The following is a 254607-nucleotide window of genomic DNA, read 5'->3' on the forward strand; positions in this document are numbered from 1 at the left end:
CCAGGCAAGTTATTTAACTCCCTTCTGCCTCAGTTTTCTCATTTTAAAAATGAAAATAACCATATTACTTCTCTATGAAAAATAAATTAGTGAATATTGGTAAAGTGTGCAGAAGAATTCCTGGCATTTAGTAAGTACTATATAAGTATTTATTAAACAGCTAAATTAAATCAACTTACTTAAGCATAAAAGGGAATGTATTGGCTTTTGTAACCGAAAGTTCATTGATGTTTGCTTGTCTTCAGTCTGGATCCAGGGGCTCAAAGTGTACCATTACTTCTGTCTGTCTCTCTCTCCTTCCCTCCCTTACTCCTCCCTCTCGCTCCACATCTCAGCTCTACCCTGGGTTGACTCATCCCCAGGTGACCTCTCAACCACCGTTGGCAAGGTGACCACAGCAGCTCCAGAGTTAGAGGAACCTGACCGAGCTCACAGGTCCCAGGCCAAAGGGAAGAGACACCTCCTTGCCGTTGCTATAGGGAAAGCCGCGTTATTAGTTCTTATTGGTCCTGCTTAGGTCACATGACCACACCTCAACCAATCATTGTGGCCCACAAGAAGGAGTACTTGGGTCAGTTTAGTTACAAATGCAACCCTAACTCCAAGAGGTGGAGTGAGTTGCCACAAAACCTTGGACCAAATATGCAGGAGGGGCGGTTCTCAGAGGAATATCTAGTGTTCTTCGAAGAAGAAAAAGCATTAGATACCGGAAGGGCTTCCCCAGTGACTCAGATGGTAAAGAATCCGCCTGCAATGCGGGAGACATTGGTTCAATCCTTGGGTTGGGAAGATACCCTGGAGGAGGACATGGCAATCCACTCCAGTATTCTTGTCTGGAGAATCCCAATGGAAAGAGGAGCCTGGTGGGCTACAATCCATGGGGTCGCACAGAGTTGGACACGACTGAGCAACTAAGCCCACAGCACTGGAAGGGCAAACAAAAAGTCTATATTAAGTAAGTTTGTAAATTATCTGTTTGTAAATTATCTAGAGTCGCCAGGCCTCAGTGTCCATGTGTTTATGTCAAATGAGTACAATATAAGACAGTGCCCACTGGGAATTCCCTGGCAGTCCAGTGGTTAGGACTGCTTCCAGTCACCAGCCAGAGTTCAATCCCTGGTCAGGGAACTAAGATCCCACAAGTCTCAAGGCGGTGCAGCCAAAAAAAAAAAAAGCTCCTATAGAATAAAGTCATGGTAAGTTTTAAGTGATATAAACATTTAATAAAGCTTAGCACCATACCAGTCATACAGTAAGCACTCAATAAATATTAGTTATTATTAGTAATACCCATGTCACAGAGTTAATAATGATGGAGCTAGGAGTTACATCTATGTTTTCTGATTTTAAAAACTACTGGTACACTTCAATCAACTGGTCTTTGTACCTTTCAATCAGTTCTTATAACAACAAACCCTGCTATCTCTGTAGTATTTTGCAATATACAAAGAGAATTCACCTACATTTTTCTTATTTGACCCTTGCAATAAGAAATAAGGAATCCTCCTTATTTGATACACTTTGCCTTATACAAATGATACAAAATTGGAGAACCGGAAGCTTGAAGAATGATACATTTGCTCTATTCATTTCCTCAACAAGTATTAAGTGTACACTACGTTATGTTGAGAGGGACTTCTCCTAATGCTCCAGCTTTCTTCTCTACTTAAAATGATGAGACATGCTTTTCAAGTTGCAGATCGTTACCTGTTAGTGGGTCATGAGATCAACTTAGTGAACTGTTACCAGCATTTTAATTTTTAAAATAAGACAGAAAACACTGAGTGAATCCCAAATAGTGAGCCAGAATTTGTGAAACTTTCAATTACACAGCTGCATATATATGTCGATACAGATCATGATGAAAAATGGAGTTTCCTCTGAAAGACTTTGTTGAAAAAGTTTGAAAGCCATTGACCAACAGAGGGTCTCAAACTTTTTGATCCTAGGAGTTGTTTGTTGTTCAGTCGCTAAGCCGTGTCCGACTCTTTTCGAGCCCACGGACTGCAGCACGCCAGGCTTCTCTGTCCTTCACTATATCCTGGAGTTTGCTTGAACTCATGTTCATTGAGTTGGTGATGCTTAAAAATTATTGAGAACTTAGAAAAATTCTTGTTTTGTAGGTTTTATCTATTGATATTTACTATGTTAGAAAATGAAATACTGAGAAAAATTTAGATCACAGGAATACACAGTGGAAAAGGCAGGTAACTTTTTTTTTCTTACTGAGCTGGGTCTTCATTGGTGTACATGGGCTTTCTGTCATTGGGGCAAGTGGGGGCTACTCTTTGTTGGCGTGCGCAGGCTTCTCATTGCAGAACACGGGCTCTAGACGCACAGGCTTTAGTAGTTGTGGCAAGATGGCTCCGTGGTTTCGGCTCACGGGGCCTAAAGCTTGGGGTCCGTAGTTGTGGTGCACAGGTTTAGTTGCTCTGTGGCATGTGGAATCTTTCCGGACCAGGGATCGAACCCGTGTCCCCTGCACTGGCAGGTGAATTCTTATCCACTGTACCACCAGGGAAGTCCAGCAGGTAGCTTTTTCGAACTATTATGGATTTTTTTTTGAATGTACAGACCCTCTGAAAGGTTCGTGGGAAATGGTCTACAGGATATCTGTTTAAATGTTTCTGCCAAATTTCTAACTAACTCTTTCCAAAACACACTCATTATTTAATCAATAGACTTTCCCAGAATGCCCATTTAGTCATTGGCACTACAGTCAGTGATCTAGGTTTCAAACTAACAATTCTGGTTTCGTGTTTGTTTATTTGATTTTTTTCTTTTCTTTTTTTTTTTCATTTGCCATGCTTCAAACTCAGTCCCTTGGCAGTGAAAGCGCAGAGTTCTAACCACTGGACTGCCAAGGAATTCTCTAAGGATTCTGTTTGAGTCTCGTTCTCTTGATCCATCAGACATCTACCTCTGTTCTCTTCTCCAAGTGGACCTGAATTATTATTTGGGAGATAGTGTAATGATTAAGAGCATTAACTTGCAGTTACACCACCTTGCTGTAGAACTCTGGGCAAGTTACTCATGCATATGCAAAATTCAGAAGTACTACCTGATATAAAATGAAAAGTAAACCTCCCCTTCTCCGTCCCAGAGCATCCTGTCCCTCACCTTGGAGGCAGGCACATCTCGAATATCAGCTCCCAAAAGTTTTTCATTTCATGTCTTCTCTTAATTTTTCTGTCTGTCAAACTCCAGACTCACCTTGAACCCCTCCTTGGCTCTCCCCCAACAAAACAGAATTGGTTGCTCCTTCCTATCGGCAAACTCTGCATGCTGCTGCTGCTGCTAAGTCACTTCAGTCGTGTCCGACTCTGTGCGACCCCATAGACGGCAGCCCACCAGGCTCCCCCGTCCCTGGGATTCTCCAGGCAAGAACACTGGAGTGGGTTGCCATTTCCTTCTCCAATGCATGAAAGTGAAAAGTGAAAGTGAAGTCGCTCAGTCGTGTCCGACTCCTAGCGACCCCATGGACTGCAGCCCACCAGGCCCCTCCGTCCATGGGCATAAGCCTCTACAAATTTATCAAATGTATTGCTTTGAACATAGACAGATTTATCTTTTCTCACTGTATTTTGAGTGAATAGGGCAATGCCTTTTGCTTTTGTAAGCCTAATGTCTATCCAGTTCAATGCTTAATGCAGTATGAGTGTTCAGTGAATCTCTGAAAACAGAGTGTATTTCCCTTGATCAAGAATTTTCAAAGACTCTCCAATGTCTGTGAGGGTACAGTCTACACTCCTCATATGGACTTTCCAGTTTTCCCCATTTTACCTCAACTTCCCTATCCAAACTGATGCCCTGGGAAATTTGGCTGTAGCCAAGATAGTCTCCTAATTAGAGCCAGTCTGCCAAACTCTGTCCTACTGCCAGGCCTTTGTTTGTGCTGTTGACCATCAGCTGAAATTCTGAAATCAAATGTATGTTTCTTAGAAACAAAAAATGTATCTGTTTACTTATCAATATGTAAATGTGTAATATTTCTCACAAGAAATTATCTGGTTTGGAAAGTTGCATGATATCAATCCACTGAGGCATTGCTTTAAAATAGGAAAAGAATCCCATTCCTGGGGGCGGGGGGACATGTTTTGAAAGGATACATGTAGCCCAAAATTCAATGTAGCACTGTTTACAATAGCCAAGGCATGGAAGCAATTTAAATAAATGATAGAAACATGTGATACGAATATACAATGGAAGACTCAGCCACTAAATAGAATGAATTAATGCCATTTGCAGCAACATGGACGGACTTGGAGATTATCATGCTACGTAAAGTAAGTCAGACAAAGACAAATATCATGATATTGCCTATATGTGGAATCAAAAAAATGATACAAATGAACTTATTTACAAAACAGAAATAGACTCACAAACATAGAGAACAAACTTATGGTTAATAAGGGGGAAAAGTGAGGGGAGGGATAAATCGGGAGTTTGGGATTGACATAAACACATTACTACATTAAAAATTGATAACCAACAAGGACCTACTGTATAGCACAGAGAAGTCTGCTCAATATTCTGTAATAAACCAGATGAGAAAAGAATTTGAAAAAGAACAGATATATGTGTATGTATAATTGAATCACTTTGCTGTATACTTGAAACTAACACAATATTGAAAACCAACTATAGGCCCATATAAAGTAAAACATTTTTAAAGAATTTTGAAAAGCGATAAAAATACTGAAAATACCCTAAATGCCTATCAACATAGGAATGGTTAAACAACAATATAGTTTCTTTATTTAGTGGCAAACTATAAAATTCTTAAAGAGATGGGAATACCAGACCACCTGACCTGTCTCTTTAGAAACCTATATGCAGGCCAGGAAGCAACGTTAGAACTGGACATGGAACAACAGACTGGTTCCAAATAGGAAAAGGAGTCCGTCAAGGTTGTATGTTGTCACCCTGCTTATTTAACTTACATGCAGAGTACATCATGAGAAATGCTGGGCTGGAAGAAGCACAAGCTGGAATCAAGATTGCCGGGAGAAATATCAATAACCTCGGATACGCAGACGACACCACCCTTATGGCAGAAAGTGAAGAGGAACTAAAAAGCCTCTTGATGAAAGTGAAAGAGGAGAGTGAAAAATTTGGCTTAAAGCTCAACATTCAGAAAACTAAGATCATGGCATCTGGTCCCATCACTTCATGGGAAATAGATGAGGAAACAGGAAACAGTGTCAGACTTTATTCTTTGGGGCTCCAAAATCACTACAGAGGGCGACTGCAGCCATGAAATTAAAAGACACTTACTACTTGGAAGGAAAGTTATGACCAACCTAGATAGCATATTTAAAAGCAGAGACATTACTTTGCCAACAAAGGTCCGTCTTGTCAAGGCTATGGTTTTTCCAGTAGTCATGTATGAATGTGAGAGTTGGACAGTGAAGAAAGCTGAGCGCCAAAGAATTGATGCTTTTGAACTGTGGTGTTGGAGAAGACTCTTGAGAGTCCCTTGGACTGCAAGGAGATCCAACCAGTCCATCCTAAAGGAAATCAGTCCTGGATGTTCACTGGAAGGTCTGATGTTGAAGCTGAAACTCCAATACTTTGGCCACGCTAATGCGAAGAGTTGACTCATTGGAAAAGATCCTAATGCTGGGAAGGATTGGGGGCAGGAGGAGAAGGGGACGACAGAGGATGAGATAGCTGGATGGCATCACCGACTCAATGGACATGGATTTGAGTAGATTCCGGGAGTTGGTGATGGACAGGGAGGCCTGGCGTGCTGCGATTCATGGGTTTGCAAAGAGTTGGACCACGACTGAGCGACTGAACTGAACTGAACTGATATAGCTATTAAATGAGCTAGATCTAGATATGTTAATCTGAATAAATTTTAAGTGGGATTTTACTGCACGCTGAGCTTCTTTCTACAGTGTTATGTTCATGAGCTTCATCTAGGTTGTTGCTTGTGACAGTGGTTTGCTCCTTCTCCTTGCTATATATCAATACTATTCTACTGTATGAATACATACATTTTACTATTGATGACCATTTGGGTTGTTTCCATTTTTCGGTTATGATTCTGTCACCTGTTATAAATATTCTTGTGCATAAATTATGCTCATATGTTCACGATCCACATAGAGTGGAGGATATTAGTATGCATTCAGCTTTAATGGATATTTTCAAAATCAATTTCCAAAATGGTTGTACATTTTACATTCATACCAATAATGAATAAGCTGTCCAGTTGATTCACCCTATCACCAAAACTTGGTAACATCAAGAATTCCCTGAGGACCTCACACTTGCACTACAGGGAGCAAGGGTTTGATCCCTGTTTTGCGATTTCCAGTCAGGAAGTAAGATCCTGCAAGCCTTGGCTTGGCCAAAAGAAAAAAAATAATTGCTAACATCAGTAGTTTAAATTTAACCATTTTAAGGGTGAGTAGTGAGATTTGATGAAGTTTTTTTGGTCTTAGGGATTTGGGGAGGTCATTTATTTTATAGGATCTTTGCTGTAGACCACTGTCTTACACCCAGAAGACTTACATGTCTCTCAGACATGTGCCTAGAAGGCTTTTGAGGGACAAGTGAAAGTGAAAGTCGCTCAGTCCTGTCCGATCTTTGTGACCCCATGGACTATACTGTCCATGGAATTCTCCAAGCCAGAATACTGGAGTGAGTAGCCTTTCCCTTCTCCAGGGGATCTTCCCAACCCAGGGATCAAACCCAGGTCTCCCGCATTGCAGGCAGATTCTTTACCAGCTGAGCCACAGAGAGGGACAAGACTGGGCCACAAATTCAACCTTGTATCACTAGATATTAGTGCCCTTCTCACTAATGCATAAGCCAAAACTTCCCCTCACCTCTTAACTGCCCAGGGAAGAGAAAATCTTCTTCCTGATAAAGCAAAATCTGCTGCTGCTGCTGCTGCTAAGTCACTTCAGTTGTGTCCGACCCTGTGCAACCCCATAGACGGCAGCCCACCAGGCTCCTCCGTCCCTGGGATTCTCCAGGCAAGAGTACTGGAGTGGGTTGCCATTTCCTTCTCCAAGCAAAGTCTAAAGACATCTAAAACCAAACATTTGGTAGGGGCAAGCCTGAGAAGGCCTAAGAGAGGTGGTCCTCCCTCTCCTGTTGGACAAAAACCAGCCCAGTGGGTCCAGCACGATGACCAGGGGTGGCCAGTCAAGGGCTGGCTCCGCACCAGCCACAGGATCGCGAGGTCTCGGGCCAGCTTTGCGGGGCCCAGCTCTCAGGGCTCCAGTTCCGTGGAACAGCCACTGCCTCAACTCAGACGACTTGATGACAAAGATGTGCATCAGGCCTGTGGCGGCGATGCCCCTCTCCAGCTGGATGGGGTGGTCTGCCTGTGCGCCTCGATGCGGTGCAGGCTGGCCTCCAGGCGGACGGAACATGAGCTCCTCCTGGGCCTCTTCTACGTAAAATTGTAAAGGGAAGTTAAAGTTTTCAGGCACAGTCCAGCCACAGCTTTGTCTCCATGTCCTCCTGCTCCTGGCTGATTCTGAATAGGGGCAAGTTCAGGAATTTATTCCAAAAGGATTTAAGAGGAATCAAGCTCATGAAGTTTTAATTTGCATTTCCCTGATACATGAGGTTTAGCACCTTCTCATGTTTAATGGTCATGTGAGTTTTTTCTCAGTAGGCATCTCTTCAGTCATTTTGTCTATTTTTATCTTACCTATTGTAAAGGTGGTCTGTCCTTTTCTAATTGGTTTATAGTAATTCTTTATATATTCAGAACACAAGCCTTTCTCATTTGTATATATTGCAAATATCTTCTCCTGCTTTGTAGACTGCTGTTTAATTCGGGCGATATGTGAGTTTGCCTGTCCTTCCCCGTCTTTGTCAGCATTAAAATGCAATTTTGAAAAAAAAGAAAGAAACTTCTGCCTGGAGGTATTTCATTGTTATCGTAGTTTTAAAATATTTTATTGTTTATTTAGCTGTGCTGGATCTTAGTTGCATTTTATAGGATCTTGCATTGTGGCCCAAGGACTCTCTAGTTGTGGCACAGGCCCCCAAGCACATCCTCTGCATTGCAAGGCAAATTCTTGACCACTGGACCACCAGGGAAGTGCCTCACTGGTATTAGTTTTGAATAAGTATTACTTATTTTTTAGAGCAGTTTTAGGTTTATAGAAAATTGAGCACATAGTAGAAAGGCCCATATACTCCCTTTCCATCACCTCCAGTCACTTAATATTAATATCTTTCTTTAGTGTAGCATATTTGTTATAATTGAGACAATATTGATACATTAAATATGGTGCATAGTTGTTTTTCTTTTTTTTTTACAGTCCATAGTTTTTACATAAGCTTCATTTTTTGTGTTGTATAGCAATAGGCATTTTGATAAATACATAATGTCATATATTCACTTTTACAGTATCATATAGAATAGTTTCACTGCTCTAAAAGTCCTATTTCCTTCCTCCCTTCTTCCTTCCTCTTTAAATCCCCTGCTAACCACTGATCTTTTTACTGTAGCTGTAGTTTTGCCTCTTCTAGCATATCATATAGTTGGAATCATATCATAAGTAGCCTGGCTTCTTTCACTCAGTAGTCTGCATTTAAGTTTCCTTCATGTCTTTTTGTAAATTAATAGTTCATTTCCTTTATCACTGATTGTATGGATTTACCACAGCTTTTTATACACTCATCTTTAGAAAAACATCTTGGTTACTTTCAGCTCTTGGCAGTTATGAATTAAATTGCTATAAATATCTGTGTGCAGGTTTCTGTGTGGACATAAGTTTTCAACTCATTTTGGGTGAGTGTGTGTGTGTGTTAGTTGCTCAGTCATGTCCGACTCTTGTTGACCCCATAGACTGTAGCTCTCCAGGTTCCTCTGTCCAAGGAATTCTCCATGCAAGAATACTGGAGTGGTTAACCATTCCCTTCTCCAGGGGATCTTCCCAACCCAGGGATTGAACTTGGGTCTCCTGTATTGCAGGCAGATTCTTTACCATCTGAGCCACCCCATTTGGGTGAATACCTATTAGCCATTCTAATAGGTAAGTTGCATTTATCAAATGACGTCTGATGTGGTAAGACTCAGTCTAGGGCTTCCCAGATGGCACTAGTGGTAAAGAACCCATCTGCCAATGACGGCGACTTAAGAGACACTGGTTTGATCCCTGGGTCGGAAAGATCCCCTGGAGGAGGGCGTGGCCACCCACTCTAGTGTTCTTGCCTAGAGAATCCATGAACAAAGGAGTCTGGCAGACTACTTAGGGTCGCAAAGAGTAGGACACGACTGAATTGACTTAGCACACATACATGCAAGACTTAGTTTGGCTTTGTAGGAAACCACCAGGCTGTCTTCCAAAGTGGCTGTGCCATTTTATATTCCCATCAACAATGAATGAAATTTACTGTTGCTCCATCCACATCCTTACCAGCATTTGGTATCGTTAGTTTTTTTAATTATAGCCATTCTAATAGGTAAGTTGTTTTTATCAAATGACATCTGATGTTGAGCATCTTTTCATATGCTTATTTGATACCTAGGTATCTTCTTTGGTGAAATACCCAGAACTTTGTCCATTTTTAAATTGGGTTGTTTTCTTATTGTTGATTTTTAAGAGATCTTCATATGCTTTGAATACAAGTCCATTACATGACAGGTGCCTCTTAAGTGCCTCTTTTGTAGAGCAGATGGTTTTCATTTTAATGAAGTCCGGGTTACCAGTTTTTTCTTTCGTGGACCTGAAAATTCATCACCCGACTCAGGGCCATTTAACTTTTCTCTTTTTTTATTTTCTAGAAGTTTTATAGTTTCACACTTAAGTTAATATTTCCATTATAAGTTAATATTTATGAAAGATACAAGAGCAGTATCTAGATTCTCTGTCTTTTTGGTATGTGGATGTCCAATAATTCAAGAAATATTTATTGAAAAGATTACTTTTACTCCATTGAATAATCTTTACCTCTTTGTCAATGGCCAGTTAACTATATTTGTGAAGATCTATTTCTGGGTTCTATGTCTGCAAGGCTAACGACTACTTCTCATTACATATGAAAACACTGGAATTCTTTCTTTTTTTAAAAAATATTTATTTAGTTGCACCAGGTCTTATTTGTGACATGCAAGATCTAGTTCCCCGACAAGAGATCGAACCCAGGCCACCTGCATTGGGAGCACAGAGTCTTAGCCACTAGACCACCAGGGAAGTCCCCCACTCTTTTTTAAAAAATTTAGTTTTGGCTGCGCTGGGTCTTTATTGCTGTTCAAGGGCTTTCTCTAGCTGTGGTTCGAGGGCTTCTCATTGAGGCAGCTTCTCTTGTTGCAGAGCATGGACTCTAGGTGTGCAGGCTTCAGTAGTTGTGGCTTGTAGGCTCTAGAGCACAGACTCAGCAGTTGTGGAGCCTGGGCTTAGTTGCCTCGAAGCATAAGGGTCAAACCTGTGTCCCCTGCATTGGCAAGCAGATTCTTTATTTATTTTAGGTTGTACTGGGTCTTCATTGCTGCTTGGGCTTTTCTCTAGCTGCGGAGATTAGGGGCTACTCTCTAGTTGTGATGTACAGGCTTCTCAGCGTGGTGGTTTCTTTTGTCATAGAGCACAGGCTCTGGGGCTGTCAAGCTTCAGCAGTTGCAGCACTTGGGCTCAGTAGTTGTGGCTCCCATGCTCTCGAGCACAGGCTTAGTAGTTGGGGCACATGGGCTTAGTTGCTCTGCGGCATGTGGGATCTTCCAGAATCCAGGATCAAACCCAGGTCTCCTGCATTGGCAGGTGGATTCTTAACTACTGGGCCACCAGGGAAGCCCTGAAAACACTGGAATTCTATTTGATCTATCTATTGTGAGTTTGATTAGCAAAAGTCATTGCCCTAAATTTGATTGATACCAGGAATCCTGATACCACCAGGAGTCTAACTGTAAAGAACTGGGCTTGTCTCCTGGACTCTGAGTTCTGCCCAAGTCTATCACCTTGGAAGATTCTACAGCGGATACTCCTGGCTGGCTAGCCCCCAAATCCATTTATTAATCTCTGTTCCTTTGCCTCCTCTTGGGATGCTAAATAATTGCTTTCTGGACTTTTCCAAATCTACCTTGTAGCTAGTTCTAAGACATAGTTCCAACAAGTAAGATATAAGCAGAAATCTGTTGGGGGCTTCTAAAAAGCTTTTGCTTTCCAACAAAAGACAGCTGTTTCCTTTTCCCCTGTTCTTCTTGCCTTGAACATAGATATGATGCTTGGTGCTGCAGCAGCCATTTTATTACACTGAAAAATTAAAACTGAGTGTTGGAGCAGAAAAAATAGAAACAAATCATGTTGAACAGCTGGACTAATTACAACCATCACCTACCTCAGGACTTCTTGTTAAGCGTGAAAACAATCTCAAGTGTTAAAGCCACTACTGGTCAGGTTATTTATTATTTGCCACTGAAAACCATCTCAATTAATCTTCTAACAGTCTCAGTTAACCTGCCAATTATTCTAACGGGGCCATCTTTGGGTAGACATTTCTGGAATGCTTCATTTGGAAATGATCTAGGATTCTTTTTTTTTTTTTCCGTTGTGCCACTCAGCTCACACAGGCCTCAGCAGTAAAATCATGGAGTCCTAACCACTGGGCCATCAGGGAATTCCGACCATATAATTCTTTGAGATATTCTCTTGAACGTTCCCATCAGTGGCAATCTCTGCCCCTTCTTTGGCTGGATTAAAAAGAAATGAAGATAATTCATTTAGGAAAGAGAAGACTCAGTGGGGACATGAGAGTCGTATTCATTATCTAAAGCTTTTTATAAAAAATACTTAATTGCCTGGACCAGTTCTTAGTTGCTGCTCAAGGGATCTTTGATCTTCACTGGGGCATGTAGGACCTTTAGAGTTGTGGCATGTGGGACCTAATTCCCAGATCAGGGATCAAACCCAGGCCCACTGCATTGGAATCAGGCGTCTTAGTCACTGGACCATCAGGGAAGTCCCTGAAGGTTTTTAGGAGAAAAAGGGATCATTTTGACTATCACTCCTAATCAAATTGACACAAGACTTTACAGTTTATGTAAATATCACCTCACTTAATACACAAAATCAACGTTGCCACAGAGAACAGAGTTGAAACAAATAAGTGGAAGTAAGAACTTCATTACAAATAAGAACTTTCTAGTGATCAGCATAACGCAAACAAGGAAATGTGCTGCCCGGTGGGAGGAAGAATTGCTCACCTGGGAAGGGCTGAGCAGAAAGCTGAGGATGCCAAGCAGGAAAGCAGATTAGGGCTCAGTTGACTCTAAGATTCAGACCCAAATCTGTGGCATGAGATTGGCTAATTCTTTATTGGTTTCTCTAAGCAGGATTTTAGAGAAGGAACAGAAGATCAGTAAGATAAATGGGAGCAGGAGGAAGCTTCCAAGTGGAGTGAATAACTTGAACAAAGGTGAAGTGTCCTCAAGATGAGTTGGGATACTCTTGATGGACCAGTTGGACTGGAGTGGACAGTTTGGGCCCTTGAGGTTCTGTGACTTTAGGCAAATCACCAGACTGTTTTAGATCACAGTTTTCTCTTCTGTAAAATGAAAGGACTAACCGAAATCAGTGGGTCTCAAATTTTCTCACAGCGACCTAGGGGTTGCCATTTCCTCTTCCAGGGGATCTTCCAGACCCAGGGGTCAAACCCGGGTCTCCTGCATTGCAGGCAGATTTTTTACCATCTGAGCCACCAGGGGAAGCCCCTGATGGGGAGTACATTAAAAAATATATATTTAATTACAAACTATTTCAAACATTCAGAAAAATATAGGTAAAAATATAACCACTAAGATAAAAGTGATGTTTAATATTTTGCTATGTTTACTACTGACCTCTTTTTTTAAGAAATAAGTTAGCACTATAGCTAAAACCCAGCTTCCCAGGCAACAGTAGTGGTAAACAACCCATCTGCCAATACAGGAGGCACAAGAGACTCAGGTTTGATCCCCTGTACTCCTGAAGGAGGGAATGGTAACTCACTGGAATATTCTTGCCTAGAGAATCCCATGGACAGAGGAGCCTGGCAGGCTATAATTCACAGGGTCGCAAAGAGTCGGACACGACTGAAATGACGTGGCATGCATAACCAAACCCCATGTTCATCTCGGTTTTCTTCCTTTTCCTCAGAGGTAACCACTTTCCCCAAATTGCTGTGTGTTTTTCCCATTTAACTTTTTGTACTTTTATTTCATATGTAAGCATCTATAATATGTGGTATTTCTGTGTTACGTTTTACATTAATATCATACTGAATGGATCTTTTTCAACTTCCTTTTTTCCACTCATTATTATGCTTTTAAGACTTCTCTATCTTGATAGGATGTGAATCATTGAATTGGTTGTATAGTACTTCATGATCAGGGATTGAACTTGCTTCTCCTGCACTGGCAGGCAGATTCTTTACCACTGACACACCTGGGAAGCCCCTGATGGCTCAGCAGTAAAAAATCCACCTGCAATGCTGGAGACACGGGTTTGACCCCTGGGTCTGGAAGATCCCCTGCAAGAGGAAATGGCAACCCACTCAAGTATTCTTGCCTGGAAAACCCTACAGAGAGAGGAGCCTGGTGGGTTACAGTCTATAGGGTTGCAAAGAGCCAGTACAAGTGAACGCACAGTCACTGGTGGTTAAGACTCCGTGTTTCCAATGTAGGGGATGCAGATTCAGTCCCTGGTCAGATCTGATATGTCTCGAGTTGTGGGGGGAAAAGGTGGTGTTCTTTCTAAATTTGTAAAAAAAAAAAATGCCAGAAGTTGCATTGCTGGGTTGCAAACAATGAGCATCTTTAATACTTTAATGAGCATCTTTAATTTCAGGTTGAATATATCCCCTTTTGTCCCAGAGTCCAATCAGGACATGAAAATAGTGGTGTCAGTGACTACCACTATAGAGCTGGTCAGCTGGGGCATCATCTGATGTTTTTAGAAGAGGAAAAGAAGCTGCATTCACTACCACAAACCATATTTGAGTAATCTTTGCATACTTCCAAAAGTCAAATCAGAAAATATTAGAATTGGTCATATAATTAAATATCTATACAATAAAGTAATTCTAGAGTATCCTGGACAGATGACTATATAATATATCCTATACATGAATACTACTAAAGACAGAGAGCTCCAAACCTCCCAAAGTAGCCCAACTCTAGTGGTTAGAAAGTTAAATTGATCTGAAAACACCTATGGCTGGGAGGGGTCTCATTCTGAACTGAACTCCCCTGTTAGTCTCTGTTTCTTCTACGTAAAACGAGAGTAAGAATAATACCTACCTCATAATGTGAAGATCAAATGAGTTAGGGTGTGTGTGAATGTATACATGTGTGTATACAAAGATACATGTATATATGTATGTATATATGTGTATATATATGCATACCTATGTATATGCGTATATATGTATCTATACATGTGTACACATGTATATGTGGACATGCATACATATATGTATATGTGTGTACATATGCAATATATAAACCTGTCATATATACATATATATTCATAGATGTAGAAAAGAAAAAGAGTGCGTGAGAGAACAAGTGAGCTCCTGATAGAAAATAATAAATAATAGATGTAGCTATTATTAATATTCTTCTTGCTATCATCCACTCCCTAACAGCAAAACAACTGACAACAAACATTTACTGAATGTCTGCTCTCTGCAAAATACTGTGCTGAGAGTCACAGAAACATCAACCATACTTCTCTATCAGTATTTCTAAGACCCTCTGTGATCTTGCCAGCACAGAACAGGGTTTAAAATGGGGGTTCTGGACTCAAATAAGCTGGGTCTTAACTCCAACTAGCTATATGATCCATGACAGTATTGCTTAATTCACTGACAAGTACTTATCTCCCATGGTAAATGTTCAATAAATGTTAGCTATTATTCACTTGAATTGACCCAGTGTTTCAGCCTGCACCTTGGGAGCTCTACATAGGTGATCTCAAAGCTTTCTCCCAGTCTCGAAGTTTAGTCACACCATCCAGCATGCAGGATCTTAGTTCCCCAACCAGGGACTGAACCCATGCCCCTTGCATTGGAAGCACAGAGTCTTAACCACTGGACTGCCAGGGAATTCCCCTATCATTTTTTAAATTTGGTGAAACATCTATCTATAAGAGAGAGATCAGGAGGAATGATCCACAACATTTTTAGGATAAAGGCATTGCACAAAGCTGAATTTACAAGGGTAGGCTTTAATGCCTCCAAATGGGGAGAAATCGCACTTAGGGAGCTCACAGACTAATTCAGTTCTTAATATGAGCAGAAGAGTGATAAACACGGGGCAAACACTATAAATGCTAAATACATATATATAGTTCTTCCTGAGGACAAGTGCTGCCTGGTTCTCACTGGAGGGACAGGTACTGTTCAAAAGTTCAGACTCTCAGATTGGTTCCTTATCATCCATGTGACCCTGGGCAACTTGCTTTTAACTTTTTAATGCCTCAGTTTCCTCTCCTGCAAAACAGATACAGTAATAGTACCTATCTAAGGAATAGCATCTTCCTTAGTAGCTCAGTTGGTAAAGATTCTGCCTGCAACGCAGGAGACCCAGGTTCTATCGCTGGGTCAGGAAGATCCCCTGGAGAAGGAAATGGCAACCCACTCCAGTACTGTTGCCTGAGGAATTCCACAGACAGAGGACCTGGTGGGCTACAGTCCATGGGATCCCAAAGAGTTGGACACGACTGTGCGACTAACTTTTGCTTTTCAAGGAACTGTACTCAGTACAGTGCTGACATAGTAAGTAAATGCTCAGCAAAAGCACATTATTGTTACTGTCTGACATAGGGCACTCTATGGGTGAGCGATAAGTTTCCATTCTTAGAAGATGACCTTGTCTTCTTTTTCTGACTGGAGGCTCCTCATGGGTGGGTCCCCGTCTCTACCTTCAGAAGTTAGGCATGATGACTCCCTTGTGACCTTGGGAACTGCCTTAGAGAGGAAGTGACTCCTCCATTAGGCTTAGACTCCACAAGGCTGGAACGGCCTCTCAGAGGTGGAACCAGCAGCACTTCCACCGATCTCAGAGGCATCTTGTCTCTCCCAACAGACTGAGGGTTTCCAAGAGTGTGTGTATGACTGGCTCCCCTCCAGGCCACCCGGTGTAGGCTGATTACCTTTTATCCTCCTCCTTCAGGCGGGGAGAGAACGGTGAGGAATGTGCCGCTTCAGCAGCCCCCAAGAATAGGATGGAGTGAGCTGAGACTTGGCTCTGGGGGAGGACCTGGGGCCCCAGCCTTCAGGGGTCCCGCGATTAAGGGGCTCTGAGGAAGTCTTGAGAAGGCTCTTAGGAGGTTGTGTCGGGCTCTGGGGGCAATGGGTGAGGGGAGTGTCCCAAAAGCGACAGCAGGGAGCATTTTACGTGGATATAGGGTAGAAGGCGCGTCCGGGTAACTAATGGCAACTGGGCGGGGTGAGCCCGCGCTGCGGGAGTTCTTCGACGGAGAAAAACTACTACTCCCAGGATGCCCCAGGGCCTAGCCCAGCTTTTCCGCCCGCCCACTGGCTGCCGGTCTGGCAAGCGGCGAAGCGGATTGGCCGCGCCTGTGCGGGGCTCCCCCACTAGCAGGTTAGTGGGCGCCGCCGGCAGCAGACGTTGACCGGGCGCGGGGAGTGGAGGGTGTCGGGGCGGGGAGGAGGGGGGGCCCTGATCGCCATTCTGGAAACTGCCGGGCGCTGTCTCCGTAGCGTAGCCGCTGGCTGTGAAGCGCGGGGCGGGGGCGGAGACTGCGTGGCGCAGGCGCGGTGCTGGGCTTCTCCTGGGTCCCCAGACAGCTGGAGGAGATAAACAGAGGAGGAGGGAGGGGAGTGCGTGTGTGAGAGCGCGCGAGGGAGTGTGAGTGTGTGTGTGAGCGCGGGTGTGAGGCGGTGCGCAGGGGCGGGCGGAGGCGCTGTCCGGCCCCGGCCAGGCGCCGGGCGGGGAGCATGGGAAGGGGCTAGAGCAGCCCGGGTTCCCCAGCCCCCTCCCCGGGATCCGCGCCCCCCCTCCGGGGAGAGGGGCCGGGCCCCCCGGACGGACATGGGCTCCTGAAGTTGCGCCGCCACCGGTCCTAGGAAGAGGCCTGACAGGTACGGGTAGCCGCCGCCCCCTGCTCTCCCCTGGCGCCGAGGCGAGGACCGGCTCCGGCAGCCTTGGGCGCACGGGCCGCCTCTGCTCTGGGCCGGCCCCAGCCCTGCCTGCCCGGGGGCCTGAGCCTGTCCGCCTGGGGGGGCCCATTGGGTGTCCGGAGAAGGGGCAGGCCTCGCCGGGGCGGGGGGCAGAGTGGGCCGGGGGCGAGGTGGGGACGGAGGGCTGGCTGGGACGTGGGGGGCGGGGGGGAGGCTTTGGGAGTTCGGGAAGCCTCAGCAGAGGGAGAGATGGAAGTCGTCCCATCACGGGACTTTTTTGCGGAGTTTTTGTTTGACATCTGATCTGGCCCGGGTCTCAGGAAGAAGGGGGCAGGTGGAAGTGCCGTGAGGGCAACGTTGACCTGACCTCCTGCTCTCTCTTAGTTTCTCTCTCTCTCTCTCTGTGTCTGTCCCCGTGTCCAGTCCAGGCTTCTGGCAGCCGCAGATGCCTTCAGTGGCCCATCCTGGCACCAAACTGAACTCTGCCGAGGTGTTTCCACCAGGCGACTGTAGCGCCCGTACAAAAGGGCCTTTACTTGGGAACTGGCTATTCAGTACCCACTTCAAAGGGCAAGTAGGAAGTGTGGAGTAGGAGAGAGACTGCGACCCAGCAGGTTCCAATACTCGTTGCTGAAAGCTGCAGTGAGACGCCCCCTTGCCAGCCAGGTTGAATTTGCTCAGTGCCCTCTGGCTCTCCTCTGCAGGTGTGCTACCAGGGTCTCTAGAAAAGAGATATAGGGACTTACGACTCATGTCTAACAACCTAATTTGACTATTTCGCCCAAAGGCCTTTTCTTCTATGACTTTCTTTAACTGGTAGAGCAACTTTAAAGTTTTCTTCTCAAGTTAGTGAGTTTAAAAGCCTGGTAGGGTGGCTGTAGCTTCCCCATTCTTCCTAAAGATGGGTAGGTGGTTAGGGCAAAGTGGCAGTTAAGTCATCACTTTTAATAAAGCCTGAAACAGTTTTGAGAAAACTATTCTGAGGTCACCTCCTGACTCAGAGGCATTATGAAATCCCCACCTAGGGCACAGGTATGCCCAGTGGCCTCACTCAACTTTCCTGTATCTTGCAGTCCTTCTTGAGTGGCTAGTCTTTCTTCCTAAGTTGAAGGAACTACTTAAGGCTATTTTGGTTTGAATTCTGGCTTCTTCTTTGTAATTCTTCTGTTTTTAAAGAGGTTGAATTGAGTCTTGGCTGTTGAGTATAGTAATAACCAGATCCTCTATCACATGCCAAGGAGTAACTAGAAGGGCTTCTTTGGGTCCAGTCTTTTTTTTTTTTTTTTTTTTTCATTTATTTTTATTAGTTGGAGGCTAATTACTTCATAACATTGCAGTGGGTTTTGTCATACATTGACATGAATCAGCATGGAGTTACATGTATTCCCCATCCCGATTCCCCCTCCCTGGGCCGAGTCTTAAGACTGACAATGAATTTCTTCACTGTAAGCTGTTGTGCTTCATTGGTAGGTGGGAAAACAACCTTTTCTGCCATAGTTTGCGATCACACTGCTTCAGTTCTGGAGTCTAGCGATCCTTCCCTCTTTTGATCTGTTTGGGGGCACTTGTGTTCAAGTCACATTTCCGTTTGTAGAAGCAGTGCTTGGGGTCAACTCTGAGGAATAACTGAACAGCAATTTATATTTGTGCCTGAGATTCCTTCCGTTGGGGTCACTGAAGGAAAGAGAATATGTGTAATGCTTGTGGTGATGGTATCATTGACGATTTGCCAGTTTTGAGTTTTAAAGTTGTCAAACTGCTTTCCTAGCTGGAAAGAACTCATGGGACATCCTGTGAAGGATATTTTCACACACCTGGGCTTCAGAATCTGGCAGGTTACAACTGAAGAAGCCCCCTGCTAAACATCTGTAGCTCTGGAGAGGCTAACTGCTGGGACGATCCAGAACTGTAACTTTAATTATTCTTTAATTATTTTTCTTCTCTCTTTTGAATTAAGGAATATAGACTGCATGTGCAGTCCTGGGTCTCAGAGAGGGAGTCATAGACAGCACATAGTGTGGTGATACCTTTTCTTTTGGGCGACTGGTTTAATAATCCATTCTGTTTCCTTTCTTCTTTCATCGTCACCTTTCCAGATTCTCCACCACATCTTTGGGCTGCCAAACCCATATAACTCTTGGGCTTTGCTTTCTTCTCAGCTGTATAATAAGAAATAAGCTCTTCAAAAACCCAAGCCTTGATAGTTCCCATCAGAAACCAGTCCCTTGTGTTACATTTAATTCTGGCTCATTTACTGTGAGGGATATTTGCTAATTGGAATACATCCTAAAAAGTGACTGACATTTATTGAGGGCCTGGTATATGTCAGACTCTATGCTCAGTAGTGTTCTTACTTTATCTAATTTAACCTTCATGACTACCCGGTGAGGCAAAAATCATTTTTCCTGGCATACATATGAAGATACTGGTTCAGAGAGGCAAAATAACTTGCTTAAGGCCACACAGCTAGTAAGTGAAAGGATCAGAATTCAGATCCAGCTCTCTCTCCTCGGGGACTGTGACACTTGATCAGGAGCTGAAGGGACCAGAGCTAAGAGTCTGGGGGACATATACTTGAAGAACTGTCCTTGGAAAGGGACCTGGACTTTTCTCTGTGTGAATCTGGAATGCAGCACTAAGATCAGAGGATGAAAATCCCAAGAGGGTAGATGTTGGCGTGACAGGAGAGAATTTGGCTTTCTAAAAACAAAATGGGCTGCCTTGTGAAGGAGTGAGTTACCCATTATTGGCAGTATTCAAGCAGAGGCTTTGCCACTTTTTATCAAAGATATGGTAGAGGAGTTCATACTTATGTAGTTAATTGGAGAAGGTTTTTTTCTTAGTATTTTAAACTTAATATATGAAAATTATATAAAATTCCTACTGTTTTGATCCATAAAAAACTAATATGTATTGAATATTTTGTGCCTGGCACTTGCTGGACACTTTTCCTCCAATATTTCATTTAGTCCTAGTGATAAGTATTATCACTATTCCCACTCTACAGGTGAGGAAACTGAGGATCCAGAAAGTTGACAGATATGCTGGAGGTTACACAGGGAGTAATGGTAGGGCTGATACTGATCCTGTGTGTGCCCCTTCTTAGATGCGTGTCCTAGAGTAAATCACATGTTCTCTCTGAGCTATGCTTTTCTGATCTGTGAAATGACCAGCTACTTTACAGTGGGTTTGTGAGGACTCACTGATGTAATATTTGCTTTTCATTAGATCTCATCTATTGCCCATCAAGGGCCTGGGTTTGGGGGTGAAGGGACTTTGGTTTCTTCAGGGTGAATTCAGGCCTGTCAGAAACCCTGAGAGTAGTTCTGGGGTTCATTCTTGGTGCTATTAGTAATAGCTGCTGACTCCACAAAGGGCTTTGTGGCATTAGTGACTAATACCTTAAAAACTTGAGGCCTGAATAAGAGGAGGATTCAGCCAACAGGTTGGGGTATAGGAGGCAGTGTTGGAGGCCGTGTGGAAAGGAAATTCTCACCCTGTTGTAGAGTCAGACTCAGGGATCACTGCTGCATCTTTATATTTAATGTCTTATTTTAGAATGAACAAGGTCATAACTGCTAGAGCTGTGACAGAGCTGGATGCAAAGAATAATAACCCTTAATCCTCCCTGTAGCCATCTGGGGAGGTATTAACCCCATTTTCTTGGGGAAGGGGGCAGAGGAGGATCAGTCCTTGCCCAGGTAGCTGTCTACAAGCTCTTTGGAGGCAGTGTTAGGATCAGGACCTTGGTAAAATTTTGTCCTTGTTCATAACCTCCAGATTTTATTTTCGGAAAACATAAAACTGTGCTTATTTGTAAACCTTTTAGAGAGCCTTTCTCAGAATGGGAGTCAGGCGTTTCTGGTCTGAGAGCTTCATCAGTTGAGGCCTGATTAAGGGTGCCAGTGGCTCTTCCGGTTCCCTCTTGAGCTGGACATCTGGATGTAACACAACTGCAATTGAATCAAAAAGGAAACCTTTCCAAATTGATTGACTTAGTTTTCCTTGATTCTACTAGGAGTGAAATTAGAGGGTGAAACTTAAAGGTCTTCCCTATGAGAGGTACGTTGAGTTGTGGCAGGATTTGGGACGATGCAAGTTAAAGGTGAAATGCAAGACTGGATGCTCTTGAATTCAGTGAGAAAGGATAACGTTATCAGAATACTCTCCCATTTCTGTTTCTGTTCCCTTCCACTACCTTAAGATAATTGTGGCCCTGTGACATCACAGATAAATTAGTGTGGTCATTGAAAAGCAAAGCTCTGAGAACAGGAAATTCTTTTACAAAACTCGGATGGCGATAGAGAACTCTACAGACAGAGAAGACATCAAGGTGAGTTTCATCCAGTGCTCCCACAAAGTGGAGCATTTCTTAGGATGGCCTTTCCCAGAGAATGCTTCAGTCAGCCCCATACAGAATCGTTTAAGCCAGGAGCCTCAAAGATGGCAAAGAACTTTTCCGATGATGCTTGGCTGATGGACTTGTCCTGCCATCCACACCTTTCTCAGATGTTCTTGTGCCAACTTAGTCCATGACCCTGAAATGCAACCTTTAAGTTTGTGTTTGAGACCAGCAGAGTCAAGGTGATTTTGATGCCTTAGCTTAACCCTAAGAAATGATAAGAGACAGAGTTTCTTTTGGCAAAGACTGCTTGGATGTGCTCTAAATAAAGATAGTAGAAGTAATTCTTTTTTAGTGGTCAGCAGCCTGGGTTCTGGAGATAAACTACCTAGTTTGACTCTTCATTTAATTACTGTAACTTTGGGCAAGTTAACTTCTCCATGCCTCAGTCCTTCATCTATAAAATGAGAATTATAGTAGTACCCATCTCATAGGGCTGTTATGAGGAGAGGTCTGTCAGATAGTACTTGTAAAGTGCTTAGAATGCCCAATAAATACTATTTACAGACTTAGTGTCAGGCATTTTACATATGTGGTTCCTCCCATTCCTCATCACTCTATGAAGGTGGGCTTTATAATCTCTGTTTTATAGATTAGGAAACTGAGGTTTAGAAATACTGTCACAGAGAAAGTAAGTGGCAGAACTGGAATTTGAACCTGAAGTCTGTTGGACTCCACAGCCAACTTTTTATTTTATTATTTTAGTTCAGATTACCTTTATGCATTGGAAGTGCTTTTTTTTCCCCCCATAGGATTGCTCCAGTAGGAAAACCATTGCAAATAGAGAGGAAACTTGCATATATCTTTTTGCATAATTCAGGATGTTGACAGGGAGGTCGGTCAGTTGTCACTCAGCTGGGGGCACCTCCCTGCAGTAGGAGGCAGCAAGTCCAGAGGAAAGAGAATACAGATGATGTGGGTTTGATCTCCACTCTACTGCTTCCTAGCAGTGTGTCCTGGGATAATGGAATTGGAACGAATTTTGCAGTGCATCTCAGTCTACCTCTCATTTTACAGATGGGTAAATAGGCTGAGGGAATGAAATGCCATACTCACCGAGTTACATAGCCAGTTATAGGCAGGTCTTGGCCTGGAGCACAAGACCCTAATCCTCAGTACCACATAGCAGTGGGCTTCAGTTCGCCCTTGTTAAAAGGGGATCATAGGAACTTTCCAGCTTCCTCTCAAGATATTGTGAAGTTCAAATAAAAGCATGAACAGAAGCATTGTGATAGGTATAATGTTTGTATGCAGGGCAGTCATGCTGTTATTCATTCAGCAAGTTTTAATATATTGGCACCTGCTAAGCCCACATCACTCCTTGGGAGACCCAGGAGGAGTCAGTAGATGAATCAGATAGATAGAGTTGGCCCTCAGGATGTTTTCAGTCTGTTAAGGAAAAGAAGCCACATAAATAACTGCTATTCAAGTTAGGGGACAAATGAAGGAAAGGGTGAGAACTAAATTTTCTTAAATTGTGGTTTTGAGGTAGAGAACCGAAGAAAGGGTTTGGGGACTTATCCTCCTTTACAGCTGAGATATAATTTACTTACCATAAAACCCAAGATTTTAATGTGTGCAGTTCTTCACTTTTTGATATAGTCACAGTTGTATAACCATCTAATTCTGGAACATTTTCGTCATCCCCCCCCCAAAAAGAAAACCATACCCTTTAGCTATCACTGCCCACCCCCAATCACCCCATCTTCTTTCTCAACCCTAGACAACCACTAATCTACTTTCTGTCTCTATAGCTTTTTCTATTCTTGAGATTTCATATAAATGAATTCACACAATATGTGGCATTTTGGGACTGGCTTCTTTCCCTTAGCATAATGTGTTCAAGTTTTCATCCATGTTACAGCGTGAATCAATACTTTATTCCTTTTTATGACCAAATAACATTCCGTTGTATGCATAAGCCACATTTTGTTTATCCATTCATCAGTTGATGGACATTTTGGTTGTTTCTACCTTTTAGCTATTGTAAATAATGTTACTATTTGCATTCTTACACAAGTTTTGTATGGAATTTTTTTGTTTTCAACAAAGTCACTTTTTTTCTCCTGATCTTGTATTTCAAAGCTAGCAGAGGTGATAAAGACATCCTGTTCTCTATGCCGCACCATACCACACACAATGGAATCCTCAGTGTCAGCTTTGTCTCTCTAGTAGGGAAGGAAATGTGGAAGAAATGTTGTAACCGTGTCACTGAGCATAGATAACAGGAGTTGTCCGGTCTTAGAATTTAGGTTTGGCTGCCATCTATTCCCTCATAGCTCAGTTGGTAAAGAATCTGCCTGCAGTGCAGGAGAGCCCGGTTCGATTCCTGGGTGGGGAAGATCCTCTGGAGCAGGGATAGGCTACCCACTCGAATATTCTTGGGCTTCCCTTGTGGCTCAGCTGGTAAAGAATCTGCCTGCAACGTGGGAGACCTGGGTTTGATCCCTGGCTTGGGAAGATCCCCTGGAGAATGGAACAGCTACCCACTCCAGTATTCTAGCCTGAAGAATGTCCATGGGGTCACAAAGAGTCGGACACAACTGAGCGACTTTCATTTCACTACTGCTGCTGCTGCTGTCACTTCAGTCGTGTCCAACTAAGCCTTCAATTAACCATCTATTAAGCCCCTACTGTGATCCAGGTATATATTTTGCACTTTCATACATACTTCATCATTTATTCCTCACAATGATCCATTGAAGTAGGTTAGCATCCCTCTTTTACAAGTGAGCAAATTGAAACTCGGAGAGATTAAGTCACTTGCCCAACCAGAGGCTGAAATTCAGGCCCGGGTGCCTATGTATTTTAAGTCTGCTTCTCTTTCTGCTACATTAACCAGAGCCCAAACAAGGACTAAGGCACACCCAAAATGGGTGGTTCCTCATGTTTGCATATTACCATTTAATCCTTGGTTCCAGATGAGTAAGCTTCTCCAGGTGTACTTTGTTCTAGGGTTTGTTAACCTTAAGCTGTTATGTTACTGGTACCCTTTGCATTATGACCCTGGAGAAGGAAATGGCAACCCACTCCAGTATTCTTGCCTGGAGAATCCCATGGACAGAGGAGCCTGGTGGGCTACAGTCCATGGGGTTGCACAGAGTCAGACATGACTGAGGGACTAACACTTGCGTTGTGAAGTATGCATTTAAGTCCTCCAAACTGAATTTTATTAGCTTCCTTTAACTGTAACAGACATAGGCCCATTGAAGAAAGTATCCCAGTAGCCTAAATTAAAAGTTTGTGGAAGTGATGGTGTTAAGTTCTAGATGTTTTAGAGTTCCAGGAACAGAATACCTTTTGGAAGATACAACATCTACGTAGAAGCTCACGTTTTCTTTATAATGTTTTCCTCTGTGCCTTAGGTGTTTCTATATTTCTCATATTCCTGATTCTCAAAAACTGGCTTCTTTCTTCCTCTTTTCCATTGAATATCAGCTGGAGTTTGCCTGTAGTATCTTAAATTACAAGTAAATACCATTCCTAAACCTTTGTATTCTAGCTGGAGAACGTTTTCTTGAACTTTCATGTTCTGCCAGCAAATTAGCCCTCAATGTTATGAGAGCTTTAAGTGTGAAAATCAGAATTTATTTATTAACTGTGCTATCCTTAGGATGAAGAAGATACATTAAAAGTTTCTTGTTGTCTGGGAGTTCCCTGGTGGTTAGGACTCAGCCCTTTCACTGTGATGGCCTCAGTTCAGTCTCTGGTTGGAGAGCTAAGTTCCCACAAGCCGTGTGGCGCAGCCCAAAAAAAGTTGCTTGTCGACTGTTAAACTCTTCATTCTTCATTAGTGATTTCCCAGGAGTCTGTCTAGCTCTACTGTTATATGTTTAGATGTGTGAATAAATGAGTATAAATAAGATTTAATTTATTATTCCATGTTCCTTCTGAACTTACTGTCCTAGCTATTCATTTTGATCATTTGACTAAGTTAAAGTTAGCCTTCTTCAGTCTCTCTTTGGAGCTCTGATTATGGCCTGGGTGCCTTTGATACTTAAGTAACTTTGACTACATTGTGTGCTCTTAGTCTAGCACCGTACCTGGCAAAGTAGATACTGAAATTGTTACTTTATGGATTCTTGAAGTCACTTAGTTTGGTCTTTTTACCCCTCAACAGAACTGAATATTATGTAATTCGCATACTGCACCAGAGATAGAAATTCTCTTGAATTAAACACTTTTTTAGTGTTTAATCACACACACACACACACACACGTAACTTCCTTTTGCCAATTTCAATATTTTATTCATATCATTTTATGTCTGTAAATTCTTTACTCTGTAGAATTGACTATTTCTGAACATTCCTTAAAATAATGCTTTTAAAATTTGACCATGATTGAATCTCGTATTCATATAACTTTTATTTATTGCTCTGATTGTTTGTATTTGAGAGGTATGAAACTAGTTATGCCCTCTGTACATTTGAGTGTATTTCTCTCCTGAGGTGAGCCTTTTAAATGACCTCTGCTTAGAAGCATTTCCAGTTATGCTTGTCTGCCTCAAAGTTTATGAAAAGGCACTGTTTCCTTAGAGAGGAGAGGGTGGGCTGTGTTACAGAACGAGCTGTCTGCCAGTGTGCTATCGTTTCTTCTCAGGATGGGGATGGAGCTGTTTACCAAAATACCACCTGAGTAGTAGTTGTGTTAAATTTGACATTTGGGGTCTTAAACCTCTGCCTACCAGTCTGATACTGTTTTAAATCCCAGTTTCCATTTTACCATTTACCTGAATAGCAGCAATTTTTGCTTGCCTAGTTTCTCTGCTTTTACCCTTCTTGTTCCTTTTAGTATTTCCAAGCTACACACCAATATTAGCTAGAGCTCCTTGTGGCTTGTGGGATTTTAGTTCCCCCACCAGAGACTGAATGCACGCCCTTGGCAGTGAAAACACCGAGTCCTAACTGCTGGACCACCAGGGAATTCCCCAAAGTCCCTTGCCTTTGGTTCTTGGCTTCTTAGCATAGGTACTGTATCTTTTCATCTTCAGTATTCCCTCATGACTAGCACAGTGCTTGGTGCTTGGTAAAAATTCAGTTTATGTTTTAAGAAAATTAGTGGATGAATAATGACAATTTATTTGGCTCTTTTGGGGATTCCCTGATAGCTCAGTTGGTAAAGAATCTGCCTGCAGTGCAGGAGACTCCAGTTCTATTCCTGGACCGGGAAGATCTGCTGGAGAAGGGATAGGCTACCCACTCCAATATTCTTGGGCTTCCTTGTGGCTCAGCTGGTAAAGAATCTGCCTGCAGTGCAGGAGGCCTGGGTTTGATCCCTGGGTTGGGAAGATCCTCTGGAGAAGGGAAAGGCTTCCCACTCCAGTATTTTGGTCTGGAGAATTCCATGGACTGTACAGTCCATGGGGTCGCAAAGAGTCGGGCACGGCTGAGCAACTTTCACTTTGGGGATTCTTGTAGTGATCATTACTCTAGGAAGTTGCAAACCGTAGTAATTTATTTATGTATGCATAGTGGTTAAGAGTGTACATACAGTTTTAGGTTTGGGTCCCTGCTCCGGCTCCAGTTTATCAGCTATGTGACATTGTGGGAATTGTTTCATGTCTATGACTGTGTCTCCTTGTGTGATGATAGGACAGTGACGATAGGAGCAGCATCTACCATACAAGCTTTTGAGCTGATGTTAGCACTGGTTGTCTCCCTTCTCAGTTGTATCCCCCTAGATCTTTGTGACTTCTTGCCATTCACATTTCAGCTTAAATGTCATCATCTCAGAGAACTCCTCTATATCAGACTGGATTTGTAGTTGTCAGCAACAGAAACTAATTCTAGCTGATTCTTGAAAGGATATTAAGGAAACTCAACAAAATATCAAGGAAGGCCACAAAGCCAGGCTTGAAGAATGGGCTGGAACAAGGGAAATTAGTTAGCAGCCAGGACCCACAGCCAAAATTATTCACAGAACCAGTCCATGAAGTCACTGCTGCCACTTACATAGCTTACACTACCACCAGCTGACTGGACCTTAATGGCAACTATAGCACCCCTTCCTGCCAGCATGGACTCTCCATGATCCTCTGATTCTTTGACAGCAGATCTCAGTTAAGGTCTGGGGCTCATGTGTCTATTGACGTAGCCTGGGCCATACGCATACACACTAGGTGTAGGGGAGCCTAGAAAGAGAATCTTGTCTCCACCATTCTCACTTCATAGTGAGAGGGCTCTCCACTTCCCACCAGACTCATCAGATGGGAAATTCCCAAAATACAGGAAGGAAGTTCACATGCTGAGCAGCCAGACAACTCCAAAATGCACCATATCTTTTTTAACGTCAAGTCTAAAAGTAGCTCATCAGTCACTCTCTGGTCAGCTTGTTTTATTTTCATCATAGCACTTTTCACTATTGGATATAGTCTTATTTGTATTATTATTTGTTATCTATCACCTCTTGCTGGAATATAGGTACCCTGAAAATAAGGAATTTATCTGTTTTGTTCACTGCTATGTCTCCTAGGCCTGGAATAGTACCTGGCATATAGTAGAAGCTTCTTGTGCTCACTTGTCGAGTGAATAAATGAATGGATGAATAAATATAAAGCACTTAGCACAATTTTTGGCACATAGTAAGTACATAATATTTGGCAACTTACTATTTCTTAGCAGATACAAGTATTTATGTTCCTTTCGAAATAAAATTAGGGAAAAGCCTTTATACTTACATTATTTTATTTGACCTTCCCAGTAACCTTCTAAGGAAAAGGGTGTTGGGAGGAAAAAGTGAGCCTTCTTCTGGTGAAGCATGCATGGCCCCTTCCCTGTTTGTTTCAATGCTTCCTGTGCCTGTGAGTCACAGGAATGAGTGCCTACTTAGAGAGATTAAGAGACTTGACCAAGGCCACATGGCTAGTCTTACTTTATATCAGATATACTCACTGACTTTGATGTTTTCCATTGTGATAAGCCCCATCCCATATTCTTGTGATTGTGGGGGCAATTACTGTTAATATTTTGGCTTTGACTGTTATAACACGAATCAGAGCCATAAACACAATTGCAGGCTAGTGCTTAGTTAATGTCAGTTTGTTCAAATTCATCATTTTAATTTGATAGCCAAGGGCCCCTGGAAAAGCCATCCCAGAATTGGAGTTCTTAAATAGCATCCCTGGATGTTCTTGGTGCTTGTAGGTCTTGTGATCCTAGGTAGTGCCCATGACTTCTGTATATCCCGGGTAATGCTTACTGAGATGCAGTGCTGGTTGGCTTCCACATTCTAAGGGAAGGTTCTTGCCCTTTTAAGAGCTTGTAATCCCAAAATAGATCATGGAGACATAAACCCCAAAGAATTCAAGCTGAATGGGAACATGTATTCAGGCAGCAAGTTTTTTTTATTGTCCTACTGTGTGCCTAGTACTAAAGGGGAAAAAAGCTATCTCCAATAACATAGTGTTTATAAATGGAGTCTCCTTTTGTGGTTAAATGCCAAAAGGAAGGGAAGGAGTCTCCTCACAGCTCAGGTGGGGAATGTTTGGTTTTAGGAGGGTGTACAAGGAATCTGCAGGAGGCCAGCAGGAGGAAAGCCTGGGCCAGAAGGTCCAAAAGTGGCTTCAGGGGGTCCTGCTGACTCAGGAGGGTTGGCAGAGAGGCCTGATGGGTCCCCAAGCCATTGTCATAAGGCCATCATGGAGAAGAAAGACTGGACCTCCTGTGTGACTCCAGAGGTAGAAACAGGACCAAAAAGTGGGCATAACAAGAGGCAGAACTTTCTTTTAAAATTTCGTGGGATTATTTTCTCTAGCTGTTTTTTTTTTTTTTTTTCTGATTGTAAAATTAATGTGCTTGTATAGAAAAAATTTGAAAACATCAAAAAGTAGAAGGAAAGATTCAGTCATACTACTATGTAAAGATGGCAATTGTTATTTCTTATATTTCCTTTTTTAAACATAGCTGTGATGATAGTGTTTATTGCAAAAGAAAATACAGGCAATGTAATATAAGCATTTTTCTTTCACAAGTAGCCTTTCTAATGCTGCATTATATCATATGGCTATCCATTATTTAGCTGTTCCTCTATCATTGGAAACCTGGGTGGCTTTATTTATTTATTTTGCTCTTCCAAACTCTGTGATGAGTGTGCTTCAGTTTGGAACTTTTTTATTTCCCGTATTTTGTGCTTTCTTAATGGTAAATTATCAGAAATGGTTTCTCTGTCAGAGTTGTATAACAAAGAAATAGTTTGCTTCAAGAGGTTTTGAGTATGAAAATCTACCTATCAGGATACTGAAGAAGGTTTTCTTAAAGTTGGACATGGTCACCATTACATTTCCTCTCCACTCTTTGACTCTGTGGATCTGTTACAAAGTTGAATGTTCTGTCTGTGATACTGATTTGGTTCGGGGGAGAGCTAAGCTGAAGGTCAAGGATTTTGAAGCATAATTAAAAGTTACAGACCGGTGGCCACAGATGCATACTGAGCAAGTGAAACTTGACATCTTTCTCACTGTATGCCTTGTTCTTCCTTTCAGGATGTGTTTCCATCTTCCTTCATACTCATAGTCACACACACACACACACACACACACTTTCTGGAGAAGCCCACACTCCTTCAGTGTGTGCTCCTTCAGTGTTTGTTCCAGTATTTCCTGTGGCTGTGAATCACTGTTTCTCCCCTGCCCCCTTGACCCTTCAGAGGTTCTTCACCACTATGGAGCAGGGCCAGTGCACCATGTCGTAAATCACAGGCAATAGCCAGTTTACTGGGTGGGCTGGTGGGGTATGTTAGGGGTGGAATCAGGGCTCCAAAGCCACTTTTTCCCATCCCCCAAGGTTTGATGGTTTTTTTTTTTTCCCCCAGGTAATTAAATGTGTGTCTTGTGGACCTGGGCTTGGCTGGAATGCTCAAGAGTCCTGAAGATCCTTCTATAGCGTCCTTCTGTTGAACCCATTAAGAGAAGATGGCAAAAGTCAACATAACTAGAGACCTCATCCGTAGGCAGATAAAGGTAAGCAACCCATGCCCATGATCCAGAACATGAGGTCCTTTTCTCCCCACAGGTTTCTTTTATAGCTGAATAAACTGATGACTAGAGTCTCTGACTTGCCCGAAGTTGCACAAATAATTTAATTAGTGACAGACCCAGGACTAGAGCCAAGGTCTCTTGACTCTGATCTTCTTTTATCCAAGAACGTGGAATGCATGGAGATTCCTCTGTCCAAGCACTTGTACCTGGGCTCCTGAGATTGATGGAGTCTGGTGAGGGAGGGCAGCATGAGTGTGCACATCTCTGAGGGTGGGGCTGCAGCAGAAGTAAGTAAGTAGAGCTTCTTCATGTTGCTCTGGCTGCTCAGCTGAACCTGGGAGGGTCCTAATCCCGCTTTAGCGTAAGCTCGCTCTTCTTTTCGTCGAGGGTCTCCTGTACCAAAGCCTGCACCTCTTCTCTGTGGTTTGTACATGGAAGACACTCTAGTACTGTGAGATGAATAGATGACTGGGCAGTCACACTCATTTAGCTGTGTAGCCCAGACTTTGTCAAGGAGGCCTTCAGTAAAGAAACACAGGGGTTTAATGGAGGAGATTCAACCAAGACAAGAGGTGCTTCTGAAATAAGAACCCCAGGCTGGGGTCAGGAGCTTATAATCTCACTGCCCTAATTAACTACCTGTGTGACTTTAGTCATTTCACCTCCTTGTGCCGTGGTTTTCTACTGTTGAATGATAATAATGTCTGTCTGCCTGCAGGCTAATCTTGAGGATAAAATCTAAAAGAACCCGAGAAAGTTCTTTGTAAAGGTTAGGTGCCAAAAATCTTTAAAAAATTAAGTGGCATGCAGCATAAGGTGTGGTCACCGTCTAGAAGGACTGAGTATGTACCTCTACATGAGCTAGGTACTTGGTGCATATTAGTCTGTGTTTCATGTATTTTGCCCTGCATCCTTTTGCAGCTTTGTCCACTTGTCGGGATGCATTTTTGGTTTGATTTCATCAGACTGGGTGGCCCTCAGGGGCCACGACTAATTCCTAGAGGCACAGAGTCACAGAATTGGAGGACCATGCAAGTTATTTTTCTCCTTTGTATATATCCTGCAATATGTGTCCTAAAGATGTTGCCCACCTTCTTTAACCTAAATATGGAAACATTCCCTATTTGTTGTTTCAGGTTTCTTTTTTGGAGCCTAACAATTATGACTTAGTGCTTAATTACATACTCGCTTCTATTCTCTAATCCCTGCCGAAGTACAGTATAATTTCCTGCAGGCCAGTTTCTTGTTCTCTTTTTCTAGCTCTAGCCCAGCACAATGCTGTGTGTGTAATAAGAACATAGTAAATCATGTTACATTTGAATCGGTGAACCTATGAGTTTGTTTCTGTCCCCCAGGAGCGGGGTGCCCTGAGTTTTGAGCGGCGCTACCATGTCACTGATCCCTTTATCAGACGGCTGGGCCTGGAAGCAGAGCTGCAGGTAAGAGATCCAGTTTGCACCCTTGATGCAGATGACTGGTTCTCCACTCTCTGCCTGCTGAGAATCCACTTGGCACTGTTCAAGGCATAAACAGTTTTTCTCTGTAGGTCATACCTGAAGGTTACCTCTCCTTTACAGCAGCTTTATTAGGCACAGAAATCTGAATCAAGATTAGTGATTCACATGGTCACATGGAAGTTGTTTTTTGTCATATTATTTCCTTGGTGCTTGGAAAAAGACTATTGAATTTCTTTCATACCGCTATTTTTACTGTTGGCTTGGACAGTTAAGATTCTTACCTTTGTATATGAATTTAGAGTTTACAAAGTGTTCTCTCTCTCTCTCTCTCTCACACACACACACACACACATGCTTTCTCATTTTAGCTTCAAAGAAATGCTGTGGGAGGTAGATAGGAAATAGATATGTATATTTTTAAATGCGATTTAGAAAATGTAAGCACCTTGTCCAGTGTTGTCCTGTCCATTTCATGGAGAGTCAGATCCAGAATCCAGAAGTTGAGCTTTTTCGTTGTGTTAGACCCCAAAACAGTCCATAATGTTAGTTTCATTCCCTTTCCTTCCTCAAGATCATGTTCTGAATCCCAACTTTTAGCTGTCCTATCCAACTTAGTGACATCCTTGGTTCCTTCACATTAATGTTTGTAAGTGATTGTGTTGATCTTAGAAAAAGATTAGAAAGGAATTTATTGAAAACTAACAGTGTTATCTGGAGGTAGTGAAATTATAGATGATTGTTATTGCTTTCTTTTCATTATAAACTTTTATCCCTTATAAAATATGACCACATTAATAGTAATATGAAAAGAGAACCAGAAATTGCATCTTATTCCCACCTCCCTAATGTAGTTACTATTAGCATTTTATATACTTTCATCTCTTGCGTATTTTCATATAATTATAATCAATTATTTGATTGATTTGATATTTGAAATTTTTTTTAATAAAAAGTAGTTTATCAAAAATAGGTAGTTCAGTAAATAACAATTATTAAGTCTTTCAGTGTTTTTAATGCTTATATAAATTTTTTTTCTACAAAATTGGGCTTACACCATTTGCACAGTTTGTTAAACTCTTTTATACTTTTATTTCCCCATATCCCAATGGACAGAAGACCCTGGTGGGCTACAGTCCATAAGGTTGAAGAGTCAGACACGACTGGAACGACTTAGCACACACACACATATCTCTAAAAAGTCTCTGAACTCATAAGTTTGTAAATATATTGTATTTATCCTTTGTTTGTTTCTTTACATATTTCCTTTAGAGGATAAAGTACATCTGTTTAGTGCAGTTGGGGGTGGTGCATGGAAAGTTTTACCTCCGAGGGGACATTTGGCAATGTCCAGAAACAATTTTGGCTGTGAAAACTAGAAGAGCACTGCTGGCATATAGTGAATAGAGTGTAGGGCTGCTGCTAAACATCCTACAATCAGAGTACAACAAAGAACGTGCAGCAAAGGATTATGCACTGCCCAGTGCCAATAATGCCAAGGCTGAGAAACCCCGCTCCGGTGGATGCTGAGTAGACAGTTCCCGCTAGCTGGCTGGGGTTCTCCTTTTAGCTGTGCCTCCACCCAACCCATATTGTCTCTACTATCTCTTCCTGGTTTGATAACTTTGTCCACAATAGACTTGGAAACTTTGGTGAACACAAAACAGGATTCTGTGATTTCCAAAGATTTGGCACTCAAATACAAAAATATGTTAAGGTGGATGAACTGTTTGAACTTAACACCTGGCTGAAGGCAGCCTTGTTGGGGACCTGTAGTAGCAGTGCACAGTATGAAGGCATGCACAGAGGTTTAGATGTTAAAGCAAACATCCCAGCTTTGCCACTTGTGAGGCTTAGAGAAGTCAGAGCAGATGGAAGGAAGACTGGGAGAAAAAATATGCTTATGAGAGAATCAGGGGGTTGGACCTGTAAAGTTGGGAAGCCTGTTGGATAGCTTTGTGGAGCTGTCAGGTAGGCAGTTGATGGTGCTAACTGGGGGAGAGCTCTGGACCATAGGGAGAAATTCAGAGATTTCAGCTATCCATTTAGGCTTAAAGAATAGAGTCCAATACCTAACTGTTAGAGATACTCCGGCTGTCAGAATCGATTACAACCTAAGGAGATTGAAAAGTTAACCACCAAAGAGAGTCCACGAAGTAGAACGGAAACAAAACCAGGAGGGTGTAAGGAGTGCATTTCAAGAAAGGAGTGGTCAGTTTTCCTCAGTGCTTTGGAAAGTTTGAATAAGTAAGGGCAAAACAATGACTGTGACCTTAACTAGAGCAGTTTTATTGGAGTGGTGACAATAGATACTAGACAGCAGTAAGTGGGACATGAAGGAGTGCAGTAGCAAGTAGTGGTAATGGTTTCGTCGCTTAAGTCGTGTCCAACTCTTGCGACCCCATGGACTGTAGCTTGCCAGGCTCCTCTGTCCATGGGATTCTTCAGGCAAGAATTCTGGAGTGGGTTACCATTTCCTTCTCCAGAGAATCTTCCCAATCCAGGAATCAAACCTGGGTCTCCTGCATTACAGGCAGATTCTTTACCGACTGAGCTACAAGGGAAGCCCATAGCAAGTAGACAACTCTATATTTAAAAAAAAATTTTGGGGGGAGATTCTCATAGTCCCATGGTTAAGACTCATAAGTCCCATGGTGCTTTCACTGCAGTGGGCCTGGGTTCATCCTCTCGTTGAGGAGCTGAGATCCCACAACTGCACAAAATTTTAAAGAGGGTGATTAAATTTTATTTATCTATTTATTTAGTTATTACAAACTTTTCCCCTAGATGAAAGGAAAGATAGGATGTAAGCAGTAAAAAGTGTAAACAGTTGCAGGAAGGGGGACCCCTTCCAGGGCCAGAGAGTGGGCTCCTGTCTAACACTTAGAAACGAATTGTCCAAGGAGACACACATGCGGAAAAAGCAAGAGACTTTATTGGGAAAGGGCACCCAGGGAGAGAACAGCAGGGTCAAGGGACCCAAGAGAATTGCTCTGCCCCGTGGCTTACAGTCTCAGGTTTTGTGGTGATATAATCCTATCACCACAGGTTCCTGGGTTGTCCCTGGCCAGTCATTCTGACCCAGGGTCCTTCCCACTGGCACACTCATCACTCAGCCAGGATGAATTCCATGAGAAGGGTTTTTAGAGGTTGAAGGGACATACAGACTGGCATCCCCTCTCTCCTTCTGACTTTTCCCAAACGCTTCCAGCTGGTGGTACCTTGTTGGTTCTGTTTTGTTCACCAGGACCTCCTATTGTAGGAAAACTCTTACTGTTGTGCCTGGCCATGGTGGGAAGTTTCGATAAGTGGCCCCCCTGACAAAATTGTAAAAGATAACCTTCTCTTGTCTCTACACCTCCTCTTCACTGTTTTATCTTCTGCTCACTGCCTGGACAGCTGACTTGCACAGATGTATCGAGTCTCTCTTCTATTTGACTTTAACCAGTGAGGAGTCTTTCAGGAGTTTGGAGGAAGATCTGTTTTTATTCCCCTTGTTTCCACCCTTCAAAGTCACTTTTGTTTTGTTTTTGTATTTGTTTTCCAGCTCCATTGAGCTGTGTAGACAATTCTTGAAGGACTTTGTTTACCAAAGGAAGCAGAGAAATGGGACAGTAGCTGGAGGGGCCTATGGGATCAAAGGAGGGATTTGTAAGAATGGGAAGAAATACTAGAGCTTGTTTGTATGTTGATAAGAGAGAAAGGGATTGAGGATGCTGGATTAGGACAGAATAACTGAAGGAGCAAAGTCCTAAGGAAGATTGGAGGGTTTAGGATTCACAGTTGAAGCAGAGGGCTCAGCCTTTGATAAGTGCAAAGACATTTGTATCCTTGTTGCAAGGTCCAGTGGGCCTGGGACCAAAAGAAGCATGAAAAGTGAGAGTGTCAGTCGCTCTGTCATGTCCGACTCTCGGCGACCCCATAGACAGTAGCCCCCCAGGGTCCTCTGTCCATTGAATTCTCTGGGCAAGAATATTGGAGTGGGTCGCCATTTCCTTCTCCAGGGGATCTTCCCGACCCAGAGATCAAACCCAAATCTCCTGCGGCTCCTTGCCCATGGATTGTTGACCCGCTGAGTCACCAGGGAAGAATAGACTGGGATAAAAACCAGAACGTCATTGTAATAGTCTGTACAGTAGCAGTTCTCAAAGTGTGGTGTGCAGACCCCTGGGATCCCCATGACCTCTTCAATGGAGTCCATGAGGTCAAAACTACTTTCATAGTAATACTAAGACATTATTTGCAAAACTAAACTAATTCATTTAAAAGTTTGTGAACAAGTGGTAAAACTATTGCCACTTTAGTGTGAATCAAGGCAGGTAACATCAAATTCATTAAATTATTCACCCTATGCATTTGCAGTGACCCCCCCCCCCTCAAAACAAGCCAGTCTTACTTAAAATGCCCTTGAGGTAAGTGCAATAAAACTTAACTAATTTTAAACTTCAACCCGTAAGTATAGATCTCTTCAGTATATGGGGTAGGAAGAATCCATAAAGTACTGCTGCTGCATACTGAATTATGATGGTTGTCTTGAGGAAAAGCACTTGTTCAGTTGTTTTGAGTTGTAAGCTCAACTGGACATTTTTTTTCATGGAACACCATCTGAAAGAATGGCTAGCAGACGAATCTGTGGTTATTCAAATATGGGTATTTGGCAGACATTTTCTTTAAAATGAATGAAGTAAACTGTCACTTCAAGAAGAACAACTGACAGTGTTTGTTGCCAAGGATAAAATTTGAACTTTAAAGAGAAAAAAAAAAGAATATAGGAAAACTTGTGTTTGCCACCAAGAGCTTGATAGCTTCTCAATACTTAAAAATAAAATTATTTATTTGGCTCTAACAGGTCTTAGCTGCAGCATGCAGCATCTTTTAGTTGTGGCATATCAGATCTAGCTTCCTGACCAGAGATGAAACCTGGGGCCCCAGCATTGGGAGTGCAGAGTCTTAGCCACTGGACCACTGGGAAAGTCCCTTCTTAATACTTCTTAAAAGACTTTTTGATGAGATCTGTGGTAATATTAACAAATGTCAGCAATATTTTATTGTATAATAAATGTTAGCGCTTGAAGATCTTCAAATTCAATAAGTCGCTGTTTTCCAAACAGTCATACATGTACAAAAGTCATACGTGTGTAAAAGACGCAGGCATAACGTAAAATCAACCAGCGCATTTTAATGTAGCAGGTTACCAACAGCTCATTTATGTGGATTTAGATTCCACATCGTAACATTAAGAAACCATTATTTATCCAGTTTTTGTGTAGTATCAAAGAAGGATACCTACAATGATCTGAAAAGGCCATTAAAATACTACTCCTGATTCCAACTACTTATCTTTATGAGGCTGGATTTTCTTCATATACTTCAACTGAAATAACATCTTGCACCAAAGTAAATACAAAAGTAGATATGAGCGCCCGGACATGAGAATCCATTAAGCTGGACATTAAAGAGTTTTGCAAAAAGGTAAAGCACTGCCATTCCTCCCATTAAATTTTTTTGCCTTGGAAAATATAGTTACTTTTTATTTAAAATGTGTTAACTTATCATTTTATTATTATTAAGTGAAATTAATAATTTTATTTTCATTAAAGTTATAATTAATAATGTTACTTTTAAATGAAGTTAATATTTCAGTTTTAACTTCTAATATGGTAAACATTGATAACCTATATTAAAAAAAATCCTCAGTACTTTTTAAAAGTGCAAAGAGGTCTTGAGACTAAAAAGTTTGTAAACCAGTGGTCTATAAAGACATGAAGCTGAGTAACTGGATAGTGTCACTGGGGAAAAAAAGAAGAGAGACGAAGGCCCAAGACCAAGAACAAGGCATTTTCAGCATCTAGAGATTAACTGTATCTTCTCTTTCTCTACCCACAGGAGACAGAATAGCATAGTGGTGGGAGAACATGATATCTTGAAAGTCAAGGAGGAAAAATATTCAGCTGTACTGATTTTTACAATCCTAATCTCAAAAGGCTATCTTATTTCCCTCTTTCCTAATTTGAGGTTGAAAAGGATAACCTTTTTTGATACCCTCAACCCCCCAACTATAGTAATAAAAATGCTATTATAAGTCATATGACCTTGGATAAGCCCTTTAACTTCTAGGACTCATTTCCTCATCTGTATAATAAGATACACATCCTGTTTGTCTTCTAGGTTCAAGAGAAGGAATAGTTAATTTATGTATGTAAAGTATTTAGCATGGTGCTTAGTATATTGTAAAATTCATGGTATATAGTCCTCAAATAATAGCTGCTATTATTATTGTTATTTATAGAAAGTTCTTAAAGTTCCCTAAGATGCTGATTTGATGACATCTTACTTTTAAAAATGCTTTACTGTCATTTTCTTCCCTTGTTTTGTTTTCCACCCATTATCACATGTGTGTGTTGGTCACTCAATTGTGTCCAACTCTTTGCAACCCCATGGATTATAGCCCACCAGGTTCCTCTGTCCATGGAATTCTCCAGGCAAGAATACTGGGGTGGGTTGCCATTTTTTTCTCCAGGGGCTCTTCCCAATCCAGGAATTGAACTCGGGTCTCCTGCACTGCAGGCAAATTCTTTACCATCTAAGCCACGACAGAATCGCTTATCACATATGGACCCCCTTTCATTTAACCAGAGTTGATTTGGGGCATTAAGAGGTGATATTATAAGGGTTGGGGGATGGAATAAAAGCGGTAAAATCAACAGTAAAAGCTCCTGCCTTTTGTGGTTATTGATTGTAATGTTTTCCTCTTACTGTCTGGGGGAATTTTTTCTCCTGGATTTCCTAACTTACTACTTTGTATACTTTTTGAAAAAGGCAAAAGGAAATTCCAAGAGAACTTTTAGGATATAATGCTGAACATTTAGTAGAGGTTCACTGAAAGCCTATTGGTTTGATTGGCTTTTAAAGTTTTCTGTTTTAGAGCTAGCTTAAAAGTTTAAAAAGGTCATCTCCTTTCCAGTGTTTTTCTCAGCCACCAAATGCACTCTCTGGGAACCAACTAACATACTCAATTTCAGTATCCTTCCAGAGAAATTTTATTCATTTTTATGTAGATTCTTAGCTTTTCTCACAAATGTTAGCCTAACATATTTACTACTTTGTATCTTACTTTTGAATTTAAAAATATACTTTCTTGATTTTACCATATCAGTACATAAAGACATCTCTAATATCTAATTATTTCATGGCTTCAGAATATTGTGTTGTATGAGTGTAGTATAAATTATTTAAATTGTCCCTGTTGTTGGATATATAGATTACTTACAATCTTTTGTATGGACAGTGTTATTCCTTGCAACATCATTTGACATATGTGGGTGTTAATCTTTAGAATATATACCTACAAATGAAATTAGCAGGTCAGAGAGTGTATCCACCTGTAATTTTGACAAATATTAACAAAATTGCCTTTCATGGAATTTGTACAATTTATCAATTTATACTCAAAGCATCAATTTACATTCTTATCACACTTCTTCACTCTTAAACATAGTATTCAACAAACAGTTGTTCTCTCAATCCCAACCTCTTCTCCCCGACATGTCCATCATTATTCTGAGAAATTTCACATACAAGTGAAATACAGTGGGCCAGAAAGATCTCAACTTGGCTTCCTAAGAGAAATGTAGTCTAGGCTGATACCTGAAATATGGATGGAAGGAGCTAACTAGATTTGGGGGAGATAGGAAGAGACTGAGCGACTTCACTTTCACTTTCATGCATTGGAGAAGGAAATGGCAACCTACTCCAGTGTTCTTGCCTGGAGAATCCCAGGGACGGGGGAGCCTGGTGGGCTGCCATCTATGGGGTCTCACAGAGTTGGACATAACTGAAGTGATTTAGCAGCAGCAGCAGCAGGAAGAGAAAATTTCTGGACTGGGAGACAGCATTTGAGTGATACAAAAGAGAGTAGAGGGTACTTGGTTCAAGAGAACAGATAGTCATAGATACAAATGGGAAAAGGATATAGATGAGGTTGGTGAGATGAGTGTGAGTGGGATGTTCCATAATGAAGGGTGTTGTAAGCTGTATTGAAGATTGTTGATTTTATCCTCAGAGCAGTGGAGAGCTAATAGAGTGGTCCGTACCATGTAAGCAACATGATGAGAGTTAAGGTTGTTTTTGTTTTTTAATTAAAATTGCCTTCAAAATGAAGATTGCTGACATTTAAACTGTGGACAGCTAAACCACTTAAGAGACCGTGGTTGTGATTCAGGAAGAAGTAATTGGTTACCTGAACCTAGATAATGGTAGTTTGGATGGAGAGAAGTCAGTGAATTTGAAAGATGGAAGAGGTGGAATTAACAGAATTCTTGGTGATTGAATGTGAAAAGTTAGGAAAAGAGAGGAGCCAAGGATGAAGTTAAGTTTCTTTTTAGCAGAGTAAATGATAGTATCATTCACAGAGTTGAAGAGCACTGGAGAAGAAATAATTTTGAAGGAAAAGATGATGAGCTTGGTTATGGCTGTTCTGGAGCTTAGGCCACGTGTCGTCTAGTGCTTTCTAGACTGTTGCTGTTCAGCCGCTGAGTTTTGTCCGTAGACTGCAGCACTCCAGCCTTCCCTGTCCTTTACTGTCTCCTAGAGCTTGCTCAAACTCATGTTCGTTGAGTCAATTATGCCATCAAACCATCTTATCCTCTTTTGCCCCCTTCTCCACCTGCCCTCAGTCTTTCCCAGCATCAGGGTCTTTTCCACTGAGTCAGCTCTTTGCATCAGGTGGCCAGAGTACTGGTGCTTCCGCTTCAGCATCAGTCCTTCCAATGACTATTCAGGACTGATTTCCTTTAGGATTGACTGGTTTGATCTCCTTGCAGTCCAGGGGACTCTCAAAAGTCATCTCCAACACCACAATTTGAAAGCATCAATTCTTCAGTGCTCAGCCTTCTTTATGTTCCAGCTCTCACATCTGTACATGACTATTGGAAAAACCATCGCTTTGACTGTACAGACCTTTTCCAGCAAAGTGATGCCTCTGCTTCTTAATATGCTGTCTAGGTTTGTCATAGCTTTTTTTTTTTTCAAGGAGCAAATGTCTTTTAATTTCATGGCTGCAGTCACCATCCTCAATGATTTTGGAGTCCAAGAAAATAAAATCTGCCACTGTTGCCAATTTCCCCACATCTGTTTGCCGTGAAGTGATGAGACTGGATCATTAGTTTTTTGAATGTTGAGTTTTAAGTCAGCTTTTTTCACTCTGCTCTTTTGCCTTCATCAAGAGGTTCTTTAGTTCCTCATCGCTTTCTGCCATTAGGGTGATATCATCTGCATATCTGAGGTTATTGATATTTCCCCTGGCAATCTTGATTCCAGTTTGAGCTTCATCCAGCCTGGCATTTCACATGATGTACTCTGCATATAAGTTAAATGAGCAGAGTGACGATATACAGCCTTGATGTACTCCTTTCCTAATTTTGAATCAGTCCATTGTTCGATGTCTGATTCTAACTGTTGCTTCTAGATAGGTAGTTGGAATACTTGAGTCTGAACTTAGGAATGAGTTACACAGTGGAGATGTTGATTTGGGAGCAGTGAGCAACATATACATTGGAACAATAAAAGTAAGTTATGATTGCCATTGAGTGTATAGAGTAGGAAGAAAGCCTAGGATAGAGCCATAAGAAGACCAGGATAAGAGCCAGGGGGACAAAGAAGAACATGCAAAGGGTATCAAGAAAGAGCACCTTAAAAAAGAAAAGAAAGAGTAACTAGAGGAGTGGGAAGGAAAACAGAGGGTTATGCCATGGAACCCAGAAGAGGAAGGTTTCATTGAGGAGGAAGTGTAGTCAGCATCATCAAATACAGCCAGGGACCAGTAAGATAAGGATTGAGAAGTGTCCCTTTGATTTAGGGCAAGGAAGCCTCGTGGTCCCCTTGTCTAGGGCTACTTTTGTGGTATCAGTAAAAGTGGGTTGAGAAATTATTGGAAAATGAGGAAGTAAAGATGTCCAGTATAGAATGCTCTTTCAGTATGGTTATGAAGGAAGAAAAATGGAATGCCACAGCTAGATGTGAATTTGGCATCAAAGGGGACTTTTTAGATTAGAGAACCTTGAGCACAATCTCAGCAGGAAAGAATCAGTAGAGAAAGGGAAAGTTGAAGATACAGAAAAGTTAAAAGATCATCTAGGGTTGGGATTTTGTCAGATGAAGGTTGGAAGAGAATGATTGTGGTAATGAATCATAGATTTTTAGGGGAGTGGGAAGGAAGTCAAGATATAAGTAGCTTGTAAGGGAAGAATGGAGTGATTGGACTTGGAGGACTTGTTAAGGATAAGAATCATTGAGGAATGATATATATTCTCTTTTTTTCACTTACTAATATGTCTTGAAAATCACCCAGGTCAGGTTAGAGAGCTCTTTTTTTTGTTTGTTTTTTGGCTCTGCCTTGCAATTTGTGGGACCTTGCTTCCCTGACCAGGGATCAAACCCAGGCCCATGACAGTGAAAGTGCTGAATCCTAGCCACTAGACCTCTGGGGAACCCCTCATGGAGCTCTTTTTCACAGCTGCATGGTAGTCTATTAATAGTATGTAGATAAAGCAAGGCTAAGTCAGTGAATTTCCCATGTATGGGCTCTTACAGTTGTTTCTAATAGTTTGTAATTACAACACCATAATGAATAAACTTGTGTATAGGGATTTTAGTATTGCTGGAGATACATCTTCAGTGTTAAAACCTAGAAGTGGGAGTGCTGACCAAAGGGTAAATGTATATGTGGTTTTGTTAGCTATTGCCAAATTTTTCTCCATGGGAGTTACACCATTTTGCCTTCCTAGTATGAGTGCATGACAGCACCTGTTTCTCCACAACTTACCAACAGATTGGGGGGTTGAGCTTTAGAATATTTTACCATTCTAGCTGATGGAACATGGTATCTCAATAGAGTTTCAGATTACATTTCTCTTATGAGTGGGTTTCCATGGTGGATCAGATGGTAAAGAATCTGCCAGCAATACAGGAGACCCAGGTTGGATCTGTGGGTCAGGAAGATCCCCTGGAGAAGGGAATAGCAACCCACTCCAATATTCTTTCCTGGAGAATTCCATGGACAGAGAAGCCTGGAGAGCTACAGTCCATGGGGTCTTAGAGAGTCGGACACGACTAAGTGACTAACACACATGAGTGAGATGGAATATCTTTTTTTTAATGTATGTAAGGGTTGTTTTAATATAATTTTGCCAAGTTTGGTGTAACGAAGGAGAGTAAGAATTTATATATGTAACTGCATATTTTTGCAACCATAAGCATAGACTGGATAAGCAGAGACTAATGCAATTAGTCATCTCTGGGGGATAGAAGGCATAGAATGGAGGGGTAGAGAAAAGGGAATAATGCTTCTGGACCTTTTTGTAAAATTTTTACTTTTATAACCACATTGAGGTTTTACACATTCAAAAAGTAAAATAAAGTTGGCAGAGATGAGGAAAGGGATGTCAACTAACTCAGGTAATTTTTGACATAATACTTAGACTATATATATAATATTCTTTGTATATATTTTGAAGACAAAGAAATCTTGATTGAACTCTAGTTAGTAAATTTGTCATTTGTAGTGCTATTTCTGCAGCAGTTCTGTTAACTATTTTGTGTATGTTGCAGAACTGAGCAAATGAGTAAATATGTCAGTGTTGTTGGGGTAAATTTATCAATGTATAATACATATAATATTTATAATATTGATATAATATTATCAGTGTTGTTCCTGTCTTGCTGTAGGAAAAGGGAAATTCAAATATGGATTAGGCAAAAGAAGAACTCTGAGGTATTAAATTGGAATTATTAGTATCAGTATGAATTCATGGGTGTTTTGCTTTTTTTTTTTTCGGCCACACAGCTTGTGGAATCTTAGTTCCCCAACCAGGGATTGACCGTGGGTCCCAGCAGTGAAAGCACCAGATCCTAACCACTGGACTGCCAGGGAATTCCTGAATTCATTGTTTAAAAGTACATCTATTTTAACATACATTTATATATTATTTCTAGCTCTGTCTTCTGAGAGGGTCCAAGAAGCAATGGTACCTCAATAGCCATATGAGTTACTGGTTTCTAAAAAGAACTAGGGGTTCTTGGAGGAGTGACTGATTCAAGACTGGGACAGCCATGAGCCTACAACATCTTGTGGCAGAGGATTAACAGAAAGTGAAGAAATAAAAATGATAGGGGCTTATCATAAGGACACAGAAGCCAACTTGAAAGGCATGCTACTGGCCAAACCCGTTGCAATTTGAGCATCAGGATGAATAATGACATTAATGAATTAAAACCCACTGAATAAAAAATACCTGAGTTTGTGCTGGTAAGAGAGAGAGAGAAGAAGGAGAGGAGAGAAAGGGGGAAAAAACCCACTTAATTCTAGTAGATTGTGGTGGTGGTTTAATCTCTAAGTCATTTCTGACTCCTGCAACCCCATGGACTGTAATCTGCCAGGTTCCTCTGTCCATTGGATTCTCCAGGCAAGCATACTGGAGTGGGTGGCCATTTATTTCTCTATGGGATCCTCCCAATCCAAGAATCGAACCCAGGTCTCCTCCACTGTAGGCAGGTTCTTTACCAGCTGAGCTACAAGGGAAGCCCAAAATGAAAGTCACTCAGTCTTGTCCAACTCTTTACAACCCCATGGACTATACAGTCTGTGGAACTCTCCAGGTCAGGATACTGGAGTCAGTAGCCTTTCCCTTCTCCAGGGAATCTTCCCAACCCAAGGATCGAAGCCAAGTCTCCTGCATTGTAGGAGGATTCTTTACAAGCTGAGCCTCAAGGGAAGGCTAAAGGAAGAAATGAAATGTTGGAAAAATCAGTTTTATAAGCATCATACCAAATCAGTAATTGATTCAGACAAAAATAATCAGTGAGTTATCCAACCTTTGGGTGGAAATTGATGTTTGCACAATGTAAAAGTACTTTCTCACAAACAAAAGGGAAACTTATAACATTAGAGTGGAGAAACCTGGTCTGTCTGTGCTCAATCTCATCCAACTCTTTGCAACTCTTTAGGGTGTAGGCTGCCAGGCTCCTCTGTCCATGGGATTTTCTAGGCAAGAACACTGTAGTGGGTTGCCATTTTCTACTCCAGGGGATCTTCCTGACCCAGAGATCAAACCCATGTCTCTTGCATCTTCTGCATTGGCAGGCAGAGTCTTTACCACTGCGCCAGCTGGGAAGCCAGAGAAACCCGGTAGACGCCACTTTAACATTAGGTGCCACCTGATAGTGTGCACTGAGGAGGACACAAAATCACCCGGGTGGTGGTTCTGTCAAAATGCATGATCTAAAACTAATCATGAGGAAATAATCAGACAAATCCAAACCCAGAGACATTCTCCAGAACAGCTGACATATTATTCAGAAATGTCAGTGTCAGAAAAAGAAGGACTGAGGAACTGTTCCACATTAAAGGAGACTAAAAGGAAAATGACAATTAATGCAGCATGTGATTCTGGATTGGATCCTCAATCCACAGATTCAAAGTGATAATATTGGACAGTTGATGAAACGTGAATATAGACTATATATTGAATAATAGTACTGTGTCAGTGTCAAATTTCCTGACACTGAAATTTAAGTATATAAAGGGTCCTGAAGTCTGTAACTTATTCTCAGACGGTTCAAGGGGAAAAAGAAAAGAGTGTGTGTGTGTGTGTGTGTGTGTGTGTGGAGAGAGAGGAGAGGGGGAGACAAACGTTAGCAGTTAATGAATTAGGGGAAAGATGTATATGGGTGTTTTTGCACCCATATATTTTTGCACCCTTTTTTTTTTAAATAGAGAGTTTAAAATGTTCATTAAGAAAATATGAAGAAGTATTGCAGTGGCAGGAACTGATTAAGAGAGACCAAAGGGAGGTCAAGATTTAAGTTTAACATTGATTAGGATAAGTTGTAAGGTGTTCTGTCATATAGACCAAAACACTTCTCTGTATTCCTTGGACACCTTTGCTGAGCATTCCTTGTCCCCATCTAGTTTTATGTGCTAGCTCATCTTGTCTCAGTGAGTTTTATCCTAACCAGACAGGACCAAATACCCTGGGATTTCAGTTTGTGACCTGCAGTCCTCACTTTGGAGGCGGGGAGCTGTTTGCTTTCCACATCGCTAGGGTTTTCCAGGTCTGCCTTAAAAAGTTCTGATCATACTTTGATCCATTCTGTCTCTTCCACTCATGGGATTTCTTGGCACAATGCTTGGCATTAGCACTGAGGTAGAGAGAGGGAGAAGAAAGTACCCTCTTTACAAATAAGGAGAGTAAAAAAGCACTTCCGTTCACATGAGTGGTAGAAATAAGATTAGTAAGATTTATATCAGGCCTGTCTGGCCTTAAATTTCATAGTCTTTCCCACCTCACCCATGCGTCTGCTTTTTTTAAAGTCCTTAACAAATAGTTCTTAGCTTGGTGGATTTATTTTTCTGCCTTTTTAGTTTTATTAATAATGACCTTTTAAGTTGCATACATTATATATACCCCAACTTCACAATTGGTTTGATTGCTTTTTTGTTTCTGTTTTGTTTCTTGTGTAAATTTGAGCATAAATTCACTGGAAACAAATCATATCAAACTAGTGAGGTTTTCTTTTTGAATATAGTTGGTATGGTAGACCAGGATAGTTTGATAGAGTAACCTGATTCTAATGAAGACTTGTCAGAGTTTTTTTTTACAATATCAGTTTAGAGAAGGAAATTTGACAACGTTTATCAAGTAGTCACCCTGAAAGAAAAAGATGGAGCAGAGATCTGACTTTGTGAGAGATTTCAAGGACTATCCTTTAGATCAGGAGTCAGCGGATTATGACTTGGCAGGCCAAATCTAGCCTGCCCCCTTTTTGTTGACTTGAGCTTTTTGGGTTTTTTTCACATTTATGTGTTTTATATAAGTGGACCATTCGCTGGGTTTTTTGTTTTGTTTTTTAGTACATTCACAGTGTTGTGCAGCTGCCACCATTACCTAAGTCCATACATTTTGTTACCCAAAATAGAAGCTCTTTACCCATAGCACTCCCCATCCCCTGCCCCTGGCTCCACCCCCTGGCAACCACTCATCTATTTTCTATCTCTATGGATTTTCCTATTCTGGATACTTCACATGAATGGAATCACGTACTATGTAGCTTCTTGTATCTGACTTCCTTAATAAGGGGGCTTCCCTTGTGGCTCAGACAGATCTGTAATGTGGGAAACATCAGTTTGATCCCTAGGTCAGGAAGATCCCCTGGAGAAGGGAATGGCTACCCACTCCAGTATTCTTGCCTGGAGAATTCTGTGGACTGAGGAGCCTGGCAGGCTACAGTCCTTGGGGCCGCAAAGAATCAGACACGACTGAGTGACTAACATCTTTTTCATTTCCTTAATATGATAATTTCAAGATTTATCTATGTTGAAGCATGAATAATACTTCATCCCTTTTTATGGCAAAATAACATTCCATTATATGGATATGCCACTTTTTATTTATCCGCTCATCAGTTAGTGGATATTTTGTTTGTTTCCACTTTTTGACTATTGTGAATAATGCTGCTGTGAACAATTGGTGTAGAAGATTTTGTGCAGACATTTATTTTCAGTTCTTTTAGTTATATACCTAAGAGTAGAATTGCTGTGTCATATGGCAACTCTATGTTTAATTTTTTGAGGAACTGCCAAACTGTTTTTCCAAGTGGCACCACCATTTTACATTTCCACCAGAAATGTACAAGGGTTCCATTTTCTCCATATTCTTTCCAATACTTACTGTCTTTTTTTTATTATAGTCATTCCTAGTGGGGGTGATGTGCTATTTCATTGTGGTCTTGATTTGCATTTCCCTAATGACTAATGGAAGGAAAGTTATGACCAACCTAGATAGCATATTTAAAAGTAGAGACATTACTTTGCCAACAAAGGTCCATCTGGTCAAGGCTATGGTTTTTCCAGTGGTCTTGTATGGATGTGAGAGTTGGACTGTGAAGAAAGCTGAGCACAGAAGAATTGATGCTTTTGAACTGTGGTATTGGAGAAGACTCTTGAGAGTCCCTTGGACTGCAAGGAGATCCAACCAGTCCATCCTAAAGGAGATCAGTCCTGGGTGTTCATTGGAAGGACTGATGCTGAAGCTGAAACTCCAATACTTTGGCTACTTCATGCGAACAGTTGACTCATTGGAAAAGACCCTCGTGCTGGGAGGGATTGGGGGCAGGATGAGAAGGGGACGACAGAGGATGAGATGGTTGGATGGCATCACCAACTCGATGGGCATGAGTTTGAGTAAACTCCAGGAGTTGGTGATGGACAGGGAGGCCTGGCGTGCTGCGATTTCATGGGGTCACAGGGAGTCGGACACGACTGAGCGACTGAACTGAACTGAACTGAATGACTAATGATGTTGCACTTCTTTACATGTGCTTATTGGCCATTTGTATATCTTCTTCTTTGGAGGAATGTCTATTCAGATCCATTGACAATTTTTATTTTTTTAATTAATTTATTTATTTTAACCGGAGGCTAATTACTTTACAGTATTGTAGTGGTTTTTGTGATACATTGATATAAATCAGCCATGAGTGTACATGTGTTCCCCATCCTGAACCCCCCTCCCACCTCCCTCCCCATCCCATCCCTCAGGGCACCAGCCCTGAGCACCCTGTCTCATGCATCGAACCTGGACTGGTGATCTATATCACATATGGTAATATACATGTTTCAATGTTATTCTCTCAAATCATCCCACCCTTGCCTTCTCCCACAGAGTCCAAAAGTCTGTTCTTTACATCTGTGTCTCTTTTGCTGTCTCGCATATAAGGTCATCATTACCATCTTTCTAAATTCCATATATATGTGTTAATATACTGTATTGGTGTTTTTCTTTCTTGCTTACTTCACTCTGTATAATAGGCTCCAGTTTCATCCACCTCATTAGAACTGATTCAAATGCATTCTTTTTAATAGTTGAGTAATATTGTAATACTACAAGCTATTGTAAACAGTGCTGCGATGAACATTGGGGTACACGTGTCTCTTTCAGTTCTGGTTTCCTCGCTGTGTGTGCCCAGCAGTGGGATTGCTGGGTCATATGGCAGTTCTATTTCCAGTTTTTTAAGGAATATCCACACTGTTCTCCATAGTGGCTGTACTAGTTTGCATTCCCACCAACAGTGTAAGAGGGTTCCCTTTTCCCCACCCCATCACCAGCATTTATTATTTGTAGACTTTTTGACAGCAACCGTTCTGACTGGCGTGAGATGGTACCGCATTGTGATTTTGATTTGCATTTCTCTTATAATGAGTGATGTTGAACATCTTTTCATGTGTTTGTTAGCCATCTGTATACCTTCTTTGGAGAAATGTCTGTTTAGTTCTTTGGCTCATTTTTTGATTGGGTCGTTTATTTTTCTGGAATTGAGCTTCATGAGGTGCTTGTATATTTTGGAGATTAATTCTTTGTCAGTTGCTTCATTTGCTATTATTTTCTCCCATTCTGAAGGCTGTCTTTTCACCTTGGTTATAGTTTCCTTTGTTGTGCAAAAGCTTTTAAGTTTAATTAGGTCCCATTTGTTTATTTTTGCTTTTATTTCCATTACTCTGGGAGGTGGGTCATAGAGGATCCTGCTGTGATTTATGTCAGTGAGTGTTTTGCCTGTTTTCCTCTAGGAGTTCTATAGTTTCTGGTCTTAAATTTAGATTTTTAATCCATTTTGAGTTTATTTTTGTGAATGGTGTTAGAAAGTGTTCTAGTTTCATTCTTTTACAAGTGGTTGACCAGTTTTCCCAGCACCACTTGTTAAAGAGATTATCTTTTCTCCATTGTATATTCTTGCCTCCTTTGTCAAAAATAAGGTGTCCATAGGTGCATGGATTTATCTCTGGGCTTTCTGTTTTTTTCCATTGATGTATATTTCTGTCTTTGTGCCAGTACCATACTGTCTTGATGACTGTAGCTTCATAATATAGTCTGAAGTCAGGCAGGTTGATTCCTCCAGTTCCATTCTTCTTTCTCAAAATTGCTTTGGCTATTCAAAGTTTTTTGTGTTTCCATACAAATTGTGAAGTTATTTGTTCTAGTTCTCTGAAAAATACCGTTGGAAGTTTGGTAGGGATTGCATTGAATCTATAAATTGCTTTGGATAGTATACTTATTTTTGTTATATTGATTCTTCTCATCCATGAACATGGTATATTTCTCCATCTATTTGTGCTTTGACTATTTTTAAACTGTTATTTATTGTTGAGTCATAAGAATTCTTTGTATGTTCTGGATAATAAACCTTTATCAGATTATGTGATTTGAAAATTTTCCTCTCATTCTGTGGATTTTTTCACTTTCTTGAGAGCACTTTTGACTCACAAAACTTTTAATTTTCTTGAAGTCCAAGTTATTTTCTTTCTTTTTTCATTTACACTTTTGGTGTCATATTTAAGAAGCCATTTCCTAATACAAGATCACAAAGATATACACTTGTTTTCTTCTAAAAGTTTTATAGTTTTAAGTCTTCTATGTATGTCTTTTATCCATTTTGGGTTAATTTTTATATATGGTGTCATGTCGAGGCCCAGTTTCATTCTTTTGCATATACCTATTCAGTTATGTATATGGGCTTCCCTCATAGCTCAGTTGGTAAAGAATCTGCCTACAATGCAGGAGATCCAGGTTCAATTCCTGGGTCGGGAAGATCTCCTGGAGAAGGAAATGGCAACCCACTCCAGTATTCTTGCCTGGAGAATCCCATGGACAGAGGAGCCTGGCAGGCTACAGTCCACAGGGTTGCAAGAGTCAGACATGACTTAGCGACTAAACCACTACCACCATTCAGTTATTGGGCTTCCCAGGTTGCGCTAGTGGTAAAGAACCCACCTGCCACAGCAGGTAGACGTAAGAGACTTGGATTCAATCCCTGGGTTGGGAAGATTCCCTGGAGGAGGGCACGGCAAATCACTCTAGTACTCTTGCCTAGAGAATCCCATGGAGAAAGGAGGCTGGTGGGCTGCTGTCCATAGGGTCACACAGAGTTGGACACGATTGAAGCAACCAAGCAGCAGCGGCATTCAGTTATTACAGCATCATCTGTTGAAAAGACTACTCTTTCTCTCATTTGAATTGTCTTGGCACTCTTGTTGGAAAGCAGCTAACCTTACATAAATGTAAGGGTTTATTTGTGGCCTATGTGACACCGCTAAATCTTGCCTCTGCTTACCTCCAAAACCTAGCTTGCCTTACTCTGTCCCTTTTATCCCTATATTCTAGCCGCTGGCCTTAATTCTATATCTATAGCATGCCAAGCCTGATCTTACCTTTGTACTTGTTCTTTCCTATGCCTGGCATGCTTTTCCTTCTCAGTGTTCAAATTTCTTCTCAAACATATCTATAGGGTTTCCCTGACCAGTGTATCTAAAGTATAACCCATCACCATGTTTTCTTTTCTTTTAATTAATTAATTTTCTGGTTGCACTGGATCTTCATTGCTGTGCAGGGGCTTTCTCTAGTTGCAGCAAATGGGAGCTAACTCTTCGTGGTGCGTGGGCTTCTTATTGCTGTGGCTTCTCATGTTGCAGAGCACAGACTGTAGGCACACAGGCTTCAGTAGTCACAGTATGTGGGCTCAGTAGGTGCGGCATATAATTCTAGGGCACATGGGCTTCAGTAATTGCAGCACATAGGCTCAGCAGTTGTGGCTCTCAGACCCGGGAGTTTGCAGCCTCAGTAGTTGTGACCCACAGGCTCAATAACTGTGGCACATGGGCTTAGTTGCTCTGTGGCATGTGGAATCTTCCTGGACCTGGGATTGAACCCATGTCCCCTTCATTGGCAGGTGGATTCCTATCCATTGCACCACCAGCTAAGTCCCACCATGTTTTATTTTCTACATAACAGTTATCACTGTCTGAACTCATTTTATTGATCCCTGTGTTTATTTGTTTTTTTGTCTCCCTCATCACTGGAGTTCTCTATCTTATTTACCACCATAGCCTTTGCATATATAAGAGTGCCTAGCATATAAGAAATAAAAATAAATCAGTCCATCAATCAAATAAAGTGAATTTGCTGGGATAGACAGCAGGTACAGGTCAGCATAAGGAAAAAGTTTCTCATATGAATTATGGTTGTTGACTCACCCCACTATATTCATACTTAGACTTTTACTTAAACATATAGCAGTTGAAATATATTTTACCTTATTTTTTTAGAAATATGTTTTAAATCATTCCTTTTAATGACTTCTAGGAGGATTTTTCCTTCCCTAGTAATCATAGTTCACATCAGGCTGTACTGTAAGTCTTAAATTATCATGGTGCAGGGGACAGAACATATTTGGACTTGATTTCCAATTTTGTTACTCAGCTATCACAGTGTTTTACAAATACTGATTTGTTCCCCACAACAATCCTATGAGGTTATGTATATTATCACCTTTTTTTAAGAGATGTAAAATCTGAAACACAGAGAAGTTATAGGACTTCCTCAAGGAAACACAGCTTGTGAACCCAGAAACACATTTACTGTCCTTTATGAACAGTTTAATGAACTTTGAAGAGTAATTATGTGAAGCAGTTAGGACAGGGCCTGACACGTAGTATGATGAGTTTTAGTTATTCTTGTTTCTCTTACTACTCTAGCAGGTAATTTTCAGTCACACTAAAATTTGAGAAAGCATTGAACTCGGTTAAAGAAGCAACAGAAGGATTTTATGGAAATGTTTGTGTACTCACATCATTCTGCCTTTAAGATGACTGAGTTTTATTTGCCTTCAGGACTCACTACATTCTGTTATACTGCAACTGTGTAATCTTAATACATTAAGGCTAATAAACAACATGTATTATAAAGTTTAAATGAATTGGTATACATGAAAGCTTAGCACTTACAGGTACATAGCAGACATTTCAGTTTTGGGGGAGATACCCCGGAATTTAAAAAGGCAGTATGACACCATGGTTAAGAGCCAAGCTGTGGAGTCTGTCAGACATGGATTCACATTCTTACTATACTGTTTATGCAATATGGATATTAACCTTTTTCTCATTTAAAAAAATGAGAATAGTAGTAGTATTTCCATCATGAGGCAGTTGTAAAGTTTAAATCAGTGTAAGTGAAGGGCATAATATTGTCCCTAGAGGATGGTGAGATACCGCTTATTATATATTAGCTACTACTATCACTATTATTATGATTACCTTTTTTCTTCCCTTTATTGAGGTATGATTTGCATAAAAATAAAGTACGTAGGTCTCAGGTTGGATGAGTTTTGACACTTGAGTAACTGCTACTCATGACAAGACAGAAAATACTTCCATCACTGTAGACCTTCCCATGGTGCCCTTTCCAGTCAACACTCCTCTCTCAGAGCAACCACTTTTTGGCTTCTATCTCCAAAGATTAGCTTGTTTGTTTTCTATTTCTCCCCATAGGTTAGTTTTGCCTGTTCATACACTTTCTGAAACTGGAATTACACAGTATGCATGTTTTTCTGTTTGGCTTCTTTTGCTTAGCATCATGTGTTTTGAGTTTCATCCACATGGTTTCATGTATCTATGGTAGTTCCTTTTTATTTCTAAGTAGGATTACACTGTTTGAATACACTACATTTTGTGTATCTCTTCTCCTGTTAATGATCATTTGGGTTATTTCTAGTGTGGGACTTTGAAAATTGAAGCATCTAGGGATATTCTTATATCAGTCTTTAGGTGGACAAATGTCTTCATTTCCCTTGAGTAAATACCTAAGAAATGGAATTGCTGGGTCATAGGGTAGATATGAATTTGACTTTATATCAAACTGACAGTTTTCTAAGGTGAAAGTAGCAGTGAGATCTCTTTTTAACTTGGGTGGGAATAAGGGCGGCATTTGAGGTAATCCAGCACAGAGAAATGTTTAGAGATATATAGACCTGGGTTCCTATCCAGGCTCTGGTGTTAACAGTCTGAGTGACTTAATTTAATATCTCTGAGATTTAGTCTTACCTGTAAAAAGGGAATGACAATAAGGTCATGTATATTGCTATCTAGTATTCTACCCAGCAGTGACATACCAAGCTGGGGGCTTGGTGTAAGGGGGTGTGTGGTCTGTAAAGAATTTAAAAGCAGTAAGAAAACCACCTAAGTGTCCATCTGCTTTTTATCATCATTATGCACCTGCAGCTCTAAGCAGTGTCAGTGATAAAATGCATCTCCTTGCCTCCTTTTCCTCCTGTATACTAATGCTGCCTAGCAATTATAGGAATTTATAATAAATAGTAATTATAATCAATCTTTAATCAAGTTAAGCAGGTAGTAAGAGGTTGGAATTTGGAACTTGAGTGAGATTTGGGACTTTTGTTGCAGGTTCGTTCTCTGTGCAGTTTGTTTCTTCCTTATTCCTGGTATGCAAGGCTCACCGTAAGTAGAGACATGTCCAGGGTTCCAGGGAGCCAGCCACACAGAGGTCTGTTCCTCTCTTGGAGCCATCTGTAAACAGCCACTCCTCTCTATTTCTTTAAAGTTTGAGGTTTTCTTCCTTCTTTTTTACCTACTGTTTAATTCTGATATGTCATAGGCATATTTTCTTCCACTGTATTCAACTTAATCCTAGATCACGTACCTCATCTAAGCCAGCCTTGTTTATCAAGGCCAAAACAAATCCTGTTAAACATCCCATGCCTTATATAAATTAGCTTCCCAAACACATATTCTAACTTATAGAGCCCTTTATTAATACTTTTTGTCAATAGTTACTTTGTATTTTTATAGAATCTGATTTGGACTTTCTCTCTATACTTTCTCCAACTTACCTGTCTCTGAGCTGCTTTTTACTGTGTAAAAATGAGTCATAAGTATGTTTGTCTGCTGTGGCCTGTCTTCTGTACTTTGGATGGGCTACTGATTTGAGGACAAATATAATAATCCTGGAAGCATTCATGCACTTTTCGGACAGTGTTTAAGAGCCTGAGCCCTTGAGTTAAAATGCTTCCTGATACCACTGCTTAGCTGTGCTACATTAGCCATGTCCAACGTGTGGGTGTGTGTTGGTTTGGTTTATACTACCCAGCAACTCTCCAATACCAGCTGGTTCTCTACAGTTTAACTCATTTCTGATACTGTCTACCTGGAGATAGTATCCGATCACTTCGTTTAGGAGCTCAGTCCTTAACTGCTGGACCACCAAGGAAGTCAAAAGCTCAGTCCTGTAAACAACCCTGCTGCCCTTCAGCCCCAACAGCTGCTTCAGACACCAATTGCAAATCCAGGTTGTCACCTGTGCTTTTGACTAACTGTCTATTAGAAGTCCAAGGGGCTTCCCGGGTGGCTCAGACAGTAAAGAGTATGCCTGCAATGAAGGAGGCCCGGGTTCGATCCCTGGGTCAGGAAGATCCCTTCGAGAAGGAAATGGCAGTCCACTCCAGTATTCTTGCCTGGAGAGTTCCATGGACAGAGGAACCTGGCAGTCCACAGGGTCGCAGAGTCAGACACGACTGAGCGACTAACTTTTCATAAGTTCCAAACCCGTTTTCCTTGGTTTCAATTAGTTTGCTAAAGTGACTCACAGAACTCAGAGAAACATTTTACTTACTAGATTACTGGCTTACTATAAAATGGTATAATTCAGAAAACAGCCAGATAAAAGAGGTGCAAAGGGCAAGGTCCTTGGGGTGGAATGCACAGCTTCCACGTCCTCTCCTGGCATGCCAGTCCCCCCAGATCTCCATGTGTCCCAACACAGACGCTCTCTGAGCCCTGTCCTTTTGGGTATCCCATTACACTGGCTGGCTGATTAAATCTTCGTCCATTGGTGTCAGTTCAGCCTCCAGCCCCTTCCCCCTCCCTGGCGGTCAGGGAGGTGGGACTGAAAGTTCCAACCCTCCAGTCATATATTTGGTTCTCTGGGTAACCAGCCTGTAGCCTTAGGTGCTTCCCAAAAATCTCTTCATTAACATAAACTCAGGTGTTAGTTAAAAGAGGTTTGTTATGGATATCACGATATTTTTATTACTTTTATTACTTAGAAAATTCCAAGGGTTTTTAGGACTTCTGTGCCAGACAGAAGGATCAAGACTATATCTTTCTGACATACCATAAATACATATAAATTACAGAATCGCAGCAGCTTACCTAACCTCTCTGAGTATTGGGTTTTCTTGGGGGTTTTTTGGCTGGGGGGAGGGGAGAGTTGTTTCTTTGTTTTGTTTTGTTTTGTTTTTTTCCTTTTTTTTGGTCACACTGCTCAGCTTGCAGATTCTTAGTTCCCTGAACAGGGACCAAACCCACACCCCCTGTGTTGGAAGTACAGAATCTTAACCACTGGACCTCCAGGGAAGTTTTTCTTATCCATGAAATAAGTAATGATACCTGTTTCTTAAACAAGATGATGAATGTAGAATGCTGTAAAATTTCTAAGGCTGCCGTAACAAATTGCCATAAACTTAGTGGCTTAAAACAACACAAACGTATTATATTCTAATTCTGTAGGTCGGAAGTCTGACCTGGGTCTCACGAGCCTAATGTCTTGATAGGGCTTTGTTCCTTCTGGAGTCTGTAGAGTGGAATCTGTTTTCTTGCACTTCCCAGTTTCTAGCATTTCTTGGTTAGAAGAAACCTTCCATCTTCAGAACCAGCAGTTGTCGGTCAAGGCCGTTTCAAACTTACATCTCTCTCCTCTCTGCAGCCAGGAAAGGTTCTCTGATTTTAAGGATTCCTGTGATTGTATTGGGCTCCCCTGGATAAAGATAATCTCCCTATCGCAAGGATTTTAACCTTAATCACATCTGCATCTTTGCCATCTACCGTAATGTATTCGTGGGTTTCAGAAGACCAGGACATTGACATTTGTAAGGGGGCCGTTGTTCTGCCCACCACAGGTGCAAGGCACTATGCCTAGCTCTTTGTAAGCCCTTGGTAAGTGACGAACATTGAAAGCCCTCAGCACTCTGGGAAACTGCAAGCTGAAGATGTAACCCCTGGGTAATTTAAAGCCTGGTGGGAAAATGAGAGGGGTGAGGACAGGAATGAATCTGATTCAGGAAGAGTGACCAGAGCCGTGTATGGGATTTCAACCTAGTGCCATGGGAAAGTGAGAGGCCGCAGGTCAGCCAGTGGTCTGGCAAGTTGAACAGAGTGAATGTGTTAATTATGTATTGAAGTGCAGAACCTACAAAGACATGAGGTTCAACCCACATGAGAATTTTTATAGGACACTGGCTGAGAGGGAAGGAAAAGGCAGAGGAAAAGCCTCTGCTGATGAGAGAGTCAGGGGTTTGTTCATGTCTCTCAAGTCTTCCCACGAGCCCTACCAGACCCACTTGTTCACTGTGCAGCAGATACGTGCCGAGCACTGTCCCTGGCCTCAGGGATACAGTGAGCGTGGTCCCAGAGGCCACTTACCCCCGCTCAGTCTGGTGAAACAGACAACCATGTCAACACAGGGCCGTGATACAGCCTGACAGTAGGAGCCCACAGGAAGGGTGTGCCTCCTTCCCAGGTTTACGGGGTGGGAACGGCTTCTTGAGGGAAGTGCCCACGAACTGAGACCTGAAGAATGAGTTGATCAGTATGCTCTGAGCCACAAGTAACAGCCCAGCACATTGGTGACCTTAAACCAGTGATCTGACTGGCTCCTGACTGGAGCCCAGGAGTCGGGTAGACATCAGGGTGGGTGACTCTGGTCATTCTGGCTCCATCTTCCTGTGATTCCTTTGGCTGGGCTTTCCTCTCCATGTTTATTTCACTGTCAGGCTGGCCACCCTCATGGTCACAGTTCTCGGAGTCACATCAGGACACTCAGCATCCACAGGAAGAAAGGCGTCCCTTTTGTAGACTCTTTTCTGAAAATGAGAAAACTTCTTTTCTACATGCTCTCAACTCCTGGCCCCCTTGCATCCAGTTGGGGTTACAGGCTCATTTCTGAGCCAGTCCCTATGTCTGGGTGAATGCCAATTTGGCTTAGATCTAAGTTCCTGAACCCACCATTGTGGAAAGGGCAATGAACTTACACTTCCTGAAATACATAGTCTTATTTTGGGCTGGACAGATGATGAAATGAAAATCAAAATGCCATTAGGAATGAAGGAAAGAATAGAATGTAGGAATGGAAGTGCCTTTTTCTCTTCTTCTCCCATGTAAGACTTGTTTCTGCTACTTCATACCTTCTGCTTTTCATGGTTTCTGTTTCCTCATAATTCTAGCTTGCCATGACTTCTCTCTGTGAATGCTTTCAACTTCAGCATTTGTCATTAAGTGCCTCACTTCTCCATGTTTCTCAATTCACACCCCTGTGCTTAATCTACCTTACTTTACATGTACTTGAAGTAAGCTCCAGAAGACCAGGGACTTTGTTATACCCCCAGCATCTGAGCAGTACCTGGCATGCAGTGAGTGCTGGATAAATATGTGCCAGATGAATGCAAGATCAAGCTTCTAGCTAACTGGCTGCCTTTCAGTCAGTTGGGCTCCTCTGTCCAGATTTTCTGTGGCTGAGGGGCTGTCCCTGGTAGTGACTGTTAATAGATACCCCTCTAGTGGTAGGAGCAGAAATTTGTTTGGATACACTTCCACTATTACCTGAACTTCGGTTTACTTTTCTGCAAAATAAAATCAATAAAATCTTCCCTTTGTGGCTCAGAGGGGTTCAGTATCAAGTGGAATTATGCGTATGAAAGTGCATTATATGTTGTGAACTGCAAGGTGGTTTGATTCAGTCCTGGTCACTCACATACACCTAGAAAACACTGATGATGGAAAGGGTATTTTATCTGTCCACTTCTACTTCTTGATATTGAGTTCTCCAGGAGAACTTCTAATTGGCTCTCTTCTTGTCCCCCAGGGTCACTCAGGATGTGTCAACTGTCTGGAATGGAACGAGAAAGGAGAGTAAGTATGAGATCTGGCACCTACGGGTGCTGGAGGAGGATGTGGAGAGGTTGGGAGGAGGGGATTTTCCTTCCTCTTTGTAGATCTAAGGACACGAGTGGACCCAGAAGAGGAGCTGGGTCCTCTGCTCTCTGCTGTCTCCTTAAGTTTCATTCATCAGGAGCAGCGTAAAGTTAAATAATGAATCCCAGATAGATGGAAGGTTGGATGACCTTCCAAACTCTGTTTTTTTGATAAGCTAATGCATTTAAGGAACAATGAGAAATCCTCAGAACAAAATAAAAGAGAATCAATCACTGTTTACAAGATAACCTTATATTCTGTGACACGTACTGTTGTTCTTAAAGTTGTGTGTGGCCTAAGTCCTTTTCACCTGGGACACACGGGATAGCGGAACTTGAGGAGAGGTCAAAACTGTTCCTGTCTCTGCTTGCAGCTTGCTGGCCTCTGGTTCTGATGACCAGCACACAATTGTGTGGGACCCGCTGCACCATAAGAAGCTGCTTTCCATGCACACAGGACACACTGCAAATATCTTTTCTGTCAAGGTGAGCAGGGGAAGCCGCAGAGCAGATGAACCGTGTGACTGGGTTGTGTGTGTGGTCGTGTTTGCATGTGTGTCTCCCACCTACTCTGGGGATCACAGACATCTTTGTGATCTGAGCATCTGCTGGTGATTTCTAAAACTCTCTGTCTCTTTTCCATGCGCTAATTCCTCTCTCAGAGCCAAGAGGTCAGCTCCAAATGAATGTATACGCATGTGAGTGGTGATGATATAAGGTATGGTTCTGAGTATGAACTTTGATAGCATAGCAGGCAGACCCGTGTTTGACCCCCTTATTTGCCTCTTGGAAGCTGTGTGAACTGGGCAAATTGCCTGACCTCTCTGAGCCTATTTACCCATCTATAAAAAGGAAGTAGCTAAGGAAAATCCCTCAAATTCATGAGTAAATAACTTAACTAAAAAGGGAAGTAGCAATCCACAGGGTTGATGTTACAGTTTACAGAGATGGTTGATAAAAAAAAAAGCACCTGGCACAGGTGATTGTAGGAAATGAGTCTGCTGTTTGTTGGTGGAGGGGACTTACAAATGTCTTCAGACTTCTGAAAGTGAAAATGTCCAACTCTTTGTGACCCCATGAACTGTATAGTCCACCAGCCCCCTCTGTCCATGGGATTCTCCAAACAAAGATACTGGAATAGGTAGCCATTCCCATCTCCAGGGGATCTTCCCTGCCCAGGGATCGAACCTGGGTCTTCCACCTTGTGGGCAGATTCTTTATGGTCTGAGCCACTGGTGAGGCCTCTCTTCAGACCTCAGGAAACCTGTTATGTGAAAGTAACGTGAGGCTTGTCCCTTTTGGTTCCAGAGAACAGACCTTGGATTAGTGACTATGAGTTTTCCAGAAGCAGATGTAGGCCTGATGAAGGAAGGAACTGTCTAATGCTTAGAGGTATTTGAAAAAGGCAAAATGGGCCTTCTGAGGATGTAGTCAGTGTCCCAGCACTGAGGTATTCCTCACTGGGAACCTAAAGGAAATGACCTTTAAGGATGTTTCCAGCTCTGAAATTCTGTAATGGTGTATGTGAGAGTGAAGCTGTTCTTTGGAAAGCCTCACTAATCCAAGAAATCTTTTCCTGATTAATATCAAGACCAATTACAAGAAGCCTGAAGAGGAAGACAGATTCAAGAGCTCAAAACCAACTTATTTCCCTAATCAGAACTTCTTTCCCAGCTCTCTCATCTGCTGTTCCAAGGACCAAGCCTAGATTAATTTCTGTGATTTTTAATGACTGAGAAATGCTGATTCACCTCTTACATGATGACCAGAAACTGCTTTCGTCGCCTGAAAAGTGTTAGGTCTAGTTTAAATCTGCGGGGTCAGATGAGGAGAAGGGACCTAAGCTGTCAGTTTGGCATCCTAGAACACAAAATGTCTAGTTCAGAGACCAGAATTGGACAGTGGCCTTGATACTTCCTAATACTAAGACCTTGGGCAAGACCCTCAGTCTTCTCTTCTATTATAAAAGGGTTCCTCTCCCTTCTGGTGATAAACCACAGATGTATTTAACCCACGAGCTCCCCCTCGTGGCATCTATAATGCAGGACGAGTAGGGCAGCAGCCACAAGCTCTTCTGTTTCTGATGCAAGTGGGGTGATGTTGTTTCCAGACAGGATTAAAGATTACTAGTTGTCCCTAAAAATGATCAAGTTCCATCTTTCATCTAGCCCTTATACTGGTGAGCTATCAGAGAAGTGTATGTGGAAAGAGTGAATTTTTAGCTCAAGCCAGGTGGAACTTTAGTATTTTTAGACTTTTAGTCTTAATCAAAATTATGTTTGTGGCTGTTTTGTCCTTGCCATATGTGATCTGGACCATTTTGTTCTCAGCTTCATTGGAATGATAGGGTTGTCCTTCTGAATGATGTCCACATAGAGCTGTAGCCTTCTGATGCTCAGCCCTTCCTCAGGGTCTGACTTCTGAGCCATTTCCAGCACTGCCCTTATAAGGAGTGCTACTTGGAGCATCTGTGCATGGGTCCCTTTTTTCTTTTAGAATTACTTCTCAGAAGTGGTAGCTTTGGATCAAAAGATAGAAATAGTTTTTATGTTACCTGTTGCCAGATTGTTCTCCAGAAATATTCGAACCAATTTAAAACACCCACTCTCTTAAAACACTGAGGGACTTGTGTTTTAAGACTAATTTATTACTTAACCCCCAGGTTATTAAATAGTCATCATGAAGTATCTAGGAGTCAAACAGACTTGAATTCGAACCCAGTCCTGCTGAATGCTAGTGCCAAACCTCAATTTAAATGAGATTTTTATATTATATTAATAAGATAAATCACGTACTTGATGTCTAGCACATGGTAAATGCCTAATAAATGGTAACAACTGTGATTATCATCCATTCAGCTCTTGGCCTGGGGAAGAATCAGAAGAAGAGAGTTCCTTAGCTAGTCCAGCTTGGCGTGGGTCAGGACCAGTCTGGAAAATAAAGGTGTACACCCTGAGTTTGACCTTTAGGCCTACAGGCTGATGCTCAAGATCCAAAGTTCTCTTGGTAGATTGTCTTGGATGGGCTCCTTTTCTTATCTGCTATGGAGAGGGGGGAAAAAGGATGCTAACATGCAGGCTAGTCTTCTTCCGTGACCTACCCCCACCACCTGCCAACCTCTTCTTCAATCTCTCCCAAGCAGTTCCTGCCTCATGCTGGGGACCGCATCTTGATCACAGGGGCAGCTGACTCCAAGGTGCATGTCCACGACCTGACCGTGAAGGAGACGATCCACATGTTTGGAGACCACACAAACCGGGTGAAACGCATCGCCACGGCACCCATGTGGCCCAACACGTTCTGGAGCGCTGCTGAGGACGGGCTTATCCGGTGAGGGCCTGAGGCAGGGCATGGGGCCGGGGCCTCCCCTGCTCACACTCCTTGTGGGTTTCCCCCTCCCATCTGCCCTCCTGCTTCCTCCCGCAGACCTGGGTCCTTCCCTCCAACAGAGGTCCAGCCTCAATGGTCTGCCCAGCCCAGTTATCAGGGAACAAATACAGTGGGAGCATTTGCTTACCCTGTTCTTCACTTCCCTCACTTCTTACCGTCTCCTGAGCTACACAAGCCCGCTGGCTTCCTCATCGCCTCACACACACAGTCTGCCTCCTCTGGACTTTCCCCCATGCTGTTCCCTCGACCTGGTTTTCTCAGTCCCGGCTCTCTCTCAACACTCTCTTACCCTAAGGATACTGCTTAAGAGTCACCTCCCGAGAAGCACCTTCTCTGGCCGTCCTCTCTACCACAGACCTCTCACCATTGTTTTTTTGTCTCCGTGCCCTCACTGTATCCTCTGTAGCGCTAATCACCATCTGGAGTTACTTTATGTATTTGATGGTTCACTCTTTTGTCTGTGTCCCTCACTGAGTAGTAAACTCTGTCAACGTTTTTGTCTGTCCTGTCCTTGGTTGTGTCCCTAGAGCTCAGCACAATGCCTGGCACACAGAGGCACATGATACATTTCCCTTGAACAGTTGGTCAGTGGACATATTCTTGGGAGGGAGATCACCAGCCAGAAATGCTTAAGTGGACTCTCCCCCTTTTCACTGACCTGTATCATCACACCTTTGCCTCTACTTCCCTTTTTCTTACAATGGTCTCATTACCTTTGTTTAACTCCTTTCTTCAGATATAACCTGAGAACTTTTTCCCTCTCTCCACAATCTGCTTTAATTGCCTCCCTTGAGACCCCATGGGACTTTGTGCGCGCTTCCTTTTCACAGAGGACGAGGGGTATCTACGTCATGGATGAACCAGAACTCAGAACAGGTCGAATCCCACCTCTGTCACTCAGTGTCCAGGCGAGTCACTTCACCCTCAGACCTGTTTCCTCATCTGTAACAAAAACCATGTTTCAGGAAGAGCAATCTGGTGAGGATGGCTTAGAAAGCTAAGCGAACAATGAAGAGATTATTGCAGGTGTTTAGGTGGAGGTGGGTGAGCACAGGGATGATGCCTTTGCCATTTTCTGGATGTGCCTGCGTCCTAGAAGCAAAACAGGTCCCTGGCAGAAGTGTGCTTGTGCTGGGTGGATGTTTTGGCCTGACCTTTACCATTGGCTCAGATGGTGAAGAATCTGTCTGCAGTGCGGGAGACCTGGGTTCAATCCCTGCTTTAGGAAGATCTCCTGGAGAAGAGAATGGCTCCCCACTCCAGTATTCTAGCCTGGAGAATTCCATGGACAGAGGAGCCTGGTAGTCTACAGTCCTTGGGGTCACAAAGAGTCGGACACGACTGAGCGACTTTCACTTTCACTTTACCATCTGAATGGGACTCCGGCTTGTTCTGGGTGTTGGCATTTCTGGGAAGCTCGTAGATGATCTCCAGATTCTCTTTTCTGTCACCTCTGTACTTCTTTTGTTTCCTACAAGAAACTAGGTTAAGAATAAAATTAAGAATTAGAATCAAGGAGCAGAGCAGAGTGGTTAAAACGCAGTCTTCCCAGCTCTGCACCATCCCAGCACTGCACTTACTGCGGTGTCATCCAGGCAAGTTATGGAACTTCTTTGAACTTCTAGTGGTACCTAGGGATGGTGTGAGAATTTAATTAGATAATACCTGTGTAACACTTGGGAACAATACTGGACACCAAGCAATGTCTCATGAAGTGTTAGTAGTCAGTAGTAATAGTACTTAGTGGCAATAATATTGATATCTGTTAAAAAAATTAATAAAAGGGTTCAGTAGTATCTACCTTAGGGAGTTCTGTTAGAATAAAAAGAATGTATGAGAAGCCTCCTACGGGTGCTTGGCACACAGGGCACTCAAGATATGGGAGTGGTTTTTGACATTCTTACTTATAAACAGATCCAGAACCCCTCCCAGACCCTTGGCACTCCAGGCCTTGGCTTCTCCCCTGCCTTCTGCCCACGGACGCACCCCCAACCAGCTGTGTCCTCTCTCACAGCCAGTATGACCTTCGGGAGAACAGTAAACACTCGGAGGTGCTGATCGACCTGACAGAGTACTGTGGCCAGCTGGTGGAGGCCAAGTGCCTCACCGTCAACCCCCAGGACAACAACTGCCTGGCCGTGGGGGCCAGCGGGCCCTTTGTGAGGCTCTACGACATTCGCATGATCCACAACCACAGGTAGGAATATGCGGCAAGTCCCTGGGAACCTGCTACCCCTTACCCTCATTGCCAGGCCCTCATCTCTTTGAGGTGGGTTTTTTTTCATTCTTTGATTTTTTAAAATAATTCAACCCATGCTTGTTTTTATGAAAAGTGTATTAAAGAAATTACTATTACTCCATTACCTGAAAGAAATCACTGTGTATATTATCTTCTGTACATACATAGTGTACATAGTTATCATCTTATACATGTAAATTCCTTTATTTGTACATACGATTTTACTTTATTCTTTTTTAAAAAATAAAGTATACTCAGAACCTCCACAGAAGGCCCAGACCTGCGCGGTTCCGCCAGTCTGAGTTTTCAGTGGACTCCTGGGACAGGTGTACGAATTTCTGGCCTGCATTACTTTCCTTTGTGGATTTGGACAACTGTTGTTACTCTTCACACACTACATGGCTTAGAGTGAGCCACAAGCTTTAGCTTCCTCATCTATGAAATGGGAGTATCAGGGTGGCCGTGAACCAAAGACGGCAGGCAGGGCCACTGTGATGTGTCCACAGCTGTCTAGTTGGTTGACTTTTGGGGGTGCTTAGGTCAGGAAGAAAGGTACCTCTTCCTGTATCTCTCCAGGGACACAAACGGGTTTTTCCCGAGGAAGTGTAGTCTAGCCAGGAGTCCTGATCGGTGTTATAACCTATTTTGTTTGCCTTGCCACCAGAAAAAGCATGAAGCAGAGCCCTTCAGCAGGCGTGCACACCTTCTGTGACCGACAGAAGCCCCTCCCGGACGGCGCGGCCCAGTATTACGTAGCAGGTAGGGTGGTGATTGTGTCTGGAGCAGTGCAAGGAGGCAGTGGCAACCGAGAGTCAGATAGACCTGGATTTAATCCTGGTTACCATCCACCAGCTCTTATGTGACCTTTGGCAAATTTCTTACCCTGAAGGAATCTTAGTCTCTTTTCTGTAAAATGGGATTGTGATGACTCAGTGACATAGTGTATAAGAGTTGCCCCAGTAAGGGCTCAACACTTAGAGCTGCTTTTCTGAGGAAGATGATTGATCACTGGGAAGGCTGACTTCTCACCACTCCCTGTGCCTTTTGGGAGGGACTGGAAGCCTCACACTCAGGTAACTGTTCCCTGCAGGTCACCTGCCAGTGAAGCTGCCCGACTACAACAACCGTCTGAGAGTGCTGGTTGCCACCTATGTCACCTTCAGCCCCAATGGCACAGAGCTGCTGGTCAACATGGGGGGAGAGCAGGTACGGCTGGCCGCCCAAGGTGGCCCCTCCCCTCCCCCTGCCCCCATATCCGGCAGCCAGGGCTGTGTCCGCCACATCCACTACCGTGAGGCAGATAAGAAGCCTCACTGTAAATGACGTTACCGTGAAATACAGAAATGCTATGGCACTGTTGGAATTCCCAGAGAACTACCCTGGCCTTGAGCGTAAGCCTTAGAACTGACAGACCTGTCTTCAGACTCTGGCCTTTTATTTATGAGCTGTGTGCTGTGACTTTGAACACCGGTCTTCATTTTCCTGAACCTTGGTTTCCTCATCTGCTGCTTTCCTAGGAGGAAATCCTGCAGCTCAGAGCACACAGCCAGGGTGCAGTTCAGGGCCAGCTGTGGGAAGTGTTCTTTGATAATGGCCAGTTGCTAACCCTTCTGTTCTCAGGTTGTTTAATAACCCTTGCATAAATTCATTTACTCTCCAAATACTCACTGAGTGCTTACTCTGGGAGTAGCATTATCATAGCCATGAGGGAGACAGGTGCAAAATATGATCCATGCTAGGTTGATGGGAGAGACATGGCAAGTGAAACAAACCATTGATGACATTTAAAGGCAAGGTGTGATACAGGTGAAACGGGATGTGGAAACTGGGTGAGCCCCCGAGTTCAGAAGAGGGCTCTGGATTCGGATTGTTGAGCCATTGCCTGGCTTAAAGGTGGTATAAGGATAAGCGGAGAGACAGGCTAGCAGAGTGGTTCAGAGCCAAACAGACTTGGTTTTGGGTGCTGGCTGTGCCACTTGCTGCTTTTATGGCCCTGGATAAATTAATTAAACTCTGAGCTGACATTTCTTCTTCTGGAAAGGTGGCTGATGATAATAGTACCTTTTTGTGGTACTAAAGATGGTACTCATTTTGTGGTACTCATTTCTAAGACGAAATGAGAAAAGTCATATAAAATACTTAACAGAGGAGCAAAGTAAGGATTCAATACATGTTAAGTAATAATAGATAATATTTACTGAGGGAAGTAACTAGCAGTGTTACTTTGGGCAAATTGCTTCTCTTCTCTGAAAACTGAGGTTTCAGTTTTCCCATTTGTAACATGAAACCCCTGAGGCCCTTGTTGACCTAACACACATGTGATTCTAAGGAATGATAGTATTTCTAGCCGTCCACCCCAAGGGCCGGGCACTGGGAGGATTTTCCTGCCTGAGGTTTGCTCCATGAAGCACCCCGTCCTGGGTCACTTGGTGGTTCCCTGCTCAACACAGCTACATTCCTGAGAGCTGCCCAGGCCTCACTCCTGGCCCGGCCACGTTCTTGCCTCACAGTGTCCATCTTCTCTTGACCCCTGCTCTCTAGGTCTATTTGTTTGACCTGACTTACAAGCAGCGGCCGTACACCTTCCTCTTGCCTAGAAAATGCCACTCCTCAGGGGGTAAGTTCTCCCTCCCCGGCTCCTTCAGGGCGTTTCTGCTGGGGAACGTGAGTGTGCGCTGCCTCTGCCGGGCAGCCTGCCCCTTACCTTGCACTGTGGCTGTGATCCTCCAAGAAGGAGCAGGTTCTCTGAAATAGCACTGAAAGGGAATCCCAGGTCAGAGAGCGCTGTAAAAACGGGTTTGCCTCATGGCCCTTTTCACTTCCCTCAGAAAAAGCAGGTTCTTTCCGTGGCTTGGCTCTTGAGGACCTGAAGTAGTTGTGCCATCCCCTGCCATCCTAGACCAGTCTCCTCAGTGATTCTTCCTGGGGCACCTCCTCACCCCCCCACTTTTAGGCCTCCCCACAGCCAGATAATGCCAAGTTGAAGCTATGTCCCTCTCCTGCCAGCAGAGGGCGCACAGGCTTTATGTGCCTGCTGGCCTGCCTGTCAGAACTTGCTTTCTGGGAGTGGACCTACCCTGGGAGGGATAGCCCTGCTGTGGAGCCGTCAGATCCCCAGATGGAGGCTGGAGGGCTGCTGAGGAGAAGTGAGGACCTCCTCCTAAGTTGTTGCTGTTCCTTTCTCACCAACCCCTGCCAGAAGTTCAGAATGGCAAGATGTCCACCAACGGTGTGTCCAATGGCGTCTCCAATGGCCTGCATCTTCACAGCAATGGCTTCCGGCTGCCAGAGACTAGGGGGCATGTCAGGTAAGGCCAGCCTGACTTGGGGCACAGAGGCTTCTGGAATGTGGCTAGTGGTCCCCATGCCGCCTCTGCCTGGTGGGACCCCAGTCGTGCTCCAGCTGAAGCTCTGGTCTCTTGGTGCCAGTAGCTGGGGTCAGGACCCAGGGGCTAGCTCCTCTTAGCCCTGGGCTCCCTCCTAAAGGGTCCTGCATAGACAGGCCTCCCCCGTTGTGTTTGCTCCATTCATAGCATCTTCACGCCTCTTTCACTGCCAGGCCCTGAGCTCAGCTTTGGATATAGAGGTGCCCAGGTCCTCTAGCCCTTGAGAGAAACCTCTCTATAGAGAGATCCATGGGCGGGACTTGGGTGGTGACAAAGTTCAGCTCAGCATGGAGGCTGGAGGTGTCAGCTACTTTCATGCCCAGTTTGGTGAAGAATTCCTTTAAACCTGTCTAAGACAACTTCATTTCTGCCTCTCTTGGTTTTTATTCACTGGCACAGAGCATATGGAATTGTGACCATTGACCTGCCACAGTTACTCAGGCCAAGGGTGGGAGTGGTGTCCTCTTTTAGATGACAGTGCAGATCTCAGGGACCAAGAAAACCTGAGAGGCCTCCAGGCAGGGCCACAGACATCCTGAGGGGCTGCTCTGCCCTTCCTTGGTTGGCCTGACACTCTGCTTCCCCTGCAGCCCCCAGGTAGAGCTGCCCCCATACCTGGAGCGGGTGAAACAGCAAGCCAATGAAGCTTTTGCCTGCCAGCAGTGGACCCAGGCCATTCAGCTTTACAGCAAGGCTGTGCAGAGGGCCCCTCACAATGCCATGCTCTACGGGAACCGAGCTGCTGCCTACATGAAGCGCAAGTGGTGAGTGGCCCTGATGGAACCAAGTTGCTGAGGCATCCAGGGACATTAGCAGTGGCATCCTGCTGCCCCCTGGGCATGTTAGGCCCAGGCCTCTCATCAGCTCCTGGTTGGTGGTAGGCAGGTGCCTGACCTGTGAGTCAGGAAGCCTCAAACACCAGGAAAGCTCACAGTTAAGTGGAACATGTTCACAAGTAGCTTCGGCATGTTAGTGCTGTGGTTGCTGGAAGCAGGAATCAGGAGAGTGGTTAATCCCAGTCCTTGGAGAATGGGGCCTTGAATTTAACTTTTGAAGGAGCAGTAGAATCTTGCTAGATGGAAATGAGGCCCTGGTGAATTCAGTTGCTGTTTGAAGTGATTGTGCAGCGCCTTGACCTTGGGGTTTGCTGTCCTATGCTCTTGGACACTTTGGACCAAGCACAAGCAGGATCCTAGACATCTGAAGCTGGCTGTGGGTCTTGCTGGGTGGTAGTGACCAGTGGTAAGGGAGTAGATCTATATCCTGAAGAACCCTTTATCTTTGGAGACCACCAGGGCCCCCAGCCCTTCCGCCTGCAGCACCAGCAGGCAAGCAGGCAGGCAGACCCCATCCCCCAGCCAGGGCCAGGATGGGAGATGGATAAAGCTGGGCCCACAGCCATTTCTGCTCCGTCTGGCATCCGTCGGCTCTGCCCAGACAGACAGGCCAGCTGGTGTGCCATCGTCTGGCTGCAACTCGGCAGGCCAGAGAGGGAAGCTTAAGAAACCCACCCAAGTCAGCAGGCTGGTGGATGGGGCTTTGGGAAGATGCTGCCCCCACAGGCCTTAGCTCAGACATCAGGAGTTGGCCAAGGGCTCAGATGGCAGCCAACCCCAGGAGATGACAGTTGGGGGCCCTCCTGAGGTGTTTTGCCCCTCTTTTCCAGCAGGTGGGTAGGATGCAGTGGTCTTCACGCAGGCTCTAGGCTGAGAGCACTCTCACTCCTGCATTTTTGCTGAGAGAGACTGATGATCTCCCAATCCACAGTACCCTCAACATGTTCTCTGAATCCCTACTATGCACTGGGAACTAGAGACACAAAGTTCTGTCCCTCCGAGTTCCTGTGCTTCAGAGCCCCCAGCCTCTGGACAGGGGATAAAGAGGTGGGCATGGTCCATCACCAAAGAGGCAGGAAGCAGTGAGTCTTTGAAGGGTCAGGTGAAGTGCCCTGGGCAGAGGAAAAGTTGGGTCACTGTACCTGGGGATCAGGGAGCTCCGGGAAGACATGGTGTCTGCTTTCAGTGTGGGCAGGCTTAGACAGGAGAGGGAATGGGGAGGGGCTGTGGGGGAGGGACATTCCCAGGGAGATGGAACGGTGTGAACAAAGGCGTGGGGGTGGCGGACTGACTGGAGAGCTTGTTTGCAGAACAACAAATCCATTTGGCTGGAGCAGAGGGCTCGGGAAGGGACTGGCAGGAGATGAGTCTGTGAGGTAGCCTGGGGCCAGCCTGGGAAGGACTTGGAATGCAGAGCGGTGGCGTTTTGGCCTCGATTCAGTGGATGATGGGCAGCTACTGAAGAGTTTCGAGCAGGAGAGGGAGGTGTTGAGGGCTGTCTTTTCAGGGAGATTGAGCTGGCAGCAAGTCCGGATGGGTGCGCCCTGGGGCCAGCCTGCTCTCCCCCCATCCCACGTGCCTGCCAGTGACCCTAGAATGTCACGTTCTGTCCCAGGCCAGTCTCCTCAGGGCGGCCATCTGCTCCTGGATGCGGTGGGAGCCGTCACCCTCTGGCTCCTGGCTGCTTTCTGGTCTGGCTCTCCCCGGGAGTTCTGAGGGGCACCTTGCAGGCGGTAATTGGGTTTCCGAACAGCGCCTGCTCCTCCGTCACAGCCACTCGTTCTGACGCAGGCGGCGCCGTCGGAACACGCTGCCTCCTGCCTGCCTCCGCACTGCCGAGCCGCTTGTCCCTGGTCTGAGCAGGCTGCTCTGAGGCCCAGTGCTCCCTCTGGGTGCTATAGGAGGGAGGTCAGGAGCACAGCTCCAGCGTCGGACCCACCCTGGCCCCCGTGCACAAGGGTTGTGAGCTGCGCTTTGGTGGGGAGGCCATCAGCTCTGGGGGGGGGCGGTGGGGGTGCTTCTTAACACAGGTGGGTCCTAGGCCCGCCTCACCCCAGCAGAGGGGAAAAGGAGAAGTGGCTCCTGTGGGGCACCTGCTCTCCAGTGGAGAGGTGGGGCTGTGTGTGGACCTGGGCAGATGTGTATTCTGTACTCCGGCACGGGGGGCAGGGTAGGGGCTTCTCTGACCCTCCCCAACCCACCTCCCACCAAAACCATTCCCGCTTCCCCACATCCGTGCTTCAGGAGTTTGGAGAAGTTACTGTGGACAATTTGGAGCTCCTGTGGCCTATACCTGCCCCCACCCCCGCCATCCGCTTCCAGAGAAGTGACTGCCAGACTGTCGGGCCCCATCCTCCAGCCCCGGGAGGTAGAGGCCACAGCTGCTGTGGATCAGTCAGCCAGGACAGAGGGGGGCCTGGCTGAGGACTTGCTGCCTGCTGGTCAGACCCAGCCTGACACTTCTGGCTTCCCCGGACCACAGAACTGCCCTTGAGGGCCCCCTGCCTTAGACCTGGCTTTGAAGGCCAGCTGGGGGGATCTGAGGAGGTGGGAGGAGGAAGGGAGAAGGAGGGCCTGGGGAGCCTGAGGCGGGCAAGATGCCAGGCCTTCTGCTGCAGAGCTGCGGGTGCCTGGGGTGAGCGGGCGCACAGTTGCAATGTGTCCAGCAGAGGGCAGCCCGACACTGGTTTTTGCCTCATGCCCACCTCCCACCCTCTACCTGCCAAGACCCTGGGCTTCCTGGCTTGCCTCCTAAACATACTCTGCCTCCTCCTGGGAAGCAAGGCCTGGGCTGAGCCAGGATTCTTTCCATCCCCAAATACCCTTGCCCTGAGATCGCTCAAAGGTGGGCTGGGGTGGCCACAGGATGCCACGAGGCTGAATGGGGATGCCCTGCCTGCCATGGAGCCCCACCTCCAAACCACACTGCCTGCCTTCCCAGGGATGGTGACCACTACGACGCCCTGAGGGACTGCCTCAAGGCCATCTCCCTAAATCCATGCCACCTGAAGGCGCACTTCCGCCTGGCCCGATGCCTGTTTGAGCTCAAGTACGTGGCTGAGGCCCTAGAGTGCCTGGATGATTTCAAAGGGAAGTTCCCGGAGCAGGCCCATAGCAGCGCCTGTGATGCATTGGGACGTGACATCACGGCCGCCCTCTTCTCCAAAAATGACGGTGGTGAGTAGAGTGTGCGCTGAGGAGGGGTTGCTGTCACTCTGCCTGTTGGAGGTGCCACGTGACATTCTGGAGAGGACAGAAGTTCTGAGGCTGCAGAGGCCTGGGCTCACACTGACTGAGAACCACGTGACCTTGAGACAGTCACTTGGTCTCTTTGAGACAAGGATTAGCAATAGCGTGTTTAAGGCGCCCAGTGTAGTTCCCCCGGGGCTCAGGATAGGAGTCATCCTCTCCTGTCATAGCCAGGGCTCTGGCCGTTCCACTGGGATCCAAACTCCAGCTAGTTGGCTAGAAGGCACTTGCTCCAGATTGCATGGGTGCAGAAGAGACAGCACCCAGGGCAGCAGAAAGGCCTCAGACACAGGTATGGAGCCTCAGTTCCGATCTCAGCTCTGCTGTGTAGACCCAGGCGACCTTGGGCAGAGCACAGCCTCTCCGAACCTGCTGGCTTATCTGTACAGGGTGTTAAAGGGCCCGCCCTGCTCCCCTGGGTGGCGCTGGAGAGTGAACCAGGTAACTGTGCAGGCTGCAACCACGAGAGGGGAGCTCACTGCAGGCAGACTGCAGTTCCTCGTCTGCTCTGCAGTGCACTGGACCGTGGATTGATCATTTGTCTGGATAGTGCCAGTCACTGTGCTATGCCCTGGGAATACACCTGGGAGCACGTCAGATGAATTTCTGTATTCATGAATCTATAGCCTGGTGAAGGAATCGAGCGATGAAGGAGCAGCAAAGAAGGCCCTGGAGACCTGACAGGGTGCAAGTGCCGGGGGAGGGCTGGAAGGCAGCCTGGGGTTCTTGAGGAAGAGACATTCAGGTGGAGATCTTGAAGCTGAGGAAGAGGTGACTAGGTACAAAGTGTCGCCAGAGGTAAAGCGTTCTGGCAGAGGGACCAGCACGTGCCAAGGCCCTGAGGCAGGCAGGAACAAGGCACTGAGAGAACTGGTATGACTTTACCAAGGCACTTAAGCGGTCTTCTGGGATCCAGGCTGACTTGTCTTCTGGAGCAGGAGGGCTTGGACTTGACTGCCTTCAAAGCCATGAATCTATTTAGAAAAATCACCCGCTCAAGGCTCTCTTGGCAGTGCTTTGCCCTCCCCTCCCCACCGCTCACCTCCACAGCAACAGACCTTAGGGCCGTGCATCTTCGGGCCTTCCAGACATTATTCAGGGACCTAAGCCAAGGCCCTCCTGGCATCAGCGGTCTCCTCTTGAACACCCTCAAGGGCAGGATGCACAGATGCCTCTTTTTCACAGTTGTTTCCAGTTTTCCAGGGTAGGGGGAGAGGGATAGCTCTTCATGGCTTACCACTTGGACAGAGAACAGGGTGAAGGGTGGGGAGGAAATGGGGAGGCGGGGAGAGACGGGCAGGACTCTCACGGTCCCTGTTCTCTGCCCCAGAGGAGAAGAAGGGAGCAGGTGGTGGTGGCGGCCCCGTCCGCCTCCGCAGCATGAGCCGCAAGGACTCCATCTCCGAGGATGAGATGGTGCTGCGGGAGCGAAGCTACGACTACCAGTTCCGCTACTGTGGCCACTGCAACACCACCACGGATATCAAGGAGGCCAATTTCTTTGGCAGGTCCGAGGCCCTGAAGAGGAGGAGGAGGGCCCAGCCCGGTTGGCCACAGGAGGTTGGGGGTGGCGTGGGGACCTAGGCTTTCAGAAGTCTCAAATCACAGCTCTGTGCCCTTGGGCAGATGGCTTCACCTCTGTGAGCCACCATCACCCCCAGCCCTCCCCTGTAGATGACGTACTCTCTTGGGTAGGTGAGATTCATGAATATGAATCAAGCATCTCCAGCAAGATCCCTTCTAAATATCTACAGTGTGTTGGGGGCAGGTGTGCTGTAGGATCTAGGGGTCTGGATCCAGAGAGGCTAGGACTACTGAGGAAAGGCTGAGGCAGGAGCGTTCCCAGAGACCCCTGAAAGGCAGGATCCGATCCTAGCACCCATGGGGCTTATAATGCACTTTGAGGGAGAGTAAGTTAGAGGGACCTAGGCCATCTGTGACCCCAAGGTTAGGAGAACAGTTGGACAGTGACACGACTCTCCAGTGTGGAGAGGATTCTCGTGTGCATGGGAGTTCCAAGTCAGGTGAAGACCCCAGAATTCAAGGGGCCTGAGTGGCTCCAAGCTTCCCTGCTCCGCCTTTCCCTCAGCCATGCAGCCTGTGGGCCATACCCCCACCTGACCTCCCTGCCCTTTGCCCCCCCGCCAGCAACGCTCAGTATATCGTCAGTGGCTCTGACGATGGCTCCTTCTTCGTCTGGGAAAAGGAGACCACCAACCTGGTCCGCGTGCTGCAGGGCGATGAATCCATCGTCAACTGCCTGCAGCCACACCCCAGCTACTGCTTCCTGGCCACCAGCGGTATTGACCCTGTAGTGCGGCTCTGGAACCCCCGACCGGAGGTGAGGGGATGGGCAGGGTGGCAGAAGCCAGGTTGGGAGAAAAGAAGGGCGGTACCCTCTGTGAGGCCTCCAGCTGAGCTTGTGTGGGGCGGGAAGGGAAAGGAATCACAGCCTCAGGAGGCAAGGGGCTGCCAGGGGAGCTCTCTCCCCAGGGGTCCAAGCTGCCTCAGGGCGGGAGCCAGCGAGTTCTGAAAGCTCCAGATGAAGCGGGCAATTCTAGGGGCATATCCGTGAGCCAGGTGTGAAGGTGAGCCTCACACCCAGGAGGCAGTGACCCAGTAACTGGGACCAGGTACGGGAGGGCAGGGAGGGCGCCCACCCCGCCCCAACACCAGGAGGGCACCCACCCCGCCCCAACACCAGCTCCCGAGAACGGTGCCCCCCCCCCCCCGCGCCCTGTCCCTTGTGTCCCTCTGCGTCGTGTCCCCCAGGAGCCCTGCAGAGGCCAGTGCCTCAGTCACAGGGGCAGCGCCTAGGCTTTGGAGCCTGATGGGCCTCAGTTTGAATCCTGGTCCCTTCACTTAGGCCTGAGGGACTCAACCCAGGTTTTTATCTTCTGTATATTGGAATGGGCCTGACAGCACCACCTCAGAAGGTCGCTTTGAGGATTAAAGAAGCGATGCCTGTGATGTGTCTGGTCCACAGGGACACAGGGATGGTGTGGGCAGTCAGGTGGGCTGGCCTGAGGCCTCCCCTGCTCTCTGCCCACCTCCTCCCTCTTCCCAATTGCCTATACATTTTAAGACCTTTCCTTGAGGGGGGAGTGGCAACAAAAGAGTGGGGTGGGGGAGTTGTGTCCGTACCACTCCCCGCCAGGGGTATAGTATGTGTGCCCAGCAGGTCCTGGTGTGGGTCCGCCCTCGCCTATGTCCGTGCATTCCCCCCATCAGTTTCCAGTGTGGGGCCTACCAGAAGACACTCTGGTGTGTGTATTCCCCCCAGTATATATCCCACTGTGTATGACCATGTGCCCCCCCACCCCCGGTGTAATCCGTCATCCCCCTCACATGCATCCTGGTGTGTGTGTGTCTCTGTGTGTGTGTGTCTGTGTCTGTGTGTGTCTGTGTCTGTGCCTCCGTCCACATATATCCCAGGACACGCTGCCCTGCACCTGGGCACTCATGGGTACACCCACGCACACCCCCTGGTATGTACACACCCCTGCACACGTGTAGCTCAGTCTGCGTGTGTGTTTCCCCTGCACACAGATCCCAGTAGTAAGTGCACCTCCCCTGGCTCCCCTCCGCAGAGTGAAGACCTCACAGGCCGAGTTGTGGAGGACATGGAGGGCGCCTCCCAGGCCAACCAGCGGCGCATGAACGCAGACCCACTGGAGGTGATGCTGCTCAACATGGGCTACCGGATCACAGGCCTGAGCAGTGGGGGTGCCGGGGCCTCTGACGACGAGGACAGCTCCGAGGGCCAGGTGCAGTGCCGGCCCAGCTAGACCCTCCTAGCCCCGGTCCCAGCCCCCGCTATCGGCTGGATCCTCTGCCCCGGGCAGGAGGTCAGGGGGTTCTGTTTTGGTTTGTCTTCCCTGTCCCCCCATTTTTTTTTTTTCATTTTTCCCCATTACGTTTCTTAGTTTGGCATTGCGGGTGGGGATTGCTACAACTTGCTGGCTTTTGGACTTTTGGGCAGTTGCCCCTTGACTGGCCCCAGCCCTGAGCAGACGAGCAGGAGGGGAAGCCCCTCCATCTCCCCCAATCCCCCTCCCCCCTCCCCCTTCCACGTCCCTAAGGGCTCTGGCCTGCCTCAGGTGGGGAGGCCAGGGCTGCTGCTGTCTCCGGGGACTGCCCCACCCTTGGGCTGGCAGCAGGAGTGGGGTGGAATTGGACAGGCTGGCCTTGGCCTGTTAGCATTCTTGCTCTTGACGGGCGAGGCTGGCTCCCTCCTGGTCTTCAGGGAATGTTCTAGAAAAGGACAGGGTGCCCCCCATCCCTGCAGAGCCGCTGTGTCAGGGTGGAAACAGAAGTGAGGAGGGAGACCTGGAGAGGGCACGGTCAGGCCACTGCCTCCTCGCAGCCCGGAGTCCTTTCCCTCTCCACCCCCTCTCCCCGCCCTGCTAGACCCCCCCAAGCATGGGTGCTGGGTCCTTACTGGGCCACCCGCCCTCACAGGCCCTCTGGGGGCTCAGCCTCTCCCATGGGCCCTGGCAGTGGGCGGGGACACCACACCATTCCCACCCACCCGTGCCAGCCCTTCTGCACTCTGGGGGGGCCCCACTCCTCCCTTGGGCGCTCTCCGGCCTCACTGTGACCTTTCTGCCAGAGCTCCCAGCCAGGCCTCCTCTTGCTGAGATGGCACTCCCTCCCCGCCCCCACACGCTGAGCCGCCACAAAGACCAAAGAAGTGATGGCTTTTCTCTGCCCCCTGCTGCTCTGGGGGGAGGGGTGGGTCTCCTGAGCCCTGGGATGGAAAGTCCCTAACTCGGCCCCCTCCTCAGCAGCCCAGAGCTCTACACTGGATGCAGCACCCCAGCACCCCAGCACCCGCCCCCCGCCCCAGGCCTCCCTCTTGGCCCCCTTGGCTCTCAGCTCAGGAGCTCTCCCAGTCGTTGGTTCCCCACCTCCCCATTCCCCTCGGCACTCCCGGGCTCCAGCCTCCAGCTGCAGCCTCCCTCCGCCCCGCTCCCTCCCTCCGCCCTGTCTCTGCCAGGTGCCTCCTCTCAGTCAGGCTTCAGAGAAGCCCTGGAGACAGCAGGGCCATGTTAAAAGCTTTTTCACAGTTTTAAGAAGATGGGGGTGGGGGTGGGCTGGTGAGGATAGTGGTGGGGGGTCTGGCACCATCTCGTCATTGCTTTAATCCCAGCGACACAGGTGGCAGCCTCTCCCCCTTCCTCTCCCCGCCATCACCCCCCACCCCTCTCTCCTAGCTTGGTAATGAAGTGTATTTATTGGTGAAGGAAACAGCTGCTGCTGCTTCTCCTGCTGCTGGGACTCGCTCCCCTGTCTCTTCTCCACGACCTTTCTCCAGCCGGGAGGGGAGAGCCGGAGCGCTGAGGCTGGGCCTGGGGCCCAAGGACTAGCAGGGGCCCCTTTGCTTTCCTGTGTTCCAGCCACCCGCCATTTCCTCCCTCCCTGCCTCCTGCCTGCCCAGCCTGGGCCCTGCGTGTGGAGAGACACAGAAGCCTTACTGTCCTATGGGGGCAGGAGCCGAGCCTTTTTGTTGCTCCGCTCCCAGGAGAGTGAGGGTGACGCAACTGATTAAAACCATTTTGTTCTAGGTGTGGCTGGTGGCATTTGTGGGTTGCCCATGGGTCTGGGGGAAAGGGAGAGGATGTCATCTCCGTAGCTCCATGACTCTTGAGTAACCACACCTCTGCCGGGTGGAATGAGGCTGGCCTTGGAGCTTCCCTGTGGACCGTGGCCACCAGTCCAGCAGGACCAAGTGCAGAGCCTGGCCCTGATGGCTGTGATTTGCAATAATCAGCTTTCATTATCTGGGCTGTCTTCTCCTCTGTAAAGTAAGGAGGGTGAACTCTTAGTGGTTTTTCAGTCTTTTAAAATCACAACCCAAACAAATATACATCTTACATTGTGACCCAAGATACCCATGCTAATTCATATGTATATAATGAACATAAGTTTTACACAATAAGACTGAGCCTTGCTACATGCAGTGTGTTCTAGTCACCATTCTATTTTATGAAGGAGGGGAAAAAAAATGCTGTCTATAACCCACTAAATTGATTTCAAAATCTGTTTTCTTGATGGGCCCTAGATGAGAGGATTTCTTAGACCAGAGGTTCCCAAACTTTCTCATCTCACTCAACCATCAGTGCCTCAGTAGTTTTTATCTGGACCCCCTAAGCCAAAAGAAATACCTAACATTTCAACATGTTAATTAAGCCAAGATGACTTAAGAATTTATGTCCTGGACTTCCTTGGTGGTCCAGTGGTTAAGAATCCGCCTGCCAATGCAGGGGACCTGGGTTCAATCCCTCTTCCAGGAAGATCCCACATGGATCCCTGGTCTGGGAAGATCCCACAGGCCACGGAGCAGCTAAGCCCGGGCACAACCACTGAGCCCAGCGAGCCACAGCTGCTGAAGCCTGTGTGCCTAGAGCCTGTGCTCCCCAAGAGAAGCCCCGAGACGAGAACCCCGTGCAATGCAACTGGGAAAAGCCCATGCAGCAATGATGGCCCAGTGCAACCAAAAATAAATAATAATCTTTTAAAAAAATTTTTGTCCTACCAAGTTAGTCTTTAAAGAATACACAAAAGAAAAAAATTTGAAAAAAAAATACATATCAGAAGAAACTCTATTTCCTTCTTAAAGACTACAGTAACTAATGGAATCCGTGTGCTTGTTGGGTACTGTAAGACTTGTCAGACTTTCTAATCAGATTGGACACCACCACCCTCATTTTGTGTTCCACAGTGACTTTCATTTACTTTGTATCTCAGCAAGCTCTAAAAACTCAGCTTCTGAAAGACGACGTAATCAAAGGAATGCCGTGGAGTCTAAGGATAAAAGTGAGCCACCCTGTGCTTGTCCTCGCGGTAGCCAACAGATGCTAAGTAACTCAGAATTTAAAATATCCTTCTGTGCTCCTGTGACTTGACGGCGGCACCCTAAGGTGTCTTGATGCACAGTTTGGGAACTGTGGTTCAGTACTATAGGAACAATAGTTTCACTAGTGAGATTTCGTGATTATTCTGTTTGTACATTTGGAAAGAACCAGGCTGAGGCCAGCAGGGTATACTCAGCTTAGTACAGGAGACAGAAAGGGAAGAGATTCTGTCAGAAGCGCAATAGGTGATGTCATGAAGCAGGTGCTTATCATTCCTCTGTGTCCCCAAGCTGACGCTGCTTTAGGATGTTTGCAGACCATGCAGGGAAGGGGTGATATACCAGATCGAGGGACTAGGGTAGAGTCCCAGGTGCCCTCGTGGAGCCTGAGGGATTCAGTTTAGCCGCCTGGTAGAGGATGGAGTGGCCCATGGACTTCAGGGGGCAGCCAAACTGTGGAGGACCCCCTGTGCTTGATGAGGGATTGTAGGCTTGGTCCTGTGAGCAGGGATTAGCCATTGGAAGACTTCACCAGGAGCTCCATTTCATTTGGAATTGGTACATTTTTTTTTAAATAGACTTTTTTTTAGAGCAGTTTAAGGCTTACTGAAAGTTAAAAAGATAAGACAAAGTCCCATATACCCCCTCTCTCCCTGGCTCCATTTCCCCTTATTAACATCTTGCCTCAGTGTACCTTTGTTACAATTAATGAACCAGTATTGATAAACATCATTAATAACTAAGGTCTGTAGCTTATATTGAGGTTCACTCTTTGTATTGTACAGTTTTATGGGTTTTGACATATGCATAATGTCCTGTATCCGCACTGTGGAAAATAGTTGTACTGCCATGAAAATCCCCTGCGTGCCACCTATTCAGTCCTTACCAGCACAAAAAAAGAGAGAGAGAAAAAGTAAGTGCTAAGTACTTGTATACTTAGTACCTACTAAGTACCAGCAAAATATACACAAGATATTTATGAGGAAAACTATAAAACTGTGCTGAGAGAAAACAAGGGAAATCAGAATATGTGAAGAGACATTCCATGCTCATGGATAGGAAGACTCTTATTATTAATAAAGATGTCATTTCTTCCCAACTTGGGCAATGAAATCTCAACCAAAATCCCAGCAAATTATTTCCTGACTATCCACAGGCTTATTCTAACGTTTGTATGGAGAAACAAAAGACCCAGAATAGCCAACACAGATAACAAAGAGAAAGAACAAAGTCAGAGGACTGACACTACCCAACCTCAAGACTTATCAGAAAGCTACAATAACCAAGACAGTGTGGCATTTGCTAAGGAAAAGACAAATCAGTGGAATGATCTAGGGATCCCAAAAGTAGATCCACACAAATTTAGTCAACTGATCTCTGACAAAAGAGCAGAATCAACTCAATGGAGAAAGGAAAGCAACCTTTGCAACAAATGGTGCTGGAACAACTGGATATCTCCATGTGTGGCTGTGTGCTGAGTCACTTCAGTCCTGTCTGACTCTGCAACCCCATGGACTATAGCCTACCAGGCTCCTCTGTCCATGGGATTCTCCAGGCAACAACACTGGAGTGGGTTGCCATGCCCTCCTCAAGGGATCTTCCCCTCCTAGGGATCGAACTCACATCTCTTGCATAGCCTGCAAGAGATGGGTGGTTCTTTACCACTAGAGCCACCTGGGAAGCCCAGACATCTACATGCCCCACCCCATCCCCCCAAAAAGGATCTAAACACTGAGTACACTGTCCACAAAAATTAACTCATAATTGATCATAGGACTAAACGTAAAACAAACCAATAAAGCTCAGAAGACCACATAGGAGAAGATCTGAGTTTGGCAACAGGTATTTAGATACAATATCGAAAGCACAACCCATGAAAGCAAAAATTGATGGACTGGACTTCATCAGAACTCCTGCTCTATGAAACCACTGTTAAGAGAATGAAAAAGACAAGCCAACAATTGAGAGAAAAGAATTTTTACAACTCAACAATATGAAACAAGCACCCCAATTTAAAAATGGGCAAAATATCTGAATAGACACCTCACCAAGGAGGATATACAGGTGACTAGTAAGCACACATGGAGAAGGCAATGGCACCCCACTCCAGTTCTCTTGCCTGGAAAACCCCATGGATGGAGGAGCCTGGTAGGCTGGCTGCAGTCCATGGGGTCGCTAAGAGTCGGACATGACTGAGACTTCCCTTTCACTTTTCACTTTCACGCATTGGAGAAGGAAATGGCAACCCACTCCAGTGTTCTTGCCTGGAGAATCCCAGGGACAGGGGAGCCTGGTGGGCTGCCGTCTATGGGGTCGCACAGAGTCGGACATGACTGAAGTGACTTAGCAGCAGCAGCAGCAGCAGTAAGCACAAAAAAGCTGTCCAGCATTATGTCACTTCAGTTCAGTTCGGTCACTCAGTCATGTCCGACTCTTTGCAACCCCATGAAAAGCAGCACACCAGGCCTCCCTGTCCATCACCACCTCCCAGAGTCTACCCAAACTCATGTCCATTGAGTCGGTGATGCCATCCAACCATCTCATCCTCTGTCCTCCCCTTCTCCTCCTGCCCTCAATCTTTCCCAGCATCAGGGTCTTTTCCAATGAGTGAGCTCCTCGCATCAGATGGCCAGAGTATTGGAGTTTCAGCTTCAACATCAGTCCTTCCAATGAACACCCAGGACTAATCTCCTTTAGGATGGACTGGTTGGATCTCCTTGCAGTCCAAGGGACTCTGAAGAGTCTTCTCCAACACTACAGTTCAAAAGCATCATTCTTCAGCACTCAGCTTTCTTTATAGTCCTACTCTCACATCCATACATGACCACTGGAAAAACCATAAACTTGACTAGATGGACTTTTGTTGGCAAAGTAATGTCTCTGCTTTTTAATATGCTGTCTAGGTTGGTCATAACTTTCCTTCCAAGGAGAAAATGTCTTAATTTCATGGCCTTAGTCACCATCTGCAGTGATTTTGGAGCCCAGAAAAATAAAGTCAGCCACTGTCTCCTCTATTTCCCCATCTATTTGCCATGAACTGATGGGACCAGATGCCATGATCTTAGTTTTCTGAATGTTGAGCTTTAAGCCAACTTTTTCACTCTCCTCTTTCACTTTCATCAAGAGGCTCTTTAGTTCTTCTTGACTTTCTGCCATAAAGGTGGTGTCATCTGCATATATGAGGTTATTGATATTTCTTCCAGCAATCTTGATTCCAGCTTGTGCTTCATCCAGCCTAGCGTTTTTCATGATGTACTCTGCATATAAGTTTAATAAGTAGGGTGACAATATACAGCCTTGACGTACTCTTTTTCCTATTTGGGACCAGTCTAGTTCTAACTGTTGCTTCCTGACCTGCATGCAGATTTCTCAAGAGCAGATCAGGTGGTCTAGTATTCCCATCTCTTTCAGAATTTTCCACAGTTTATTGTGATCCACACAGTCAAAGGCTTTGGCATAGTCAATAAAGCAGAAATAGATGTGTTTCTGGAACTCTCTTGCTTTTTCAATGATCCAGGGGATGTTGGCAGTTTGATCTCTGGTTCCTCTGCCTTTCCTAAATCCAGCTGGAACATCTGGAAGTTCTCGCTTCATGTATTGCTGAAGCCTGGCTTGGAGAATTTTGAGCATTACCTTACTAGCGTGTGAAATGAGTGCAATTGTGCAGTAGTTTGAACATTCTTTGGCATTGCCTTTCTTTGGGATTGGAATGAAAACTGACCTTTTCCAGTCCTGTGGCCACTGCTGAGTTTTCCAAATTTGCTGACATATTGAGTGCAGCACTTTCACAGCATCATCTTTTAGGATTTGAAATAGCTCAACTGGAATTCCATCACCTCCACTAGCTTTGTTCGTAGTGATGCTTCCTAAGGCCCACTTGACTTCACATTCCAGGATGTCTGGCTCGAGGTGAGTGATCACACCATTGAGATTATCTGGGTCATGAAGATCTTTTTTGTACAGTTCTTCTATGTCACTATGTCACTAGGGAATTACAAATTAAACCAACAGTGAGATACCACACCACACTGATTAGGATGACAACATCAAATGCTGACAAGGATGTGAAGCAACAGGAACTCATTCACTGCTGGTGAGAATGCAAAATGTTAAGAGTTTGGCAGTTTCTTACAAAGTTAATTAGTCTTTTTGTAAGATCCAGCAACTGCTGTCCTTAATTGAAAGTGTTATGTCCATGCACAAACCCGTACGTAAATGTTTACAGCAGCGTTATTAATAATTGCCCAAAACCGGAAGCAACCAAGAAGCCTTCAAAACGTGAATAGATAAAATAGGTACAGCTGAAAAAAAAAAATAGGTACAGCTGTGCAGTGTATGGAAATGAACAATCAAGCCCCAAAGCCAGGGAGGAAACTTAAGTGCATTATTGCTTTTGAAAGAAGCCAATCTGAAAGCCATACCATATGATTCCAACTATATGACATTCTAGAAAAGGCAAAACTAGAGACAGTAAAAAGACCTGTGGTGCTCCATTTTTAACATGCGTCCACCTGTGTTACTCAACCCTGCTGGTGGGGAGCCTGGGGCTCAGTCAGATAAGCCTGCACAGTGAATGTGTAGCAAAAGAGACTTCAGAATTAGAACTCCTGTGTTTGTGGTGGGCAGATGTGGTCCCAGGGGCCTGTGGTGGGTCTCTGTGCTAAGGAGCATGCTGAAATGTAGTTGCAGAACTGAAAAGGTGATGAGAGATCATCTAGCTCAGAGGTTCCCAGCCCCGGTTATACATCCGAACCACCTGGGATACTTAACCACCCCAGAGATTCTGTTTTAACTGGTCTGCAGGGAAGGTGGGGAGGTGTCCAAGCATCCATACATTATTTGAAAACCCCAGATTCATTCTAATGTAGGGCCAGAGTGGAGAACCACCAATCTAGTCCTATTTCCAGATCATCTATGGAGTCCTATTTACGAATATAGACAAGTTCCAAAGAGGGGCAGGAAGAGGGAATGGGCTGCCTAAAACCCAAGTTAATTAGAGGCAAAACCAGGACTGGGTCACTAATCTCTGCTTCCTGGTCCACTTCTTTAAGAATCATTTTTCTTATTTAATGTCATGATACTTTTTGAGCCCCTATTTGCCCAGCACTGGCTTAACCAAAATGCACCCAATGGGTTAGCCCCTGCTTCCTGGAGCCCCCACATTATCTGGAAGACGTGGGTAGCAATTATGGGGGTTGTGCATGGTCTCTGAATGTTGGATTTCGCCATGGAGTTCACCGCTGAGTGTCAGGCCCTGTGTCTGATGGACGTGATGGCAGGCATGAGGCACTCATGGAGACATGGTCTGCTTCCTGCATATGTCCTAGGGTTTCCCTGGTGGCTCAGAGAGTAAAGGATCTGCCTGCAATGTAGAAGACCGAGGTTCAATCCCTGGGTAGGAAAGAGACCCTGGAGAAGGGAATGGCAACCAACCCACTCCAGTATTCTCGCCTGGAGAACTTCATGGACAGAGGAGCCTGGTGGACTACAGTCAATGGGGCTGCAAAGAGTCGGACACAATTGAGTGACTAACACAAACAGGCCCTGGTCCAGTGAGGCCACAGTTTGCACCATTTTATGATGATTTACAGAATCTCAGGTCTCATCCTCCTCTCTCTTTAATGGCCCTAGAAGGGGTCACCAGCAGAGAAAAAGCAGGGTTGAGGTTCAGAACCCCAACTCTTACCTAGTTTATGCATGCTAAGCTGCTTCAGTTGTGTCCGACTGTGGGACCCTATGGACTTCAGCTTGCCAGGCTCCTCTGACCATGGGATTCTCCAGGCAAGAATACTGGATTGGGTTGCCATGCCTTCCTCCAGGGGATCTTCCCCACCCTGGGATCGAACCCCCATCTGTTACATCTAACCTGCATTGGCAAGCGAGTTCTTTACTACTAGTACCACCTGAGAAGCCCAGTTTATGTTTAGACCTTGGAAAAGTTCCTGAACCTTTCTGGGCTTATTTTTCTCTTTGGGAAAATGGATGCCATGATACCTGCCCTCTGGTTACTTCACTGCATTGTAAGGAGGCACCAAATCATAGAGTATGCACATCAAAGTGCTTTTTAAGTGGTTAAGAGTCTTAAAATGGTGATGAGTGGTTTTAACTGCTATAATAGCTAACACTGAGTGTTCATATTGGGCCAATAGCTGATCAGCTATAGCTTATCCAATAAACTTTACAGGAACTTTGCAACTCCCCCCTCCCCCTTTTAGGGATGAGGAAATTGCTGCCCTGACAGGTTCAGTTACTTTCCTAAGGTCTGACAACCTCTGACAGAGCTAAGGGTCAGTACTGGGCTTGCTGGCTGACACCTGAGTTCACATGTTCAACCATCATGCTTTATTGCCCACCTGGCAGCAGAACACTTAGATTCTGGGCCTGGCTGTGCTTTCTATATTCTTAGGGAAGTTTACCCATCTATAAAATGGAATGGAGAAGGAAGTCGTTTTGTAATCTCTGATGTCTTAAGGGTCAGAGGGTGTGTTCTCAAATGGTTTGTTGCATTGTATCTACCCCAGTGGTCCCTTCCCCACCACAGAAAGGTTTGGAGCCATCCAGGAAGACAGTTTAGGGCTTAATGGGGGGAATCCAAAGGAGCAGAAGCAGAAAGGCTGCAGAAGAGAGGGGACACACACACAGACAGAGCGTCACCCTCAGCAGCTCCTCCAACCTGCGCTGAGATTGCCCCAGGCTCAGCTCTGCTTCCCTGGCTTATTGATTGAGGTGACTCTTCTGCCAGAGCCCTGAAGGAGACCAATCTATGATCAACAAACAGCTCCGGGGACAGTCCCGAAGCGCTTCCTATCTGCCGGGTGCCGTTCTGACTCCAAGGTCCAAAGGGTCTAGTCAGTCCCCTTCTCAAGGAGTTCACAGTCTCCTGGGGTAGACAGACATGTAAACAGCTAATGCTAATGCAAGTACACATGAATATTCAATAGGCAGAAACAGCCTCCGTGCTCTGGGAGCAAAGAGGGAGGATTTGCTGGAAACCTTGAAGGTGGTGTAGGAGAGCCGGGGAAGGGCACTCTGCTGAAGGAACAGTTCGAGCGAAGACACGAGGTATGAAGTGCAGGGCTCGTTTCTCTGAAGGGCAAACAGCGCGGTGAGGTTAACTCCAAGCAAGTCCCAAGGGAGACAGAGAGAGAGATGAGGGTGGAAAAAGAAGGTTAAGGGTTGGGGCCAGACCATGAGAACCTTGAATGCCAGAATGAGGAGTGAAATGGCCTGGGGAAGGAAGGAAGGATGTGTGTCCTGGGGACTTCTACCTGGGGCCAGTTGAGGGGCTGTCCTGACCCACACCAAGAGAGGACGTGCCCTGAGTTCACCCTTCAAACAAGCAGCATCTCACCCTAGAAGCTTCCCAGCTTGATGCTTCCAGCTCTGCCATCCTTCCCTCCCCCAGCCAGTCCTATAAGTGGGTCCAGATGGTCATTCCTATTTTAGGTCGGGGTGTGTGTTGGGGGAGGGGTAGCTCTGAGCTCTATCAATCCTTTCCTGAGCTCTCTGTTAGAGGAGCTTCTTCCAGGACACTGCTGTGATCCTCTGAGCCTGGAAGGGAGTGTTAGGCCTTGGTGGAGGTATCCCATCTGTCTGTGCGTGATAGGGGTGGGCAGCAGCAGAGGAAGCAAGGACACAGGCCAGGGAGGCTTTCACATTGGGTAAGAGAACCAAGGTGACGTGTACGTGTGGCAGGGGGCCCTGTGAACAGGCTGTGATGTGGAACAAGCCTGGGACAGAGGCTCCAGAGGAGTCAGAGAAGGAGCTGGCTTCTCCCTCCAGGTACCTGGAATTCTCCAGGCAAGAATACTGACTCTTTGTGACCCTATGGACCATAGCCTGCCAGGCTCCTCTGTCCATGCAATTCTCCAGGCAAGAATACTGGAGTGGGTTGCCATGCCCAGGGTCAGGAAGATCACTGGAGGAGGGCATGGCAACCCACCCCAGTATTCTTGCCTGGAGAATCCCGTGGACAGAGGAGCCTGGCAGGCTGTGGTCCATGGGGTCGCAAAGAGTCAGACAGGACAGAAGCAACTCAGCACAGCACATGGACCCCCTCAGGTGCCTGCCCCTTCTCGTGTGCCTGCTGCAGCTGCTTAGACAGAGGGTAGGAGGATGCAGGCCACGGGGGAGGGGCTGGGGCTCTCTAGTCAGACCCTGCAGAGCACTGTGCCTACCAACATCCATGGGGCCCTTAAAACTCTGGGGGCACTGCGAGGTAGCAGCTAACAAGCTAGGTTCCTGCCCTCAAACTGACTGTAGCTGTCATACTAAGGTTATAAGTATTTGTCATTCATTCAGTTTAGCAAATACTGATTAAGGAAATGCTCTATGCTAGACACTAGTAGGCATTGGTTTTACAAAAGCGAATAAGACACATACAGTGTCTTCCTTCAAGGAGTTTCCAGCCTAGTGGGGGAGTCCAACAAGACATAGCCACAAACGTGCTGTGAAGGAAAAGAACAAGGTATTCCAGGAGCTTTCTCATTTAGACTGGGAAGCCAGGGAAGAGCTCTCTGAGAAAGTGACATGTAATCTGTGACTTGAAGGATGAATGGAAGTTAGCCAGTTTTGGAGGCAGTAGGGGCATTTCAGGTGAAAGAAAACAGTATGTGCCAAGTCCATGGGGGTGTGAAACAGCATGGCCCATGAGAGGAACTGAAAAGGGCTGTACGACAGTGAACAAGTAGGCAAAAGGGCACAATGCAGGGCCGTGTGAGCCACAGTGGATTTGTGGTTTGTCTAAAGTGCAGTGGGAAGCCACTGAAGGCCGTAGAGTGAATGCGCTGCTTGTGTTAGTACTACCAGATTTGTGGCAGACCCTGAGAAAGGCTGACTTTGGTTGTTTATTCATCCATATACACAATAAATGTTTAAAGAGCACCCACCAGCCCTTTGCTAGAATTACGGGTTGACAATGATGGAAGAGGCATGTCTGAGGTATAGACTTTCCTCGGAGACCTTCCTCCAGAAGAGATGAGACAGCTATAGCCAGTGAATCAAGATGCAATTTCTTCATCCCACAAACATACTGTCCACCTCTTCTATACCTGTGCCAGGTGCTGGTCGTTGCCCTTAACGGATCACACACATGGGCCACAGGAGAAGCACAAACATACTCAAAAGAATTTTGAATGGGTGAGAATCATTTTCACCTGTGATGTCTGCGAGGCCTTTATAAAAGCATCCATTTAGTCACTCTGTAAATCAGGAAATATCCAGTGGGCATCTGCTCTGCACTAAGAACAGTGTGAGCTACTGAAATTAGGGACCTTAGAGTTCCATAACAGAGGTAGGTGTACGCCCCACAAATGCATTAAAATATTAGGTGCTAAAAATAGATCAGCATTGAAGGAAGGTAATTCAATGGAAAAAAATTTCCCAAAAATACACAGCTCCCACCTTTCTGAGTGGATGTAGCCATACCTCTCACCAGCTTAATTTTGAGCTTCTGCCTTCCTTCGTTGTCCTCCCATTTCCCCTTCCCACTGCAGCAGATTCCATTTCCTTTGTGTATCTTGGCATCTGTTTAAAAACCCCAAAGAATTCAGGGTTTGAGCCCGGCTTCTTCATATGATACTGTGTGATCTCAAACAATTACTTAACTTCCCCAAGTCTCAGTTTTGCCAATTGTACAATGAAGGGATGGGATCACATCTAAGGCTTGTGATTTACTCCAGCCAAGATGATATTCACACTCCTGCGCATTGCTCTGCAAGGCCTTCCTTGCTTTGCACCACTGCACGCACCCATCCTGGAGCCACCCAGCAAACATCAGGACTCAGCTCTAATATCTCCAGGCCAAGTTTTCCCTACTTCTACACATATGCCACACATCATTTTAGCTTATCCTTCCTTTATGCTACCACTACCTCGTGAAAGACCACAGAATGAAAAAGAGAGGGAAACAGACTTGGAGTTGAGTCCTGGCCACTTACCTCACCTCTTAAGCCTCAGTTTCTCACTTGTAACCTGCGGGAAATGGAAACAGTGACAGACTTTATTTGGGGGGGGGGGGGGGGGGCTCCAAAATCACTGCAGATGGTGACTGCAGCCGTGAAATTAAAAGATTCTTACCCCTTGGAAGAAAACTTATGACCAACCTAGCCAGCATATTAAAAAGGAGAGACATTACTTTGCCAGCAAAGGCCCATCTAGTCAAAGCTATGGTTTTTCCAGTAGTCATGTATGGATGTGAGAGTTGGACTATAAAGAAAGCTGAGCACTAAAGAATTGATGCTTTTGAACTGTGGTGTTGGAGAAGACTCTTGAGAGTCCCTCAGACAGCAAGGAGATCCAACCAGTCCATCATAAAGGAAATCAGTTCTGAATATTCATTGGAAGGACTGATGCTGAAGCTGAAACTCCAATACTTTGGCCACCTGATGCAAAGAGCTGACTCACTGGAAAAGACCCTGATGCTAGGAAAGATTGAAAGCAGTAGAAGGGGACAATAGAGGATGAGATGGTTGGATGGCATCACCAACTCGATGGACATGAGTGAGTAAACTCCTGGAGTTGGTGACGGACAGGGAGACCTGACTTGCTGCAGTCCATGGGGTCGCAAAGAATCGGACAGGACGGACCGACTAAACTGACTGAACTGATGTTCGCGTATCTAGGGGCTTCCCAGGTGGCGCTAGAGGTAAAGAACCCGCCTGCCAATGCAGGAGACATGAGAGGCGGGTTCGATTCCCTGGTCGGGAAGATCCCCTGGAAGAGGGCATGGCAACCCACTCCAGTAGTTCTCGCATGTCTAGCCAGTTTGTGGGTATTAAAAACAGTGTATGTCAGGCGCGTGGCACCTAAGGAGCGCTCAACAAGTAGAGACTGCACCACACCTCTCAGAAACCCTCAGCGTACTGAATTACTAAGTGCTTGGTGAGGCTCCCGCACTAGACTGTGCGCCACCGGCGCGGCGCTGACGGGCGCCGGGCCCAGAGGGACGCAGCTCCTATTCCCGGGGGGAAAGCCAAGCCGGGCGGACCCCATCTCCGGGAAGTGACGCCACCCAGCGAGCTGCACTGGAGCAGGGGCTGGGCCGGCAGGGCGCACGAACCATGGCGGAAGCGGAAGGGAGTTCGCCGCTCCTATTGCCGCCGCCGCTGCCTCCCCCGCTCGGTATGGCGGAAGTGGAGGCGCCGACGGCGGCCGAGACGGACAAGAAGCAACTTAGCGGTGCTGGCAGCGGCGCCATGGACGTGGAGCGGAGCCGCTTCCCGTACTGCGTGGTGTGGACGCCCATCCCGGTGCTCACGTGAGTCTTCTCTGGCGTTCTGCCGGGACGGGGAGAGGGGCCGGCGCGTTGTCCTCCGGCGGCCCCGGGCCAGCCTCCTGGCCCAAAGCGCAGCAAAGCCTTCCCGAGGGGCCGGGGTTCATCAGTACCCCTCCACCCGCGTGTTGCCAGTGGTGCTGACGGATGGGACCGGCTCCTCGCCCTCGTTACACCTGGTCTGATCTGAGAGACAGTTGTTGACTGTGGAGAGGTTCAGCGGCTGGGAAGCCCAGGACCTGTGGGCGTACAGAAAAGGGGCCCCTTGACTTAGTGTGAGAGAGACATCTTCATTCATTCACTGGCTTATTCATTCATTAAACAGACGATTTCTGGTCACTTCCTCTACGCAAGACATCCTGCTGGGTCTGGAGGCCCAGAATGGGAGTTTGGTTGGGACCACACTGACTCCTGGGATGTCGTCACTGGAAGGGCCCCTAGACATATGACCACATCATCTCTGTTGCAAAGCGCGTTTAGGTCCCAGGCAGTTTGCCCACCAGACCAAAGTTCTTTCTATGGCATCAGATCAGCCTTTGTCAGAAAAGAAAGCAGGTGCTCCAGAAAGTGCTGGCGCCTTGTAGCAAGGAGCCGCGGGGTTAGGGAGGTAGGGAGCTGGTTTGCCCTGGTGCTTCAGCCCTGACAACTGATGATAACCATTACCCACCGTGCTGGACACTTGGCCAAGCTCTTTTACACCCATTTTCTCTGAATTTCACAGCCACTTTCTGAGGTAGGAATTACGGTCTCAGATGATGGATCTCTACCATTAAATGTCTTGATCAGGTTCACATGACAGTGAGCAAAGCCATCCCCAACACCGTTTTTTGACTTGCTCTCTTTTAACCACATCCGGTTCCCTCTCAGTTGATGGAATAGACTTATTTGTTCCCTGTATCAAAAACAGCCAGGTGGTATGGAGAACGGATCATTTTTGTCCTTATATGTTTCTGATTCTAAAATGAGCTCTTTTTCTTAAGTCTTGCATCATGTTAAAATATTTCTATTGTTTCTGTTTCAAATACTTTTGCATTTGTTTAAGAATATCCAAGTATGGGTCCTTTAAAAATAAAAATATTTAAGAAAGTGTTTTCATAGATTAACTCAATATTCCTTTTAACACACCTGCTCAGTGACCCCTGTGTGCCTAGAATAGTTCTATGTGACAAGAATATAGTGGTGAGTAAAGCAGGTATGATCCTTGCTCTCACAGAGTTAAATCATGGTGGAAGGAGATAGTAAACAAGTGAACTATAAAAGAACTGATAGTGATTAGTGCTATGAAGAAAGTAAAATGTTAATGTAAGAATAAGTGGGAGGAAATGTATTGGTTTTGCTAAAAATCGTGTTGTTATCCCAAGATCTCTTTGGTTTTCCCCTGTTCTCAAAAACACGTTTGCAGAGTCCTCTGCTCTTCAGAGAGCTGGTAGCAACGTTGAGTGGAAGCACCACAGGCCCCAGTCATCTGGGCTAGAAGCAGCGCACACTCCGTTTCTCTGCAGATCTGTGTACGGGTGTTCATAAGATGAATCTAGTGCCCCTGTCAGAGGGCTCCTGTTCCCATCAAAGGACCTGCCCTCCAGCAGGAGAGAGAGAGAGGTGAACCATTGTAGTGCATTATGGTGATTGCCGACCTCGAGTGCAGAGCTAGGAACAGATGGGGTACAAGCAACTGTCATTGATTTTGGAGGGGGAGGATCAGAAGAGGCAACTGAATCCAGAGATCTGTCTGTCCCCTCAGAACTGTTGATGATTCTGCGTGAAAAGCCTGATAACAGCTACTGCTACTACAAAAAACAGCAAAGAGTAGATACTCACTCTGTTCTGGGCTCTGTTCTAAACATTTTATATTCACTGTCTCATTCAGTCCTCACATCAACTTAAAGAAAGAAAATGAATACTATCACCCCCATTTTATAGACGAGGAAACAAAAGCTTTGAAGCCAGCATAGGGCTTTTTCCACTGAAATACTCTACCTTACTAGGTAAGGGTCCAGGGTCAGTAACTCATTCATTCAATAAGCAGATCTTGAGGCCCTGTTACATACTAGGTCTGAATAGACAGTAGTCCACAAAGCAGCTTTGGAGCTTGCCTTCATGGAGCTTCCAGACTGACAAACACTTTGAGAGTTTCTTCTCCGGGGCTTCCCCACGTGCAGGCCCTGCCATTGTCTCCAGGCTTTGTTCTAACCTCCAGTGCAGCCATGGATATAGAGTACTGGTCAAAGCCATACCTTTGCCCCAACCAGATGAAAGAAATTGGGGAGAGGAGAGAAAGAGGGATCTTGAGATTAGGGTCTGAGAGATCTGAGGCCTTTCCCGTAATCCTGAGTGTCCATGCTGTGGCCGCTATGAATCTTCAGCAACTTATACACCAGTCCAACCAGTCATATAGCAAGTGTTTATTGTACGCCTCATGGTAACAACATTGAGCAACTACCAAGTGCAAGGAAGTGTCAAGCATTTTGCAAGCATATCCTATTTGATCCTCACAATTACACCACACTGAGGCACTATCATTAGCGTTCACCTCTCACTGAGAGATGGGAATGAGTGCCTGCCCAAAACACAGTGAAGACTCCACCCAGGTCTGACTTCAGAGCCTGACTCCACTCTTAAATGCAGGACATTCATTCATTCAGCATTTAGTCAATGGCTGCTTGGCTCCAGTCATGTGCCAGGCACTGCCTGTGGGCTACTCTAATACCAAAGAGAAAATCCCTGCTCTCCTGGAGTTTACATGCTAGTGGGGAAAGACAGGGGCTTTCCAGGTGGCACTAGTGGTAAAGTACCTGCTTACCATTGCAGAAGACATAGGGACGTGGGTTCGATCCCTGGGTCTGGAGGATCTCCTGGAGAAGGGCATGATAACCCACTCCATATTCTTGCCTGGAGAATCCCATGGACATAGGAGCCTGACAGGCTACAGTCCATAGCGTTGCAGACACGACTGTTAGACATGGCTAAAGCAACTTAGCTCACAGGCACAGGGAAAGACAGTGACCATATAAGTGAACAAGGTAATCTGAGATTGTAGTAGATACTATAAAGAAATTAAAGCAGAGTAATGGGATCTAGGGTGCCTGGGGTTGTGTGTGGCTACTTTAGAAGGCATCATCAAGGAAAACCTCCAAAGTTGATGGTTGAGCTGAGGCATCAATGATAAGCAGCAACCAGCTATTCGAAGCTCTAGAAGAGGGTTTGGGATGGAAGCCAAAGCAAGAAACAAAAAAAGCATCGAGGTGGGAGGACTTGGTGTGTTTGATGAACCAGAAGTGGGCAGTGTAGCTAGAGAAAAGAGTGAGGTGGCATCAGACGATAAGCAAGACGAGACTATTGGAAGGAGTTTGGAGTATATTATAAGTGTAACAGGAAGCTTTCAGTGGATGTCAAAGCAAGGGAATGACGGCATTTGGATTACGTTCTTAAAAGACAACTTGGGAATTCCCTGGTGGTCCAGTGGTTAGGATTTAGCCCTTTCACTGCAGGGGCCTGGGTTCAGTCTCTGGTCCAGGAACTAAGATCCCTCAAGCCATGTGACAGCAAAAAATTTAAAACAAACCACCGCTCCCCACCATCCTTTCAGGTCCTCAGGCTGCAGCCCAGAATCACTCTATTCTGTCGTCATAAAACCACCCAGTTTCCTTTGAAAGATCTTCTGAAGCCATCTGCTTCTCACCACCCCACCACCACTCCTCTGCTCAGGATCACTGTCACCTCTTGCCAGTATTCCAGAAGAGCCTCTGAACTGTCCTCCCATTCTCCAGGCACATGCTGCACTTTGCTGCCTTTGGAGTTCTGCTTTCTGCCTCTGGACATCCTGTCCTTTCACAGGTCTGGGTTAAAGGTCACCTCCTCTGTGATGCCCTAGCCCCACATAATTGTTTCCTGGGGCTGCATCTCCAGGTTTTGCCTCCACCTCTCCAGCAGGCAGCCTTAAAATCACACTTGGCTGCTGGCCCTGCGAGTCCTTCTTAAACTGATCAGTCTCTCCACCACCTAGTTCCTGTGGAGCCATAGTTCTCAGCCTACAGACAGATCTAGAGTTCCTGTGTGTTTTGCATATAGGGGTCCTACTGAGATTTGGGTTTTTGTAAATGCCCATGACTTTTAAAAGTCTGAACTCTCAATTCCTGTAATACACCGTGCTTTTGTCCGGTTCTCTACCCTTGCACGTATTGTTTCTTTATCAGTTCCTCAGAGGAAGCTTCTGAACTTACCCCACACCCAACACACACACACATATACATATTTTGGTTTAAATGCTCCCCCCTACTTTAAAAAAAAGAAAAAAAACTTTTTATTGAGATATAAGATATAGCATGAAGGATGCAGATCTTAAGTGTATGGGTTAATGAATTCTGCATATGTGTACGCTCACGTCACCCGGGTCCAGAAAGGCCATTTCCAGTATCCAGGGGGCCTCCCTTGTGCCTGTCAGTTCTGCCGCAGAAATAACCCATCTTCTCCCTCCAGCACAATAGATTAGTTTTGCCTTTTCTTGAACTTTATATAACAGAATACTATGCATGCATTTTTGTGTGAGATTTATTTTACTCTGCTTATGTCTGTGAAGATCTGTGTTGTATGTAGCAGTTTATTCTTTCGCATTGTTAGCTGCTATTCCACTGTGTGACTATACCCCAGGCTACTTACCCATTTTATTATTGTTGGACATTTAGCTTATTTCTGGTTTTTTTTAATCAACTTTATTGTGGTATAATTCACATGCAGTAAAGTGCATGCACTTTAAGTGTGCAGTTCAGTGAGTTTTGACAAATATTTCCAGCTATTTTTTTTCCTTCCTTTTAAAACTTTTTTCTTTTTCTTTTTACCTGCTATTTTTTAATAAAGGTGCTGTGAAGGTTCTGGTCCACAGCTTTGGTGGGCACTGGCACCAAAAGATTGCTTTTGTTGGGTGTTTACTCTGAAGTGGAGTTGCTGAAGTAGAGGGTGTAGTGCCCGTTTGTGAAAGCTGTAGAACGGTTTATACTCCGAGCAGCAGTGAAGGAGCATTCCCGTCGCTCCGCATCCGCACCTCACTCGGTGTTACTGTCCCTGGAGTTTAGCTGTGTTGTGGGCGCACAGATTCCCCGCTCTGTTTTTCGTCTGCACTGGCCCCTCTTCCCAACCCCCCGCCCCTCACACCAGCCTCATGGGCACTCATCACACATATTATATTCATCTGCTCTCACGCCGGATGGAGTGTCCCCAGCTCTGTCTGACCAGCTGGGAGACTCCCCTGAGCTCTGCCGTTCCATGTCCTTGTTTCTCACAGGTGGTTTTTCCCCATCATTGGCCACATGGGCATCTGCACATCCACAGGAGTCATTCGGGACTTTGCTGGCCCCTACTTCGTGTCGGTGAGTTCCCCGTTCTGCGCCCTCTGGAGGGCTCTGAGGCTCCCATGGAAGGCTGGCCTATCTTGCCAGCAGGCAGCCTTCCCATGTCCCTAGTATCCAGAGAGTGCAGCTGCCCCGCAGTCCTGGCCTTGGCCCTCTGCTCCCCACCAGTGTTTTGACCCCTTTTCCCCTTCTCTTGCCTCCAGGACAGGCCGGGAGGGCAGTGTGGCCAGAAGGAGTCTTAAGTAACTGACCCAGCCCTTGGCCCACCCCGGGGGTACCAAGACATGGGTAGGGGTTAGAGGCAAGAGTGGAGAGTCAGACCATCCTGGAACTACATCTCTGGACTTTCAGAAGGTGGGAGTCACAAGGTGGGGGCACATGGGAGGCTGACATGGTTCTCTGGGTGTGGCCATGGAGAAGGGGCAGGCCTTCTAGAATGAACCAGCTGTGTTCTCAGGTCTGCTCCCAGGGGTTGGGCCCAAGATAGAGGCAGTGGGCTTGCTCTAGATAAGCAGGCAGCATCCTGCCTCTTTCGAGGTTGCAGCTTCCTCTCCATCCGCGGCTGGGACAAACGAGTGTGACAGTACCAGCCTGTCTGATTCACATTTATCATGATCTCTAACACCACAAAGGTCTTTCATACCCTTCACTTTCCGTGTCATACACGTTTATGAGAATTCATCTCTGACGAGCTCTGTGAGCAGATGCTAAGCCCAGCCTCTGTCCCTGTGTAACTCCTGCACTCCACGTCTTTTGCAGCAGGTCTAGGACTCGGCTCTAACATCTCCCTCAAAGGAGGCCTCTTGAGGCCCACTCTGTGTCCCCCCGCAACCCACCCCACGTCCTGCTTCGACTGCAGTCACACTGCCAGGCTCCGTGTGGGCCAGCACACGGGTTAGGAGGTCAGAGGGCATCCTCATTCACACTGTCAAGGAAACCACCTCCCTGTGGGCACAGACCAGGGACTGACCAGAGAACCTGGAGAACTCCAGGCCCGGAGAGGGGGAGAGAATTACTTGGGAGCCACAGAGAGGGGCGGTCATGCCTGTACCCCGAGCATCTGGTCTCTGGGCACAGGACTCTGTGCACCCCTGCCGCGTCGCCTTCTTCACACAGCAAAGCTGCTGCAGGCAGTTGAGATACCCCGCCGGCCCCAGAGCAGGGCCCACGCCCCACTTGTGCCCACCTTCTAAGTGGCATACCTCCTTCTAAGTCACGACACTTCCACCACCAACCCAGGTCTGTCTTTAGGCCCGGATGCAGGCTCCCCACTGACCTCTGCTCTTGTCCCCCAACAGGAAGACAACATGGCCTTTGGGAAGCCTGCCAAGTAAGTGACGAATGTGCGTGTGACTGGCCCTGGAGCCAGGTTCCTCTGCCTGGAGCAGCAGGCCAGGCCTCCTGGGGTCACAGCAGAAGCTAGCAATGAGGAGGGGTTGAGGGGGGCGCAGCCAGGGTCCACCAGAGGGTCTGGCCTTGTACCACACATCTCCTGCTCCGGTCCCTGGCCAGGTCCTTTACCCACAGGACTTCTAGACCTTGCCTCAGCCGTGCAAGGTCGTGTTTTCAGCTGCGTCGGAAAGGTGAGGGAAAGAAGGAAAAGGTGAGAAATGGAAAAGAGGTGGCAGAACTGGAACTTGCATGCAGGTGTGTCTCCTTCCAAAACCTAGACGCTTTCTCCTGCCCCTCAGGGAACAAATACACCATTTAAGGTAAAAGGGAGGCGTTGTTTGGAACTCTGCTGGGAAGTTCTGGTTGGAGAGAACGAAAGCAAATTTAGGCCCTCCTGGAGTATTGCTAGTTTGCATGGGGTTTGGGGACCTCAGTTTTTCTGTCTGGGGGCCTGTCTCTCTTGTGGCCTGGAGACAGCGCTTCAGTCATCGGTCTGCTCATTAGAGCATCAGGTGCCCTGTTGGTCGAGGCAGCGTCCAGGAGGGTGGAGCCCTGGAGGAGTAGGTGTCCCGCACAGCGCAGGCAGCCTGGAGCGGGGCTCCCAAGCCCTGCTGGCGTCCTCAGGGACCTCTGGCCTGGGTGTCTGCTGCCAGCTCGCTCTTCAGCAGGAGTCAGAAGGGCATCAGGCACCCGTTTCCAAGCAGGAACCGCCGAGCAGCCCAAGTCCCCAGACCACGTCCCCAGACGGCGGCGGTTTCTCCCGTCCAGGCTGTCGGCTCCTCTGTCAAGCCACTCCCCACGTAGCAGCCAGAGGGCGCTCGAGCTCCCGGCGCCCCCGCCTGAGAGACCCTGTGGGCCGACCCCCAGCTTGAGGGCTGTGAGCTTTAAGCTCCACCGGGTGTTCTCCTCCTCACCCTAGCCTCCCGAGTGAGGAGGTGAGGGGAAAGACGGATAAACTCCTCAGGAGGACATTCGGGTCCCCACAGCATGGCCCCCCGCCTCTCCAGTGTCTTCATGCCTGTAGGCGCCACACAGCACCGTGCCGCTTCCTCCCTTCAGACGTTCCCTCTGCCTAGAACGTCCACTACCCACGCCGTGCCTGGCTGATCCCTCCTGTTTCACACAAGACTCGTGTTTCCCGCCCACCCCCGCCCCCAGGAAGCCTCTCACACCCCCACTGAGTGAGCCCATGTCCTCCCCAGGATCTGCGAGGCCGCGCATGTCACACTGTCCCAGCTGCCAGCTGCGTGGCTCTCGGCCTGCGCCTGGTTCAGCCCTGCAGCTCCGCGCCCGCTCAGGGCCGCACACGGAGCAGGCGTCAGGGGACAGTCGTGGAGCTGAGCCAGTGCCCAGAATGCCCTCTTCCCCCTCTCAGGTACTGGAAGCTGGACCCTGCTCAGGTCTACGCCAGCGGGCCCAACGCGTGGGACACCGGTGTGCACGACGCCTCAGAGGAGTACAAGCACCGAATGGTAGGTGGGCCACCCCTGGGGGCGGGAAGCAGGGTGGGAGGGCGCCCCCCTGCGGCCCGGCCTGAGCCAGCCCTCCCTGCACCTCCAGCACAATCTCTGCTGTGACAACTGCCACTCACACGTGGCCTTGGCCCTGAACCTGATGCGCTACAACAACAGCACCAACTGGAACATGGTGACGCTCTGCTTCTTCTGCCTGCTCTACGGGAAGTACGTCAGGTGAGCCCCCGGGGGCTGTGCTTCCACAGATCCCACCAGGGCCACGCATCCCAGCAGGGCGGCTTCTGGGGTCCTCCAGCCAGCAGGGCCAAGCAGGTGCTGATGGGAGCCGCGGAGGTTCTGAAATAACCCAGAGCTGGCCGAGAGGGCGTGCCGTCCGAGGCCAGCTCTGTCCCCTGCTCACGGCGAGATCTTGGCGAGTAGCCTTGGCCTCTCCTAAGCAGCACCTGCCCTTTGGTAAAACGGAGATAAAGATGTTGGCTCCTCGGGGACACTGCGCACGTGCTGAGTCCTGTGCTCAGGTCGAGGGAACCAGGTAGACCCTCACATAAGGGTGGGTGACCCCACAGGGTCCCCTCCCAGCTTTCCTTACCAGAGGCAGGGTTCTGGGCAGGTGGGCCCCCCATGGTGGCCTGGGAAGCCCTTTGAAGCCACGGCCTCATGACTTGTGAGGTCACAGGTCGTAGTCATGATTCACAGGCAGAGGGAACTCGGAGAGGTGGAGTGACCCACCCATGGGGCCCCAGCGCACACCTGAGCTAGCCTGGCCGCCTCTCCAGGCTTTCCTCCAGCTGCGCTCATGGTTCAAAGCTTCTGAAAAGGCTTCTTTTCAGAAGACTCTTTTGATCCAAAGGCTTTTAGAGGTCCCCTGGGAAGCCCTTAACTGCGGTCACACAGAGGCTGAGTCAAAGCCGGGGTTGAACCCGGGGCCCTGACTCCAGCCCCAACCCTGTGCTGACTCTGGCCAGCCAGTCCACACCTCATAGGCTGTCTGCACCATACAGACTAAAGACTTGCTGGTTCTCTTGCCGGAGACCCCTCCCCAGACACAGGGGCAATTGTGGATGGAGTCATGAAGGCCCACAGCGGGGCCTGTCTTCCTGTACACGCCCAGCGAGGTGTTCCATCACCAGGCGCCTGGAATGGCGGCCGCCCAGGATGGGAGCTGGTGGGCCTCCGTAGTGGACCAGTCCCTCAGTTGACCGAGTTCGGGGCTGAGAGGGTGGGTCCGGGAGCTTCCTGCGGGGAGCAGCCCCGTCTGGGTGTGCAGGTGGACGATGTTCTGAGCTGCACACTCACTCACTCCCCAGGCCCTTACAGCCCACACTCTCCTCTCTCTCCACAGCGTCGGCGCCTTCGTGAAGACCTGGCTGCCTTTTGTCCTCCTCCTGGGCATCATCCTGACCGTCAGCTTGGTCTTTAACCTGCGGTGATGGCCGCTCCGTGGCCCTGGGCCCACCCAGCTCCTGAGGAGGCAGCCGCCACCTCTGTTTCGTCCCAGATTGTTTGTCCTCGCCCCGAAAGGCAGGGATGGGCCTGCTGGGTTTGACCCAGGGTCTGGTCTAGGCGGGATGGAGTAAAAGGCTGAGGGTGAGCTTGGGGCAGAGGCATTTGCATTTTGTGCCTAACCGGTTGCTCAGAAGCTCCCGGACCCCTCCATCCCAGGCTTGAGACCCCCACCCTCGAGGTACCCTTTGTTCATCTGTCAGAAAAGCCTTAGTTTCCCTCTGGAGCTGGGCTCCCTCTGCCTCAGCCCAGTGCATGGCTGGGGAGAGAAGGGCATTTGGACCCACCAGCCAGGGCAGCCCTGCATTCTCCTGCCAGAGCTCTGGTACCAGGACGAGGGCACCCTGAGAAGTCTCCGTGAGCTCGGCGCCCCAGGGCCTGCCTTCTCCACTGGCCACTAGAATGGCCCAGCAGGACTGACGGACCCCTCAGATGTTTGTCAGAAGCTGCGCTCGGGGTGGTTTGGGCCCCACGAGCGGGCGGCCTCCAGCCCATGCAGCACTGTCTTCCCACTCTCCCAGGGCCTGCAAGCCCTTGGGCCTATCTTCCCCTGAAGTTCGGGGCCTGGGCTCCCCCAACCAGGCTGGAGAAACGAGTGATATACCCAAGGTGACCCCTGCAGATCAGAGCAGTGTCACAAAGCTTGACCTCAGCCCCAGGTGTGGACCTCGCATTGGTGACTGGACAACCTCCAAGATGTCGCAGGGCCGTTGATGCAGCCAGCGCCGTCAGAAGGCTGAAGGAGAGCTGTTTCTGCCCGCCTCCCACAGCTCCCTCTTCTCTCCAAGATGTGGACGGGCCATGCCGCCCCCTCACCTCTGCTGCACAGATTGCTTTGTGCAAGCCTCCCTGGACAGGACAATAAAGAGTGTGAACTCCGGAGCAGGCCTGTCCTTGTTTTCTCCCTGGGTTCACGGAGGATGTGAGCTCCCTTCAGCTCCTGTCTTCTGGATGAACTTGGGATCCTCTGCCCCCAGCAAGGGATCTGGTTGCCGAGGACATGGCTGTGTCTGGAGCTTAGAGTCAGCATCCTTCGGGTGTATCCCGCTCTGAGCCTGAGCTGTGGAGGTTCCTCACCACGCCTCATCCACCACCCCGAAGCTGTCTCCCTGAGGCAGACGAATAGTGAATCCCCTCCCATATTCCCTTTTGAGAAGAACTTGGCAGTGGGATTGGGAGTCAGTGTAGGACAGACCACAGCCCTGGGTCCAGCCCCCGCCGTATCCACGGATCGTGTTGCCAAGCTCCCGGTGCTGACCCCTAGGGGTCAGGTCTGTGCCCTGCTCCGTGGCGCCTCAAGTCTTCATGGCCCTGGGGACCCGGCAGTCTCTCTTGGTGCCTCCTGGTCTCCACCAAGACAAGCTAGCACCCACTCTCAACACCCGCCTGCTTCTGGTCCTCTGCTGTCCACCTGTTGAAGTCATGCCCTTCCTTCCCAGCTTAAAAGCCACTTCCTTGGCAAAGTCTTTCCTAATCTTGCGCTATGCCAGTTGTCACTTTAGTTGAACTAGCAAAAGATTTGGTCTCAGAATCCTGAAAGCCCAAGGATGGCCCTCTGGGCCCTGGATCAGGTGTCCATCGGCTCACCCCAGACCCTACAGTGTTGTGGTTTGCAAGCCTGGGGGTTCTCCGGGTTAGGGTAGTGCCACCTTCCCTCTTAAGAGCTATCCCATTTTCAAAAATCTGTTTTGCATACTGGGGTCCAACCTAAGGGTTGGGGTTAAGTTCTGGTACAGAGGACACAATGGAAGAATGGACAGGAAAGTTTTCAGGCCTGCTTTCACACAGCAGAACTTTAAATCAGCTGTGTGGTGATGGACCTAAATCGGTGTCATAAAAATCACTTAACGGTTACTAAGTGCTGATAAAGTCTGTCATTTACCCTCACCTCAGCTCGATGAGGAACATGCTGTCATCCCCATTTGAAGATTAAAAAAGGAAGGGATTTCCTGGTGGTCCAGTGGTTAAGAATCTGCCTTGTAATGCAGGGGACGCGGGTTTGATCCCTGGTCAGAGAACTAAGACCCCACATGCCGCAGGGCAACTAAGCCTCTGCACTCTGGAGCCCATGCACCGCAAGGAACGAACCCATGCGCCCCAACTAAGACTCGAGGCAGCCAAAATAAAATTTAAAAGATGTTTTTTTGAAAAAGAAAAGCACAGAGAAGCGCTGTGATCTGCTCAAGGTCACAGAGGTAGGAAGCGTGGAGCCACGTTCAAAGGCAGCAACCGGGGCTCCCGAGCCCCCCACTTGGAACCACCCTGCGAGGTGGCCCCGCTGGAGCCCAGGAAGAGGGAGAATGGATGCTGGAGGCAAGAAAAAGGAACCTCCTTACAATCGTTCTATGAGACGGCTGCCATTGTCCCTGTTTCATAAAGGGATAGACGCTATAGAGAGACTGTCATTGATCCAAGGCCACGGGAGCCATGTGGCAGAGCCAGAATTTTAGCCGAGGTCCGGGGCCTCTTAGCCTGGAGTTGCCTGGAGACCAGCCGCAGTGCAGAGGCGCGGAGTGGCAGCGGGTGGGGAAGGAGTTCTGCAGCTGAGCTGGGAGCACACGTGGACCAAGTGGGGGGCAGGGGGGTGTTGAGGGGCAGGAAGCAGCGCCTGTCAGTGGGCTCTAAGGATGTAGGACCAGTCAAAGCCAGGCAGGGGTCCTGAGGGTCGGCCGAGGGGCCGGGCAGCCCAAAGGAGGATGGACTGTCTTGGGAGATGATAAGAATCGGCTGGGCAGGCTTGGAGTAGATTTGTTAAAAGGGTCAGAGGGTTCCCCTGGCTGTCTGCTGGCAGCTTCCAAAGCTGAGGAATGACAGATAAAAGAGCCCTCTGACAGCTGGGCGATAAAGGGCTGGGGGTAGTGCTGAGGGTGGAGGCCAGGAGGCAAGGAGGAAGAGGCTTCCAGAAGAGACTGAACAGGAACAGAAACCTGGCCAGTGGGACGGTGGCGGAGGTGGGGGACAGATGGGAAAGAGGGGCAGCCTGGGGAGCGGCAGCAAGTGTCAGGAGGCCTGGAGGCCAGGACAGGAGGGCTGGTCACAGAAATGGAAACGTGGAAACAGAAAGTTAGAGGTGGGAAGGGTACAGAGGAATTGAGGTTGAGAAGAGAGGAGCGTCACAGATGCTAGGATAGATCAGAAAGAGGAAGAGAGTATGGAAGCCAGAATAGACAGCGAAGTTTGATGCTTTCCAGGGTGAAAGCTGAGAAGTGGAATAGAGAAGCATCCTTGGGTGGAGCCAGGACAGAATAATGGGCAAGGGTGAGGGTGCTGCTGGCCACTCGCCTTCCATTTGGGGAGACTTGGCAGAGGAGGCTGGCATCAAAGTGACGGCTCCCACAGTGGACATTCAATGGCTATTGCATCTACCCATGCATATACATGTTTATTAAGGGCCTGTAGGAATCTCACTGCACTCTAGTGAGACCCATCTGAGGAGGGATTATTATCCCCATTTAATAGATACGGGGTGGGTAATAGCACTTCCTGGGACGCATGTGTGGACACTGAGGGACAGCGGTTGTCAAAAGGGCCTTATGTTGGCCAGAGGACCTGGTAACTGTGCCAACTGGTTCCAGGCACTTCCATCTCCCTTAGAGGTTCTTCACGCTCTGCAGCCCGTACTTTGCATAGGAGGAAATTGCAGCTCAGAGTGGTTGAGGCCTGCTAAAGGTCACACAGCGGCAGAGCAGGAACTCTTCGGGGTTATCTGGCTGCCGTGTGCAATCCTTCCACTGCCCTTGTTCTCAGAAAGGTTTCTAACTTTGCTTTCAAAGCAAGTTTCTATCAGCTCCTTAGTGGGCAGGATGGGGCTGCAACCCATTCTGTAGAAAAAGGCAGCCGAGGCTCTGAGGGGTGAGAGCCAGCTCGGGTTACAGGAGTCACAGAGGAAGTCTGCCCAGGAGCTGGGGCCAAGCCCCGGGCCTCTCCCACCGACCAGATCAGCTCTGGGTTTGCTGAAAGCCAAGACTGCACCCCTGGGGAGCCAGGAGTCCAGGCCCGGTTTTGCATCGGGCCCTGTGAGAAGGTGTTTCCTCCTCCTCCGTGGGGCAGCCACTTTGCTGGGCTGCCGGTTGAGTCAGCCTTAGGCCCTCACTGCTCTTCTCCTGGTCCCTGAACTTGACGGCCAGGGGAGCCAGGGCTACCTCACAAAGGCGTCCCCTCCATTCTGGACCCCTACAGGTAATACACCTTGGGCTGGGGGTCCCCTGCCTGTGCCCAGAGGGGCGGGCACTTCCACCTGGCATCCTGAGCACCCTCTAGGATCTCAGTGTGTAGAGGGGAGGTGGAACGTGTCTCGGACTGGAGCAACCAGACAAACAGACAGACAAACGGACAGACACTTAAGCTGACCAATGGGTCTGTCCCATGAGGGTTGGAACCATGGGGAGGGCCAGAGGCTGGATTCTGCCTCTGAGACCAGAAGGGACTGCAGGGAGGGGCGCGCTGCTTGGGACCCTGGGCTCAGAAGCCCACAGCCCAGCCCTCAACCTCAGGACCAGAGTAGAGTCAATTCCACAGACCGTCCCTCCGCCTCCACGCTCATACACACACACTGGGTAGCCCCCGGGGCACCAGGCTACCCACCGCCACACACAGCCCCGTCACACATACACACACAGGTGCACACCCCACTCCGCTGTCACCAGAAGGTCACAGAACACACCACCCAGACGACAGTCCCCTCTGCAGCGGCACGCTGTGACATGACGCCCAGAGACACACACAGCTGCAACACTCACACCCACAAAACACACAGGCGCCCAGGCCCACGGTATGCAGGCGCCTGCCGAGAGCAGAGATTCATAGCGACCCCAGGTAACACAGGGGCTCACACGCCAGGCCCCAGAGGAGCCCCGAACCCTGCGTCTGCAACACCCCGGACCTGCACATGGTAGACGTTCAGGAAATGCTGTTAGCGTGGGGCACAAGGCATTTCCCCAGCGTCATACAGGACACCTGATCGAGACACCCACCCACCTCCCCTGGGAGGGTGGGGCAGGGGCTTGCTTGACGGGCTCGCTGACTCAGCTGGGAGGGCACAGAGCGCGGACACAAGCCAGGACCTGCCTACTGAGCGTCCTCGCCCCACCCTGGCCCTGCCTGGTGCCCCGGGAGGGAGGGGACTGGCGGAGCGGGAGGACAGGAGAGACCACCCCGCCCTGTGGGCTCAGGCCCAGTCGCGGGCCCCTTGCCACGTCCACACGCCCCTCGGGGCTGCAGAGATGTTTTCCTTCCGGAGTCACCATGGTACCCAAGCTGCTTTGCAGCACTCAGCCTCCACCGCCAAGACCCCAGCCAGATCCAGGCCGGGGTGTGGGGATCCCATGCAGTCAGAGTAGAGTGGCCTGGGCCTCCAGGTCAGGGGGCAGGGCTGGCAGCAGGGGCATCCCTGGGCTGGAGGCCGCAGGGGGAGTGGGTGCTGCGGTTACCTCCGGGGGAGGAAGTTGGGCTGTGGGCTGGGGAGGAGGTTGCCTCAGACAGGAAGGCCCACTGGGCCAGGGCCGGGTGGGGGTGAAGGGTGGAGGGGAGGGACCCAGGTAGGGAGATTCCCAGGGCAGAGTGCCAAGCAGATATGTGTGTGAGCCTGTGTTTCCCAAGCCAGATATGTGTCTGGCTGTGTGTGTGTGTGTATTCCCCATGTGTGTGCAGGTGTATTTCTGCATTTAACTAGTCAAACATTTACTGACCATCTGCTGTGTGCACAATTCTGGCTTTAGGGGGGAGGCCCTGGTCCCTAGCTTCAAGGTCACAATCCGGTTTGGGGGGGTGCAGTATGTGTGTGCAGAAGTCTGTGTGATTTGTAGGTATCTAGGGACACGCCTTTGCTCCCAGGGTGAAGCCATCTGTGGTCCTTGTTGCCCTTGTATGCCCCTGCCTGTGTGCAGGTGTGAGGAGGTGTGAGGTACATCTCTTGGTCTGCACATAGATTTGGGTCTATGACTGCCTAGGGCCCTTTATGTGGGACCAGATATCATGTGCCTGTTTTTATACAAGGGTCAGTGTGCATGCGTGACCAGGTGTACGTCTCACTGGGGACAAGTGTATCTACATGTATCAGTGTGTACACACATGTCTTTGTACATGTCTTGAAGTGTGTCCCTGAGTATGTTCATGGGCCTCTGTAAGCATGTGTCCATGAGTACCTCTCAAGCCACCTTGATCTCAGCCTTCCTGGGCTTGTACCCTGCCCATCACAGGGTTGTATATTTGGGCAGAAAAAGGCAGCTGGCTCCAGGATGTGCCCTGACCCTTGGTGTGCCCCCAGGGAGCCACGTGTGCCCAGCCTGGGCGCTGCCCCGGCTGATGCCCCAGAGGGGCCACCCAGCTCCAGAGGGGCTCTGGTCCCTGCCTGGCCTCCTCATGGCACATGAGCCAGAGCCCGATGGGCTCCTGGATCTCAGCTTCCTGACAGAGGAGGAGCAGGAGGCCATTGCCGAGGTCCTGAAGCGAGATGCCCGCCTGCGCCAGCTGGAGGAGGGACGGGTCAGGTAAGGCAGAACAAGGGAAGCCCTGGAGAAAGGGGCCTCTGGCCCTGGGGGTGCTCAGGTGGCCCCCACCCTGTCCCTTCAAGGTGCAGCCCGTCAGAAATCTCAGTAGGCCTTGCTTTGGCCCCCTGGTCTACTTGGCGCTTGGCCATCAGGCCCATGGCCTCAGCTCATCACCTCTCCCAGCATGGCTGCACCCACTCCCTGCCAGCCTCCCTGCCTGCAGTCTCGCCCTTTCGGGTCCACCTGCCATGTTGCAGCCAGAACTCTCCAGATCTATTCTTGGTATCCACTCCTGAAACCTCAGCATCCCGTCAGGGACAAGCTCAGAATTGTGGTCCACAAGGCCTCCCTGGTTGGTCTCTGGAAGCCTCTCCCATCTCACCTTCCACCAGTAAACCCCACCACCTGACATACTCAAAGTGTAATGCTATGGCCACTCAGTCGCTCCACAGTCCCCAAACACACCCTTCACTTCTGTGCTTTCCCTCATGCCTGGAATAAAATGGTGAAGAGGAGCGTGGGACTTGTCAGTAGTGTTTGGGGACACACAGACACCTCCTAGCCTATAACCTTGGACCTCACCAGCACCGCTCTCCTCATCTGTAAAATGGGGTTAAGGAGCCTACTTCATAGAGTTAAGAAGGGTTATACACAGTCATTTAGTGAAGAATAAATAATTTCCTTCTCTACCTGGAGAATTGAATTTGTCCTTTAAGAAGAAATTCAAATGTCACCTCCTCTGGGAAGCTCTCCAGGATTCTCAAAGGCAAAGCTGACCCTCTTACATACATATGACTCCTACAACATTATAGTAGTCCTGGTTTATTCCAGACTCAGTCTCCCACCAACCCGAGCACCTCCAAAGCAGGGACCAAGTCTGATTTACTGTTATATCCCTGGCCCCAGGTACAGGGCCTGGCACACAGAGTGGGTGGCAAGAATGCTTGATTGCATAAGCGGTGACTGCCACGTCCTCCCCCATCCTCCAGCAAGCTCCGGGCATCACTGGCAGACCCTGGGCAGCTGAAGATCCTAACTGGGGACTGGTTCCAGGAAGCACGCTCCCAGCGGCACCAGCACGCCCAATTCGGCTCTGACCTGGTCCGAGCTTCTATCCGCAGAAAGAAGGGCTGCAGGGGTGAGAGGAGCTCCCCAGAGGGGGCAGGCCTTGTGCAGCCCAGGTCACTGGGTATATGTGGACAAGGAGAGGGGGCCCCTGGTACTATGTGACTCTGGGTGGGCACCGCCCTGCCATGGGCTCTGGGGAGTGGGTGGGCATCTCCAAGGGCCAGACATCCCAGGAACAGGGATTCACAGAACGTCTCACCTGGGTGCAGGAGACCAGGCTGGAGGCAGCGATGGGGAGGCCGAGGCTGCAGGGAAAGAGACTGAAGAGGCCCTGGAGCCCAGGTGAGGAGGTGTGGCAGGCAGTGGCGGGTGCTTCCCAGTCGGCCCATCCCTGACTACACCTCTCCCTCCTCCCAGGCTCTCCGTAGACGAGGGCCCCCAAGAGAGGCTCAGCGAGGCGGAGGTGAGTAATGAGTGATTCAACAGGCTAACGAGTGCGTGTAGTCTCTGGAGCGGAGGTGGGGTGTGCGGGGGGGAAAGAACCCAGACTGCGAATTAATTGGGAGACCCTGGGCTAGGCCTCTGTCCTCCTCCTCTGTCACATGGGGCTCTGGGCCCAGCCTCTAAGGGAAACCGAATTGGCTACTAGGGGTGGGGTGGGGGACAGAACTGGGCAAGGTCCAAGACTCAGATGCCACCGCTGGGGACCCTGGGAGTCAGGCAGGGCAGTTCCTGAAGTGTGAAGGGATGTGAAGTAAAAGGGCCAGACTGGTCCTGCAGCTGGCTGCTGGCTCGGCCCTGAGGGCGGTGGAAAATCTGGAGCTGAAGCCTCTGACCTCTGACCCCATCATAACCTCTGACCCCTTCACTACCAGTCCCCACTGTGACTTCTACCCCTTGCTTCTTTCAGGGACCGGATGTCTCCTCACCATGTGTCCCCACAAAGCCTTCAGAGCAGGAGGAGGAGCCCCAAGCCCAAGAAGATGAGCCGGGAGGTGTGTGTTCAAAGCACAGGGAGGCTGGGGGATCAGAGACAGCTCTATGCGTGCTGTGCTTAGTCGCCCAATCATGTCCGACTCTTGCGACCCCATGGACTGTAGCCCGCCAGGCTCCTCTGTCTACGGGGATTCTCCAGGCAAGAATCCTGGAGTGGGTTGCCATGCCCTCCTCCAGGGGATCTTCCCAACCCAAGGATCAAACCCTGGTCTCCCGCATTGCAGGCGGGTTCTTTACCATCTGATCTTCCCTGGTGGCTCAGACGGTAAAGAGTTTGCCTGCTAATGCAGGAGACAGCGATGCTCCTGGAAAACCCATGGACAGGGAAGTCTGGCAGGCTACAGTCCAGGAAAGCCCAGAGACAGCTCTAAGTGACCCCCAAACACCTGTGTTCACCTTTCTCCTGTTTTGTGGGCGGGGAGGCGTGGTCTCCACGGGCGACCGCAGGGCAGCCCTGGGGCCTGAACCTGGCTGGTAAACCAGTCCCTCCAAATTTGCTCAGGGGCGGGTTGGCGGGCGGGCAAGGGAGGGGCTCGCTGAGCAGCTTGTGCCCCTCCCAGCCCCTGACCTGGGGCACCCTCCGGTCATCGCCGGCGAGGAGGCGGACCCGGAGATGCAGCCGCCGTCGAGGGGAGAGGAGGAGCCGCAGCCCCCGCCTGCCCAGGTAGGCGGGAGAGGCCCGCGGCTGCTCTCAAGACCCGGAGCGGATTCTGGGCGGGGAGCACCTCTGCCCGAGGCTGCGAGCTGTGCGGGACCGGGAAACGCCGCGGGAGGGGCGAGGGGTTACGGGGGCGCCCCGGTCACTTAGTCACCTACCCCCCTCCTAAGACCCAGGCGGCGTCTGAGATGCTGGAGAATGGGGAGGAGACCCCGGGGACCGACCCCTCGTTCGACCGCATGCTCAGCAGCAGCTCCTCCATGTCCAGCCTCAACTCCTCCACGGTTAGGGGACGAGGGACAGGGTCTGGGGGTGGGGGTGGGGAAGCCTCCTTTCCCCGTATCCCAACACGCAACCCCTGCATAACCCCTCCCTTGACCTCACTTCCCCCCCCCCCCCCGACCCCCAACTCCCGCGATCTGAACTCTCGGCGCTCGGCTTCCCCAGCGCCGACGTGAGCCCAGGTCCCCCGCCCTGACCTCCCACCCTCCGTCCGCAGCTGAGCGGCAGCCAGATGAGCCTGTCAGGGGAGCCGGAGGCGGGCGCCGTGCAGGTGCGTGGCTCCGTGCACTTCGCGCTGCGCTACGAGCCGGGAGCCGCCGAGCTGCGCGTGCACGTGATCCAGTGCCAGGGCCTGGCCGCCGCACGGCGCCGCCGCTCCGACCCGTGAGTGCCCGACCCCGCGAGGCTGGGGCGCTAAGGGGGCCGCGCTCTCCGTCCAACCGCGCCGCTTTTCTTGGCTTCAGTTTCCCCATCTGCAAAATGGGAATAACCTTCTTGGGAGACGCAGGAGTTGGGTGATTTAACTCCTATAAAGCGCGGCACGAGGCCTGCCACGCGTTCCAGGCTGTGGCTGGAGCAAGTGCTGGAAGGGGCTGGAAGGGTAAAGCCCCCCCTCCTTACCTCCGTTCCTCACCTCCCCCGCTCCAGCTACGTCAAAAGCTACCTCCTCCCGGATAAGCAGAGCAAGCGCAAGACAACCGTGAAGAAACGGAATCTGAACCCGGTCTTCAACGAGATTCTCCGGGTGAGGCTTCGACGACGGGGCAGGCCCCATTAATGAACCGAACCCCCCTTCCTGCGAGCCCAGCGGGGCAGGGGTAGACATGGTACTGTCACTCCTGGTCGCTCCAATCCTCCATTCTGCGGGAGGAACGGCAGGGAGGGCCTCGCTTTTAACTCACCCGCCGGCATGTCGGTCTAGAGGTGGGCACGGCGCTAGTCCAGACCCCCATTTACGCCGTCTGGGGCTCCCCAGGATTCCTTCCGGCAAGGAGCGTGGTAGGATAAGCCCCAGCGAACACTCCGACAGCACTGAGGCCGCGGCCTCGACGCTGCTCCATTTAAGTGCACCTCCTGTCCCCAGCGGACTTCCCTGGTGGCGCGGAGGGCAAAGCGTCTGTCTCCAATGCGGAAGACCCGGGCTCAATCCCTGGGTCAGGAAGATCTCCTCGAGAAAGAAATGGCAACCTACTCCAGTATTCTTGCCTGGAGAATCCCATAGACGGAGGAGCCTGGTAGGCTACAGTCCATGAGGTCGCAAAGACCTCACGGACACGACTGAGAGACTTCCCTTTCTTTCTTTCCTGTCCCCAGTACTCTGTCCCGCAGACCGAGCTCCGGGGCCGCGTGCTGAGCCTGTCCGTGTGGCACCGCGAAAGCCTGGGTCGCAACATCTTTCTGGGCGAAGTCGAAGTGCCCCTGAACACGTGGGACTGGGACTCCGAGCCCACCTGGCTCCCCCTGCAGCCCCGAGTGAGCAGCTGGCCCGCGTGGGGAGAGCCCGGCACAGATCTCCCGCCTTTAACCCACCGGGCTCTCCCCAAGTCCCCTTCGCCCTCGAAACCTTAACGGCCCCATGCAGAAGTCTGGTCTCCGACGGCTGGTGCTTGGGTGGCTCTCGGATTCCGCAGGCGGTTCTCTCGGAGCCCCGCCCCAGAGACACGCCCCACCAATTTCTGGGGACTCCGCCCCCCTCCTTTCCCTAGGACCTCGTCCCCAGACCCTGACAAGCCCGCCTCTCGCAGGTCCCGCCCTCTCCCGACGACCTTCCCAGCCGCGGGCTGCTCTCTCTGTCCCTCAAGTACGTCCCCGCTGGCTCCGAGGGTGAGTGACCGCCCCCGAGGGGCCAAGCCGGATGGGCTTGGAGAGGCGGGGAACCCGGGTCCCGCAAGGGTGAGGGGATGCTGTCCCCGGGCCAGGGCCTGAGCCGAGTCTCTCCGCAGGTCCGGGACTGCCCCCGAGCGGGGAGCTGCACTTCTGGGTGAAGGAGGTTCAGGATCTCATCCCTTTGCGCTCAGGGTCCCCAGATACTTTCGTACAATGGTGAGGGGCATCGCCACTTCCCGGCTTCCCTTCCTTTCTCCTGCAATGGAGCGCCCCCACCTTCAACATGCACCCACTCTTGATTCCCCCCTACCCCCACTCTGGGCTTTGACCACTGAGCAGGGGTGGAGGGGACCGCTTGAGCAAAGGCCTCGAGTCAGGAGAGTGAGGACTCCTTCCAGCAGCTGCATTCCAGTGACTGGCGCCTATAGGACTTGCTGGAGAGCTGAGACTGAGACCTGGCTGGTCTTGGGGGCCCACCCATGGAGGACCTGGAAAACCAGGTTGTGGTTTTCCTTGCAGTTCAGTGGTTTTCAAAGTAAGCACCAGAGGAATTCTAGGGGCGCCTGCATCTGCTGCTCCACCCTCAGAGAAAAAAACAGAGGCGGGGCCCATGAGGTTCTGAGCTCCCAGCCCTGGTTCAACCAGAGGCTTTGGTTTCCCCTTAGGTTTTGTACTTCTGAGTAATATTTTGTTTTGCAGAAAGAGCTTCAAGCGCCTGCTTTAGAAAAGTTTGGAAATCACTTCTGGGTGGTCTTGAAGGTGACTGAGCTGAGGAGCAGCAGACTGGCATTTCAGGGACATTACTCTGGGGTCCTGTGGATAGGAGTTGTACTTTTTAAAAGCAGGAGATCGAAGCAAAGGTCCCAGCAAGGGTTTGAGGCCGGTTCTCAGGCAGGAACCAGAGGACATGGACATTGCGAGGGAGTGTGGGTAGGACTCGGTGACCGGTGGGTGCTGGGGAGTGTGAGGGGGTGGCCACTTGACGTCAGCCCACCTCCCCCACAGCTCGGTGCTGCCTGATGATAGCCGGGCCAGCCGCCAGCGGACAAGGGTGGTGCGACGCAGCCTCAACCCCATGTTCAATCACACCATGGTCTATGATGGCTTTGGGCCTGCTGACCTGCGCCAGGCCTGTGCGGAGCTCTCCCTCTGGGACCATGGGGCCCTGGGCAGTCGCCAGCTGGGGGGCACACGCCTCAGCCTGGGCACCGGTGAGTGGGGAAGAGCCCTGAGGGGACCTGATGCTAAGAGGCAGGGGCTCAGCGTGTGGCCTTGGGCAGGTCTCTGTCCTTTCCTGAGCTTGGTGTCCACTGGGAACTGGGGGGTGGGGTGGGGCATGACCAGGGACCAGGCAGTGTTCCTCAGGATCTGGGGTGTCCAACGTGACCATGCCTTCCACCCCTTCCCCCCGCCCACTACACCCAGGCAGCAGTTACGGGCTCCAGGTGCCCTGGATGGACTCCACACATGAGGAGAGGCGGCTGTGGCAAAGCCTCCTGGAGCGGCCATGTGAGTGGGTGGATGGCCTTCTGCCCCTCAGGACCAACCTGGCCCCCAGGACATAGCTGCCCTACATGCTCTACAAAACCCCTCTTTTGGGATCCCCATCTCAGGGCCTTCCCTTGGCTAAAAAATAAAGTCTATTCTGAGGGCAACAAGGAGGCTGATGTCTGCCTGGGATGGGGGAGGGGGTTGGTGGTGAAAGTGAAGGGGGCCAGAGGAAGGAATTTTAGACTCAAGACATAAAGACCTCAGGGAGCTGGTCCTAGGACCCCTGTCCATACTTCAGACATTGCCAAGGCCCAGGGGTACAAAAGTATTGTTTAATAGTCTTTGCCTGGTGGCCCTCGTGAGCTTGAGGCATGTCTGTGATTGGTTCTCCCCACTGGGGCTAGAGGCCTGGCCCCTACCCTACCACCCACCCACCTGGCCTCCTCCAGTTGCCACTGGGTCCTGGGGCAGGTATGTCAGAAGCCTCTTGTGTTTCCTCCATTCATCCATCCTTGGGTCTGGCCTCCTGCCTCGGATGTCCTCATTCAGCCTCCTGGGGGCCAGGGGTAACTGGCGTGGATCTTGTTCGCTGTGCCAAGATGGCTCTCCAGATGCGGCATATCATCCCTCCCCTGGGGGTACCAGGCTCGGTGAGGCTCAGCCAGAAGGCAGCCCTGGGTGCTCTCTGGTAGCCACTGTCTGCGTGATGCCCCCTCTGTCCCTAGTGGACACTGGTGTCCCAGTAGTTTTCAGGGAGGAGCCCAGACAGGCTTGTAACAGTGGGGTGGGGTGATGTCAGGATCTGGCCAGCATGAGGCCATGTGTGTGGGTTATCCCTCGAGGGCCAGGACATACCTGATGCGTGTGTAGATGAGGTCATCTCTAGTGGCACAGGTCAGTAAGGCATGGAGGGTGAAGCTGTGGTTCAGTAGCTGGTTGTAGACAGAGACCCCCACACAGAAACAGGGAAAGGTAAAAATCAGAGGAAGCTAGGTCCAAAGATCCAAGAACTAGCTCTGGGTTATTGGGTTGGCCAAAAGTTCATTCGAGTTAACCTGAATGAATTTTTAGCCAACCCAATACTACCAACATGCAAGGGCAGTCCTTTCTGTGCCTCAGTTTTCTCATATGTACGATGGGGTTTGGAAAAGTAAAGTGATAGTGTTAGGCACTCAGTCATGTTTGACTCTGCAACCCCACGGACTATAGCCCACCAGACTCCTCTGTCCACAAAATTCTCCAGGCAAGAATACTGGAGTGGGTAGCCATTCCCTTCTCCAGGGGATCTTCCCAACTCAGGGATCGAACCTGGGTCTCCTGCGTTGCAGGCAGATTCTTTACTATCTGAGCCACCAGGGGTATACAAAGTGCTCATTCAGTTTTGAGATTCTCTGCATCAGACGGAGAAAGGGAGAAGAGCTGAAAGATGGGCATAAGAGGAGTCTTTGGTTGGTGGGTATCAGGGGCAACCAGCACATTTCCCCTCACCGTCTGGATGGTGCCTGAATCCACATTCAGTTCCTGTAGCCACTGCACTAGGCCCTGGTCCACCGTGAGAGCTGCTGTCAGGGAGAAGTCATATTGAGGTTGAAGGAGAAGTCACATTCAGGTTGAACCCAAGGGTGCCTTGGCCAAGAAGCTGCCCCCACCCACCATTCATGTTCACCAGCCTGGTCCTGCTCACCTGGGGGGTCTGAAGCCAGGGCACAGGTCCTGGCCTCTCCATTGACCCGCTGGAGGGCCAGTTGCACCAAGGCCTGGCATTCCCTTTCCTTCTCAGCCAGAACATCTCGAAGCCTGTTGAAGGCAGAAGCCCACGGAATGGAGGGGGAGTAGGGGTGAAGCTTGTGCAGAGATTATGGGCAAGTCCCCAGAACTGTACCTATCGGTCTCTGCTCGCAAGAGGCCCAGCTGCACCATCAGAGAAGGGGTGCCCTGCTCCGGTTCCCCCAGGAGAGGGCTCCGCTCGGCTGGGGTCTCCTGCTGCTTGGGCTCGGACTCCTCTGTGTTATTGGCCTCTTCCGACTTCGGTGGGACCGCCTCCTTCTCCGCCTCTGCCAATCCGAAGGGGGTTGAACTCAGGTAGGACGAGAATGCCCATTTAGGACCCCAACATCGGCCAAAGACACGGGACTCTGGGCACCGTCCAGGCCGCGTCAGCCTGGGAGATGTCCATTTGGCCACGTCCCCCTCCTTGGCGCCGAGTCTAGGCTGGGCCTCGGTGGCCACGCCCCCACCTGCCCTATTGGTGTTTGCCACGCCCCCAAGGATCACACCCTCGCCCCACGGGCAGGCAGGCAGGTAGGCTCCGCCCTTCCGCCCACCTGGGGCCAGCACGGCCAGGGCTGCCCTCACAGCGCGGCTGAGCAGCGAGTCCAAGACGAACATCCAGTGTGGGCGGATCTGGCGCCTGCGGAGGACATGCTTCACCTGGAGAGGGAGGGAGGGTGCGGCTGAGACGGCTGAGCCTCAAGTAGGGGTGGAGTTGAGTTGGAAAAGCCTAGAAAGCCAAGTAGGGTGGGCGGGCTTGGGATCAAAGGAGGGTCAGAGCAGCTAGGACTGGGCAGGCGTCCCATTCCCAAAGGCTCTATCTTCACGGGGAAGACGCGGAATCTTGCGACATCAAGTCTTTGCACATGCCCAAGCATTGGGAGCTCACTACCCCTTACTGAGTGCATGCGTGCTAAGTTGTTTCATCCTGAGTACGACTCTTTGTGACCCCATGGACAGTAGCGTGCCAGATTCCTCTGTCCATGGGATTCTCCAGACAAGAATACTGGAGTGGGTTGCCACGCCCTCCTCCAGGGGATCTTCCCAACCCAGGGATCAAACCCGAGTCTCTTATGCCTTCTGCATTGGCAGGTGGGTTCTTTACCACCAAGCACCACCTGGGAAGTTGGGCAGCCCGTACTGTAAAAGGGCTCCCTCACCGCATCCGGGAAGGCGAAGAGCGGTCCTTGCAGAAGCTCGGGCTCAAGGCCCTGAGCCCGAAGCTGCTCTTGCAGTCCCCGCAGCTCCTGGGCCAGCTGCCGACGGTTGGGAGTGTGGATGTGCGCCCTGAGGCAGAGCAGTAGCTGTTCCACATGACTCCTCTCCAGACGGGGACCCTGGGAAGGAAGAGAAGGGTCCTCAGCGAGTTTACGGACGAGCCAGAAGAGATGCTCATGGGAGGATGAGCGGGGTGGGAGCTAGGCTGTCAGCAGGAAAAGCAGGCGTCCTGTCGGGGCTCGACCAGCAGGGGGCGCTGGGGCGAGCCGCCCACCTGTTCCTGCTCCAGGCGCAGGCTCTCCGCCAGGGCCGGCAGCTCCTGCTCCAGTACCGTGGCCAGCGTGGCCCGGCGCCTACTCTCTTGATGCAGGAGGCTCAGCCCCGAACTCTCCTCAGGGGACGCGGGCTCATCAGCACCAGGCTCCTCGGGCACCCTGGGCGCAGTGAAGAGTGGCCGATGGAGGAAGGGCAGCAACACCACCCAGCCACCTCCACCCCAGAAGACTGAATCCTGGCTTTAACTTTTATCCCCCACCTCACAGGGATAAAAGAGATGAACTCAGTATTGAGAAGGCACAGAAAACTTCAATAAGGGCGTTTGGGAGGACAGCACCTAATGCCAAGCTTGCATGTGGCCCAAGTGTCTGGGTCCAAAAGAAGGGCTTTTGCTGGAGGGAGTCCCCCGCGGACAAAACCAGATGAAGCGAACCCACCCTGGGACCCTGGGTGCTCACCGGAGCTGGCTGGTGTCCCCATAACTGAGGCAGCGCTTAGGGGGACTGGGAGGGTGCTGAGAGGGTGCCTGAGGGCGCGGGAATGTCTGGGACTGAGAGGCGGAGTCCGCTGAAGGAGCAGGGCTGGCGGATGGCGCCTCTGAGGGAGGGACAAGGCCATCAGTCGGGGCCCCTGAGCCCTATCCGTCCAGACCTCCGCTGCCCTCACCCCAGGGTATTCACTCCCTCCACCCACTTAGTACCTGAGGACCTTAGAACCTGTCTGGGGGAGCCAGGGCTGCGGCTCCTCTTCCCAGGCTGCAGGAAGGGGTCTGCCAGCAGCGCTTGAGCACTGGCTCGGAGGCGGGGGTCGGGCTCAAAAGTTCGGAGGAGGAAGGCTTGAGCCTCAGCTGACAGAGAACTGGGCATTGGCGGATGCACCTTGTACATGCCCACCTGGGAAGGGAGCAGGGGCAGGGAACAAGGGACACATTTAGAGGTGTTCGGGACTCAGTCTGCCCCCACCCCACCTCATAAGCCAGGCCCTGAGGATCTCACCTGAAACATGGCAGCCTGCGGGCTCCCTAGCTCGTGGAAGGGTGGGCGACCTGTGGCCATCTCGATGACGGTGCAGCCCAGTGACCAGATGTCTGCTGCCTTCCCATAACCTCGTGGGCCCTGGTCAATGATTTCTGGGGCCATATACTGTAGGGTCCCTAGGACAGGAGCAGTAGCAGGAATGCTCATCTAGGCTGTATCACTGTGGGGGTGGCAGGGGGCTCTATTATCCTCTGGCCACCAGCTTTCACCCTGAACTCTATCATCCGAAACAGTTCCCATCACCTACCCTGGTCATCAAACCTCTATCCCGAGTCTCCTCACTCATCTCAGGCTCCATCACATTCATGGCCTCCATCACCCACAGGAGGTGCCATCATCTATCCTGGACTGCATCATCTGCTCTGAACTTTGGTCCGCATTCACACTTTTGGGCTCCATTTCAGGGACTGAACTCAATCAGTTCAGTTATCAGCTCTCCAAGCTCCAGTTCTAGATTGTATCATTGCCCCCTGGCTCAGTGACCTGCCCCAGGTTCCATCCCCCATTAAGACTTTAACTCCATGCCCAGGAGAAACGTCATTCCCTGGAATGTCCCAAGAGTTCTCTGCCCCACATCAGCAAGCCCCATTCACCACCCCACACCCTGTTACCTGTGAAGGTCTCAGTGCAGGGTGTGATGCCTGCTAGTCGCTTGGAGGTGCCAAAGTCAGAAATCTTGAGCAACCCGCTGAAGGTGTTGATCAGCACGTTGTCCCCCTGAGCAGAGTGGACACTGTGCTCAGCACACATTGGACTGGGCTCCTGAATGCCAGAACCAGACTCTATCCCAGACCCCATCTCCCGAGACTCCCAGCCTGACCCTGCCTCTCTCAACCCCCTCCCCCTGCCATCCCATTTATGTCCCCCTGGAAGTTGGCTGCATTTTATTGATTTATTTTTGGCTGTGCTCGATCTTTGTGGCTGTGTGCAGGTTTTCTCTAGTTGCATCGAGTGGGGGCTACTCTCTAGTTACGGTGCCTGGGCTTCTCACTGCAGTGCCTTCTCTTTTTGCAGAGCATGGGCTCTAGGGCGCACGGACTCAGATGTGGCGCACAGGCTTAGTTGGCCCACAGCATGTGGGATCTTCCCAACCCAGGGATGAAACCCATGTCCCCTGCATTGGCAGGTGGATTCTTAACCCATGGAAGAATCAGGGAAATCCTGGAAGTTGGCTTCAGATCTGAACTTCTTTCCTTCCCTAGGGAACCTTCTTGATGAATTTCCCAAGCTTTTGCAAAGTGTCTGCCCACTTAGTCTAAACTGCCAGCCTGTGTCTGGAGCCCTCTCTGTTCCTCCCTCTTGCCCACCCCACCTCCCACCAAGGTGAGCCAGCTACAGGCTGACCTTGATATCTCGATGCACAATGTGGTTGTCGTGCAGGTAGCTGAGTCCCTGCAGGATCTGGCGGGTGTAGAAACTGATGGTGCTCTCGTTGTCCTGCAGGGGTCCCCACACTGACCGCAGCAAGGAGGACAGGCTGCCTGGGAAGGTGCAGTCCAGGGCCATAATTGGCACCCACTTAGTCCAGCCCACAGCTGTCTGCTGGAAGGCCAGGCCATGGCCCAGCTTCCATCACCCAATCGCACTGCCTCAGCTAATTCTGGGCCACACCACCCACACAGGCTAGGGGTCATTTTCCCCGGAGGGTTCTCCACCCCTTGCTTGGCTCCATCCCCAGGCCCCACAACTCCAGTTCCATTTGCCTCCCACGCAGGGCAGATACCTCCAGGCACTTCCTCCATGAAAATCTTGAGGTAGCCGCCCTGGCTGACGGAGCCCAGATAGCGCACGATGTTCTTGTGGCGTAGGCGTTTGTGCAGAGCTATCTCTTCATGCAGCGGCTGAGAGAACCTGGGGGCCGGTAGGGAGTGACTAACAGGCCTGCTTGGGGCAGGGGCGCTTATCCCACTCCAGTGCCAGCAGGACAGACCTGTAGATTCTCCCCCCTCACCCCACCAGACCCCCGCCTCCTCCTTCCTCAATTTATCACCCAGCCCACACGCCCCGCCGGACCCTAGCCCACCCGCTGGGTCCCTGCGGTTCTGTGCACAGGCCTGGCTGGGCCCCCGGGGCCCGAACTCTCGCTTCTCTGAGCTCAAGCACTCAGTCCCGACCACGTGTGCCTCTGCGTCGCCGAGGCCTACAGTCGGCCCACAGGAGCCTATCAACTTCCGGTCCCGCCCATGTGCCCCGCCCACTTGTTCCCTGGCGCCCTGGGCCCACCCCCTCGCCCGCAAACCTGCTGTCCCGCTCCGGGATCTCCTTGATGGCGATGCGCACGCGAGTGTGCCGATCGCGGCCCGCGTACACCACCCCGTACGTGCCCTTGCCCAGCACCAGCCGCTCGCCCGACTCCGTGAACTCGTAATCAAACTGCGAGGGCGCGTGAGATGAGGGGTTCGGTGGGACCCTCGGCCCACCCCCCTCCTCAAGCTCCCTGCACCCACCGCCTCACCTCCAACACCTCCCCAACGCCCTCCGTCTCCTCTGCGGGCGCCCCGGAATCCGGACTCTTCACCAAAGCCTGGATCAGGCCGCAGAACCTGAGGGCGGAGATCAAGACTGACGGGAGGGCAACCTGGGGCAGAAACTGTTGCCCTCTCTGCCCAGCGCACCCAGGGGCAGCGCGGGGCAGCGCGCACCACTGGCAGTGCCCGGCGCTGGGGAAGCACAGCTGGACGTCCTGAGCGGGAGGAGGCGCGTAGAGGAAGCAGCAGCGTTCATCCCGCTTGGAGACGCTGGAAGGGATGAAGAACCCGGGTGAGCCGGCCTCCCAGTCGCACCGCCCCCGCCCCCACCTCCCCCAGGGCCCCCTCTTACCTGACGCCGCTGATGGAGGCCACCAGGAAGGTCCAGTTGGAGGGAACGTCCTGTGAGAAGAAAGGGGTCCCAGAGGGGTGCTGGGGACAGGGAGAGGGGTCTGGGGATGGGGGGGAAGGCCGGACAGAAGAGGTGCATAGATGTCAAAGGGGGTGACTTACCGGCGACTTCACCTGCTTCTTGGGCTCCAGCAGGCTCAGGGTCACCGCACTCACTGGGTTTGTACCCTGAACCTCCAGCCTGGCCGGCAGCAGCACCTTATTCATCTCCAGGACCAGCACCTGCAGAAGTCAGGGCAGAGGGGTTGGTCAGAAGGGGCCGGCACCTCTCCCGGGTCCCATACCCCAACGGCCTCACCAAGCACTGGTCCCCTTGGGGACAAGCCGTCTTGAGTGGCTGGCAGGACTGTAGCAAGAAGTGGAGCCAGAAGTGGGCGCCGTGGGGGGCTTCTCCAGGAAGCTCTAGTGTGGGTCTGAAGTGCTGATACAACAGGAAGGTTTCCATCACGGACACCAGGTACCTGCAGACAACAGGCGTGTCTTCAGCCCAGGCACCAACTGGCACTGCCAGCGGTACTAGACTGGTTTGGATGCAGCCAGAATCAGGCCATTGGTTGCCATGGGTACCGGTCTGGAAGGGATTCAGACTAGATGCCAGGGGATATAGGTGCAGAAGCTGCCAGCCCAGGCCAGCCCAGGACCCCAGAGGGGGCCGCTCACCATATGGGGGCGTTGAGCTTATACAGCTGCTCTGCGGCCAGTGCCACCTGAGTGAGGTCATTGGCGAGGATCTGAGCTCCCAGGTAGAAGCCTACATCCCAGTAATACTGCATCTTCTCCACGCAGCCTTTTCGGGCCAGCAGGCAGCCCAGCTTCATGCCTGGGAGAGAGGGGCCTGGGTTGTAATGAATGTGGTTGTGGATTTTGGCAAAGGCCAGGTGTAGGCCACCAAAGTCACCTGGGTAGGAAGATAGAAATGGGTGAAAACCTAGGTGTGGCCAGATCTCAGGTGGGAGTAGAAGTTCAGGCACAGGTGAGGGTGTGGGAACAAGTGTACGTGGAATTCAGTGTGTAAGGAACACAGGTGTGAGCTTAGGAACAGTTGTGGCCTCAGAGGCTCATGAGGGTCCAGAATACGCACGAGGACCCAGGTGTGGGTTCAGGCAGAACAGGCCAACATGGGATGGGTCAGCCCCAGCCCTAGCCCAGTGTCCTCTCTCCCTGCCCTCTCTCCAAGCCCCTCAGAGCGCCTGTGGGTAGGGGATGGGGTGCAGGATTGGGGCTCACCTATGAGCCGGAGCTCCTCGGAGTCCTCAAAGCGCTGCCCATCGGCAATGAGGAGCACAGCGGCGTTGATGCCTGAGTGGAGGCTGGGCTCTATGTCAAAGGCCTTGCGGTACCTGGGGTGAGGGTGGGGGTGATGTGGGACTGGACTAATGCCCATGGCCCCATCCCTCAGTCCACTAGCTCAGCCCACTGTCCACTTGTTTGGGCCCCTTACCAGTGATAGGCCTGCTCCCGGTGCCCAGCATCCTGGAAGCCAGAGCTGAAGAACATGTCCTTGTAGATACGGCCACACATGCAGTACAGGTCAGGTGCCACCAGGCCCTCCACCTGTACCAGTGGCAGCAGCACGGCCAGTGCCTTCTCCCGGTCCCCAGGCCTGTTCCTCCTAGGGGGAAGGGGAAGATAGGCTGGAGATCCACTCTCTGTCCAGAAACCCCCAAGACCCTGAACAGCAGGGACCTTCCCAAGGGCCTGACCATCATGAACCCAGAAGAGCGGTGTCTCTGGGCAGTGCTGACTTTCCGAGAGGTGGGAATCCCAGATGGAAGTGACTGCAGTGACTCTGAGGAGCCATGGCCTTAGAAGGCTGTGACTACTCCAAGGTCGGCACCACCACCCCACCCCACCCCACCCTGGGCAGCAGAAACAGAACCCTAGTGACCATTTGACATCAGTGTGATCCTGGGCCACAAATTCCCTGAACAGCCATGATTGCAGACTGAAGTGATTGCACAGCAGAGACCCATGTCCCCATGTGGCTATGACCTGAGCCTTGTTCTGCCAACCCACCGGTTGAGGGCAAAGGTGTAGTGGAAGCAGACATTATGCTGCTCGGCCACATCACAGGTGGGCAAGGCCTGCAGGGTCTCCACCAGGTCAATGATGGCTGAGTAGTCCTGCAGGAGGGAACAGCATGCACTGGCCTCATGGCCTCCGGGGGGGTCCCTTCAGCCCACAGACCCTGAGGCAAACCTTGAGCAGGGGTCCCCTCCCACCCAACACCCCAGCTTCCCACCCACCATCCTCTGCACACTTCCCCCAGGAAGTACAGACACCGCTTTGTACAGGGAGACCTCCGTGGGTGCCCAGCCTCCCCCACGGCCCAGGAAACCGAGGCTTGGAGATGTCAGATAATTCACTCAGAGCCTCCAGTGGGTCCGGAAACTGGCCTGGGGCTTGTTGGACTGGCCAGCCTGCCTCTTCGAGCCCTGCACACCTGCACGTCCCGGTAGGAGAGCAGCAGGTTCATGATGATGTCGGGGCTCAGCAGCTCCACGCTGTCCAGTCTCCGCTGCAGGCGAGCCAGCTCCTGCCGCAGCTGCTGCCCGCTGAACCTCTCCCGCGCCCTCCGGATGTCCTGCCGAATGGTCTCCCGGAAGTAGCCACTAACGCCCAGGGCAGGAGAGAGAGAGAGAATGGCAGGGCCTGCCCCTCAGCTCCAGGCCCCCCTTGCCCTCACCAGCTCCTCCTGGCACCCTCGCTGAGGGGGGGCCCCATTACCAAGAGTCCGTGGGCGTGGCCTCCAGCAGGCGGGCCAGCCGACCCACCAGGGGTGTGAGCAGGGCCTCTGTGCCCACCCCAGCCTGGAGCAGCCCGTCAGCCAGGCCCCTCAGGAGGCCCGCATCGCCACACAGCACCCGACCGGTGGCTGTCACCACATAGGGGATCAGCGTGTAGCTGCCAATGCAATCCTAGGGTGGGAGAGAGGCCAGGAATCAGGAGGTCAGAGGTCAGGACTAGATTAGAGAGGGGCAGTGGAGGGGTCAGAGGTCCACCCCCGTGGGGATTAGAATAGCAGGGAAGGGGCCCACTTCACGAAAGGCGGCAATAGGGGGTCAAAGGTCACATGGATGTCAGGGGGGCACTAGAGAGGTCAGAGGTGAATGAGGAGGCCGGGAAAGATGGTGGAGAGCAGAGGTTATAATGGAGGTCAAAGGGAAACCGCGGAGGAGGGGTGGATTCGGCTCACCGAGTTCTTCTGGAAAATGTCCTCCTGCAGGAGACAGACATTCAGATACTGGCGCTCTGGGTAGGGCCACCCCCGCCCTGGGCTGGTCCCCACCAGCCCGCTGGCCACCTACCCGCAGGGCCTGCAGGTCAGGGAGGTCGGCCTGGGAGCAGAGGAGCACGTTGTTGGTCATGCTGAAGCTCTCCCTCACACCCAGGTGGTAGAAGAGGGAGGGCTGCGCCAGGGAGCTGCTCACCTCAAGCACCACCACGTCTGTGGACACACAGGTGGAGGCCCTGAGCTCTGAGCCCAAACCCCAAACCTCAAGTCCCGAACCCAGCTTGTGGGGAAGAAGCCTGGGGATCCATCCTGGCTGGGCCTGCGTTCCCATGTAACTCAGAGTCCAGTTTTGCTCTGGGTCTCAGTTTCCCCCTTTTAGGGTCCCTCTGGGCTGTACAGAAATTATATCTATAGTATTGCAAGGAGAGGAGTGGAGCTCCCCAGGCCCCACTGCTTGTATCCCACTGTGTAGAGCCTACGGGCCCTGGGCCCAGACAAGGGGAGGCTGTGCACCAGCCCGGAGCCTGTTCTGGGCCATATGAGGGGCAAGAGTTGTGCAAAGAGAGACGTGCCATTCCCTGGATCCTCAACACAGTCTCTTGAAAGGGGCCGGCACCAGCAGTGCTGGTGTATACACATGTGTATACATACTTGCCTTGTGTGTGTACAACACTGTGCCTCTGTGAGTGTGTCGCTTGCTGTCTGTATCTCTGTGTGGGACAGTGTCTGTGACAGCCTTTGTGAAGCAAGATATGCACAATTTGTGAGCTCGTCTATGATTCTGTGTGTATCTTTGTGATCTCAAGGTCGAGTCAGCCTTCATTTTTGATGTTTGTTTATTTTTGGCTGTGATGGGTTTTTGTTGCTGCTTGCAGGCTGACACGGGCTCAGAAGTTGTGGCACACAGGCTTAGTTGCCCTGCCACAGGTGGTGGAATCTTCCCCGGACCAAGGACTGAACCCATGTCCCCTGTTTCCCAGGTGGCAGCAGTGTGGTAAAGGATCCACCTGCCAATGCAGGAGACGCTGGAGACGTGGATTCCATCCCTGGGTCAGGAAGATCCGCTGGAGTAGGAAATGGCAACCTGCTCCAGTATTCTTGCCTGGAAAATCTCGTGGACAGAGGGGCCTGGCGCTACAGTCCATGGGGTCCCAAAGAGTCGGACCCAATGAACGACTGAGCACGCCTGCAGGTAGATTCTTAACCACGGGACCACCAGGGAAGTCCCGCCTTCATTGTTAGGCTAACGTGTTTTTTTTTTTTTAGGCTAACGTTTTATGGACATCCTGTAAGCAGGGTTCCTGAACTCTTGGATAAACAAATTAGTATCGGGGCGGGGCATCCGAGCTGGCGAGAGGGCGGGGTGATCCCCCTGGGGAATACCCGCTTTCTGGCCCCGCCCCCGGACGACCCTTCTCCGCCTCCAGTTCCGCCCCAGCTCTGCCGATTCTCCCGGAGCTACTAGTTCAGTCGCTCCGTCGTGTCCGACTCTGCGACCCCGTGGACTGCAGAACGGCCAGGCTCCCCTTGTCCTTTTCTATCTCCTGGAGTTTGCTCAAATTCACATCCATTGAGTCAGTGTTGCTATCCAGCGATCTCATCCTCTGCCTGCCTTCTCCTTTTGCCTTCAATCTTTCCCAGCATCAGGGTGTTTTGCAAATGAGTCGGGTCTTCGCATCAGGTGGCCAAAGTATTGGAGCTTCAGCTTCAGCATTAGCATCAGCGACCTCCCCCCCATGAATATTCAAGGTTGATTTCTTTTAGGAATGACTTGTTTGATCTCCTTGCCGTCCAGGGGACGGTCTTCCCCAGCACCACAGTTTTTACTTTTCTCAGAACTCCTGGGGCCTCATGAACCAAGCTCCCGCCTCTAGAATCCAATGCCGTTAGTGCCCTTCGCTTCCCTTTGCAGCCGGATCCCCGGAAGTAGTATGCTAGGACCCCTGAACTCTAGCCCCACGTATTAGGGGCCCCTTCCCCCAGTCCAAGTCCCACCTCCAGGATCCTCCGTCATGAGCTCCGTGAGAGATCATCCCGAGGCTGAGCTCTCCAATCCCATTCCTGAGATACCACACCCTGCCCCGCTCCCAGCCACTCCCTAATTCTAGCCCCACTCCCTAGGCACGGTGCCAACTCGAGAGTTCCTAAGCTCCCACCCTGAACCCCGAGCCAGACCTGGATCCGTGAAGTCCCTGCCCGAGTCTGGCCGCGCTCCAGACCCCCTAAACTCCGCTTTTATCGCGGGTCCCTCCTCGAGCCCCTCTGCTTTAGTTCACTTTATGCCCCCACGACTCCGCACCTCGGGGTCGCTGAGCCCCGCCCCTCGGTCCCGCCCCCAGACTCTAAGCTCCACCCGGCGCCCCGCCCCCCGGGCGCGCTCACCCGCGTTGTAGAACGAATCGAGCGCTGCGGTGTCTCCCAGCGCCAGGGTTCCAAAAGGCAGGCTGCGCAACTGAGGTCGCGGCCGCGGTCCGGGGAGCTGCGCGCAGGCCTCACGCAGGCAGCGCAGAGGCAGCGGCTCCGCCTCGGCTCCCGTCTCGGGTTCTACCTCGGGCAGCGGCTCCCGGGTCAGCACGTAGACCACGCTGAGCGGCCGGCTTCGCGCACAGCCCCGACCCGGGGACGCCGCGAGCGGCCGGCCCCGGCTCAGCGCCTCGGCCAGCGGGTCCTGCCAGCAGCTGCCGGCGCGCTCCAGGGCTCCGGACCGCGGGCTCGGCCCCGCCATGCGGGGGCGCTCGGGTGTTGGGCGCCGGACTTTGGGCACCCGGGGTGGGACGGGAGCGGAGAACAGATTCCGGGATCGAGAATTTCCTGCGGGATCTGGAGGTCAGGAGTCTGGCCAGAGGTCCCGTTTGGGAATCTGGTGTGCAGGGCGAAAATCCGGACTCTGACTTGCAAGGTCCTGAAGATCTGACTTCGGGGATTGGGTCCTGGGAATCTTGGGCATCCAGTGATCCGCAGTTCAGAGTCACGTGGAAGGCCCCAGGCATCGGGCCAGCGGTACCCACCACCCAGGATCCGCCGCGGAACGCCGGCCGTCGCTGTCTCCTGCCCCCACATGTAGGCCGGGCCCAGCCCTTTCCCGGCCGACCGGGAAAGCTCCACCCTCGGCCTTGGGGCAGCACCGCTCCCTAGCGGCCCGGGACACTGCCTCTTCCCTCCCTCCGCTCCCGCCAGAACCTCTGAGACAGGCCGCTTCCGGAACAGCCTCTGCCCCTGGGCAGCCAACCACTGTGGACTGCTCAGAGCAGGCACTCGTGAGATGGGTGCCCAGGCCAGAGCTAAGACCCAAGCGCATTGCAGGCCCTGCCCTGCGGGGATCTTTTGGAAGAAGGGATCTTCAAAGATGTCAGGGTGTGTAGAACAAACACGGCGGAGAGAGCCCGTCCCTCGGCGTCCTTGGTGGGCAGGCTGGGAGGGACTGGACTGGGGAAGCCTGCTCCCCAGCCTGTCAGGAGCATGGGACTTGGCATCAGAGCTGGGTCCTTTGCCTTTTTTGCCAGGGGGCTGCTTTCCCCGGAACTCAATCTGCTTTGGAGCCCTTCTGACCCCTGACCTCCACCCAGGACATGACCATGAAACCTGAGAAGAATCTTCATGCAAGCGTTTCTCCATCTCCCTGGAGAACCCCAGGAACCCCAGCCCTTGGGTTACAATGGCTTCCCAGCTCCAATTCCCAAGAATCCATAACCTTCTAGTGGGAATTAGTGAGGCCACAGCCTGGCATAAACATCAGTGGACTCTGAAATCAGGAACTGGGAACTGTGAGGTTGAGTAACTTGTCCAAGATCACTCAGCTACATAACAAAGCAGGATGCAAGCCCAGGACTCCCTGTCAGACTCAGAGATAGACTCTTCTTTTTTTTTTTTTTTTCCTTTATTTATTTATTTATTTTTCCAGTGGGTTTTGTCATACATTGATATGGATCAGCCATAGATTTACACGTATTCCCCATCCCGATCCCTGCTCCCACCTCCCTCTCCACCGGATTCCTCTGGGTCTTCCCAGTGCACCCAGAGATAGACTCTTAACTATTGTTCTAACACTTTCTTGAATGTGACTCTGGCAAATTATCTAACTACTTAAATGCCAGCTCAGGAACTGCTGTCTCACTGCCCTGTTGCCCCATGGGAGAAAAATGTGCCTGCCTTGTTTTGACTGAGTTCGAACTAACCCCTAATGGAACAGGCAGGAAGTAGCAGAGGATGAAAATGTGACTTACAACAGAGCCGGTGAGATGCCGGTGCAATTCCCACCACGAAACCATCCACTTGTAGGACCCAGGGAACCCAAGAATATTGTCAGTGGATGCTTGAATTCTTCCATGTCTGCTACTCCATGTTCCTCTGGCCTCGACTTGCAAACCTCTAGGGACGGAAGCCTCACCACCTTTTGAGGTCAACTTGTCAATCTTCCTGACTGGAAGGAAGATCTTCCTTGAATGGAACTGAAACCTGTGTCCCTGCTCTGCCCTCTTGAGTTTTTCCCAATAACTGGAAGAGGTCTGCCAGTCGGAAAAGAGTAAAAATGATTTTATTTTTTAATAAAAAGTAAGAGGAGCAGGGATGAGATGGTTGGATGGTATCTTCAACTCAATGGGCATGAGTTTGAGCAAACTCTGGGAGACAGTGAAAGTCAGGGAAGCCTGACATGCTGCAGTCCATGGGGTCATGAAGAGTCGAACACAACTGAGCAACTGAACAACCACCGAGAGTCCGGAAGCTGTGTGATAGAGATAAGGGTGCTGGCTACCAGGGTGCCCTAGCGAAGCACCATTTAATCCCTGTGGTAAGGATGGCCCACGCCTTGGCGTGAGGCCCAGTCGATGCCATAATTATGGGCAGGGGCTTTGAACATCGAGTAGCGCCCGTTGAGATTGGTCTGATAGCAGGATCCGTACCAGCAGGCGCCGGGAACAGTCACCATGCAGTTTCTCCCACTTGTATCATGGTCGGTGGGAAAGGGTTTCCTGCCTTGGAAGCTCTGGGGGCCGCTGGCAGGAAGAGGGTGGGAGGCACCTCGGTGCTGGCACCATGCCTGGCACCATTGAAGAGGTGATCTCGCAGGAGCCTCAGAGCAACTGTAAGGTGGGTGTTTGCAGGCCCTGTGGGAAAAACAGCAGTGCCATGGAGCCAGGGCATTGGCCCAGGCAGCTAATCACAGAGGCATTGGGACTTGAGCTCAGGACTGTGGCTCCAAAGCCACTGACGCCTCCCTTTGCCTCGTCCCCTCCCAGAATCTCCGCTTCCCTCTTGCTTCTTTGTCTCCTCGCAGCTCCCAGCTGCAGCCTGAGCAACTGTGCCTGGGGGAGCTAAGAGGGACTTCTCAGATGCCTAGGCAGGAAAGGGGGCTCCGCTGAGGCACCTCCTTGTAACCACTTCCCTCTTTCAACTTTCTTCTCGACTGTTGGTGTTTCTCTGAGAGAAAAAAAAAAAAAAAAAAAAGCCTTTCTTGGTTCCTCTTCCAAAGCAGATAATGATAACACTCAACAGAGCCTCAGCTGGCTCTCACATCCTCCCTCCCTGCCTCCTTACCCATTCTACAGGGGAGGAAACTGAGGCTCTGACCCAGAAGAGACTTGTCCAAGGTCACACAGTTAGTAAATGACAGAGCTGGATTTTAAACTCAGGATCGATTGCCTCCAGAGCCCAACTTGCTCACTCCTGCACCACCCTGTCTCATCACTGCCATTTTTCCAGTGAGGAAACAGACTCGCATCAGGGGAAGGAGGTGTCCTGGGTCATTCGTGGAGACCATGGCAGCTCTGGGGAAGAATCCAGCCTCCCTAGACTTCTTGGACTGCTCCAGGGCCCCGCCATAGGCTCGCTCACCTGCCCTGCCCTTTGAGAACCTGCCCAGCACCAGCTGGTGATGGTCTGCCTTCACTAGGAGGAGGAAGGACCTACAGGGAACAAAGGTGTGGTTGCCTAAAGTTCTCCAGCTCCACCCACAGCTCCTGGGTACCTAGGGGAGGGGACGGGGAGGCAGAGATGGAGAAATCCTCAGATCCCAGCTGGGAAGTCAGAATGCTAGGGAAAGGCCCCTTAGACTCCCAGGACCCTACTGAGAAACCTACCCTGGAGAGTAAGCTGGTGCAAATTCTCATCCCCCGCCAGAATTCAGACTCCTGGCTCCTCACACCTGCTGTGTAGGAGGACCAAGGAATCCACAGAACCATCCCATCACCCCTGGAACACCTAGGGAGGCAGAGAAGGTGACGATGGCAGTCATCACTCCAGGCCAAGCCTGGGATGAGGAGATGCAAGGGGCAGAGGCACTGCGAGGGGTAGGTGGACAGGCACCCCCTCTTTGATTTGTGGGCTTGTTGATAAAGTGTGAGTCCAAGTGAGCCTTGCCTGTGAATATACCGATCAACCCTACGTGCCCTTATTAACTTTTACTGACTCTCAATTTCACACCAGAGTCCCTGGATGGACTGAAATAGTAGAAACGTTGTCCCTGCCTTCAGGAGACAGTTAGTCCAGTTGAGGGTCAGATTCAAAATAACCCTGCTTTCATTTACTGTGATAAGAACCAAGGTATTGGAGCAGAGGTCCATTCAGCCTTACCCTGATACGCCCTCTCAACCCGTTTCCTCTTCAAGCCAAGCAGTCCCCAGGTCCTGTAGAGTTTCTCGCTTAAATATCTTTCAGTCTAAGAGCCTCTGCCTCCGTTCCTGCCCCTGCCCACCCTCTTCTCCTGCCCGGACCCCTGCAGTCGTCCTAAACTGTGTCCCTACCTGCAACCTGCACTCTGGTCCCCACCCAATGCATCCTCCACAGTGTAGCCTGAGTCTTCTTTCTGAAACATGTCTGACCTGGTCCCTCCTCTGTTTGAAACTCTTCCAGGGCTCCCCACTCCCCACTGAGTCAGTCACTCAGTGCCCTTTGTGAACGGGTCTTTGCAGACTGGGCCCTCATCCATGCCTGACCCACACCCGTAGACCTCAACCAAGCACTCCACCCGCTCTCAGCTCATTCACAGGGTCTCCCCCACCCCCTCGTGTTCTCCAGCCTCCCCGCATTTGTCTTTCCCTCTACCTGCAATGCCCTTCTGCACCTCACCTATCTTGAGAACTTCTACACAGCCTTCAGGGCCCTTTCAATTGGCATCTCCTCTGTGAAGCCTTCTCAGACTTCCTCAGGCGCTCTGGGAGCTCAGTAAGCATTTGTAGTGAATCAGCGAAGGGATGTCTTGGCTCCAGTGGGCTCTGGCTCCCCCTAGGGGCCAAGGGGAAGAAGTGCCCACTGGCTCTGACTTGGAGTCCTTTCTCTCCCTGATATTGCTTCACTAGCCAGCCACCACCTGCGGTGTCCTTGTCACAAAAGACGAAATTAAAAGACTCTTGCTCCTTGGAAGAAAAGCTATGACCAACCTAGACAGCATATTAAAAAGCAGAGACATTACTTTGCCAACAAAGATCCGTCTAGTCAAAGCTATGGTTTTTCCAGTAGTCATGTATGGATGTGAGAGTTGGACTTTAAAGAAAGCTGAGAGCTGAAGAATTGATGCTTTTGAACTGTGGTGTTGGAGAAGACTCTTGAGAGTCACTTGGACTGCAAGGAGATCCAACCAGTCCATCCTAAATGAAATCAGTCCTGAATATTCATTTGAAGGACTGTTGCTGAAGTTGAAACTCCAATACTTTGGCCACCTGATATAAAGAACTGACTCATTTGAAAAGACCCTGATGCTGGGAAAGATTGAAGGTGGGAGGAGAAGGGGGCAAAAGAGAATGAGATGGTTGGATGGCAACACTGATTCAATGGACATGAGTTTGAGTAAACTCGGGGAGTTGATGATGGACAGGGAGGCCAGGTGTGCTGCGTCCATGGGGTTGCAAAGAGTCAGCCACGACTGGGCGACTGAACTGAACTGTCACAAAAGACTGGGAGGGCTCAGCCCTCAGGTAGGCACAGGTGGTACCAGTCGCTCAAAGTGGTACTCCGGCTCAGCAGCTCCTGGCAGCTCCCGGGGCCAAGGAGAGGGCAGATGAGCTGATGGGGGCCCCCAAGTTATTTCTGAAGCCCCAGCCCACAGGCAATGGAACAGGCCATGTGTTGGACTCCAGGAGTCCTCTCAATTCCTTTGGACCCCTGAAGAGAGGCTCTGGGATGGGCTGGGCCACACCTGCTGACCCTCCAACACCCCAGCACCATCTGATTCTAGGTGCCTGGGGTCCAGCGAAGGTGGCCTCAACCCTCCTGGCCCCACAGCAAGTTCGCTGAATCTCCGGCCCCAAGGAAAGATGAGCATTGGCACTGAGTACCCCCAAGGGAAGGCTCATGAACCACCAGAGGGGAGGGTGCCCAGGCCCTTCTCCTGATTCTCCCCACTCCTCCCAGCTTTCCACCCCCACTGCATGAGCGTTAAGTTGCTTCAGTCGTGTCTGACTCTTTGTGACCCTGTGGACTGTAGCCTGCCAGGCTCTTCTGTCCTTGGGATTCTCCAGTTAAGAATATTGGAGGGAGTTGCCATGTCCTCCTCCAGGGGAATCTTCCCAATCCAGGGATCGAACGTGCATCCGTCTCCTGCAGTGGAAGATAGGTTCTTTATCACTAGTGCCACAAGCTTCCCACCCCCTCTACAGGAGATCAATCACAGCCAGTTCCCGAGCAGCAGTCAAGCAGCCCCCTCTCTGGTCCAGGGACAGAGCAAAGAAAGAAGAGACCTCCGGCTCCACACACTCCCCAGGCTCACCCTTGGGACCCATCTTGCCCAGGGGTCCAGGTTTCCCTGACATCCCAGAGAGATGCCTTACACCTTGCCCCATGTCAGGGGCCAGAAAGCAATGAAGTCAGATCCCAGCTGCAGCCTTTCCTGGCTCCTGGCTCTGTGATTGTGGGCGAATGACTGATCCTCTCTGAGCCTCCCTTCCCCCCGAGCCCAGAGAGATGGGGATGGTACTACCTACCTCACAGGGTCAATCTTAGGATGCTGGGCATCCAGCCTGGAGCCTGGCACACAGTAGGTTCCTTGCCCCTTTGCCATGGTCTCTTAGCACAGACCATGCTAATTGCTGCCTCCCCATCTCTTACCTTGAGGACCTGGTGCTCCCTTCTCCCCAGGACTTCCTGGGGCTCCAGGACAACTGAGCAAGAGGACAACTTTACTGGCTTCCAGTTTCCTGGGCTCTGCAGGGAGACATGGGGCCAGGTGGGCACAGGATGGGGCATGGGGGTAGTGGGCATGTCTCTTCCAGACCCCTCTGCACTTTTCTTTCCATCCCCCTGATTCTAGCTGTCAGGTTTTTCATCATTTGCATCTATCTGCATACTTTGTGTGTGTGTGTGTGTGTGTGTGTGTGTGTGTGTGTAGAACCCAGATTATCAAACTCCCACCCTGCTCCTTGAGGCTAGTGAACCTGGGTGGGAGAAGGATACCTAGGGAGAGGATGAGGACGGGAGGGTGAGTGGGTGAGTGGGGAGGGTACCCTGTGCCCCTACCTGGGCAGCTGGGGTGGTCCTGGCTCCTCAGACAGGCAGGCTCCCCAAACAAGAGGAGGAAAAGGGAAAGTGGGATCCACAGTGGGCCCATTTGCTGGGGCCCTGAGAAAAGATGCAAGGCTGGTGGGAGGACACGAAGCAAGACTTCCTCCATCATCTTTCCCCAGGGACACCCCACCCAGGCTGGAACCAGCAGAAGGTGGGGGCTTTTCCTCCTTCACTTTTGGAGAGAATGGGCATTATTCCTGCCCAGTCCAACCAGGATGGAGTCCAACTTCTGATCCTAGCCACCAAGACTCTGCAGCCATCTCTTCAGACTTCTGGATTTACATGGGGTCTTTCTACCTTTGCACCTTAGCTCATCTGGAACCCCCTCCTCATCGCTCCCTGTGAAGCTCCTCCTGTGCATGAAGGTCCAGCCCTCATGTCATCTCCACTAGGAATTCTTCCCTGATCCTTGTCACTGTATCAGGAATGACCACTGATACCATCTGTTGGGCACCTGCTGCCCACCCCCCCACAAGTCGTGCTGGGTGCTATTTGTATATGGCCTCCCATCCTTACACAGTCCCACTGATGGCTGTTATTAATATTATTGAAACCGGGTTATATGCTGGTACATAGCAGGTGTTCCATTAATGTTTGTGAAATAAATGAATAAACAAGGAAAAATGGGCTCAGAGACAGAACATGTTTGTGTTCTCTCTGCCAGAGATTTTGCCCAAGCCCCTAACCATGCCCCCAAGCAGGGAGAAACGCTCTTAAACACTCTTAGCAAGGTGACTTCATGCCCACCCTCAGGTCCACTGAGGAGCCTTTGGCAGAGGCTAGAAAACAGCTGCTGATATAGGCCATCACATGGGCAGGCCGTGCAGGGCAGGCATGGAGGCCAGTGAAGAGGCAGCAGCTTTGGACCAGATTGAGGGGTGAGGTTTGAGCTGGAGAGGGACCTCCGGTGACAGAGGAGAGGAAAACGTTGGTCATTCATTCACTCATTCATTTACTCATCAAACCCTCTCTGAGGGCCTTCTCCATACCAGGCCCAGTTCTTGTGGGGGTGGAGAAGGCCAGGTTCATGAGGGTGTCAAGGAAGGTGGAGGACAAGCTTGCCAGACAGGATGGATGCTCCAATTGCAGTTCTAGGAATATGTCCCCACCACACATGCTCTGCCGCAGGTCTGCCAAGATCTGAAGACAAGCCCGTTTATCATGGTGCTGATTACGATAAAATGGAAATAACCCAGCTGGACTTTGATAGGATGCAGGCAAATCAACCATCACCATCTGAATAAGTCATGGAGCAAATCTGATCTCTAACGAAAGGGGCAAAGTTGCAGAATAAAATGTAAAGCATGCTCCCACTTCGTATTTTTTTTTTTAATAATTTTATTTTTGGCTGCGCTGGGTCTTCGTTGCTTTGTGCCGTCTTTAGTTGCGGCGAGCATGGGCTACTCTTTGTTGCCATGCGTGGGTCTCTCACTGCAGTGGTTTTTCTTACTGCGGAGCACGGGCTCTAGGCGTGTAGGTTTCAGTAGCTGTGGCACACGGGCTTAATTGCTCCGAGGATGGTAGAATCTTCTTGGACCAGGGATCGAACCTGCATGCCCTGCATTGGCAGGCAGATTCTTAACCACTGCACCACCAGAGAAGTCCCCCATTTTGTATTAAAAAAAAAAAAAAAAAAACACAACTAAGTGTGTGTAGGTATGTATGTTGTAAATTCACAGAAAAAGGTCTGACCCATCCTGTTAAGCATAGTTATTTCTGGGGAGTAGGATGCTGGGGAGAGTGATTCTCATTCTTTACATACATAAACATCTGTGTAGTCCTTTTGTTCTTTACAGGCATTTACTACATTTGAAAATGAAAACATCCAGTAGAGAAATGTCCTTAACTGGGTGAAAAACCAGGAGGAGGGGGGCGGCATTTCTCCCTTGGCCCTGGGTGGGGGACGGGGATGGACATCATTCCAGCCAGGGGAGGGCGACCCAGGCAGGAGAAATGGTGTGTGTGCAGAGGCTTGAAGGAGAGCGAGCAAGGGTCACATGACACAGATGCAGGGACTCGGAGGGGAGGCTGATGTCTGAGAGGAGGGGGATGTTGATAGAAGTGAGTGTCGGGGGGCGCATGAGGGGGTGGACTGTGTTTGGCATTGATGGGTAGGCAGGTGAGCCCTCTGTGAGGCCAAGGAGTAACTGGAACTCCCTGTGGAGCCCAGCGGCCCTAAAGCCTTTCCAGCTGCAGCCAGAGATCCTGCGAGGAGAGGAGGCCTCGAGAGGAGGAAGAGATGCAGGCGTTTGGACAGCGGGAGGGGTGAATGGGTGCCCAGGAGTGAAGCAGACAGGACACATGCCCCTGCTCTGAACCTGCCCTACATCCCGCTGGGATGGAACAGCTGTTACTGGACTTTACAGAGGAGGGAACCGAGGCCCGGAGCTGCTCCATTAACTCCCAGTCATACAAAGCAGTCGGGTTCCACAGGCTAAACTCTTGCCCGTGACTCCCTACTGCCTCTCAGCTTTCTAGGACAATCATGGGACTAAATCAGACACTGATGCCAGACTCTCAGCCGGTTTCCAGCAAGTGCCCCATGGGTGGGAGATGTTATTAGAGAAGACTTCTGGGCCCAGGGTTGGGGGGGCAGTGAAGAGAGGGAGGTGGGCATGGGTGGAGCTTTCTAGGAGGGCCCGCTCAAGGAAGGCCAGAAGTACCCTGGGGAGGGTCCCCGGGGGTACCTCCACCTTGGCACAAGGGCAGAGATCCAACTTTAGGAGCCAAAAGAAACTGGAGATGCCTCTGCAGAGGAGTTCTGAAGTTCTGCTCATTCTAGAGTCAGAAAAACCTGGATTAAATGCCCAGCCCTGCCCCATTCCATTCTGTGTGATCTTAAGCAGGCGTGCTTCCCTTTCCAAGTCTCTGCACCCTTCTCTATAGCGCAGTGGAGGCAGGGACTAAACACATAACAGCAAAAAATTTTGTTTTGGCCTCGCTGTGCGGCTGGCGGGATCTTAGTTCCCCGACCTGGGATTGAACCCAGGCCCCTTCAGTGAAAGCACCAAGTCTTAACCACGGGACTGCCAGGGAATTCCTGCAAATAAAAATACTTAAAAGGTGACAGTGTCAATTTAAGGCTGAATTTCCATGAAGGAGAGGGCAGTGGGCCATACCCCCCACCCCATCCAATCCACACACAGCCCAAGACATGAGACATAAAGCACAGTGCTGGAAAGAGCTCCTTTATTGGGGGGCAGTGTCCAAGCCGGGTGGATGGGAAGAGGCAGGCCCAGACCGAATACCAGGCGGGGGCCTGTAGGGATGACGGATGAGACAGAAGGTGGTTGAAGGATGCTCTCATCTGCATGAACCAGGCCCAGGACAGGAAGGGATGTCAGCTATGGGGCCCTGAGCCAGCTCAGTGTCCAGAGGGGCCACAATTTGGTGACCAAAGTTTTTCCCACCCCAAGTGCCCTCAAGGGGGCCAAGAGGGGGCTGCCTCTTCATCCTCTTTCCCCTGAGCGTGGAATCCAGGCCTGAAGGGGGTCAGATTCTGCAGAGGCCAGACAGACAAGGCACTCAGGGTGGTGGCCCCACCTCAGCCGGGCTGAGGACCCCCCCGCACCCCGCAGAGAGCAGGCAGTGGGCAGAAGAGCAAACACTTTAATTGAGGTTGCAGCGATCCACCCCACAGCACACATGGGGGCCAGAGCAGCTCCCCCTTCTCAGAGGAAAACCAAACCGCACACGTGGCCCGGGCTCCCGCCCCCGGCCACAGAGCTGCAGGCGGGAGGCGGCCCGGGCAGTCACCTACTGGTTCTCCTCCCTGCTGGCAGCATGAGGGGACAGAGACAGGGGGCCTCAGCTGGGCTCTCAGACGCCGGGCCCAGGCCGAGTCCCACGCGGGCCAACACCCAGCCAAGAGAACCCCACAACTGGAGGTGGGGAGACGAGGTGCGGCCTACATGGAGGAGGCTGGGAGGGCCTCAGGGCCCCTGAGGCTGCCCCATGGAGGAGCGGGCAAACGGCAGCGAGGGCCACCTGGGGGGCCGTGGGGAAGCGGGTGCAGGGGCTCAGCGGGCCAGGTACTCACAGCGTCTGGTAGGTGCTCTCCTTGGCCTTGAGGAAGCGCAAGACGAAGAAGGCCACCGCCTGCAGACTCAGCACCATCACCACGCCACCGATGAAGCTGGCCCCGTCAAAGCCGGGGCTGTGGGCCTCAGGGACTGAGGGGCTCTCTGCAGGGTGGAGGCCACAGCAGGCCACTGTAGGCCAGGGGCCCGGCCCCACCCCAAAACCCGGCACAGGTCATCTGGAGGCCCCCGGTCCTCACTAGGGGAGCCTTGGGCAGCGGGCTCAGACATTCCACCCAGATTTTACGGGTGGCTGGAAAGTGCCTGGAAGCACCTGGCCCTGGCTCCGCTCCTGAGTTGCTCTGTGGCTTGATGCCTCTCACACCCTCTCTGAGCTTCCTGACTGCAGGCCCCAGATGGTAAGTGAGCTCCCTGCCTGCCTCCCTCTTCCACCAGGGCCCCACAGGGTGACAATGGATCCAGAAATTGAGCGTCCACACCCCTTTCAGCTCAGAGTCCCTCTGCACCTTGGGTCTTGAGGTTTGAAACCCAGGTGCAGATGCTGTGGTCTCCTTTCAGGACTCCCAAGTCCCAAGTCCTGGCGTCACCCAGGGTCCAGAGAGAGGTAAGGAGGAGAGCAAGACGTGGCGGCCCACACCCGACCAAGGGGATAAATGAAGACTCGATGACATGTGTCAGGGGGACTAACCAGGCTCTGAGTGCCAGGCCTGACAGTCACCTCTCCGTTAGGGCAGAGCCAGACTTACACGGCATCCCCTGACCCTTTCCCCCACCCCCGCCTCAGGGCCCACGGTTGCCAGGACGTCTAGGTGGCTCCCAGCTGTGCCGCGTTAGCCATCCACTCCCACCAGGGATTTGATTTCAGGCCCTGGGCCAGGTGCCCAGAGCAGGGCAGGGCTGGTGGTAGAAGAGCATTCTAGGGCAGTGAGAGGGGCCCAGGTGGGTGCTGGATCCATCTCCCAGAGGGTGTAGCTTGCAGAAGGGGAATCTGAGAATGTGAAGGGTGGTCCCAGCAACAGCTCATGGAGCCCCAGAGAAGGGGACTGGGGAAAGAGGAGCAGAAGGAGGAAGAAATGAGCTGCACAAGACCCAGCTGGGCTCAAGCTGGAGGAGGAGCCATCAATAATTCAGCCCCTGAGATCATGTTTCTGGCTTTAATTAACCAAGAGCCTCTTCAGCCATCCTTGCCAAGCCTGCTGACCTCCAGACCCTGAGGGGCAGTGGGAACCAAAGTGTGGGGTTCTTGCCTCTTTTCGGCTGGGACCCTGCTTTGTGACCCTCTCTGGGCCTGGAGGTTGCAGTAGGCAGTCACTGAGGACATCTCCTTGGCAACCTGACACACACCCTCAGCACCAAGCAGGTCCTGAGGGGGCCATCCTGAGTTCTCAGAACCGGGGTCAGGGAGAAGGGATGGGAACCATCATTTCTTGATCACCTTCTATACATTGGAAACTGAACGAGGTGCTATACACCCTCTCATAAAATCCTCACTTTGTGAGGTATTCTTCAACCCATTTTACAGATGTTGGAAACAGGCTCAGAGGGAGAAGTCACAGGATTGAGGTCACAGAGCATGTCAGTGCCTGAGCCCAGCTGTTTTCCCCTGCATCTCTTGTCCTTCCATTGCCCGAGATAGGACCTACCTGTTGTGACTATCTTCGGTTCATGAGTTGGGTGGTGGTGCACAGCTGAAGAGACAGGGAATCCATGATTAAACCAGACCCCTGCCACTTCCCATCAAGACCCCATCTCGGGCCCACCTGGCACACTCCGAAGCCTTAGTTCATATAGTTCCTTCCACCAGCAGAGCCCTCTCTCTCCATCTCTACCTTTAATCATCATCTGTGATGCTGCCTCCTCCAGGAAGCCCTCCCCCCTATTCCCTTCTGAACTTCCAAAGTCCTCACTGTGGTTTAAAATAGAAGAGCTAGTTTCTCCATTCCCTCTACACGCTTGTCCTAGATCCTCTAGCTGCACCAATTTTCAGAGGAGGAAACGGGCCAGAGAGGGGAAGAGACTTCTCAGTGAGCTAAAGGCAGAACTGACACTGGACCCAGGTGCTCGTGGGCACAGTCTTCTCTCTGGGAGAGGCTGATTTCCTACTGGAGGCAGGCTCTGGCTGAGGACACCTCGGCCCCCTCCCCCCAACTTGACTTAGGCCAGTGGGAGCCCCCTTACCTGGACATGACTCTGAGTGGTTGTAGATGGAGCAACCTTCCTTGACCACCTCCCCTTGGGCCACGCAGTGTCCTGGTGGGAGAAGGAGCAGGGAAGCAGTTTAGGGAGAGGGGCCAAGGCTCTGGTGTTCAGAACTGGGGGCACTACTCTTGGGGAGGGCCTAACTCCATACCTGGCTCCTCCGGCCGACACTGCTCCCACACACAGCCGGAGAGGTTGTGCGCTCGGTTCCCCTCCACACAATGCTCGCAGGGCTTCAGCTGTTTGCAGGCCCCTCGGACAGCTGGCCAGATGTTCACGCGGAGCAGGGCTCCCCGCCCAAAGCCTCGAGCACCTTTACCTGGGCGTGAGGTGGATGCAACACTTGGAACCCAAGCTACCGTTTTCCTTCCCCACTACCACGGATCTCACCCCCCTGCACACATACACTCACCTGGATCCCCTAAGCCCCACCGCACGCCTGGAGTTTCCACAAACACATGGGCACACACACCTAGAAGCTCCCTGACATTCACCAGAACACCCTCCCTTTGCGTATATCAGGAGCCACCCCCATCCCATTCACCTGGGGCCGCTTCACTTCCCTACACCTGAAGTTGCCTCACACCAGGAGCCTATATAAACGGCTCCACAGACAGTCGGAGCCCCCGTCTGCCCAGCCCAGGAGCCCCGCACACAAATGAAAAGTCCCCTCCCGCTCCCCCTAAGCCCAGACTGCTCCTGGCAAGCAGCTGGGTGAAGGAAATGCGTTACCAGCCACAGCAAGCTGGGCACACAGGAGGAGGCAGCAGCAGCTGCCACACAGCGCAGCCCGTAAGGCGCGGGGTCCCGGCGCGGCCATGGGCTCGGAGGCGGAGCCTGGGGGGGTCGGGGTCGGCGGAGAGCGGGTGTGGCGTGGCCCCTCTGGACAGCTCCGCCCGGGTGTGGGGAGCGAGACCAGGGCAACCTGGGCGAGGCCAGGTGGGCGTGGCCCAAACAGGGCGGGGCTAGTGACGTGACCGGGGGGGCGGGGCTTTGTTGTCTGGGGCGGTGTCCGATGGGGCGTGGTTTGTGGGCGCGGTCTGGTGGGGCGGGATTTGGGGGTCTGGGGTGGGGCTCTGGCAAAAAGGGCGGAGTCCAGAACTGTTCACAGTAGCAGGCCAGGTCCCTGGATGTCCCCTTCCCTCGTAGGATCATGAACACTGTTGCGTTATTATCCCTACTTCACAGGTGAGGAAACTGAGGCTCAGAAAAGGTGTGTGATTAGTCAGAGGTCAAAATTCTCCAAGCCAGCCTTCAGCAGTACGTGAACTGTGAACTTCCAGGTGTTCAAGCTGGATTTAGAAAAGGCAGAGGAACCAGAGATCAAATTGCCAACATCCATTGGATCATCGAAAAAGCAAGAGAGTTCCAGAAAAGCATCTACTTCTGCTTTATTGACTACGCCAAAGTCTTTGTGTGGATCACAACAAACTGTGGAAAGTTTTTCAAGAGATGGGGATACCAGACCACCTGACCTGCCTCTTGAGAAATCTGTATGCAGGTCAAGAAGCAACAGTTAGAACCGGACATGGAACAACAGACTGGTTCCAAATCGGGAAAGGAGTATGTCAACGCTGTATATTGTCACCCTGCTTATTTAACTTATATGCAGAGCACATCATGAGAAATGCTGGGCTGGATGAAGCACAGCTGGAATCCAAACTGACAGGAGAAATATCAGTAACCTCAGATACGCAGATGACACCACCCTTATGGCAGAAAGTGAAGAACTAAACAGCCTCTTGATGAAAGTGAAAGAGAAGAGTGAAAAAGTTGGCTTAAAGCTCAACATTCAGAAAACTAAGATCATGGCATCTGGTCCCATCACCTCATGGGAAATAAATGGGGAGACAGTGGAAACAGTGGCAGACTATTTTTGGGGGCTCCAAAATCACTGCAGATGGTGACTGCAACCATGAAATTAAGACGCTTGATCCTTGGAAGAAAAGTTATGACCAACCTGGACAGCATATTAAAAAGCAGAGACATTACTTTGCCAACAAAGGTCCGTCTAATCAAAGCTATGGTTTTTCCAGTAGTCATGAGAGTTGGACCATAAAGAAAGCTGAGCACCGAAGAATTGATGCTTTTGAACTGTGGTGTTGGAGAAGACTCTTGAGAGTCCCTTGGACTGCAAGGAGATCCAACCAGTCCATCCTAAAGGAAATCAATCCTGAATAGTCATTGGGAGGACTGTTGCTGAAGCTGAAACTCCAACACGTTGGCCACCTGATGGGAAGAACTGACTCATTGGAAAAGACCCTGATGCTGGGAAAGACTGAATGTGGGAGGAGAAGGGGCTGACAGAGGATTAGATGGCTGGATGGCATCACCGACTCGATGGACATGCATTTGAGTAAGCTCCGGGGGTTGGTGACGGACAGGGAGCACGGTGTGCTGCGGTCCATGGGGTCACAAAGAGCCAGACACAACTGAGTGACTGAACTGAACTGAGTCAGAGGTCTCAGAGTTAGTGGCAAAATCTAGATTTGAAGGGAGGTCACTTTCCTGATTTCTGAGCTTCTGTAGAGTTCATCCTCCAACCAGGAGGCAAGAATAGGCCCCCAGACTCTGGCAGCCTGTATCGCTTCACCTGTTGCACCCTCTTCTCTTCTGCCCCTCAGTACACTGCGTCTATCTCTGACCCACCACACACTTTGGCCAAACCAGCCATCTCATTGGTACTGGGATCGGTGGTCTTTCCGCAACCTTCCTCTCTGCCTCTTCGGGCTTTTCTCCCTCCGCAACCACTTCTCAGGTCCCTTAGAAGACAGCTCCTCTTCCACTCCGCCCCATCCTCCACTCTCCCTTTCCCCTCCCCGTCTCTCCCCTCCCCTCCCCTCCCGCTTCTCTACTTCTCCTTTTCCTCCTTTCCTCTTCATCGCTGGTGGCCCAGTTCAGTCCTGAGCCCTATTCCTCTCCTCTCCTGGGTCATCTCAGTCAACAAGTACCATATCTCTATCTCCAACCCAATGCTCACTCCCCAGCTGCCACACCTGTAATAATATATCTTTAGGTGGTTCAGTGGTAAAGAATCTGCCTGCAACGCAGAAGATGCGGGTTCGATCCCTGGGTCAGGAAGATCCCCTGGAGAGGGAAATGGCAACCCACTCCAGTATTCCTGCCAGGATAAATCCCATGGACAGAGGAGCCTGGCAGGCTACAGTCTGTGGGGTCGCAAAGAGTCGGACATGACTTAGGGACTGAACAGCAACAAAGCAACTATTAACGACTTACTACTAGCAGAATGTACATTCTACTAAGCGGCTTAACTTATCAGGCCTTTTCTGATGTCCACAACTACTCTCTAAACATGGGTTTTGTTATCTCCGATTTGCAGGCCTCTGGTAAAATCATTTTCCCAGGGGCACACAGTTACAATGAAGGGGGTCAGGATGTGGACTGGGATCTAGTGAGGCCAGAGGCTACTCTGCCGTCCACTGCTCCTCCTGAGGGTTCATCTGCTTCCAGGGTACCTCCACTGAGTTTGTGCCTCAGGCCCTGGAAACTGCCCAGTCCCTCTTTTCCCCTAAGGGAGGCTCCTTCCATCCCACCAGGCACCTGATTGGAAACCCTGGTCTCATCCTCACCCCCTCCCTCTGTCTTGCCCCCAGACTAAAGTCCTGCAGATCCTGCTCCTGGGTCCTGTTCCCTCAGCTTTCTTTTGCTGATCTCATACCTTCTCTCAGTCTCCAGACCTCTCCCAAGCTCACCTCTCACAGTGCAGAGCTGTCCTGAAAACGTGGATTTGACCATGAAACAAATTTCAACTCAACTTGGCTTTCATAGCCCTTTGATTCCTGTCTCTAGAAGCCTCAGAAGTCTTGTGCTCACCCCAACATCTTACCCTCTGAGAAAATAGAATAGCCTTCCTCCCAGTATGCATCTTCTTTTGTACCTCCTTGCCTTCATCTAGTAGTGGTTCTCTCTCTTGGAGGGTCCTCCTTCTCTCCTGACTACATGTGTCTGGCAAACTAATCCTTCATGACAACACTAAATGGCTACCACCTGCAGGAAGCCCTCGGTGACTGTCACGGAGCAAGGTTGAACTGCTGTGGCACTTGTCCCAGCTGGTAGATCCAAACCCATCTGCCCTCCTGCACCTAGAGCCTCACCATCTCTTGCTTTGGTGACTGCAGTGGCCTCCTGGTAGGGCTTCTGCCATAGTCTGTTCTCCACTCGGCAGCCAGAGCAATCCTTTGAAAATGTAAATCAAATCATATTTCATGTTTAAGCTCACCGATGGCTTCCATCTCACTGCTTTCCAAGACTTACATGATCTTCCCCCTGCCCACCTCTCTGAGCTCAACTCCTACCTCTCCCCTTGGCTCCTTTGGTCCAGATACACTAGCTTCCTCTCCGTCCCTTAAACAATCAACTCTTTCCTCCTAAGACTTTCAGTTCAGTTCAGTTCATTCACTCAGTCATGTCCAACTCTTGGCGACCCCATGAACTGCAGCATGCCAGGCTTCCCTGTCCATCACCAACTCCCAGAGCTTGCTCAAACTCATGTCCATCAAGTCAGTGATGCCATCCAACCATCTCATCCTCTGTCGTCCCCTTCTCCTCCCACCTTCAATCTTTCCCAGCATCAGGGTCTTTTCCAATGAGTCAGTTCTTCGCATAAGGTGGCCAAAGTATTGGAGTTTCAGCTTCAGCATCAGTCCTTCCAATGAATATTCAGGACTGATTTCCTTTAGGATTGACTGGCTGGATCTTCTTGCAGTCCAAAGGACTCTCAAGAGTCTTCGCCAACACTACAGTTCAAAAGTATCAATTCTTCAGCGCTCAGCTTTTTTTATAGTCCAACTCTCACATCCATACATGACTACTGGAAAAAGCCATAGCTTTGACTAGATGCACCTTTGTTGGCAAAGTAATGTCTCTGCTTTTTAATATGCTGTCCAGGTTGGTCATAACTTTTCTTCCAAGGAGCAAGTGTCTTTTAATTTCATGGCTGCAGTCACCATCTGCAGTGATTTTTGAGTCCAAGAAAATAAAGTCTATCACTATTTCCATTGTTTCCCCACCTATTTGCCATGAGTGATGGGACTGGATGCCATGATCTTAGTTTTTTTAATGTTGAGTTTTAAGCCAACTTTTTCACCCTTTCAGTTTCATCAAGAGGCTGTTTAGTTCTTCTTCACTTTCTGCCATAAGGGTGGTGTCATCTGCGTATCTGAGGTTATTGATATTTCTCCCGCCAGTGTTGATTCCAGCTTGTGCTTCATCCAACCTGGTATTTCGCATGATGTGCTCTGCAGATAAGTTAAATAAGCAGGGTGATAATATACAGCCTTGACATACTCCTTTCCCGATTTGGAACCAGTCTGTTGTTCCATGTCCGGTTCTAAGTATTGCTTCTTGATCTGCATATAGATTTCTCAGAGGGCAGGTCAGGTGGTCTGGTATCCTCATCTCTCGAAGAATTTTCCACAGTTTGTTGGAAGGGCATGGTTCATGTATTGCTGAAGCCTGGCTTGGAGAATTTTGAGCATTACTTTGTTAGTGTGTGAGATGAGTGCAGTTGTCCAGTAGTTTGAGCATTCTTTGGCATTGCCCTTCTTTAGGATCGGAATGAAAACGGACCTTTTCCAGTCCTGTCACCACTGCTCAGTTTTCCAAATTTGCTGGCATATTGAGTGCAGCACTTTCACAGCATCATCTTTTAGGATTTGCACCTGCTGTACTCTCTCTTTGGAACTCTTCTATTCTCTTTTCCACTGACTTGCCCCTGACCTCCCTACTAAAAACAGATCTCCTGGTTATTCTACATCACAATGTCTCCTTTTCCCTTCGAAACATGTATCAGCTATGTACTTAATTACTCAGTTGTTTCCTAGTCTATAAGTAAGCTCCAGGAAGGCAGAAACCTTGTTTATCTTCATCTCCAGTTGACTCCCTGCACCCATAAAAGCTAAGCAGGTGCTTATTAAATAACCATGTTGCACCATGTTGTGACTGTGTACATGTTTGCCTATCTCACTGGTCTGTGAGACCCTCAAGGGTTTCCTACTTAATATCATATTAAGTGTTTATTGTAGATTGTCCATTTCCCCATCAGAATGGAAACACCATGAAGACGGAGATATCTGTTCATTGCTATATTCTCCATGCCCAGAACTGTGCCTGGCAAATAGTAAATACCCAATAAATAGTAACTGAATGTTGAAAATGCAGGGATATGGCCACATCATCTCTGTCTGTAGTACCTTCTCAAACCCAAGCCCAGGGGAACTGTCAGTGAATATTGGCTGAATGAATGGGTCTGTGCTAAGAATGTGTGCACTGATGATGGCCAGGTTCTTGGAGCTTGGACAGGGGTCTTGTCTGTGTGTCTCTCACACACTTCCCTCCAGAGTCTAGGCCCACAGGATTGGTGGAGGGAAAGAAAGAAGTCTTACCTGGAGGTGAGTGCTCACAGCCATCTGGTGGTCATCTGGGGAACTACAAGTATTGTCCACCTGAGTCAAACTTCACTCCAAGCCCCTTCTGGGGAGATGGTGACATCTAGGCTAGAACGAAGGCACACTGGATTTGGTTCCAAGAAGAACGGCTTCAGATCCCAGCTCTGCCATTGACAATGTGATTTGGGCAAGTCGTCTGGCTTCTCTGGGCTTCACCTATGAAATGGGGGGTGTAGGATTGTTGTACGCATTGGGCTCTGGTCTGGCACCTGGCAAGTGGGAGGGGCTGGAGGGGGAAGACAGGGAAGCCGGCCTGAGGATGAGAGAAGAGGAAGGGTTGCCTTTTCCTCTAGATAGCAGATCTTTGGGGAACAGACCTGGTTGGCAGTGATGGCCTAAATTGTCCTGTTGACATGGGGCCGTTTTGGAGCATGAGAGAGTGTGCTCACATGAAAATCCATAGCCTCAGACTTTCCTGGCAGTCCAGTGGTTAAGACTCTGTGTTTCCACTACAGGGGGCGCAGGTTCAGTCCCTGGTTGAGGAAGTGAGATCCTACACGCTGCATGGCACAGCCAAAGAAACCTAAAACAAGCAAAAAAGAAACTCCACAGTCTCACTTGAGTTTCTTAGGTCTCCAGGGTTTCTCATTGTTAGAAATATCACTCCACTCCTTTCCTCTTTGGCTGGCTGAGGATCACCTCCATCATGAACCGACACCATAACTATCTGGATCAGGAAATTCTGACCAATCAACTACTTCAAGGGAAAGGTGATCATTGACATTCTTCACCCTGGAAGGGCAACTGTATCCAAGACAGAAATTTGGGGAAAACTAGCCAAAGTATCCAAGACCACACCAGATGTCATCTTTATATTTGGAGTCAGAATCCATTTTGGTGGTGACAACTGGCTTGGACGTGATTTATGATTCCTTGGGTTATGCAAAGAAAAATAAACCAACACCACCCTGCAAGACATGGGCTGCCTGAGAAGAAAAAGAACTCAAGGACAGAATGAAGGAGCTCGGGGAGTCACAAAGACCAATGTTGGTGCTGGCAGAAGGAAGGATTAAAGATCCTGCAGTGACTTTATCTGTGGTGATTGTGCAGATTTTTCATGAGAGGATTAATAAACTATGGAAAATAGAAAAAGATCACTGCCACTCAGAAGAGAAAATGGTCTCTCATACATCTCCCCTCTGTATGTGTGTGTGTGTGTGTGTGTGCCACATGACTTGCAGGATCTTAGTTCCCTGACTAGGAATCGAACTTATGCCCCCTGCAGTGGAAGTGTGGAGTCCTAACCACTGGACCTCAAAGGGATTCCCTCTCATATACCCTCTCATGCCAACCTCCAGCAGCCTTCATTCCTCTCTGAGACCAACTGGACAGTTGTTGGGACTTGGCTCTGACAGGGGAGAAAGTGAACACCTGGGTTCCTGGGGGCAGTGATGTCCTTGTATTCTCTTTGATGCCCCGCTTTCCTTGACACTGTGCATGTTACTACTCCCTCTGTGTTTTCCTTCTCTTTCTCGGATGTTGCTTTTTGTCCAGTCATCCAGTCAGCAAGTATTTATTGAACACCTCCTCCATGTCAGGCTTTGTTCCCCAGCACAGACCAGAACAAAGTCTGTACCCTCGTGGAGCATATATCCTGGTGGGGCTGACATGTATTTTCTCTTAAAACAATAAATTTATAACTTCAGGAGTGCTAAGTGCTCTAAAAAATGATAAATTAAGGAAAGCAGGGAATGATGGGGTGGGAGTGGTCGTCTAGGGTAGAGGTTGGGAAAGCCTGCTCCGGAAGAAATTGACTTGGCCGCAGAGACTCTTGAATGGAGTGAAGGGGTTCTGGGCAGAGGGAACAGCCAGGCAAAGCCCAGGAGCAGGAACCTTCTCACCCACAGTCTGTATTCTCACTGGTGGGTTGCCCTGAAGCTCCTCCTCTCTGCTCCCTCCCAGCACACCCAAGCCTCCCAGGTGTCCTCCTCTTGCCAGACAGATGGGCAACCAGCACAGCCAGTGCTGACAATGTACTAGGCCCCTCCCAACAGTCCCATGCAGAAGATACTAACAAGGTCTCTATCTTTTTTCTTAACTTTATTTATTTGGCTGTACTGGGTCTTAGTTGCATCATGGGATCTTTTTAGTTGCGGCATGCAAACTCTTTAGTTGCAGCATGTGGGATCTAGTTCCTCTGACCAGGGATCAAGCCCCAGCCCTCTGCATTGGGTGTGCGGCATCATAGCCACTGGGCCAAGTGGGAAGTCCCTGTCTCTAGAGGAAACAGGCCCAAAGAGCCAAAGGTATTCACCCAAACTAACTGCTGACCACACCACCTGCTAACCACCCCAAACTCACCATGCCCAACCTGAAGTACAGTATCTTCCCCAGCCCTGACCTCCCCATGTACCCTGCCACTGGCCCACCCCCTCCTTCTCCCTGCCCCACACTGCAGTGGTTCTGTGCTGGGAGGATAAGTGGTGGGGCCTGGGATCTGGGCCCTCACCTGGTCCCTGCCCCCCAGCTCCATCCCACAGGCCTGGTTGATTCCAATGAGGATCAGAGCTCGAGTTGGAGGGAGGAGGAGGCAGCTATTTCCCCTTGCCCAGAACTGGCCATATCTGTCATATCTGGAGAAGTCAGCTGGGAGACGTTCCCTGGGACCAGGAAGAGGTGGGGAAGGGGGAGTTCCTTCCCTGTGCCCTGCCCTGCCAGGGTGCCTGAGATGCGAGGCCCGCCCTGGGGACTGAGCTGATGGTTTTCTGCTTCCAAGTTCTTCCCGGCTCCCCGACTCCTGCTGCTTCGGGGAAGTGCACCCCCCACCCCGCTGACTTTCCAGATCCTTGAATAAATAATTCAAGTTTTGAAATCTTGCCAGGCCCACCCCTCCCTGTGCCATGAGGGCGCTATTGGGCTGACATGACTGACGTCGCCCAGCTCCTTCTGCCAGTCCGGGCATCACGAGGGCAGGACCGGTCACTGTCAGTCCAGACCCTCCACCTTGTCCGGCTCACCTGGGGGCCTGCAGTAACCAGGTATCTTCATTCCAGGACCCTATGACCCTCATCACAGCCTGGTCACTTCAGCACTTGTGACCGGGTCACGGTGACCTGAAGAACTATCCCCCAGCCCCTCCACCTTCCCTTTCCTTCACCACCACCTCATCCCTGAACCCCATCATGGCCCAGAGTCACCCTGACACTGCTATGGTTGCCCTGGGGGCTTCCTTCTCTACCTCAGCGTCTCGCTGCCACCATCCCCCCAAGATCCTGTCACCACGTTCATACCGTCACTTCCACCCACCTCCCTGAGACTTCAAGGGCTCTCGCACCAGCGACCCCGAAACCCCCGGCCCGTAGAGGGCGCAGCGTCAAGGACAGCGCGGGCCGACTCAGAAGGGGGCGGAGCCGCAGCCACGGTCGCTTTTTATGAATGGGGGAGCGGGAGGCACGAGGCCTCATTACTATGCCGAGCGGCGCGCGCTGCGCCCCAGCGCGACGCACCCATTGGCCAGCCGGGCCACTGACGTCACCAAAGCGGTGGTCGGGGGCGGGGCGGGGCGGGGTGACTCACGCCGCTTCTCCCGCGGCCGCGGGGGCTTCTCGGGGTCCTCACACACCCTGCGCAGCCCGGACCCGAGTGCAGCCTCCCCGCGGCCCGGCCGCGCGCCCGTCCCGAGAGGTGAGTAGCGGGCCCCTCCTTGGGTACCAGGCATCCGAGAGGGCACGCAGGATACTGGGGCGCTGGGCAAGCGGTCAGGCTCCCAGCGGTTGCTTGGGGTCGGAGGTTGAGACCAGGAACCCTGAGTCTGGGCCAACAGGAGGGGACCCAGGTTCTGGGTGATAAGAGCTGTCAGCTGGGTAGCCCGGCGTGGGGTGAGCACTCCTGCAAGGACCCGAGGCCCTGAAGGGACTGATGGTCATCTGAGTTTGGACCGGCAGGAGGCGTCTGGGCCAGGACCCAGGCGTCCGAGCAGGAGGAGGTGTCCGACTCAGAAATCCAGACGTCCGGACAGGAGGCGGAGTCAGGCCCAAGATCCAGGTGTCCAGGCAGAGGGAGGGATCTGACTCCGGGATCCTGGCTTCCAGCAGTGGGTGTCTGTCCCAAAGACCCAGAGGTTCAGGCAGAAAGAGGGGTCCAGCTGGGGGCAGAAGTCTGGGCGAGTGTGTGTTGGGGGCTGAGTTCCCAGATGTTGTTACCCGAGGAGTGCAGGGTGGGGGCTGGCGGGAGCTTCACGAGCATTCTCTGGGGGCGGAGCCTGGGGCTGGCCATACTGAGAATCGTGAGGGGTCTGGTGAGCCTCAGAAACTGAGCGTCATCCTCCTTGGTGAGGAGGGAGCAGAGCTGCTGTCAGTCTTGAGATGTCCCCTCCCCCGGTCTGGGCCTTTCCCGGCTTCTCCGGGATCCTATGGGCCTCCATCCACTTATGGTAGTCCTTCATCTTGTCCTCCTCGGTCACACACATGGGAGAAAGAGACCTGCAGGACTCAGTGAGTTAGAAGGGAGAGTGGAGCGACCCACCATAGGGATCCGAAGACCCCTGCTGGCCTAGGGGCATAGTCGAAGACAAGGGTATCCTGGAAGGAGCTTCAGGGCATAGGAGGGGGTGAGCAACTTGGGACCCAGCCAGGTATCCTGAGGAGACACCCCCACTGCTTCCAGACCCCTCCACCTAGCACCTAGCACCCAGCCCTGCCAGCTTCTCACAGGGCCTTTCTCCTACAGGTACCATGATGTGGGGTGCAGGCAGCCCCCTGGCCTGGCTCTCTGCTGGCCCCGGAAACGTGAACATGAGCAGCATGGGGTCCACAGAGGGGCCCACAGGCCCTGCTGCACTGCTGCCCTCCCCCACGGCCTGGGACGTAGTACTGTGCATCTCGGGCACACTGGTATCCTGTGAGAACGCGCTGGTGGTGGCCATCATCGTGGGCACTCCCGCCTTCCGTGCCCCCATGTTCCTGCTAGTGGGCAGCCTGGCTGTGGCAGACCTGCTGGCGGGCCTGGGCCTGGTCATGCACTTTGCTGCTGTCTTCTGCATTGGCTCAGCAGTGATGAGCCTGGTGCTGGTTGGCGTGCTGGCCATGGCCTTTACTGCCAGCATCGGCAGCCTGCTGGCCATCACCGTTGATCGCTACCTTTCTCTGTACAATGCGCTCACCTACTACTCAGAGACAACAGTGACGCGGACCTATGTGATGCTGGCCCTAGTGTGGGGGGGCGCGCTGGGCCTGGGGCTGCTGCCTGTGCTGGCCTGGAACTGCCTGGATGCCCGGGCCACATGCGGCGTGGTCTATCCGCTCTCCAAGAACCATCTGGTGGTCCTGGCCGTTGCCTTCTTCATGGTGTTTGGCATCATGCTGCAGCTGTATGCCCAGATCTGTCGCATCGTCTGCCGCCATGCCCAGCAGATTGCCCTCCAGCGGCACCTGCTGCCTGCCTCCCACTACGTGGCCACCCGAAAGGGCATCGCCACCCTGGCTGTGGTGCTTGGCGCCTTTGCCGCCTGCTGGCTGCCATTCACCGTCTACTGCCTATTGGGCGATGCCCACTCCCCAACCCTCTACACCTATCTCACCCTGCTCCCTGCCACCTACAACTCCATGATCAACCCCATCATCTATGCCTTCCGCAACCAAGACGTGCAGAAGGTGCTGTGGGCTGTCTGCTGCTGCTGTTCTTCTTCCAAGACGCTCTTCCGATCCCGCTCCCCCAGTGATGTCTAGTCTCATCCTGGTGACCCTCCAGCCCTGATCACTACAGAATTCCAGAATGTTAGGTCCTCCAGGGCTTTGTTCCAACCCCCAGCTCCACACCCCAAGACCCAGCTGGTTCTGGAGTTCTAGGACTTTGGGTGTTTCACAGGATTCTGTTCAGATCCCTGCAGGGCCCAGCTGGCTCCATGATTCTAGAATGTTCCGGTGGTCAGGGTTCCAACTCAGAAATGTCCCACAGCCCAGATGGGCTTGGAGCTCCAGTAGGCTGCTGGGTGTTTCACAGTGCCATTCCAAGTCCCTGACCTTCCCCCTCTCTTGACCTTGACCATGTCACTTTACTTTTGCGTTTCTAAGCTAAAGAGTCAGAGAGGTTAGTTACTCTGTTGCCTAGATAAGAGAAAGATTTATCTGTATATATGTGCACATACAAAGAGAATATCTATTTATTATTTATTTATGAATTTATTTATGGGTGTTAAGGGGTAAAAAAGAGACCCACACCTTGAAATCCAGGCCATACCAGGGTACTCCCAGTCCCCAGCACCCTCATTTCTGACCTCAGTTCCTAGAGGGGGAAAAGGGAGAGAGAGAAACCACGTATTTTGTTATTATTTTTGCTTACTTTTTATCGAAGAGATCATAGAAACCAGAGCCTTCTCCCCAGGCCCGCCCCCCTCGGGTTTGCAGGGGGAACACACCAGCCTCTGGTTTTTTATTTTTTTAAGAAGCCATCACCTGAGAAACCGAGAATTCCTTTGCTCTGGGGGCCGGCTGCCCTCTGGTGGCCGTTTTTGGGGAACTGCAGCCGGGTCGGCGGTCGGAACCAGGCCAAGCAACCCCAGCTCCACTCCAGCCTGGTGTCCAGCACCATAGCCAGAGCCTGGGGCCAGGTCTCACCCTGCGGTGCCCTACAGGAGGCAGGGTGCGAGCCAACACCTGAGCCCTCTGCCATCTGGAGTAGGGTCCCCAATGCAATCCCTATTCCTGTCCCTGACCCAACCCTCAATAAAAAAATGATTTTGTGATAAATAAGATTTGTCTGTGCATGGAAGGGATGGTGTGGGGTGTGATGGGTGACAGCCCGGAATGGGAGGATTAGGCCAGTCCTGGGGGCCTATGGGGGGATCCAAGAAACTGGAGACTCAGGTGGAGTATGGCTGGCAGGTGACACCTCCCACCCCAGGATGCCAATCTGATGGGTTCCTCTGTTCAGACCCAGGCATCCCCAGACAAGAACCCCACCTCCACTGGGACTAGAACTCCTGGTGCTAGACCCCCTTGGGTTTAGGTTGCTCACATCCTGCCTACATGAGCTTTAGTTTGGGGTTTTGGCATGAAGAATATGCTCAAGGCATGTAGATGTTCTTAACAGCAGCAGCCGCTTCCACTCACAGGTGTTTTCTGTGTGCTGGGCACTGCCCTAAGTGTTCTGCATCCATTACCTCACTTATGCCTAACAAGCATCCCCTGGCACGGGTAATAACTTCTCCATGTTACAGACCAGGAAACAGGCCAAGGGAGATTCAGTGGTCAGCTCAAGGTCATATAGCTAGGAAATGGCAGAGCCAGGATTCAAAAGAGGCACATTTGTTTCCAGACCCAGTGCACTGTCTCCTGGCCGATGCCCCCTTCTCTCCTTCCTTCCCAAGCCAAGGGCTTAGGACATTCTGGACCCTGCTTTGTGTCGGGGTTAATTTTCAGAGCCAGTGGCCCCATTTTGGGAGGTGGTTGGATGGGGTCTGTTCACTCAGGAGCTGTAAGGACTTTTTTTTCTATGCAAAGGTGAGTGAGGGTAGTGTGTGTGTGTACCCATGTGTGCATTTAGGACATAATTGTATAGGACTCTGAATTTCAGTGTTTCAGAACCAAAAAGAACTTGTTCACCAGGTATAGGCAGGAGTAGGTTTGGGGTGTGGCTGAAGAGGAAGCTCTGACTACCCCAAACCCACATCTATGCAGATGGGCAAAGCCTGGAGGTGGGGCCCTCAGAGCACCCCTATTGCACAGATGGGGAAACTGTTTCCCTGGCCAGGAAGCTTTTGCCTGGTGTTCAAGACTCCTCCCCAATAGTAGCCACAGGAATCCAAGGGGAGTGGGCGTACCGACAGGGCTGGGCCACAGCTGGCGGAGGGCAGGCCTGGGCTGAGCTACACACAGTGCCAATCCAGGCCCAATGTAGGGAGGCTCCACCAGGTCAGGTTGAGGCTTACCTCCTCTCCCCACCTTCCTAGAAGGTCCCTGGGAAAAAGGTCCCCAGTCAGGAAGCACCTGTCCCATGCCAAACATCTCACACAACATCACCATGGCCCCTTTGGGAGGGGGAGTACTATTGCTTTCCCCATTTTACAGAAGAGAAAGTTGAGGCTCTGAGAGTAATGAATTTTTGTTTATTCATTGCTGTCCTTGTGGGCAGCGTACATTCTAGCTGGAGGACACAGTAATAAAGAGAGGAACTAAAATACGATAATGTCAGAGTGATAAGTCCTCAGAGATGGGGCACAGGGAGCGCATGTACTCTTTAAACGAGGGTGCCCCTTGGGACTTCCCTGGCAATCCAGTGGTTAGGGTTCAGCTTATCCACCGCTACTGGGGACCCATGTTGGATCCCTGGTCAGGGAACTAACATCCTGCAAGCGATATGGAGTGGCCTAAAAGTGAAAAAAAGATACGGATGCCCTCAAAATCCTCACTGAAGGTGACATTTGATTTGCCTAAAGTCACACAGCTAAGAGCTGAGCTGACCTGAGGGTTGAACCAGGTCCTTGTGACTCCCAATCTGTTTCTTTTCTGGGTGAGGGAATTGATTTCAGGAGCAGCTCAGAAATAGCAAGCAAGGAAACCAGGGCAGGGAGCCCTGTCCTGGGCTAGGGAAAGTTTTAGGGGTCTCCAGGGCACCCTAGACCTTTGGGAGGGGCAGTGGAGGAATGAGCCTCCTGGCCGCCTCCACCACACTCCCAAGGAGCACCCACCAAGGTCTTGAAGGAGCAGGGCCAGGGGCCCATCCGGTCCTCGGTGGGCTTGGCCCTTGGCCCCCTCCTCACTTCTGGCTCCAGGGCCCAGCAGGGCCAGCCTCATTTGTGGTGGACCCTCACGCTGAGAGTCCTCTTGTGTCTCTGTGTGGTTGTGTGGTGGCGCTCAGGCACTTCTGGAAGCCTGCATCTTCAGTCTCGGCCTTGAGTCCTGGGCCCACACGAGGGTGTCTGAGCCCATCCCTGGGTTGGGGTCTGTGTGCGAGGTGGGGCCCGCTGGCTTCTCCTTCCTCCTGGGATTCTGCAGCTACATCTCAGGTCCTTCTGGTACCCTAGGTCTGTCTGTCCCCCAGGAAGCCTCCCTGGCTCAGCCCTGCTGTGGCTGTGAAGATGCAGTTTATACACCTTGCTTCACTTCCCCTTAGTAAACATTTACAGAGAAGTTTTACCGTCCTCATCAGAATGGGGGCCTCTGAAGGCTGTGTCCCAGCTCCAACCGAGGACCCCTGAAAGAAGGGACATGTGTGCCCCTCAAACTGAAGCTGTCTAGTCTCTTTCAGCCTGACTTCTCAGCCTGGGGCTGCTCATCACGTGTGCGTGCATGTGTGCGTGTATGCCTGTGTGTCTGTGTTTTTCGGGGTGGGGAGTAGCCAAGCCTTCCAGCCTCTCTGCCTTAGCCAGTTGTCCAACCCCATGCCTGATCCCACCCAGTAACTGAGGCCCAGGAGGATGAGCTGGGCAGTGGGGGCGCCCTGGCTTGGAGGAGGCAAAGGCTGGGGCCCAGAACCCTGCCTTCCTGTGGGGGTAGGCCTTAGGGTGGGGCTGGGGCCCTTCTCTCCTCCCCTTCTTCCCAGGCCCTGTGGAGGGGACAGCCCCCACCAGGGCCATGACCGCTTCTCCCTGCAATAAGTAAGGAGACAGCAGCTATTAATATAAGATGAGTTCACGGGCTCACAGCTTCTGCAGGCTGGAAAACAGGCTCCTGGGGCCGGGGGCTGCGGCAAGTCTCGTCTGTCAGATTTTCTCCTGGAGCCTGAAACCTGCCAACCCTGCACCTCCCAACTCCCTACATGCAGAGACATGTGTGCACACAGGCATGTGCACACAGCCACACATGTGGGGGTCCAAGTTCCTGGCTGTTTAGAGAAGACCCACACATGCACACACACCCAGACACGCACATATGCCCAGTGTATCTGCACACCGGTGTGCACACCTGTGCACACAGATACATCACATGTACACAGACCATGTCAACTTCAGGTGCACATGTTCTCATGCAGAAGCACATACCTAAATGTATGCACATGCCCCTGCACAAATATGTATGCACACACACACACAGCCTTGTATATACATGTGTGCACACAGGTCCAGGCATGCTTGCATACCCAGACCCATCTGCATACCATGGCACACCCACATATACACAGACACAAAACTGCCCGTGTGCATACAGATGGCATCAGTCATGTACACACATGTGCATACAGGACTACATTCAAGGACATGTACATGTACATATATATATATATACATGCATGTCTTTTGCGCACAGTTCCTCACTGTCAGTGTTCAGCAATCATGAATTCACAGGCAGACCCTTGGTTTCCAGCACCATCCGGCTGGCTCAGCCTCCCCTCCCCCCAGCCTCATGACAGGCAGCTCGGCTCCTGCCAACCCCAATGTCTGCCCTTGGCTTCCCACCCCCCGGGGGTCCCCAGATCCCTGATTAACCCCCTCACTAATTGGCCACCAGCCCCTTGACTTTGCTGCAGGCCTTCTCGGGAGCTGGGAGCGAGAGGCTGCAAATTGGCCAAGCAGGTTGGGTCTGGGGAATAGAATGCGAGGCAGGGCGGGGGTGCTATGAGCTCAGTGCTGAGCTGGAGCCAGGCAGGGTGCCCCTATACCAGGACTGGGGGGGGCACTGGCATCGTACCCTCATGGGAGGGCACTCTCTAGAATTCACATGCACCCAGTCACCTGAGCCTTCGCTGCACGCACTTTTACACACACTAGTCATGTGGGTGGACATGCTCCAGCACACTTCACACAAATGCATGTGAACATTTGCACACACCCACATACACTCAGGAAAAACCCCATTAATCAAAATCTTACATGTTCATAAATTCATCTTGTGAATTCTGACACAAATTCTGACACAAATTCTCTTGTGTCAGACACACACGAGACCACTGATATATGTACATCCAAACACACTTCACCTAAATGCCCAATTGTGTCACATGTATACATGCTTGCAAACACAAATTTACATGCTGTACATGCCTATGAATGTACACCTAGGTATACCTGTAGGCATGTAAGTACATCCACACCGGTACATGCACACCATTCATGTGTGTGCCTACCATGATGGACTCCCAAATAGCCAAAGAATAAGAACTCCCACAGCCAGCCACCGGCTTTGTGGAGGAAAAGGGAGTCTGGAGTTCCTGCAGTCTATAAGGAGAGGGGTGTGTGTTGGGGGTGGGGAGTGGTGGAACTTGCCTAATACTTAAGCCCAGTACTCCCTCTGGGTTCTCCTCAGCCTCAGGGCTCTCAGACAGGACGCAGGTTCTGGCTTTGGCTTCTCTAGTTCCTGTCTCCTTGGCTCTGGGCCTGAGCCCACAGCGAGCTCTGCTTTCCTGTCGACAGCCAGGGGCATTGGAAAGCAGAGGGTTTCTACGCTCATGCCTGCTGCCAACGTGCTGTGTGTCTTTGGGCAAGTTGCTGCACCTCTCTGCATGTCTGCCTTTTCACCTGTAAACTAGGAATAAAAAGCTTGGTATTGGCCATCCTTCCAGGTTTGCCTGAGGAGTCCATGGGTTCATCTTTATGGATGTGCTTTACTCAGGCACACGTCTGGGAGAGGTTAGTTCCCAAGACAGTGAGACACTGGAGTTGTGGTGGGGGGTCAGTGTTGGGTGGAATACATAATCCCGTTCAACTCCTCATTGAACAGGGGAGGGAGCTGAGGCCCAGAGGGAGCCGCAAGGTGGGAGCTAGAAAACCTGGCCTCTGACTTCTCAGCCAGTCAATCTGCTCCTCTTTAAATAGGTATGCAGGGCATGAGCATGTGCACACGCACAATCCCCAGGTAAGGGCGGGGATGCCTGCTGCTGCAGTGGGAGGGTGTCTCTGCAGAATGCCTGCCACCATGGTGCTGAGCATTCTACCAGGGAGATCCTTTTGGGTGTGAAAGGCTTATTTTTTTGTCCTCTAGCTTCAGACCCCTCACAAGACACTTCTCCCGGGGCTAAGGCTGGCTTTGGGGAGCACCTGAGACAGCTCCTGGCTTCCTGATCTAGAAGGGAACTCGCTGACCACCGCCCCGGAGCAGCACTTTCAGGAAGTGGTGCCAGGATGCCCTGGCCACCAGGCGGCCAGGAGGGGGCAGTGAGGAGCCGGCCGAGGCGGCACAGGAGGGGTGGCTCCTGAGGACTTGGAGCGGTTTGCTTGCGCTTGTGACCCTGTAACTGTGCTGCTCTGTGCCCTTGTTTGCACAGACAGGATTCTGTGTGCATGTGTCCCCAGGTCTGTGTGCACAAACGCCCGCATCTGAGCAGGTGTGCGCATACACTGCAGTTGTGTCTGCTGGAAGCCCCAGCCCATACCCAGGGAGACCACTTTGTTCCAGGCAGTTGAGGGCACAGGGTACTTCTAACTCTAAAGGTCTAAGACAGCAGGGCCCCCAGTCCAGCTCACTTATTTCAAAGCAAGAGCAAAATTAAACATCACTTATAAAACAAGGCACCAGCGGGTAGGTAGGGCAGTCTCTAACAGAAAACCTTTAACACGCCCCCTCTGACACCAAAGACCATGATCCTCGATGAAGAAATTCTGAAAATGGTTTACGTCGCGTGGTGGGCAGAACACGAGAGACCCACAAGCGAACTGTGGCTCCGCTCTTGGTCAGCTCTGCGATCTTAGGCAGCCCAACCTCTCTGAATCTTTTTCTCAAGTGTCAAGTGGGAGACCCTTGGTTGGTGAAATAAAGTGTAGGCAGTCTCGGGCAGGTAGTAGTTGAATGCTCATTCTTCTCACGACTAGCCCAAAGAGCTGAAGCTCCCAAGTGGAGGAGCCGGAATTTAAGTCAGACTTCCAGCTGCCCAGAACCACATTCCTTCCCTCCAATTCTCCAGCAAGGGCGGCTCCCGACACCACCATTTTGTCTTCTCCCAGGGCGGGCGTCTGGCTGCCTGTCAGTCACCGGCTTCGGGAAGCCAAGTGCTGACTAAACACAGGCCTGAGCAGGAGGGTGGGGCGAGGGGCTCCGCTGGGGCCAGCCGGCTCCCGCGCCCCCTCCCCTGCACCCCCACCCTCAGCGATGAGCTCAGAGTGGCTGGCGCAGCACTTGCTGACGATTCAAAACTTCTGCCCCCTCTCCTGGGATGCCAGTGGGTGACTCTCCCGCAACAGCAGGCGTGACCAGCCGAGTCACCAACCCAGCTCCCACCCCTCTCCCGGGGCCGCCCCACACCGTCTGCTGGGCTGGAACAGGGAGTCCGCTCATCAATTACCCCCGGGGACAGCTACCCGCAGCAGCTGTGCTCGGAACAACCGTTGCTTCCTGGGTAGGTCATTTTTTTAGGGTCAGAAGAGAAAGCCAGACCTGTCGCCTTCCCAGGCAGGAGAGAGAGGGGGCGTGCAGCAGCCTAACCCTTTTATCGGATTCCATTGTAAGTCGTTCTATTTAAGGTAAGTTGCTTGGGTCTGAGAGGCAGACAAGATGCCGGCCAGATGCTGGCAGGCAGCATCAGCATTCTCCTGCCTGATGTGAGGCACCCCCCCGCCCTCCCCGGCCCCAGCACACCCCTCTCAGCCAGCTGAGGAGGCCTCCACATCCCCCGACGGGTCTCCTCCTAAATCAACACCCCCACCTCCCACAGAGGGCGCACCAGTCAGAGGCAGAGGCCCCCACCCTCCGAGCCCACCCACACCGACCTCCCTCTGGAGCTCTGGCCACCACCTGTGGCTATCAACGTCACCCCTTGGACCTGCTTCTCCCATTACATATATACAAGTGCACGCGCGTGCACGCACACACACACGCACACACACACGCACACACACAAACCCCAGAGGTGGCTGCGTGGTTACAAAGACTTTCATCAAATTATTTAAAATGTTGACATTTATGTATTCGCAAGTATACGTATAACATTTACATAGAATCTTCAGGTCACTTGGGATGCTAACGTGCTACACACATGAACCTGGCAGGGACTCAAGTGAGACCAGGCTTGGAGGCACAGGACTTTGAAAAACTGGATGTCCCTCTCTTCTAAGGACCTGAGAGGAGCAGGGTGAAGAGGACAGGGTCACTTTAGGGGTTTGGCTCAGCCCCACTGCTCAGATCTCAGTTGCAGCTCCTGTCCCATCTTCAGGGGAAGGGGCCCCATCTTCAGACTGTACCCCACGACATACAAGCCCAGTCCCTAATATCTTCATGTGGCAAACACACCCAAGAATAATCCACCGGACCAGGTCCTTATAAATATATTTATATCAGAGAAAACAAGGCACTTTGGGAGCATTACAGCTCACTCTCCTACACATACATCATTCTAGACAGAAAGTAAAAATTGGTTAGTTTCTCAAGTGAGTTAACTGAGTAAAGTTAATACAATAACAAAATTGCTCCCTAGCCCTTCCTGAGGCACGGGATGAGGTGCATCTCTGGGCAACACCTGGTATCCCAGGTCAGCTGGACCCCGGTAGAGCTCAAAGCCTGATGACCCCAGGAAGCCTGACATCTCTCCTGAGCAAAAGCCCCTAGCCTTGGGGCACTGCCCCCCTCCCCAAGACAGGTGAGGAGGGGTTGCAGTGGGAAGCAGGCAGAGAGCAGAGCTGGGACACGGAGGGAATGCTTAAGCAGGGTCACCAAAGCCACAGAGACCTCAATCTGTCCGAGCTGGCGCTGCAGAGCCGGAGGATCGGCGCCACGGGAAGAGATTTCACATTAGCCCTGACAACACCGCCTCGGCTCTGCGGTGACATTGGCCAGGGTCGTTTCTGAGGGGCGCGCGAGCTTCCGTTGGAGGCGAGCTGGAGCTCGGGCCAGCTGCTCTGAGCCTCCAAGGGATCGTTGAGCCTGCCCCCTCCCCTTGGCTGCTCCTTTGGAATGTACTCAACTCACAACCAAGGCAGAGCCACAAGTCACTTCTGACACTGCCGACTGGAAGCTGGGCCCCTGGGCCACAGAAACGGGGGCAGGTCCCCTGGGCTGGGCAGAACAGGGAAGGGAGGCGGCTCCTTGCCTTCAGCCCTCAGAGTCCTTAGGGGCCACTGCTCCACACCCTCACCAGCCTCAGTCCAGTTTAAATAATCACTAAACTTGGGTTTCTACAATTACAGGATTCCAAAGACACACAATTACCTGCACAGAGTCCTTTATCATCTTAAAGGGCTCTGGGTTTAAAGAAGCTTCTTTTTGTGTGTGCACATATGCATAAGGTAGAGCCCAGAGGGCCTCTCGGGCTGACTGGGTCCCCAGCCCCCCGAGCTGAGGAGGCTTCGCAAGGCCGGCTGCTACAAAGCGCCGAGCTTGGCTGCATAGATTTTAATGAGAGCGTCAGGCAGAGCTGTGCTGTTGCTCTCCGGGACTTGCAGATCATTACCAAACCAGCTGTAGGATGAGAACACAGCACATCGAAACCCTAGGAGGTCACTGAGCTAATGATCTAATCCTACCTTCCGCAGGCAGTGCCCCTCCCCACCTCCTCCTGCCCCCAGCCCTCTTCCACGGCAGGCTCTGTCCATTCCAGAAGCCAGGCCAACACCGCCCCCTTCAAGGTCAGAGCAGGATGATACGGGCAGTGCTGGCTCCCCCTTTTCCGGAAAGGAGGGGGACGGGGGTAATTCAGTCAAAGCCATTAGGCCCAAACCCTGGCCTGGCCTGGCCAGGCCCCAGGACTCCTATTTGGGAGAACCGCTGCCCTCTGCCTGCTGCTCTGGTCACTGCTGGGTGACAGCTGGGGGGCACCTTCAACAGCCATTTTAGAGTTCTGAAGAAAGCACCTTCAGCTTCCGGAGCGCACGGTGGGAGGCACAGCAGGGGTGCACACTGTCTGGCTCTCTCAGCACCGGAGCCTGGTGCCCGCCCGGCGCCCGAGACGCCCTGTCTAGGGAGACAGGCGGGCACGCTGGCCTCTTAATGGCTCCGTCCCCATGACTGCACTCTCCTCAAGCTGGAGGGGCTGACGAGGGCTTTGGCAATTACTAGAACCATGTGCTGTGCTGGGGTGGGAGACAGATCCTGTTTGTCTTTGTTTCAGGGCTCAGAGAGCTGGGGAAGCCAGGAAAAGCCGGTTTCAGCCTAAGAGGCTACACAACAGAAGAGAAGAAACCTCACTGCTGGCCAAAGCTGACCAGTTTTTTTCTCAAGAATAGCACCTGTGTATTAGCTTGGGGAAAAAGGGAGGAGGGAGGGAGGAACATCACAGTGCAGTGAGGAGGGGAGCTGGAAACAGGACCCAGAGTCGTCCTGCCTCTCGGCCCTCCTCACAGCTGCCAGGCCTCCCCACGCCACCTCCCCAGGCAGCTACCTGCAGCAGCTGCCAGCCTGAGGGACTGAAGTTTCTACAGTTGGCAGGACCTATGCTTAAACTGGGGAAACAAATGGCAGGGGGGGTGGGGGGGGTGGATGCAGAGGAACTGAAAGTAGCGCCTGTCACACTGCCTACCCTCTCCCTCCTCACTACCTCTGGTCCCCCGAAAGGGCAGGTCTCAAGGCCAGGTGCCGGGCTGGTGACAGCAAAGGGGGAGCAAACAACGACAAGAGCGGCCACGAGGGTCTGAGCAGCACTGACAGGCCTGGTGCAGGCCCTGCGCCCTTCTCCTGGGACTCTCCTCTATGGGGAGGTCTGGAGCAGCACAGAGCCCGGAATCTAGCAAGTGCCCACGATTTGGTCCCATAAAGCACAGGGAATCAGAATCAGGAACTCTGGGCTTGAGCTCTGTCCCCATCCAACGGTGTGACTGTGAGCAAGGCACTTCCCACCTCCAGGCTCCAGTGTCATTCAACCCAAAGACTGCCACCTTCTTCCAGTCCTGCAGCTTCGAGTCTGCTCAGCTCCTGACCGTGGCAGAGGCTCAGATCCCCAGGTGTCAGGGCTAGTTTGGTCATGAGTTCTAGAAGTTAGAACCGGGCTGCGGTGCTTGGAGGCACCTGGTGGCGAGGGAGGGGTATTTAAGGGACACAGGAACAACACATTCAGGGAAGGGAGCCTGGGAGGGAGGCAACCACCCCTGCCTTCAAAAAGGCACTGTTTCTGAGCAGAGAGGGGTGCGACATTTCTTTAGGGGCTTGATGGCTCCTGGAATAAAGGGCATCTAAACGCAGAGACGGCTTAGAAAAAGGCAGCCTCACCCTGCGTATGAGGACAGAGGGGTGAGGCACTGGGCCTGAGGCTGCTCCGCCCTCTCAGTGCATGGGAAAGGGGCCAGCAGGCTTCAGGACCAGAAGATGGCTGGCACTATTCAAAGCAGCTGAGGGCAAGGATTCTGGAAGACTACAGAAAATGGCTCCTGGGGGAAGGCACCAACTCCAATTTAAATCCAATCAAAGGGATGTGCTTTGGGGTCTTCCCTTCTTTCAGTGAGCAACTGTCACTTGAAGGGAACAAGGAACATCCCAGCTACTGAACCTCAGCAGCCCCATGGGGCCTGACCTCGGGGAGACGGGAAATACATGGTGATTTGGAGGAAGCACTTGGGATATATCTTTGGTTGCTTCAGGGAAGGCTCTGGCCCCTTGAAATTCTTTTTTTCCTCCCTTTTCTTCCCCTTGGGACTGTTGGGGTAGGCATCAAAAAAGGCAGGTAGGAAAGAAAGAAAAAGGAAGTAGACTGCAGGCAGAAGAGTTAATCCGACCATTCATCTTCATCAAACTCAGAGGAGTCATCTTCCGAGTCGCTGTACTCCACAGCAATGCGACGCGACAGGATGGTGGCCACGTCGTTGCCCACAACATCCCGCTTCTCTTGTTCCCGCTGCTCCTCAACCCTGCGCAGCTGAAAGCCTGGTGGGGGGAAGAGAGAAGGGTTAAGAAGGTGAGTCAGTCTATGAATCCATGCAGGACTGAGGAAGAGGGAGTGGCCCCCGGTGGTGGTGGGTACTGGAAAGGACAGCTAAAAAGAAGGATGTGGAGGAGAGCAAAGAGGAAAGGGGGAAGCCGATGAGAAGTCAGACAGGCATTATGACACCGTGGCCCCAGTGCGCAAGTGCGTCTGAAGGGAACCTGCCACTCTTCCAGGCTCCCACGCTCTCTGGCTGGTGAGGGTGGTACTTCCACAAGGCTCTGAGTGAGGAGCGGCCGCCATGCCCCACCCAGCAGGCACTCAGTTTGCCAAAGTCGGCGATTTTCGTGGAGTTGAGCTGCCTGAGGTTGTCTCCTCTAGACAACCCTTCAGTTCACAGAGGATCAAATAGAAGAAACCACTCTAGCCTCCTGGGACCAGAACCAGCCTCTGACAGAGAATAAATGCTCCACGATGGGAAGGTGATGATGAGGGAGGGGAGGAAGGCAGGGTGAAAGAAAGGAGACATGGAGACAGGAGAAAAAGGGAGGAAGGAAGGAGGTGGGAAGGTGGGGGAGAGGAGCAGAAAAGGATAGGAAAGGCAAAAAAGTGAAGGACAGGGAGTGCCTGAGTCCAGATGAGGAAGGACCTTCCAAGACAGTGATTCTTGGTTTTCTCTGGGGCACAGAATGAATGCAAGAACACACAAAGCATAAATTCCCAAGGAGTTCAAAGATCCTAGGTTAAGAAGCCTTTACTTTAAACCAAGGTGGAAAGAAATACAGACCTCTGCATTTTTGGAGTGAAGCCTTTCTTCAGACTGATCTGAGGTCTGAAGTCCTGATCTCTCTCCACCCAACAAAAGTCATTCCCCTGGAAGGGCACAGAACCCCCCATCCACCCTCCAGTCATTCATCCCAGCTGCCCAGACAAGGCGTCATGATCCTGGACCCACCACTGGGGGTTTACCTTGACGGATGGCTGAAAGCAAGTCACTGCGGGCATCACTCACAGGAGGCAAGGAGGACTTGGGCTTGGTGGTGTCAGAAAGTGGCGGAGGAGGTGCAGCCAGCTGGCCATCTGCACCACTGAAAGGGGGCGGAGGGGGCCCTGGAGGAGGGGGCGGGGGCGGAGGCGGAGGCGCGCCTCCTGCTGGCTGGGACAAGGGAGGTGGTGGCAGAGCCGAGTAGTCAACTGCCGGCGGTGGGGGAGGAGGTGGAGGTGCAGCAAAATCGGGGTGAGGCGGGAAGGACGGGGGTGAAGGTGGTGGCGGGGTCGCTGGAGACCCAAATCCTCCAGGCGGTGGTGGGGGTGGAGTGTTTATCATCGGAGGTGGAGGCGGAGGGGCAGGTGGTGGAGCAAAGCCGGGTTTGGGGCCTGGAGGAGAGCCCAGAGGAGGAGCTGGTGGTGGGTGGCTTGGGCTGACCACACTGGACCTTTTGAGTCCAGCTACGCCAGACCCTCTTTGGTTATTGTCTGCTGGGTAGCTAAAAGGACAAAGAAAAAAGACCCATGATCACTCTCAGGATGCAAACACCCACCTTTATGTTAAGCTTATCTAATTATCCTAGGTTCATTCTGGTTGACACTATCATTTCATTTTGGCTCAAACAGAAAGAACAACCTGGGGATGGTTAGAAATTCCCAGCCTTGCAATGGGCAGTTTTGTAAGATAATGAGCTTCCCATCAGCAGAGGAGTAGAAGCAGAAATTGAGAAATACCGCCTGAAAAAAGTGGACTTAGGAGTTCTCTAACAGGTAAGGCTGGCCAAGACCATCTCTTCGGTCCCCCTCAAACCTTTCAGCTCTGCAAGGGAAGGCGCCCTCCTGAGTCCTCCTCTAAGACGAAGGGTCAGCTCAATCCTACAGCCAGGACTAATAAGCCATGTAAGAACGAACCGAAATAAAAATTCAAACACTACCACCCACCAGGCTCCATTCCATAGGCTATTAACATTCACCAGATCTTGTGAGGGCAGGAAACCCAAGCCAAGCTAGGCAAACCTGAGCAGGGTACAGATTGAGGTGAATGCACCTTCAGTGCTCCTGTGGAGAAACTTGAGAGAGAACGGGGGCCTGAGGGTCAGGAGAGACGGGAAATGAATGTGCCGCCAGACTTGACCCAAGTTGAGGGAGCATTAAGGCTCACCTCTCCTGGGTCAGGCCTGCTCGCCTGCGGCAGCGAGGTCTCAGGCCACGTATGAGACTGAAGGGCCCCCTTTTCCACCTTTGTGTCTGTCCTACACTAATAGCTACTCCTTAGGAAAGCATCCATCTTGGAATTTTCCACAGATCTTGGAGCCTTACTGCATCAGACACGGCAACAAGCAGGAAGTGATTTGGGAGGCAGAAGGAGATTTGGGATTAATGGTTTCGGACGCCAGGAATGGGGCGGGGGGGTGGGGGTGACAGCACAGCTATAGGTCTCCATCAGAAGGGTCCTCAACATCCAGTCTCCGATAAACAGTGTCCAAGGAGACAAATGTACCTTTCAAAGCTCTCACTTGTTAGGCATCAGAAAGAAAAGCAACTATTTTTCCTCAGGAAACACTGAAATCTAACACTCCTCAGATCCCTCCCCTTTCCAGCCATCACACACTAACTCTTCCTGTATACACCTCTGCCAGGGACACTGACAAATATCAAAATGGTCAGATCCTAAGTCTCATCCCTTTCTCCTTTGTTTTATTCTTTCTGGAGATTCTATCCACAGTGAAATGGAGCAGAGGCAACAGGAGAAAAAGGTGACTACTTGCTAGGTTCTTTGACAACTGGGGAGAAAGGCTATTCACTATTTTATGGACAGCAGCAGATTATACCACTTTATTTCATGCTGAGTCAGAGCTAAGCAAAAAAACAAGAAAGAAGCTAGTGACCTCTCTCTGCTCAGGTGTAGCCAGTAGTTAAGAACACAGGCTCCGGAGTCAAACTGGCCTGCTTTCCAATCATGAATCTGCTTCTTACTGGCAGTGTGATCTTAGGTAAGTTCACTGACCTCTGTGCTTCACTGTTTACTCATCTGTAAAATGGGCACCTATCTCAAGAGGACTCTTGTGGAGGTTAAGTAACATATATAGTGTTTGGCATAATGCCTGGTACCTTACAGACAATAAATATCAATTATTTCTATTATCCTGACTCACTTGTCTGGAGTTACTTTAGTGGTCTTGGCCTCGATTTGGAACTTTTACTTTGTTCTTGAGTGTTTAACCACCCAGAGTAAATAGAAGAGATACCACTGTTTACCTGAATTCTGCTGGTGGGGGAGGCAAGCTGTCCTCTGCGAAAGAAGGAGAAGGTGGAGAAATGGAGTCTGACTGTGGAGGTGGTGGGTAGCTGCCTGCATCCACGTTCTCAACAGAGCCAATGCTGCCATTCTGGTACACCAAAGTGGGTGGATACCTGATAATGAACCCAATGCCAAAATTGTTATTTAAAGTCTGAGTGATACTCTCTCGCTTTCTTAAAAGAGCCCACAAAAATGCATTTGATACAAAAGCTATTAAGGAGAAATAAAATTAGTATATTTCCCATATAGTTTTTGTTGTACTGAAATTTTATTTGGGGACTAAATATTCTATTGCTAAGTATCTCCCAGATATTTCTACCCCCCCCCCAAGTTGCTGTAGTTGTAATTATTTTATTATTTTTTACATTTAACGGAGTATAGATTTACAACGCTGTGTTAGTTTCAGGCGCACAGCAAAGTGAATCGGTCACACACCCCCCACTCGTCACAGAGTGCCGAGCAGAACTCCCCATGTTACACAGCAGGCCCCTGCTGGTTATCTGTTTCATACATACTAGTGCCTACATGTCAATCTCAATCTCCCAATCCACCCCTCCCCTCTCCCAGATATTTCTGTTGGATTGTCTGCAAAAATGGGACTCAACCTAGCTTATCAAAATCATGCTGTTCCTTTCCTAGTGCTGGCCTTGTCACATCCAGCAGTTCTTTGAAATTCTCTCCCAAATGTTAGGAGCAGCCCAGACCCAAATCCCAAAGTCTGTCTTGCGGCAAAGGGCAAAGCCAGGCCCCAAGGCTAGTGAGCTGCAAACACGTGACTGGCACACAGCCTGGTTTTGAGGTCGGCAAGCCTCTGGAGTGCTCAGAGGCCAAGGAGGCATCTGACTGCAAAACCAAGCTGAGGATAAGTGCAAGTCGCTATGTGGTAGTTGGAAGTGGTCTCTTATCTCACAAACCAAGCTGCTGATTCAAGTGGGGTGCAAGGGCTGGCCTCATGCACCCCTGTCCCTCACAGCGCTGGGCTGGGGGAATTCGCTCTGGGTGAACAGCAACAAGCTTCCAGGCAAGCAGGAATACACCAGGCAGCAGCTAACCAAGTGTGGCCGCTTCCCTCCAGCTGCCCTCCTTCCCACCACTGCTGGGTGGTGAGGAACTCACACCACTGCTGGGTGGTAAGGAGCTCACCTAAAGCAGACCCCAGGGAGAACAGAGCTGGAGGAAACTAACTAAATCAAACGATGCTCTGACGTAGAAGATCCCCAAGGCCTGCAGCCCTGTAGACCTGGCACATCTCTTCACAGGTTCACCAACAAGCACGTCCAGGTAGAACACCTGATCCCAAACCTCTCGGACAACAGAATCACCACACACACACAGACACACACACACCAGTAATAGCTGGTTGGCATTCTGAACACACAAGCTGCTGGTCTTAAGAGTCACTGAGCCTTCCTACGACAAGGGCCTGTCTGAACAGGATGAGATCATGGAACAAAATGGCCCCTTTTTATTGGGAGGTGAAGGTAATGGAGGTACCCTCAGGGCTGATTTCCCTGTAGAAAGGTTCATTTTTTTCCTCTCACCATCTTCATCACTCTTTAAAACAAATCTCTTAATCTAGGAAGAACAAGTGTCAGAAGTGTCAAGATTTCTAAAAGTCAAGAATTTCATGGTAGAATTATTCCTAAAAGCAAGAACAACTCAACTCTTTCCTTTTATCATTCCGAGACACCCGGCATGGCTGGCATGGTTCTCCAACAGCCAGGGTGCAAGGTACTTAGGGGAAAAACCAGGGCGACATTTACGCCAAGCAATCTCGGTGACTTGGCTTTGAATGTCACACAGGTCGGACACCAGGATAAGCATCAAACCAAGCTTTAAAACCATTTCCCCCCTTTTTAAACCTCTAGTGTGATTTGGTATTGGGAAATGGGGTCAGACTGACATCTACTATTTCTCCACAGAGAAATATAGCGTCAGTACTGGCCACACGACCTTTCCCACACTGTCTCTGAGGTCTGCTTTCAGTCCCTTGGCCAGCCTCTCTCCCAAGACTGACAAAGGCTGACTGAAAAGTTGCTTTGGTAATGTGCACAAATTCTCTGCCTGGCCTTCCCCACTCCCATGAAATGTCCAGTTCTTAGTCATGACCTTCAAATCAATGCTCTAAAGGCAAAGGACTCCTAAGACGACTTTTCTTCCCTTTCTAGTCTTTCCTTTGAGGCCCTCAGACATCGTAAGGGCACTAGAAGCCACGGGCTTTATTTTCCAGACCACTCTGGTCACCTTATTTAAACTGCTGAGCCTCTAAATTTTTTTTTTTTTAGCAAATTTTAATCACCAGATGGTGGTACTTTAAAGTAGCTGATTAGCAGTGGTATTGATTTAAGCCACACAGCCAGACTTCGGGGGTACGAAAGGTGTCACACCAGAGCTGTCAGAATGCTGCCCCCAGTTGCCCAGACCCTTCAAAGAATGCTACCAAGAGGACAAAAGCAGCACCTACCGAGAAGGCTTTTCTTTGGATTCCACAAATTCTTGACCCATCTTCATTTTCTCCCACTCTTCCTTACGTGTCTTGATTTTACGTGGGTTTACATTTCCTCGATTTGGATTATCTTTCTTTTCTTTCTATAATGAAAAGAAACAGAAAAGCTTAATAAACATTTCCCAAAGTTCTTCATTAAAATTCCACCCACCTTCATGGATATACACCCTAGAGATAATCTGCCTAGACAACACACAGTAACCACAGAATTTACAAAATTGCTGGGTTTAGAGTGACCTAGAGGTCATCTAATCCAAACCACCTCCTGGGCTCAAACACATTTCTTCAATCCCATACTCAAATACCTGTAGCAATGGAAATCCACCACCTTTTTGGGTAATTCATTCATGTTTTTGAGCAACTCTGTTAGGAAGTTAATAAATAGCTATTTATTATTCATTATGCCACAAAGGTCAGTCAAGAGAGAAGAGAAATAATGACAGCCAAAGATATCTGGGACAGGTATAAGGAAATAGTTAAAAAACAAACCCAAACAACTGACGGATTCTTCAGCTTGTGCAGTTGCACTAGCCCCTGGTGCTCTCTGAGGCCTCCCAGCAGCCATGCCAATGGGATTGTGAGGTTGCAGCTGCTAGGTCATATGCTTACACACATCACTGGGAGTCTAAGGGGAGGGGAGCATCTGTACCAAAACTAGGCCTATGCCCCCACCCCTGCCCCGCCCAACCAGGAGTCAAGGTGTTAAACCGCTCCTGTTGCAAATCAAACACTGTAGAGCCTTATGCTGATCTCTGAGAAATGAGCTGCAGAGCTGGCGCAGAAGGGACTAGCCTAGCTCGAGTGTCCAGCAGAGTCAGGTGCAAATTGCAAGAGAAATAAATGGTGAATAGAAAAGTCAATTTCTAAAACTCAGCCTGAATATACTCAATTGTTAATAGCACTGGGGGGAACAAAAACATTTTTGGTGTGATTTATACTTTCATCTTGGTTGTGCTCAGAGTGGACACATTTTTTTAAGAGTCTCACCTGGCATCCAAGCAAGCAGCCACTCAGAATGATTACTTCACATAAGACTGGCTTCCTTTTTATCCCCCCTCCACAATCGTGCCTACTGATGTGTAGAACAGAAGCCCCTTTCCCCTCACCCTATGCTTTCTCTTCTCTTTCATGATATCCTTGGTGTCCTGCAGCATCTTCTCCTTCCAAAGATCAAAGAAGTACGAAGGGTCTGTGTAGAATTTGAGTGCCTCTTTCCCATCGTCCCTGGGATAGAAATGAAGACAAGTAGCTGTCAGTAGACAGATGAGCTCCCAACCAAATCCAATATTCCAAACACCTACCAGTTAGCAGTTTTTACACTGAGGAATCAAGAAGTCATTCAAATCGACTGCATATTTCCTCCTCTATACCAGCGTTCCAAAGCCCCTGAATGCCATGGCACCTCTTCATTATCTAGCTTTTTAAGAACTGTAGCCTTACTTTCAATTCCTGGTGGAGGAATCTGCATGGTGAGGGCAAGAACGGGTTACAGCAGCAGGGATCCTGATTATGTCTAATGATCTCCAGGGCCGCAGACATCTCCCTGAGGACATTCTGATATCTTGGGACATCAGATGGGATTTCTGCCACTGGCTCCCCTATCACCATCAATTGCCCAGGACTGTCCAGCAAGCATTAATGGCCTTCCACCCACCCAAAACCTGTGTACATATGCACAGCTTCACATGTGTACAGATGTATGTATGTACACACATGAATGTGTATTATGTGTGTAGCTGTCATTCCTCTGTAAATACAAGCAACCACAGCACCTCACCTACTAGAGGAGCTCAGCATCCACCCCCCATCCCCCAACCACAAGGGGGCCCCAGTGAGAAAAGACGGCCAGCTGGTCTATGACCACAAGATTTAATTACCATCTCTCAGTGGCTGTGACAGAACAGGGTGAGCTGATGAGTGTCAGTGTAAGGGTCATCCGCCAGATTCAACGACCCTGGCTGGAACCCTGCACTTTTGCACGGCTAAGACTCTCCCACTTTTCAGAAAGCATGCATTTAGGGATGGATAGTTATTTTAACACTATTCTGAACTAAAACAAATTGGAAAGGTAATTCTTTTCTGACCTCCAATCCTATCACAATACACAGAAACCAGTTCCAATCAAGCACTAATGATTTTTATATTAAATCTTGTTCTGAGTTAGCCACATCACTCGTTTCTGTTAGGCTAAATCCAGAATACTGAGAAGAGAATGTTAAAAAGGAACATACCCTACATTAACTGAAAAATATACTCGTCTTACCATACTCTGTTAGATATTATCAAGTGTGTAATCCTTTCCTCTCTTACAAACCCTCTGCCCAGACCCAACCAGACTCAATGATGGAGGCTGCAGAGTCAGACCTCTGCCCTGCTATGTTAGCTGGCCCCTTTGAGAGACAAGGGGCAGACATAATTTCACACGGTAATAACAAAGGAGAGGTACCATGCACTTTCTCTGCATCTGTGTGAGAAGTGGCCATGTTCCTATTCTGGCTCTCTGGATCAGGTGGGTGTCCTTGAATTTCACACACACACACATTCTACTTTGCAGTACACCCATGTCTCACAGAAGACATCTGCCTCCAGCTATCTGTAATTACTTTTACCTGTTCCAAAGATATTTATGGATGCGTGCAAGATAAATATTCGCTTTCTATCCCTGCTTGGAAGTTTTTTGCAGGATAACACTACCAGACCAGACCACTAGAGGGGAGGGGCTTTAAGCTGTCTATAAGGCTACCTTTTTCAAGTCTAGCCATAGCACCGTAGGTCCTTTTACAGGGGAATGTTGAAAGGATGTTCAAAACAAAGTGAACGACACTCATTTGGAAGAATGCCAATTACTCCTTAGGCTCTGGAAAGACCCTCAGGGCCCAGAGAAGCCAGTCCACAAGGCTGGCCCCACTAACACGCCCAAACATCTGGTAATCTAGCGGTTTCAGAGTAAGTGGGAGCCTTGCTAAAATGTTGCCCCTGGGATGCAAGCTATAGGACTGCCTTGCAACAAAGTCCTTTTGGTTCTATAATAACTAAATTCCTTGGATGGAGTCCAAGATGGACCTGGCTTATACCAAATTAAACTCTGCAGCATAAATGCTATAGCAAACTTTCAATATTATACATTATATTCACTCATATTATATATGAGTTTCAGAAACCAAACAGCAATAAGTGACACCTATTTATATGTGTAAATGTTAGCTTCTTTCACCACAAGCAACTCTGGGGTAGGTAGTACATTTTTTGATACAATCCTCTGATGTACACATCTTTAAAAAGACAATCTAGTGTTGTTAGCCACAGGCTGAAGAGGGGAGAAGCTAGCCAGGTTACCTGTAAGGGGTAAGATTGTTGAGAGGTGGAGGAGTATCACAGGTGTTGTATGTTTCCAAAACGGGTATGGGGAGAGAGTTTCTGTCAAAGAGCTTCTGGTCTTGAACAGTAGAGCTTCTGAAGGCCTTTCGGGTGTTGATTCCTTGTAGTGATACTGAAAGAAGATGGAAGGCATTAGAAAATGGACGACAGGCTATCTGAGCAAACACTGAGTCACACCAGCCGGAGAGGCCTCAGCTGCTGCATTTCTTGGCTGCGGCTGTCTGCAGCCAGGTTTTTTTTTCCTTCTCCCCCTCTGGGGAAGCCCCACAAGGCTGTCAGCAGCCCAGCCATTTCATGACTGAACAAAATGAGGCAACACAAAGGTTTACTATGTGGCCAGATCTAGCAGGCCCCTCCTTAGGAGGATTGAATCTTCCAAGTACTTTTATGGTAGCAAAACACTACTGGGGGGGGGAGAGGAATTTGAGAAAAAGAATTGGGGAAATGGGAGAAAGGGAGTGTGTGGAGGTGTGGCAGAGATGAAAAGGTTTCTTCACATCACCCAGGTTTGTATCATTTCAAAGAAGAACTCCATAGGTCTCTGTGATTTCCCCCCTCACTTTTTTTATAAATCAGGGGAAAAAATTCTAAGCAACTGCTCAGCAGAGCCTGCAAATGCTGAGCTCAGCTTCCTTACCTTCTTCTTCCTTGGGATCCAGCTGAGTGACTTTAACTTGTAGGCGGTCGACCCTCTCAGCAAGGGAGCTTACCCGAGAGGCAAAAGTATTTGCCTGAGTAAAGAGCTCTCCAAAAATGTCCTCGGCATATTTACCTGAGAGAGCAAAGAACCAAGTCACTAGTGCATAAAAGTGACAAAAATGGTCAGAAAAACTGGCTACTAAAGACTGTACTCCCCACCTCCCAAATACACACGGACCCTGCCTGTCTAAGATGGTTCAGGCTACAGGAAGAGCTTGTTCTTGGAGACAGAGACATACCCTCCAGAGCCTGGGCAGCCTTCAACGTGCTCTGTAACTAAGAGTCTTCTTGGCAAACTGAGCTGCCATGAAACTCAAAGCAAGCTGAATAAAATCAAAAGGTGTAATACAGAGAAACATCCTAGAAGAGTGGATAGTATGTCTACACATTTGCCTATAGCCCTTAGCTGTTTGCTGTTCTGTAAAAGTACCCTATGAAAGTGGTTCTGGAAAACAAATTGTGAGCTAGTTAGTTAGTTAGTGTTTACAATTAACATAAAAAATAAGAAGTCACATCCTCAATGGAGCCCCAAAAAAGTACACTTAACAACCATGATGAGGTGTGGTATCTGTGAGAGGCCTTGAACGGTCACTAACAACTCCTAGTAGAGACTAACAACTTCTAAGGGGTGAAAAGGTGATTTTACGATTTATAAGCTAGAATTTTGAAAGTCTTTGCTTTAGGTTATAATTCTTCAAATCTACATCTCAGGGAACAAGTGGAAAGCTGAAACATTCAAGCTCTCCCTGAAAAACAACATACCAGTGGTCTCATTCCACAATGTCTTGTTTTTCAGAAAAAGAAAAGAGCTCCGTATTTTCAACCCTGGAATGCAAGGAGAATCTGCAGCCAAAGAAACATAACAGCAATCTGACACTACCTCCATACTGTCATTCCAAGCCACAAAGCACATTCTTGCTAGGAATGAAAAGTGGTGCATACGAATAAATATACCATCTGAATGTGTTATTTGCAAGGTGAAGGCAGGCGTTAAGTGACTGCGCCCAACCAACAGATCATTTCTTTGAGAATTATTTAAAGTAGATCTGATTTTTAGCTTTTAAACTACATTTACGCTTAGTCCACACCTGAGGGGAAAAAAATTAGTTCAAAGGCCAAACTTCACCTTCAGGGTGAACTACAGCTCACTCACCTGCCCGGTGTAACCTGAAGAGTAAGCATAAGACCAATCAACAGCATATTCTGGATTGCTAGTAAATTTAGTCAATAAGAAGTTTCTAATCAAGGAAGAAGCAAGTCTTTGCATACTGAATGGTTCTGTGATCTAAACAACCATGGGAAGCCCTGAGCTCAAAGGACTTAAACTGGCTTAACAAATTGCATTTCCACTGTGCAGGTTGAAGACTCCCATCTGATCCCCGTCCATAAAACGGCTAAGTTCCTGTAAGAACCACACTGTACTGACTCACAGATACAGAGAGCAAACTAGGGGAGAGAGGGAAGAGGAAAGGGGCAGGACGGGCTACTGGACTGAGAGGTACAAACTACTAGGTATAAAATAAATTTTAAAAGCTATCAGGATACATTGTAGAGCACAGGGAATATAGCCAACATTTTATAATAACTATAAATGGAATATGACCTTTGACAATTGTGAACTACTATGTTGCACACCTGACACATATAATATTGTAAATCAACTATATTCAAAAAAAACACAAAAAACAAAAACCATACTGTATCATGCCTGCCTAAGTAATGAAAAACTGACTGAGAAACACACAACATCAGTATGGAAAATAAACCGGGCTCAAAAGTATCTGTTAACCAACCAACTGTTCTGGAGGAAAAGAAAACCCCAAGTCAACTCCCCCTTAGATCACGGAAAGGGAGTGCCCGGGACCTGCCATGCTCCTCAGGACAGGCGCGGTGACAGCGGGAGCAGAGCTCAGCGAGTTAAGATAAAAATCACAGAGAGAACTCCACCACACAAAAATGGTGACACTGAGAAGGCTACTTGAAGGGGCAGTGAGGGGCGTAAAGGCTTCCCCATTGTCAAGTTAGGTCAGGACTTAAGCATACTTAGAACTCAAGATAATACATGGAAGAAGCAGTAGTCGTCAAACCAGGAAGTCTGAATTTAAGTCTCAGTTCTTTCTCTTTATACTTGTCTTACTGACTCTTCACCAAGTCAAACTCTCAGCCTCAGTTTCATCATCTGTGAAGTGGGGACAACTGTATCTATCGCACCAAGTTGTCATAGGACTAAATGAGCCCAAAATGTAAACAGTTATATAATGAGATTCTTCCTTATACTGATGACTTTTAAGAGTCTCAATATCTCAGTATCTTAAGACTTATGCTTGAAAATGAAAGTGAAATTCGCTCAAGTTGTGTCCGACTCTTTGCAACCCCATAAACTACACAGTCCCTGGAATTCTCCAGTCCAGAATACTGGAGCGTGTAGCCATTCCCTTCTCCAGGGGATCTTCCAATTTAAAATATAATTCCAGTTGGTAATGTGATAGCCCTGCTCTATAAGTACTACAAAGTACTCCAACCTCTGAAAACAGGAGTGTGATGCTTAAATATCTTGTTCAGAGTTAAATTTCACTCATTCAGATTACCAAGACAGATCCACTATCAAATCAGGACATTTGTAATAGACATCTATCTCATTCTGCAAAAGATACCTTAGCAGTAGAATTTTTCAAACGAAAAACAAATCTTTGTAATGACCCAAGAGGAGGTTCCATTCTCCTAGGTGGTCAGAATACCGATTCAGAAGCACTGGTTGGCTGGCTGGGCCCACATTTTCTAAGACATGGCAACCTAATATGTGAAACGCCAATCTCACTGCCCTGAGGGAAAATAAGAATTCTGGATATGCTATCAGGGAGCAATCCACGGCTGTGAAATTTTTAGTTTTGTGCTTCATGCATTCCATAATCAGACTTTCCCTACTAGACCAAGCACTTCCAGCTAGAGTATATAATACACGAGGTCAAGGTCATGAGCCTGAAGTACACAGGAGCCCATTCCTGCACCCCTCTCTGCTGGATGTAATCCTAGTCATCTTTCAAGGTTCGGTTCATATGTAACCTCTTCTATGAAGCTTTTCTTGACTCTCCCTATTCCTGCTATGTTCCCACTCCCCATAGGAAATATTCCTTCTTTCCCTGTATTCTCTGTGCACCAACAGCATGGAAGGGTAGAAAGAATAGAAGCACGAATCATTTAACAAATATTTACTGAGCTCCTACTGGGTGCCGGGTACTATACAAGATAGACACTGGGGTTCAAGAAAACAACACATGATTCCTGCCTTCAAAAAACTTTTAGTTTAGTATAGTAGATACAGATAATTTTCAATATAATGTGGCAGGTAATAATACAAGCAAGTAATAGGATCTCAAAAATCTGCTACAAAGATGGCAAGGGCTCTCTAGCAGTGGGAACAACAAAGGCACCGTGCGAAAGTATGAAGAGTATATGGTCTGTCTCAGAAGCTATGAGTAGTTGGCAATTCATCTATTCTTCCTTCTTCCTCTCCCCCCTTCTTTTTTCCTTTTTTTTTAATTTCAAAAGAATCTCTTAAAAAGATTGTAAAATGGGAGAAGATGGATTGCAGAAAATGAGGCTGAAAAGAAAGGTAGGTCTTAAAGTCTTGAATGACAAGCGAAGGAATTTAAAATTAAATAATTCCATAGTGAGGAAGACGGGACATAAAAGACATAGCTAACATTTATGCTCTTATTTTAAAAACATTTTTTAAATTGCAAAAGTTAACACAGAGTTAACTTTTAAAAATTCAAACAATTCAGAATCATGAAGTAAGAAGTCAGATTTTAGTTTTGGGCAGACCACTCTGGCGAGAGTATGTAAGTTTAAGATTTTTAAAAGATTTTACACAACTTTTAGGTTTACGGATTTAAAGGGATTGATCAGAGAAAGGGAGGCCAGAGGTGGGCTAAGAATCGTCTAGCGAGTGTTCAATTGGGCTGCCCTGGTGGCTCAGCGGTAAAGAATCTGCCTACAATGCAGGAGCTGCAGGAGATGTGGTTTAGATCCCTGTGTCGGGCAGATCCCTTGGAGAAGGGCACAGCAACCCACTCCAGTTCCTGCCCGGAGAATCCCTGGGACAGAGGAGCCTGGCAGGCTACAGTGCACAGGGTCGCAGAGTCAGACATGACTGAATAGACTTAGCACGGCACAGCAAAGCTCCAACACGGGGAAGTCGTGGGGGAGACAGGGAGCCGGGGACAAGCTTAGAGATTCTTAGGAAGTCCAACTTTGCCTCTCACTGGCTACTGAGTCTGCAGGCAAGTTACCTTACTTTTTTGAGCCTTCGTTTCTTCACCTGAAAAACAGGAATGCCAGCATCTAACCTCAAAGGATTATTAAAAAGATTAAATTAGATAGTCTATATGTCAAGATCCTATTAAAACCTGGCATAAAGTAGACAATCAACAAATATGAGATCTCTTCTCACCCTCTCTCATTCTCCCCTTATTTCTTTCTTTCTCCTCTGGTAGATTATGAGCTCCTAGAAGGCAGAGACTACTTCTTATTATTGCTGTATCCTCTCAGCATCTGGCACATAAAATATGTTCAATACATGTTTACTGGATGAATAAATGGTCAGCTAGTTCTACAATGTGAGAAAATCTTGTTTCCATAAGCACAGGCCAACCCTGGCCCTCAGATGAGCTTCCTCAAGATAGGAGTGACCTGATCACAAGTGGGAGATCACAAGCAATGGCATCCAGCAACACTACCCTGGAAAAACACCTGAGAGAGACCACAACTCCTGCTGAGAGAGAAGAAGACGCATCATTAGCTAGACGTCCTTTGTCCTACAGAGAAGGAACCCGCGTGTGACTGACTCCCACCCATTTGGCCTTCTCGGGGTGACAGAAGCAGAACGACGCTTCTGAGAAGCAGTGCGGCTCTCTGCAGTCTTCACGTGCTCCCCCGTCAGTCGTGCCGCTGACTGCTGTCAACGTGCCTCTGTGTGAGACAGACACCGGCAGGGCTTCATTTCTTTCCTGACGCCCCATCCAGGTTTCCCTAAGCCCTGGATCAACTGAGTCGGCCTCTGAGCTGGGTGACGGCTTAGGAATCTCAGACTCCATACATCATCTGGTCACAGGCCTCTATCTCCTCAGGCCCCTAATTCCAAGGCAGGGGCTATTACTATCGGGGGGTGGGATGCACGCTTTCTTGATATTACACTGCTTTCATGAAAGGCAGTGATGCGACAGGAGGGTTAAATGTCTGAAATAATTCACACTAAGATTCTTTTGCTAAGGAAGATAACTAAAATGGCATTTTGACAGAGGTTCTTATGAGAGCTAGAATGGCACTAGACAAATGCAGGGCCTATCCAAGCATCTGCCTTTCCCATATCTCGGCTCCAAGTAAACAAAATCCACTCAATTCAGAATGAAATCCAAACCCAAGCATGTACCCCACTCAAGGCAGTCTCATTCATTCTTATCAATTAAAAAAAGAAGAAATTACAGTTGAGCTGGCTTTCCCTCAGCTTCAAAATAGACTAGGTTAACCCCCATCTTCCTCCTAGAGAAGAATGGCTCCAGCTATAATCTGTGTCACTGTGTTCACACAGCTTGCAAAACTCCCAATACCCCAGAGACTACAGAAGTAATTTGTACCCTGAACTTGGACCTGGGGGCTTGCAGCACAATTAAATGTGTACCAGGGTAGACAAGTCAGCCAGAATCTCTCTGAATGCGTGTTTGCTTTACTCCTCTTTGTGAAGAAAGGTGGGGGGGGGGGGGGGTAGATAAAGACTATTGGTACATTTGAGGCGTCAACAAAGTCAGGCTACACCGAATAGCTTGTGCAATTACAGGCACATTCCCCAACCCAAGATACTGCTCTGTGAACCTCCCACTTTACACAGAGAATTCTGCTCTGTCATTCCATCTGCAGTTTCTGCTGCAGCCCTTCCTGCCACCCTTCCCACAGATTTCTTTTGAAGCAGGTGGAGGGGGAGGTGGAGGGAACCTAGAGGGTGATGGTAGATGAAGAAAGGGTTGAGGGGAAGAATCTGTATAAAAAGCAGCCTCTCTTTGGGGAGGGGTGAGGGTGGGATAAATTTTCGCACTACCTAGGGAAGGCAGATGGGGGAGAAATAGGAACACGGAGGAGAAGGGGAGGAAATAAAGAGCACCAACGACCCCTGAGGGCAAAGCACAGGCTCTCTGCGGCACTCACTCAGGCTGCCCAGCTGTCGGATGACATTTGCCAGGGTGATGTTGGTCATGCATTCCAGCTCGCTTCTAACGCTAGGCAGCGTCTGACGGCACAGGTGCCTTGGCTCGATGTTCCTCGTCACTAACGGCATGGTGGACCTGCTTCAGGCAATGTTCTGAATGATGAAAAACAACCTAAAAAAGAAATAACAGGAAAGTATTACTCAACCACAAATTCCAGGCACACCAAGGCTGTGTGTGAGTCGTTTTTCCTTTTGTCTTGCTCTGATCTAAACAGCTTCTAAAAATCTCTCCCTCTATCTCTCTCTTTTTTTTTCCCCCTGTTTTAAGCATCCCCCCCCCATCACACCCCCCTTTTACAGGTTTGCTATTAGAGCCTTACTGGATAAGTTTAGAAATTCTGAACTGGTGACTGCTGGCTGAGGGTACACAGGCAGCATAAAAACCTAAAAACCCTAAAATAACAAGTATGCTCCAGCTAACAAAAGTCTCTAGAGGCAGGGACGCACGGTCAGAAAACAGCCCATTCAGCAGGTCCTGGAAGGTATAGATCCTAACCTGGGGGTGTCCACAATTAGAACAGATCAGACTTTAGATGATCAATTATAAGAATCAAAAATGAGCTTCTGTCATCTGATAGTCTCCACAATGAAATTGCGTTGCCAAGTGATCCCACGGATCTACATCAGGACGTAACCTCTCCAGTTCTTCCCTGACGGAGGACTCTTATGTGCAACTAAGTACTGTCAGCATCTATTAGGACTACTAAAGTTCCGTCTGTAAAACTGACAGAATGAAAGAATACCAAGGAAAATTTTACATGTTCAATACATCAAACATGACGCCAAGCACACTGTGCTATAAGACTCCCTAGCCTTCCTCTTCTCACAGCTCCCTTTCTCTCTCCCATCCGGTTCAGCACACCTGGCCCAAAAGGCTCTTCAGACATCAGGAAGTGTCTGGAGCAGATCCGGAAACCCTCCAGTTACGGTTTCTTATCCTGTCAAGCTAAGCCCCTTTCCCTAGGAAATCCCCCAGCACTTTAGGTTCACGCTGAGCTATTGTTTCAGAGTTAGATTACCAAATTCCTAACTTTACAAGGACAGGAGAAGGTTTTTTTATCCAACAAAATGGATATGAATATAGCCAAGGCACACCGGACTGGAACTGTTCACCTATCTTGTGAAACTAAAGAAATCTAAAGCAGCCTAAAGGTTTTTGTGCTAAGGAAAATGGCAAATTAAATGGTAAAGCATAAAGGTAATATACTCAAGTCCCCAAGATTGCAAACACCTCTTAAAAAAATACAAACACACACAAAAAAACAAATCCACAGAGGTTTACTTACATTGAATCTTAAAACACCAGTTCATCACCAAAAAAGTTGATTGTGAACACAAAATGCTTAAAGCAAGCTATACATTATAGAACTTAAAAGTGAACCAACATATTGTCTGACCAAAAGAAAAAAAAGCCCTTCAGCTCAAAGAGGGAGTAGAACCCTTTGGAACAGACTGCTCCTTGTTATGGACATTCTGATCTGCTAAGAGTAAAAATAAAACAGGAAGCCAGCAGCTTGGGGAACAAGATTTCCTGTCACCAACAGCAACAGCCCAAGAACCAAGAGAATCAGCTGTTTGCTCATAACTTTGAACCTCCCTTTAATAGTCACTGTGTGGCAGCTGTGCCTATCTTTGGGGTGCAGAGGTGTTTCCTGAATATTTGTCTACTGTCTAAGGAAATAATTTTCATTCTGTTCCTCAGCTAACTTCCCCTTTGATTCAACATATTTTCTAATCCAAACTCTGGACTTTCCCTTCCAGTCTAGCGATTCTCCTCTTTTACATAATGTAAAGGGTATTGGGTACTAACATGCAAGCTTCGGTAACTAACTCAAACTGAAAAAGAGTTTAGAACAGAAAAGGAGACAAGGGGTTACAAATAAAAGAAGCTCACAGGGCTCTGCATCCTCTGGATGCCCTCAGATTCCCAAAATTTCAAGCTTGCCAGAAGAACCAGAAATTCAGGGTACAGCCAAAGATGACTGAAAATAGCCCCTATGGCTCCCACCCTTAGCAATCATTTCAGAACTTGTCTTAGAGGAGCTACAGGAGCCAGATGCCCTTGAAATTCTGTGTCGAATGGCTACTGACAGGGCATTCCAGACATTTTCTCTGGACACCTAATGGAGACTGGATTCCAAATAGCTAGGTAAATGTCAGATGGGGGTGAAGCTGGGGAAGCCACTCTTAACACCTTGGTACTTTAGCATTTATGTTTTCCCAAGTTCCCTGGGTAAGAAGACACAAATGGAGTCAACCCTGTGTCATCCGGAGGTGGGGGGGTGGGGGGAGCACGTTTTCAATACCAAGATAGCTAACTACGTCTTGCCAAAAAAAACCAGCTCCCACATCGAGCTAGAGTAATCAAAAAATTTCAGTATTCAATATCCATCAAGAAAAAAGAAATAGAAAAGTGAATCTCCTACTAAAAAAAAAGTCGTTTTACATGTTTCAGAGTCACCAAAGAAAGATAAGATTCCCTATTAAATGGAATTACCCACATCACTGCTCATTTTTCTGCAAAAGTATGGAATTATGCACAATCTGAACCAAAATACTAACTTTACCAAGAAAGAAATCCTACATTCCAGTGAACATAAACTTGGAAATGAGGCAAAGACTTCCAAGGCTCTTGACTCAACTCAGCTTTAAGTTGTGGAGTTGAGACATACTTGGGTTAGTGCCCTGAGTCTTGACACCTTACTAGCTGTGTGATCTTGGGCAATTTTCCTAGAGACATTAAATAATGTAACATATATAAAATGTCCACTACAGGGCTAAGAAAAAAAGGTAGTTATTTTTAGTTCAACAGACCTGAGGCAAATCCTCCTGTAAAGTCAATTTTATTCACTGACAAATATTTTGAAACACTTTTAACAATGGACATATTACGTAGTAGAACGCAGTATTCACATAAATTTAAAGATGAAACCCTAGACGTCAATGAAATTTGTGAGTTCTTTTTCTGGAGACTGCTCCCAGCCATGCTGCTGGATCTCTTGAAGAACATACATTCTCTCTCCTCTACTCTTTTACAATGGGTTCCTCATCTGAACCACAGAACAGAGAAAAGGATTAGAGTGACTGTTTTCTCCATTCTCATCAAGAGTGTAAAACAACTAGCACCACTCCAGATGCACTGGAGAGAAGCTAATGCATTATAGACAATGGATGCCTAATGGCATTAGGGCTTAATGTTCTCATGGGAATTCAGTTGAGAAAAGCTCCTCGATCATGAGTAGTCATTTAGTGGAAAATTGGAGCACTGGGTGTTGAGGAACCACTAAATTAAGGAAGTGACATGGTCAAATCTGCATTTTTAGACAAATCATTCTAACAGAAGTAGGAAGCTCTATTTGGGCAGAAGACTGGAGGTAAGAAGACCGGTTGGGAAACTCTTCCCAGGATGAGAAGGAAACAATAGAATGGAGAGGCCCACCACAGCTAGCAAATAAGAACTGAGAAACCACAGACAGTTTGCGAGGGTGAGTCCAATCCTTCAGCCCTATCTGTAGCTCTCCCGATTGTTTTGTACAAAGTGATAAATGTATGTTTCTTTATTAAACATATTATGAGGGAGTTCCCTGGTTGCCTAGTGGTTAGGATTTGGTGCTGTCACTGCTGTGGCCTGGTTGCAATCCCTGATCAGGAAACTGAGATCTTGCCATTTATAAAAAAATTTTTTTAATAAAATAACTAAGAAAAGAACTAAATGCTAGTGCCAGTAATGAAGGGACAGTTGAAGAAAACCAAGAAAGTAGTCATTCTTAGCTAGAAAAAGTAGTTTTGGACACATGAAAAGTGGAATGTCCTGTCTTTATAGAATCAGTACAAGTTCTCTTTCAGTTATATTTTACTTTGATTAGAAAAATTATATGCTATAGTGATATTTGCTAATTTGGGGGTTTGAGAAGGTCTTACCTTCAGGGATGTTACATAGGAGAGGAATTAAATTAGAACCACTGGGAAGATAAAAGTTATAGGGATGTAGATTTCAATTAAGTTAGTTCCTTTTAATTAGAGCTGTCCTATATTAGAATGGGTTCTCTTCAGAGGTGATAAGTTCCCTAGTATCATCCCCTGGATACCAGGTATTAGACATGTTGGGGGAGAGATTCCTAGACTGTAAGAAGATATGGAGAGGTCAGATTGGATGACTTATACAATGCCCTCTAAATCAAAGATGATATAATTCTCACTCTGGGCTTCAGTTTCCTCATTTGCAAAATAAAAGGACTAAGCCAAATGATCTTTAAGAATTTCTAATATTCTTGGATTTGCTGGACTTTGGCCACCTGATGCGAAGAACTGACTCAATCGAAAAGACCCTGATGCTGGAAAAGATTGAGGGCTGGAGGAGAAGGGGGCGACAGAGGACGAGATGGTTGGATGGCATCACCGACTCAATGGACATGAGTTTGAGTAAACTCTGGGAGTCGGTGATGGACAGGGAGGCCTGGCGTCCTGCAGTCCATGGGGTCGCAGAGTTGGACACGACTGAGCAACTAAACTGAACTGAAAGCTGCCATAACCTCCAATTGGCCAACAGTCACTTGCATTTTGAACATAAGGCCAGGGGAGGTCTAGGGACTATAGAGATGGGTGGATCGCGTCCACAAATCAAACTCTTCTATAGATCTAGAATGGTAAAAAGGACATTCCAGACAGTGCCCTGGGGTTAAGTTAATTACACTCTGGGAGCCTCCCAAGCCAATCTGGGGGTGGCTACCCAAAGATGTTAAAAAAGAAAAGGACTTTTGTTTGGGGCGGGGGGGACAGTTAAAGACATCCAGTCAGACTCAGCAGCAACCCCCATCTTCACCCCTAGCTATTTTCAGATTAAGGAACTTGAGAATGAGTCAGAATAAATCAAAGACTTCAACCATCCCTCCGAGCCATGGCTTGGAGTAGTACACTGACCAGTCTGGACTGCCAGTACCATGATGGGATTCATGCTTTGAACTGGAAACTGGATGAGGTGTTCTTTGAGGTCCCTTCACAAGAGTAAGAGTCTATAAGTCTATGTATTTGAAGTTATCATGGGATATTTATATATCACATTTGGTCAATCTTAAGGCAAAAGGAGACTCTGACATGTACCCTACACTCTGAACTCTCAACTCTGCTCCCGACAGACTGCAGAAGGAGTGGAGTGAAGTAGGTTGAGAGGGACAGATTTGGAAGCTGGAAGAAGGTAATAAAGGAAGACTGCATGTGAGGGGGAAGATGCACTCATCTGTACCCTACATTCTGAATTCCTATTAACAGCAGGACAAAAAACAGATGACTGCTCATTCTGGCAATGACATGTATTACTAGCTGTTTATTATAAATAAATAAACAATGCTTCATTTAGAGCCATGGTCACTGATAACACCTGCAGATTTCTATGGTCACATCCCAAAGCAAGTGTATCTGAGCTACAGCAATAATTATAACAACAGAAATGCTTCTCAAGGCAGTTCCTCTTTGAAACATACCCTCAAAATGCTGATCAGCAGTAGCATGGGATGAGAACATGTGGGGATATTGTATGTGTGGCAATTAGGACTTCTGCTTTTCACTTCAGCATTTCCCACTGTTCTATAGTTAACAGCACTTTGGATAGGGGCATATGAGAAGTGCCTTGCTTTGTAGACTAGTTTCCTCTTTCAGGAGATAAATTTCCTTTTTTTTTTTTTTTTATAAATTTCTTTATGATAAAGAATATGCATTCCACAGTGGTTCAAGAATCTCAATTGAAAAGTCAAACAATCACTTGATTTCACAATAAAACACAACACTCAGGTTTACTGTAATCTAAGTTGGTCCATCAAAATATTTAAAGTATAAATTTACTGTTGCATATAGCAGTTCCTCACTATCATGCAACAATCACAAGGAGAAATGTCTCTTTATAGACTTAGGCACCTACCCACTTCCTGTTGAAATACAGGGTGGGGCTGAAGCTACAAATATAACCAGACTCTCTCCAAACACAAGAAATTACTGACAAATCAGTTTAGGTCACCAGAGCAATGTTCAAAAAAGCTAGCAAGATAAATGGAACTCCAAGAGTGGACAAAGAAAGTATCTGACTGGGAGAACCAAGAAAAAAAGCTTACTTGTGATCTAAAACCAGGAGAAATTACCAATTTCATAAATGAATGACACCAGCTATGGACTTACCTTCAATAAATGTAAAGTACCTTCTTGTCCTAATTTGGTTTTGGGAAAGTAGTCCAGGGGAACAGGACTTCTAAACTTCAGTATCTTACTCTTTGAACATACTGCACATCTATCAGGGACCACTCACATCTGGCAATTTCATAACTTTCTATTATCTTTTAGGGGCAATACCACCTTTTTTCTTCTACTACTCTTCAGGCTCTAATCACAGCTTTATTCTTAAAGCTAAAATTGGGGGCTAACTTTGACCTGCAAAACTGGTTTCTTCTAGTATCAACTATTCCATAGAAAACTGCCTTTTTTGGTTGGTTTTTGTTTTGGGGTTTGTTTTGTTTTGATTACTACTGTATAGCTGCTTTACAATGTTGTGTTAGCTTCTGCTGGACCGCAAAGTAAATCAGTTACACGTATACATATACCCCGCTCTTCCCTGGATTTCCTTAGAAATTCACCACAGAGTATTGAGTAGAATTCCCTGTGCTAATAGTTGGTTCTCATTAGTTTATCTATTTTATACATAGTAGCGTATATATGCCTATCCCAATCCATCCCCAACCCCACCCTCCCCCCTTGGTAGCCATATGTATGTTCTCCACATCTGTGCAATACCTGGAGAAAACCATAATTCAAAAAGATACATGCACCCCCCCAATGTCCACTGCAGCACTATTTACAACAGCTAGGACATGGAAGCCACCTAAATGTCCATCAACAGAGGAATGGGGAAAGAAGATGTTGTAAATATATACAGTGGACTATTATTACTCAGCCATAAAAAGGAATGAAATTGTGCCATTTGCAGAGATGTGGATGGACCTAGAGACTGACATACAGAGGGAAGTAACTCAGAAAGAGAAAATCAAATATCATATATTAACACATATATGTAGAATCTAGAAAAATGGTAAAGATGAATTTATTTGCAAAGGAGAAATAAAAAACTGCTTTTTAAATGGCCAAAATTAAGCTCTCTTTCTAAGTAAGATCCATCTGGTTGTCCAAAAGAAAATACACTTAAAATTGTGCATTGGAAACCACTTAAAACTGTGAGTTGGGTTCTAGTTCTTAGCCTAACGATGACTAGCAACTGGGGAAAAATTTTCAATTCATCTTTCCAGTTCAGCTGTGAGCTGCACTAAAAAAATGCTTGAGAGGTGCTATATGAAACTGAGATTTTGTTTACAAAATATTCCTAGCTCCAAAGAGAAGATTTATTCACATAAAATATTTCCTGTATCTGCATCTTAGCCTAAGTTCCCAGTTATGAATCCACTTAAATTACACAGGGTCTGCATGGCTATCACTGATAACTTTAATAACAGACACAAAGTTCATTTTACTCTCCCAGTCTTAATTCCAATTTCTAGCAAAACTTAATTCATCAAAATGGAATGGTCTGAAATATGCCAAACTATCCATCTAAAAGGTCTTACTTTTGATCCAGCAATTACACTCCTGGATATTTATTCAAAGAAAACAAAAACACTAACTTGAAAAGATACCTGCACCTCTATGTTCACTGCAGCATTATTTACAATAGCCAAGACATGGAAGCAACCCAAGTGCCAATCAACAGATGACTAGATAAAGAAGGCATGGTATATATACATACGCATATACATACTGGAATATTACTCATCCATAAAAAAGGAATGAAAACCTTTGGGACTGATATATACACACTACTATATATCATACAGGAAACTAATAAGAATCTACTGTATAGCACAGGGAACTCTACTCAATACTTTGTAATAATCTATAGGGAACAGAATCTAAAAAAAGAGTGGACAGGGACTCCCCTGGTAGTCCAATGGCTAAGACTCAGGCTCCCAATGCAGGAGGCCCCCGATCAATCCCTGGTCAGGGAACTACATCCCACATGGTGCAACTAAGAGTTTGCATGTCACAACCACAAATCTCACACGTCGCAACTACAGATCAAACACACCACATACCTCAGCTAAGACCCAAAGCAGCCAAGTAAATAAACATTTTAGAAAATTTAAAAAATAGAGTGGATATGTGTGTATGTGTAAATGATTCACTGTCCGGTACAGCAGAAACTAATACAACACTGTAAACCCACGACAGTGAAATTACCCCCCCACAAAAGAATGAAACCTTGCCATTTCCAACAACATGGATGGACCTAGAGGGTACTATGCTAAGTGCATAAGTCAGACAGAGAAAGACAAATGCTGTATGATTTCACTTATATATGGAATCTAAAAAAGAAACGAACAAATATAACAGAAATGGGCTCCCTGGTGGCCTAGGGGTTAGGACTCGGTGCTTTCAGAACTGCCGTGTGTGTGCGCGCGTGTGCTCAGTCACGTCTGTTTGCAATCCCATCGACTGCAGCCTGCCAGACTCCTCTGTCCATGGAATTTTCCAGGCAAGAACACTGGAGGGGGTTGCCATTTCCTACTCCAGGGGATCTTCCCAACCCAGCAATCGAACTCGAGTCTTTAGCGTCTCCTGCACTGGCAGGCGGATTCTTCACCACTGGGCCACCTGGGAAGACTGGGATTCAACAGCTGGCTGGGGAACTGAGATGCCTTAAGCAGCAAACTGTATGGCAGGGCCATTTAAAAAAAAAGTAACAGAAACAGAATTACAGATACAGAGAACAAACAGGTGGTTGCCAGAGGACACGGGGAAAGAAAGAAATAGGTGAAGGAGATTAAGAGGTATAAACTTCCAGTTGCAAAATAAACAAGTCAGGGGTATGAAATGTACAGTATGGGAAATACAGTCAGTAACTATGTTATATATTTGTAGTGTAACATATCTTAACTAGACTTATCCTGGTGATCATTTTGAAATGTTTCAAAACACCAAATCATATACTGTATAATAGGAACTAACACAGAGTTGCAGGTCAATTATACTTCAAAAATAAACTCATTGAAAAAGAGATCAATTTTATAGCTACCAGACACAGGGGGAGGGGAATTGGATGAAGGCAGTCAAAAGGTATAAACTTCCAGTTATAATATAAATAAGTACCAGGGATATAATGCACAACATGATAAATATAATTAACACTGATGTATGTTATATACAAAAATTGTTAAGAGTGTAAATCCTAAGAGTTTTCAACAAACACACAAACTTTTTTTCTATTTCTTTAGTTTTGTTATCTATATGAAATGATGGATGTTAAGTAAAATCATTACACTGCATACCTTACACATATACAGTGCTGCATGACAATTATATCTCAATAAAACTGGAAAAAAGAAATGGGCGCTTACTTTTACTCTGATTGCATGCATGCTAAGTTGCTTCAGTCATGTTTGACTCTGTGACCCTATGGACTGTAGCCCATCACGCTCCTCTGTCCATGGAATTCTCCAAGCAAGAATACTGCAGTGGGTTGCCATGCCCTTCTCCAGGGGATCTTTCCGACCCAGGGATTGAACCCACATCTCTTCTGTATCCTGCATTGGCAGACGGGTTCTTTACCACTGGCACCATTATGAATAAGTGAGGAAACCTTATTCCTACCATTCGTGGGTACTCAAGTACCAGATTTCTTTCAGCTATAGTCATCAACTGAGCATTAAATTCACACAGGAGTTTAACATGAAAAACAACTCAACTGCTCTGGGACAAAAAAACCTCACACAACAAAACCTTGTGCTCATTTCAGCAGCACATATACTAAAATTGGAACGATACAGAGAAGATTAGCATGGACCCTGTGCAAAGATGACATGCAAATTCATGAAGTGCTCCATATTTTTTTTAGGAATAAAACTACCATATGACCCAGCCATCCCACTCCTAGGCATATACCCTGAGGAAACCAAAAATGAAAGAGACACATGCATCCCGTTGTTCATTGCAGCACTATTTACAATAGTTAGAACATGGAAGCAACCTAGATGTCCATCAACAGATGAATGGATAAAGAAGTTGTGGTACACATACACAAAGGAATGTTCCTCAGCCATAAAAAGGAATGCATTTGAGTTAGTTCTGATGAGGTGGATGAACCTAGAACCTATTATACAGAGTGAAGTGAGTCAGAAAGAGAGAAAGTCAGAAAGAGTCAGAAAGAGAAAGATAAATATCATATTCTAAAACATATATACGGAATCTAGAAAAATGGTACTGAAGAACTTACTTATAGGGCAGCAATGAAGAAACAGAGAACAGACTTATGGACACGGGGAGAGGGGAGGAAAGGGTGAGATGTATGGAAAGAGTAACACGGAAACTTACATTACCACATGTGAAACAGACAGCCAATGGGGATTTGCTGTATGGCCCAGGGATCTCAAACAGGGACTCTGTATCAACCTAGAGGGGTGGAATGGGGAGGGAGATGGGAGGCAGGTTCAACAGGGACGGGATATACGTATACCTATGGCTGATATGGACTTCCTTGATGGCTCAGATGGTAAAGCATCTGCCTACAATGCAGGAGATCCGGGTTCGATCCCTGGGTCGGGAAGATCCCCTGGAGAAGGAACCCACTCCAGTATTCTTGCCTGGAAAATCCCACGGACAGAGGAGACTGGTAGGCTACAGTCCATGGGGTCACAAAGAGTTGGACACGACTGGGCGAGTTCACTTTCACTTTCTTTCATGGCTGACTCATGTTGAGGTTTGACAGAAAACAACAAAATTCTGTAAAGCAATTATCCTTCAACAACAAAAAAAATTTAAAAAAAAAGGCAAAACCTCAAAAAAAAAAAAAGCCAAAATCTCAACAAATGACTGCACAAGATTATTAGAAATGTGTCAATAACTCACACAAGCCCTAATAAAGTATTATCTTTTTTAAAAAGTTTTCTTTATTTACAGGCAACGACAGAAATGAGTGATCTCCAGTTGGTGGTGGCCAAAAAACTGAGATGAGGATAGATACAAAAGGCATTCCTCTCCAAGTACCTGGGCTTGAATACCTAGGAGGAAGCCTAACCTGGACATGTGCTACCATATAGGAACACAAAGTTGTTTTTTATGGGAGAATGTCTAATTCCCAGTTTACTATATTACCCAGGGATAGAGAAAATGGAGCTAGGCTGTAACCTTTCTTTCCTGGTTCCTGCAAACAGTAGTCTACTGCACTTGGTTAATCTCCCTGCAGACGAGACATTGGAGCACCTACTGGTGGATGAGACAACGAAGCAAGTTTGAAAATGAGGAAGAAGATAATCAGGAGGAATCGTACATTAGGCACTGAGTTAAGTCTCATCATCCTGCTAGCTCTCTAGCCATGCATTTTTTTTCTTTTTTTTTCTTTTTATATGCTGTCTAGGTTGGTCATAACTTTCCTTCCAAGGAGTAAGCATCTTTTAATTTCATGGCTGCAATCACCATCTGCAGTTATTTTGGAGCCCATAAAAATAAAGTCAGCCACTTTTCCCACTGTTTCCCCATCTATCTGCCATGAAGTGATGGGACCTTCATGCTTTGCTGGAGCAGCCGTGAAGAGATACCCCACGTCTAAGTAAGAGAAACCCAAGTAAGACGGTAGGCACTGAGAGAGGGCATCGGAGGGCAGACAGACTGAAACCATAATCACAGACAACTAGCCAGTCTGATCACAGGACCACAGCCTTGTCTAACTCAATGAAACTAAGCCATGCCGTGTGGGGCCACCCAAGACGGTCGGGTCATGGTGGAGAGGTCTGACAAAACGTGGTCCACTGGAGAAGGGAATGGCAAACCACTTCAGTATTCTTGCCTTGAGAACCCCATGAACAGTAAGAAAAGGCAAAAAGATAGGACACTGAAAGATGAACTCTCCAGGTCAGTAGGTGCCCAATGTGCTACTGGAGATCAGTGGAGAAATAACTCCAGACAGAGTGAAGGGATAGAGCCAAAGCAAAAACACCACCCAGTTGAGGATGGGACTGGTGATAGAAGCAAGGTTCAATGCTGTAAAGAGGAACATTGCACAGGAACCTGGAATGTTAGCTCCATGAATCAAGGCAAATTGGAAGTGGTCAAACAGGAGAAGACAAGAGTGAAGATCAACATTCTAGGAATCAGCAAACTAAGATGGACTGGAATGGGTGAATTTAACTCAGATGACCATTATATCTACTCCTGTGGGCAGGAATCCCTTAGAAGAAATGGAGTAGCCATCACAGTCAACAAAAGAGTCCAAAATGCAGTACTTGGATGCAATCTCAAAACTGACAGAATGATCTCTGTTCATTTCCAAGGCAAACCATTCAATATCACGGTAATCCAAGTCTATGCCCTGAGCAGTAACGCTGAAGCAGCTGAAGTTGAACAGTTCTATGAAGATCTACAAGGCCTTCTAGAACTAATGAAAGGTTGTTGCTGAACCTCGAAAAGACGCCGGGATTCTTGGCCTCCGGAGAAGAATTCAATCTGGGGCCAGAGATGAGGCTTGATCGCTCAGAGCTTTTGTGTAATAAAGTTTTATTAAAGTATAAAGGAGAGAGAGAAGCTTCTGACATAGACATCAGAAGGGGGTAGAAAGAGTACCCCCCTCTAGCCATGCATTTTAATCTCTATGATGCTTCTCTTCATATTTCAAGCATCCCTCTGTAGTAACTACTCCCTCTCTGGGATGAAAAGGCCAAAAAAGAAGCCAGTTCTACACAAATGAGAAAGGCCAGGGTTTAAAAGGTTACAAAGTAACAACAAAAAAGGAAATTCAGCAAAATGTTTTGCTGCCAGCTCAAGGCAATACACAAACACACCATGGAGCAGACAGAGCAGTCGTCCTGGATGTGACTGCTAATACACCAACTTAAGTGAGGACAGAGACCTAGCAATCACAACTACATCTATACACCAGGGAGTGGAATTATGAAGCAAACTGCCATGAAATTTCATATCAACTATTCCATTCTGCCAGCTGTAACAAGAATTCATTGCTGAAAAAGTGTCACACACTCATTAGTCACTAACGGCCAAGCTGCCAGCAACTAAGAGCAGCAAAGGGCAGCCGTACATCTTCCTCTCACAAGGCCTATCCACCACTCAAAACATGGGCTTTGTAAGGAAAAGCCCCTGAACAGAGGGAAAAGGAAGTGTCCATTTCTTTTCTTTCTATCCTCAGTTTACTAGGTCACCAAAGCCCTCAGAAGACCTAATAAGCAGTGGTGTAGAGCAGCAAGAGCATGGACATTAGAGAAAGAGGTGTGGATTTCAACCCACTACTGCCAAACCAGTTCTGGGACCTTGGCAAGCAGTACTCTCCCCATCTGTTTCCTAACCTGTGAAAATCAGTAAAATGATCCTTAGTTTTTAAGCTTGTTGTGCATAAAAATGAAATAATGCATGTATAAAATACTTCACATAGTACCTGGCACAGAGTAATTACAGTAATAGTAGGAATGACTGCAGCAGCAGCAGCGACAGAAGTACTCATTCTGCATCCATCTAGCGCTTAGTTCTGGCATACAGTTAAATATGTGGTTCTCTTAACCGGTAAACAACTCTTTTAATAAGTTTTGGGTTGCATTAGTGGTTAACTACTAATTATAGCACCCATATCAATCAATGAATATTTATCAAGTAGCCACTAGATGATACAAATAGAAAATTCTTCCCATGACTCCAAGCGCTTATAATCTGAGGAGACAGATAAAACACAGGTAAGTAACATAATAAACAGAAGTTATCAAACAAATAATGTAGTCAATTATGACAAAAGAAAGGATGAAAAGATCACTTTCAACTGAACAGAATTCCTGGAATAAAGACCGGAACTGGGCAGGATTTGGATTTAAAGAATAAAGAAGGGAAGTTTTCTAGGTGGGGGTAATATAAGTAGAAAGCTTGAATTCTACCATAAATATTTACGGAAAAGTCACAACTCTAATGGGTTTTTACGGTATTTCATGAAATCTAAGATGCATGATTATTCCAGAGATGTTAAAATATGGGGAAAATGTACACCTCAGAATTAATGAAACATAATATTTCTTTTTCTATAATATGAGAGGGTGAATAAGATGATCTTTAAAAGTTCTTTCCAATTCTAAAATGATATGAAAAAAAAAAGAAAAAAGAAAATGATATGATTTGGTAACTTACACTTACAAGATAATATTCAAATTTTACCAAATCATCAACAGCATGAGAAGAAAGAGGATAAAAAATAAGACAGACTGAAACCAAATTCCACTATTTAATTGCAAGGCTAAAATGTTTACCTGCTAATTAACATGTTCATATTTTCTTTTATATGTGCTAAGTTGCTTCAGTCGTGTCCAACTCTTTGCAACCCTATGGACTATAGCCTGCCAGGCTCCTCTGTCCACAGAATTCTCCAGGCAAGAATAATAGAGTGGGGTGCCACTTCCTTCTCCAGGGGATCTTCCCCACCTATGGATCAAACCGGTGTCTCTTAAGTCTCCTGCACTGGCAGGGCGGGTTTACCACAAGTGCTACCTGGGAAACCCTTTCCTCTATATATTTGAACATAATTGTAACAGCTGTTTTAATATCTTTGTCTGGTAATTCTATCACCTCTGTCATTTTTGAGTGTTTCTACAAACTGATTTTTCCCCTAATTATGGGCCACATTTTCCTGGTAACTTTTGACTGGACATTGGACATTGTGATTTTATGATGCTGAGTTCCTAACGTTGTTGTCTTGGTTTCAAGAGTGTGAGGCTTTGTTTTGGTTGGCAGTTAAGTGACTTCTGGTTCAATTTGGTACACCTGAGGTTTCTTTTTAAGCTTTGTTAAAGTGGATCTTGCGGAGAAGGCAGTGGCAACCCACTCCAGTACTCTTGCCTGGAAAATCCCATGGACGGAGGAGCCTGGTGGGCTGCAGTCCATGGGGTCGCTAAGAGTCGGACACGACTGAACGACTTCACTTTCACTTTTCACTTTCATGCACTGGAGAAGGAAATGGCAACCCACTCCAGTGTTCTTGCCTGGAGAATCCCAGGGACGGAGGAGCCTGGTGGGCTGCCGTCTATGGGGTTGTACAGAGTCGGACACGACTGAAGCGCCTTAGCAGCAGCAGCAGCAGCAGCAGGGTGGATCTTGAGCAGCTTTTACTCTCTTGGCTCTTTAGCCCCGGTACAGATGTGGCCCTTCAGTGATCTATACCGGATGTCCTCTACTGGATCTCTGCTGCAGAGTGAGCAACACAGGCTCTCTACTCTGGTTGATAGGAATTAGAACACCTCCTTGCATTGGGAATCAGTTAGCTCATAAACTCCTGGTCACTCTTTTCCAACCTCCTGTAATCTGACCCCAGGCATATGGGTGATCAGTCAAGCCTCAAGGAGACCCTAAGAAGATTTCTAGAACAGTATTCTTCCTCTTTTCCAGAACTGCACCCCACAGCTTCCAGTTGCCTCAGCCTCCCTTGAACTATTAACGCAATTTGTCTCTTCAGTTCAGTAAGACAAATCTGTTCTGCTTGGGATTTCCCCTGCCCCGGCCTTGCTCCATGGTTAGAACACACATCTAGACAAAAAATCAGGGTAATCACGGGGCTCACCTCCTTATTTCCCTTCTCCCAGTGATCAAAGCCACACGCTTCCTATGTAAGTCAGGATTGATTTCCACTCTGGTTTGGCAAGGTCCCCAATCATAAAGAGGTATTAATTTCAATTTATCTTCAATAAGTATATGCCATGGAAAACTTAAAAGGAAGAACCAGTATCCCAAAATCAAATAAGAAAACACTGCAAAAAGGTAGGATATCACCACTATATACCTATAACATATTTGAATAACATTTAATTTTCTGAATAATAATAATTAATAATGGCAGGAAATTTCCCTTTTTCTTTTTTTAAAGTTGGTACTCATTTGGTATTTATCACATTTTAAAAAAATCAATACAGCTTGATGAATGGAGAGGCAAGTTCAGTCAAAAGACAAGGATTCCCTGAGCCACTAGTTATATATGACTTTGGGCTGGTTACTCTCTCCAAACCTCATCTGTAAAATAGGGAAAATAAAACCTATCTCATAGGATGGTTTTCAGGATAAAATGAGGTAACATACACAAGCCTTCTAGAGGGGTATCTAGCATCTAGTAGGTACTCAACAACTGATAGCTCTCATTATTGCTAATTCAAAGGAGCACTGAGTTTGTTGGACTTACCTCCTAGTGGTAATACAATAATTTAAAGAGAGCAGGTCAAATTAAACAGCACTGAGCATTACACAGAATTCTCCTAATTGGTTCTCTTTTCTTTGGTCGCAGTGAAACCAAGCAGTAGGTAGGCCTCTTACCTTCTGAAACAGGTTCTCTGGGAGTATGAAGACAAGAGCTGAGAAAGAAATGGATGGCCTCAAAATTCCACCAAATGTAAAACTTATTTTTGAAGTGGAATTAGTGGATATTGACTAAAATAGTAAAGACATCATCAACAATAAAACATGGCCCTGAAGAAACTTATGTATCTAATTAGAGCTGGTTACTATTGTTAAGCGAAGAGTCAACTGGAAAATTCAAGTTAAAACTTGTTTACTCGATCCCTCAACTTTTAAGAAATGCAATTCATTATAAACCCTTGAAATTTAAAATATTTTACTACAGCTGTGCAAAATATCACTTGAAGAGAACTGATTTGCTTTTTACCTCATGTTGTAAACTAAAAGGTTCAATAAAAATGTATCCAATGTCAAAAAAGAGAAAGAAAGAAATGGATGGCCTCTGCCTACGTTATACCAATTTTAAGGATTAAGACAAGGGTATCCGTCTATCAGTCTTCCAAATCATAGTCGAGTCAATTCAATATTTTCACTTTATGTATTTTGAAGGCAGTCTCAAAGGTAGTATTATCTGGATTGTGGCATTTCTTTAAAAAAAAAAAAAATTCTTTCATCTTAAAGGCCCAAGGCAAATGTCACCATTTCTAAGAAGCCTTCCTCAACTCTTCTAGTCTGAAGTAATTTCTCCCTCTCCAAAGGTGCCAAAAAGTATGCTGAACCTTTTACGGCAGTCACTACATTTTATACTGTAGCACAGCTTTTTGGACTGTACAATTCTTTGAATACAGGAACTGAAAAACAAAATATCTTTAAACTTAACAGAAACAGTAGTCACAGCAGCAGCTATTGGAATCTGCTGTTATAAGAGTGGGATTTTTAAAAACTTCTTTGCATCCTATAGTGTTCTGCCCGAAATGTGTCACGTATTTATTCACATTTTCTTTAACAAATCTAATCTTCAAAACACTACTGAAAGGTAACTGGTAGCATTCTGATTTTACAGCTAAGAGAACTAAAACACTAAGAGCAGTTCTGTAACTTTATCACAGTCACACAGCTTTTAAACCCAGGTCCATCTACAGCCATGACACTGTGCTGACTTCACAAAACACCCTAGCCAAGACTGTGCCCATGTTTCTCATTTTCATACACAAGTGCCACCAAACCCCAGACTAGTTTCTTCCCCTAAAAAAAAAAGATAATATGCTAACATAAGAAAGCCTTCCTGACATATTTACCCTGGAACTGCAATGGTGTTAATGAGAATAACACACTGCTTTCTCCCTCTCTACACCCAGTTTTAGCCAGCTGCTCAGGGGCTTCACATCTTTCACTGTAAATAACAGAAACACTGGCTCATTTAAAGTGCCAGCCTCAGATAACATGTTCAGATGTTACTGCTTTCCAAACAAATGCCTGTTTTCAAACAGCTAGGCATTTGGGGTTCCATCACTTATGATGGGTTACTTTTATTTACAGGGTCCCTGAAAATCACTTTAAGTTTCATTCTCTGGGCACTGTTGAACTCATCAAATCTTGTCATTAAGGACTTTTTTTTAAGTGCCTAATCTGTCATCTTCTTTTACAATGAACCAAAACACAGTCCCATGGGTAATTCCTAAACTGTATACAGTAGTCCCCTTTCTCCAAGGGTCAGACATTCCAAGCCCCGCAAGGATGCCTGAAAGTACCAAACCCTATATATGAACAAAATACTTTTTTCTTTCCTTGTTAAGTTGAGAACTTTCACCTTTTCACTTAAAGGAAGCACTTTTCGGCCTTTCTTTGGCTACTCTTGCATTTGAGGATCACTAACAGGTAAAATAAGGATTATGTGAACACAAACCCTGCCACACCTGACAACTGATCTGATAACCGAGATGGTGGCTAAGTGACTAACAGGCAGGTAACACAAACAGTGTGGACATGCTGGACAGAGATGATTCACGTCCAGGGCAAGAGAGAGTAGGACGGCTGAGATCTCGTTATGCTACTCAGAAAGGTGACCAATTTAAAATCTATGAATTGCTTACTTCTGGAATTTTTCACTTAATAATTTTGGACTACTGAAATTAGTTATTATTTAATAATTTTGGTAACTGAAACCGAGGAAACTGAAACTTCAGATAATGGATGATGACTGTATGTATGTTTTAAAATAATATTCTTCTGAGCCTTTTTCTAAAAAGCACAATTGTTTTTCCTTTTTAGCCCAAGTAAAGATAATTATATATCAGAAGTGAGTCCCACCCCCCCCCATCTCTTTCTGCATATGGGGAATGCTGAAAAGATAAGTCTTTTTTAATTATTAAATGTAAATAGCTCATTAAATATAATCCAATTACTTTAATTGTAAAAAGGAAGTAATTACAATATGTACATGTATTCTTGCCTAGTAGATTCACTATCTTAAATTAATCTTTTCAGCATTAATATTTTAAATTAACCTTTGATATCAGAAAAACTCAACAGATTGATGTCTATTTTAAATATATACATATAAAGCTGTACCTTATGGATCTTTGTTGTGATTTCACCCACAGTTTTTGTGGGAACAGACCCATCCCCATAGAGAAGGGTAATTAAATAACACCTGCCCTAACTGAACTGGTATTTCTTGTCTGCTGTAACTCATGTTAAAGGGTCTGTTTTAAATTCTAATGCTTTTGTGGGACAAAAAGCCAAGAGATGAATTCTGTGGCATTCCAATAATCACGACAGCTTTACTCAGCAAGACAATTTCAAGCCAAAATTAGGAGCATGTCTCTGGTATAGTAGCCTAAATTTTCCACTACCTCATTTCTATTCTGTTACTGTCAATTACAGTTCCCTGAGACTACCCTCAAGCATTCTTCTCTTGCTAGCCCCTTCTGGTCTAGCCCCTCAAGTTTGCTGTTACAACATTTTCCCTCAGCAGTCATTTGGCTCTTTGATTTTTACTCTTTCTTCATGACCGAGAGTAAGTAAATTGCATAGCTAAATCTATGAACTGCTTTGAAAATGGGCTCTGCCACGGTCTGTGCACAGAAGAACTTCTATTAAAACAGAGAGTAAAGGCCTATATAGACGAGAAATTAGGAAGACTGAGCTTTGTTTTTCTACCTCCCACCAAAATCTATCAATGAGTGTTGTTTAAGATATGAGTATGTGTTTAAAAAAATTAAAATTGTGCTTACATTAACATGGAACTTTTCCAAACTTTAGAAATATCAAGAACTGAATGAATATATATGTTGTAGCAGTAACGACTGCGGCCATGTTTCTACAGCACTTCCCCTCCAAAGTAGAAAAGTTCTATTTAAAGTACAAAGAGGAACTTCTCTGGCTGTCCACTGGTTAAGAATTCCCGCTTGCACTGCAGGGGGCACAGGTTCAATCCCCGGCCAGGGAACTAAGATCCCACAAGCCACTCAGTGCGGTCACACACACAAAAGAAACTACAAAGAAGCATCATGAGTTTTCAGCAACTCTCCAGGATTTCACTGAAATAAATTTCACTGTTCAGACTCTAGTATTAATGAGCCAAAGGTGCATCTGTGTCTCACTGATATGACTTCTCAAAACAAATAATGAAATGGATAAGCCTAACTATGACTAACTCCTTTCGCCATTCAGATTGTAGCCACACTGGAGCAGTTCCTGACCACATAATACATAAGGCTGTCATCCTGGCTAACTTGGAAGGCTATTTTATGGTCCAAAAGGATAGTAACAAGGGGTCACTGTGAGTGCCTCATTTCAAACACTGTAATGAATTCTGAACAGTTACCAAAGGTTAGCAGAAGGAATAGAGTCTGATACCTGATGATGATCACAGGACTCCAGAAGGACAGTGCCATCAAAAGACAACAAGAAGTAATTTCACAAGTAAAAGGTGTACTGGCAGCTAAAACTGAGCTCCTTTCAGGATTTAAATGATTCAAGTCTCATCTTAGTAACACTGGTATTTTTGTACAAAATATATCTTATTAGGCCAGCCCTTGAAAGTTAAAAGGTGTCTTTAAATGCATGCTGACCTAAAATTGCCATGTTCCATGCTTTAAAGGGATTGATTTTCTGGAAAAGGACAATAAGATGCCAAATTCTGTTCAATGGAGATCAGAATACTCTTTGGTGAACCTATTCTGCACCTGTGAAAGCAAAAGAATAAGACTGGCTCACACACCCCAGAGGGAGGGTGGTATTTATGTGGGCTCTCCCTATGACCTCTTTGGCAGCAAATGTAAGAAAGCCCTTTTTTGAGGCTAAGGGGCGGGTCCAGGACTTTCAACTACCCATTCAAGCAGGGTTACGATTCCCCTCCTCCGTAATTAAGTTCCCTTTCCCACTCTCCATGCATGCATGAATTGTAGTGACATTGACATGGGGGTCTGACATTAGTCTTTGAAGGTCATTTAAATCCTCCCCCTTCCAAGCTGCCTTAAAAGCAATGCATCATGCTCTCCACAATGCCTGAGTATGGGTTTGACTAGATGGTACTCAATGTGGAGTGAACCTAAAGCATAAACGGAAAGGGGGCTCCAAATTGATATGATACCTCCAAGGGGTATCATAAAAAGAACCAACCAAAGAAATAAAACATTAGGTAAGACTCAGCTGCTCAAGAGACAACACCAAGAGAAACACTAAACATCTAACATTACCTGAATGAAAACACGTCTACTGATTAATTTAGGAAGGTAGAAAAGACCATTCACAATACGGCCCCTTTCTTTGGCTCCAGTCTCATCTTCTGTCATATCTTCATATTTACATACCCTTCCCTGAAGTCCCCCACAGATCTTCTCATGGCTTCCCATCTCATCACGTTCTCTCTTGCCTCCATACTTTTGTTCAAGTCTAACCACCTACCACTGGAGAGGGCAATGGCACCCCACTCCAGTACTCTTGCCTGGAAAATCCCATGGACGGAGGAGCCTGGTAGGCTGCAGTCCATCGGGTTGCTACCAGTCGGACACAACTGAGAGATTTCACTTTCACTTTTCACTTTCACACATTGGAGAAGGAAATGGCAACCCACTCAGCTGTTCTTGCCTTGAGAATCCCAGGGAAGAGGGAGCCTGGTGGGCTGCCGTCTATGGGGTCGCACAGGGTCAGACACGACTGAAGCGACTTAGCAGCAACCACCTACCACAACCTCCAACTTCTCAGTTCAGTTCAGTTGCTCAGTCGTATCCGACTCTGCAACCCAATGGACGGCAGCACACCAGGCCTCCCTGTCCATCACCAACTCCTGGAGCTTGCTCAAACTCAGGTCCCTTGAGTCGGTGATGCCATCCAACCATCTCAGCCTCTGTCGTCCCCTTTTCCTTCTGCTTCTAGGGTCTTCTCCCCAACTTCTAGAGTCTCCCAAAACTGAGCTCAGGGATCACTGGTGGTCCAGTGGCTGAGACCCTGCAATCTCTGCAGGGGGCCAGGGTTCAATCCCTCATCAGGGAACTAGATCCTGCATGTCACAACTAAGACCTGGGGTAGCCAAATAAATAAATTAAATATTAAAAAAAAAAAACAAAAAACCACTCACTAAGCTAAAGTGAAACATCTTCTGACGTGCCTTGACCCCAAAGGAGCTTGATGCCCCTCTCTCACACCCTCTTTAAAATTCCATAATACTCTGTGCATGCCCATCCTATCCCGCTGCTTAAAAATGACTGATTTTCTTACCTGCTCTTCCACTAGACTAAATTGAGGCTAGTGATCAATCATCTCTAATTCTAATGCCTACTGCCATGCAAGACATAGAGAGAATGCTCAATAAAAATTTATCAAATGAATAAAGCTACATAAGTGGCTACTACGCTTTAGTCCTCACAAAGGTGAGGTGGGGAGAGTGTCTCTGGACCTCCAGTCTTACAGCACCGCTTCCTGAGGGAAGAGAACCCAATCTGAACGGTCCAAGTTTAACCTCTATTTTATTTATTTATTTATTTTTAACCTCTATTTTAGATTAAGAGTCCTGGTAGCACACCAGATCACAAGACAGAATCTACATACACTTTCCAAGTCCTAGAAAATATCAAGGGTCTAATCTGGTACAGAGTGAGACATTAAAAATTAAAAACCAAGGCAAAAATTAACTAAAAAACAAAAGGTTACCCTGACCAATATGATCAATCTGCCACCTCCTTTTTATTCACTCACTTACTTCCTAAAGTAAAGAGAGATGAATGGTAAGAGTCATCAGCCAAAGAAGATAAATTTCCAAAAAGGCTAGGGAAGGTCAAAATAGGGTAAGTCATGAAAATCAGCACATGTCCACAGCTTGAAAGAAATCCAGGCTGTTATTAAAATCCCTGGGCACTTAGCCTAAAACGTTAATAAGCCTCTGAATCTTTCCTTTCCCTCCCAAATCAGCTTCTGGCTTCCCTTCCCTCGATACTTCTTCCCCATCATCTACTCACCCACCAGCCTGCCCACCTTTCTTTCTTTACCTTCCTACCTTTACAAATACTGAGAGAGATGATCAGAATTTGGCCAGCAAATGACAACTTCAAACTACATGTGGGGCATCAGTATAAAGGATATCCAATTAATCATTTGTTTGTTCCTTCCTTCCTTCCTTCATTCAACAAACCTTACATACCAGACACTGTGCACACAGTGGGGATATAATTCAACATTGCCCCTGTCCTCATGAAGCTTGATAGCTACTCAAGGAGACAAATTAAAAAGGGGCACAATAATATAAAGTGATAAACGTGACCACAAATGTTAAAATTCAAGGGTTATGGAGGCATCCAGCTCACACTGGGGGTGAAGGGGTCATAAGAAAGAGTGTCTTAAAAGATGAAAAGGGTTAGTTAAGAGAAGTTTCAGGGGAAGGAAGCAATGTGTGCTGAGGCAAACAGTGTTCCAGGAACAGCAAACAGCTTGGTGTGGCTGAAGTGCAGGAGGTCATGAGTGATGATGCTAATAAGAGAGACAGAGGCCCAGGTACAGAGAGCCTTGTGTGCCTTACTATAGCACTTGGGAGTGTGTTGATGGCTACTGCGAACTATTTAAGATTAAGGCCAGGGAGTGACATGATCGGATTTGCATTTAGAAAGCTATCTCTGGCAGCAGAGAGAATGTATTACATGAAGGGGAGAAAGACTGAGGCAGTAATCCAAGTGGAAGCACTTCTAATTGATCGATAGAATCTACATAATGGGAAAGTTGCAACGTAAGATGACAGAAATTGCTCTATATTGAGTTTGAGACCAAGTTGTCACTGATAAGCTTTCTCTTTTGAACAATTAAATTACCTAATCTCTCTCAGTTTTTACATTCTGAAAAATGGATTTGTGTGTTCTGGGGGGAACACTAGACTATCACGTATCATCAACCTTTTCTTAATGCTTTAAAATTTATAGTATAAATTTTTTAATATATGTATGGTGAGATAGCAAGTATCAGTGTACCTACCACCTAGTTTAAGAAGAATATTACCATTAGTTTTAAAGTCCCCTGCATGTCTCTCCCCAAACCCACCTTCTTCTCTTTTCACCATGAGGTAACACTATCCCAAATAGTGATAACTTTACCACATCTGTATCTCTAAACATTTTTAGTTTCATATGTTTCTTCACATGAGTCTTATCATAATGTATATTCTTCTACAACTTTTCACTCTACAATTTGTTGAGATTCATTCATGTTGCTACAGTTGCAGTTTAATCATTTCCATGGTTACACGGTGCTCTACTGTATGGCCACACTGAGATTTATTTATACAATCTGGAATTGATGGATATTGGGATTTTTTCCCGGTTTGGATTTTTTGTTTATTTTGCTAATGCCAACAGTGTTGCTACGGACATTTTGTACACATCTCCCACTGCACATGCGCAAGAGTTCTTTAGGGTAGACATCCAGGATAGAAACTGCTGGGTACAGGTATGCACATCTTCAATCATGAGATAATGCCAAATTGTTTGGCAAAATAGTTGTACCCATTTACACTACCATTTGCTGGGTTCTGGTTGCTTCATATCCTTGCTGACATTTTTTGCCAGACTTTAATTTTTGCCAATCTGACAGACACAAAACAGTACATCACTGTAGTTCTAACATGCATTTTCCTGATTGCTCATAAGGCTGAGCATCCCCAATGCTTTTTGTAGAAAGGAGCTACTTTTTATTTTCAGAAACCTTCTCTGAAAGCCTAGAATGGCTGGAAGTCTTTCAGAATGCTGCCTCCCAATAACTAACAAGACGAAAATTGGTCTTTCTTAGCACAAAGCTAAAACTGGATGACCAAATCTCAGCCGTACTGACATCTGACACACAGGCAAACCTAGGATTTTTCCTCTGAGAACTGAAGGTGAGTTGAAGAATTTAGAAGGACTAGACTGAGACATAAAAAATCAGAGGGGCAACATTGCATTATTTAAGGCCTCTGACTATCTGACATCAACATACTTCTTCAGCTTCCTTTCTGGTCACACCTTTACAATGCTCTACACTTCTCCTGCCCGTGATTTCATATGAGACATTTCCTGCTTCCTGGAATACCTACCTACCTTTTTAAGGTTTTTTTTCCCTCCCCCTACTTCTTGAAATTTTATTAATCCTTCCTTGCCTAGTTCAAATGTAATTGCTTCCGTGAAGCTATCCTCGCCCTATTCCCCAGAAATAATTAATCAAGCTCTCCACTGCTTCAACAGCACTCTATAATTCTGTTAGAGCACCCATCCCATATTACAGTTGTAACAGGGATCGACTATGAGCTTTCTGAGGGAAAGTACTATCTCTTAAATCCTCAGGGGCTGAGTAGCACTCTGTCAACCATCAATTCTTCATAAAACACTGGATAAGTGGACAGAAAGATAAACAGAATCTGCTAAGAAAAAAACTCTAAGGAATTTCCTGGTGGTCCAGCAGTTAGGACTGTGTGCTCTCACTGTCTAGAGCCCAGATTCAATCCCTCGTCAGGGAACTAAGATCCCGAAAGTTGCACAGTGCGGCCAAAAAGAATATAGTTCTTAAAAAGAAGAAAAGAAAAAAATCTCTAAACAATGAAAAGGTTCTTTCTTATTACTGCTGATTATGAAGAAAAAAAAATCACAGAAAAGGCAAGGTAGGACAAAAGCACTGGGAACTAGTAAGAACTAACTGTGACAATTCAGTCTCCTTGATGGAGCCCTGTGTCAGGCAGGCCAGGAAGTGAACATGTAAACTGTACAGTCACCTTTTTAGTGGGGGACGACAGCATCAAAAAGTGAGATTTATAACGGAATCTAAAACCTCAGGCTGTATCTTTAAATTCCTCTGGAAATTATTTGGGCCTGGTATTTTCTGCAGGAGAAGTTGTTTTCACTATAAATTCAATTCATTTAATAGTTAAAGGTTTTCAATTTTTTCTTAAGTCATCTTGATAAGCTTTCTTTTGAAGTTTGTCCATTTTATCTAAATTTTAAAATAAAATGACATAGTATTATTTAATTAGATTAGCAAAAATGATTACTATAAGGAAAAAATATCTAGAAGACTAGACAAAATTAGGGCAGAGATAAGGATCCAAAACAAAGATTTGAGATTTCACAATACTGCAACGTATTCATGTGTCTCTGCATTCCTAGAATATAGACTTCTTTTGGACAGGGATCATGTCTACCAGTCTTTTGTACATAATGTGTACATAATATTTCCTGATCTCCTGCATCAAATAAAAAATACAAAATTGATACTTCAAGTCAACAAGTATTTTCTTAAGAGTTGATTTTGATTAATATATGGTTGACCTGAGTAATATCTGTAGTTGTCTTTAAAATAAAAACCTTTTTTTCAATCAAGTAAAAACTGGTTTCAAAGGTTACTTTCACTCATTAAATTAGTTGTTAAGAAAAAATCCATTTAAATACAGGAATTCATTGGATTTAAAGGAAAAAAAAAAACCCAGCAGGAACTTATTTGAGCTATAAAATACAGCTTTGAATGAAAAAACACACATTACTTTAAAAAATAAAAATGCAGTTATTATTAAGACTATTGTTACTATAAAAATCACACTTCATGACTTAAGAAAAAAGTCAGTTTAGTGGTTTAAAAAAAAGTATGTTAGTCATTTGTTTTATTCACTTCTTCATCAAACCTTAGAACATAGTAACTAACTGGAAGGAAAACTATCTAATTTTTTTTTTTTTTTGAAAACTATCTAATTTAAATTTCAGAGTCCCTATCCTGTCCCACCCTCTCCTGCCCCAGTGGATGTGCATTTGGTTAAATACAGTTTGTATGAAAAAGGAGAAGCAAAGAGATGGTTTGAGCTTTAAAAATCTGGAGCAGATTATATCAGAATAATTTTGAAAGCTTGTTTAGAGACTCACGGAAAAATACTAGTCTTCTATTAGTGAAGATCAACCTTTTTAATTGGACCTAGTCCAGGACACTACCTGGGCAACAAGTCAGTGAGACAGTACAGACACCTCTGATTCTAAACTGATATAATCCTTTTTTAACAAGCATTATCACAGCCTCCAGTATTATACAATAAGATTTCCCAAATATCTATGAGAAGTTGACAGTGGTAATACTTCTCTACCTATCTCATAATACCAATGTATTTCACCAGCTCTTCTCCTTACAGAAATCACATTAACAGAGATGTTTAGAGAAATTCCCTGGCTGTCCAGTGGTTAGGACCCCACGCTCTCTCTGCCCAAGGCCCAGGTTCCAATCAAGGTTGGGGAACAGAGATCTCACAAGCTGCTCAGCAAGAGGCCAAAAAAACAAAAAGATGTTTGAGGATTTATGGTTTTAAATGTCAGTAGTTTTAAAAACTGGACAAGTGTTACAGAAATTTTTGTTGGTATTTTTCAGGTTTAGTGAAAATGGAATTTGACAAAGCTTATTTTCCAAGTGGTGTGGAAGGAAGCAAAGTATTAGCAAAATCGAGAAGAGAAAAAATGAAAACGCATCAGGTGAAGGCCTGAGGTTTGTTGGCAGGAGAAAAAAGTATGGTACTGTGTAAACAAGAATCCATGGTAAACAAAATTTAATTAAAGTGAAGCAATTATCATGTCTTGTCACATTTGTTAAAACTAAACTCTGCCAACAGGTATCCTGTTTTAGGGTGTCCATCAACTTGATTTCCATCAATTGTCCCAGAGAAATTATTAATAATGTTCCCTCTTACTCTTAAAAGCGAAGTGGTTTAAAAAACAGAAAATCACCATGTTGTACACCTGAAACTAACATAATTGTAAATCAACTACACTTCACATAAAAAAGTTTTAAGCGAATCGGTTTACACAATCAATTATATGATCACCCTATCCTTCAAGAACCAGGAGGTGAAAAAAAAAAAGAAAAGAACCAGGAGGTAGAGCTGCCTCCATGTTCAGGACCCAATCATAGTCCCAACTATTTAAAATTCAGTACATACGTCCCTCCTTTATCTAGCACCATGACCACAACAGCAACAGCAGACTGACTAAGGACAGGGACTCTGGAAGCAAACGGCCGGAGTTCAGATCTTACCCCTGCTACATAAACTCTAGCTATGTGACCTCAAGAAATTTTGCTGAAATAATTTCAAACTTGAAGAAAAACTGCAAGACTAGTACAAAGGACTCCTTTATGCCCATCACCGAGGTTCAGCAATTATGAACATTTTGCCATATTTACTTTTATCCTCCCCACACACAATTTCATTACTAATTTTTCAACTATTTTGGTAACAGGTTGTAGACATAGTGCCTCTATGTCTAAATACTTCAGAAAGTCAACTCCTAAGAACATACTACAGTCCAATTATCACATTAGAAAATTTAACAATACAGTATTATTATGCAACATAAAGTCCATATCTAAATTTTACCAATTGTCCCAATAATGCTCTTTATGGGAATTTTTTTCCTCAATCCAGGATTCTAATCCAGAATTGTGGGCAGGTTTCTTAATCCTTCCCTCATGGGATTACTGGGATAAATAAAGGAGTAAACATACAGAATTGAGAGCAGTTTTTGGCATTGAATGCAGGTGTTAGCTGCTTTTAGGGAGAGACAGACTCCATACAGGGCTTCCATGGTGGCTCAGCTGGTAAAGAATCTGCCTGCAGTGCAGTGCAGGAGACCGGGGTTCGATCCCTGGGTTGGGGAGATCCGCTGGAAAAAGGCATGGCAACCCACTCCAGTATTCTTGCCTGGAGAATCCCATGGACAGAGGAGCCTGGCAGTGGGCCACAGTCCATGAGGTAACACACAGACTCCATACAAAGTACAATTGTCGGATGATGAAAATAACTCTTTAGACATCATAGTTCTTTTTTTTTTTTTTTTGGGGGGGGGGGGGGAACGCATGCTGTTCAGCATGTGTGATCTTAGTTCCCCAACCAGGGAACGAACTCCTACCCTCTTCACTGGGAGCACGGAGTCTTAACCACTGGACCGCCAAGGAGTCCCTAGACACCCTACTCCTTAAAGTCATTTTAATGAAAACTCTCTGTTAAATATGTTGTGCATATCCATTATTTCTTAAACAGAATACACAAAATATAATTCAGCCTTTTCCTTAGTAACTCAGGGTCTTCACATCAGCAGGAGTATTGTGCTATAAAACCGTGATGCTGTCAAAGGTTCTTGAGGTGTGAAGTGCTATATGCCTCTGTAGTGAAATGGCTGTAAAGTTCTGGACAGACATCTTGAATCTCCTCCTTCTGCTGTCATGCTTTTGATCATTTGTATGTATTAGTGCACCCACTCTATATTATTCTAATAATGCTTATGGTCAAACAAGGCTTTTAGTTTAAAAGGCACTTTCATGTCATCTCTCATTAATTCAATAAATATCTACTATGTCATTTGATTAATTAGCTGATTTGAATTTCACAAGAAGTCTGTGAGGTAAAAAGAAGATGTATTACTACTTCCAATTTTAATTACCTCATTATAGATGAATAAATTAAGGCTCAGAGAGGTCAACTGACTTACTCTGGGCCACAGAGCCAACAGGCGACACTGACAGCCTTAGCACACCTAGATCCCCTGCCCCTCAATACAAACACAGTTAACTCAGAGTGAGGCCCTAGGATGATAGACTTTTCAGGTAGGTGAACAAGCTTTTGGAAAGCTCTTTGACTTTCAAAAGTACTTTCAGCTTCCTTTCAAATGCAAGGAGTTGCATTCTGCTCGGCTGAAAATGCCAGATGTCTGACTTTCAGATGCTCTTCCTCTGTATTTTCTCAAATATTTTTTCTAAAATTCTCTGAACTTGATGGCAACGCTTTATTAACATAGACTCCACACCCATTTGAAACTTGAGATAAACTCAGACCTGAGCTAAAGTTAACCTCTGCACTCTAATAAAGAAAAGCCTGGCTAAGAAAATGGTGTAAATAAGATTGCAGGGAGAAATGTTTAATGAGCTGTTTTTAAGCATTTCAGGAGTCTAATTTACATACAATTAAAGTTAAATTGCACATCATTCTCAGCTATTCATTACACCAGGAACAGGGACCTCTACCTAACAAAATAACCTGGTAACACTATTAGCCTAGTTTCAGTGATGACTCAAAGTAACAGCTGCACCTAAAGAAAAACACAACACAGCCCTCTCCCTAGGATTCACCCCGATTAGCCCAATTAATGAGGTTTGACTGTACCTCCAACGATGACCCACAAAACCTATCTTCCCCTGATGGCCTAGAGTAGAAGCTCAAACACAGCTAAAACACCTGCCACAGAAGCTAGGTAGAGGAAGCAAGACAAAATGGCAATGGCACAGAGTTAAGAGCCAGAAGCCTCGGGTTCTAGGTCAGCTTATGCTGCTATACCTGTGTGACCTTGGTTAAATCACACTACTCCTAGAGCCTTCAGTCCTAAGCAATAAATGTGGTCTTTAAAATACCAAATCTCACTAAAAGCATCCAGAGCTCTTTGGCTAAAGGGCAGGAATTGTTCAAGACGAGTCTGGAACATCTTATAACTAGAAAGCAAGGAACAGTATCAAAGACTACTTCAGTTATGTCAAAAGAAATCCGGAACCAACCTGAAGAGGTTCCCACTAGCTCAAGATGAACAAACTTAACATCAATAAAAATAACTACAATAGACTAAAACATATCAAGTATGTTAAAACTCATAAATTCATGATGATACATTTTTTAAAAACCTAAACAACTCATTCATTCCCTTTGGAGTGTATCAGGGAACCAACTTATTTTGAAACTTGCAAATAAAGGAATAAAGGTAAAGAATCAAGTATTTATCCTGCCTTTCCTGTACAAATCAAAAACTTCAGAGAAACCGAAGAGTTGATTAGGGAAGTTTTTCTTTTTTGAAGTATTCCCGCTCATAAATGAAGAAAGAATAATAGGGAAAAAAAAAAAAGAATGACAGAACCGGAATGAATATCACCATTTTGCAAACATCTAGGTAATCATCATCCATGACTACTTACAAACACAAAAAGAGACACCTGGCCAGTACAGGCCTTCTGATAGAAGACGACAACCACACTTACGAAGCACGAGGTTGTCAAAGCAGGGAGCTGACTCAGCTCAAGCCTGCAGAGAGGTGCCGACCAGTAAACAGCCACTGCGCACGTGCAAGGCGGCGGCGCACGTGAACTGCCATGTGCTCGAGTGTAAGATACACTCCAAACCACAAAGGTTTAGTACGTGAACATCTCAACAATTTTATATTCATTACATGGTGAAACGATAGTAACTTACAACTAAATAAAACAAATTTCACCTGTTTCTTCTTACCTCTTAAATGCACCTACTAGAAAACTTAAATTTCACTTCAGACTTGAATATTCCTATTAGATAATGCTGCTCCAGATCTAACAACCAGTTTACAAGGAATACAAGCAGCAGAGAAACAAATAAATAAATCACAGAAATTCAATTAGCAAAATCTAGAATAAGAAAACTTGGTTTCATCAACAACAACAAAAATATAAGGGAAAAAAGAGGCAAGAGAACCTAAAGATTAAAAGAGACTTCAGAGCCATATAAACCAAATCAATGTATGGATATTTTTTGGGAACCTGACTTGAATAAACCAAATGTTTAGAGAAAAGGGGGGAACACTGATGAAGGAAGAGAGGGAAAAGAGAAAGCAACTGTGGAAATATTAACATTAACTGGATATCCAATGACGTTACTGTGTACTGTGATTATTTTTTTTCCAAGAGTAATTACCTTTTAAAGCCACATAATGAAATTATTTACAATTTAAATGATATGGTGCCTGGAATTTCTTTCAAAAGAATCTTGTGAGGATGAGACAGTAGTAGTACAGATGAAATAAGACTGACCATGAGACTGATAATTGTTGAAGTCCAGTAATGGACATATAGAGGTTCCTTATATCCTCTTCTCTACATTTATAATGTTTGAAATTTTCTAAACATACTATTTTTATGGGAGAAAATTTTACTGTAAGGACATTCCCAGCTCTTGAATCTACAAATATCTATGAAAATAAATGATGGGGTTGGCAAGCACCTCAAGAAGTCAGTCAATCTAGTTTTTTGCTTCTAGGAATGTTACTTGCAATATTACTTTACTCAATAAATATTTATTAAGTTAAGTAATTACTAAATGCAAAGGCCAAAGCATTGTAGAAGATGTATGCAGATATAAGAAAGAGTTTCTGTTTAAAGAGTTTCATAATACAGGAGAGACAAGAAAAGAACATAAATATAAAATAAAGTAAAAGTGATGAAGTTATGGTTTATCTGGTTATGTAAATCACAAAAAGGCATGATAGAAGAGTGTCATATAACTGGGTGTTAAAATAGACAGGATTTGGACATGTAAAGACAAGGAGTATTATGTCTAAGGTGGACAGTGTGAGCAGAGGTACATAAGCAGAAAATAATGAGACATTTCTGAGGAATGAAGATGAGTACATTATTGCAAAAGCAGCAGGGAACTCAGCTGGAAAGACAAGTATGGCCAGATGATAGAATCTTAAATATCAGGTTGAGTTTGTACTTTAGTCGCTAAGAGATAGGAGTTACACAAGACGAGTTATAGGTTAAAGAATATTTAGGAAGATGCTATGCATCTCACTTGGTATTATTGCCTGGAAAATTCCACAGACAGAGAAGTCTGGCAGGCTACAGTCCATGGGGTCACAAAGAGTGGGACAAGCCTGAGTGACTGAGCACACACATACATCTCACTTGAGCCTTGAAGAACAGAATGGACCTGGGGGGCAGTGGCAGTGGGGACAGGAGCGATAGAGAAAGTAGAAGCAACAGTCAAGGCAAAGGTAACATGGAACCTGAACTGGAATAGCAGGAAAAAGAGACAGGGAGGGACCTGAGAGTGTCCTGGCATGAAAAGAGGGAGGTCAGAAAAAAAAAGAAAAGAGGGAGGTCAGGAAAGTCAACCAGCAACTAAGGCCTTACATCTCAATGAACTGGGAAAACAGTGGAGCCAACGTTTGATATGTTGGCAGACCTATACTAGCTCTGAAATGTACTGAATAAACGACTGAGTGAATAAGTAAATAAGGGGTTTTGGAGGGCGGGATGGGCAGAAGAACAGCTCAGCCTTACTGTTTTAACTTATGACGAAGTCAAGGTGCTGAAGGAAAATGCTGTCCAGGTGTGCTAAGCATCATTGTCAGAAAAGCAAAGGTTCCATCGTTAAAACCTGTATAAAAAGTATAAAATCTATCCTTAAAAACTCTAACAGTGGAAAAAAAAAACAAAAACCTCTAACAATGTCTCCCTAGCAAGAGGGAAACAAGTTGTACCAATATGACCACTGGTTCCCAAAAGCAAACAATCCATGAAAAGCTGAAGGTGCAGAAGAGATGACCAAGTGGAAGGATTCAATAGGAATTCTGGGACTGGGGTTCAAAGGTGGAAATACAGATTTGGAAGTTACCAAACAGAGGAGGTGATAGGCAAAGACATGAGAGAAGAGATGACCTCCTAACACAAGAGCATAAAGAGAAAGGTAAGGACACAGGACAACCTGGAGACAGACAAAGAAGAAAGATCAAGGTAAGCGGGAGAATCAGAACAATGCCCTGTTAAAAAGTTGAGAGAAGAGTTTCTAGAAGGAAGGCATGCTCAATCCTTGTTTTCTTCCTTGACCCACATATCTAATTCATCATCAAGCCTATCAGCTCTACCTCCAAAATACTTACTAAATACATCTACTTCTCTCATTTCTTCTTCCACTAACCTAGCTGATGTCTCTACCACACCTGGACTTCTGCGCAGTTCAGTTCAGTCGCTCAGTTGTGTCCGACTCTTTGCGACTCCATGAATCGCAGCACGGTAGGCCTCCCTGTCCATCACCAACTCCCGGAGTCTACCCAAACCCATGTCCATCGAGTCGGTGATGCCATCCAGCCATCTCATCCTCTGTCGTCCCCTTCTTCTCCTGCCCCCAGTCCTTCCCAGCATTAGGGTCTTTTCCAATGAGTCAATTCTTCGCATGAGGTGGCCAAGTATTGGAGTTTCAGTTTCAACATCAGTCCTTCCAATGAACACCCAGGACTGATCTCCTTTAGGATGGACTGGTTGGATCTTCTTGCAGTCCAAGAGACTTTGAAGAGTCTTCTCCAACACTACAGTTCAAAGCATCAGTTCTTCAGTGCTCAGCTTTCTTTACCGTCCAACTCTCACATCCATACATGACTACTGGAAAAACCATAGCCTTGACTAGACAGACCTTTGTTGGCAAAGTAAGTAAGGACTTCTGCTATTTACCTTAAATCAATTCTTGCCCCCCCCCCAAATAATTCATTTTTTTTCAGTGATTGGATTAATCTTTTCTTTAAAAAAAAAAATTATTTATTTAGTTGGCTGCATTGGGTCTTCGTTGTGGCAAATTTATATGGAAGTGCAAGGGACTCAGACAGTCAAAACAATATTGAAAAACAAACAAAGCTGAAGGACTCATACTTTTTTATTTCAAAATTTATAATAAAAGAGCTTCAGTAATCAAGACTGTGACACTGGCGTAAGAACAGACATTCAGGTCAGTGGATCAGAACTGAGAACTCCCAAAAACCTCTATGGTCAATTTATTTTTAGCAAGAATGCAAAAAAATTCAATGGGGAACAAATTGTCTTTTCAATAAAAGTGCTGGGACAATTGGATACTCATCTGAAAAGAATAAAGTTGAACCTCTACCTAACACCATAATAAAAATTAACTCAAAATGGATCAAAGGCTTAACTATAAGATCTAAAAGTATAAAACTCTAAGGAGAAAATATAGGTGTAAATCTTCATAATCCTGAACTAGGCAATGGTTTCTCAGACAGGACACCCAGAAAAACCAATCAAAGGAAAAGTATTCAAAATTAGAAACTTTTGTGCTTCAAAGGTCATGGCAAGAAAGTGAAAAGATAACACACAGAAATGAAAAGAAAATATTTACATATCATATCTGGTAAGGGGATTGTATCCAGAATACATGAAAAACTATTCAATTAAATAATAAAAAGGATGAATGACCCAACTTAAGAATGGGTAAAACATTTAAAAAGACATTCTCCAAAGAAGATTCAGAAACAGCCAACAAATATATGAAGGGTGCTCAACATCACACTAGTTATTAGGGAAATGAAAATCAAAACATTAGCTATGTGGGAGGTGGGTAAACTAGGCATTTGGGATTAGCTGATACAAACTACTACATAAAAAGCAGATAAACAAGAGGTCCTACTGTATATCACAGGGAACTATACTCAGTATCTTGTAACAAACTATAGTGGAAAAGAATTAGAAAAAGAACATATACATGTATAACTGAATCACAATGCTGTACCCCAAACACGGACACAACACTGTAAATCAACTATACTTCAAAAACAAAACAAAAGGCATGAGGTAGCATTTCACACTCACCAGGATGGCGATAAAAAAAAAAAAGATGAGACATATTGGTGAGGGTGTGGAAAAACTGGAATCATATAGTGCTGGTGGAAATGTAAAATAGTGCTGCCACTTTGGAAAACAGACGGGCAGTGTCTCAGTTATCATATGACCCGGCAAATCCATTCATAGGTATGTACTCAAGAGAAATGAAAACATACATCCACCCCAAAAAACCTCTATATAAATGTTATAGCACTGTTACTCATGATAGCAAAAAAGTGGTAACAAACCAAATGTCCACCAACTGACAAATAAATAAAAGTGTTACATCCATACAATGGAGTACTAATACAAGCCTACCACATGATGGACACTTGAAAGCATTATGCTGGGTGAGAGAAGTCAACCACAAAACACCATGTATTGTATGACTGAATTTACATGAAATGTCCAGAAAGGGCAAATCCACAGACACAAGAAGTAGATTAATGGTTGTCTAGGGCAGTGGGGAGGGGAAAATGGGGAGTGACTTCTAATAGGTATGGGGTTTCTTTCTGGTGTGATAAAAACATTCTGCATTTTGGAATTAAACAGTGGTGATGACTGTATAACCCTGTGAAAATACTGAAAAACACTGAATTGCATATTTTATTTTTGTTTTTAATATTTATTTATTTTTGGCTGGGTTGGGGTCTTAGTTGCAGCACACGGGATTTTCCTTGCAGCATGCAGACATCTCTCTAGTTGAGTCACCGGCTACAGGGAGCATGGGCTTAGCTGTCCAGCAGCACGTGGGATCTTAGTTCCCCGACCAGGGATTGAACCTTGGTCCCCTGAATCACAAGGCGGATTCTCAACCACAGGCCACTGGGGGTCCCTGAACTGCATATTTAAAATGGGTAAATTGTTTGGTATGTGAATTGTATCTCACTTTATATATATATTTATTTATGGCTGTGCTGGGTCTTCATTACTGCTCGGGCTTTTCTCTGATTGTGGCGAGTGGGGACTACTCTATACTGGCGGTGCATGGGCTTCACATTGAGGTGGCCTCTCTTGTTGCAGACCATGGGCTCTAGAGCACAGGTTCAACACTTGTGGTGCACAGGCTTAGCTGCTCCAAGGCATGTGGAATCTTCCCGGATCAGGGATTGAACCCGTGTCTCCTGTATTCACAGGTTATTCCTTATCACTTAGCCACCAGGGTAGCCCTGCATCTCACTTTTAAAAATCAAAAAGAAATGTCCACAAAAAGACTTGCACACAAATGTTCACAGCAGCTTAATCTGTAATAGCCCCGAACTAGAAACATCCAAATATTCATCAATAGGTGAATGGATAAGCAAATTACAATATTCATGTAATGGATTATTACTTGGCAACCAGTGAAACTTGTACAACATGGATGAATCTCAAAATAATCATCCCAAATGAAAGACACCAGATCTCTGTCAATGAGCATGTACTGTATGATTCCATTTATATAAAATTCTAGATTTCCTGATGGCTCAGCAGGTAAAGAATCTGCCTGCAACTCAGGAGACAAGGAGACGTGAGTTCGATCCCTGGGTTGGGAAAATCCCCTGGAGGATTTGGCAAACCTCTCCAGTTATTCTTGCCTGAAAAATCCCAAGGACAGAGGAGCCTGGCAGACTATAGTCCAAAGGGATACAAAGACCTGGACATAACTGAGCATGCACGCTGGCTAGAAGATTCAAAATAATTTATAGTGATAGTGTATCAGTTGTTGCCTGTGGCTGGGAATGTGAGGGTGAGCATCAGAGCAGAAGGGAGTGATTACAAAGGGGCAGGAGGAAAGACTTACGGGTGATGAATATGTTCATTATCTTGATTATGGTAGTGTCTTTAATGGTACATACAGATGTCAAAAATTACCAAATTTTACATTTCAATATGTGGTTTATGCCAATAACATCTCAAAAAAGCTGTTGTAAAAATGAAAAAAAAAAAAAAGGCTGTTAATTCAAGTATTTAAACTGCTGCTGTCTATAGACTAGATAATAATTTTAAACAAAAGTTACATGATTAATAGTTACTATGTGAGGTGATGTGTTAATTGGCTTGATTGTGGTTAATCCCTTCACAATGTATACATATACCAAATTATCATGTTGTATACCTTAATATAAGATTTTTGTTTGTCAATTATATCTTGATAAAGCTTAAAAAATAAAAATAAATAAAAGTTACATTAACTGTTAAAAAAATAACATTAGGGGAGGAGATAGAGTATTAGAAGAAAAAAATTAGCCATGAATTAGTAACTTTAGCTAGGAAATAGATACACAGGGGTTCATTATACCATTTTTTACTTTTATATATGCTTGAAATTTTGCATTAACAACTTTCTAAAGGGAATACCCTGTGGATCCAGCGGTTAGCACTCCACACACTTTCACTGCCAAGGACACAGGTTCAATCCCTGGCTGGGGAGCTAAGATCTCGCAAGCCACACAGTGGGGCCAAAAAGAAAAAAGGAAAAGAAAAAAGTTTTTTAAAAAACTGTTTAAGCATCTGAATTTAAAAAAAAAAAAATCTCATCAAGACTTTCCATTTTACTTAAAAATAAAACTCCTTATCAAGCCTACAAAGCTTTGAAATGTCTTTGCCCTTAGTTCCTTTCCTTCTACTTTGGAACTGTCTTTTCCTCACCTCTTCATTTGGTTCATTCGTTTTCATTCTTCAGTTTTGGTTTGTCACCGTCTCAGAGGAGCCTTTTCTGACCATCTCTGTGCTGTGCTTAGTCACTCAGTCGTGTCTGACTCTTTGTGACCCCATGGACCATAGATTACCAGGCTCCTCTGTCCATGGGGATTCTCTATGCAAGAATACTGGAGTGGGTTGCCATGCTTTCCTCCAGGGATTCTTCCCAACCCAGGGATAGAACCCAGGTCTCCCACATTGCAGGCAGATTCTTTACCAACTGAGCTACCAAGGAAGCCCAACCATCTCTAAGTTCCTCCATTATCTCTGTTACAACACCTTATTCTCTTACTAACATATCACAATCTTTCAATATTTCATGAGTCTGTTTATGTTGTTCAGTCTCTAAGTTGTGTCCAATTCTTTGCGACCCCAAGGACTGTAGCACACCAGGCTTCCCTGTCCTTCACTATCTCCCAGAGTTTGCTTAAACTCCTGTCCTTTGAGTCCATGATATCATCCAACCATCTCATCCTCTGTCACCCCCTTCTCCTGCCTTCAATCTTTCCCAGCATCAGGGTCTTTTCCAATAAGTCAGTTCTTCGCATCAGGTAGCCAAAGTACTGGAGTTTCAGCTTCAGCATCAGTCCTTCCAATGAATGTTCAGGGTTGATCTCCTTTAGGATGGACTGGTTTGATCTCCCTGCAGTCTAAGGGACTCTCAAGAGTCTTCTCCAGCACCACAGTTCGAAAGCATCAATTCTTCCTCACTCAGTCTCCTTTATGGTCCAACTCTGACATCTGTACATGACTACTGGAAAAACCATAGCTTTGACTATACAATCTTTGTTGGCAAAGTGGTGTCTCTGCTTTTTAATATGCTGTCAAGGTTTGTCATAACTTTTCTTCTAAGGAGTAAGCGTCTTTTAATTTCATGGCTGCAGTCACTGTCCTCAGTGATTTTGGAGCCCAAGAAAATAAAATCTGTCACTATTTCTACTTTTTCCCCATCTACTTGTACTCTCCTCTTTCACTTTCATCAAGAGGCTCTTTAGCTCCTCTTCACTCTCTGCCATTAGAGTGATATCATCTGCATATCTGAGGTTGCTGATATTTCTCCAGACTATCTTGATTTATTTGTCTATGTGATTAATTTAATCTTGATTTATGTGTTTACTTATTGCCTACCCAAGCCTCCTTAAACTGCATGAGAGCAGCGACCCTGCCTCTTATAATCACTGAGCTGTGTTCTTCATGCCTGGGACATAACAGATATTCAATAATTATTTGCTGAATGTTAAACTAGTAACCCAATACTGGGTATTACTGTTAAACATTTAATACATTAAAGTCCTACAGAGAACCTACTGCTTGCAAAGCTTCAGGTAACATATGAATATCTGAAGTGAGAGGATACATGATACAACGTAAATAGAATGAAAAATTTTTTTTAATTCCTCCAAAGGCTAGTGAAAACAGTAAATAAATACTATATAAGAAGACTTATTTTTTCCTCCGGAGAATTCATTTAGAAACAGAAATAAAGAGTGCTCTGAGATAGTATTTACCGTCTCAAGACAGACCTATAAACAAGGGGATCCCCCAGTGATTAATGCTGAAACCTATTAGAAATAACATCTTTAGAAATTATCTAGAAAAAAACTGTCTAGTGACTCTTCTTAGCTTGCATATGACTCTAAAGCAGTAGCTAGAAGTATGATGATACAAAGTTGTGTGTTAAGAAAGGTGAAAAATAGCATCCATGTAGACAAAAATAAGGTAATGCAGTAATGGAAAAGTAGTCCAAACTATAATTATCAAATGATGAGCTCTAGAGCTACCTGTTTCAATATAGGAAAAGGATTTCAGAGTCCCTGGATTTATGCTGAATACAACTACAAAAAGGCAACAAAATGCTGGTCGTTATTATTATGAAAGCTTTGGAAATAAGGAACACATCATCTTGCCCTTGTACCAAGCAAAGTGTATCTGTATTAGAAAGAATGTGCAGTTGTGGTCACCATAACACAAAAAGGTAAAATAGAGAAGGCCTAAAAAGGTATCCAAAAAAGCCAAAGGACAGAGGAGCTTATGTAGGTATATACATATTTTTTAATATAGATATATAAAGGACACATTAGTATGAAACAAAGAGGGTATGAAATGGTAGACTACATCAAATCTTAAAAGTTACAATCCAGTTAGAAGTGTAAACAAACAGTAAAGTATATTTTTTTAAAAATTTTAAGCCCAGGTTTTAGAATAAGACAGAGAGAAGTTTTATGCCAAAAAAGGGAAGGGAAGGGGGAAAGGGAAGAAGGGAAAAAATACGAAGGCAGGAAGGAATTGAGTTTTAATCCCAGTAGGCTTAGCTGTGTGACAGTGGGCATGATACTTAACTTTGAGCCTCGCTTTTCTCATCTCTAAATATCTAATTTGAAGGGCTGCCATGAGGATGGAGATATGCACACTGCCTGGTATATAGGCTACATTTACTACTTTTATTAGGACTAATAAAAAGTAGTAGTTTACTACCCAATCCAGTATATAAAGTAATAAAACTCATTACTCAGATGACAAGAACAGAATGTAAGAAAAAAAAAAATCATTCAAAGATAGTCTAGAAAAATTCATAGGCAGCTTTTCCATAAGAACCTTCTTCCTAAGAAAAATTACAAATTTTAGGCAATGGAGCCCTAAACTTTGAAGCTGACACTTTCACCCCTTTCCCATTAGCAGGAGAATTCTGGACTAGATAATATGTCCAACCAAACATGCCACTCACTGTCTTAATTTAATTAGACAGGTCCCTCTATTACAGATGAGAAAACTGAACCTAAGAGAGTCAATGCCCAAGGCTACACACAAAGCTAATACATGGAGGAGACTACATTTGAAACCAGACGGGCTGACTCCAGAATCTATACTCATAACCACAACTAACTGCCTCCTACTCTGCAAGAAATGTTAGATGCTGGATATGCAAGAATGAGATGAGTGATTAAGGAGTATACAATAAGTATTCAAAAAGGCTGCTTGATGAGTCCAGCCCAGCCAAGGTCACCACCAGTTAGATACTCAGATTTAGGGTGACCACAAGCACAAACACTGAAAAAAATAACTGATTAATGAAGATGTAACAAACCTAATATAAGAAGGGACGCCTAAAAATCCCTAAACTGTGGTCTCAGATATGTTAAACAAACTGCAGAAAAAGAGGAAAATATATCAAAATGCTAACTAGTGGGATTATGTGAAAGTGAAAATCGCTCAGTCATGTCCAACTTCTGGTGACCCCATGGACTATACAGTCCATGGAATTCTCTAGGTCAGAATACTGGAGTGGGTAGCCATTCTCTTCTCCATGGGATCTTCCCAACCCAGGGATCAAACCCAGGTCTCCCACATTGTAGGCAGATTCTTTACCAGATGAGCCACAGGGAAGCCCAAGAATACTGGAGTGAGTAGCCTAACCCTTCTCTAGCGGGTCTTCCCAACCCAGGAACCAAACTGGGGTCTCCTGCATTGCAGGCGGATTCTTTACCAACTGAGTTATCAGGGAAGCCCAATGGGATTACGGGTGACTTTCTCTGCTTCATATTTTTTTAATTTGGCTTTTTTTTTAAAAAAAAGAGCTCATATTATTTTCATAATTGGAAAAATGAAGAAATAAAAATAAATCTGAGGAAACTTTCACTCTTTAGTCACTTCTAATTCTGTAATTTGTTGCAATGAGCATGTATTACTTTTGTAATTTCAAAGAGATTTTAAAAACAAATAAATCTAATATATTAGAAAAATGAAGTAAATTACATGCAAATACCAAAGCCCAAAAAATGGATATGATATAAGAATTAGCAAATAAGGAGTTACAGTTTGTTGGAAAGAACTCTATACATACACCAAAGGACTCGGATTCACACTGATATACACACCAACATGGATGTCAAAAACTATGTTGAACAGTAGAATTCAGACACAAGAGTACATATTGCATGAGCCAAGAACAGGAAAAATTAATATGTAAGGAGAGAAATCACAATAGCGGTTGCCTATAAGACAGTAGGGAACTGTAGAGGGTTATGGAAACATTCTCTCTCTCGACTGGGTGTTGGCCATACACATACTTAACATTTGTCGAAACTCATCTATCAATAATTACATACTTGTATTTGTATGTATTCCACTATATGTAAATTTTACCTTTAAAGAAATCTCATTTTTTAAAAAAAGACAGGGTTCAATCTCAAATCTGTTATTTATTAGTTGAATGACTTTAAGGAAGTTACTTAACCTCTCTGAGGCTGCTTATCTGTATGTAAGCTCAGTCACGTCTGACTCTCTGCTACCCCGGGGCTGTGGCCCACCAGGCTCGTTTGTCCATGGGATTTTCCTGTCAAGAATACTGGAACGGGTTGCCATTTCCTCCTCCAGGAGATCTTTCTGACCCAGGGATCGAACCCATGTCTCCTGTGTCTCCTGAATTGGCAGGCAGATTCTTTACCACGGGGAAGCCCATTTATGGGTATAAAATGTAGCTAACATAATTTATCTCAACGCTGGGAACTGACTGTAACATGTATCAAAGCCAGAGACTGTGCTTTGCAAACTATCACCCAATGAATGTTCAAAGAACTTTAAAGGTAAAATGGGGGCAAAGTGGATCTTATATTTCTCATAATACCACAAATGGCTTTGTTATCAGGAATACTATTCTTTAAAGACTATCGGTATTCTACAAAGGGAAATTTACTTATAGTTCTCAATTATGACGGGAAAGGAACATCATGGACATGATCTAAGACCTCCCTCTACACAGTTAAAAAAATTACTCAAGATATGACTTGAGAGAAAGCTTGCTAGACTGAGTACTTGCCAGAACAATGGCATAATCACAGGAGGAAAAGGTCTCAATTCTAAATACGTGAGATTAAAAGAGTTGCTCACTACTTTACTATGTCAATTACAAAGTTTAAATGTTCCCGTAAGTCATATCACAAATGTGTGTAAATATGTATCTGTGCACATACATACACATATTTACTCAAACTGGAACAGAGTTAAACCACTGCTTCTTCCCAAAAGGGCTTCTACATTCTAAAAATAAGAAACTTAATTCTGTTCAACTAGAATTCATCTTATAACTCAGAGTATGTCTCAGGCTTTCCCATATTTACCCAAAAAGAAAAGCAGCTTGAAAAATATTATCATAGGCAAAGTCTAATAGCCTCTCCCATCAATCTCAAACTGTTTGTCTTTATTAGTGTATAGAAATCATGAAGACGACCAAATTTTTCTGCAGTACTTCTATATCTGAACGTTATTTCTTCTGTAAGCATTCAACAATTCTTGTTTCTATTCTTCTCTTTTCTAATTCAATTCTGTTTGGTTTCTAAGTTAAGAAGTGTGCTTCATTTGCATAAATGGTAACTATTCTGAGATACCATTCATAACTATACATTTGAATTCTCTAGAGTACTATTCATAACTTTAAATGGAACAGGGGAAAAAACACACTCATTCAACTTCACTTTAATGGTGACTAAGACATGAATGATTATGTTATCTTGTAGAGGGTTGGCCAAAGGAGTGAAGTTCCCCAGTGTTACTACTAACTTGTCATCCTTTTATGAATGTCCAAAGGAACCAAGAGGATCCCTGCCTTGACCAATCTACCTATCACACACACAAAAAATACTGAGCTTAGAAAAACATGCTCATTAGCTAAACATGTTTTTTAGAGTTATGAAGTATCTATATAGAAGCATTAAAAGATGTATCTTAGCCAAGAAGCTCAAAAATTAGCTGAGAAGAATCCTGACAAGTCCTGGCAAGTTCTCTATAAAACTAATGCTGATTATTCTCTAAATGTTAAAACAGCTTTTCTGAGAAAAGCTGAGTCTTTTATTCAAGGTAGTAATATTCTAGTACTTCTTTACTCCACCTAATCAGTGGCAGAACTGAATTCACAAAATCTGCATAAATAATTCAACTGTCTGTACTGCTCTAATATATTTAAACCAAATAAAATAAAATTTGAGCAGAATAAAAATGATGTTGCTATTTTAAATGTCACCTCCTGATTTCCCTCATTTTTCTTTCTTATCCAAAAGTCAGAGACAAGAGACTGTATAACCAGAGAAGGAATGGAAGGACAGTGCATATGTGAGGACACCTACATTCATTTCTGCTCCATGACCCTACTACCCTACCCTTAACATAGTTTTCAACAGAGGGCAATTTTCTCCCCAAAGGACATTTGACAATATCTGGAGACATTTCTGGTTGTCACAGCTGAGAAGGGGGAGGGGTGCAGTTACCATCAATAGGTAGTGGGTAAAGACCAGGGATACTACTAAAGATACTTCAATGCACATGACAGTCTACCACTATACAGCATATTATTCAACCTAAAATGTCAACAGCACTAAGGATGAGAAACCTGACCCCAAGGCTCAACAAAGATCTGATGCTGCTGCTAAGTCACTTCAGTCGTGTCTGACTCTGTGCGACCCCAGAGATGGCAACCCACCAGGCTCCCCCATCCCTGGGATTCTCCAGGCAAGAATACTGGAGTGGGTTGCTATTTCCTTCTCCACAATAAAGACCTACCTCTCAATAATGTTTGTTGGAATGAACTGAAAAGGAAAGATCATAAATTGGAAAAAAGAGAAGACTACAAGAATGAAACAGAAGACAGAAGCCTAAATTAAACATTACTAGCATCTATCAAGCCTTTATTGAGACTTCCTGGAGGTCCAGTGGTTAAGACTCTGCACTTCCAACACAGGCGACATGGATTCGATCCCTGGTGGGTAACCAAGATCCGACATTACACATGGCAAAAAAAAAAAAAAGGCTTTATTGTGTGTTTCACAATCGGTCATACAGAAATGAACAATAGAGCCCAGCCCATAAGAAGCTCATCGCCAGGTAAAGGAAAGAGTTTTATAATTTGTCTGCTATCTGATTCGACAATATCTGATAAATGCTTTAATGAAGAAGACATACAAAGGAATCACTCAACTTTTCCTAGGAATGATTCACATCTTAGAAGACATCTTAGCTCAGTTCTGAAGGATGAGTAGGAAGCATCTTACTTCACAGCTTACAATGCCTCTTTCCAGACAAAAAGCCATTCAACAAAAACTATGGAATACCAATAATGTTCCACACATTGTTATGTTTTGGAGGAACAAATTACAACTTTCCACTTTTTCCCTTGGCATTGCCGGTGCCCAGCAGCCCACCTCCCCAACTCAAATCCCAATAATTCTTTCATTTAGCAATTGTCACCAACCTATCACAGTAGTCAGTAAGGCCACTATCCACGGATTCAGGAGAACTTCCAGTTGCCTGTCGACAAGACTATCTAATCTTGCCTAGATCACAATCTGGATGGCAATGCTGGCAGAGTAACTACCAATGAACTGACTATGCATCCAGATGTGCCAACTGTTGGATGTCTGTTGGTATCTTGGAAAGCTATTTTTTACTTTTTGAAAAAATCCTCTTCCACCCTACCCAATTCATGACAGAACCAGTAGCAAATTAATCGGCATATATTTACTGAACGCCTTCCATGTGCTTACCTCAGTGGTTCTCAACCCTGGTTGTTTACTGACATCAGAATTCTCAGATATAATTTACTTTTTGATGGTAAATTCTGATGCAACAAAAGTGCGATGTCTTGGCGTTTAGGCTTTACAGAATATACAAGAAGTGTAATACACAGTGCTTGTTTTGAAGAGCTTACCCACAGTCACAACAGAGTAACTTGTAATAGTATGTTTGTTCACTAATTTGTAACCCTTCTGCAATATTATCAATCCTTAGCAAACAGAAGAAACTGAGGTAGTCTGGATAAGAACTGTTCTTATTCCCTAGTTCAATCAAACACCAACTACACCTAATACACTGTTACACTTATACACCGTTCCACACCCTTTCAATCTCCCAGACAGTGGAAGTGCCACTCTCAGGAACTATGGAGACACTCCAATTAGGAGAATGAATCGAGGCCCTCAAATCAGGTGGCAATTTGTCCTGAAGCCCAGAATCTCTCAAATTCATGCTGTCGAAGGCCTTCTTTTAAATAGGAGAAATAATTCTTTAACCTCTAACAGTATCAGTCCACCTCACTCCTAGTTGAAGTGTTCAAGAATAGTAAAGAGTAGACTGAATTTTTGTAAATGTGCTCCTAGAGGTCCTTGGCCATTTAAAGAAATCACCCAAATTCATAAGGCCGGTAAACTCCAGTTTTTCACATGGTAAATAATTGAAATTTTTAAAAAAGTAAAAATATATATCAAAACTATCTATATCCAATATATTTTAGTAAACTCCTTGATGTACAAATTTAAGAAGCTTGAAAAGTTAAAAACATAAAAATTTTGATCTAAATCTCATCCAGCAGCAATGACCTCATAGTAAAGACCACCTTGAAACTTTAAATTCTGCAAACATGATTCTACAGATCCTCACCTGATTAGTCTTTCTCTGAATTATATGGGAAAAGGTACAATTCTCTTAATTGCTATATAAAAATTGACGAGCACAAGACCTATAAATTACTTTTTAAAAAAAGAGGGCAGGGATGTCATTCAAACATCTAAGATAGGGACCAATAACTGTATTAAAAGGCAAAGTTTTGTACTTGAGGAAAAATGCATATTGATGTATATTAAAATAAGAATATCATATGAGGGAATTCCCTGGTGGTCCAGTGGCTAAGACTCTGGCTCCTGATACAGGGGGGCTGGGTTCGATCCCTGGTTAGGGAACTAGATCCCACATGCCACAACTAAGACTCTATGTAGCCAAATTAAAAAAAATAAATGTTTAAAAAAAAAAAAAAGAATATCATATGAAAGAAAAAAGTGTCCTGTATGTAATACTGTCTTAAGGACCTATGACTTTAAAATTTGCTTGGTTGACAATATTTGTCCTTGTAATTGTTCATCATATAAACTATATCCATTAAATTCCACAATTCCTTATTTCCAAAATCCAAAAGGCTATAAAAAACAAGTTTTCATTATTCATTTGGTGGCAAATCCTGACATGAAATGACTATAAATGAAATGACATGAGGCTATTTATAACATTTATTTATCTCAGTTGGTATGAACATTCTGACATTTTACTGCAGAAATAGAATTGTGTTTGATTACAAGGTGCTGCCCCACACCTTTCAGGGATGTTACATAACTTACAATATATGTACCATATTTCTTTTTCAAAATTCAAAATTTTAAATTCAGAAGCACAGCTAGCCCCAAGAACCTCTCCCCCCCCGCCCACAGACTGATAAACTATATATAATTAAGACTAAATCTTTTACAGAAAATATAACTGATATGAAGAGTAAATGTAAATCTTTACATGCAATAGATAATAAATTTAATGTTTTAACTATTCATACCTATACAATCCTGTAAAATAAAGCATTATAGAGACTTAACAAATGTCAAGGAAAAAAAAAAGACTTAACAAATGTCAAAAAACACACCGTTTTGTGTTTTTCAATTGATGGGGACATTTGCATCATCTAATATCTAGATCAAGTCCTATCAGGCTGAAATCCACTGATTTAAATCAGAGTTTAAAAAAAAAATCCCACCCCCTCGAAAAAATAAATAAAAATCCCAAAGACTACAATTGGTAATTATGTTGAGAAAAACAATCATTCACTGATAAACAACATATTCAGTTCTGAGTTTTTAAAAATTATCTCAGAAGGTTTAAGATTTAAAATTCTTTCATTCTCAAATGTAATTTCTGAACGTTGAAAATATTACAAGTGACTTTTTCTGTGAAAGCAGAGCCTTGGACAGGGGACAGCAACAGGAACAGTCCTTAAAAACATTTCAACGGGAAGAAGAGTTTCACAGTTCTTTCCTTGCTTCCTCCTTCAGTTGCTGCTTTTCTGGTTTTAGAATTTCAAACAAAGAAATACATATTGGCTCCAATGCTAAGAAACGCCCTCTTTCTCAGCAACTTCCTCTTCCAAATTTCTTCCCTACTGTTGACATATGAGAACAATACACGCTGCCTGCGTCCTACCATTTTGATTAACCAAAAGCTCTGAGACTTGGAAAACTTAACGGCTGCAATTTATTTATAGTACCCATTCTAGGGCCACAATCTTCACTCATCTAGAAGTCAAACAACAGGAAGCAAAAAGAAAGAAAGGAGTATTCCGCTTAATCAAAAGGCGGGCTATTGAAACTTTCACCCCAAGAATCCAAAGAAATTTGCACTAACAAATGGGAAATTTCTTCCATCCCAAGAAAGTTTGGCCTTCTTAGGGAAGAGAAAAAGTTACTAGGCTGGCACCATTCCAAACCAAGAGTCAAGTCTATGCACCAATAGTTAGTGAACTTCTACGGGCCATGCAATCAGGATTCAAACTGAGTTCTCAGATTCTGACACACTTCCGAGTGACTTTTACAATTCGGTAACGGTTCTTTCCAACTCAAAGGCTGAACAAAGGGGATGCACTTATGATTAACCATCCAGAGACTAAGACCCAGCCTGTCTCCTTGTCAGAAGTCAAATCAAGTGTCTGGAACCCAACCCCTCCCCCATCTGTGACAAAGCAAACTTCCTTTAAGTAGACAGCCAATTCCCCCTTGACCAGTGATTCTCAAAGGAAACACCCTACTGTTGGTACGCTCTGAACCTTACTGTGTGACCTTGGGCAAGTTACTCAAGCCCTCTGAAACTTAGTTTACGTGTAAATTCTCAAGTGTGGCTGTAAAAATTAAACAAGAACCTGTTTGACACACAGTAGGAGCACCATAAATATTCCGACTAACCCACCCAAAAGAAAACCGAGTTCTTTGGGGCCTAAATTTCAATCACAGCCCCAAGAGGCTCCAAGGATCCCTTCCTCTTCTCCGATTCTATGAAGAACTGTACAAAACTTCCCCATCTCAAAGATTCTAGGGTCCTGGAAGACCAAGACAACCAGACCCCACCCCATTATAATCTGGGGTCCATCCAGAGTCTTCCTCGATGGGCCCGTTTAGCCAACTTTCCTCATTACTCTGCAGACCATCCTGGACACACACCTACACTCACGTACACACACATTCTTCTCCGCCACTGTGCAACTTAGGCCAGAAGTCTCAAAAAGCGCTTCAATGCCTTCATGGCCCAGAGATGGAAACTGAGGCTCCACCGAGAGAAGAACTTGCCCAAGATCTCTGACACCGTCTGCCCGCAAAGGCTTCGTTTTACAAATGGGTAAAACGAGGCCCAGAAAGGGAAATGACTTGCCCAAGGTCACACAGCGAGTTGGAAGCACAGATAAATCAGATTGGGGTACTTTCGCAGTCTCGCGGGCCCTTCCAAGCCTCCGAAGGGGTCTCCAGGACACTTCCTCCCTGGGGAGGGGAGGGTACTGTAAGACATCACCCCGCGCTGACAGCTCACCGGGTTTCGGTCGGTCTGCGGCCGGAGGCGCGGCACCCACTCCTCCGGAACCCTGAGAGGCTCGGGAGGGGCGGCCCGACCGGGACCGGCGCCTCACGGCTGGGCCCGCCCGCGGGGACTTGTTGCTCACCTGGTCTCGCGTGGTCGCCCTTAGCGTCAGAAGGGCTGGCCGGCCGCCCTTCTCCGCACAGGGTCTGTTCTCTCCGGCCGCCTCTCGGGCTGCCACACAGCCGGACCCCCCCCCCAACTCAGCGCGATACGCCCCCAGCCGCGCTCGCCCGGCCCGCGTCCGCCATTACGCGATTCCCCGCCCTGGGTCGCAGCCACACCCCGCCAACCGCCCTGATTGGCTCTCTGCCCCACCCGCCTGGGACTTCCGGGCTTTCCATTGGGCTGAGTGGAACGTCAGTTAAAAGCTACGCAAACGACGTACTCAAGGGTACTGTCCCGGGAGCTCCACCCGAGCTACTTCCGCAATCGGAGTAAACAGCAAGGGGCAAACCAAGTGAAGTGGGGGTGGCTTTGAAACTAAACCAACGCCTATATTCAAAGTAGGAAAATCCCACCTAAAAACTCGTACAAAGTGTATTGAGAGGCAAATTCTTCTTGTTAGAGTTCAAATAACCAGGATCTTTGGTAGGATGTAGGGGCCAAACCTATAAAGTTTCTGTGGACACCCCTAAAGTTACTGATAGCTTTGTTCCTTCCCGGCCGGTCTCGGGCCGGCCGAAAGTAGGGAGTGGAGAGTGAGTCACAGGCCCCAGCCTGCTGCTAAGGGTCCCTCCGGGGTGAGGCCCGGGGTCCTGGGATTGGGTGCTGGGTGTGAAACGCCAGGGTCAGGTGAGTTGGACCCTGGTTCAGCCGCCACCGCACTCTGCGACCTCAGGCAGCTCTCTCAACTTATCTGGATCTCAGTCTGTCCTGCAAAGTAGGAGCAGTCATGTCTGCATCTTGTCCTGTAGTGTTTGCTAAGGATTCATGCTTGAGTGGGTATATGCGCGTCTTGCCGATCATAAAAGGTTACAGACTGGATTCACATTGTACCTCAGTTCTCTAGAGCAATTCTTAAAGGCAGATACTGTACTTATTTTGCAAAAGAGAAAACTAAAAACTCCATGACTTAACCCTGAGTCGCCCAGGGAATTAGAAATGACGCTGGAACTCAAATCTGTTATCTTTCGGCTTCCATTTCCGTATTTCTCCCTTCCAGGTCAAGTGTCCCCTGAGAAAGACTTTTCTCCCCCAACTTGTTAGCATTCCAGGGAAATTCTTGAGGGTGCCCTGAGGCCAATCCCCCTTCTCTCTGGTCACCATAGACTTAGGTACAGGCCACTCCCCAGCACCGGGGTTCCTAGGAAAAGTAATGCAAGGGATGTACTGGAACTATTTCTGGGGGCCTAGGAATCAGGAAGTAGGTAAGGGATGACAGGTGGGTCAAAAACCCAGGTAGAATCCTGAGCAAGGACACAGAAGCTCCAAGAGGGGCAGTCTCCATTCCAGGACTTATGTTCTGGTCTCTCTGCTCTCAGAACAGGACTCTTCACCGCGGGATTGTTTTTCTCGGAAGGACTGCCTTGGCTATAATTCCTAGTCCTTTTCCCTCTCTGGAAAGGAAGGAAGCCAAAAAGGGAGTGCGAGGGGGGAGCAGCCTAAGACACTAGAAGGACAGAAACCACCAAGTGGGTGGTGCCCATAAGGCCCCAGTGCTGGCTGAGTCAGTGACCTCCAGGCTCAAATTGGGCCATGTGGTCTGCCGACCGATGACTATTAAAATCCTGACTGTAGCCACTGGGTGCTGGGAGGCAGCAGGTGCTATGCAGAGGTCAATGACTTTAGGGCAGACTAACCTAAGACTGAATCCAAGCTCCACTACTTTGTAACTCTCAGCCTCACCCAGGTCTTCTCTAAAATGGGGACAACATAGCAGTTGTGAGGATTCAATAAGTTAATTGTGGAATTAATGAGTCATGTGTGTAAAGTGCCTGATAGCTATTTATTCATTCGTGGATTCATCCATTCAGTAAAAAAAATTATTACACACTAACCATGTGTAGGGCAGCTTGCCAGCAGTGTAGCTACAGTGGTAAGCAAAACAGACTCATACCTTCATGGGGCTTACAGTTTGATAAGGAAGCAAGTTGTTAAACAAATGATCAGACAAATCAAAAGCTATGATAAGGAATAAGGAGGCAAAGTACAATGTGTTTATGAGAGTGAATGTCAGGAATTGAGATGAGGTCTCAGGAAGCTTCCTGAAGAGGTGAGTTGCTGAATTGGGATTAACTAAACTGCAGGTGGTTGGGAGAAGTATTGGAGGCCAAGAGAAAGGGTGCTGAAAGCATCTAGGCCCAGGCCCATGCAGGTGAATTGCAGCATTGGGGAGAGAACTCTTGCTGTGGGTCTAAACAAATAAGGTGTTACAGGGTAAGGCGCCTGGCTTTGGAAAGTGAGGCCATTCTCCAAGGGCCTCTGTTCTTTTCTGGTAGTGCCTGAGTGTTGACATCAACCTCCCTGGGCTTGAATCTTGGCTCTGCCATCTCACCTTGAACCATGTGACCTTAAGCAGTCACCACACGTCTCTGTACCTCAGCTCCTATTCCAGTCAGTGGGGATAGTGGTAGAAGGGCTTAAGGTGAGGGAGTGAGGATTCAATGTGGAAATGTGTATAAGACACTCTGGCACATAAAAAAAAAAAAAAAAATCTGTCAAAAAAAAGACACTCTGGCACATAGAAGGCACTTCATAAATGATGTTTGGCCTTCACAGCGTGGAGGGAGGTGAGCCTAAGGTAGCATATCCAGTAGATAAATAATGCTAATACTAATTAGCAATTAGTATTAACTGATTAATACTGATATTGGGAGAGAGCTGATGCAAGCACCTGGGCACTGGGCAAGTTGTCATCTGACCTTGATTATCATAAAAGACTTTGGAGCCAGGCAAGCCTGGGTTCAAATCACATCTGTACCATTTCCTGGCAGTGTGACCTTAGGCAGGTGACTTCACCTCTCTGAACCTCAGTTTCCTTATCTGTAAAATGGGGATGACGGTTGCTCCTGATTCTCAGAGATGTGAAGATTATCACAGCTTTATTTATCTTAAATGTGGGGACTTCCCTGGTGGTCCAGTGGTTAAGAATCCACCTGCCATTTCAGGGAACATGGGTTCAATCCCTGGTCAGGGAACTAAGATGCCACATGCTGCAGGGCAACTGGGGCACAACTACAGAGCCCTCATGCTCTGGCACCTGCACATTTCAACGATAGATCCTGCATGCTGCAACTAAGACCTGATGCAGCCGTAAATAAATAAGTATTTAAAATGTGAAGTAGTTAGCACAGTGATTGGCAGATAGCTGCAGTTGTTGAATGTTCGCCTTAATACGAATTATTATTGATGTCAGCAGTTACTGTCTGTACTAGGTAAGATTCTGGGGCTTTGCTTGAAGGTTGTCTGGCAACAGGAGACTTCGTTTCTCCTTTAAGGCAATGGAGATAGGTTACTTTCAGAAGGGGAGGTACTGTGCATCTTAATACTAATACTGATCTTGGGACTTACCTGACAGTCAAGGTTAGGACTCCACGCTGTCACTGCCAAGGGCATGGGTTCGATCCCTGGTTGGGGACCTAAGATCCACAAGCCACGTGGTGCTGCCAAAAAAAAAAAAAATTACTGTTACTAATAATAAGCACTAACATTGAGCATTTGCTATGTGCCAGCCATGTGGTTTACTCTTACATTCTTACAGCAGGCCTATAATTTAGGTCCTGTTGTTATCATTTTCCAAATGAGATAAAGGAAGCACAGAGAGCTTAACTGACTTACCCAGGGCCAAACAGTCAAGAAACAATATGACTGTATTGGTGTTTGAGGGGAAGGGAGGTGGGAGGGGGTTCAGGATGGGGGACACAGGTACACCCATGGCTGATTCATGTCAATGTATGGCAAAAACCACTACAATATTGTAAAGTAATTAGCCTCCAATTAAATAAATTAATTTAAAAAAAGAAACAATATGACTGCAATTTAAACCCAACCTTGGAACTTGAGAGGGCATGGTGCTTTTGAGAGCAAGCCGTCTCTCTGGTACCCAAGGAGTTCTCACCTGGAACGATGAAATAATCATTGCCCGTAAGTCCCAGGTTCTGAAGACCAAACCCTGTTCCTTTCCCACCAGCTCTAAAAAATAACCCCTGCCTGTTCCCTGTCCTCTGAGGCTGATAAGATCGGGGAATATCACTTCTCCCTCTGCAAGGGGAAGCAGGAAGACGTCTAGTCGCCGGAACTGGGTTTGCCTCCCAACTGTGCCAGTTAATGGTTCTGTCCTAGCCAAGTCACACCCCGTCTTTGAGCCTCAGTTTCCTTGTCTATAAAATAGGGATGATAATAGCTCTGCCTCCGGGGCTGTCGTGAGGAGCAAAAAAACAAGTCCTGCTTGAACTATAAAGTACTCTTCAGCTCAAGGCTTCCTCTCCTTGTTGCTATGGGGATGGCGAGCACTCCGGGAAAGCAGTCACAGCCCGTATAGCGCATAGCAGGCAGATTGCCATCTCTGGAAACAGTCCTGGATTCGAGTCCCAGATCTGCCTCTGACGCCTGTGTGACCTTGGGGCAGCCTTAGCCTCAGTTTTCTCATCTATAAAATGGAGGGAATTGTACTGATCTTGTAGGGCTAGAGGGAATGCACAGTGAAAGAAGGCACAAATTCCATGAACCAGTGCCTGGTACAGAACTGCCGGAGCACAGGGATTCAGGGGCAGAGGGACCAGGGAGAATCACCCTGACCCCTCCACGCAACCCCTGCCTGAGGGCGAGAGGGTAGAGAGGACTGCACTCAGAGGTAGAATGGTCTCCAAGCCACTGCCCTGCCTCTGGCATCCTCGGCGCAGGCTGGGTCCACTGCATCTCTCTCTCTCCCTCCCTCCCTCTCGTCAAACAAGTTCTTCTCCACTGAGCAATCCCAGGGGGCCCCCGAACCTCGGTTCCAGCCAAGCTTGCAGGCTTTCCCCGCCTCCACATCCTGAATCCACAGCCTTTGCATTTGCCATTCCCTCCACCTGGAATGCTCTCTCCTTCCCAGAGCGACTTTGATGGGGGAAGGGGCCGGGGGGCGGCGCTGGAGGGGAAGGATCTGGAATGATGCTTCCCCACCACCTCACTCCCCTTGTCTGCAACCCCCACACTGCAAGCCTGACCTCCCCCCCTCCCAGCATGGGGGATGAGACAGCGCTGGGAGGGGGAGAAGGAGGGGGAGGACTCCAGTGAAGGGCCCTCTGTGGGGTTTTTCACCTGCTCAGAAGAGGCAGACGGAAATGAAAGCTCTAGAAAAACGCCTGCCGCTCTGCTCCCGAGGCCCCAGCTCGGCGAAGCCTCCCTGCTTTCCCACCATGCCATCTTCTCTCCCTCCCCCCTCCTCCTGCAGGCAGGTGCCACACAGTCAAGGAACACGGGTGGGCGGGCAGGCCGGAAAGCCTTGAGTTCAAATCCCATTCCTGCCGCTTACCCAGGGAGTGCCCTCTGCAAGCTGTTTGGCCTGCTTACACCTCATTTCTTGGTAAAAGGTTACAACAATCCCTTCTTCTCAGGCCGCTGTGAGGACTAAATAGGGAAGCCAGATGAAAGTGCCCAGCACAACCAAAGCGCTCAGCAGTGGAGTTGGTAACAGTCATGGCAACACACCCAGTGCCCACGTGTGCCTGGCACAGCTCTCAGCACCTGGCAAATATTAGTCTATTTGATTCCTGGTGAGGTGGATCCCATTGCTGTTAGGGGAAGCACACTGACTAAAACATCCACCCTGGCCAGGCACCATAGTAACCATTTGCATGAGTTGTTTTATGACAGGAGGTCCTGGTAAGGAACACGGACCTAATAAGCCACCACCAACCAGAAGAGTTCGGGAAAGGTCAAAAGGAGACACCACATGTTCACCCACCTCCCAGAACCCTTCTCTCTGGCATTCATTTGGCTGAACAAGGCGTGCACCACCAGGAAGGACTCTGAGTCAGAATGATTGGCTAAAGACAACTCGGAGACTAATCCCATCACCATAAAACCCAAGAGCCACGTGGCAGAGCAGTTGTCCTGGGTTCCCTCACCCTCCTGCTCTCCGCGCAGGCGCCCTTTCCCAATAAAACTCTTGCTTTGTCAGCATATGTGTCTCCTTGGACAAGTCATTTCTGAGTGTTAGACAAGAGTCCCGTTTGGGGCCCTGGAAGGGGTCCCTCTTCCTGCAACATTACTATCCCTCGTTTTACAGATGAGGACACTGAGGCACAGAGAGGTTCTGTAATCTGCGCCAGGCCACAGAGCCCATCAGAGGCAGAGCTTAGTTCTGTTCTTTTCTTGCCTTTGCACTCTGGTGCTCTCAGTGGTCGTTTTATTTGCTGTTATCTGTACTGACTCTATGCCCTCAGTAAGTACATGTTATTCTTTTTTTTTTCCCTCCCACCCTCAAAATCCTGCCTGAATTTTCTCTCCTTTGTAACGTCTTCTAGTCTATAATTTAATGAGCATCTACTGCTGACATGCCAGACCTGTGCAGGGCAGTGGGGATCCAGGGTCCATCCACCCAGTCTCTGCTCTCCAGTGAGGGAGAAAAACACGTACATAAAAGCCACACATACGTAGGACGTCCCTGGTGGTCTAGTGGCTAAGACTCTGAGCTCCCAACACAGGGCCTGGGTTCTATCCCTGGTCAGGGAACTGGATCCCACAGACTACAACTAAAGATCCCACGTGCTGCAATTGAAAGAGGCCAAGTGCCACAACTAAGACCTGGTAAAGCCAGATAAATATGTAAATAAATATTTTTTAAAAAATAAATAAAACTGTCTAACAGCAAAAGGAAAAGTACAAGTATTTTTTAAAAAACACACAAACATTATTTGGGAAAAAAAGAGAGGAACACCAATTGCAGCAGGAGCTGGGAGCCCACAGAAGCATATAACTTACCTGGAGAATTGGGGCAGGCTTACCAGAAGAGGGATCATTTGAATGGGGTCTTGAAGGGTGAGTAGGAGTTCCTCAAACAGAGTTATAATATAGAGACATGGCATATGATGTATAGTGCAAACCCTGCAAAGGAGACTGAATCTATAAAAGCTAGATAATAACATGCCGGGGTAAGTTCTATGCTAGGTCTTCTGGGCACTGCAGATACAGAGGTGGAAAGAAATTAACCAGGCCTCCAGGGAGTTTACAGACTTGGAATCAGGGAAAAGGAAGCAATAAGTAAAGCAAAAACAGCAGTATTAAAGAAGAATCCAGAGAGGCTTTGGGACTACCAAAAAAGAGCGTAAACCTGTCAAGGGGTCAGTGAGGGCTTCCTGGAGGAGTAGTTGATGCCTGTGCTGTCACCTCAGTGGTGTCCAACTCTTTGTGACCTTGTGGACGGTAGCCCACTGGGCTCATCTGTCCATGGGATTCTCCAAGCAGTACTGGAGTGGGTTGCCATGCCCTCCTCCAGGGGATCTTCCCAACCCAGGGATCGAACCTGTGTCTCTTATGTCTCCTGCATTGGCAGGTGGGTTTTTTTGTCACTAGCACTACCTGGGAAGCCAGTTGATATCTGGGCTGAGATTTAAAGATCAGGGCCAAGGACTTCCCTGGTGGTCCAGTGGCTGAGACTTGGCGCTCCCAATGCAGGGAGCTCGGGTTTGATCCCTGGTCAGGGAATTTAATCCCAGAAGCCACAACTAAGAATTCACATGCCACAGCTAAAAATTCCTCATGCGGCAAAGAAGATAGAAGATCCTATGTGCCACAACTGAGACCCAACACGGCCATATAAATTTTTGTAAGTTATTTTTTTATTGAAGCATAATTGCTTTACAGAATTTTGTTGTTTTCTGTCGAACCTCAACCTGAATCAGCCATAGATATGCATATATCCCCTCCCTTTTGAACCTCCCTCCCATCTCCCTCCCCATCCCACCCCTCTAGGTTGCTACAGAGCCCCTGTTTGAGTTTCTTAGCCATTCAGCAAATTCCCCCGTTGGCTATCTATTTTACATACGGTAATGTAAGTTTCCAATAAATATTTTTAAAAAGAAAAAAAGGAAAAATCAGAGCCAGATTATGTCAACCCACCAACACCCAGCCCATATGTAAATTCAACATAAAAACGAAACTAACTATAAGAGTAAGGAACTCCAATAAACTTCAGATGTTTGCCATGAATACTATTTAAATGTTTTTTTAAATTATCTAACATCAAATCATTTTTTAAAAATGTTTTTAGTGCCACTGCTTTGCTGGTGTCCTGAATACACGTTTCTCTGCTTCTTGGGTAATCTGACACGATAACTGGCCAGAGGGAGTCAGCCAGGTGAGAGCTGGGGAAGGGTGTGGCAGGCAGGGGGGGATTTCTTGTAAGTACAATGGCCCAGAGGCGAGAGAAAAGATGGCGTGTTGGGGGAAGAAGGAAATCCTTTGATGCGATCCGGCAAATGGAAAGTGGTGGGGGATGGAGAATTGGACTGGATTCTAAGGGTGCTGGGGAGGCACGGAAGGGTTTTAACTGGGATGTGACGTGATCAAATGTTCCTTTTGCAGGATCACCCTGAATATTGCTAGAGACCTTTTGATGGTTTGAAATCACTCATGCAAGAGACACCAAGTACCCAGGATGTTTCAAGCACTGACCCAGGTCCTGAGGCTGCAACAGACAATTAATTAAGGGTTCGGCAGACAGAGCAAGACCTGGCGGGGACATTGAGTGCCCCGCTCCGGAGGAGTCTGAGTGGATGGAGGCTTGGAGTGTGGAAGTGTATGGCTTTCACGGAAAGAGAGCCAAGCCCTGGTGCTGGATGACGAAGCAGTGAGATGGGAGATGGCGCTCAGGGAACTTGCAGGGGACTTATCGTGGAGAGACTACAATGTCTAGGAGAGGAGAATAAAGGAACGAAAGCGGGAGGAGAGGCAGTGGGTTAGGGGTGAAAACTCCTGCTCCGCCTAACCTCCCTAGAAAGTGGCCAAGTGGGCAGAGGGCAGAGGCCCTGGCCAACCCCGCCAGCCCCCCATGCCTCCCGAGCTCTGCTGAGCCCTGCAGCTCGTCTCCTCCTGGCTCCAGAAGTCAGACGAAACCCTGAAGGAGAGCCGAGGCGGGTGAGGAGGGGGTGGGCGGGAAACAAGCCCAGGCCTCTCACCCCAGCAGGGCCTTCCTTCCCAGCGGCTGGAGCCAACCCTGCTGAGGAGCCAGAGGTTACAGGGAAGGATTAAGGAGTTGGTTGCTTTTTTACCCAAATTGTGGCTGCATTTCTCTCTCGCTCTCTTTTTTTTTTTTTTTAAAGAAAAATGTTCCCGTACACGCACCCGGAGGCTTTTGCAGGAGGCGGCTGTTGGAGAACCAGGAAAACAAGCCAAGAAACAAGAGAGAGGAAAAAGACCACGCCTCGCTTGGCAGATTCCTAATGGCCCAGGAGACCTGAGGCTTTACAGTGGGAGGCCGGTGGGGGCTGGCTCGGGTGGGAGGGAAGGGCAGGCCGAAGGACAGCCACTTGCTGGCCAGTGACCTTGGGCGGGATGCTGCCTGCTTCCCTCTGGTGAGAATGGGGAGGAGAGGGCAGGGGCCAGGCTGGCCGGCTGAGGTCACAGGAAGGCCCCTTCCAGCCTGAAACGCGATCTCGGGATGTGGGGCCTGCCAACCTGCAGCGACCCTGGGCCAGCAGAGATGAAAGGCTGCCTGTCCCCAGCTTCCGGACCCCCGAGGCCCCAGTGCCTCCAACTTGAAGGGCAGCAAAGCGGCTGCAGCTGGCTGAACCTGGTTACTGGGCTCCCCCCACCACCACCACCACCCTCCCCTGCCACCTGATGTCCTTCAACCCTCCTTTCCCTGTTTTGCAGAGGACACTCGGGGCCCAGAGAGGCCTGGTGACCTGCCCGAGGTCACGCAGCAAGCTGGAGGCTGAGCCAGGACTCACCACAAAGTCTTTGGATTCCAAGGCCAGGCCTCATTCCCTTTCCTGGAAACTTGGCTGCCTGGGGGGCTTACCCTGGGGAGTTGGAGAGACCCAGGGTTAGGGAGGACAGTTGGGAGCTGTGTCTGTTTGAAGTCACAGCTTAATGTTGATTAAAGTGCCTTTAAAAAAAAAAAAAAGACGAAAGGAACGTTCCCAGCCCCTGCCATGAGCCTGGACTTGCTCTGCTGGCAGGGGAAGGAACGGTGGCCAGCTGCAGCCTCAGTTCCTGCTGCTCCCGCCCCAGCAGACAGAGGGACAAAGGCCTCTTCTCAGCCTGTCCCCTCCAGCCCCCTGGATCAGAGCAACAACCAGGAGGCCCTGTCACTGACCAGCTAAGTCCCTGTTTCTCTCTAGGTCTTAGTGCCCTTTCTGGAAAATGGGGGCAGAGTATCTGCCTGACCTACTTCTCAGCACCATTTTGAGGTTTCAAAGAGGGAGAGTTAACAGAAATACAAACCTCTCAGCACCTCCTTCTGCCTGAGGGCTGGCCGCCTCTGAGACCCCTCTCCCTCAGGCTTAAACTGGCCAGCCCCAGCCGCTCATTGGGGACCATCCCTCACTTTGGGGAGCCCTCCCTCACCTCCAGACTGTGCTGTTCCTTCAAGGTATTTATCCCCGTTGTAATTAAATAATTAATTGTGTAATTGAATCTGTCTCCCCATTAAAAGGTGAACTCTGTGATAATAACAGCTGACACAAAATGCTTACCCAGTGCCAGCGACTTTCCATGTATTAACCCATTTAATCTCTGTGCCAGGTACAGTTAGTTTCCCATTTTACAGATGAGGAAACTGAGAAAAGAAGAGATAGAGTAATGTACCTGAAGTCACAGCAAGCTGGAAGCAGAGCCAGAACTCTGTGCAAGAAGTAGCAGAACGAGGATTCAGATGCAGATCCCAGGCTGGAATCATTAAGCCACTAATAAGGCCAGTTCAATTTGTTCCTTGTCCATCCTAGCTCCAGAATACCTGGCATACAGTAAGTGCTCCATATGTGTCGGGTGAACAAGGACAAAAGCAAGTGATAAATGCATTCAGGTATTTGGAGAAGACTAAGTGGTGTTGGAGAAGACTCTTGAGAGTCCCTTGGACTGCAAGAAGATCAAACCAGTCAATCCTAAAGGAAAATCAGTCCTGAATATTCACTGAAAGGACTAATGCTGAAGCTGAAGCTCCAATACTTTGACTACCTGACATGAAGAGCTGACTCAGAAAAGACCCTGAAGCTGGGAAAGATTGAAGGCAGGAGGAGAAGGGGACGACAGAGAACAAGATGGTTGGATGGCATCACTGACTCAATGGATGAGTTTTTGCAAGCTCCGGGAGATGGTTAAGGATAGGGAAGCCTGACGTGCTGCAGTCCGTGGGGTCTCAAAGAGTCAGACAAGACTCAGCGACAGAACAACAAGAGCACCATCCAGGGGTGAGTTTTGCAGGTGCCATGTGTGGAGCGAAGCCCTGATGAAGGGAGGCGGTACCCAATGTATTGTTAAAGACCTGTTATTGAGCTTCTTTCTGGAACATAACAGGCCCCAAACCTGGGACATCATCTGTGATGCCTCCTTCCACTTCATCTGCCAGAGCCATTCAGCCCCCAGGGTCTGCTTGCCATCTCCCAGGGCACCCCATCTTCTCCATCCTTCAACCCCCATCTTTTCCTTGAATTTTTGTAGCAACTCTTACACAGGGTTCTCTGTCTCTAATTTCTCCTCCTTCGAAGTGGGCCTCTAAAAACATAAAGCTGGGGACTTCCCTGGTGGTCCAGTGGTTAGGGATCTACCTGCCAATACAGGGGACACAGATTCCATCCTTGGTCCAGGAAGATCTCGCACACCATGCAGTAACCAAGCCCATGCGCCACAGCTACTGAAGCGCTCACACCCTGGAGCCTGTGCTCTGCGACAAGAGATGGCACCTCAGTGAGAAGCCCATGAACCGCAATGAAGACCCAGTGCAGCCAAAAATAAATAAATAAAGTTTAAAAGTGGTAATAAATAAAAACAGAAAGCTAATTGTGCGTCCCATCCCTGTTTACTCCCTCTCTCACTAATGAACCTTGCATGGCTCCCCACTGCTCTCTGGATAAAGCCTGCACTCCTCACCAAGACTTCTACCACCCAAACCTCTGCCTCCACCCATCAGTCTCCCCCAACCCCAGTCTTACCTCCTACCCTTCTCCACATGTCCTTTGCCCAAACCACTCTACATAGAAGTTAAGAGCGTGTAAGACCTAGGTTCAAGTCTAAATTTTGCCATTTACCAGATGTGGAAGTTTGTAAACAAATCAGTTTCCTTCTCTGAGCCTCAGTTACCACATCTGGGAAAATGGGCATAATTATAATACTTCTTCATAGATTCATCGTAAGGATTAAATGAATACATATGGTGCTGAGCACAGCACCCAACACCCAGTAGTTCCCATAATTCTTACCCTTTCCTCTGCTACAAAGAGCATTTCCTACTGTCAGTCTTACTATTCTTTATGACCCAGCTCAAATGTCACCTCCTGGAGGAGATCTTGCTTGATATTCACACTCTGTTCCCCAAGTGAAATCAGCTTGACTTTCCAGGCTCACTTGCACTTTGCACCTCTGTAAAGCACTTGTAATCTTGTTGCACCCTTTCTCCCATTACCCCAAGAGTTCCGGGAGAGCAGGAACAACATCTTAACTCTAGCCCATGCCTGGAGCGCAGCAGGTGCTCAGAAGGTGTAGGTAATATTGAATGGAGGCACCACTTTCAGTGCTTCTCTCTCTCTCTCTCTCTCGTTTTTTTTTGTTTGTTTTTTTTTTTTTTTGGTTGCACTGGGTCTTCGTTGCTTTTTTGTGGGCTTTCTCTATTTGCAGAGAGCGGGTGCTATTCTTCTTTAGGGTACACAGGCTTCTCATTGCACCCATTACTCTCTGGTTGCAGAGCACAGGTTCTAGGCACGCGAGGGTTTCAAAAGTTCCGCCTCTAGGACCATAGAGCTTACTTGCTCTGCAGCGTGTGGAATCTCCCCAGACCAGGAATCGAACCTGTGTCCCCTGCACTGGCAGGCGGGTTCTTACACACTGCGCCACCAGGGAAGTCCCTCAGTGCCTTTCTTGAGTGCCTTGCAGGCAGGAGGCCTGAGTGATGCTAGGACCTGGTTGCCTGAGTCCCACTCCAGCTCTGGCACAGGTATGTTGGTATGTGAGTGGGAGTGGAAGTGGGTAGAAGAAACCCCTGACCTCTGCGCTCTTGCCTCCGGCTGGGCCTCTGCAGTCCTCTGAGGGAGGAGATGGGAGAAGGTGGGGAGCAGGGACAGGTGCTGAGCAGGGGTGAGGTGGGGCTATAGCCAGAGCTGGGGCGTGAGTGGGAGCTGGCAGGCTCCAGCTGCTCCAAGACCAGGGCTGGGCCCTGCAGGACAGAGCCTCACAGCCCGAGTCCCCGCCTGCCATGCCCCGCCTCATCCTGGCACCTGCCTGAAGTGACTTTTCAGGTTGTAAAACTACATCTTGATCTGCAAGGAAGCAGAATCCAAGCCTGGCCTTGTCTGGTTGCTGAGCAGGGAAGAAGGGGAGTGTTCCCTTTTATTCTCTTTTTGTGTAGGCAATCCCTTGCAATCCCAGACACATCAAAGGAGGTAGCACTCTTCGCAAACCCAGGTTAAGGTCAGGTTATCCCCCAACTGTTGCTTCAGTTGCCACTCCTGCCACTCCCCCTATTCAGAACCCTCCTCTCAGGGGCCTAGCACCCTCAGGATAAAGTCCCAACTCCAAACCCAACCCATAAAGTCCTGGGTAGTCTGGCTTCTGCCTCCTCGTGCACTTTTTCTCACTGCCTCCATGTCTTCTGCCTTTTCTCAGTTCATTCCAGCACACCTTGCCTCTTCCTTCCTCTGGGCCTTCACACATACTGTTTTCTCTGTCTTGAATGCTATTCCCCATCTGCTCTTGATGCCTAAGAAATCTTGGCCTATCCCAAGATCCTGAAGGTACGTCCATTTGTTTTCTTCTAGGAGTTTATAGTGTTAGCTTTCACATTTAGGTCCCTGATTGATCATGGTGTGTTGTCAGGTAGGGGCTGAGACTCATTCCTGCTCTAATTCCTACTCATTTTTTCTTTTTTTTTTTTTTTTTAATTTTTTGGCTGCACTGGATCTTTATTGTGGTACGCGGGGTCTTTCGTTGTGGCATGGGGGCTTTCTCTAGTTGGGCTACAAGGGCTTCTCACTGCAGTGCCTGAGCTTTTCTTGTTGTGGGGTATGGGCTTAATTACCCCATGGCATGTGGGATCTTAGTTCTCTGACCAGAGATTGAACCCATGTGCCCTGCATTGGAAGGCAAATTCTAAACTGCTGAAACACCAGGGAAGTTCTTGACAGTTCAGCTTATCCCTCACCTCCTCTGAGAAGACTTCCTTGACTGCTCCAAGACTAGATCAGTTCCTCCCACTCCATAGCCCAGAGCACCCTCTATTTTATTGTAGCACTTGTCACAATTGTAATTAAACAATTATTTGTGTAATTAGTTGTTTAACATCTCATCTCCTCTTGCACACTGTAGCTCTCTGAACTCAGTGCCTATGAAGGTCTTCTTTAAAAACTTTGTATTGAAATAGACATTCTGAAAACCACGCATAGGGAAATATACAGCTTGATAAATTTTCACAAATGGAACACACCATGTGACCGGTACCCAGACCATCATGACATGACGCTAAACATTTTCTGTACCCAGGAGTCCCCACATGTCTCATCCAGCTATGGCTGTCTTTTTTCACCCTTGTATTCTTAGTACTCAGCACAGAGTTTGGCATTATTAAGCTCTCAAAATTTTTGAATGAATGAATTAGTTGGTGATGCTTAATTCTCCTGCGAAGAATTAGACATGGAACCTGATCTCAGCTCTAGCTCCAGCTCACTGTGACCTTGAGGAGGTCCTTCTGCTTTCTGGGTCTCAGTTTGCTTGTTTATAAAATGGGTGGGTTGGGGGGATGGAAGGAGGTTGGATAATAACCCCTTTGGGATTTTTCCAGATACGGCATTTGAGGCAGAATTAACCCCTCAGGTTCTGACAATGCATTGTCAGGGACAATTTTGGTTTCATGCCTGAAAATGAGGACCTGGAAGGATTAGAAACTTAATCCATATGGAGCATCAGGAGCCTGGGCCTAAGAGTCAGAAGAACTAGGTCTGAGTCCCAGCCTGGCCTCTGGGTGACCCTGGGCAATCCCTTCCTGTCCCTGGGTCTGCTTAGTTTCTTCACTTAAAATGAAGAGTAGGTTGGCCTCCAAAGCTTGACAAATGGTGATGCTGGCTCCAGGCCTCTGAGCACTAAGTTTCAGTTCCTGGAGCACAGGAAACTGGCTCCGGGCTCCTCCCTTGCCAGGCACCATGGGGGGAGAGAAAAGCACACAATGTGATAACCACCCTAGCGCAGGGAACGCACAATCTGGCCAGGGGGACCCAGTGTTCAGCCAGGAACCAAATGGAAAATGGGCTGATAGTCGAAGTGATTCTCTCTACGTGTGGGGCTGGAGGGGAGGAGCTGGAGTGTTCCCAGGAAGGGTAGGAGACCTGGGAGTGGCGGTAAGGGAAGACAGAGATGGCTTCTTGGGGGAGAAGCCTTTGGAAATTGGCAGGGCAGCCCAGGGTGCTTCCCAGAGATGGGAGGAGGCAGGAAGGAGGAAATTGGGTCCAGGTGACCACAGAGCAGCAACTTGGCCAGGGAGTGGGAGAGGCGGGAACTTGGGCAGCCACCCCACAGCTGAGTCTTGAAGGGGAAGGCGGGGGCGGGGGCGGGGGGCTGCTGCCTCTGCCTCGGCCCTGGGAAAGCGCCATCTTCTCAGGGCGCAGGCTGCAAAGGAGGGCATGGCTGTGAGCTCAGGCTAGAGGGGTATCTCTTGGAGCCGTCCCCAGGGCCCTGCCTAGCTATCCTGGAGCTGCATGAGAAGCAGAGTCCATCTCCTTCCACAGGGCCCTCCCTTCAGCTTGGATCTCATTTCTGCCTCTTCCTGGCTTTACAACCAGGGGGCACTCAGAGCATCTTCAATGAAGCCCATTCCTCAGACAGATGGCTGAGGCAGAGCGATCGGGAGCCACGTTAAGGCACTGAATTCTACCTCTGCAAATGGTAGTAGGCAGCAGAGCCTAGAGTTAAGAGCTTGACTGCCAGGGTTCAGCTCCCAGCTCTGCCGCTTGTGGGCTGTGTGACTTGAGGCAAATCCCTTAACCTTTCTGTGCCTCGGCTTCCTCATCTGTAAGGTGGAATGATTATATTACTTAAAGCATAGGGTTGTTGTGAGGATTAAGTGAGGCAGTGGGTATAAAGCATTTAGATATAAATCACTGCCACCTCTGAGGCAGCAAAACGAACAGACTTTGCAGTCGCTCCTCTAGTTCAAGCCTCAGTTTCTTTATCTCTAAAATGGTGCTGATAATGCCTGCCTTTCAGGTCATATGTGAATATTAGTCAGGACGAGCTGACCCCTAAGACGAGTGCACTGGACGCCTCTCTCTCACATCCCCTCCCTGCCTCCACATCAGCCTGTTCAAGCTCTGGTCATCAGTCCCCAGCAATCAGCTGCTCCGTGGCCAGCTCAAAGGCCTAGGAATCTACCCTGGCAGTGGGGTTGGGTCTAGGCTAGGGCCATTCAGGTTCTGGGACCTAGTTCAAGGGCTTCTAGGATCTGGGTATCCAGAGGTGGTCTAGAGGGGGTGGAGGTGGGCTTCAGGTAGGCATGGCCTCTTGACCTCTCTCTGACTCTTCATTCGGTGAGGGAAGGAGCCAGTAGAGGAGGCTGAAAGTAGACCCTCTGAAATGTGGGGGTTCCTACCTCCCTGGTTGCCTGGGCCTAAAGATCAAACTAATTAAGAAGAAATGGCAAAGCCTGTAGTAGTCCCTTGGGAAATAGTAAGAATCGCTGCTATCCATTTTCTTCGCAACAGCCCTGAAAAGCAGGCACTATTGAGCCCATTTTGAAGATGAAGAAACTGAGGCTCAGAGAGGTAAGACCCCTCTTACCTGGGGGTCACAGAGCTATATCTAGGGGCACAGCTGAGATTCAAAGCTGGATCTGTCAGATCCCAAAGGGGCTGCCAGCCAAAGGATAGGAATCCCAAGGTCACCAGCAGACTCTTGTTGGGGCTGGACCAGGGGCCAGATTTAGACTGGGCATGGTGTGGTCCCAGGATGATGACCAGATCCACTCAGGATAGAACAGTTTGATTTACCCTCAGAAACCCGCCTTGTGAGCCCGCTCACCGCCCTCTAGTAGCATTCTTTTTTTTTTTTTGGCCGTGTTGGGTCTTAGTTGCAGCACCTGGGATCTTTCATTGCCACACAGGGGACTCTTTAGTAGTGGCCAATCTCTAGATGTGGCACATCCCACAGCACGTGGTATCTAAGTTCCCCCACTAGGGATCAAACCCAGGTCCACTGCATTGCAAGGTAGTTCTTAACCACTGGACCACCAGGGAAGACCCAGTAGTAGCTTTCTGACTGAAGTCATTTATTCCGTCTACAGACATTTGCACACCCCTTCCATACGTAGAGCCATATGCTTGGCCCTGGGGACCCTGGATGAATCAGACTTGGACATTGCCCTCTGAGTGCTGCTAGTCTCCAAGGGAAGACAGAGACATGGCTAGAAACCTTACTAGGGCAAGGTGGACTAAGGAGTAAGCACTGAACTGTGGCCCCCAGCTTCCTGGGTTTGAGCCTCAGCTCTCTCTCTCTCTTATTACCTTTAGAAAGGGGGCCAGTCACCTAACTTTTCCAAACCTCAGTTTCATGTGTGTAAGATGGAGATGATGATAAGATATTTTCTTTTAAGGTATCCATGAGGATGAAATAATATCATGAACATGAAATGCTTGCATATAGAGGGACTTCCCTGGTGGCTCATCTGGTAAAGAGTCCTCCTGCAGTTCGGGAGACCTGGGTTCAATCCCTAGGTTGGGAAGATCCCCTGGAGAAGGGAATGGCTCCCCACTCCAGTATTCTGACCTGGAGAATTTCATGGACTGTATACTTCCTGGGGTCACAAAGAGTCAGAATCGGACACCACTGAGTGACTTTCACTTTAGCATAGAGAAAGAAGCATCCGATGACTATTAGCCGTCTGTAATTAAGTGGAACGGGGGGCGGAGAGGAGAAATCTATTTTTGTTGGGCAACAGGAATCAGGAGAGGCTTCTTGGAGGTGGGGACATCCGAGTTGGGCTCTGAAGGATGACTTCACCTGGAGAAGTGGGGGAAGGCACTCCAGGGACAAGTCCCCAGAGACCAGGAGGATATGACCTGTTTGGGTGTGGCTGGGCAGAGTCAGCTGGGAGGAGTGATTGGAAATGAAGCTGGAAAGGCGGTTTCAAGGGCCTCCAGTGCCTTGCTGCCCGAGTTTGGACTTTAAAAGGCCGGGGACAGAGCAGGCCTTTAAGAGCTGGGAAGGGACATGATTGTGCCTATTTTAGGAAGATGATTCTAACTGTAGTGTGGATGGAGCATGAACCGGAAGGGGAGAGACTAGATGTTGGGGAGCGGATCTGAGCTTATGCCCTGGGGGTTAAAGTCTCCCAGGGGCTCCCCCAGCAGCCTGCAGATCAGGCCCTGACCTCTTCCTTCCCACTTGCCCCCAGGGGCACCCTCTCCTCTGCATGGAATGTCTTCCCCTCTCCCTTCGCCAGCTAATCCTTGTCCTCCCTCTGGTCTCTGTCTAGCCACGCTTCCTCCTGGAAGCCCTCCTGGGCACCCCCCGGCCAGGCCTAGATTAGGTCTTCCTCCTCCTCTTGGGGACTTGTGACTGAACTCTGGTGGAGCGATCACCTGCTCAGGGACCACCAGGCCCAGCACATAGAGGGCGCTCAACCCTGAGCAGAGGAAAGACGGAACCCGTGAGTGAAGGGACAAGCCCGTTAGGGGGCAGGTGTGAGAGTCAAGTGAAAATGATGGGGCCTGCAGTGCAGAGAGGAGCGAGAGGCATTGACAAGACGCACGATTGATGAGAAGTGAGCACAGGGTGAAAAAGAAAGAGTTGGCGATAACTCAGAGGTTTCTCCCTCTGATAGCCTGCTGCCTTTCACCAAGAGAGGAAACATGGGTGGGATCAGAAGTAGGTAGGGGAAGAGGGGGGCCAGGATAGGAGATGGGGCCCTGGGGGCTGGCTGCACCCTGGAATGCCCTCCCCCCGCTGTCTCCCCACTGCTGGGTCCCCATCAATGTCTTGTGACTTGGTCAAAATGGTGCCTCCTCAGAGAGGCCACTGTGAGCCCGCCTAGGCAGGCTGGCCTCCCTATAGATTACTCTACCCGCATACCCGCTCCATGCCCTTCTTGCCCTCTGCAGAGTGGTCATCAGGTATCTATTGATTTGGATTTTGTTTGTAGTACGTCTTTCTCAATAGATGGGAAGTTCCTCTGTCACCTTGTTGCATGGACCACATGTGTACCTGGCAGGCTTCCTGAAACACAGTAGGTGCTCAAAACAAGCTTTTTTTTTTTTAGTAGGAATAAGTGAAGGAAAGAAGGAAGGCAGGCCTTGAATGCCATGATAAGGAATTTGACTCTTGGCCTCCAAGGAATGGAGAGCCATGGAAAGTTCTTAAGGGAGGCAGTGTCAGGATTCAGCTTGTGTTTTAGGAGACTCACCCTGGGGGCTGTGTGGAAGATGGATTGGGGAGGGAGGGAGGAGGATTTGAGACAAAGACAGTACCTAGGGCCAGGCTTGGAAGCCCCCATGCCTGTGGGGGCCCCAGAGCCCCCTCCCCATCCTTCCCCACCCCCGGCCAGGCCTGTTGTCTCTGAGCCCAGCGGCAGGCGGGTGGTGGGAAGAGCAGGGCTGGCAAAGCTGACACTCACTAATCACGGCCCTCACCCCAGAGCCGCACTGACTGTCTGGTCTCCATGGAGACAAGGCAACCTCCGGCCACTTGTTAATGGCAGCTCAACAAGGCTGCAGCAACGGGGACGGGCCTGACCAGCGTGCCCCAGCCCGGCACCACCTGTCCCAGCCTGGTCTGCCGTAGCACACCCCAGGGGCGCCTGAGTTGGGGGACAGGACTGGAGGTCTGGTGGCTGGGAGGCAATCCCCCCACCGCCCTCCACGGCCCCACCTCTCTTGGCACTGCCAAGTAGGGAGGGCAGAGGCAGCCTCTGCCCTGGCTGACTCCTCCGCTGAGCTGCTGGGAAGCTGAGCTCATGGAGGTCACCCAGGCAGGGCCAAAGGGCTGCAGGGGGATGGTGGGGAGAGTGTGTGGGGGGGACCGGCCTGCATCCCACACAGGAGAGGAACGGACGGGGCGCTTCGCCTGCCCTGACAAGCCTCTGCTCTGCTAGCCCGAGGCAGGGACCCGATTGGGAGCCATCTGTCCAGAACCTCTTCTCTAGTTTGCTGTCACTACATCTGAAATCTGAAATGCCACCATTAGCAATTCACTCCTTCGGGAGGCTGCGTGGCACAGCGCGCACATACACACACACACACACACACACACACGCAAAACAACTCTGGCTTTGCAGTCAGGCAGGCCAGGATGTAAGGCCTGGCTCCGTCTTGCCACCTCTGAGCATTGACCTCCCCATCTGTAAAATGGGATACCAATTGCACCCCACACAGACTCACATTGAAAGGCACACACGTTGGAGAAGGAAATGGCAACCCACTGCAGTATTCTTGCCTGGAAATGTCCATGGACAGAGGAGCCTGGCGGGCTGCAGTCCATGGGGTTATATGACTGAGCATGTGTGCACGAGGGTGGAGGGAAGTGGGTTGGTAGCAATAAAGTGGTAGAATTAAAAAAAAGAAAAAGAAAGGCACACACGTCTCCAGGCTTACTCTGATGTATCCTGGGAGGCTGAGCGCAATACCTGTGAATCCTCCAACTCCTAGAGGCCTTTCTTCACTCCCACAGCTGACCTGGGTGTCTCCTCCACGGCCCCCAGGACTGATTCCACAGCATTCACCCCACTCAGGTAATCATGTGTCCCACCTTTGTCCTCCCCACAGATTGCCCTGTTGGGCAGAGTGAGCAGCAGGAGTTTGTCCAGTAAACAAAGGAGGCCAGGAGGGTTGGGGGGGTGCTCCCTCTGCCTTTTGTCCTCCTCCCTCCATGGGGGTGCTCAGCCCCTGGAGCACTGCTTGAGGGTCTCCTTCCCCCTTCCTCCCCTGCTGCTCTCTTTCATACCTTTGTTTGTCCATCTGTCTGTCCACCCAGCCATCCTGCAAAGATGTGGGAGGGCCCAGCTGTGACCCCAGCAAGCAGGTGAGGCAGAGGCCAGATTCCTCGGGTCAGATACCTGAGGCCCACCCACAGCTGCCTGGACCTTGCCACAGCTGCCGCCCCCAGCCACTCTTCTCCTCCATCACTCCCCAGGCAACATTCCAAGCTGAGAGGGCCCTTGGAAATCATCTAGTCCAATGCACTGCAGCCAGATGAAGAAACCAAGGCCCAGAGAGGACCGGGGCTTGCCCAAGAGCCCAGAGCAGCTCTGTCTCTGAGCTGACAATGTACCAATTATGTGGGCCTGTTTGGGAGGTGACTTTTGGCTCTCTTGGCCCTGCTGACAGCTGTGTTCCCACTGGCAGCTGGAATGCTGGTGGGAGGCCTGTCTGGCCTTTGCACCCTGACTCCCCAGGGCAGAACCAGGTGCTCAGGGCCCTGTTGGGAGGGTAAGACCATGGGTGGGAGGGCCTCAGAGGGGCAGCTGGGGTGGGGGGTGTGGGATGTCTGGAAGATAAAGGAGGCAACATCGATTTTAGAGACTAAATCAGAAGCCTTGAGCTGCTGTCCCAGCCCTGCCATACTCAGGGTGCATCATTTGACCTCCCTGAACCGTAGTTTTCTTATCTGGAAAATGCTGCTACCTTTGTAGAATGAAAACGTACTGTCAATGGTGACAGCAATACAGAGGGGAGGGATTTTTAACTGCTGGACTGAAAAGCTAAGTGTCTGAAAGGGGAAGGGACTAGCCCGAGGCCACTGAGTGAAGCCACCTCTCCCTCCCCTGAGTTCTCTGCCCTGCATTGGATACAAGGTTTGGGAGCTGGAAGAAGCATCCAGAGCAGACTATTCACTCACTGAAGGAGGAGGAAACAGGATCAGAGAGGGGGAGCAAGTTCTCCAAGGTCACCCAGTGAGTCTGGGGCCAATGTGGGCCCAGAGCCCGGGCTGGGCATGAAGTCCCCCTGCCCAGCTGCCTTGCCTACTCATCCAGCCCCCTTGGCTTTTGTCTCCCCCAGTGAGTGGGCGCAGAACGGGCCCAGCTTCCTTCCTGCCGCCCTGCCCGCCGTCTGCCACGTTGGCAGCCGCCCGCAGCCTTCTCGCCCCTGCTGCTGCTGCTGCTACGGCATCAGCCGAGACCAGCCCGCTGAGAGAGTTTGCCCAGAACAGCCAGGGCTGCCGGAGCTCGGCTGGGCTGGCTGACTCTGCCAGACAGGAAGGAGCGAGCCAGCCGGCGGAGGGAGGGAACAAGGGCTGAGCCAGCCCCCAACCTTCCCAGTCCTTCCCCACCCTCACCAGCCAAGAAAGGGAGGCCAGGAGACTGGGGCTGCGGGCCTGGGGCTGGTGTGTTCTGTGTGTGAGCTTCAGACAGCTGGGTCTCTCCGTGGGTGTGTGCATGCTTGTGTGTGCAAGCGGCGGGGGGGGCATGTTGGGAGTGATTGGTATGAGTCTGTGTTTGCCTCAGTGTGCACAGGCGATGCTGTGTGTGTTGAGTTTTGCTGGTTTGTGAGACCCGGGGTTGGGGGGGGAACCACTGCATTGTTTGTGTAAGCACGAGGGAAAACAACAAGACAACAACTGTTAGTGACAAGGAATTGGTGTGTGCATAAAAGGCTCAGCATGCGTGTCTGAGTCTGTGTATTCACCTCGTGTCTGGGTGTGTTGGCCCCCTGTGAATTTGTCATCGTGTCCAAGAGGATAACGATGATACTGTGAGTCTGAGCTCCTCTGTGTGTGCCCAGGGGACGGTGACTGTGTGTGCACACTGGAGGGATGCTTGCAGCTGGGATTTGAGGCAGGTCCCGGGACGACACAGTGAAACAGAGAAGTCCAGGGCATGGGCACGGAGTGTCTCTCTGTGCCCAGCAGGCTTTGTAAGCGTGGTTATCTCTGGTCACGCAGAGGATGACCGTGTGTGACCGTCGATTGCTGGGCTGTGTGTGCAGAGAACAGGCAACCCGGGTGTTGTGTTCCTGGGGTTGCCTCCGCTGGGGCTGCAGCAGCCGTGATGGTAGCAGCGGCTGTGCCGTGCAGGGAGACAATACGCTATGGGTTTGCACTTGTTTCTCTGCTCGGCAAGGCCCTGTGTGTGACTGTGCTTATGCGTGTCTGTGAGCACCGCGTGCTGGAAACGGCGTGCTTCGGGGTCTGTGGTAAGCTGAGTGTAGGGGGGGAGCACATGGCTGTGTTTGTACTTGTCTGTGAGCCCGGGGTCAGATGCGCTCCATGTGCTACCTCCTGTGTGCACAGGTGGCCGCTGTGTCCAACCGTGTCTTTGTGTGTTTCGGGTCGTCTGAATGTGCACAGGAGGAGGACGTGGGGGGGGGTTGAGTGCGTGCCTGTGCAGGCCCCTTTAACGTGGCAAGTCGAAGAAATGTCGGCCTTCTTGGCAGCAGATCTGGGCTTGGTTCCACTGGGGGTGTCTGCAGAGAGGGGCTCTTAGAAGGGACGTGCTTGAGCGAGAGAGACAGGAAGGGAAGGGGGGGCCAGCCCCAGCTCGGGGTTTCCAGGAGGGAAAGCCAGACATTGGAACTTGTCAACGCTACCTCCCTCCCTGCCCCCACCTCTCCTCCTGGCGCCTGAAGGCTGCTGGCAGCTGGACAGACAGACAGACAGTGCACACATAGACCGGCTCACCGGCACAGAGCCCGAGTGTCAGCCCCTAAATACACAAGCCTGGAAAGCCGAAGGTCCAGAGAAGGCGAAACACGTGGCCCAGGCTTAGAGGAGCACATGTGTTTATAGGTACTGGGGGGCAGGGGGTGCTGTTGGCTTCAGGTGCTTCAACCCAGGGGAGAGCCCAGGCCTAGAAGGGGGAGGAGGCTGCAGGGGTGGGGGCAGCCCCTAAGGAGGGGCCTCTTATTACTCTAATCAGACTCCCAAGGCTCCCGGGCCCCCTCCCTGTTACATTATACAACTGCTGCAGTGTCTTTGAGAATCTTGGTTGCCTCAGAAATCACCAACTGCAGCTCTCTCTTTGTTAGAAGCAGAAAAGCGACCCAGAGAGGGGCAGCAGCTGATCCAGGGTAACACAGCAGAGTCAGACCTGGAACCCAGGGCTCCCGCTCTGCCTCGTGCGCGCTGGCCCAGGGGCCAGTCCATCCTATCCTAGCCTTCCAGTGACCCACTGAGCTGCTTCTCCCTCCTAGTTCTTCAGGATACAACAATGACCTCTGGCTTTTGCTTTTGTTTTTGTCCCAAGTGATGAGTCTGTCTGCTTGTTAGTCCGTCTGTTTATCACAAGGGCGCCAATACCCTCTGGGGCAGCAGAACCTGGAAGAGAAAAGGAGAGTTTGGTTCTGGGCCAAGGGCTACTGGTGGTGGGATGGGGAGGTGGAGAAAGAGAAGGAAAGGAACTCAAGAAGAGATAAAGGGGACTTCCCTGGTGGTCCACTGGATAAGACTCCATGCTTCTTCCAATGCAGGGGTCCTGGGTTCGATCCCTGGTCAGGGAACTAGATCCCACATGCCCTAACTAAGAGCTGGTGCAGTCAAAAAATATTAAAAAAAAAAAAAAAAAAAGAGGAAGAGAGGGAGGCGGGGAGGAGAGCAAAGTGGGGAGGGGCCTGGTGGCAGATCTGAGAAGCTTAGATTCTCCTGGCTCCACCTCCAGCCTGGGCACCAAGGGCAGAGTCTGAGCTCTGAGGGAGTCCTGTCCCTTGCTCGGTTTCTGTATGGCCTGGACTCAACCCCCAAAACCCTGGGGTCAGTAGGGTTGGAATCTTGGGGGCAGAATTCCAGAGGCAAGTGTGATGTGCAGTGACTAGACTCACCTTAAGAGAAAACGGGGTGGGTGTGAACCTGGGTGTGTGGCCTCTTTGGAGCTTGGGAGTTAGGTGTGTATGTGACGTTGTGAGCATGATAAGACACTGTGTGTACACCTGTGAACACAGGCACACAGGCTTGGACTTCACTGGGTAGGGGGAGGATTGTGGGAATGTGTACATGTGTGTGTCTGCTCTAGGCAGGAAGAGGAATTTTACCCTGAGGTTGTATGCGTGTGTGTGTGTGTGTGTGTGTGTGTGCTGGGTATGTGAAGGAGGCTGTGTGGCCCTGCATTTACAAGCTGTTGTGGAGGCTGTATTCTGTGTACGCAGGTAAGTACTTGTATGGCTATGTGCAGTGTGTGTGTGTGGCTGGATTTGTGTGTGTGTATTGTGTTTGCGTATTTATATGTGAAGTGTATAATTGCATATGAGTGCAGGTGTGTACACATATGTGATTGTTTTGAGGTACAAGGTGGAGTGGTGTGTGTGAGTCTTGACTAAGGGTGGTGTGTGCAGTTGTGTGTATTTGTGGGACAGTGAATGTGAAGGAGCTGTTCACATATGTGGTTGTACATTTTGGGGGATTGGGTTAAATGTGTGGTTCTTGAAATGGTACTTTGTCTATTTTTTATTTATGGTCAAACATTCCCCCACCAGAATGTAAACTCTATGAGGCTGGAATTTTGGTCTGTTTCCTTCATGGTACCCTTTGTGTTTAGAATAGTGTTCAACACACAGTAGGCATTGGATCCTATTTCTTGACTAAATGATGAGCAAATGTGAGCATGCTGGGCTAAGCGTGGGAAGTGTGTTGTATGTCTGAATTGTGTGTACGTGTATCTGAGTGTGTGAACAGGTATGTTTTGGTGTTGTCCAGGTGTGTGCAGTTTGAGGCTGAAGTGACTTGTGAACCAAGTGGGTGTACAGGTGTGTGTGTGTCTAGATCCACACATAACTTGTGTACCTGGAGCTGTGCCCCTTCGGTGAGCGTTGGGAGTGTTGGGGGATGTGGCTGTGTGCGTGCACAGTTGTGTGTACATGTGCACGGGGGCGGGAAGGCGCTGGCGGCTTCTCCCAGCCTTCAGCACTCACTCAGCTTCACCCCAGGTCGCCTGCTGCGAAATGTCAGTGGCAGAGAAGCTAAAAATATCCTTTCTCCTCCTCCTGCTCACTGCTTGGGCTGATGGGGCTGTGGGGCCCCAGCAGGCCCCTTGGGCCCTGGGGGGAGGAGGAACTGCTGGGCGAGGGGGCGGGTGTGGGGTAAGATAAGGAGGCCCTCCTCAGCACACCCCCTCCTCCTTTCCTCTTGGGCTCCCAAACCAGGCCCCAGGCTCACCTCTGTCAGGAAGCCCTCCAGAACCTCCCGGGAGCTGCCACATGCTGGGGTGTATGTGTGTCTCTGTGTCTGTAGGTGCCTGGGAGGGAAATACAGCCTCCATCTGACCAGGGCTCCTGTGGGCAGGACCATGTCTCCCCTGTCAGTCCAGGCGGGGACTTGGGAGGACAGAGCTTCCAACCAG

At 47.8% G+C, this 254607-nt stretch overlaps 8 protein-coding genes, 1 long non-coding RNA gene and 1 other non-coding gene across 24 annotated transcripts; 6 read left to right on the forward strand and 4 right to left on the reverse strand.

The window, feature by feature from the left end:
* Positions 1–16628: 16628 nt before the first annotated feature.
* On the forward strand, positions 16629–77459 carry WDTC1 (WD and tetratricopeptide repeats 1). 4 transcript variants are annotated; one of them, XM_043909389.1, is made up of 16 exons: positions 16629–17055; positions 30307–30454; positions 31828–31911; positions 58683–58729; positions 59166–59277; positions 61931–62121; positions 64196–64378; positions 65085–65179; positions 65511–65626; positions 66962–67037; positions 67623–67728; positions 68397–68570; positions 71584–71819; positions 73222–73399; positions 74040–74232; positions 75482–77459. In XM_043909389.1, exons 2-16 carry the CDS (start codon positions 30407–30409, stop codon positions 75677–75679), a joined length of 2037 nt encoding a protein of 678 aa, XP_043765324.1. In that variant the 5' UTR covers positions 16629–17055; positions 30307–30406; the 3' UTR covers positions 75680–77459. The 4 variants fall into 4 exon arrangements, with proteins under 4 accessions (XP_043765324.1, XP_043765322.1, XP_043765325.1 ...); XM_043909387.1 differs by having other exon boundaries at positions 16631–17055; positions 67620–67728; XM_043909390.1 differs by having other exon boundaries at positions 16632–17055; positions 61934–62121.
* Positions 77460–89766: 12307 nt separating this feature from the next.
* Positions 89767–100616, forward strand: TMEM222 (transmembrane protein 222). 2 transcript variants are annotated; one of them, XM_043909392.1, is made up of 6 exons: positions 89767–90004; positions 95298–95382; positions 96663–96694; positions 98132–98228; positions 98317–98438; positions 99574–100616. In XM_043909392.1, exons 1-6 carry the CDS (start codon positions 89808–89810, stop codon positions 99659–99661), a joined length of 621 nt encoding a protein of 206 aa, XP_043765327.1. In that variant the 5' UTR covers positions 89767–89807; the 3' UTR covers positions 99662–100616. The 2 variants fall into 2 exon arrangements, with proteins under 2 accessions (XP_043765327.1, XP_043765326.1); XM_043909391.1 differs by having other exon boundaries at positions 89769–90004; positions 98317–98447.
* Positions 100617–103785: 3169 nt separating this feature from the next.
* Positions 103786–112705, forward strand: SYTL1 (synaptotagmin like 1). The gene is made up of 15 exons (XM_043909399.1): positions 103786–103913; positions 106000–106222; positions 107212–107360; positions 107560–107632; positions 107708–107753; positions 108201–108285; positions 108847–108950; positions 109115–109228; positions 109444–109610; positions 109875–109971; positions 110541–110699; positions 110972–111050; positions 111170–111269; positions 112059–112264; positions 112479–112705. Exons 2-15 carry the CDS (start codon positions 106038–106040, stop codon positions 112616–112618), a joined length of 1704 nt encoding a protein of 567 aa, XP_043765334.1. The 5' UTR covers positions 103786–103913; positions 106000–106037; the 3' UTR covers positions 112619–112705.
* A 152-nt stretch (positions 112706–112857) lies between these two features.
* On the reverse strand, positions 112858–126105 carry MAP3K6 (mitogen-activated protein kinase kinase kinase 6). Of its 8 annotated transcripts, none has more exons than XR_006342327.1 (30): positions 125342–126105; positions 123033–123172; positions 122921–122944; positions 122452–122642; positions 122168–122336; positions 121741–121847; positions 121166–121336; positions 120952–121064; positions 120385–120544; positions 120023–120185; positions 119827–119946; positions 119666–119715; positions 119488–119583; positions 119301–119388; positions 119085–119218; positions 118569–118696; positions 118190–118326; positions 117457–117562; positions 116804–116961; positions 116509–116701; positions 116267–116405; positions 115807–115966; positions 115475–115651; positions 114869–114974; positions 114427–114598; positions 114229–114341; positions 114033–114103; positions 113853–113935; positions 113400–113476; positions 113116–113176 (listed from the first exon to the last, which is right to left on the reverse strand). XR_006342327.1 is itself a non-coding variant. In XM_043909394.1 (29 exons), the coding sequence occupies exons 1-29, from the start codon at positions 125682–125684 to the stop codon at positions 112965–112967; spliced, it is 3939 nt and encodes a 1312-aa protein (XP_043765329.1). In that variant the 5' UTR covers positions 125685–126105; the 3' UTR covers positions 112858–112964. The 8 variants fall into 8 exon arrangements, 5 of the variants coding, with proteins under 5 accessions (XP_043765329.1, XP_043765328.1, XP_043765330.1 ...); XR_006342326.1 differs by having other exon boundaries at positions 114033–114106; XM_043909394.1 differs by lacking the exons at positions 113116–113176; positions 113853–113935 and adding an exon at positions 112858–113097.
* A 1616-nt stretch (positions 126106–127721) lies between these two features.
* On the reverse strand, positions 127722–132613 carry FCN3 (ficolin 3). The gene is given in 12 exon segments (XM_043910563.1): positions 127722–127953; positions 127998–128064; positions 128792–128889; positions 128891–128924; positions 129037–129072; positions 129075–129124; positions 129126–129157; positions 130252–130275; positions 130832–130957; positions 131632–131696; positions 131999–132094; positions 132407–132613. Coding segments are annotated over 12 exon segments (1017 nt in total). The 5' UTR covers positions 132564–132613.
* A 3024-nt stretch (positions 132614–135637) lies between these two features.
* Positions 135638–139633, reverse strand: CD164L2 (CD164 molecule like 2). 2 transcript variants are annotated; one of them, XM_043910589.1, is made up of 6 exons: positions 139426–139633; positions 138845–139012; positions 138673–138744; positions 138138–138182; positions 136494–136638; positions 135638–135953 (listed from the first exon to the last, which is right to left on the reverse strand). In XM_043910589.1, exons 1-6 carry the CDS (start codon positions 139511–139513, stop codon positions 135947–135949), a joined length of 525 nt encoding a protein of 174 aa, XP_043766524.1. In that variant the 5' UTR covers positions 139514–139633; the 3' UTR covers positions 135638–135946. The 2 variants fall into 2 exon arrangements, with proteins under 2 accessions (XP_043766524.1, XP_043766525.1); XM_043910590.1 differs by lacking the exon at positions 135638–135953 and having other exon boundaries at positions 136490–136638.
* Positions 139634–148667: 9034 nt separating this feature from the next.
* On the forward strand, positions 148668–151846 carry GPR3 (G protein-coupled receptor 3). The gene is made up of 2 exons (XM_043909403.1): positions 148668–148784; positions 149829–151846. The coding sequence occupies exon 2, from the start codon at positions 149834–149836 to the stop codon at positions 150824–150826; it is 993 nt and encodes a 330-aa protein (XP_043765338.1). The 5' UTR covers positions 148668–148784; positions 149829–149833; the 3' UTR covers positions 150827–151846.
* A 7062-nt stretch (positions 151847–158908) lies between these two features.
* On the reverse strand, positions 158909–228503 carry WASF2 (WASP family member 2). 3 transcript variants are annotated; one of them, XM_043909400.1, is made up of 9 exons: positions 228310–228503; positions 178886–179058; positions 172623–172757; positions 171944–172097; positions 169714–169831; positions 168566–168690; positions 166059–166214; positions 163782–164299; positions 158909–162814 (listed from the first exon to the last, which is right to left on the reverse strand). In XM_043909400.1, the coding sequence occupies exons 2-9, from the start codon at positions 179013–179015 to the stop codon at positions 162657–162659; spliced, it is 1494 nt and encodes a 497-aa protein (XP_043765335.1). In that variant the 5' UTR covers positions 179016–179058; positions 228310–228503; the 3' UTR covers positions 158909–162656. The 3 variants fall into 3 exon arrangements, with proteins under 3 accessions (XP_043765335.1, XP_043765337.1, XP_043765336.1); XM_043909402.1 differs by lacking the exon at positions 228310–228503 and adding an exon at positions 228180–228201; XM_043909401.1 differs by lacking the exon at positions 228310–228503 and adding an exon at positions 180233–180377.
* LOC122699056 lies at positions 188760–188866 on the forward strand. The gene has a single exon (XR_006342542.1). It is a non-coding gene; the product is annotated as a U6 spliceosomal RNA (small nuclear RNA).
* A 433-nt stretch (positions 228504–228936) lies between the features above and the next one.
* On the forward strand, positions 228937–236867 carry LOC122698422. The gene is made up of 3 exons (XR_006342330.1): positions 228937–229019; positions 236422–236508; positions 236736–236867. It is a non-coding gene; the product is annotated as an uncharacterized LOC122698422 (long non-coding RNA).
* The last annotated feature ends 17740 nt before the right edge of the window (positions 236868–254607 follow it).

This window comes from Cervus elaphus, chromosome 8 (assembly GCF_910594005.1).
Source record: "Cervus elaphus chromosome 8, mCerEla1.1, whole genome shotgun sequence".
Lineage (NCBI taxonomy): Eukaryota > Metazoa > Chordata > Mammalia > Artiodactyla > Cervidae > Cervus > Cervus elaphus.

Bases quoted from the DNA above. Each gene is read 5' to 3' on its own strand.
- WDTC1 (XM_043909387.1), top strand. From the start codon at position 30,407: ATGGCAAAAGTCAACATAACTAGAGACCTCATCCGTAGGCAGATAAAG. The intron at 31,912-58,682 runs GTAAGAGATCCA...CTTGTCCCCCAG, and splicing joins GCCTGGAAGCAGAGCTGCAG to GGTCACTCAGGATGTGTCAA. The intron at 71,820-73,221 runs GTGAGTAGAGTG...TCTCTGCCCCAG, and splicing joins CTTCTCCAAAAATGACGGTG to AGGAGAAGAAGGGAGCAGGT.
- TMEM222 (XM_043909391.1), top strand. From the start codon at position 89,808: ATGGCGGAAGCGGAAGGGAGTTCGCCGCTCCTATTGCCGCCGCCGCTG. The intron at 95,383-96,662 runs GTGAGTTCCCCG...GTCCCCCAACAG, and splicing joins CTGGCCCCTACTTCGTGTCG to GAAGACAACATGGCCTTTGG. The intron at 98,229-98,316 runs GTAGGTGGGCCA...CTGCACCTCCAG, and splicing joins AGGAGTACAAGCACCGAATG to CACAATCTCTGCTGTGACAA.
- SYTL1 (XM_043909399.1), top strand. From the start codon at position 106,038: ATGCCCCAGAGGGGCCACCCAGCTCCAGAGGGGCTCTGGTCCCTGCCT. The intron at 107,633-107,707 runs GTGAGGAGGTGT...CCCTCCTCCCAG, and splicing joins GAAGAGGCCCTGGAGCCCAG to GCTCTCCGTAGACGAGGGCC. The intron at 109,611-109,874 runs GTGAGTGCCCGA...CCCCCGCTCCAG, and splicing joins CGGCGCCGCCGCTCCGACCC to CTACGTCAAAAGCTACCTCC.
- MAP3K6 (XM_043909393.1), bottom strand. From the start codon at position 125,684: ATGGCGGGGCCGAGCCCGCGGTCCGGAGCCCTGGAGCGCGCCGGCAGC. The intron at 120,186-120,384 runs GTGAGCGGCCCC...TGTTGTCTGCAG, and splicing joins AAGCTCAACGCCCCCATATG to GTACCTGGTGTCCGTGATGG. The intron at 113,098-113,399 runs GTATGTCCTGGC...CCTGGCCCCCAG, and splicing joins CTCATCTACACACGCATCAG to GAGGCTGAATGAGGACATCC.
- CD164L2 (XM_043910589.1), bottom strand. From the start codon at position 139,513: ATGGCCGCGCCGGGACCCCGCGCCTTACGGGCTGCGCTGTGTGGCAGC. The intron at 138,745-138,844 runs GTATGGAGTTAG...TTCTCCCACCAG, and splicing joins GTGTCGGCCGGAGGAGCCAG to GACACTGCGTGGCCCAAGGG. The intron at 136,639-138,137 runs GTAGGTCCTATC...TCCACCCTGCAG, and splicing joins ACCGAAGATAGTCACAACAG to AGAGCCCCTCAGTCCCTGAG.
- GPR3 (XM_043909403.1), top strand. From the start codon at position 149,834: ATGATGTGGGGTGCAGGCAGCCCCCTGGCCTGGCTCTCTGCTGGCCCC.
- WASF2 (XM_043909400.1), bottom strand. From the start codon at position 179,015: ATGCCGTTAGTGACGAGGAACATCGAGCCAAGGCACCTGTGCCGTCAG. The intron at 172,758-178,885 runs GTGAGTGCCGCA...TTGCTCTCTCAG, and splicing joins CCGACAGCTGGGCAGCCTGA to GTAAATATGCCGAGGACATT. The intron at 164,300-166,058 runs GTAAACAGTGGT...TTGTCCTTTTAG, and splicing joins CCCCCACCAGCAGAATTCAG to CTACCCAGCAGACAATAACC.